We start from the raw sequence: 212,088 nt of genomic DNA, 5'->3' as shown, positions 1-212,088 counted from the left end.
CCTGAGGCAGGATTGCAAATTTGAGGCCAGCCTGGGCAATGTAGCAAGACCCTGTCTCTAAATAAATAAATAAATAAATAGGGCTGGAGATGCAGCTTAGTGGTCAAGTGTCCTTGGGTTTGATCCCTAGAAACAAGACTTCAGAAAGTTGATAGGGATAGAGTCGTGAGTTGTAGCTTTCTAGTTTGAGCAACTCAAGCTGGTGGTGATAATTCACTAAGAATGGAAAGGGAGAGAGGGAGACTTTTTGAGAAAGTTACGTGTCAGCCTCATCTATGTGAATATAACTTGCTAGATGAAGATACTGGATCCGCATGTTTCTTGGTAGTGATCACAGGATCATAAGCAGTGTTGGAAAGTATCTGAAAAATCATGTAATTCATACCCATCTCTTCCACTTTCATCCTCCTTACTCTTCCTATGAAGATTAATTAATTCCTATGAGATTAATTTCCACAATTCTAAAATGGAAACTTTTACCTACTTCAAAGGATTAAATGATATACTAGATATAAAACACTTATCACAGTGCCTAGCAACTTTTCAACAAAGAAGTCATTAATAATTATTAGCTTAAAAAGGAACAGTGAGCTGGTTGCGGTGGCACATGCCTGTAATCCCAGCAACTAGGTATCTGAGGCAGAAGGATCCCAAATTCAAAACCAGTCTCAGCAATTTAGCAAGGCCCTCAGCAACTTAGTAAGACCCTGTCTCAAAATAAAGTATAAAAAAAGCTGGGATGTGACTCAGCGATGTGTTTAGTGTTTAGCATGTGTGAGGCCTTAAGTTAAAAAGAGATTTTTTTCTTTTTGTACAGTTTGTAACCCAATAATAGACTTAAATATGTAATGATTGGCCAATTTAAATAAAGGAAATAGAATATGTATTCTGTGGAATGTGTATTATTTTATGAACGTTTGTTTACATGCAGATATGGGTATGTGTTTTATCTGTTTTAGATGGAACATAAGTTTATACAACATATGGATATATGCAAATGTGTGTTCTGGGTCACAATGTGAAATGTATTACTTGGGTTAGGTGGCAAAAAATTTTGAGAAACATTGGAAAACACTCAAACACACAATTATTTTCTTCTTCTTCTTCTTCTTTTTTTTTTTTTTGGTATCAAGGATGAAATCTAGGTGCTCAGCCCTTAACCACTGAGCCATATCCCCAGCCCATCTTCTTTTTAGTTTAGAGACAGGATCTCACTAAGTTGCCGAGGCTGGCCTTAATTTGCCATCCTCCTGTCTCAGTCTCCAGAGTCAATGCGTCACCATTAGTTCTTTTCTTGCTGTGCTGCTCTTGTAAATTGAAAGTCAAACCTTTAGAGATTATCCCTCTGTCAATTAGAAAGTACACTGTACTTTATCTTTGTAAAATACTTTGGTTTGGGCCAGGTGTGGTGGCACACATCTGTAATTCCAGCGACTCAGGAGTCTGAGGCAGGAGGATCTCATGTTTGAGGCTAGCTTCAGCAACTCAGCCCTAAGCCATTTAGCGAGATCCTGTCTCAAAACAGAAAACATGAAAATAAAAGGGGGCTGAGGATGTGGCCCAGTCGTTGAGCGCTCCTGGGTTTAATCGCTGGTACCAAACCAAACCAAACTTTTGTTTCCATCTCCTAGCAAAATACCTGGTAAATAGAAGGTGCCAAATATATGCTGACTAAACGAAGAACAAGAAATAGTTTGAAATAAATGCTGAAGATACATAGATTAGTGGATACCTTCTAGGTGATCAGACATCTTTTGAAAAGTTGTTCAAAGCTTTGGATCTTCTTTGCAGGCACTAACAATTTTGAACAGGAGTCCCAGAGAATTCCTGAAATTTTACCCACCTTCCCGGAAGGACCTAAGGAAACTAAATTTATCCAAAAGGCGTTTTTTTTTCCTTTGACTCCTGGGTGTGTGAGGTCGAAGAATGTAAGGCTTAGGGTTAGATTACTTTTCAAATTCTCCTACAAATCCTTGGATTTTGTAATTTTGGTGCTGGGTATGCACAGCCTCTGGTAGAGTTCGGTTGCGGTCCAAGAAGAGGAGGAATAACTTTAACATTTACACGGTGTGTCATCTAAATAACCTGGGCAGGGCAAGTAGGGTGGAGGAAGGGGCGGGCCCGCGCACGCGCACGCGCACCGCTGCGTCGACGCCGACGTCTCTGGGTTTCCTTTTGCTGCCACCCTTCCTCTCAGTTCTGTACGGTGGCCGGCGGGAGCCAGACGCTGGGGATGAATGAAGGTGCTGGGTGCAGGTTGAAAAAAGCTCCTCTGCTTTTCCCTCTCTCCAGGCTCGATTCTGCCTTTGTGCGGTGTCCCCAGCCTGTCCCCATCTTATCGACGACTCGGTTGGTCCCACCGTCTAAGTTCTTGGTGCCCGAATCGACTCGGGCACAGTTAGAGTTTTGGGGATCCGGATTATCGCTAGGCCCAACTTCGGACCGCGCTCTAGATTTCTGCCGAGTCCCGCCTCTAGGACGCGGAATTCGAGAGGGGTCCCTTGAGACTGGAGGGTAGATTTTAAGGTACGAAGCGTCCGCTTCTCAGATCTCAGCGCGTTCCCAGGTCTTTGTCGGCAGCCGGTCAGACTTATTTCAGCCTGAGGGACTTGTTGGTTCTCCTTGTCCCTGGAGTAAGACCTGTGAACGCTGGTTCTTGGAGCCTCTGCTCCATCAGCCCACCCCTCTACTAAAAGACCAGCTGCTCCTGCTTGAAAGCAAAGCAACGTTTCTTCCCACGGCTCTTTCCTCCCACGGTTCTGCTAGTTGGTCGGTCTTAAGAGAGGACGGCTTTGGCTATCTGCTAGGTCGGTGGCCCCCTTTCCCTTTTTTGGTGTCTTTGATTACTTCTGAAGATACACGACTGCCAGAGTGGCACTCGCCTTTCTCTCTTAGCTAATTGCACCCACAAACATCTGCTTTTTTTTTACCCATTTTTTACCCAGTAACGCAGGAGACATAGGATAGTGTTGTGGTCTATAGAGCCTTAACTCTGACATTATTTTTGGCCAGTGAGGTGGCTGGCCAGTGTTTCCATGTCCAGTAGTGTGGGAAATAGAAGCCCAACAATTCCTTACACCTGTTGGTTAGGCGGGTGATGCTGCAAAAGTATGGCTATGGCCATTCATTTACTTTCATTCACGTTTTGTGGATCTCATGTGACTGGTCTGTTGAAGAAAAGAAAGCCTTGAAATGGTATATAGTATATGAGGGTTCAACTTCGGGATTTCGCCGTTAACTACTAATACTACTTTGGACCTGTAACTTAATTCTCTGGACTTTATATACTTCTTCTGTATTAGAGCAGAAGACTCCTAAGGCTGGAAAAGACACTGGTATATTCTTGTTTTCTTTTTCATTTTCCAGATGGCAGTAGAAGGAAAGCTGGTCTTGGAACATTGCCAGGAACATTGCCAACATAGAGACCTATTAATAATCTATCACATTTTTCAGGTTTTTAAAAAGAGGAGTGTACATACATGTGGAAATTATAGCTCTACTTTTTATTAATTTATTTTTAATCATTAGGATCAACAGTGATAATGACTGAGTGCACAAGCCTTCAGTTTGTCAGCCCTTTTGCTTTTGAGGCAATGCAGAAGGTGGATGTTGTTCGCTTGGCATCTTTAAGTGATCCAGAATTAAGACTTCTGCTTCCCTGCTTGGTGCGGATGGCACTCTGTGCTCCTGCTGACCAGAGCCAAAGCTGGGCTCAGGATAAAAAACTTATCCTTCGCCTTCTCTCTGGAGTGGAAGCTGTCAACTCCATTGTTGCTTTGTTGTCTGTGGATTTTCATGCTTTAGAACAAGATGCCAGCAAAGAACAACAGCTTAGGTATGTTGTATAATATATGGATTTGGATTTATTTGAATGTTCCAAAGAGTAGAAAGTCAAAAATTTTCAGAGCAGAGAGAAAAACAAGAATGTAAATTTTGGAGAGTGTTTTATTTAGGTCTTTTCTATTTATAGTTAAAATTGTAGGAACTTGTGAGTTCTGTATTATAAAATCTTGCATAGGAAAATATGGCCGTGTACTATTGTGTTTAGGGTAAACTGATTAGTCAGTAATTCTTGGTGGGAAGTGGGTATGATAGCTTCCACTAGATTAGAATGGTTTATAGAAATCACTTGGGAGGTGTTTAACATCACACTGATATCTAAAGATTCTGGGCTGATATTATAACCTTCCCTACCCATTGTGAATCCGGAAATAAGCCAGTGTTATTAAGGGAAGTGAATGTTAACTATGAGTTATGTGAGGCAGTCTTTACACACCTTGTGAATTTCTGAAATATATGGGCAAACTAGTATTTCAGAAGTAATAGTGAATATTTAAAGTGTATAATTCCTAGGGTATTTTAGTAATGGATAATTTTATGCAATTATTTCCATGTCATTGTTCCTATAATAGTTGTTTTATATGTTTGTACTTATTAGGCATAAACTTGGAGGAGGCAGTGGAGAGAGCATCCTGGTATCACAACTTCAACACGGACTAACATTAGAATTTGAACACAGTGATTCACCTCGTCGATTGCGTCTTGTGCTTAGTGAACTGTTGGCCATTATGAACAAGGTGCTTAATTTTTAACCATAGCTCAAAGTATTTATGATTTAAAGTCTATATACCAGAAAGGTAGACAAAAATGGAGGCAAGAAAGCAGGCAGTATGGTATTTCTATTTGATATGTTTTCCTTTCAACGACTGAAAGGAGATTAAAAGCATGCCTTAAAGACTTTCTCTAGTTTTTTTTTTTTTTTTCCCCCACTTATGCCCATTCTGCATCCTCTATCATAGGGATTGCCAACCCCCCCCCCCCCCCCCCCCCCCATGGAATCCATACAAGGGCTTGACATTTAGAAAGGAACTGATCTCAAAATTTGTAAAAATACCAAGTTTGGTAGTACCTTTAGAGATGTAATTTGCCTCATTTAATGTAGTGAAATATAACTGAAAAAATTGTGTAATTCATTTAGGTGCTAGATAAGCATCAAATATGTCATATGATACTGAGTAAGGAGTACAAAACTAATTTGGATGTAGGGTGATTGATTGGCTAGCCTCACTAGATGATTTAATTGCTATACTAAAGAGTTAAAGTTCTTCTCTTAGAAAAATTATACATTACTTTGTCATGGATTTCTTGGTAATTATGGTTAAATGAAACTTTGAATTTAAATGTTCTAAATTTTCTGGAATCTGTGAAGAACTAAATTGGGTTTTCATATTAAAATGACATATGAGATTAGACCCAAGGTTTCAGAAGCAAAATTATTTACTATTGGAATTTCGGGGTCAGTTAATTTTTAGTAAATACAGTAGTTTTAAAATTATGGATAAAAATAATTTCAGTTCTGTTTTTAAAGAGGATACTGTTGTGTGTGCATGGGGTTGGGGTAGTTAGTTTTATTTTTTATTTTTTATAGTTGGGATTGAACCCAAGGGTGTTGATCTACATCCCCAGTCTTTTTGATTTTTATTTTGAGACAGGGTCTCACTTAATTTCTGAGGCTGGCCTACAACTTGGGATCATCTTGCCTCAGCCTTCCAAGTCACTGGGATTACAGGTGTGTGCCACCATGTCTAGCTTTTTTTTTTTTTTAAAGAGAGACAGAGAGAGAGAGAGAGAGACAGAGACAGAGAATTTTAATATTTATTTTTTAGTTATCGGCGGATACAACATCTTTGTTTGTATGTGGTGCTGAGGATCGAACCCGGGCCGCACGTATGCCAGGCGAGTGCGCTACCGCTTGAACCACATCCCCAGCCCCATGTCTAGCTTTTTAGCTAGTTTTAGATTAAAGTTTTTAAGGTTATATTACAAATCATTCAAAAATTTTTCCTATCACAAGTAATTCTTTAATTCTTTCCCACTATACTGATCTTCTTTAATTTCAACCCAAACTTTTCTGCATCTTTTTTTTTTTTCTTTTGGTGGTACTGGAGATTGAACTCAGTGACTCTACATCCCAGCCTTTTTATTTGTTTATTTTTTAGAATTGAACATGAATTTATATTGTTAAAATGCTGTTTTAAGTTTACAGATTTTTTGTTGTTATACTGGGGATTGAATCCAGGGGTGCTTTTCAACTTTCTACACTGCAAGCCCCTTTAAAATTTTTTTTTTTTTAAATTTTGAGACAGGATTTTATTAAATTGCACAGGCTTGCCTCCTCCTACCTCAGCTGCCAGAGTAGTTGGGATTACAGATGTGCACCACTATGCTTGGCTCAGTTTTTGACTCTGTTTTTTATTTTTTTAAGACATTGATTATGTTTTTACTTTATTCATTTATTTATATGTGGTGCTGAGAATCGAACCCAGTGCCTCACACATACTAGGCAAGTGCTCTACCACTGAGCCACAACCCCAGACCAGTTTTTGACTTTCTTAAGCTTCATTTTATATGAATAGCATGCCTAGATAATTTCTTTGCCTTAGTCTTTAATTTCGGATAACTCCAAATATATATATAGAAATCAGTGCTAGAGATTAATGTTACCATGTCTGAATAGTAATTGTGGCTCAAAATGGTTGAAATTAACCAATATTGTATATCCTGTTACAGTATATTAGTAACATATTAAGAGACATATTTTGTGAGCTCAACTAGTAATTATAAAAATAGGGATTTAATTTATTGTCTGATATTAATACAGTTATTATTGTTTCTTTTTTTTAAAGGTGTCTGAATCCAATGGAGAATTTTTTTTCAAGTCTTCTGAGCTTTTTGAGAGTCCAGTCTATTTGGAGGAAGCTGCAGATGTACTTTGTATTTTACAAGCAGGTATTATATTTAGTACAAAGATACATTTCAGATATAGTTTCTTGTTGAATGATACTATTTAACTTCTTGGGGTGGAATGTTGTTATTTTAGGGATCATCTACTAAAAATATGCCTGAAAAGTTTAAGATAAAAGTGACTAGTAGGCTGGGTGCAGTGGCCTATATATGTAATTACAATGACTTAGGAGGCTGAGAAAGGAGTATGGCAAGTTTAACTTAGTAAAAACTTGAGTTAAAAATAAAAAGGGCTGGGGATATAGCTCACCTCTAGGTTCATTTCCCTAGTACCGAAATAAATAAATAAATAAATAAGACTAGTGGTAGAACAATCATTAAGTGAGTTATTTTATTTCTATAGTATGGAATATTATGTACACATTAAGATGGTTTATTTGGTTTAATGATTTTACTGCTTAATGATTTTGGAAAATGTTTATAGTATGTTTAAATGAAAAAAGCAAAGGGCAGAGTAGTAAATAAAATATAGTCCCAGTGTTGTTAAAATTTAAGACAAAAACAATATCCATGGGAGGAATTTAAATAAAATAATGTTGAGTAATGGATTAGAGCTAATTTTAATTTTATTTACCTTTTTGTATTTTCCAGATTTTTTATACTATATGTATGATATAAAATAAAAATGCAAAGAATTTTGTGAAAATTTCTTTTTATACCAACATTATTCAATGAAACTTTCTGCAATATTCTGTGTTGTGCTATTCAGTTAGTAGCCATTGGCCATGTGTGACTGTGGATTATTTGAAATCTAGCAGTGTGACTGAGGAAATGAACTATTTTAAGTATCATTTAACTATTCATGTGTGGCTAATAGCTATCCTACTGAACAACTCAGCTCTAGACTATGAAAAATAAGTATTTTAGTTGCATTTTGGTGGCATTTTTGAAATATCAAAAGACATTTATATTTAACATAATGCAATATCTTATTTTAATAGTGCTATTGATTTTGTTTTCTTATAGAGCTCCCTTCCTTGCTTCCTATAGTTGATGTAGCTGAAGCCTTGCTACATGTTAGAAATGGTGCTTGGTTCTTGTGTCTCTTGGTGGCCAATGTTCCTGATAGTTTTAATGAAGGTAAATATAATTTAAAAATGGAATATTGGAAACATTTGGTTGGGCATATATAGGTGTTGCGATGGGCAAAAGGTGCAACTTACTCAGTCGAGGGGGAGAAATAAAGAATGTCCATGTGCTTTTGCCCTTTTCAATGCTTTATTCACTCAAATCACTCAATACAATTTTACTCTATAGGTTCTTTTTATTTTTTTTTTAATTGTTGGTAGACCTTTATTTTATTTACTTATTTATATGTGGTGCTGAGAATCAAACCCAATGCCTCACATATGCTAGGCAAGCGCTCTACTGATGAGCTGCAACTCCAGTCCCACTCTTCAGTTTTCGGTGGACACAACATCTTCATTTTATTTTATGTGGTGCTAAGGATCGAACCCAGTGCCCCACGCATGCCAGGCGAGCGTGTTACCGCTTGAACCATATCCCCAGCCTTCTGTAGGTTCTTAATCAAGAAAACAACAATCCTTAATACTAGGCACTACAATGGACAGAATCAATTCATATCAAACAATTCTAGATTAATTAATTCACAACCAAACATTTCTAGATTAATTAATTCTAAGCACTGCAAACATACTTAATCATGACAGGCTAATGACAGACATTCCCTTTGTATGCTAAGTTCAAGTGTCAGATCAAAAGTCGCAAGCCTTAGTCCAGCAGATAGGCACTCACTCAGACTGCCATGATCAGGTTAGGAACCAAGGGAGGCTTCTTCTGGGGTGGAGCTGACGGCAGGTTGAGGAGAGGATGGCTAGGAGAAGTTGCTGCTCTCACCAGGTTCAAGATATAGCTGTAGAATTTGAGAGCAGTGAGGACAACACAGAGGTTCAGGCAGAAGAATTGGAGTGTCAGTCTAAGACCTCATTAGGATCTCAGTGTGAGGGCATCATTGTTGGCTGGCTAAATGTCTGTTCACTTGCCGTATTATTTATACCAAATTGTGGGGCTTTCGACTCCCCTTTCAGTCCTTATCAGCTGCCACCGGATTTCTAAGTGACATCATTTATCCAGGGGTTAAAATATCTTATCCCCACCCTGATCTTTTCACCAGTTTATTAGGATGGGGGAAGTGACTTGTTTCTGCCTGAGGGCCACACTTGTGGGCTCCGTTAGGCAGGCCTGGTGAGACTATAGGTTTCAAGCTGGAGTTTTTAAAATGGATTTGCTTAGACTCAGGCCTAAGGCCATCCTCACAGTAGGATCTTTTTTTTTTTTTTTTTTTTGAGGTTGCGGGGGTCTCTCTTTGTTACCTCAGCAGGTCCCTAGTAGCTCTAGTATCTGGCTGGGACTATAGTCATACACCACTGTGCTCAGCTAGGACCTAATTTTCTTTCTTTTTTAAATTTTTTTTTAGTTCTAGGAAGAGATATTTTATGGAATTCTATTTCAGATTTTTTCATTTTGTTTTAAATATTTTTTTAAATTTGTAGATGGAAACAATACCTTTATTTTATTTGTTTATGTGGTGCTAGGGATCGAATCAAGTGCCTCACACATACTAGACAAGCGCTATACCACTGAGAGCCACAACCCCAGCCCCATCAGATTTTATCTTTTGAAAGTTTTTAGTGAGTATTCATTATAGGTATGCCAAGCTCAGGAATTTCAAAATTGTATTGACATTGCAAATTTAAGTATAGTGAGTATGTAGCCCTAATTTTTTTTCTTTTTGCCATTATACCCCAATGTTATACCAGTAAAATATGTCAGACAACTAGAAGATGTGATCTCTATGCTGAGGGAGCAAAGAGGAGACATCTGCAATACAGTCAAAGAGCAATATAAGATATATGTCATCAGAAATATCAACAGTCAGACCATTTTTTTTAAGCTTTATTACTGACAGTTTGCCAAAAGTACTGGGTATAAATTTAGAAAAATCAATGAAGAAATTTCACCTTTCTTTTAAAGTACTAATAACTGAAGATTGTTATTTGGGTCTGAGTGATATAAAAGTAAAAACAACTTTTGTTAAGCAAAGTGATCTGTGAATTGTAATTTTTCCAGGGAGGAAAAGTACTGGATCTGGGGTTATAATTCCTGACTTTGTCTGTTTGCTCCTTGTGTGATATCCACTTAGATACTTCTTTTCAGCTGGGCATTGTAATCCCAGTGATTTGGAAGGCAAGGCAGGAGGATGGCAAGTTTAAGGCTAGACTCAGCAATTTAGTGAGGCCCTGTCTCAAAAAGAATAGGCTGGGGATGTTATAGCTTAGTGGTTAATTGCTCCTGAGTCATCCCCTGTGTGTGTGTGTGTGTGTGTGTGTATAAAATTTAAAGCAACATTAAAAAAAATTCTTCTGTTCGCGTGGCATGGTGGTGTACATCTGTAATCCCAGTGATTTGAGAGGCTAACGCAGGAGGATTGCAAGTTTGAGGCAGCCTCAACAACTTAGCAAGGCCCTAAGCAATTTAGTGAGACGCTGTCTTAAAAAATTAAAAAGACTGGTGTGAAAAACATCTTAAAATAATAGAGATTCTTAAATATTTAGTTTGTAGAGGCCTGATAAAAAATGGAGAACGACAAGATGAAGAAAGTCTTGGAGGAAGGCGCAGAACGGATGCCTTACGATTCTTATGTAAAATGAATCCTTCTCAGGCCCTGAAGGTCCGAGGCATGGTGGTAAGAGACCCTATTGTTTAAAGAATTAAAGCACTTTATATTAGGACAAAGTACTTTTCTTAAGATAGTTTTAGAATCTTATAGAGGTTGCAGATTTTAATTACATACTGGATGTGTTATCTTCCTCTCTGGGTTTTTATGTTTTGTCTTATTTTTTTCTCTAAACTTAGATGCTTTAGATTTTGAAACATTTTGGCTCTTTTCCTTTTAATATTGTGTTTGTTTTCTTTGCTGTGTTAGGTGGAAGAATGTCACTTGCCAGGCCTTGGGGTGGCTTTAACATTGGATCACACTAAAAACGAAGCTTGTGAAGATGGAGTGAGTGACTTGGTTTGTTTTGTTAGTGGTTTGCTTCTTGGAACAAATGCAAAAGTCCGGACATGGTTTGGAACTTTTATCCGAAATGGACAGCAGGTGAGATTATATATCCCTGTAGGCTAAGGATCAGGATATTTTGGCAGTTACTAAAAGGGGAAGAAGAAACATGTTTAGGAAGATGTTATTAGAATAATGGTTCTTTTTAAAAAAATTTTTTTAATAGTTATAGATGGACAGAATGCCTTTATTTTATTTGTTTATTTTCTTGTGGTGCTGAGGTTTGAACCCAGTGCCTCACACGTGCAAGGCAAGCTCTCTGCCACTGAGCTACAGCCCCAGCCCAGAATAATGGTTCTTAAACTTAATTTCAGGGACTTTCTCAGCTTTTAAGGAATACTTGAGGAAATGAAAGAACTTTTGTTTATGTAATTTTTATCTTTTTATATTTCCCATGTTAGAAATTAACAGTAGCCTGGTGTGGTGGTGCATGCCTGTAATCATACTGCCTGTAATGACTTGAAAGGAGGCTGAGGTAGGAGAATTGCAAGTTTCAGGCAACCTTAAGACTTAGTGAGACCCTGTCTCCAAACAAACAAACAAAAAAAGTGTTTGGGACCTGTGGATGTAGTTCAGTAGTAGAATGCTCCTGGAGGACTGCGAGTTCAAAGTCAACCCAAGCAATGGTGAGGTGCTTAGCAACTCAATGAGACCCTGTCTCGCAATAAAATACAAAATAGGGCTGGGATGTGGCTCAGGGGTTAAGGGCCCCTGAGTTCAATCCCCAGTACCAAAAAACAAGAATGCTCCTGGGTCTAATTTCTTAGTACTGGAAGCGGGGGAAAATTAAAGCCAAAATTTTTTTGTATTATGTATTTAATTTATTAAAAATAGCAATAATAGAGCTGGGGCTGTAGCTCAGTGGCAGAGTGCTTGTCTTGTACATGTGAGGCACTGGGTTCGATCCTTAGCACCACATAAAAATAAATAAAATGAATGCATGCTGTCCATCTACAACTACAAAAAAAAAATTAGGAATAGTACCAGTATGAAATATGAACATAGTATCTTTTTAATGGAAAATATATTTTCCTAAACAAAAAATTTTATGAGTATTGATATTATTTAATATAGAGATTTTTTCAAATCTTTTCAACTTGTGGTTTAATAGAAACCTTTGGAAAAATTCATTGTATACTTATGAGAATAGTGTAAAAAAAAGGCATTGTCTTAGTGTTACTAAAAGAAATATTTTTTGCCTTTCTGGGACCTCCTGAAAGCATCTTGGAAATCACCAGGATTGTGGATCAGACTCATGACAACTGTTGTATAGGATCATCTAAAGAAATTATATTCTATAATTTTAATGTATTTTTTTGTATGTGTGTGTATGTATGTAGTGATAAAAGATACATAACATAAAGTTTACCACTTAATCTTTTATTTTTTTTGTGTGGTAGTCGAGATCCCCAGAACTCAAATGCTAGGCACACATTTTACAACTGAGCTAAAAGCCACATGCCAGCCCTTTTTTTTTAGTATTTATTTTTTTAGTTGGACAAATAATACCTTTATTTTATTTATTTATATGTGGTTCTGTGAATTTATATGTGGTACCGAGGATTGAACCCAGGGCCTCACATGTGCTAGGCGAGTACTTTACTGCTGAGCCACAACCCCAGCCCATGCCAGCCCTTTTTGGATTTTTATTTTGAGATAGGGTCTTTTAAAAAATTTCTTTTAGAGACAGAGTCTTGCCAAATTGCTTAGGGCCTTATTAAATTGTTGGGGCTGAATCTTCCTGCCTTAGTCGATTACCCTGACCCCAGTAGCTGGGATTACAGGCATGTATCACCACATCTGGCCCATATTAATAATTTTTAAGCATACAGGTCAGTGGCATTAAAATATTTACAGTGTTTGACAACCATCACCATGAGATTTTTCTTTTAATTATCCCAAACAGAAACTATACTCATTATATATACCCATTAAACTTCCCTTCCCTCCTCTCCCTTGGAAATCCCTTTATTCTACTTTCTGTCTGAATTAATTTACCTGTTCTGGATAATTTATGATTGGAATCAAATAATATCTTTCTTTTTTTTTTTTTTTTCCCTATGGTCCTGGGGATTAAACCCAGGGGTCCTTATCCACTGAGCTGCATTCCCAGCCCTTTTTTTCATATTTGATGCTAATATGAAAAATTGGAAATTTGACTCCAATATGAAAAAAGGAGCACTTGGCTCCTTTTTAGTTTAGAACTGCTTGCATATTTATTATCTTTGTTCAGTCATTTTCTTAATAGACATTGAGTGCTTCCTACATGTTAGACATAGTGTTAGGCCCTGCAGGATAAAAAATGACTTGAGACAACATTCTTGCCAGAAGAACTGTAGTAATTATAGACTTGTAGACTGTTAATTATAACAGCTCTGTAAGATTAATATTAATCAAGTATTCACTTTCTTGTTAGTAAGGGAATTGTAGTTCAGAGAGGTTAACTAATGTATCTAAAGTATATAATTATCTAATTATAGTACTAGGGTTTAAACCCAAGATCTTTTGTCTCCAAAGTCTGATTGTTTTATACTGTGGTACATTATGATTTTGAAACTATCATTTAAATAATATTCTACAACTTCTATCATTATTTAGTCTTTCCTCTGCAACCAATCCAAATTAGAGTGTGAGTAGTCTTCAGACAAACCAGTGGATTTTTAGTTTGCTTGGCTTGTTAAAATGAGATTCTGAAGTTATGACAACCTTCTCACATGCATCAATTTCGAGTGTTTAAATAGGGAGATCTGGGGCCTTCACACTTGCCTAGCATGTGTAAAGCCCTGGGTTTGATCCCTAGTACCACACACACACACACACAAAAAAAAAAAAAAAAAAGGAGGGGGAGGGGCAGATCTGTTTGAGACTCTTCTAATTTAGTAAATACTTCATGCCTTCTTTTTTTCTTGGTTCATATTTCTTACAGAGAAAAAGAGAGACCAGCAGTTCTGTCCTTTGGCAAATGAGGAGGCAGCTTCTTCTGGAGTTGATGGGCATTCTTCCCACAGTAAGAAGTACCCGAATTGTGGAAGAAGCTGATGTGGAAATGGAGCCTAATGTGTCGGTGTATTCAGGACTGAAAGAAGAGCATGTTGTGAAAGCCAGCGCACTCTTACGTCTGTACTGTGCTTTGATGGGGATCGCTGGACTCAAGTATTCAATACTTTGATATTTTCCCTTTTTTGTCATTTTACTTTCTTATTTCTAATCCCAAGAAAGTGAACCAAAGGCTTTTATTTTGAGGATTTAGATTTCATTCAGCTCCTGTAATAGCTGGCATATATCAAGATTAAAGTTCTTGTGCCAAGCATTTCTATACAGGGATGTATGTATCTATTTTGGTCAGATTGCAAGTAGAATTATGTAAATATGGGAAGGCTCAGAGCAGTTTGTCAATTTCGAATTACATTGTAAAGGAAAACTAATTTCACCACAGCTCAACGAGATCACTGAATGAGAGATCCTTTACCTGATCCATGCAGCTAAAGTGAATCTCTCATATATTTCCTTTTGCAACTGAGGTCATAAAGTCTTTAAAATTGATATGATGCACAAGGTTTTTTAGTCAGTTTTATGAAACCTTTAGAATTTCTCCCTGTATTAATATGTATGGTTCTTAATTTATGTGTCTGATATATGTGAATTTCAGTTACTACAATTTAGTTAAAAAATGCCATTTCCTCAATATGGTTCACATGTCACTTATCACAGTACATTATTAACTTAATAATTACATAAAGTATAAATTTTGCTGTGAGCTCTTCAGCTATGTAAATAATGAATGCATCATGATCAGCATTTCTTTTAAGTTTCTGTTGGTGAATGAGCCCAGCACATCTGTTATTCATTTCACACAGCCAAATAGGTATTACATTGTTTCCTCCTCTCCCAGTAATAATATAGAATGACATTTTACAAAAACAGATAAGCAAAAGAGGAAATTAGCCAATAAAGGTAAAATGTAGTAAAGAAAAAAATGTTACAGGGAAAAGTTTAGGAAAGTGACTTACTGTGAGAATGTTGACACTGGCACCATTTTCGAGATCCTAGATTTGCATCCAGAGGAACAGAGTGAAGGAGCACATTTAGACAAATGAGGAAAGTCATCGTTTCAAAGTGATGACAGTGTTCCAGAGTATGTGATGCTAGCAAACTTCTTTATACTTAAAGGAACTTTCATTTCAGACCCGAAGGTACAAAGGATGAAATGTTGGAAGATGATCCAAACCTAGAAGGCAGTGTGACACTTCACCAAGTCCTAGAAAAGATACTCATTTTGTATTACAAATTGTGCAATGAAAAGAAGATAGCAGGACTGGAGTTGTAGCTCAGTGGTAGACATGTGATCCTTTTGCCTCAGCCTCCTGAGTTGCTGGGCTTATAGGCATGTGTCACCAGGCCTTACCTAATTATTCTTTGTGTGTGTGTGTGTGTGTGTGTGTGGTGCTGGGGATTGTGCATGCAAGGCAGGCATTGTATCAACTGAGCTATATTCCCAGCCCCCAACCTAATTATTCTTGATAAGGATTTTACAAAAAGATAAAACACTTGAATGTTTCTAATGTTTTCAGTTACAGAGAGTCATATATATATATATATATATATATTAGTTTTACTTTTTCTCCCCATTTCTGTATTTACTGTAGCTGACAGTTAAGTTTTGACAAATCTTAAAACTCTTAATGTAATTATAATTTTCACTATTGCCTATTAAGATCGTGTTGCATGGTTTTATCTTACACATTCATTTTTATGTTCCCATACTACTGGGTAATATAAGGCATGCTTGCGTTTGTGTCTTAGGAAAAACACTAAGTATATTTTTTTAGATTTGATTTTTAATTTTTTCTTTTTAGTTATACATAACAGAATATATTTAGACATATCATACATACATGGAGTATAATTTCCCATTCTTGTGGTTGTACATGATGTGGAGTTATACTGGTTGTGTATTCATTTATGAACATAAGAAAGTTAATTCTGATTCATTTTACTACCTTGTCTTTCCCATTCCATCCCCTTCCCCATATTCCCCCCACTTCTCTCCCCAGCCTATTGGGAGTAAGCATTTATATATTAGAGAGAGAAACATATTCAGCCTTTGTTTTTTTGGGATTGGCTTATTTCACTTAGCATGATAGTTTCCAGTTCTAGTCATTTACTGGCAAATGCCATAATTTCATTGTTCTTTATGGCTGAGTAATATTCCATTGTGTATATATATGTACCACATTTTCTTTATCCATTCATCTGTTGAAGGGCACCTAGGTTGGTTCAATAGCTTAGCTATTGTGAATTGAGGTGCTTGAACATTGATGTGGCTGGTCACTCTAGTATGCTGAGTATATACCAAAGTATATCCTCTTTAAATCTTTTGAGTATATACCAAAGAGTGGGATAATTGTATCAAATGGTGGTTCCATTCTAAGTTTTCTGAGGAGTCTCCATACTGCTTTCCAATGTATTTTCTTCTTCTTTTTTAAAAATATATATGTATATAGATTTTTTTTAGTTGTTGATGGACCTTTAATTTTAATCATTTATTTCTGTGTGGTGCTGAGGATTGAACCCAGTGCCTCATGCATGCTAGGCAAGTGCTCTACCACTGAGCCACAACCCAGCCAATGTATTTTCTTAAAAGTTTTGCTTTTGAGGGCTGGGGATGTGACTCAATGGTAGAACACTTACTTCTTCAGTGTGTGTGTGGCCCTGTGTATTGTCACCAGCACTACAAAAACAAAAACAAACAAATAAATTTTGCTTTTGACAACTTAAGATGTTAAAGATTTTATAGTGAGGTATCATTATAAAGTTAAAAAGTTTTATCTGAATGGTTAAAATGTTGGCAAGTTCATTTTTTTTTTCCTGGTCTTCCCTCAACTAAGAAAAGTAAAGTCTAATCGTTTATTTCTTTTTAGACCAACTGAAGAAGAAGCTGAGCAATTACTGCAGTTGATGACCAGCCGACCTCCTGCTACACCGGCTGGGGTTCGATTTGTTTCCCTTTCCTTTTGTATGCTACTGGCCTTTTCAACACTTGTCAGGTACCTCACTGGTGGCTGTCTTTTCTCAACGTCTGCTTTTATTAACTTATTCAAAATACAAAGAGGTTGGCGATGTAGCTAAGTGGCAGAATTCTTGCCTAGCATTCGTGCACAGAGCCCTGGTTTTGATGCCTAGTTCCTCTGAAAATGGGAAAAAAAGGGAAAAACAAAATAAAAATGCCTGAATAGTATTAAATTAAAATTGACCTACACAGGGACAGTACAAAAGTTGACCTATACGGACAATTGTAGTATCTTTAAATACAAGGGTATTTTTAGCATCTACTATATGTCATTCATTTTATCAGTTCTTATGAATGTTGTTTAAAGGAATAAGAACAATTCTTCAGTGCTGAGCATGGTGTTACATTCCTGTAATCCCAGTGACTCAGGAGGCTGAGGCACAAGGATTGCAAGTTTGAGAACAGCTTTAGCAACTTAGGGAGCCCTAAGCAACTTAGCCAGACCCTGTCTCAAAATAAAAAATTAAAAGGGCTGTGACTGTGGCTCAGTATTTAAGCACCCCTAGGCTTCAGTTGCTGGTACCAAAAATAACAAACAATCAAACAAATAAATAAAATAAAAATTGGTCTACAAAATTTGCAAAGACTAGCCAGATACAATGGCACTTGCCTATAAACTCTGGTACTCTGTAGGCTAAGGAGGAGAATTGCAAATTTGAAGCTGGCCTTGGTAATTTAGCAAGACCCTGTCTCAAAAATAAAAGAAGGTTTGGAGATGTAGCTCAGTGGTAAAGCACCTCTGGGTTCAATCTTCAATATCCGGGTGGGGGCAGAATAAAAAGATTTGTTAAGAGTGTAGCAGTCCTGATTCCCCTCCTCACTGTTTTCCCTTCCCTGAAGGTAATGGCTTTCAGTTGTTTTAGCTTGTTTTGGGTTTTATTAGTACATTGTTAATAACAGTTTTGTGTTTGATGTATGTTTATTTTTTTGTTTTAGGTTTTTGTTGTTGTTGTTGTTGAGTTCATTCTATCAAGCATGAGAAATTAGTTCTATTTATTCTAGAATGAGTTTCCTAGCCACATGTAATGTGGTGGCATTACATGTGTGATCCCAGTGGCTTGGGAGGCTAAGGCAGGAAGATTGTAAGTTCAAAGCCAGCCTCAACAACTTAGCGAGACCCTGTCTCAAAATAAGAAATAAAAAGAGCTGGAATGTGGCTCAGTGGTTAAGTGCCCCTGGGTTCAATCCCTTCTACAAAAAAAAAAAAAAAAAAAAGAATTAGTTCCTTTTCTTCTCTGTCCTAAAATGTATTCACATACTCTTTTCCTCCCTTTCATTCTCCCCAGAGGTATAATGGTATATGGTTTTGATTAGGTCAATCTAGTGTTGTTTATATTATAATGATGATATAAACACTACTGAGAGCTCAGCAATGTAGTAGATGATTTCTTTTCCTCTAAAAGTTCTTTGTTTTGCATTAATAAATTTCCTTTTTATTTTTGTTTTCACTGTGCGTGGTGTTCTGTGTTCTGTTAACGCAACCTCAAACTTTCTGCAATCTAAATCTTTTCTCAAGTTGTTCTCACCTATGAGATAGTCTATTAGTTTAATCATTTTCAGAAATCTTACCTAGAGGGGCTAGGATTGTGGCTCAGTGGTAGAGCGTTCACCTAATACATGTGAGGCACTGGGTTTGAGCCTCAGCCCCACATAAAAAAATAAATAAGTAAAATAAAGTACAAAAAGAAAAAAAAAATCTCATCTAGAGCGTTTGGACCAATCTGAACTGGTTCCTTGCTTAATGGTGATACAGAATTGTACCCAACTGTCATCTAAGAATTGCCCTTTATCATTATTTTGAGGGTTTGCCTCTTCTTTTCTTTGTAACATCTCCTGTTTCCTGCATTTCATGTCATCATCTTTTCATTTGCTTCCTCATTGCTTTTTTAGAAAACAAGCACATGGGAGTTAAATTCTTTTGAGACTAGTGATTTCTGAAAATGCCTTTATTCTACTCTGATGTTTGATTGCTAATTTGTTGGTGTATAAACTTCTAAGTTGGAAATAATTTCCTTTGAGAATTTTGAAAGTGTTGCCCCATTATCTTCTAACTTCCAGTGTTGTTGAGAAGTCCGATTTCTGGTCCTTTGTGTGGTCTATTTTATTTAAATGTGGAAACTTGAGGATTAGCTTTCATCACTAAGGATTTGAAATTTCTAGAAGATATTTACAGGTCTGAATTTGTTTTTTATTCATGGTTCTTTCAGTAATTCCTTTTAACTTAGAAACTCATGTCTTTCAGTTCTAGAGAATTTTCATGAAGTAATTTTTTTTTGTTTTTTTTTTTTTTTTAAAAGAGAGAGAGAGAGAGAGAGAATTTTAATGTTTATTTTTTAGTTATCGGTGGACACAACATCTTTGTTTTGTATGTGGGGCTGAGGATTGAACCCGGGCTGCACGCATGCCAGGCGAGCGCGCTACCGCTTGAGCCACATCCCCAGCCCCAGTAATTTGTTGATTATATTTTTCCCTTGGGTTTTCTTTGTCTAAAACCTTTTTTATTTAAATTTGTCTTTGTAATGATAATCTTATTTTCCTTACCTTTATCTTTTTTTCTCTGCACCCCTCTCTCTCTCTTTTTGGTTTTTGGGGGGCTGAACCTAGGGGCACTTAACCACTGAGCCACATCCCTAGCCCTTTTAATATTTTTATTTTCAGACAGTTTCTTCTTCATTGGCTTAAAGGTATTTACCACCCATTGAAAGTGTACAGTTTGTGCCAGGCATGGTGGCACATGCCTGTAATCCTAGCCACCAGGGAGGCTGAGGCAGGAGAATTGTGAATTCAGAGCCAGCCTCAGCAACTTAGTGCAGCCCTAAGCAACTTATCGAGACCCTGTCTCTAAATAAAATATAAAAAAGGGCTGGGGATGTGGCTCAGTGGTTAAGTGCCCTGGGTTCAATCCCTGGTACCAAAAAAATAAAAAAAATTTACAATTTGCTGGGCACGGTGGCACATGCCTGTCATTCCAGTGACTCAGGAGGCTATGGCAGGAGGATAACATTCGAGTCAGACTAGGCAATCTAGCAAGCCTCTCAGAAACTTAGACCCTGTCTCAAAGTAAAAAAAGTGCTGGGAATGTAGCTTGATAGTAAAGCCCCTCTGGGTTCAATCCCCAGTACCAAAAAAAAAAAAAAAAAAAAAAAAGTATATAATTCAATATTTTTTGGTATATGGATAGTGTTATATAACCATCAACAAAATCTAATTTCAGGGCATTTTCATCATTCTGGGAATAAATTGTCCATTTTACCTATTAGGATTTTTCTCAACTTGATATTTATATCCTTCTGTATTCAGCTTTTGATTTCTTGTTTGTTTCTTTCTTTTTTTTGATACATAGGATTGAACTCAGAGGCTAAGGCGACTTTTTGTCTCTCTTTTCTTTTTTCTTTTTTTTTAAGTTTTAGTTGTAGATAGACACAATGCCTTTATTTTATTTTTATGTGGTGCTGAACCGAACCCAGGGCCTCACATGTGCTAGGCAAGTGCTCTACCACTGAGCCACAACCCCAGCCCTGTCTCTATTTTCTACTTGGAACTTTTCATTGGTATTTTTTATTGCTTGATTAGATTAGTAGGAAATTAAAAAGCAAATTAGAACCTCTAAGTACATCGATAGGCCTATGAGAAACTCTTCAGCTGATCAGAGTCTTAGAGAAGAATATTTTCTTGTCCAGAAAGTGAAGACCTGTCTAGAAACCTTTGAACAAAGATAAAAAGTAAGGATTAAGGACTGGTAGAGTCTAGTCATTCATTTAGTTCTGATTTTACAATGGTGTTCCATATATACCTGGTTGTTCAGACAAACTGTTTCACCATCTCAAGTAAATAAATCCAGTCTTTGTAAGGGAAGAATATTCATCTATTGTATAGAATGGTGAAGGTGATTTGGAAATCTGCTGATGACTTACATGGACTGCCTCCCTCTCTCTCTCTCTCTCTCTCTCTCTCTCTCTCTCTCTCTTTTTAATACCTTTATTTTATTTATTTATTTTTATGTGGTGCTGAGAATCAAACCCAATGCCCCACAGGTGCCAGGCAAGTGCCTTACCCTGAGTTAGAACCCCGGTGCTCCCTCTGTTTTAATCTTTCTTTACTCCCACTTCCAGAACTCCTATGGAATTGTCAATTCCTTAGCCCTTTGGGAATTTTGTGGTATAAAATGGACTGGTTTTCTCTTCTACTAGTTTAGTATTCTTCCTTAAGTTTGCTAAGTTGGTTACCTCTCATCTATATGTTCTAAAGCTTTCATCTTTTGTCTTATTCTCTTTTCTTAACATACATTGCTTTTATTTTTATTTATTTAATTATTTATTTTTAAACATACATTGCTTTTTTTAAAATTGTTGATTGAACTTTATTTATTTACTTATATGTGGTACTAAGGATCGAACCCATGCTAATCCCAATGCTAAGCAAGCATTCTACCAACTAAGCCACAACCCCAGCCCCATATATTGCTTTTAAGAAAATTTTTTTAATGTAGTTTTAGTTGGGTTTCAGTAGGGTATATAATTAGGTATGTGAAGTGAGGTGCTTCATTTTTTTCTACCTGAAGTATTTTTATTCTGTTAATGTATATTCTTTTTTTTTTTTTAATAGATGGACACAATATTTTTATTTTGTTTATTTTTATATGGTGCTGAGGATCGAACCCAGTGCCTCACATATACGAGGCAAGTGCTCTGCCACTGAGCCACAACCTCTGTTAATGTTTATTCTAAACATTACCTCTAATCTTCATTACTCTCTAATGTCCAGGTTTAATTGGTAGGAAACCTAAAGTTCAGAAAGTTTTTATTTATTTATTTTTTAGTTTTTTCAAGATTACATTACCAGTGATTAGCAAGGATGGGATTTCTCCTCTGATTGGCAGGCTCTAAAGACACCTTTCTATTTTGTATCATTGTCTTTAATTAGTGGAATGATTTAGGTTAGTTGAAAATGACCTTTTTAATTTACTTAGCTTGGTCTGTAAGAGAACGTGCTCTTTAGTTGAGGAATAAACCCAGGGCTGCTTAACCACTGAGCCACATGCCCTGCCCCCTTTTTTTATTTTGTTTTTAAATTTTGAGACAGGGTCTCATTAATTTGCTTAGGGCTTTCCTGAGTTGTTGAGGCTGCCCTTGAACTTGTGATCCTCTTGGCTCAGCCTCTAGAGTTGCTGGGATTACAGGCCTGTTCCATCATGCCTGGCATTAGTGACTTAGGGTTTTAACTATTTTCACTGCAGTGAGGTGGAAAGAAAATAATGAGAACTTTTTTCCACAAGTCAGAGTCAACTTGTACCTTTCAATTTAAAATATAGGAATTGCTTTAAAATTGCTATTGCCACTGTTACATTTTTCATAACTGATGAGTCCTATTCTTTGTCATGGCTAGTAATAATTTATTTCTTTATAATGTTGAATTCTACTCAAAAGATTTTTATAAATTGAATTCTTTTTTTTTTTTTTTGGTGGTGGTGTCTCATGCATGGTAATCAGGCATTCTACCATTGAGCTGTACCCCTAGCCCTTGAATTCCATTTTTGAGATAAAAGATGGACTGACTTCTTACTGTCTAGTACTTAGTTTCTTACATTTTTTTAAAAAATATTTTTTGTTGTAGATGGACACGATACCTTTATTTCGTTTGTTTATTTCTATGTGGTGCTGAGGATTGAACCCAGTGCCTCACACATGCTAGGCAAGTGCTCGTACCACTGAGCTACAGTCCTAGCCCCAGTTTCTTACTTTTTGATGCTAAGTATTTTTGGTTTGTTTTTACCGTACTGAGGATTGAACTCATTGGCACTCTACCACTGAGCTATATAGCTCTAGCTCTTTTTATTTTATTTTGAGACAGTGTCTTGCTGAGTTGCTGAGGCTGGCCTCAAACTTGTGATCCTCTTACCTCAGTCTCCCAAGCCACTGGGATTATAGTCATGTGCCTCCATGCCCAGCTTGATGCCAAGTTTTAATACTAGATTTTTCTGTGTGAAAAAGTTGATACAGTTTTTTTAACTTTTTAGTCCCAAAGGGCCTTTGCTTTTCCAGGAATGTGAGGAAGTTCATTTTCTCTAACTTGCAAGTATGGTAACTAAGATTTTGAAAGAATCTTAATATTTGATTTCATGATGAAAAGCAAAAAACCTTTTTCTTGAGTTCTAGAACTACCTCAAAACTCAATTATAATTGTCTAATTCTGCAAACTGTTCAAAATAGGGAAGGTAAAAAAAGTCCTATCAAAAATAATTTCACAATGCTTTCTGGTTTATATGTCAGTATATCTGATCGAAACCAGTGATATTCTGGTATGTTTTATATAGTACACCTGAACAGGAACAGCTAATGGTGGTGTGGCTAAGTTGGATGATAAAAGAAGAAGCTTACTTTGAGAGGTAAGGTGACTTAATTTGTTTTTTTCAGTTGAGAAAGCTTTTCTTATCTCCCCCTTTGGAAATTCAATTTTTTTTTTGTTTCAACAGTACTTCAGGCGTCTCTGCTTCTTTTGGGGAGATGTTATTGTTGGTGGCTATGTACTTTCACAGCAACCAGCTTAGTGCTATCATTGACTTAGTCTGTTCCACTTTGGGAATGAAGGTAATTTTCTTTATTTTCTTTCTAAAAGGGGTTAATTTTTGTAGTGTAAAATAAGTATAGTTGTTTTAAGTAATTTTGGTTGTTTAATAGATTGAAGTTTTATCAGTAGATCTTAGAAAACATGCATTTTAAGAATATATATTTATAAGAATAATAGATATTCAGTACAGAAAGCTTAAAAAATACAGAAAATGGGAAAAAAATCTTAAAATGATATACATATATTTTGTAATTAAAAAAAAAAATCCTAGTACCTACCCCTGCAAAAAACAAAGCCAAAAATATTGGAACTTACTAGTATGTCATGAATATTTCTTTATATCAATAAATATTTGATACAGTGTGATTATTTGATGGCTGCTTAGTAAGTCATCATTTGGATTGATTTTACTTTTTTTAACGGGCTTTTTATTTGCTGTGTAGTTTTTTTTTGTTTTTGTTTAATGCTTAGATAAAAGTATCCTCATTTGTATTAATATACACACGGGTTGGACACAGTGGCTCACACCTGTAACCCCAGCAGCTTAGGAGGCTAAAGCAGGAGGATCAGAAGTTCAAAGCCAGCCTCAGCAATTTAGAGAGGCCCTAAGCATCTTAGTGAGACCCTGTCTTGAAATAAGAAATAAAAAGGGCAGGGAGTGTGGCTCAGTGGTTAAGTGCCCTAAGTTCAATCCCTGCTACCAAAAATAAATAAATAGATAGATAGATAGATAAATATAAAACTCTGAATGGCAATTAAGTGAAAAGTATGATTATGTTAAAGTGTTTCATGAGTATTGCCAGATTATTTTTCAGAAAAATTATGCCAGTTTAAGTTTTTGATTAGTCAATGAGAACTCCAGTTTTCCTAAACTCTCACCATAATGTGGCAGTTCCATTCATTTTATGTTTGCAAATCTGTTTTGTTTTTTTCTTGCTGTAGTAGGGATTGGACTCAGGGCTAAGCAGGCTAGCCAAGTGGTCTGACACTGAGGTACACCCCTAGTCCTGTGTTTCCAAATTTGATTGATGAAAAATTATCTTATTTATTTTGTATTTCCTTGATAATTAGTGAAATTGTAATTTAAAAATCAATGTGTTTTGGCTGAGTATTTCTTTTTTTTTGAAAAATTTATTATTATCCCAATTTTTTTGTAGGGATTTTATTTTTACTTTTACAGATTCAAAAATAATATTTTTATATATTCATACATATTCACATATGCTTATGTATATATATTCAGATGAATAACATGTTTTAGTTCCTTTTATATCATATCTCATTGGTTTAAGACACACATATTACCCAATATTGAAATTGGGGTTCATTTTTCAGTTGACCTGTCATATTGTGAATATGATAGTGTTCTGTCCCCACTCTTTTTTTTTTTTGCAGTGCTGGTAATTGAACCCAGGGGCACTTTATGACTGAGCTGCATTCCTAACCCTTTTTAAATTTATTTTGAAATAAGGTCTCACTTAGTTACTAGGATTGTCCTCAAGCTTGTAATTATCCTACCTGAGCCTCATGAGTTGCTGGGATCGTAGGTGTGCACCACTTTGCCTGGGCTGTCCATAGTTTTTATCCCCTTAAAAGCAAGTATTAAATCAGTGATGTATCTTCATATCTTTAAAAATGAAGAAGTATAATGTTTTTGTGACTGACTTTTTCCAGTCCTTTTTGCCATTTAATTTTGCCATGTGGAAATTCTTGTCTTTAGTTTTATGTAGTATATTTTTTATTTTGGGGTTTGTATTTTATTGTGAAGCTTAGAAATGTTTTTCCTTCCTCAGGTTTATCTAAGTGGTCACCTTTGTTTTCTTCTAAATTTTTAATTTTTTTGTGGCTTCATATTTTGCATTTAAATCTTTAATACATTTGAAGTTTATTTTGGTGTATGGTCTCATGTGTACAAAAATAAAACTGTCCCTCCACAAAGATAACTATCTCTGTTTCGTTTATTGAAGAATCCACTGCCCCATTACTGTCTTAAAATGCCAATAATTAGTACTACTTACTAAGTACTTTTTCAAAACTAACTTACTTTATTTATTTTTGAGACAGGGTCTCGCTATGTTGCCCAGGCTGACCCCAAACATCTGGGCTCAAGCGATCCTCCTGCCTCAGCCTCCCGAGTAGCTGGGACTACAGGTGTGCACCACCATGCCCTGCTTTTACTAAGTGCTTTTTTTTTTTTTCTTCCATGCTGGGGATAAAACTCAGGGCCTCACACAGGCTAGGCAAGTGTGATACAGCTGAGTTACATTCCCAACCCTGCTTTTACTAAGCATTTTTTATATTAGTTCTATTTCTGAGGAAAAACACCCTTTAATGTTGGGTTTGAGAAGTTACTTATAAAACAGTAGAATACTTGAACGTTCAAATATTAATATTGTATATTGTAACCATTTTAGATAATAAATTCACCAGAGTAAATTGTGTTTCATATATTTTTACATGCTGTTGGAATTCTTTTGATTATTTTAGATTGTAATAAAGCCAAGCTCCTTGAGCAGAATGAAGACCATCTTCACACAGGAAATTTTTACTGAGCAGGTACTTCTTATTTTATTTATTTATTTTTTAAAGATACTTCTTATTCTTAGGAACGGATTTAACTTTATTTTACAACATTCTTTTAGAGAATAAAAGAATAATATATTTTCCCTCATTTGTTCTCAGTAGTATTTAATGATGATTTATTTCATCTTTGAAACTTCTGTAAAAAATAATCCATTTAAAATGCACTTTTTTTTTTTTTTTTAAGTTTTTTTTTATTTTTTAGTTGTAGTTGGACACAGTACCTTTACTTGATTGTATGTGGTGCTGAGCATCGAACCCAGGTCCTCACGCTTGCTAGGCGAGCGTGCTACCACTGAGCCACAATGCCAGCCCTAAAATGCACTTTTAAAAAATTAATTAATCAAGTATTTTTGGTTATAGATGGACACAGTACCTTTATTTTATTTATTTATTTTTATGTGGTGCTGAGGATTGAACCCAGTGCCTCACATATGCTAGGTGGGCACTCTGCCACTGAGCCACAACCACAGTCCCTGAAATAAACTTTTGAAGAAGCTCATTATATAATAAAGTTATGTTTCAAATGTGTATGTTTTTGGAGACTATGAATAGATACCTAAGATTCCTTAGATATTGGTAGAGTAGTCTTATGGGGTAATCATTTGGATTTCTTAGGAGACAAATAGAAACCTATTTAAATATTTAGGTTGTGAAATTCATTTCTAACTAGGTTTCAAGCCAGAGTCTAAATTCCTTTTTCTTGCATTTGGATGTTCTTATTTGGTCTTAGCACTTTTGTCTGGGGGTGGCTAAGAATATTTTTATTTTGAATGGAGTTAATTCTAAAATTTAAGGTTAATTCTTAGATTCATTAGTAAATTTAAATATAAAATGCCATATCTATATATGTACATATATACGTCTAGAAAATAGAATATTTGAGAGTACTAATGGATCCATAAATCTTCCTGTGTTTATGGTAATTAACATTCTAATCTCTGGGACATCAAACTCTCCTTCTCCCTTCCACATATATACACACACATTCTCCCACCTAACAGTCACACAAAGGACATAGGAGAACCATAATTTTTTGTGCTTAATTTTGAACCAATTGTAAGACAAATATGGGAAGGGTCTTTGAAACCCAATTAGAGGCCTGTATGTGATATATTGAGAATAGAAATTGGTTTATGTGGAACTTTATAATTCAGATAGTGCTTTTTCAAAAAACTTTTCTTTTCATCAAAACAACCCTTTTAGATAGGTAAGACTGAAGACATGAAAATAGATTTTTTTTTTTGTAGATGTGAAAATAGATTTAGAAGATTCAGTAACTTCTCCAAAGTCATTGAGCCCAGATAATATGATTCTAAATATTACTTACATATTTTTTTCCTTATTATACCACTGTGTACATATCTTGTGTTTACAAATAAATTAAAAAGTAAATAACTGTAAAAGTCACTAAATGTTTACTTCCTTATCATTTAAAATGTTTAAAACATGTAATAATTGATTTTCATGATTTGTTTCTAAGTACAGCATGTATTACTAATTTGCCCATTAATTCTCTTTTTTTCAAAATAATTTTATATTTCATTCTACCATGTGTATTATATTATTTTTCCCTTTAAGGTTGTCACAGCTCATGCAGTTCGGGTCCCTGTCACCAGCAACCTGAGTGCCAACATCACTGGGTTTTTGCCTATTCATTGTATTTACCAGCTTCTCAGGAGTCGTTCCTTTACCAAGCACAAAGTGTCAATAAAAGTATGACCTTACATTTACATTTCAAACTATATCTAAGTTGATTCTTTCCTCATAGCTAGTTTTGTTTTAGTATGTAGGTTTTTATTGAGGATTTTATGTATGAAAAGTGTAGTGTTAACCTAAATTAGTTGTAATTTATACAGTTAGATTTATTAGGATCCCAGTTTCAGTTGTTTCGAATAATCTCTTACTTATAAAATGTATATTATCCATTTAAATTCTCAATAATAACACTTGCCTATTTCATTAACAGTAAGAAATTGCTGTTTTCTAAATTTTCATGTTTTTTTATTTTGGGTTTTTTTTTTTGAGGACCTGGGAGTTGAACCCAGTGCCTTCCACATGCTAGGCATGTGCTCTATCACTTAGCTATATCCTCAGCTCCTAAAGTTTAGTTCTGTTCACCAAATTGAGAAAGTTGTTGGTCAGCTGTGACCACTATTTATAAATTTATTGCAAGGATACCTAACACCTAACATTTATATAAATTATTTTCTGTTTATTATACTTGGCTTTATTAAACAGGATGTCTTCAAAGACAAGACTGAAACCCAGAGGGTAGAGAAATCTTCTGAACTGTTTGTGCTTATCAGAGCTACTTTCATTATTGCTCTGTGTTTGCTCTGAAGAAAGATGCTTTTCCTAAATTCCTGTCTGCTATGAATTACTTCACTTACACACATGTGGTACTCTAAACTGAGATATAGTAGAGATTAAAATGTTTTTCTTACTATTAAAAAGCAGGCTTCTTATCATTTAGATTCATCTTTCATGGGCAGTATTCTCAATAAGGATATAAAGGTAGTTCATATTTTTAAATCAAAGACAGTTATAGAACTAAATAATATATTTGGAACTGCCAAAGTTAAGAGTAAATTTCACTGATTCATAAATCATGTATATGTGCTTTTATAATTTTACTTGCTTTTTCTTATTGTCATAATTTATTTGGTACCTATAACCTTCTTTTTTAGGACTGGATATACAGACAGCTGTGTGAAACCTCCACTCCACTCCATCCTCAATTACTTCCTCTGATTGATGTGTACATAAATTCTATACTTACTCCAGCATCTAAATCTAATCCAGAAGCCACAAATCAGCCAGTTACAGAGCAGGAGATACTCAATATTTTTCAAGAAGTCATTGGGGTAAAACAGTGGTTCCTTTACATCTACTAACTTCTTTTTCTTTTAGTTTGTTCTTTTGACTTAGTCCATATGTTTTTTTTCTTCCTCAGAAGAGTTTTAGGTGATTCTGAAATTAAAATAATATTAAACATCATTAGATAGCTCATAAATACAAAAATAATTAAACAAAATAATGTTATTCCAAATGGTTTGTCAGATAGGCACTTTTTTTTTTTTGTACTGGGGATTGAACCCAGGGGTTGCTTAACCACTGAGCCACATCTCCAGTCCTTTTTATTTCAAACAGGCACTTTTTGAGGAGTCTTTTAAAGTCTTTGTTTTAAAGTGTACAGGTAAAGTATAGAGATTGTGTATTTGTATTTGTCAACAGTGTGACATTTCAGCACATTCAGCAGAGTGTTAGCTTATCAGAAATCTTAAGATGTACCTAAATTGTGTATGAAAATTTGATTAAAGTATTTTTTCCTCATTTTGTTGGAAGGGGAAAAAAAAGAGTTGTTTTTTTTCTTTTTTTTTGGTACCAGGAATTGAACTTAGGGGCACTTGACCACTGAGCCACATCCCCAGCCCTATTTTGTGTTTTATTTAGAGACAGGGTCTGAGTTGCCTAGTGCCTCAGTTTTTGCTGAGATTGGTTTTGAACTCGTAATCCTCCTGTCTCAGCCTCCTGAGCTGCTGGGATTACAGGTGTGTGCCACTGTGCCTGGCAAGAGTAGCATTTTTTCACAAATACAGTTAAATGTCAGTATCTTTTCTAGGAATTGTTTTCTTCATGACAAATTTCACATAATACTTGAGATTGTGTAAGCCTTTCAGAAGCAACTTGCTGGGAATGCTACTGAGTGGTAGTAGCTGAAGTCTCTTTTTTTCCTATTAAAGTCTAGGTAACATGCTGTTCATCTGTCATGCCATCTCATATTTCACTTAAACTTCAAGTCATCTCTTTGAGTTAGTGCAAATTCAGCAACATTTCTCCCAGTTTATCCAACTGTGGGAGCAACAGTGCTGGATAGTCTATTTTGATGCTTTTGCTATTAGAAAAGAAAAAGCACTAATGCAACTTAACAGTATTTTGAAGTTTGTAATATTACCTCCAGGGTGACAATATCCGCCTTAATCAGCGTTTCAGTATCACAGCGCAGCTTTTGGTGCTTTACTACATACTGTCTTATGAAGAAGCTCTCCTAGCAAACACAAAGACTTTAGGTAAGTTTTGTGTGGGTGAGTGGTTCTAGTAGTTCATTATTATTTTCTGCATGCATTATTTTCTAAGGTGTTGTATGATAAAATAAAGCCAAATACTCTAACAAACTCTACTGTCACTTTATAATATTTGCAGTGAAGACAAAGTATTCTCAATGCATAAGTATGTGTGGGCGCATAATCACTTCTCTGGCTCAATCCTCTGTTTAGCAGGCTAAATTAATGGGTAACTGAATCACCTATATTTTGAGAATTTTTATTAATCATATTCATTAAGTATAAATTAAGAGGTAAAACTGAAGAAATTTTTTGCTTTTTTTTTTTTGGTACCAGGGATTGAACTTAACTACTGCTTAACTACTGAGCCACATCTCAAGCCCTTTTTATTTTTTAGTTTGAGATAGGGTCTCACTTATAGTCTTGCTAAATTGCTGAGGCTGGCTTTGTACATGTGATCCTCCTGCCTCAGCCTTCTGAGCCCCTGGGATTATAGGCGTGCGCCACCACACCCGGCGTTTTGCTTGAATTTACTCTTTGTCCTGTCACACATTAGTGTGAAGAGTAATAACCAAATCAAAAGCAGTAGAGGTCTGGGGATGTAGCTCAGTGGTAAAGCACCCCTTTAGGGTTAAATCCCTAATCCCCAGTACCAAAAAAAAAAAAAATTGTTGACACATAAGTGAATTTATTCTTTGTTTTTTCTTTTCGAGGTTTTCTTTGCGAGGTGCTAGGGATCAAACCATGTGCATGCTAGGCAAGCATTTTACCACTGAGCTATAGCCCTAGCCCTCCAGTTATTTATTTATTTATTATTTATTTTTTGGGTACCAGGGATTAAACTCAGGGGCACTCGGCCACTGAGCCACATCCCCAGTGCTTCTTTGTATTTTATTTAGAGACAAGGTCTCACTGAGTTGCTTAGTGCCTCACTTTTGCTGAGGCTGGCTTTGAATTCCTGATCCTCCTGTCTCGGCCTCCCGAGCTTCAGGGATTACAGGCATGCACCACTGCATCCGGATCCAGTTATTTTTTTGTGTATGTTAATAAAGTTTTTTTCTGGGGGATCATGTACTGGAGATTGAACACAGGGGCACTCTACCACTGATTTTTTATTTTTTATTTTGAGACAAGGTCTCTTTAAGTTGCTCAAGTTGGCCTCCAACTTGGAATCCTGCTTCATTCTCCCAAGTTGTTGGGAATTACAGGTGTGCACTGTTTTACCCTTTTTGGATATGCTGTAGACATTGTGATTGAGATTCTAATAGGTTCATGTGGTATACAGCAGATTATGTTAGAATGAAATTAATGTGGTAGGCACATAGAATGTGATAGAGATGAGACAGAGAAAGGTGGTGTTGATTGGCAAATATCTTTATACTGTGTGATCTATGAATCCATTGAAAGTTTAGAGTCTAGAGCTGGAGACAGATGATTTGGCCAACTCTGTATTAGAACATTGGGGTTTCAGGATAAAGAATGATTAATAAAGAGATGAGAAATTACAAGCCTGAAAGTTTGGTCATAGTATATATTTAAATGAAGGATGAGTAGACACTGGATTATAGGAAAAAGAATAGAAATCAAGATGGACTTGTTAAAAAATAAAGACATTGCTAGCTGAAGGTAGGAGTTAAAAGAGAAGGAAGTCAAATCCATATTGCTTAACTTTTTTAAAAAAGTCACTAGCCAGGCATGGTGGCACACGCCTGTAATCCCAGCGGCTCAGGAAGCTTAGGCAGGAGGATCACAAGTTCTAAGCCAGCCTCAACAAAGTAGTAAGGTGCTAAGACCCTGTTTCTAAAATAAAATACAAAAAAGGGGTTTGGGATGTGGCACAGTGGTTGTGTGGTCCCTGAGTTCAATCCCTGGTACAAAAAAAAAAAAAAAAGAATCACTACAATGTATATAATGTGATTAAATTAAGGCTTCTTTTTATGAGTTAAATTAGAATCATGAAGCTCTAAGCCATGTGTTCATGACTGCGTTTGATCATCCTGATTAGATTTAGGAATGTCTGGACTCACTTATGAGTTCTTTTAGTGTAGTGCTTTTCTGCATGTAGCTTCTCTCACTAATAGTGATTTTTCTCTCCCCAGGTTTCAATTTCAGGGCATGTTCCAGACTTTACCCTTAGATATGTCTTGCTTTTCCTATAATTCACAATTTTGTTATTGATTCTTCATCTTATATACTCTTTACAGATTGTGAATTAAAAGTAATTTAACATTGTTTTTGTTTCCATTTGGGTTGAAGGTTAAGATTTTTTTTTTTTATTCTGACGCTTTTTTCCCCATGTTTTTTATGTTTAACTAACAGCTGCCATGCAGAGAAAACCCAAATCGTATTCTTCCTCTTTAATGGATCAGATTCCTATCAAGTTCCTCATTCGGCAGGCCCAAGGGCTACAGCAAGAGTTGGGAGGTATTTTTTTTTATTTGCTTTTTACTGCCAAAGTTTACTGTTAAGAAAACTTACTGAGCTGAGCACGGTGGTGCACACCCATAATCCCAGCAGTTTGGAAGGCTGAGGTAGGAGGATTATGAGTTAAAAGCCAGCCTTAGCAAAAGTGAGAGTATCTTAATTGCTTTTTTAAAAAAATATTTTTAGATGTAGATGGACACAATCCCAATTAATTAATTATGTGGTGCCAAGGTTCAAACTCAGTGTCTCACACATGCTAGGCAAGGGCTCTGCCACTGAGTTAAAACTCCAGTCCTTAATTGCATTTTGCTAACTCTGGAAACTATATAAAAATTCACAGTGCCGTTTCTACTGAACATGTATCACTTTCATACTAAAGTTGAAAAGTTTTAGTCATTATAAATTGAGAGCCATCTGTATTTTTAACCTACTCAAACAGCAGTTTCTTGTGGTTGAACCTAATAGACACACACACGAATTAAAAAAAAAAATTACATTAACTTATGAATGATGGGGCTGGTGTTGTGGCTCAGTGCTAGGACACTTGCCTAGCATGTGTGAGGAACTGAGTTCGATCCTCAGTACAACATAAATATAAATAAATAAAATGAAGGTATTGTGTCCATCAACAACTAATAGTATTAAAAAAAAATCTATGAATGATTTTGGTGTAGTGGATCAAACCTGTAATCCTAGTGACTTGTGATGCTGAGGCAGGAGGATTGCAAGTTCAAAGCCAGCCTCGGCAACTTCATGAGGCCCTAAGCAACTTAGCGAGACTCTGTCTCAAAATAAAAAAATAAAAGGGCACTCTTATATTCAAAAAACCAACCAACCAACCAACCAAAAACCCAAGAATCTATGAATGATATTATACCCTTCTCATGAGAAATTTTTCCCCTTGGACACTTGAATATTTTTTCATATTAATACATGTAGATTTACCGTATCATTTGCAATTGTTTCATAATATTCTATAATACATTGATACAGATATAGTGTAGTTTAACTGTAAATAGAAATATAGTACTATTTTTAGGAATTAGTTTTCTTAGGCAGTTTTTATAATGTTTGTGTTTTTTGTTTTTTCAAAGTTGTAATTTTCTTGTTGTGATTGGTCTTAAGGAGAAATATGAATCTTCATTGATCATCTTTAACCAAATGTCTGCATTTATTAACTTATAACTTTGCATGGTCTGTTTCCAAAGAAATGATGTAGTATTTAGCAGCATTTAGTAATTAACATGTTTTATTGAAAATATCATAAAATGTAGATTAGTTTATACTATTGTAAGCAGTCCTTTTGTGACTGTTGGGAGTAGTTTTAATTGTAAATTAAAAAGAGCAAAGGAGCTGGGCACATGCCCATAATACCAGTGGCTTGGAATCTGAGGCAGGAGGATTGTTGAGTTCAAAGCCAGCCTCAGTGACTTAGCAAGGCCCTAAACAACTCATTGAGACCTTGTCTCTAAATAAAATATGAAAAAAGTCCTTGGAATGTGGCTCAGTGGTTAGGTGCCTCTGGGTTCAATCTCTGGTACCAAAAAAGAAAAAAATGCGCAATAGAATAATTTATATTTAAACTTTAAAATATCACTTTTTGTTATAATCTTTGCAAACATTTAGCATCAATTTTAAGCAGATTTCATGAGAAATGAAGCAGGTATTATTATTGGGATTAAATTGTGGGTATGGTTTAAGTTGCATAATGAGGGGACAATTTGATCTTAAATACTTTGATACTACTACTGTTATTTCTACACTCTTACTACTACTCTGATGATGATAGTAATAATATAGTATTATCAATATTTATTGGATACTTATGTGCCAAGCACTTAGCTTGTGGTACTTCATATAACTGAGTAAGTATTTTTATCGTATCATCATTTATTTTCTTTTTACTAATATTACACAACAGTTGTAAATAGTCGAACTATGCTATAGGCAAAATGTTAGAAAAAAGAGTTTGATTTAGTAGGTTTTAGGTAGGTTATACTAAAAGTTGTCACTTTTTTGTTGTTTTTGGTACCAGGGATTGAATCCAGGGGTACTTAACCACTGAGCCAAATCCCCAACCCTTTTTTTTTTTTTTCAATGACAGGGTCTCACTTAGTTGCTTAGGGTCTCACTTCAGATCCGCCTGCCTCAGCCTCCCAAGCTGCTGGGATTAGAGGCATGTGCCATTGCGCCCAGCAAAAGTTATCACTTTTACATACTCAAAAATGGGCAGTTTTAATTTTATCAATGTATAGCAATGATTCTTAGTGGGGTTGGAAGAAAGTGTATATTCTTTACAGAAGCTTATCTGCATTTCTCAGTGGGCCTTTTTTAAACCATGTATGATCTCTGCCAAGCAGACATTCTTTTACCCTCTTTTTTTCACTCCCTTCAACTCTTGAAACATTGCTATGTCAAATAACTTTTCCTGATGAAATGTTTATGTTGGGATGAGGTAGAAGAAAGCTTGAGAACTTTTTTTTTTTTTTTTTGGTACTGGGGATTTAACTCAGGGGCACTCAACCACTGAGCCACATCCCCAGTCCTATTTTATATTTTTATTTAGAGGTAGGGTCTCACTGAGTTGCTCAGCACCTTGCTTTTGCTGAAGCTGGCTTTATACTCGAGATCCATTTGCAATCTTCCCGCCTCAGCCTCCCGAGTTGCTGTGATTATAGGCATGTGCCATGGAGCCCGGCTCTTGAGAACTTTTGATATAATAGTTTCCAATTTACTGTTTATCACTTGGAGATTGATTTAACCGGATTCTCTTGCTTGAACTACTATATGGAAATTCTTAAACTGTGCTATGCATGCACAGAAGTGCAAATTCCTAAGGCTCTATTCCAGAGTTTCTGCTATAGTCATCTGGCATATAATCTCTTACTCTGCAAATGAAACAAGCTTCCCAAGCTTCTGATGCTAGAGATGCCCTAGCAGTGTTTGAGAAACACTGCTTTAAAGCATAATCTTTCTTCGTGGAAAGATTCCTTGATGGGGAAACTTATGTTTTTTGAGAGCGGAAAATCTAATCGACTTGCTGTTAATTTTTAAGGGTTGCATTCAGCTTTACTACGTCTCCTTGCAACTAACTACCCACATTTATGTATTGTGGATGACTGGATTTGTGAAGAAGAAATCACAGGGACAGATGCTCTGTTACGGCGAATGCTCCTGACTAATAATGCCAAAAACCACTCTCCTAAACAACTACAAGAAGGTACAGTAAATTGATCCTCTTCTTACTCTTTTAATAGTACGAGAATATCCTAGGCTAATTGAAACCTTATAATAATGCAGAATTTTCCTGGGAATATAGGTGTTTTGGTGAGTATATTTTAAGTAATTTTCTCTGAGTTGAAGGAGTTTTAGCCATTTCTTTTTGACGTGTGTGTGTGTGTGTGTGTGTGTGTGTGTGTGTGTATGGGAGATATATATTTATATCTCCCAGGGCTGGGGATCAAATTACTTATGTCTTTTCCTTCATATCCTATGTTATATCACTAAAAAGGTGTGGTTTTAGAAAGGTCCTAAACTGGTTAGAAATAAATGCTTTGGAATAAGGAAGGCAATGTGCTTGTCATTAATGGGTAATATTCTGGATTAATACTGTTAAATTGAAATGCAAACCACATGTATGAACTTTCTAGTTTCCTATTAAAAAAGTAAAAAGAAAACAGCAAAATTAATTTTTAAACTTTTTTATAGTTTATTTATTTTCTTGTGAACAATTTGTGCAATCACTGCAAAATAAAAGTATTGCAGAATCTTTGCTCCTGTTTGCTAGCACTAGCATTGACCTTTGCAGTCTTCCTTTCTTCTTCTCCTCTTAAATTCCTTTCGCTGTGGGGTTTTGGTTTTTTTTTTTTTTAAATTTCTTTTTAAAAATTTTCCTTTCACTGTTTTCTTCAGGTCAATTTCTTTTGACACAGTGTCTTGCAAGTCTTTTTGGGTTTATTTTTCATTTCATAATCCAAGGAATTGTAAAAGCCAGGTGTCTTGCCACCACTAACATGGGTTCTAAATCCAAATATGAAGACCATATCTGGCATGGTGTTATAAATTTTGGATAGTTTTTCCTGAATTTCTGTTATTATTATTTTCTTAGGGTTAAGGAAATTGATGACCATTGTTTCATAAACTTCCTAGGCTAGAGAGGTATTTGTTCATGGTGGTAGGTACTCCTTAGGCAGCTGAGAAGGAAAAAACAAAAATAATTTTAGTTATTTTATCAGACATTACCAATATATTGTTATTTTATCATGTAATCTTATAAAATTATTAATAAGATATTTCACTACTCTTTTGGAAAGCACACTTCTAGATGTTTGCTAGTAAAAGCAATCTGCTGGATCCTAAAAGGGGGCCACCTGGAAAAAAGTATCAAGAAGTTGGACCTTTCAAATTAATAACTATCAGAACTAATACTTTGGCTTCTTTTTCTATTTTAGTCCTGCTTTTAAAATCAGTGTAAATCACCCAAGTAAATGAGATTAGTTATTGAGTCATTAATATGATTTAAAAAATGAGATTTTACTGTTGTTGTCCTTTATAAAACAACTGCACTTGCACTTTTTTTTTTTTTTTTTTTTTTAGGATTAATCAAAACTATAGCTACATTGAAAATTTTACTTTTAGCAACCTTGTTTTCTTTGACCAGTAGTCTGAGAAGGAATATTTCTTGCTTGGTAAACTATAGAATTTAGGTTATGACTGCTGAATTTTCTTTTTAGCGTTTTCAGCTGTTCCTGTAAGTCACACACAAGTGATGCAGATTATAGAATACTTGACTCTGCTCTCTGCCAGCGAACTTATACCATATGCAGAAGTATTAACTTCCAATATGAACCAGCTGTTGAATTCAGGAGTTCCACGCAGAATTCTTCAAACGGTCAATAAATTATGGATGGTTCTTAATACTGTGATGCCTAGAAGGTAAATTCATTGTAATACAGAAAGTATAGCAGTGATAATATACTGTCATATTATTATATTGTTGAAAATAATTTTCATAAGATCACTTATTACAATATTTTTTTAGTATGTGACAATATAATTCTTTTGGAATGCTACAAAAGAGTTGTTTTATTTTTAAGGAAAAGAATAAGGGGTTGGGGCTGGGGCTGGGGCTGGGGCTCAGTGGTAGCCCACTTGCCTAGCATGTGTGAGGCATTGGGTTTGATTCTCAGCACCACATATAAATAAAAAAATAAAGGTCTATCAATAACTAATAAAAATGAATTTTAATAGATAGCCTATTTCCAGTTTGAAACATTTCTTTTAAAAGTGGATTTCTCATGTATAGTTACTTTTGGCTAATTTTGATTTAGATCATTATGTCTTACATCATTGCAGAGGTTCTGCCTGAGAATATTCTTAACTAATTTTCCAAAGCTTCTTTGTGCATGTATACATGTGTCTGTGTTTGAATCTTTTTTTTTTTTAAACCCAAGGATGCTTAACCACTGAGACAGGCTCTCACTAAGTTGCGTAGGGCTTTGCTAAGTATTATGCTGAGGCTGGCTTTGAACTTGTGATCTTTCTGCCTCAGCTTCCTGAGCCATTGGGATTACAGGTGTGTGCCATTGTGCCTAGCTTGAATATCCTTTTAAGAAAATTAACAAGCAGTGGCATAATATACACATTGGAAAATGTATTCAGTATATTTCCACATATTATTTTTGTGATTACCTTTCTTGTCTAGCCCAACTTTTTTTCCCCCCAAAATTAATAATTGTCTTTTTTTTTTGGTACTGGGGATTGAACTCAGGGACACTTGACCACTGCGCCACATCTGCAGCCCAAATTTGTATTTTATTTAGAGACAGGGTCTCACCGAGTTGTTTTGCACTTTGAAGTTGCTGAGGCTGGCTTTGAACTCGAGATCCTTCTGCCTCAGCCTCCAGAGCCGCTGGGATTACAGGTGTGGGCCACCACGCCTGGCTTGTCTTAGTGTTTGTTTGCCTACTTTCCTATGAATTTACTAATATTTGGATGCCATGCACCCTTCCTGATGTCTAAATATTCATCTGTATTCATCTAAATATTCATTTGTAAGGGTGCTTGGTGTTCAAATACAGAATGAAATCACCTGGAGAGATTTTAAAATTCCAGATCCCCAGGTTGTATCCCATGCCAATTAAGTCAGAATGTCTGTGGTGGAGTGAGGTATCAGTATCTATTTTTAGATTTCCCCAGGTGATTCCAATATGTAGCAATGAGAACACTGAATTTACTCTTTATTTTTAGTCAGAAGGACTGTGCTGGTCCATAGATTACATCACTAACACCTGATCAGCTCTAAAACACAGTTCTGGGTTTGAGTTACTTGAGATTCAATAGGTATGGAGTAGGATCTGGGAATATTTATATTTTTCTAAATTTAAGTTTTACTTAATGTTAAATTAACAAATGTGCTAAAATTTAAGAAGCTAATAATATATATGGTCTGCCTCACACCTTTTATTTTATACCCTATTCCCCATAAACAACTATTTTTTAGCTTTTACCTTTTTTGTGTGTGTAGTCTTAGGAATCAAACTCAGAGCCTCTTGCATACTAGGCAAGCACTTGACCACTGAGGTGCACCCCTAGCCCTCTTTTAATTTTTTTTTTAATATATATTTTTTAGTTGTATGTGGACACAGTGCCTTTATTTTGTTTATTTACTTTTATGTGGTGTTGAGGATCGAACCCAGTGCCTCACACATGCTTGGCAAGTGCTCTACCGTTGAGCTACAACCCCAGCCCCGTTTGTTTTTTTTTATTCTAGCATTTACATCCTTTTGATATAGCTCAATTTTATATATATAGGTTTTAGCTGTAGATGGACACAATACCTTTATTTTATTTTATTTTTTATTTATGTAGTGCTGAGGATTGAACCCAGTGCCCCATGTATGCAAGGCAGGCGCTCTACCACTGAGTCACAATCCTAGCCCCTCAATAATATTAAAATTTTTTTTTTTTTTTTGTAGTTGTAAGTGGAAAGCATGCCTTTGTTTTATTTGTTTATTTTTATGTGGTGCTAAGGATCGAACCCAGTGCCTCCCATGTGCAAGGCTAGTTCTCTGTTCCTGAGCTACAGCCCTAGCTCTCAATAATATTTTTATAATAACTATGATTTCTTAATTTTTCAATTTAGAAATTATCTGTGGATTTCCTATTATACAAGTTGAAGGTTTTAGCATTCTTATCTACTTTCTCCCCTGTGAATCCTCCTTTTCCCATTTCTCCTGACACAGGTCTATCAAAATTTTTGGTTAAGCAGGGTGCAGTTGCACATGTCTGTAATCTCAGTGGCTTGAGAGGCTGAGGCAGGAGGATTGTGAGTTCAAATCCAGCCTCAGCAAAAGTGAGGTGCTAAGCAACTCAGTGAGACCCTGTCTCTAAATAAAATACAAAATAGGGCTGGGGAAGTGGCTCAGTGGTCAAGTGCCCCTGAGTTCAATTTCTAGTACCCCCCCCCCAATCCCCTGAAAATTTTTTGGTTAAAGCAATATTCAGTGTGCACATTATTATGACTACATAAGTGATATTTATAGTTGAATGCGATAGCCTTGGTTATATTTTTTCTTTTGGTGCTAAGGTTCAAACCAGGCCCTTGAATCTGCAAGGCAAGTGCTCTACCACTGAGCTACATTCCAACCTCCTATAATTTTTTTTCTTACACAAGTGCTCTCTCACATACCTGACACATACTCTAATACTTTACTTTTTCCCATTTGTTCAATTTTTTTTGTTGTTGTTGCTCTCAGTAACCAATAACAAATTCTTTCCCACATTTCCTTAATTAGGAAAAGAAAAAAATCTAGTTCATTTTTGCTCCCAGAAATTTGAAGGTATTTTCTACTGACTTAGAGTTTCCATTATTGCTATTTGTAATTGACATCATATCATCCTTGTGTGTGACCATTGATTTTTCTCTCCTTGTTTTCTGGAATTTCATAATGAAATATTTTAAAAATTTTTTTTTCCAGTTGTCAATGCACCTTTATTTTATTTGTTTATATGTGGTGGTGAGAATAGGATCCAGTGCCTCCCACACACTAGGCAAGCGCTCTACCATTGAGCCACAACCCCAGCCCCATAATGATGTATTTTGATGGTTATTATTTCTCATTCATAGTGCTAGGCACTTTGTGGGCCTTTTTAGTATGAGGAGCAATGCTTTCATTTTTAGGACGTTTTCTTTGTTGAGTAACTTCCCCTGTTTCCTGAAATTCTTTTTTGTAATTTGCATTTTAAACCTTTAGACTTAATCACTGGTTTTCTGCCCCCCCCCCTTATTTATTTTTGCTTTTTGATTATATTTTCTCATTTCTTTGAACTTTTAAATTTCTTTTATATTCTTCACATCTAAGAGCTCTTATCTGCATTTTTTTTTCTACTAATAGGGATTGAACCCAGAACCTGTGCCTGCTAGGCAAGTGTGTTAATAACTGAGATACATCCCCAGCTCTTTCTAAAAGAATTTTACTTTGAGACACAGTCATGCTAAGTTGCCCAGGCTGATCTTAAGCTTGTGATCCCCTACCTTAGCCTCCTGAGTAGCTGGGATTATAGGTGACCTGTTCCTGGCCTTTGTCTGTACTTTTTAAAATGCCTTTTTCCTGTTTTATATATGATATTTAAAAAAAAATAATTACAAATTAAAAAAAAAATTTCTTTCCACATTTTGAAGTATTGTATTCTTTCAGGATATCAATAAAGCTTAATATTTTTTTTGTTTTGATTTCTACATTTTCTATTTCTTTTGAGATTTTTTTTCCTGTTTGTGTATTTTAATATTTTTCAAAGTAAACATTTTTGTATATGTGTGATAATCCTTGCCTATCCTCTCATTTTTAAAAATGGGACGTTTTGTGTGTGAGGTGGGAGTAGAGGACTCCTAGGCTTCACTATAAGAGATCAGATACCTTCATTTTGGCATATTCCTTAGTAATTCTTAGGTACAGTCTAGTAACCACTTATAAATCTATTAATGTCTAATCTCAAAATGGTATCTCACATTGAGGCTTCATGAAAATAAATTTGAAATGATGACATATTTATGGGGCCAGATACAGTTTCAAAGTGTTTTGGTAGGTATTATTTCATTTATGATGATTATTTTATTCTTTTTCACATGAGGAAACAGTTCAGAGAAGCTCAGTGACTTACAGAGTCATATATACCAAGAATGGTAGAATGGGGGGGTCTTAGTTTTACTTCAAGTTTTTATTCTGGATGTCTTGATTATTCCATTACAACAGTGAAGAGCTTTTCAGACTACTTTCTGTTTACTGTTTTATATCTTGATTTGTTTTAAAGATATAATAATAGGCTTATGTGTATAGTTTTTAATTTTTCAAAGCTTACATACCTAGTTTTTTCCCCCCTGAAAATAACTTTCTAAGAAGGAAGACTAGATGTCTATAAATTTTAGTTATAATATAGCTGTTTTGAACATGTGATTCTTTTCTTATCAGGCTATGGGTAATGACAGTTAATGCACTTCAGCCTTCCATAAAGTTTGTACGACAACAAAAGTATACTCAGAATGACCTGATGATAGATCCTCTCATTGTCCTAAGGTGTGATCAAAGGGTTCACAGGTATGTGTCATTTGAGTTTCAGTTTTGTTATAGAAATAGAAGAAATTTAGTTTAAATGATTATCTTAATATTCTTGCAGATAACTAAGCACTATGAACTGTGTGATTTCTTGTCTTTTTTTAATATTATTTATATTCATGAACCGTATGTTCAGTGTAATATTTAATATGAGGTTAATAAAACATAGCTTTAAAGAAATGTTGTTCTTGGTTTTGTTAACCATCAGTAGTGTCTTTTCTCTCTCTCATTATCAAGATCAGTGAAAAATAACAGTTTTAGCTAGCATGTTGGAGAAGGCTTTTAAAAACCTGGTTCATTATGAACCATTACTTGCCTTAAAACTGACCTTTTTGTCATCCTCAGTTGTGATGTTAGCTACATTGATTCCATATTTGCCTCTAATTCCTTGCCTACTACTTTGATGTGGCTTCACTTCAAAAGGTAGAATTTAATTAAATCACTAATATTTGAATTTGGAGTTGTTATAAGTAATATCCAAGGAATATAAGTTGAGTACATATAAGATATATAAGTCTTTTAAATGATTATGATCTTCATTGGGAAAGCACACAGCTACATGAAAAGTTGAATGATGTGATCATATGTGGATGAATGGTTTGGTAAGTGAATATTATGCAAAGCTCAGGAAGGATGTTGAAGAGATTGTACCTAGTAGTATTTTAAAGAGGACTGTGAGTTTAGATGAGCTAATAATGTAATGGTGGAGGCTAGGGAGTCAAGGGAGGTTGAGAAGAATAGTATGAGCAAAGATATAGAAGTAAGAATGAAAAATGCTTGGAGCAGAGGCTTAATTTTTGAGAAGAGCATACTTTACAGTTGGAAGTTAAGCAGCATCCCCAGCTCTGCTTTGTATTTTATTTAGAGACAGGGTTTCACTGAGTTGCTTAGCACCTCAGTTTTGCTGAGGCTGGCTTTGAACCCATGATCCTCCTGCCTCAGCCTCCTGAGCCACTGGGAGTACAGGCATGTGTCACTGTGCCTGGCTTTAATTTTTTTTCATCTTTTAAAATTTTATTTTATTTTTACCAAGTGGTCCTTCTTATGGTTTTAAAAGAAATTGCACATATAGCTGGATGTGGTGGTACACAACTATGATCCCAGGGACTTGGCAGGCTCAGGCAGAAGGGTTGCAAGTTTGAGGCCAGCCTTAGCAACTTAGCAAGGTCCTTTGCGACTTAATGAGACTCCATTTCAAAATAAAAAACAAAAAGTGTAGGAAGGTGACTAAGTGGTTAAGCACCCCTGGGTTCAATCCCCAGTACCAAAAAACACAAAATAAAAATGAAATTGCACATATAACATATACATATATAAAAATTACAACACTCAGGATTTGCTTTGAATTAATCCAATGTTAGTGGTTGGAAAGTGGATTGGGGTATTTCTGAAATAGGACTAACTATGTGTAGATAACAGTTCAGGCTGGGTGATGAGTTCTTAGGGGTTCGTTGTAGTATTCCATCTTCCTTGTGTAGTATAAAATTTTTCATAGTGTATATATTAATAGGTAAACACTTTGTAACATATAAGATGATTAACCAAAGAAAAGATGTATGGTAAGAAGTCTTGCTCTTATATTTGTTATTCCCACATTGGTAAAACCAAATTCCTCATTGGCCATTTGGACTAATCCTGGTTTTATTATAGTGGTGTGTATGTAGCATTATTTTTCTGTGTACTTATACATTTGTAAATATTATTATTTTTTGCTTTGGATGTGTTTTAGTCAGCTTTTTCACTGCTGTGACTAAAAGACCTGACAAGAAGAATTTTAGGGGAGGAAAGGTTTATTTAGAGGCTCACAGTTTCACAGGTCTCAGTCCATAGACAGCTGGCTCCATTCCTTGAGGCTTGAAGTAAGTCAGAACATCATGGTGGAAGAGTGTGGCAGAGGGAAGCAGCTCACATGATGATCAGATAGCAGAGAGAGAGACTCTACTCCTGGGAAACAAAATATATATCCCAAAGGCCCACCTCCACTAACCCACCTCCTCCAGCTACCCTACCTGCCTTCAGTCATACTTAGTTAATCCCACCAAAGAATTGATTCACTAATTGATTGGGTTAAGGCTCTCATAACTGAAACATTTCTCCTCTAAACTTTCTTGCATTGCCTCAAACATGAGAAACACTTATTCTTTTTTGCATTGAGAAATAAAATTTCTATTTTTTTCTAAGGAATTGGCATTTAAAATTCAAGAGATTATTTCTCTCTCTCTTTTTTAAATTTATTTTTCATTTTTATTTTTACCTCACTTAAGTTTAATCTGTAACAATCTTCAAGGAATGAATAATTGTGTACCTATTTTATAGATGAGGAGACTGAAGCTTAGGAAATATCTTCCCCAGGTTAGTGGATGAACCACTCTTGGAATAAAAAGTTGTCTTGCTGTCTTGTTTTGTCAAAGACAAGTAAAAAGAATAATCTAGTCTCCATCTTATCAATAACAGATATGCCTTTTTGAGGACAGCTGCTTTGCAGGCTTGTATCTAAAAAACCTATTGGTAGTGGCATTTTCGGCAAAACAGGAATATCTTCAGTAGCACTTGCGCTGCATTTTATTGTAGCTAATAAGTTGAAAGAGAATACTATTTATATTACCTTCAAATACGAAAGATATTATTAAACGAAAGATTCATTAAACTTTTTTTAAAAAAATTTTTCTTAAGTTGTTGACAGATCTTTATTTTATTTATTTATATGTGGTACTGAGAATCGAACCCAGTGCCTCACACATGCCAGGGAAGTGTGCTACTGCTGAGCCCCAGCCCTGATTCATTAAACTTTTGATAACAAATACTTCAGTGGGAAAAGTTACTACTCTGCTGTTCAAGTTTTTCTGATTATTTAAACTGAATTCATCATGTTCTTACTAATTTATATTCTTTCTGATACATTTTTCTTCTCCTTTTTCTGTGTTTAGATGCCCCCCACTAATGGATATTACTCTACACATGTTGAATGGATATCTTCTTGCATCTAAAGCTTACCTTAGTGCTCACCTGAAGGAAACAGCAGAGCAAGATAGGCCTTCCCAGAATAATACAATAGGTTTAGTTGGACAAACTGATGCCCCAGAAGTTACCAGAGAAGAGCTGAAAAATGCATTACTGGCTGCTCAGGTAAATTTTACTAACATAAAATTTTGGTCCAAAGGGCAAGGGCTTCCTTTCTAAATCAGTAAAATAGATAACATATTGTGTCCTCTGTATATATCAGTGACATATTGTGCCGTGCATTCCTTTTTATTTCTTTCTTTTAACCTTTGTATTTTATTTGTTTTAATTAGTTGCACATGACAGTACAATGATCTTGACATATCATACATTTGAATCAAATGGGGTATAATTTCTCAATATTCTGAGTTTACAGGTTGCAGAATCATATTGGTCATACAGTCATGTATATACATACAGCAATACTAGTGTCTATTTTATTCTGCTGTTTCTTTTGTTACAGAATCTATTATAATGATGTGACCTTTGTTTTTGTATATTGGATGGACTGAAACCAGGAATAGATAAGATTTATATTTTAACAAAATATAAGGCTTTAACAGTTCAGTGGTTTATAGTTATCTCTTGAACTCATTCAACAAATGTTTATTGGAAATTTGTGTGCCAGAGACTGGGGATACCTTGGTGAAGAAGACAAAATCTTTGGTTATTTATTTCTTAAGAGCAAATGTTAGAAAAAGAAATTAAATATTAGAGAGAGTAAACAGAAAAATGAGTACATATATAGTAAAATGTTAGGCAGTGATAAATATTATGACAGTATATGTAATTCATGTTTTTATTAGAAAAGTTTTATAACAATGTATAATTTCCCTGAAACTCTTAAGTAGTATTTTGTTTTTTGTTTTGGTACTAGGGATTGAACCCAGGGGTCCTTTATCATGGAGCCACATTCCTGGACCTTTTTATTTTTTATATTGAGACAGGGTCTCTATAAGTTGCTGAGACTGGCCTTGAACTTGCAGTCCTACTACTTCAGCCTCCTGAGTCATTGAGATTACAAGTGTGCACCACCACACCCAGCTTAAGTTGTCATTTTTGAATAATGCAATTTGAGGTCATCAAATTAGACATGCCTTTTAGTTTGAAATATATATTCTGAAACTTGCTCATTGGCAATAAGGGGAATTAGGAGTAATGATATGGGTGCACAATCCCTAGTGTGTGATATTGAAATAAAGTCTTTTTCTCACTTAATATATGACTATTGGTATGTTTTACTGTAGAAATATTAATATGTTTGCTTACAAGGTGATGCCCCACTTTATTTTTTGGATATCCACACAACAGTACATTAAAAAATTTCTAAAATAAATCTTTCCCTAAAAGTGAGGATAAGAGATTAAGGATTATAATAATTAATGTCTATATAAAACTTATTATTTTTTTATTTTTTAGTTGTAGTTGGACACAATACCTTCATTTTATTTATTTATTTTTATGTGGTGCTGAGGATCCAACCCAGGACCTCGCACGTGCTAGGCGAGCGCTCTACCACTGAACCACAACCCCAGCCCCTATATAAAACTTAGGTTGTGTTGGTCTAAGTTATTTACACATATTATCACTTAACTTTTACAACCAACCTATGAGGTATGAAGTATTATTTTCATTTTCGCAGATGAGGAAAATGAGGCTCAGGTTAAGTGCTTTACTCAAGATAATGCATTTGGTAAATGGCAGAGTTAGGGTTCGTGTGTAGGCACTCTGGCTCCACAGACTGGAAACAAAATCAAAACAAAACAGAATATCAGAAACTAAAAATCCCTCAGCCACAGCACAGACTGTAAAGTGAGACTAACCTTATTTTATAATCATCAGGTTTTTAAACACTTAGCTCAGGTTTTCTTCTATCTCAGGCAGTGGCTGATTTCAGAGATGCACGTCATATGTATTTTTCTCTGTTTTCTAAAATTCTTTCATCTAGATGAAGGTGATTATAGCTGTCCTTCATATGTAGTAGCCTCAAGTAGATCACCCCTCAAGCTGTTGTTCTATGAAATGACATTCAAGCTTGTAGGCTGAGGGCTGGGATTGTGGCTCAGTGGTAGAGTGCTCGCCTACCATGCATGAGCCCCTGGGTTCGAACCTCAGCACCACATAAATGTAAAATAAAGATATTGTATCCACCTAAAACTAAAAAATAAATATTTTTTTTTTTTTAAAAAAAAGCTTATAGGCTGAGCCACAGTGAGCTGTGTAGGTAGATGGGATTATGAGGTATAATCTCTTGCAAAACTAGGGCCACTAAAGACCCTGTCTTCAAGTTGAAATGGAAAAGAGATATGGGAAGTGACTTACGCATTAATTATTATTATTACTATTATTATTAATTTCAGAGAAATTAATTGATAGCCACACGAGAAAAAGAGGGCAATATAATTCAGATCCTGGGAAAAGTAGGAGATAAAGAAGAAGAAAGGGATATTTTGATAGAAGTTATTTTGGGCTAGGGCCAGTTTTGGATGTCAGTAAATCAGAGTACCCCTCTAGTCCAAGTTCTTAAACTGGAGTCTATGGATCTGCCTTAGAAATATATGACCCCTGAGATTATGCATTGTGTTTGTTTATGTATGTTATGGGAAGAAAGTATATAGTTTTATTTTGATTCTTAAGGGGTTCATGACCCTAAAGAAGTGCTCCATAAATCGCTCACTTCTGTTCTAAAATGTACAGTTTGTGTATATTTTAAGAAACTACTTGTTTTGTAATTTCTGTTCATGTGAAAAGAAAAAACAGATAGGGTTTTGAAACCACCATTTCAAAAACTTCTTACCTTCATTCTGTTTCATTTGCTTGTAGGATAGTGCAGCTGTCCAGATTCTCTTAGAGATTTGTTTACCTACTGAAGAGGAAAAAGCAAAAGGTGTCAATCCAGACGGTTTGCTAAGGAATGTTCAAAGTGTCATTACCACCAGCACGCCAAATAAGGAAATGGAGGAAGGAGAAGACAATTTGCTCTGTAACCTTCGAGAAGTTCAGTGCCTTATCTGTTGTCTGTTGCACCAAATGTACATTGCAGATCCCAACATTGCTAAACTTGTTCATTTTCAGGTGTGTTTTCAAAGAGTTCCTGTGTGGTTGAACTTTATATATATTGGGTGTTTTTAATACTAACTTAATAGAGGTCAGTTAGAAATTAGAGTAATATAAATGATCATAGTCCTTCACAATATAGAGAAAAATTCAAATTTTTATGATTTTTTTCAACCTAATAAAGTATTCAAATAATTTATCTCTATTCTTGTTCATCAGAAAATTTTAATGCCAGGATACATGTAGGGCACTGTAGCCTTCTGAACATCTTTTGCAGAAAAGAAGTAAACCCTTCATTTATGTTTTTATCTAATTTATTTGACATAGTTATTTTTAACTTTTTCCCCTTTCTTGTTGAGATAGGGTTATCCATGTGAACTTTTGCCTCTGACAGTCGCAGGTATTCCATCTATGCACATCTGTCTGGATTTTATACCTGAGCTTATTGCACAGCCAGAACTTGAAAAACAGGTAATAAACATTTTTGAGCTTTAAGAAAATTTTGATTTAACTCTGCAATGTTCCTAATTATATAAAAACATTTTATAATTTTTAATAAAATTTTTTCTTGAGAAATATGTAACATTTTCGTTGGTGTTGTTAGTACATGCCTGTAATCCCAGCATTTTGGGATGCAGGAAGATCACAAGTTCCAAGTCAGCCTCAGCAACTTTATGAGGTCCTAAGCAATTTAGTGAGACTCTAATCAAACTAAAAATGAAAAGGGCTAGGGATGTGGCTCAGTGGTTAAGTGCCCCTGGGTCCAAAAAAAAGAGAAATATGTAACACTTGGATTTTATATTACAGATATTTGCTATCCAGTTGCTTTCCCACTTGTGTATCCAGTATGCATTACCAAAATCACTTAGTGTGGCGCGCTTAGCTGTAAATGTCATGGGAACTTTGCTGACAGGTTTGTAGACAGTCAACATCAATAACAAAAATTTCTAACATACATTAGTACATGTATTTTCTGAATTTAGTGACTTGTTTTTTTGTGTGTTAATGTGAAACAGTATGATGGAATATATTTCATTATTGGTTTAATTACACCATCTTTGTTTTATTCTTCTTTTCAAAAATTTTCTATTTAGAAATGTGATTTATTATATAGAAGAGATGAATAGGTAGGCAAATTGTATCTTTTATTTTGTGAATGAGTAAGAATACAGACTTACAGTAGACTAAATTTTCCAAATCTTGTAAATGGAAGTCAAATTTAGTTTGTGAATATAATTATGTCAGTAGAAAACAAGCTGTGATTTATTACACATGCTCAGGAGTTCCAGAAAAATATAATCATATGTATAAAGAACATATAAATATATTATTTGCTTTCTTAAGTTTTAAAACATATCCTAACATTTTTACCACTTTCGGGTTTGTAGAGTAAAATAGTATGAAAATAAACTACTTTAAAATATGTGGACTGGGCTGTGCTTAGCATGTGTGAGGCACTGGGTTCAATCCTCAGTACCAAATAAAAATAAATAAATAAAAGTATGTGTTCGTCTACAACTAAAAAAAATTTTCAAAACATATATATGAACAATAATTCAATCCTTTAAAGTTAATTAATTAAATTTAGTTAATTTAGTATTCTTTCTCTGTGTTCCCCAGGCTACTCTGTTCATTTTTCTTTTCATTTTATTTGCCTCATAATTATTTGTAATGGTTCAGAGTTTATATTACCTGAATTTAATCCCAGTTTCACCACTAAATGGCTGTGTGACTTGGAACAAGTTTTTTTTTTTTTAACTAAGGTTTATTTAAATTTTCTCATGTAAAATGGATGTCATAATAGTACTTTCCTCATTCATAAAATTGTGAAAATTAAAAGCAGGCAGTGCACTTATCATAGTGCTTGGGCACAATAAATATTTATATCTTGGATGTTTGACTAGATTGTGAGCTCTAACAGTATCTCTAGTATAGAATAGGGGCCTTAGTTTGTTGTATAAGCTGTGTATGTAGAATTTATATTTGAAAAGTAAAAAAAATTCTATTTGATTTCTTTCCAACAGTTTTAACACAGGCTAAACGGTATGCTTTTTTCATGCCAACTCTTCCAAGTTTAGTGTCTTTTTGTCGAGCATTTCCTCCACTGTATGAGGATATTATGTCTTTGCTGATTCAAATAGGACAAGTTTGTGCCTCTGATGTTGCCACTCAGACAAGAGACATTGACCCAATCATTACACGTAAGTGATAACTCACGTTCAGAAGTCATCTAAGTATTTTAAATGAGAAGGCAGATTACTTTCCAGATTTCTTGGCTTAATGTGTTTTTCTTTCTTTATGCGTTTTAGGTCTTCAACAAATAAAGGAGAAACCAAGTGGATGGTCTCGAATCTGTAAAGATCCATCTTACAAAAATGGATCCAGGGACACCGGAAGCATGGATCCTGATGTACAGCTCTGTCATTGTATTGAGAGTACAATAATTGAAATAATAAACATGAGTGTTAGTGGAATTTAAAAAAAAATTTTGAAACAAAAAACGAAGCTTTTCACTGCATATATCCATCATGAATCTGCATCTTATAGCAGCTCTAAACTGAGTGGGAGCAGTAATGTCTTGGAATTGCTGAATTGATTCAGTTCAACATGAATACAATTTAGAACTCTCTGAGAATTATGCTTGCTTGTGTTTGATTGGCACGTCTTTGGATCTACTTTGCTGGTATGTTTATGTTGTAGCTGAGCTTTTTTACCATTGGGAACACATTTAAGAAACTCATTACTGGAATGGGAATTTGGCCTTGTACTTAGCTTTTGAAGCAAAGAAAGACTGCCATGCCTTTAATTTAATGTTTCTCATAAAAATGAGTGTGTGGGTAGCCCTAGTGTTTTACCCGTGGGCTTGTAACAGAGTATGACAAAGATCAAAGGATGGGAGGGTGAAAAAGGGATTAAGCAAAGGGAGAATTCAGGAAAAATTAGGAGTTAAATATCCAAATAGAAATCCCAAGACTTGTAATACAAGTAATAGGAATGCAGGTTGATATTCTAGTTCTCAAGAAACAGTATTAAGGCTTTAAACAAAAGGCAAGTAGCTTCTGTAAGTGATTTCCATAGAATTACATGTGATGATTTAAAGATTTCAAATATTTGCTTTAATTTTTACTAATGTATGAAGCCATATGTTTGAAGAGATACTTGAATAATTTGGAATTTGAAGATACTAGTTTAAAAGTGTTTATAGAAACATCTCTGTGCAGAGAGGAACCTGAAAGGAAGTCTCATTTATTTTATTTTTTACATTTATTTTTATAATGCTTTATTAACTTATCTAATTCTCAGAGATGGGAATATATATCAAATTAAAAGAAACTTAGAGCAATAAACCCCACTGGATTAAAGAGCTCTTGGTTTATCATCAGGATTATGATTCACATTTTCCTTTGAGAAGATCTTTGAGAAAATATTATACAGTGTTTAAACCTCAGGAAAAATTAAAATGTGGCAAATACTGTCTTGCTGAAGGATTTTGCAGCTCTCTGTTAGTAACTCCCATTGATTAGGTAGGTGCATTAAGAAAACCATAATCTACATTTTTCTTTAAAAAAAAAAATTAAGTGTCCATTGTAGAAGGTACTTCTCTTTGCTTTCTGGGATATACCTCAATTGTCCCCCACCCCAACCCACCCTGCCCCGGCTTGAAACAAGCCTTTTCGCTGGTAAAAGAAGTTAAGCAAGCTAATAAAGTGTTTTTTAAGGAAAGAAATTTAACTTCAAACCTTTTCACTAGCAAATAGTCACATCTCATTTTCTTTCTTTGTAAAATGGGGTTACTACTGGCCCTACCTCATAATGATATTCTATAAAAACTAGTTTGTAGCTGTTTCCAATCATGGAGTGTATAGTATCATGAGTGATAGAATATTTGTAACTTTTTATTAGATGCTTAATGTAATTAATTAATTTTGATGTGAAGAATAAAAGAGTATGATGAAAAAATACCACAAGAATTTTCAAATTTTTAAACAAGGCAGTTTTGTAGTCTCATAAAATTAAATACAGCTGCTCCTGTTTTATTTTTAAACTGAGGCCTTGGAATATTTTGTGTGAATAGGTACCTCTTAGGACTTCAGAAAAGGTTGAAGTATGTTTTCTAACTAAATGCAGTGCACATTTTCTGGATTGATTTTTCAAAAGATTGGTCAAAACCTGCTGTGTTAAAATAATAACATGCTGTTTTTCATCAGCTTTGTTGATGATGATGTAAATAAATGTGTAAATATATTAGTAAATGTTAATATTCATGTATTTTAAGTTAAGGTTATAAAATTTGTCACAATGATTTTTTTTATTCAAGTGAAAACAGATGTGTGCAGCTATTTTGGATATTGATTTATAAACATTCATATTCTTTATCAAATGAACTTAGTTTTTGGTGTTTCATTCCATAATAGTTGTAACCCTGAAAGGAACAGCTGAAGGTATTGAAGTCCAGGATTGCCTGGTTCCAGAAGTTAGGTATATCACTTTCTGTTATGCCCCACACATTAAATGGCAATAAGAGGTTAGAGTTAATTGAAAGCCTTTGGAATTTAAGTCAGGAATATGATAGTTAACCCTGGAGCAGTTACTTCAATTATTTGATCTTTTAAAAAATGGTAAGAGGAAAATAACAATCTGAAGTTTCTTTTAAGGATTTTTTTAAGATAAATTATTCTTCATCCCTTTGTAATAGTAAATTACTCCTTTGTGTTTATCCATATGTATTTTCACATTACTAAATTCTTAACATTCAACATGGAGTCTGATTTTTTCACTTTATAAGATATTTTTTCTTGCAAGTAGTTTAATTTTTAAAATAATTTTATTGGCTTCATAATTTATTTAATTGATATAACTATCTCCTAGAATGGGAAATCTAATTTTTTTTTGGCAGTATTACAAATAGGTAAGTAGTGTTACGAATTGAGGTATTACCACCTTTTTTTCTTTTACATTATGTCTTTGGGACACATTTCTGGGTCTGAGATTACTAGGTCAACGGGCATAATTTATTTATATGACAAGTTTTATTATTTTGAGGATATGCACAACTGAACTGTGAATGCCTTCTGCTCCCTACTCCCAGCAAACCTCCCTCCCCAAACTAGTCATATGAATTTAAGAAACCCTCTCAGATTTTGCCTTTTTTGGGGTAATAGTATTTGAGTCAAGTGTAGGTTACACAGATTTTTTTCCCCCAGTACTGGGAGTCGAACCCAGGGGTGCTCTACCACTGAGTTATTCCTCCAGACTTTTGAGACAGGAAACTTTGAGATCCTCCTACCTCAATCTTTTGAGTAGCTGGGGTTACAGGTAAGCACCCTGTTGGTCATACAGAATTTAAACAATAAATAAATTTGGCGAGATCAACCCTAACCCCCTACCTCGACGAAACTGAATTGTACATGGCAAAGAAGAATACACTGGTTTTAGGAAGCATAGAAAGCAAGTAAGCGTTAAAGTAAGTAGAAATGATCTATCTGTTGCTGGAGATTTTGGAGAGCATTATCTCTGGCAGATTCTATCATCCGGGAAAGCCTTGATTTTGAAACTGCCAATTGTCAGAATCTTTTCGCCTAGTTTGGTTCTGTAGTCTAGCAATTCCGTTTTTTTTTTTCTTTTTTTTTTTATACTATGGCTCCTGTAAAGTTGGGAGATTCAAATTGAGCGGCACCAGAGAATAGCTTGGCAAGGCTTAGAAAGATGTATCCTTTCTTTGGTTTACGAACCTTCAAAATGAGCGTTAGTTTCCAGGGAATTGGCTGCTCGGCTAACCCCTATCTATTTGAAAAGATGAGCCGAGAAGGCAATTTTTCTTTAAAGAAGCCCCTGGGGTTTACTCCAGTCCACTCTTCCCTCTACGGTGGCTGCTTTCTGGCGCCTCCAAGTACATTGGTCGGTTCTTATTTTGGAGGTTTCCATTGGGTGCTAGAGTTTTCGCCCCCTAACCTCTCGCTGGGATTGGCTATTTGCTTTCCGGTCTTGGCGGGTGATTGGTTGTGTGAGCTCTCTCGGCGATTGGGTGTTGGGAGTCAAGGGGGTGGGAAGCGGGAACTCATTCGGAGTTGTGCCGAGAGGAATGAGAGCTGGAGCCAGGAAAAGGTAAAGCGGCTGGAACTCGCGACACACCAGGGAGTAGTAGTCTGCGAGGAAAAGAGAGAATTAAGGCTTGCGCCATTTTTTCTCTGCTAGGAGGTCTGCATTATTTGCTCTCAAAGATGTTATCCTCCCCGCCATGAGTTGGAGCCCAGTCCGCGTTGCTTCTGTTTCCCCTCAGCACCGGCATGTCTGCGGGAGGTCTGGGGGAAGGGCGCCTAGCAGGGTTCCTCTGCCAAGGTCTTGGCAGCCTCTCCCGCTCTCCTGGGTGGACCAGATAACCTAGGCCGCGGGACCTCAGTTGGCCGCGGGAGGTAAGGGGAAGGGAACCCATCCTTACCTCCTTTGAGCACAGGCATGACATGAGCCCTGGGCCCTCTTTGCCTCTTGGCGGGAGGCTGAACGGTTTGTTTGTCCTTTATGCTGTAGGTAGAGGAAGCTGCTTCTTTATGAGACGAATGTTGCCACAGCCAGGCCAGGGATGAGGTTGAGTAGGCCTGCGTCTTGATTCAGATTGATGTTAGATTGCACTAAACCTCATTCTCAGAGCTTCACAGATGGAATCACAGAATCCTTTTTAGAACTGGAAAATGCAATGATTCTTAACTTCTTTTGAAACACAAACTGGTGAAGGCTGTTTTTGGCTTCATAATAGCTATTTTAACTATCTCTATCCCCAGGATGAATTTAACACTTTTTTCACGATTGCAAAAATTCCTTAGTTGATAAAAGTGTGTGTGTGTGTGTGTGTGTGTGTGTGTAAATGTATATAATTTCCCCCTTTTTTGGTTTCTGTAGGATATATGAATTGGAAGAGAGATCTGTGAACTTTCTCTTCAGAAAAATGCAATCATGCAGAGGAATTTCTGCATGCAATTTTAAGAGGTTACATTCTCAGAATAACATCTATGGATTCTCGGTTAAGAAAGTGGTTTAAAAGAGATGAGGATTAAAGTAAATCATATCTCTGTCAGATACTGGGTTATGCACATTCTGTCTTGGCTAATTTTCACAAACAAGGTTTGAGAAAGAGGTTAAGTGATTCACATACTGGAATTCAAACTTGGATTTACCTTACTCCAAGGCCCATCTTCTTTCCATTATAGTTACTGACCTTTAAATAAGAATTATTGAGTACCTACTATGTCTGAAGGCACTTTCTCCCTGGCAACAATTTTTAAATTAGGGATTATTACAGACATGGACCTTAGACCAGAGAAGTGAAAAGACATGTTAAAAATAATTTATCTGAGAACTTTCAGGACCTCATCTAGAATCTATGCTTCCTGAAACCTGGTCCACAGCTTTCCCCTTCTAATTGGAGAACTTCAGGAAGAGGAAACAGGAATAGAATAGGAGAAAAAGAGTGGTGCTATGGAATTGCCTTAGGAACCTATTGGTAGATTGATAATAACAATATAACCAAAATAAGAATAACAATTATTAAGTTATGTATTATGGGTTAGATATTGTTACTATCTTTATTTTATGGATGAGGATATCAAAGTCTAGAAAAGTAAACCCCACAGTCACACAATGAATACATGGTAGGGTAGAGATACAAATCCAGATTTGTCAGACTTTTTTCTTTTTTAGGTGATACTGGGGATTAAACCAAGGGGTGCTCTACCACTGAGCTGTATCCCCATCCCTTTTGTTTTATTTTGAGACAGAGTCTCACTAAGTTACTAAGGGTCTTGATAAGTTGCTGACCTTGAACTTCCAATCCTCCTGCCTCATCTTTCTGAATTACTTGGATTACAGGCATGTGCCACCATGTCAGACCTGTCACTCTTAAAACATGTTCTTGACCACTGATTTATTTATAAGTATAGGAAATTTATTTTGCTTCCCTTTGTTTTGTTTATACACTTACTAATCCACTAATCCCATTTTTTATTTCTAGACTTCTGTTTTACTGTTGGGTGTCTGGTTTTCTTAGAATGACACTGTTTCAGTATTGATTTTCATTTCTGTTGCAGTTAGGAATCTAAAGTAAACAAGAAAGCAGGATGTCCTCAATGTGGTCTGAATATACAATTTGCGGAGTGAAGATCAAATTTCCTTGTAAAGCTTACCCATCACAGCTTGCTATGATGAATTCTGTAAGTGTTTTTCAGCAGTTAAGTCTTTTAGATATAGATACTTATGGTTTGTAACATAATACATTGAGTATGTGACTATAGTTATATTCTCAGATAGTGTTTAGATAGATAATATTTGCTGGGTTCATTTGGAAAAACACCTAACCTTTGGGAAAATTAATATTGATCACTACTGAACTGTATATGACTATAGTTAGTATGCAGGGAAGAACTTTCTGAAGAATGTTCTCAGCTCATTTGGAATTTCTATTTAATAAATTAATGTTTTCTACAGAAAACATTGTCTTTTACAAATAGTATTTTTCTTTGCAGTATAGTATCTAAGTATCTGTGCAAGATTAGTTCTAAGACCTACTTCTTATACCAAAATCTGCAAATTATATATATATATTCATATATATTATTAATTATTATTATATATAAAACAGTACACTATTTGCATATATCGGTCATTTAATCTCTAGATCACCTATGCCTAATACAATGTAAATACTGTGTAAATAGTTGTTTTATGAATATTTTTGATTTGCTGTTTGTTCAATCCATAAATTCAGAACATATATACAGAGGCTGATTGTATTTTAATTATCTAGAAAATTAATACACACATTTGAGTAAATCAGCTTTCCAGCTTTTAAATCTTAATATTTGGTCATATTTACCCTATATCAGATTATTAATATTCTGAATTTGTTCTTTGTGTTTCCAGTGGTTTTAGAATTTTCTTCTGGTGGTACTGGGGATTGAACTAATTGGTGCTCTACCACTGAGATATATCTCCAGTGCTTTTTTTTTTAAAGAGAGAGAGAGAGAATTTTTTAATATTTATTCCTTAGTTTTTGGTGGACACAACATCCTTGTTTGTATGTGGTGCTGAGGATCAAACCTGGGCCGCACGCATGCCAGGCAAGCACGCTACCGCTTGAGCCACATCCCCAGCCCTTTTTTTTTTAATATTGATTTTTTTGTAGTTGAACACAATACCTTTATTTTATTTATTTATTTTATGTGGTGCTGAGGATCGAACCCAGGGCCTTGCATGTGTGAGGTGAGCGCTCTACCGATGAACCATAATCCCAACCCCGCCAGTGCTTTTTTTTTTTTTTTTTTTTAAGAGAGAGAATTTTTTAATATTTATTTTTTAGTTCTCGGCGGACCCAACATCTTTGTTTGTACGTGGTGCTGAGGATCGAACCCGGGCGGCACGCATGCCAGGCAAGCGTGCTACCGCTTGAGCCACATCCCCAGCCCCTCCAGTGCTTTTTTTAAAAAAAATATTTCTTAGTTGTAGTTGGCACAATGCCTGTATTTTTGTTTATTTATTTCTATGTGGTACTAAGGATCGAACCCAGAGCCCCGCATGTTCTAGGTGAGTACTCCACCACTGGGCCGTAACCCCAGCCTCTCTCCAGTGCTTTTTTATAAAATTTTTTAGTTGTTGATGGACCTTTATTTTATTTATTTATTTATTTTACTTATTTATATGCAGTGCTAAGAATTGAACCCAGTGCCCCACAAGGCAATTGCTCCACCACTGAGCTACGACTCTAGCCCTCCACCACTGAACTACAATTCCAGCCCTCCAGTGCTTTTTTTTTTTTTTTTTTTTTAAATTTTTTTTTAGTTGCAGATGAACACAATACCTTTACTTTCTTTATTTTTATGCAGTGCTGAGGATTGAACCCAGTGCCTCACACGTCAAGGCAAGCACTCTACTACTGAGCTAAAATCCCAGCCTCTTCCAGTGCTTTTTTATTATTATTTTTACTTTCTAGTGCTTTTTTAAAATTTGAAACAGGGTCTTGTTACATTGACCATGCTGTCCTCTAACGTGCAATCCTCCTAGCTCAGCTTTCTGAATTGCTGAGATTATAGGTATGTACTTGTGCCTAGCAGTTTTAAACTTTGATTTTTCTGTAGAACTTTTTATTTTTTGCAGTGCTGGGGATCAGTCCGAAGACTTCACACATATTGGAAAAGCACTCTACCATTAAGCTATATCCCTAGCCCAGAGTCTTTATAAGATGTAGCTCTATTGATTGTTAATCCATTTTAATTGTGGCATGGCATTTCATTGCATGGATATATTAGAATTTATCTCTCCATTTTCCTATGGGTGTTTAGGTTGTTTACATTCTTTTGCAATAAGCAAACAATGCTGCTATGAACTTTTATGTGTTCATATAGAAAAGGTTTGGGTTATATAATAGGACTGGATTTTGGCATCTTCAACTTTACTACAAAGTGTTAATTTTTTTTACAAAGTGGTTGTAACACTTTGTATAACAGTATCTTTCATTATTTTCATCAAAGATATTCATAGGTACTAATGTATTTCAATTTTATAGAAATGATTGGTGCTTGTATAATTGAAGGAAAAATTGCTTTTTTCATTTCTTCTGTTGTGCTTGGTATGCTTATAAATCAAAATAATTTTAGGGAGAGGTATAAAGGAATAAAGTCGAGTTTTAATTAAATATTGGTTCTTCCTTGTGCTATTCTTATGTTCCATGGGATTCTTCTTGCTGTTTATTTGTACTTGTGATAGAGAAACCTAATAAAGTAAAATGTTTATTGACTTTTTTCTTTTCTTTTTTTTTTTTTTTTTTGTGGTGCTGGGGATTGAACCCAAGGCCTTGTGCATGTGAGATAAGCACTCTACTAACTGAGCTATATCCCTAGCCCTGTTTATTGACTTTTTATTGGTTTCTTTATCTGTAGATTGTCAGAGGATTAAATGGTAGTCAACATTGTTTGTTGGAGAGCCCCACAGGAAGTGGAAAAAGCTTAGCCTTACTTTGTTCTGCTTTAGCATGGCAGCAATCTCTTAATGGTAAGTAATTGCTTGATATCTTCAGGTTGCTTATTGAGATCTGAAAAATATATGATAAAGTACTATATTCAGACTGAGTCAGCCATGTTCTAGGTAATTTGAACAATCTCTATTAAGGTGTTTCTTTCCATTTTTTTTTTTTTTGTGTGTGTGTGTATGTGTGTGTGTGTGGTGCTGGGGATTGAACCCAGGGCCTTGTGCATGCAAGGTAAGCACTCTACCAACTGAGCCACATCTCCAGCTCCTAAGGTGTTTTTTTATAATAAGTTCTATATCTTTCAAAAGAGTTTCAATATAGCAAAATATGTTTAATCCTAAAAGAATATAATTTGTCCTTTTATTTGATGATTAGAGTACATAAGGGCTAGGGATATAGCTCAGTTGGTAGAGTGCTTGCCATGCATGCACAAGGCCCTGGGTTTGATCCCCAGCACCACAAAAAGAAAAAGAAAAAGAGTACATGAGTATTTTGGATGCCTAGACTCATTATGAGAATAATTTGTTGATAATTGGCTTGTAAAAAATGCAAGGGATGAAGCTGTCATAATTCTAATATTGTTGGGTTTTTTGAGTAGATCCTCTACTATATTTGCTTATCTGACTTTCATAACATTAGAACATGGAATACATAAAAACAATTCTAGTTGATCTAACTACTTGTTTGGATATTAGGTGAGCAGAGGTTTATTGTATTATTTGTATGAATTCATAGTATTTCCTATTTTACTTTATTTGCTAACAAAATGCTTATTAATATTTACTTTTATGAAAATGTTATAATCTTCTTTTGAAGATTATATAATTTTCAAAGATTATATAATTCAAGATGCAGTAATGAATACATCTGGGATGAAAGAAAAGTTACCACAACACTCGGAGTGACCAAGAGATCTTGATGCAACAATGCGAAAAAGAAGAAAAGAGAGAGAAAAGAGAGTGCGCAAGAGAAGAAAGTGAGAGAAGAAAGAGAGAGAGAGTGAGCTTGAGAGAGAGAAAGAACGTGCGCCAGAGAGCAAGAGAGCCAGAGAGAGAGAGAGAGAGAGAGAGAGAGAGAGAGAGCGCGAGCAAGAGAGAAGGGCCCAGCAGGAGGGAGTTTTTATAGCCAAAATCTCATGGGGTCTTTGGGTCTGCAAGCTGCCTTGTTGGTGTATAGTGATTGGATCATACAGTAGTTGCTAAGGGTGCCATCGTCGGCCTTCAGGCAGACAAGGCAAGTGTCAGATGTGGTTTCTGTTGCACCAGACAGGTGGGGGTCCAGTGTTCAGCCTTGAGTGAGTTTGAGTGTTCAGACTTGAAGCAAACAGATGATAAAGGACCAGACAGAGGCGGGGTTGAGTCCCTGGGTTATCCTGCAGCTAACATTCGTTCAGCCTGCCCTGCAGACAACTTAGGTCAGCCTGCCTTGCACCTAACATGAGGTACCTAACTAGATGGTTTTGACCTAAAGTTTTAGGAGAATTTGAACTTAACCTCGGGTGTGTATGTATATAGATAAATCTTCAAAAGGAAATGTTTGTATTACTGACAAGACTGTTAAAAAGTAAATATATTATAAGCTTTGGATTATCCATTTTGATTTCTACTAATGTTAATCTTTGGGGAGAAAATGAGATTATTAGCCAGCTGTGGTGTTGCAAGCCTGTAATTCAACTGGCTCAGAAGGCTGAGGCAGGAGGATCACAAGTTCAGAGCTACCCTCAGCAGCTAAGTGAGGCTCTAAGCAGCTTTGCAAGACCCTATCTCAAAATGAAGGAAAAAAAAGTGCCATTACCCTTATGTGTTTACATTATTATTTAGGGTATTGAACTTTGAGATTCTTCATTTAACGAAATGGTAGTAATTAAGAATATGCTTCAGAGCCAGGCATGGTGGTGGTGCTTGGGAGACTGAGGTAGGAGAATTGCAAGTTTGAAGCTAACTTGGGTAACTTAGTGAGACCCTGTCTAGAATAAAAATTTGAAAAGATTGGGGATGTAGCTCAAATATAGAGACCCTGGGTTCAGTCCCCAGTACTGAGAGGAAAAATGAGAGAGAATATGCTTTAGGTCTTTGTTTTATTCCTTCCTGCTTGATTTTTAAAATAAATTTCAGTATTAATGAACATTTTAGTGGTTGTGCTTTTATTATATTATTAATCTTTGTTCTTAGATTTTTGTCAATTATAGAAATTGATGGTAACTTCTCTATAAATACTCTGACATAAGCATTTCTCTCCTGTCATAATTCAATGCTATAGATAGTATGACTAGCTTGTCCAGGTTTGCCAGGTCTAGTACTTTCCTAGTTTTTGCCCTAAAAATTTGTATCCTATGAAATCTTCCAATCCTGGGTGGACTGAAGTGGTTGCTCCCCCTAGCTGTAGAGAAAGAGTAATATTTATTTAATTACATATGTTACATATGAAGGTTCTTTGATTTTTAGGGAAGCCAATGGATGAAGGCTTAAGTAAAAAAACTGAAGTACCATTGTCATGTTGTTGTACATGCCATTCAAAGAATTTCACACACAGAGACCTGAACCAAGGAACTTCACCTCATTTCAATAGTCCAAGCACGCCACCTTCTGAAAGAAATGGCAGTTCATCGACTTGTCAAGGTAAATTGTATTTCTCTTGGATCTGCTGGTTATTTGTAATTGGAGCCTTAATTATTACTGATATGAGGCTTAGTTTAGTTAGCATAATTAATTATGTATCTCTACATAATTTTTATGGATTTATTTATTTATTTATGTTTGGTGCTAGGGATGAAACCTAGGGCCTCGTGCATACTAAGCATGTGCTTCACCACTAAGTTATATACCCAGCTGGAATTATTTTAAAATAACTTCAGCCTTTTTCAATTCTTGGTTTGACTTAATCCTTTGAGACATTTTGCTGGCTTACATTGTTTTTTGATGAATCTAAAGGAAAGTAAAAGATTAGAAATTGATATGGTCTTGTAAAAAGATTAGAAATTTATATCATTTGTAGTCAGTATTGTTAATTATATGCTAAACTTTTTTTTTTTTAAGAGAGAGAGAGAATTTTTTAATATTTATTTTTTTTGGGTTTTCGGCGGACACAACATCTTTGTTTGTATGTGGTGCTGAGGATTGAACCCAGGCTGCACACATGCCAGGCGAGTGCGCTACCGCTTGAGCCACATCCCCAGCCCTATATGCTAAACTTTTTTATAAAACATAGTGTTTGTATCCTAAAACACAATCTCATTATTCATTCTTGATAAATTTGCCTGCCTTCTGAAAATAGTGTTCTGTGTAAGAATCAGGTATGTTTTATGTATGGTCCTTAAATTGTTCTTTTATTTTTAAAATTTTTTTAGCTATAGATGGACACATACCTTTTTTTTTAAATTTATTTTTATGTGGCGTTGAGGATCGAACCCAGTGCTCACACATGCTAGGCAAGCACTCTACCACTGAGCTACAACTGCAGCCTCCCTTAAATAGTTCTTATTAGAGTAAGAGAAATATAGTAACACTACCATAAAATTTTTAAAAATATTACGTGTTTCTGCTTTTTACTACTGTTAGTCGGGATTATTGAGAATTGTCCAAATAGGGTAAATCTGGGTTGTGTTCTAATACCCTCTTTGTAAGTAAATTCTTTGACAGGATATAACCTAAATACAGAAAAGTGCAAATCCTTAGTATATAGCTTGAATTTTCACAAAATGAATATTTACTCATGTAACTACCACTTAGATTTAAAAAAAAAAAAAAAGACATTACCCACACCTCATAGGCTCCCCTGTTCTTTTTTGGGCACTATGCCTTCCTTCCATAGGTGACTTATTCTACCTTCTGTCAGAAATGATGAATTTTGCTTTTTTAGAAATGGAATTATATATGTTCTATAGTGTCTGCTTTTGCTTAACCTGTATTTGCGAGAGTCATCCATGCTCTTTCATATGGTCATAATTCTTGTTTTAGTATATTATTTTCTTGTGTGAACATTACCAGAATTTATTAATCTATTTTATGTTCATTAGACAATTGGATTGTTTCTGCCTTTGTTTAATGTAATTATGAAAAAATTTTTTTTTTTCCTTTTCATACTGGTGCAAATAAGTATTTTCTGTTAGATACATACCTAAGAATGGAATTGCTGGTCTGTTTTTATGTATATTCAACTATAGTAGATACTGCCAAAATTTTCCAAAGTGGTTGAACCAATTTATGTGTTCCTACCACTACACCTGTTCTCAGTACATTCATATCACACTTTATTATGCTTTGCAGATACTGTGGTATTTTTGTTTTTATTTTTTTAAAAAGTGAAATTCTGTGGCATTGAAAAAATGTTGATGGTATTTTTTTTCTGACAGCTCAGATAATTATTAGAATTCTTTAATAGTAAGGTTTTTTTTGGGGGAGGGCACCAGGCATTGTCAGGGACACTTAGCCACTGAGCCACATTGCCAGTGCTTTTTAAAATTTTATTTAGAGACAAGGTCTCACTGAGTTGCTTAGTCCCTCACTATTGCTGAGGCTGGCTTTGAACTCACAATCCTCCTGCCTCAATCTCCCGGGCTGCTGGGATTATAGGTGTATGCCACTGTGCCCAGCATAATAAGGTGTGTTTAAATTAAGGTATATATATATTTTTTCTGACAGCGCTATTGTAGCCTTAATAGACTATAGTATTGTATAAACATCGCTTTTTTCTTCCTTCCTTCCTTCCTTCCTTCCTTCCTTCCTTCCTTCCTTCCTTCCTTCCTTCCTTCCTTCCTTCCTTCCTTCCTGTCCTAGGGCACTTAACCACTGAACCACATCCCCAAGCCTTTCTATTTTAAAACAGAGTCTTTCTGAGTTGCTTAGGGCCTCAGCTAAATTGCTGAGGCTGGCCTTGAACTTATGCTCTTACCTCCATTAGCCCCCCAGTTGCTAGGTTCACAGGCATACACTACCATATCTGGCTAAACATAACTTCTGTATATACTAGGAAACCAAAAATTTCTTGTGACACTATATTGCAATATTTGCTTTATTCAGATGGTCTGAAACTGAACTCATCATATCTCCAAGGTATGCCTGTATATGAAAATCTTCATCATTCTTTTATTTATTTATTTTTAGTTGTTGATAGATCCTTATTTTATTTATTTATATGGGATGCTGAGAATTGAACCCAGTGCCTCACACATTCCTGGCAAGTGCTCTACCACTGGAGTTATAACTCCAGCCCTGAAAATCATCATTCTTGTTAGCACTTGATATTTCCAGTTTTTAAAAATTTTAGCCATTCTTGTGCATGTGTGGTGTTCTCATTGAGATTTTTTGTTTTGCTTCATTTTCTCTGGTGTTGAGGATCAAACCCAGGGCCAACCCTAATCCCAGTGCTGAGGTTCTTTAATTTTTTTCTGTACTAGTGGTTCAACATAGGGCCTCATATGTGTTAGGCAAGCACTCTACTACTGAACTATATCCCCAACCCTTTTAACTTCACTTTTGAGACAGGGTCTGACTATGTTGCCCAGGCTAGCTGGCCTCTAAGTTGCCTCAGTATCTAGAGTTATCTGTAATTGTAGGCATGCCCCAGTTGGCCCTGATTTTTAATTGGTGTTTGTCTAGTGACCAATGTACATTTTCTTCTATGTTTGTTCATCTTTTAATATCTTCTTTAGTGAATTGCCTGTTCAAGTTCAAGTTGTTTGCCAATTTATCTATTGTTTTTTTTTTTTTTTCTGATTTCTAGGAGTTTCTTTTTCTTTATAGTATATTTGGGAGATACTGGTATCTTGCTTTTTAAAGCATGCATCTCAAAGATTTAACCCTTTTGATAAGCTTCTTGTGAACTGTCCCACTATGAAGTCATTTTATGTGTAATGATAGTATGATTTTTGTTTTTATGAATCGGGGTTACCCTTACTTGTTTTTCATTGTTTTTTTTGTTTGTTTGTTTTTGTGCAGTACTGGGGATTTAACCCAGGGCCTCAACCACTGAGCTACATTTCTAGCTCTTTTTAAAATTTTTTAAAATTTTGAGACAGGGTCTTGCTAAGTTGCCTGTGCTGATCTCAAACTTAACAATTTTTGTGGCTTTGTTTCCTGAATATCTGATACTGTGGGTTCATACCACCACATCTGGCAGGGTTACTTTTATTTGCAGGATGGCAGATCAATTTTTGTAAAACTAAATTATTGATTGTTTTGGGGGGGAGGGGTGGGGAAGGGTACTGGGGATTGAACCCAGAGGCGCTTCAATCACTGAGCCACATTCTTAGCCCTTTTTATTTTTCTTTTGAGATAGGGTGTTGCTAAGTTGCTGAGGCTGACCTAGAATTTGTGATCCTCCTGCCTTAGTCTCTTGAATTGCTTGGATTTCAGGCATGTGCCACCATGCCAGGCTAAATTATTATTTTTAGTAAACAATTCTTAAATGTTTAATGAGCCTGTGCAAATTTGCTCCTTGATGGCACAGTGCATAATAGTGGTACTGTTAACTTTTAGAGTGTGATAATTCTTTTTTATGGCATCTGCCCATGCATTGTGAGATATTTAGCAATATCCCTGGCCTTCTACATGCTAGATGACAGTAGCACCCTTCCTAGCATTTCCCCACCCCGTTTGGTTTTGAGGATTGAACTCAAGGTTTCACACATGCACTCTATCATTGAACTATACCCTTACCTCCCTTCCCATTTTTGTGACAACCAAAAATGTGTACAGACATTATTTAGTATCCCAAAGTGTAGGGAGTGGTGATATTTAAATTGCTCCAGTTGATAATTACTAATATAGGCTTATTCTGTAGTTATTTTACTGGTTTATTTAAAAATTACAGAACTCAAATTAGCGTGTCTTGCTTTGCGCAGTGGCACATGCCTGTAATCCCAGCAGCACGGGAGGCTGAGGCAGGAAGATTGCGAATTCAAAGCCAGCCTCAGCAATGGCGAGGCGCCAAGCAACTCAGTGAGACTGTGTCTCCAGATAAAATTTAAAAAGGGCTGGGGATGTGCCCCAGTGGTTAAGCACCACTGGGTTCAATCCTCTGTACCAAAAAACCAAAACAACAAAGCAAAAAAATTGCATGTCTTATCTAAAATATATGGAAATGTTAAAGACTAGCCAACACAATTTGAAAGAAACAGGTCAAAGAGAGAACTTTATATATAAGATATTCAATTTATTACACATAAAACTTAGTAATTCAGACAGTTTGATATTAGCACAGTGATAAACCAGTGTAAAAGTATAGAGAATCCAAATTCAGTCCCACATGTATCCAGAAACTTGTTATTGGAAGTACTCCTACAGAGCATAGGGGAAAGGAGTGACTTTTCTATAAGTGATTCTGAAACTATTGGGTATTGATATGGAAAAAAATTGAAATTAGAGCCCTACTTTATACCATACATAAAAATCCATTGTAGGTAGATTGAAGATCTAGATATGAAAGAGAAAACCATAGTGATTTTCAAACAATGCTTCAAACACATAAGGTTAAGGGGACAGTGGATCAAGGAAGTTCTAGGTCTTTCATCACTACTTTAGAGATATTAAGCAATATTTATTTTAAAAAATAGTCCTAAGCCTCAGCAACTTAGTCCCTGTAATACCATGGACTAGGAAGCTAAAGCAGGATAATTGCAAGTTTGAGTCCAATGTGGACAATATAGTTAGACAGTATTTCAAAATTAAAAAAAAAATTAAGAAGGCTGAGGATGTAGCTCAATAGTAAAGTGTCCCAGGTTCAATCCCTGCGCCCCCCCCCCCAATTCTAATAATTAAAAAAGCTTAAAAGTAATGCCATGCAGCTTAGATTCACTTTTGTGTTTGTGTAGGACCAAACTTTTTTTTTTTTTTTTGTACTGGGGATTGAACTCAGGGGAACTTGGCCATTAAGCCACATCCCCAGCTCTGTTTTCTATTTTATTTAGACACATGGTCTCACTGAGTTGCTTAGCACCTCACTATTGCTGAAGCTGGCTTTGAACTCTTGATCCTCCTGCCTTAACCTCCCTGGCCGCTGGGATTATAGGTGTGTGCCACTGTGCTTGGCTCCAAACTTGTTTTTTTGAGAATGGTGCAGGAATTGTTTGTGTAGGTCTCTCCCATAAATAGTATGTAAATCCTTTATGATGAGGCAGTGGTTTTTGTTCATTGGTTTTCCATGATATCTGACCAGTTTATGGACTCAATATAATAAATGGTTGTCAAATGAATTCAAGCCGTGGAAGTGGAAAGAATCATCGAGAGTGGCCAAAGGAAGGATGGTACCTTTAAGAGCACTCACATTCAGGAAAAGGGAGAAACCAATATATAGGAATAGTTAAAAATAGTTTTAAAGATATTAAGGGAAAAGGAAATGTGTTTGCTGTTTTCTAAGAACACAGGGTGTTATGTTTGTCGTTATGCTTAGTGGTTATACTTATGGATATTGAAGTCAAATATTTGACAGATCTGTCACACACAAGTCTGCCACTTATAGTTATGTGATATTAGGCAAGTTACTTCACCTTAATACCAAGTGTATTTATAATTCCACATTTGTAAACTGGGATAATTGATGTTATTTGGTGATTAAAGAGGTTGTTCATGGCCTTGAAAAAGCTCTCATGATTGTGGGATTAAGACAGATTATATGAGCTTGATTCCATAATCAATATTTTTAGCGTAAAAAACATGGTGAAGTTCAGTAGGAAAGGAACATTGAGATTTTTATAAAAATGAAATGCATTTCTTAAGTCTTGACTCTTGACAGTTCTATTTCTTCAACCATGTTATTGGAAATAGTCTATAAAACCATAAATCTGTTTTAAAAATCAAACCTTGACTTTCCCTATTGCAAGCATGTTTCTCAAAACATTGTATCTTTGGTAAAAACTGAGTGGTAATAAAGTACTTTTATTTCTGGTGCTCTTTTAAAAAAATTGCTTAAGTGTGAGTTATTTATACTAATTTTTTATTTCTTATATAAGACTCTCCTGAAAAAAACACTCTGGCTGCAAAGTTATCTGCCAAGAAACAGGCATCCACATGTCGGGATGAAAATGATGATTTTCAAGTAGAGAAGAAAAGAATTCGACATGTAGAAACTACACAGCAGGTAAACATTGAGTTTATTAGCAATGAAATAATCCATTAGTTATAACTAAACATGATAGTCAAATTCAATCAAATTTTCAGTGGCATAAGCAGATTAGTTAGGTTGTGTCACAGCCATAAATTGAATTTATTATAACTTCATTTTATACAGTTACTTGTTGTAAAGGAATTTGATATTGTGACAGGTTATTCATAGTAACATGTCTTAAAAGTGAAACTGCCTGGTACTTTCTTACATATGAGGAATTTGACAGTAAAATGTGAGGCATCTTGGTAATGCAAGAAACTATTTTATTAAAAAAAAATTTTTTTTTTTTAGTTGTAAATGGACACAATACCTTTGTTTTATCTACTTATTTATTTTCATGAGGATTTAACCCAGTGCTTCACACCTGCTAGGCAAGCACTCCACCACAGAGCTAGAACCCCAGCCCAGAAATTCTACTTTTTAAAAGTTCATGGGGCTGGAGTCGCAGTAGCTTAGTGGTAGAGTGCTTACCTAGCATGTGTGAGGCACTGGGTTGTATCCTTAGTACCACATAAAAATAAACAAAGTAAAGGCATTGTATCCATACCCAACTTAAAAAAAAAAAAATCAATTTTTTTTTTTTTTTGCCTCAGTACTGGGGCTCGAACCCAGGGGTACTCTACCACTGAGCTACATCTCTAGCCCTTTCTAATTTTTTTTAAAATTTGAGACAGGTTTTTACTAAGTTGCCAAGACTTGTCACTTGCAATCCTCCTGCCTTGATCTCCTGAGTTGCTGAGATTATATCTGTGCTCCACTGTGTCCAGCAAACTCCTTCAACATTTTAATCTAATAATGGCATTTTCTTTTCACCAAAATACCTTTGATAGGAATATTCATGGTATTGACAGTTTAAGTATAATGGTAAGATTTACTCATATTTACTGACTTCTTAATATTGATACATGATAAAATATGTGTATTTAAAAATTATTAAAAGATGTGTCAGGTGTGGTAGGAATGGAATGATTTAATAGGGTATTGGCAAGTAAAAAAAAGCATGGATACAGTTTGGAAAGAAAATGTGCTATTTAGCTAGGAGCCAGTAACACATGCCTAGCTATTCAGGAGGCTGAGGCAAGAGGTGAGACCGTGTCTCAAAATAAAATATAAAAAAGACTGGGATGTATCTCCGTAGTTGAATCCCAATTACCAAAAAAAAAAGAAAGAAAGAAAATAAAACTTAATGCTATTTATAAAAGAAATATAATCAGGCAATTTTTTAATCAAATATCTAGTAAGTAATAATAGTGATTAAGTAATTTATCCTATCATGTAGGGAATCACGACTATTTACATTTAAAGAGTTTAGGTCTGGGGTTGTGGCACAGTGGTAGAGCACTTGCCTACCATGTATGAGGCACTGGGTTCGACTCTAAAATAAAGGTTCATCAACATCTAAAAAAATTTTTTTTAAATTTTATTCTGAATTCTTTTCAATGTAATATGTGGCTTAAGTATTGACTGGACTTTGCTATAATACTGTATTTGATATCTGTATGGAAAGACTTTTATGGGAAAGTCACTTGATGATTATATAATTTTGATATGTCAGTAACTAAAGTTATTTTGGTTACTATTTAAGAGTTGTTACTAAAAAGTGTTGTAATGAGGTGCCTCTTTGTGTTTTTAGGGTTTTGTGGGTTTTATTGCTTACTTGTTTGTTTATTTGTTTTGGTACTAGAGATTTAATCCAGAGGTGCTTTACCACTGAGCTACATCCCCAGCTCTTTTTGTTTTTTATTTTGAGACAGGGTCTCACTGAGTTGCTTAGGGTCTCACTAAGTTGCTGAGGCTGGCCTTGAACTTGTGATCCTCCTGTCTCAGCCTCCTGAGCCTCGGATTATAGGTGTGTGCCACCATGTCTGGTGTTCTCTTTGTGTTTTAAAAAATTATTTGATTATTGCCAGGTACAAATAGTCTTTTTAGTTAAAAAAAAAAAAAAAAAAAAAGAACAGAAAACTATAAACAGCTATTTTGGCCTTTAAGAACAATTAGCCTGTCAAACTTTGTGTTTTTATTAAACTTCATTTTGGTTCTGTGTTTACAGATTAGAAAACGTCAGTGTTTTGAAAAGGAAGCATACCATTTAGATACACCTGTTTCTTCAGCAAAGACTGTAAAACCCAACTCTCCATTAGGAAAGGTAAATGCTTTTTCTCCACAAAATATATGTGTTTATATCATTGTTTAGTTTAAAGAAGGAAAATTGTGGACTTTTCTAACTCCATTTTTGTAAAGAGTGAAATTCATTAAGGAATAATGAAAAACAGGTTAGAGGTCCTAAGTACTGTCACATGTGTGTTTACTAATGGTAAACTATCCTCTCTGTGCCTCAGTTCTTCATTTATAAAATGAAAAAAAATTGGACTCGAGAGATCTGGAAGTTCTTTTTCTTGTATATTCTAATGTTTGTGAACTCCAGTTCCCTAAAGTTCTTTTAGGGCAGCAGTTCTTAAGGAGTAGACCAAGCAACTCCAGAGATTCCTAAGGTTTTTTTTTTTTCCTTGTGATCTGTGAGATCAGGAGTATTTTCATAATAATATGAAGATGTTACTTGCCTTTTTAATTGTTTTGATATGCACTGGTGGGGCAAAAGCAGTGATAAAACGGTGGTGGTAAAATTGTTGGTGCCTTACTACAAATCAAGGTAGTGGCTCCAATCTGTATTAATAGTAATTTTCTTCATCTACATTTAAAAAAAAAAGTCAGCTTCATTTAAGAATGTCTTGGATGAAGCAGTGAAAAATGACTAAGTTTATTAAATTTCAGGTTTTGAATTTTTTTTTTTTTTTGTACTGGGGATTGAACTAATGGGTGCTTTACTACTCAGTTACATCTCCAGTCCTTTTTAGTTTTCATTTTGAGAAAGGGTCTCACTGAATTGCTCAGGGTCTCACTGAGTTGCCAAGGCTGGCCTTAAATTTGTGATCCTTCTGCCTCAGCCTCCTGATTTGCTTGGATTACAGGCATGGTGCCTGGCTTGGCCCTTAAAATTTTTAGCATTTTATGTGAAAAAATTACTGGTACCCATAAAACTCTCACATCCAGAGGCAGGGTGGATATCTTGAAGAAAAGCACTTGTAGAATAGTTTGGCTTGTGAGCTAAACTAGCCACTTTTTTTCATGGGACATCATTTTTACCTGGGGGGGCATGTAATTAAATAGTTATGGTAACTCTTGATAATAAAGTGAGGTTGATAAATTTTGAACTTCGAAGTAAAAATTAGAATTTTGAAAAATATGTATATACTATTGTGACCTTGGCAGCTCTCTGGTACTTTTAAACTTTTATGATGAAATTACAACTTCAGTTTTGTTTTTAAGTTTAGTTGTACTTTGTTGATGATCTTTTTTTTTTAATATTTATTTTTTAGTTTTTAGGTGGACACAATATCTTTATTTTATTTTTATGTGGTGCTAAGAATCGAACCCAGTGCCTCACGCATGCTAGGCGAGTATGCTACCACTTGAGCCACATCCCAGCCCCTGTTGATGATCTTCATGGAAACATTATGGTTAGAAAAATCAACTAGATGCTTCTAGAATTAAAATGTTGAAAATCATCATAATAATAAGCTATATGAATGACTTTTCCCAGGTTTTATTGCTTTCTTTCATGCTACCTTATTTTTTTCATACCCTTAGTATTATCTGAATTTATTTGTTTACATGTTTATTGTCTATCTGCCCTGTTGGAATGTAATGTCAGTCTTTCTAGGGGCTGGGATTGTGGCTTAGCGGTAGAGCGCTTGCCTCGCATGGGTGGGACCCAGATATGATCCTCAGCACCACATAAAAAAATAAAGGCATTGTATTATGTTCATCTACACCTAAAAAATAAATATTAAAAAAAAAAATCTTTCTTTTTTCTTTTTTTTTAACTGATTTTATTTTTTAAAATATACAACAGTGTAATGTATTACAACTCTTGTTATACATATAGAGTGTAATGTCAATCTTTCTCATACCTATCCTAGTACCTGAAGTAGCATATGGCACATATTAATTGACCAATAAATATCTAGAATCTTCTTGAATTCTTACAATGTCTTGAAACAGGTACTATTGCTATTATCATTTTGCAGATAAAAGGAATCTTAGCAATAACCTGCCTAGTGTCAGAAAACTGGTAAATAGTAGAACTAAATTATCCTGAGGTAGTGTGATATTCTAGTAAATTTTGTAATCACTTTGTTATACATTCTCACTAAAATGCCTCTTAGATGGGCTGGGGTTGTGGCTCAGTGGTAGAGTGCTCGCCTCACATATGTGAGAGGCACTGGGTTCGATCCTCAGCACCACATAAAAATAAATAAATAAAATGAAGGTATTGTGTCCAGCTGCAACTAAAAATATTTCAAAAATGCCTCTTAGAAGTTCTGGAGCCATTTAAACAGAGTTCTAACATCAAGGTAAGGAAAGAAATATATAGGAATTTAGGGATTTAAAAATCAAGCGTAGAATAAGCTGTGATTGTTTATGGTAGAGATACAATTTTTTTCTTAGGATTTTTAAAAATTTTATTTTGTTTTTGTTTTCTTAAAGGGATAGGATTCCCTATATTGCCCGGGCTGGACTTGAACTCCTGGGCTCAAGTGATTCTCCCACCTCAGCCTCCCCTGAAGTATCTGGGACTTCAGGCTCATTCCACCATGCCAGGCTAGACTTTTGTTGTTGTTGTTAAGTTGTATGAACTCTGGAATCAGACTGATTGGTTTATTTATTTTTAAATTAAAATTAAATATAGTAAGGGTCTGCAATATGTTTTGATATACGTGTATATATATATATATATATATATAGTGAAATTATTAATAAAGTCAAGCTAATTAATATCCATCTCATCACATGGTTTCCATATTTTTTGTATGTGATGAGTACACCTACTCTTAGCAGATTTCCAGTAGACAAAACAGTATTATTAACTATAATCATAATTCTATTGACTAAATCTCTAGACCTGATTGATCCTACATAACTGTAACTTTGTACCCTTTGACCAACATCTCTCCAAATCCCCCACCTCTTCACCTTTAGTAGGGTCTGTTCTCTGCTTCCATGAGTTTGACTTTTGTAGATTGCACATTCCAAAGTGAGATCTGGTAGTATTTTTCTGTGTCTGGCTTATTTCATGTATCACAATGTCCTTCAAGTTCATGCATATTGTTGAAAGCAACAGAATATCCTTTTTTTTTTTTTTAAAGTCTGAATAATATTGCACTATATGTTGTATATTCATTTTTTGATGGACATTTAAGTTGTTGCCATATGATGAGATTGCCTGAGGTGTTTGTTTGTTTGTTTCTTTCTTTTTTTCTTTTGGCGCATGCTAGATTAGCACTCTTCTGTTGAGTTATACCATCATCCCCCTTTTTAAAAAAAAAAAAAAATTATTTTGAAACAGAGTCTTGCTAAATTGCCCAGTCTGGCCTTTACTTTGCAATCCTCCTTGCTTTATCTTTCCGAATAGCTGGGATTACAGATATGTGCCATTACTCCTGGCTGAGACTGCTTTAATCATAGCTCTGCTTTTTATTATCTGGGTAACCTTGACTAGGTTTTTAAACTTTTGGCAAAGTGCTTTAGTTTTCCAATTTGTCAAAGGGGGATAATAATAGTGCCTATCTCACAGGCTTTTGTGAGGATTAAAGCTAATATATACAAATTTCCTAGCATATACCTGACTGTTTTAGAATTTGAGTGGCAAGTAATGGTAGAAGTAGTTGCAGCAGCAAATATAGGTTAAGTACTCATTATCCAAAATTTTTTGGATCTGTAGTGTTCTGGGGTTTGGATTGTTTTCAGATTTTGGAATATTTTTGTATGCATACGGGTTGAATGCTCTTCCCTGAAATGCTTGGAATCAGAAATGTTTCAGTTTTTGGAGTTTTTTGGATTTAGGGATGTTTGCAAACTTTATATTTTATAGACTATGCAGTGAGGTATCTTGGAGATGGGCCCAAAGTCTAAACATGAAATTTATTTGGGTTTCATATATACTACATATACATAGTCTGAAGGTGATTTTATTCAGTATGTTTAGTATGTTTGCCTTTTGACAGTGACCTATCACATGAAGTCAAGTTTGAAATATTCCATTTGTGACATCATGTTAATGCTCAAAAAGTTTCAGATTTTGGAGCATTTTGGGTTTCAGGTTTTTGGATCAGGGATGCTCTGCCTGCAGTTCATATTCAAAGTTCTTTACCTATTGCTAATAAAAGATATATAATACTGATTAATAATATTACATATTTATAATTTTTAAGTGCTGTTAAAAGGTATTATATTATTATTGATGGTATCAATAAATATAAATTTTGAGAAGTTAATTTTAAAGTAAAAAGAAATTAAATGTTTATGGCTGAAACCTGATTCTAGACCACTTGACCATAAGCAAAGTGCTGTGTTCTTGACTGATCCTTTTTTTTTTTTAATTGGTTGTTCAAAACATTACAAAGCTCTTGACATATCATATTTCATACATTAGATTCAAGTTGGTTTTGAACTCCCAATTTTACCCCAAATACAGATTGCAGAATCACATCGGTTACACATCCACATTTTTACATAATGCCCTATTAGTAACTGTTGTATTCTGCTACCTTTCCTATCCTCTACTATCCCCTCTCCCCTCCCCTCCCATCTTCTCTCTCTACCCCATCTACTGTAATTCATTTCTCTCCTTGTTTATTTTCCCATTCCCCTCACAACCTCTTATATGTAATTTTGTATAACAATGAGGGTCTCCCTCCATTACCATGCAATTTCCCTTTTCTCTCCCTTTCCCCTTCCACCTCATGTATCTGTTTAATGTTAATCTTTTCTTCCTGCTCTTCCTCCCTGCTCTGTTCTTAGTTGCTCTCATTATATCAAAGAAGACATTTGGTATTTGTTTTTTAGGGATTGGCTAGCTTCACTGAGCATAATCTGCTCTAGTGCCATCCATTTCCCTGCAAATTCCATGATTTTGTCATTTTTTAGTGCTGCGTAATGCTCCATGGTGTATAAATGCCACATTTTTTTTTATCCATTCATCTATTGAAGGGCATCTGGGTTGGTTCCACAGTCTAGCAATTGTGAATTGTGCTGCTATGAACATCGATGTAGCAGTATCCCTGTAGTACGCTCTTTTAAGGTCTTCAGGGAATATTCCTAGAAGGGCAATAGCTGGGTCAAATGGTGGTTCCATTCCCAGCTTTCCCAAGAATCTCCATACTGCTTTCCAAATTGGCCGCACCAGTTTGCAGTCCCACCAGCAATGTACAAGAGTACCCTTTTCCCCACATCCTCTCCAGCACTTGTTGTTGTTTGACTTCCTAATGGCTGCCAATCTTACTGGAGTGAGATGGTATCTTAGGGTGGTTTTGATTTGCATTTCTCTGACTGCTAGAGATGGTGAGCATTTTTTCATGTACTTGTTGATTGATTGTATGTCCTCCTCTGAGAAGTGTCTGTTCAGGTCTTTGGCCCATTTGTTGATTGGGTTATTTGTTTTCTTATTGTTTAATTTTTTGAGTTCTTTGTATACTCTGGATATTAGGGCTCTATCTGAAGTGTGAGGAGTAAAACTTTGTTCCCATGATGTAGGCTCCCTATTTACCTCTCTTATTGTTTCTCTTGCTGAGTGATCTTTTTTTTTTTTTAAAGAGAGAGAATTTTAATATTTATTTTTTAGTTCTCGGCGGACACAACATCTTTGTTTGTATGTGGTGCTGAGGATCGAACCCGGGCCGCAAGCATACTAGGCAAGCGCGCTACCACTTGAGCCACATCCCCAGCCCCAAATACCTTGATCTTAAGCCAAGTATTTTGATTGATTTCTCCTTTTGGTTATGTATCATGTTTACATGTTCATTATTAATATTATGGTCTTCTCACTAAGTATAAATATCTATAGTATAACTATATCTTTAGCTATGTATGTATATCTTTTTTTTAAAAAAATATTTTTTTAGTTGTAGATGGGCACAATATCTTTATTTATTTATTTTTATGTGGTGTTGAGGATCGAACCCAGTGCCTCACACATGTGAGGCAAGAGCTCTACCACTGAGCTATACCCCCAGCCCCTGTATGTATATCTTTATACAGTTTTATTTTTATATCAGAAATTACATGTATTCTTCCTTGGCTTTAGGTGATATGACTCTCAGTTTCTATAGAAATACAATGATTTTTTTATGAGTGGGTAATTTATTACTCATAAAGAGTCTTGGCTTCTAATAAATTTTTTATAAGTTTGAAGATTTATGAAACCTCCTGAATCTCCCACCCAGTATAGTAACTCAAATGATAATGTTTAATTTGTGTGACACAGAATGAGTTTATAATGAAAAGCACATACACATAAAGTAATTGTATATGCTTTCTGAATGGGTATATAAAAGAACCCCATAAATTCTTAAGTAAAATGGTTGGTATTATGATTTTATTTTTTTTCTTGAAACAGAAAATTAGAATAAGTAATTATAATTGAAATAATCATTACAAACTACATATGTATATATACACATATACATACAAATATATACATATATGCATATATATACATACACATATATATGTGTATATATAGTGTATATAGTCTTAGTGAGTATGAATGTTTTTCCCTTTTGTATTTTAATGAATTATCATTAAACACAGTGAATATCTTATGGTGCTCATCATTAATAATACATCTACTTTTTCAGATAATTAGGACTAATCATCTCTATGGACAGGAAAGATGATAGGGATATGAGTAAAGTTACTTTATTTAAAGAATGAGATCTGGGGCTGGGGATGTGGCTCAAGCGGTGGCGCGCTCTCCTGGCGTGCGTGCTGCCCGGGTTAGATCCTCAGCACCACATACAAACAAAGATGTTGTGTCTGCCGAAAACTAAAAAATAAATAAATAAATAAACATTAAAAAAAATTCTCTCTCTCGCTCTCTTAAAAAAATTAAAAAAAAAAAAGAATGAGATCTTTGAGTATCATAGAGGAGTAGTATCTTTCCTTTTATGAACTTATTTTGGTTTCTGGTATACCAGAGGCCCTAGTTTTAATCCCTAGCACAGGAAAAAAAAAAAAAGAAAAGAAAAAAGAAGTGGTATCAGTACAGTCTCTTATTGAATAGTCTTCCAGTTTCCATTTCTTTTTTTAAATTTTTGTTTTTTAGTTGTTGATCAACCTTATTTATTTACTTATATGTGTGCTGAGAATCAAACCCAGTGCCTCACACATGCCAGGCAAGCGCTCTACCACTGACCCACAACCCCAGCCCCAATTTCCACTTCTTGTTCCCTTTCGTGACATTTTAGATTCATTTTTTCATATTGATAATTCATGTCACAGATATAGTGAATCATCAGTTTCCATGTGGTCAAAATATTGTTAAAAATTATATTTTTAAGAATAATTAATGTTAACATTCTGATATTTTGTTTCACCTCATTATTTTCTCTAGGATTTATATTTTTAATACATTTTCATAATTGGCAAGTATTCTTACACATGCTTATGTCAACTTTTAATTTGTTCATAAATATTTATATTTGATTTTATTAAAATCAAATTAATAATTTATTAAATAATTTGTTAATTGGGTGGATATTTAGATTTGATTTTATGTAACAGCATATTTTAATTATTATTGCCTGGTGTGTAGGAGAAACTTGGGTCCAGTAGAGTGTGCTGTTGACCTTCTGATAAAATGATGGTGGGAAGACCTTGGACTTTTTCTTCCTTTCTCCTCCCTCCTCCCCTTTCTTTATTTCTTTCTTTTTCTATTTAAGATGTTCTCTAGATTTTAAAAGTCATTCTCTCATAGTTTTAATTTATCTTTATTTAAAATAACTCATTAATATAATTGCATATATATGGTAATGGTGATATGATGCTTACTGTCTGCCAGATACTCCTCTAAGCACTTTAGAAATATTTTTATTAGTACATTTTAGTTATACAGAATAATGGGTCTCACTGCAGCACATTTAGCACTTTAGCAATACTAGTTCACCTAGAAAATTCAGGTTCATATGAGAATGCTTATTTGTTAAGCTCTTTTAACTTTTCTTTGGGTTTCACAGTTTTCAAAATTAAAGAATTTAGTTCTTATGGTGTCAATTTTTCCCTAGTAATACATGAGAAAATTCAGGCACAGAGTATTTAAGTAATTTGTTCACATCACAAAGTTGATGAGTATAGGCTGGATTAAAACACAAGCAGTCCTGGGACTGGAGTTGTAGCTCAGTGGTAGAGCGCTTGCTTGGCAAGCATGAGGCCCTGGATTCAATCCTCAGTGCCGCATATAAATAAATAAATAAAAATAAAAAAAAGACCCATTGACAACTAAAAAATATTTAAAAAACCAAAAAAACAAACAAACAAACCAAAAAACCCACAAGCAGTCTGGCTCTAGGGTCCTTTCAATCACCCTAATATTCTACCTCTGAATAAATTCTTTCAGATGACCTTTCGGTGAAAGTTCATTTTTATATTGTTACAGGTCATATTTATGCAGTACTGTGTGGATAATTTTGATATTTCTTCTTTCAGTCTCCCAACACTCAACCCTTTTTCCTTACAATACTTAACAAAGTTTGCAATTATATTTATCTGTAGGTTTAACTATTTTTTTTTGTTTGCCTTATTGCCAGGCAGTCCTTAAGGATAAGTGTTATGTCTCTCTCACATTTTTATAATCAGCATCTAACACAAGGCCTGAACTTAGTAGGATACACATATTTGTTGAATAAATAAAGCATGGTTTAGCTGGGCATTGTGGCGCATGCCTATAATCCCAGCAGTTTGGGAGGCTGAAGCAAGAAGATCATGAATTCAAAGCCATCCTCAGCAATGGCAAGGCGCTAAGCAACTCAGTGAGACCCTGTCTCTAAATAAAATACAAAATAGGGCTGGGGATGTGACTCAGTGGTCTGGTGCCCCTGAGTTCAATCCCTGGTACCCCCCCCCCCAGAAAAAAAAAATTAAAAAATCAAGAATGGTCTAAGTTAGGGAAATGCACAGTTCACCCCTAGTTGTAGCTTATAATTTTTTCTCAGATCCATGTACTTGAGGTAATATGACAGTATGGTTAAATTTTTTTTCAACTTTCTTCTGCAGTACATTTTAAATGTATTTACATACAGAAATAAAGGACTGAACAATGATTTAGGGACTAAAAGGTAAGTTGATATTTAATATAAACAAAAGATTAGAAACAACTTTTATGTTTTGTAGCTACCATCTGAGCAAGTTGTTAAATAATAAAATAGTTGAAGTATTATAATTATTCAAGGGAGCAAAATTTTTGAAACATTATATTTCAGTCACTTTAAAATAGTAACCTATATTTCTTAAAAGTTAATAATAATAGTATGATGACAGATTTTTGATATCTATATTTGTGCCAAATAATTTATATGTTCTCTCATTTGTTGTTTATATCAGCACTGTGAGGAAAATAGAGTAAATATTAGTATCATCTTGTAGGTAAGAAAATTGAAGCCAAAAGAAATGAGATGCTTTGACCATGGTCATACTGCAGGTAAATGGTGAAAAAATGATTTGAATAAAGTTCTAAAATTGAATGAATATAAGTTCGTGGATAAATGAGGGAAAAGGGAGAAAAAGGTTGGGAATTTTTGTTGTTAGCTGATAATGAAAAAAGCAAAATAATAAGAAAATAAATTTTATTACTCAATACATATGCCATTAAAATATCTTAAGTAGTCAATCTATGATAGTAGAGAGATTGTTTCCATTTCCCCTTCTGCTTCCTAGAAGTAAACAATACAAACTCATGAGACTCTTTTAAAATTCTTTTTTATAAGTTTACAACATACATTTTATTTTTCATAATTATTTTATTGTTTTGCATTTAGCTTTGTTATTTATAGGATTTATTTTTGCTCTTTTTATATTCTAAGTTGTTATTTATGTTTGGATTGATTCCTAGACTTTTTTCTCTGTAAGTTATAATTTTTTTCCAAAATATATATGTTTGTAGTTCTACATGGCTTCAAACATAAAAGCAACAGAACCCTGCCCGACTTCTGTTCTTTACCACCTCCCATTATCTGAAGTTAGTGATTTTTCAATCATCATATTTTTTTTAGTCTGTTATTTATCTATTTTTTGAAAATAACATTCTTATTCTGCTTTTGTCTTGAATTTTTGGTTTTAGAGATGTTTTCTATTGTCTTCCTACTATCCACCTTTCTCTCCCTTAGACTCCCAATATTTGATGTTTACATTGTTTTGTAAGCATTATTCTGTAAACATATCATTCACATCTGGTTATAGTTCTTTCCCCAAACCAAGATTTATTTTTTTCTAGAGCTAATAGTTGTTCTATCCACTTGTAACTCTTCGTTCCTAAACTGTTAAATAGAACTTAAAATCTGTGCATCCATTGGACACTCAGTATTTAGTGGGAATAATGAAAAAAATTTTTTTTGATGTTGAACTTATTTTTATATTTTTTAATGACATTGATTTTTTTCTGAACACAAAAGTGTTATCATGTGTGTGTGTGTGTGTGTGTGTATGTGTTTGTGTGTGTGTATATTATGTGTATGTCCCTGTACTGAATATTGAATCTGGGGGCTCTCTACCACTGAGCTACATCTCTATCCTTTTTTCTTAATACTTATTTTTTAGTTTTAGGTGGACACAATATATTTATTTTATTTTTACATGGTGCTGAGAATCGAACCCAGTGCCTCATGCATGCTAGGCAAGTGCGCTACCACTTGAGCCACATCCCTAGCCCCCCCCCTTTTTTGATTTTTTTTTTTTGCCTTTATTTTATTTGTTTATTTTTATGTGGTGTCGGCGATCAAATCTAGTGCCCCACCCATGCTAGGCAAGCGCTCTACCACTGAGCCACCACCCCAGTCCCCCCTATACCTTTTTTTAAATTTTTTAATTTTGAAACAAGTTCTCCACAGTTTACCAGACTAGTCTCAAACTTACTATCCTCTTGGCTTGGCCTGTAGTCACTGGGATTACAGGCATGGTGTTTTTTTCTTAGAGAAAATTTGGATACCATCAAAATATATAGTTAAGTTTTTACCCTTAATCTTAATTCAATTACCCCCTTGTTATCAGCCTCTATTATTTTGCCTGCTCTCTATTTTTACATATTTGCGAGCACGCGCACACGCACACACACACACACAAATCGTTATCCATTGCTGTGTAACAAAACATCCAGTAATTTAGCTTACTAGTTGGGGGGTCAGCAATTTAGGCTTGCCTTACTTAGCTGGGTGTTTCTTATGGATGATCTCATCTGTTCTGCTTATGTGCTGCAGTTAGCTGCAGATCAGGAAGGCAGCCCTGCTTCAGGGAATTGACTGTTAGTTTGATTGAGACTTTGAGATACCAGTAGCATTCATCATCTAGCAAGCTAATACTAGCTTTTCTATGTGGTGGTTCCAAGAGTCGAAAGAAAACAAACCTTAAAGTGCAAATGTCTTTTGAATCTCCATCTCAAGTTTGCTAATGTTCAGTCACCAAAAGCAAATCCCATAGCTAAACCCAGATTCAGGGGGTGGAGTTCATGTCTTGGCAGGAAGAGGTTCAAAGTAGCCTTGCTAAGGGGCTTATGTAAAGGGGTTTATGTAATACTAAGTTGGCAAAACTTGCAGTCATTTTGCTATTTTTTCCCTCTTTTTTATTTCACATTTTTTTTATATATGACAGCGCAATGCATTACAATTCATATTATACTTATAGAGCACATTTTTTCATATCTCTGTTTGTATATAAAGTATATTCACTCCAATTTGTGTCTTCATTTTGCTACTTAACATACATTACAAATATACTTTGTTCTTACAAAATTTGGATAATAGTTATAACTCATTTTTCACCTAATATATCATTTTTATAGTAAAGGCTTTTAAAATTCAAGTTTTAACTTGTCTATTTTGATGCATACTTTTTGATATGATCTTTTTTTTCTATGCCAGTAGTTTTCAAACTACTACCCACAGGACCATTATAGCCTGCTGCCTGTTTTTATAAAGAAGTTGTTTTGGGGCGTGGACACACAGTTTACTTTCCTTTAGATATTATTTGTGGCAGTAGATTTGAGTAGTTGTGATAGAACCCATTTACTTTTTGCCCTTTAGAAGAAAAAGGTTGCCAATTTTTGTTCTATTCTGTTTTAATCTTAGTGAGGCCAGAAGTTAGTGGGGAACTCTGCCTTATCTGCGCATTTACCAAAGGGCAGGATGATAGATGAATGAGCAGTTGTTTGAATGAGTTTCTTCAGCTCCAGTAATTACAATTTTTGAGAACTTGTAGAAAACATAATAGTGTTTTCTGTAGTGGAAATAGAATAATTCTCAAAAATGTCTAATCTCATTATCATGCTTAGGGATCTTGGAGAATATTTTAGAGAAGGTTGACAATTGCTTCCTTCTTTTCCTTTCTCTTTCTTTTTCTTTCTCTAGTGATTGAATCCAGGCCCTTGCGCATAGGTAAGTGCTCTACTATTGAGTTAAATACCCATCCCTTTTAAAAAATTTTTCAGAGAAAGAATCTCACCAAGTTGTCCAGGCTTGTAATCCCCCTGCCTCAGCCCTCCCAAGTTGCTAGGATTACAGGTGTGTGCCATTGCACCTGACTGATAATTAGATTTTTAATATGTAGGTACACTTAATGAAATATATATAGCAATCCAGCTGACATGAGTGTATATATTTACTGATAGTAGAATCTATAGTTGTCACGTAGAAGCTTTTTATTTATGTGTACTGGGTGTGGAAAGATAACTTTACCTTAGAAACGTACTTTGTTCATTGACCAATTATCTGGTAAGTTCAAGATTTATAAATTTATTGTTCAATGTTTAAAAATTTTGACACTCACTGGACTCAGTGATGCATACCCATAATCCCAGCAATTTGGGAGGCTGAGGCACAAGGGTTGCAAGTTGAGGCTAGCCTTGGGCAACTTAGTGAACCCCTGTCTTAAAAAAACCACCATCCCCCAAAAATTGACACTCAAAATTACAGAATTATAGAAAAAAATGGAAAATACATATAAATATCTCATAAAACAGGTTGCAGTCAAAACGTGGATACACAACACATAATTTATTCAGTGTCTCCAGGGGAAAAAAAATTCCCTCCCAGCTTTCTTTATGTTATATGTTACGCATTCATGCCCAGATTCCCTCAAACTAGCCTTATAAAGGATAGTAAAATGGAATGTATGCATGTTGGACGCACCAATGGCAGATTCCTCTTGATGCCCCACGTGGGGCCAAGACCTATGTGATTTTTGTTTGTTTGTTTATTCTCTGCTCTCTGGTATAAGGATATTATTATTTTTTTTTAAAGGCCTGAGACTACCCGTTTGTGTAACAGTGATAAACTGTTACACAATAGGTGATAAACTTAAATGCTGCTGCTGCTTCTTTTTTTTTTTTTTAAATCACCAGAACGTCAAGTAGAGAAACTAGACAGTAGTGTGTGAAATGTCTTTCACAAGAGTATGGTGTTGGAATGACCATCACATATGACTTGAAGAAATGATTAAAGTTCCATGCTGAAAGTGGTAAATAGAAGTTAATGAAAAATAGAAAAAACATTGCATAAAGCTAAAATAAAGATCTTGATCATGTATTGAAAGAGTAGATCTGTCAGAATCACAGTGAACCTGCCACTCAAAGGCATGCTGATTGTGAAAGAAGCAAAGATCTATCATCACAAATTGGAACTTGAAGGGAACTGTGAATATTAAACAGGCTGGTTGTAAAACTTTAAGAAAAGACACATTAAAATTTTAAAGATTTGTGGTGATAAGACATCTGCTGACCACAAAGCAGTGTAGAAATTCATTAATGAGTTTGCCAAAGTCATTGCTGATTAAAATTTGACACCAGAACAAGTATATAATGCTGATTACATATCACTGTTTTGGTGTTATTGCCTCAGAAAGAGACTGATTAACAGCTAATGACACAGCTGTTACAGGATTAAGGCGGCCAAAGATAGAATAACACTGCTGGGCTCTGCTAATTTAGCAGGCACACTTTTTTGTGATAGGTTAAGTCTTACATCCTTGCTGTTTTAAGGGAGTGAATTTCTTTCTTTCTTTCTTTCTTTCTTTTTTTTTTTTCTGTTTCAGTGCCAAGGATTAATCCTAGGGCCTTTTGTGTGCTAGGCAAGTACTCTACTACTGAACTACATCTCCAGCCTATTAAAGGAGTGAATTTTTTTTTTATCAGTCCATTATTTTAACAAAGTGGCATGAGTCATCAGAGACATCTCTTCTGATTGGTTTCACAAATATTTTGAGCCAGTGATTTATGCTCACTTGCAGGAAAGCCAGACTAGATGACAACTGTGGCTATTTATTTCAATTAATTAAAATTAAAATTCACTTACTTAGGTGCACTAATCATATTTCAAGTGCTCAATGGCCCCATGTGGCTAATGGCAAGTATATTAAATAATGCAGATATTGAACATCCCATCACGGGAGAAAATTCCACTGGGTGACACTGGGTTAGGAGCTTGTATGTTCATGACAACATCTAATTTGCAATGCGTATGAAAAAAGCAAAACTATTTTGTATAAGTTTTGTTAATAGCATTTTGTCAATATGTGGAAAATAACTTGAATGAACAGTATTGTTTTCTCATTTAACAAGTTCATTGAGAACATTTGAAAAATATCAAAATACTATAAAGAAGAAAATAAAAATCACCTATAATCCCAAGGATTTTCAACAAGTCTTTTTGAAATATATACAAGTGCACATATGACAAGTATACAGTTGGATTAATTTTCACCAACTAAATAATACATATAGGTCTTTTTACCAGTTTCTCTTTTTCCAGTTTCTTTCTGATTCATGTTTGGTTTTTATTTATAGTAGTTCTGGGGATTGAACCCAGGATCTCTCATATATAAGGGAAGTGCTCTACCTCTGATCTACAACCCTAAACCTGGTTGCTTTGATTTAGTAACCAAGCTAGGAACATAAATGTTTTTTATATTACACCAAGAGGCATATGATACCAATTTGTCTCATTACTATTCATGCTAAATTTGGCTGCTAGGCTAAAGTGGTAACAACCAGGTCTTTTCTTTGTAAAGGTACATTTTCTTTTGATAATTAATGTGTAATCTCTGGGGTGACACTTTGAGAGCATGTGAATATTCTTTTCCCCAACAACTTTTCACACAGTGATTTTAGTATCTATTTTTTGTAGCTTGCCTGAATCAGTTTTTATATGAGAACTGAAATGGTAAATTATTTATTTATTTTTAAGAAATGTGTCATTCCATTTACAATCTTTAGCCAGGATTTCTCTGTAAAGAAGAGCATTTCTTGCCTTCCCCTCCTCCTTTTCTCCTTGGTGTCTTCATTTTTCCTTCTGTTTTTCTTTTATACTGTACCGGGCATTGGATCTAGGGGTACTTAACCTCTGAGCTATATCTTCAGCTCTGTAAAAAACTTTTTTTATTTTTTTAAATTTTTTTTGAGATAAGGTCTTACTAAGTCACCCAGGCTGGCCTCAAATTTGTGGTCCTCCTGCCTTATTCTCAGGAGTAGTTGGGATTACCAGTGCTCTGCCATCTTTTTTTTTCAACACCCAAGGTATTTATCATGAAGTTAGTGTGATTCATCACTACTTTTAAAGACTTCTTGCTATAATCGTGTCTGTAAAGTGCTGTTAGATCAGGAGAATTTTTGCTGTATTATTGCTTCGTCATCTTTATGATATACTTGTTAAACTGAGAATTCTTATTGCATAAAATTGTTCTAATATAAATTTAGATAAAAATTATCCCACTTTGGATCTTTCTTGATTAATTCTACTGAAACATGGGCTTTTCAGAAACTGCAGTAACTGTGTTAAGGAATTCCCATTTACACTAGGCAAGAAAGTAAACAGTAAGTGGAGAGTAGGGTAACAAACACTTATGGTATCAAAAAACAACCGTGAAAAGGATCTGTCTTAATGTGCTAGCCCATTGCAGTTTAACATATTGCTTACAACCTTCACAATAGAATATGAGTGACTTCAGTTACACATTCCAGGAGACTGGCAGTCTGTTACAATCAGAGTCTGAACTTTAGAGCAGGCTAATTTACAGCGATGGGATGAAGAAAGTTGTGGATTTGTATTACACACTCTCACCTGACACTGTATCTGATCCCTTACCTGCTGATTGACATCTTGAATGAGCTCTTTGAAGCAAGTTCCAGCTTAATTAAAACGTTTGCTTGGTTAGCAGTGATCTGTGAAAGCCTGTGATAAATATTGAATCAGGTTCACCTGCTGGTTGCTGTGAGTGGATAAACAGCTGCTTTGTGCAGTCTAATCATGAAACTGGCAATAGAGTACTACTGCCGTTTGAATTTTTTGAAAAAAGAATAGTTGAAAAGGTATAGTTATGTCACTTTTGCTATCTTGCTAGAGTGTGTGTGCTTATGTGAGATTTTGTACAACGGGCATTCAGTACCTGTTTTGATGGCTTGGACAACTGCAAAAGATTGATAAAGTTAACAGTAAACCTTTTTTTGCCTCAAAGATTGTATAATTCAGTGTTCTTTCGCCTTTTACCAGTAGCTCTTTCTGTGCATGACTTTCTTTTTTTTTTTTAAAGAGAGAGAGAGAGAAAATTTTAATATTTATTTTTTAGTTTTTTTTTTGGCGGACACAACATCTTGGTTTTGTATATGGTGCTGAGGATTGAACCCGGGCCGCACGCATGCCAGGCGAGCGTGCTACCGCTTGAGCCACATCCCCAGCCCCAGTGCATGACTTTCCAAAAGAAAAAAGGGTAATATTTTGTTTAGTTAAAAAGTAGATAAAAATGATCCTGTTAAAGCAAAGATTATAAATTTCAGCTTCAGTACAAATTATGTTTTGTAACAACTTGAAGAATTCTTTAGGTTCCTTTTTTGATCTGTGAAAAAAGTTAGAAATATGTATTAGTGAATAATCCAAGTATTTTAGCCTTATGTTAATATTGGGTAATTAACAAGCACAAAATAGAAATGTGTTTAAAAACAGTGTATGAATCTTTATGAAATTATCTTCTTTGACTATCACTTTGTTTATTCTTTCACAAGAAAGAATGTATCTTAGCCAACATAGTTGTAATGAAAATGTTGTTTCCATTTGATTCTCATTATAAAATCAGACATAAATTCTGGAATAAATACCCTTACCAGATCAGTCACAATCTGCTTTGAGCATCTGATAATAGTTATGAATTCACTTTCTAGAAATGCACACAAAATTGTGTCATGGTTTCTGGATGATCTCAAACCCTCTGTAACAATCCATGGACTCTGATTTAAGAACCTGTTTCCTAATGGATTGAACACTTTGGGTGAGGAGGGGTTAATATGAAAGCCGTCTCCTGGGCTTTTAAGCATCTGAGGAGAAACCAGAATGTGTTTGCCATATTATGTTCTTTTGCAGCATTTCTAGCATTTTTGAAGTACAGTTATTAGCTCCAAAGATTATCTACCATAGTGGTGATTCCTGTCTTTTTGAAGGTTTTATACTTTTATTCCTATCATCAATTTATTTGGAACTTTATGGGAGAATTAAATTCAAGTCATACTCACCCTGCCCAACATTGTAATTTTATGTTGATAAATATAATTCTTGCTCATGTTTTTTATATACATGTAGTTTTCCATTGATGAAACTCATACAATTTATTTATTTATTTATTTATTTTTAAAGGAAACTGAACTCGGGAAAGTCGTGACAATTTTTCTTTTTTAAGAGAGAGTGAGAATTTTTTAATATTTATTTTTTATTTTTCGGCGGACACAACATCTTTGTATGTGGTGCTGAGGATCCAACCTGGGCCGCACGCATGCCAGGCGAGCACGCTACCGCTTGAACCACATCCCCAGCCCCAAACTCATACAATTTATTTGTCCATTCTTCTGTAGATACATTTAGCATGTTTATCTCACTATTAAAACAATGGGATAATTAATATTCTTCTCTTAATCTGTTTTAATGTGCATGTGTCTCTAGCATGTGCACTTGATAGTGTTATGCTGGGTCAAAGGGTAAATGTATCATTGATTTCACTACATCATCAATTTTTTTCTTCAAACTGGATATGCCAGTTTATATAGCAGTATGTGAGAGTTGTTTCATGTCTTTCCAACATCAGATATGAAATGAAAATTATTGTTTCAATTATCATTTTCTTAATTGATGAGGTTTAACATTAGGTTACACATCTTTTTTTTTTAATTTTTATTGTTGGTTGTTCAAAACATTACCTAGTTCTTGATATATCATATTTCACACTTTGATTCAAGTGGGTTATGAACTCCCATTTTTACCCTGTATACAGATTGCAGAATCACATCAGTTACACATCCATTGATTTACATATTGCCATACTAGTGTCTGTTGTATTCTGCTGCCTTTCCTGTCCTCTACTATCCCCCTAGGTTACACATCTTTTCAGGTGTTTGTTGACCTTTCAACATTTGTCTTTTGTAATCTGCTTGTTCTTAGTTATCTGTTAGGTTTGTCTTTTAAAAACAGATTTATTGGAATTCTTTGTATGTTATAGATACTGATCCTCAGTTGTTTATGTGCATTACGAATATCTTCTCTCAGTCTGCCTTCTTTTCATCATTTTTTTTTTAAAGAACATGCCTTTTTCTTTCTCTCTTTTTTTTTGGTAAGGATATGTTTTTAAAGAGAAGCTTTATATGATATGTCAAGAGATTTGTAATGTTTTGAACAACCAATAAAAAAAAAAGAGAAGCTTTATGTTTTAATGAGGTTGTATTTTCAGTAGCTTATATAAGCTTTTGGCTTATTGGTTTATTGTCTTAAGAAATCCTTTCCTGGTGGGTGTGGTGGCACACACCTGTAATCCCAGCAGTTTGGGAGGCTGAGACAGGGGGATCATGAGTTCAAAGCAAGCCTCAGCAACTTAGTGAGCTCAAGCAACTCAGGGAGACCCTGTGTCTAAATAAAATACAAAAAAGGGCTGGGAATGTGGCTCAGTGGTTGAGTGCTGCTGAGTTTAATTCCTGGTTCAATTCACTCCATCCTATCCCCCTACCCCCCCCCCCCCTCCCCCCCCCCCCCAAAAAAAAAAAAAAAAGAAAAAGAAATCCTTTCCTACATTTGGACAATAAAATATATTACCTATATAAGAACAGTGAGCATGTAGCCCAAAAGCCAAAAATGTTTACTGTCTGTACCTTTACGAAAAAAGTTTGCTGATTCATGCTCTGAAGAGTCTCTGAGTTGAAAGTTTTTGTTTTCCCTTGTGGAACATAGTATGGATCTTGTTAGAAAATATTTGATTTAAACATCAAAAAATATTAAGTTAAATAGTTTTTATGAATCGAAGTTTATAGTTTGCTCTTAGGGATATTTATAATTGCATTCAGCAAGTAATGCACTTAGAACTAACTTCAAATAATTCCTTAACTCATGACTGACACCAGTATTAATAAACTCCCCAAACTACACTTTATAGAACAATTAACGAGAGAAACTCTTCATGTCAGTGAGATGAGGTGACCCTTATTATTGTCTTCTATTTGGCTTGATATATCAGGGATTCTAATGTTTCCTGAATGAATGGATTATTGAAATGACATAGTATACATAAAGTGCTTAGTACACCGACAGCCCCAATAATAGTAATTATCATTAATAATCAACATATCACCATATATGTTTGTCAGCTACAGTGGCTCAAATGTTGTCATAAATGGATTTTTCTTTTTGGCTTTGAAAAATAATAAATTGTTATTTCAAAAAGAAGCTTTTGATTTTGAAGTTGTTTTTTGACACTTATAGTACTTCGAATTAGAACACCATTTAAACATCTATCAGTTTCTTTTTTAAAATATGTTTTTGGTTGTAGATGGACACAATACCTTTATTTTATTTTTATGTGGTGTTGAGGATTGAAACCAGTGCCTTCCACATGTGAGGTGAGTGCTCTACCATTGAGCTACAACCCCAGCCCCACATCTATTAGTTTTTTAAAAAATGTGTATGAGTGTAGTAGTTGGTTTAGACATTTAGTAGTAGTTTACCAATTAAAAAAAATTAAGTTATAGTTATGTACAGAACACCATGCTCAATGAATGAGTTTAATAAAGAGATATAAGATATAAAGTTTCTGTCCTTAAGGACTTTGCAGTATGGCTGGAAGGACAAACATGTACATATAGAAGTTTATAGAAAAATGTTACTGTTTTATTGACTTAGTTTTCCCTTTGTTTTGTACAAATCAGTTTTAAAAAGTCTCTTCCTTTTTACTTCTTTCTTTCTAAAATATTTTTTAGTTATTGTTGGACACAATACCTTTATTTTATTTATTTTTATGTGGTGCTGAGATCGAACCCAGCATCTTGCATGTGCTATGTGAGCACTCTACCGCTGAGCCACAACCCCAGTCCCCCTTTATACTTCTTTATATACTTATTTTAAAAAATTGTTTTTCGTTGTTGATGGACCTTTATTTTGTTCATTTATTTATACACGGTGCTGAGAATTGATCCCAGTGCCTCAGACATGGTAGGCAAGTGCTCTACCACTGAGCCACAACCCCAGCTGTATATATTTTTTATATTAAAAAATTTTGTGCCTGCTTTTTGAACTCAATTCATAGTGGCCTTTTAGAAACTCCCCAATGTACAGATTAGCACAATAACTTCCTTGGCAATGAACTTAGTTTCTATTCCTTATCATTTTCCTTTTCTAAAAATATTAATCACTATACTTGTATACTTTAGTTTTCAAGTATTTAGGTATACTGCTTTTTGGGAGGACAGGGGAAAGTTTAGAAAACCATTAGGAAACTTTAGAAATTGACATTGTCATATCTTACTATTTTTCCAATTATAACTTTGTGAAAGGAATGGTGACAAGGATTCAGCAGTTGTCCATTCATTCAAGATCAAATCTTCTAATCATTCACCCTTTAAAAGAATATAGAATGTCTTTATGTAATAGGACAAGAGAAGAAATGGAAATTATTAAATACATGGAAAATTTTCTAAAAGTCTTTGGTTGCTGACCTTCTAAGAACATTTTTGGCTATTGTGAACTTAAAAAATATTTCAGAATGATTGACTTCTGAGTATGGAAACACTGCAGCTGTCATGGTCACACATGTAACTTGTATTTCTTTTTAAATGTTGACATTTTTATTGTTACTTATGTTAGGTTTTCTTGCCTTTTGTTGAAGTAAGAGGACTCTGGACAATTTTTAGCTGTGGAAAAGAAGCCATCTCTTGAAGAGTTTGATTCTGCCACTTATCATAATCACTTTTATGTCTTAGAATTCACAGGTGTGGGGGAGCCTATGTGTTTTACCTTTTGACCTTCAGATATTTTGGATGAGAGTGAATGCTTTTAAATTTATTATCCAGTTTCCTAATTTTAAAATTTAAGGAGTGAAAGGAAAAGGAGAAAACATCCTTCTGAAAGATCTGATTATTTGTTAGCAGGAGAGCTACTTAGTGAGAGGTGTAAAATTGTTTAATTTTAGTCGTCTCATTGTTTCAAGCCTCCTAGGTCAAAGGATTTCAGAGAAAGGGGCATAGTCTGATCTCTTGTTACCATCATCAAGCTCCTATCTCTTGTTTTCTTATAGCATTGAAAGTTTCTAATTTTGGTATAAGTAATTATCTTGTTATTATATAAATGTTGAAGCCTCTTTTTGACTGCCACATTCAGTTTTTCCATTTGCAAATAAGATTATACCAACTCTTTTATTTTTAATTAGCTAAATAAGTTGTTTGCAGTGCTGGGAATCAATCCCAGGGCCTTGCACGTGGTAAGCCAGTGCTCTGTTACTGCTAAGCTCCATCCTCAGCTTCTTCAAATCATGTAGATGGAAACTTTAATAGAAGATCATTTCTGAAGAAATAATTCCTCTTTAATATTGCAAACAGTAAGAATCAGCTTTCTTTTTAAATTTCCATCTTATACTCTACTTGCCTAACTACCATTTTTTAAGGACTCTACCAAATTCATAAATGGTACAATGACTTCAGATCACTTTACAACTTAAAAACCAAACAAATATCTATTCGGTATAAAATTAAGCATGGTTTAAATTTTTCTGAATTATGGTTTAAAAAATCAATTTGATGTACCTAAATAAAGCCCCACTAGTGGTAAAAGTTTTCTGAAACTTATTCACCATCTTTTATTTTTGTTGGTACAGCTATTAGCCTGACATTTTAAGATAAGCATAGTATTCATTAGAAAGTTATAAAACTATGTAGTTACATCCTTTTTTTTTTTTGTACCGGGGTTTGAACTCAGGGGCACTCTGCCACTGAGCCACGTCTCCATCCCTTTTTTTGTATTTTTTTTAGAGACAGATTTGCTGAGTTGCTTAGCACCTTACTTTTGCTGAGGCTGGTTTTGAACCTGTGATACTTCTGTCTCAGCCTCCCAAGGTGCTGGGATTATAGGTATGCGCCACTGCTCCTGGAAACATCCCTTTTTAATAGAAAAAAGTTATGCAAAAGAATGTTTATGAAGATTTATAAGTTATATCTAAACTATTAGTGATGGGGAGTTGGTTTAGTTTGTTTCTATATTGTCTGAATATTTGGTCAGAATTAAAAGGTGTAGGTGGTAAACTAAGTGGAGTTAATGTTGTAAAGTGTTACTAAACTAAGTGGAGTTAATGTTGTAAAGTGTTACATCAAAAGTAGGTTTTCTGAGCCCTGAGAAGCAACCGTTTTATTGGATTACTTAGATGCCTGAGGATAATGTATCCATATAGCACAAAATTATTGATGTATTAGGCCCTAGTATTCTAATATTGAAGTGAATTTAGCAGTATCACAAGGAAGAAAAATAGTAAAACTGAATAAAAAAAGAATGAAGGTATGAAAAAGTAAACTAATTCTCTACCTGGAGTTAACCTTAATTGTTTAATATATTAACTAATTAATGTGCTCATTGCAAAGACCACAAAAGAATTCACTGAAAATATGATATGATTTGCATTCCATTTTCTCTAAGTTGTTGGATATTGCAACATACGTAACATAAACCACACATCAGCTGTTTCCTGCTTCACTGTTGACAAGAGCCCCATTCATAACTCTTCTTTTTATCCTTTCAGTGAATAAGTAATTATTCAATATAGAAGGCAGGATATTTGGAACTGGCTATTTAATGTGGCAGCACTCTGTAATGAAATCTGCTTTACTAGCAACCTAAGAAGGCAATGTAACAATTCCAGCATGGCTGTAACTTTATCTGCTTTGACTGACTGTTTATTTGGCACATCAGTGAACCTTTTATCCCAGTGAGTGACAGCTCCAGAAGGGTCACATTTACATCCATTCTATCATGTATTGTAATATTTAATGGCGGACAAGGTTGAGTGAGACTGGGAGTAACTTGAACTTGCTTTTCCACTGAGTTGAGGCTAAAAGACAGCTTGATCCCAGTATTGTGGTGTAACATACTATGACTTAGTATTTGTTCATGAAGACTACTCTTACTGATTACAATTTAAAAAAAAAAAAGCAAAAAAACCCCCAAAAAACCTAAGAACTTCAGTAAGTAGAGTATTTGTTCTACTAAATGAAAACTTTCTAGTACAAACTTTTTTTTTTTTTAAGGTAGTGTGCTGTTTGCCTTTTTTCCCCCTATCAGTGGCCATTTTCACAGTATTTCTCTTAAATGAAGCTTCATTATCTCTCCTTTGGTGTGATAATTGAGGCTTTAAAGGGAGGAGTTATTAAGAACCCAATAATTCTAATATATAGCATTCAACTTTTTCGACAATTTGGAAATGAGATAAATATCAGGTAAACATTAGACTTTATTCCTTGTTATATGTGGTGTATTTTAGGAGACATTTACATAACTATTTCCCTGATGAAACTGAATTATAAGTGAAATTGTCCAGGAAGAGCTTTGCCCTATAATACTCTATAATAATTTTTACTGATGGATTTGCATTCCTTGACAGGTAATTGGATTTTCAGGTGTACTTTTTCAGATAAGCAAACTGCTTTTATTTTAAATATTAGTATTTTGCATTTATTTAATACCTTTGCTGGAGAAGAATTTTATTTACTCATTTTTTAGTGATACTTGAGATTTAACTTGATATTTCTGTTCTTTTGTAAACTATATTTAAAGTGCTTTTAAAAACATTGGTGTAATATAAAATATTTTAGTGAGCTATGCTATGAGCAAAAGTATGAATTCTAAATTATAACCACAAGTTCATATGAAACTTAAGCAAAAATTAAAATTATCTTCTTCATTGTCATATAATTTTTATAATTTATGAAAGAGAAGGGTTAAAATATACTTAAAACAGTTGGAATTACAGAGTTAGAGTGATATGTTAGAAACTTTTGAAAGAGGACTAATTTGAAATGAAATTTGTAATTTTTTAATTAATGGCAAGTTTTAGATATTGTAATATCTTGAAATTTCCTTTTTAACAATTGTGATTCATTATTGGTTCTGATTCCGTGAGAGGCTTGACAACATTTTATATGGTAGTCCAGACATTCGTTACCATTTCTTTCCTTCACTACAGCCTCCTGGCCAGTGTTCTAAGTGCTGTTGTTCTGCAAAACAAGGAAACAGTCAAGAGTCTTCAAATACCATTAAGAAGGATCAAGGGGGGAAATTCAAGAGACCCAAAATATATTTTGGGACACGTACACACAAGCAGATCGCTCAGATTACTAAAGAGCTCCGGAGGACAGCATATTCATGGGTGCCAATGACCATTCTTTCCAGCAGGGATCATACTTGTGTCCATCCTGAAGTCATTGGTAACTTCAACAGAAAAGAAAAGTGCATGGAATTTCTGGATGGAAAAAATGTGAGTAAAATTATTTTGTTTTAGAGAAAAAATAAGGCTGAACAGATTCAAATTACTTACAGTATTTTATATGTACTTTTCTAGTGATAATCAAATAACTTATGCAAATCAAATTAAATTGCTAGTATTTTTTGTTTTTTAGTTGTAGATGGCATATACCTTTATTTTGTTTATTTATTTTTTATGCAATACTGAAGATCAAACCTAGTGCCTCACATGTGTCAGGAAAGTGCCCCACCATTGAGCCACACCCCTAGCCCCAGTGTTAATATTTTTTGAAAAATAGTTTTACCATAAGAAAATTTTCTTTAAGTTTAGAATTATAGATTTTGGTTCTAAAGCTTGCATGTATTTAATTCCTTGAAATTAATTTCCATTGGAGTCAGATGTAATAATTTCTAAATTCCTCTACCAAAAATATATGTGGATGATGTCAGACGAAAAGATTAAAAAGTTTAAATGATTTATTGTATTTAGATCTAATTATTATGTTTTACATGTCAAAAAACCTAAAGAGAAGATGTTTATTTAGGCTATTTCTTAGAAAAAATTTAGAAAATAATTTTAATTGAATGCAAAATATGATTATTCCTGTTTCCTAATTCTAATTAGCACAAACTTCTCTTTTAAAAATTATATTAGACTATTGACTTAGAAGATTTCATAAATGCTTTTGAAATTTTCCAGGAAATTAGAATATTGGGTAACTAAAGGCATGATTTTAAAATATTCTTTGAGGTAATATTATTTTGGGAGTCTGTGTTCTAGTATAACTAATTTACTCTAAAGTTGAAGTTGTAAGTAATGAAATTATACTCAGAAATCATTATTGAACCAGTATATGAAATGATATTGTAACAATGATATTGTAACTTATTTTTAAAATTGTTTTGTCTCTCACTACTATTTTATTGGATTGATTTACACAAAAGACTATCAGCTACAGCCCTCACATTATATGATATGGTAGTTCACTGCCTACTATATAGTGTGAGTAAATTATTTTGTCTTATGCTTTTCTTTCTCCAATGCTTTTTTTTTTTTAAATCAAATGAGAATTTACTCAAGCTTTATTTAGAGCTATTCAAAATATACCTTAATAGATATTCAAAGATTGTGAGATTATAAAATATTAGTTGTAAGGAACTCCAGTGACATATTTGGAGCCAGAAAGAAAATATAGAATTATTGTATCAAAACCATTATTGAAATCCTATAGTTATGTTTATTTCCATGTACATTCTTTCTAACTAAGGAATTGTGACATCTTTTTACTATATATATTTAAAAAGTTCTCTTAGAAGAGAGATGAAAATATTAAAAAGGCAAATGTTAAACTGTAGTTGGACCCAATACCTAAATAAAGAAAACATTGTTCATGACCTTCATTGTTAAATAGACATCTTTCTATAATTGGCTACCTGATCCGTTGAATTTCTCAATGACCTGAGTACTTTTTTGGCTATGTATTCTATACAAGAAAATTCATTAGCATTGTTATTTAAAAAAAAATTTAAACTCATTACTGAGAAAATTCTTCTTTTATGAACAAATACATGTGTTATAAAATACCTTGGAAAAAGTCATTAAAAAGTTTAAGATTATAATTTCAAGATAAAGTCTTATATAACGTTCTAGAATACTGTAGCTGGTTTTGTTTTTGATGGATATTCACTCAAGTTTGAAACATGTAAAAATAAAAAGTTTAGAGTTTTTTGTTGACCTTTAGTTTGTCTTCAACAAGTATTTTGTTTTTGAATATTAGTGATATGAATAATTGAAAATACCTGCTTACAGTTTGCCTTGACCTAATTCTGCCTCAGAATGGTACCTCATAGGCATAATGAACATTCTTTTTCTTGTTCCCAAGCCCTCAGAGTAATTTGGTATTGTAATGGGGGCCAATTACAAAGTCACCATAGGTGTCTGTGTTTACTATGGCTGAATCACCAAAGAGAAATGATAAATAGATAACTGACAGTTTGAGTGAAAAGAGTTTAAAGTGTGATAACGCTTCAATTGACAGACTCCCCTTAGGGTTGTGTTACACTGCTAAAATGGATGAGCTTTTCTGGTTTTGCTATCAGCCTGCTCAGGGCTCTTTCTAAGTGCCCTCGAAGTATAAACTTTCTGATTTTTTTGGCTTGATCAGAAGGCGCATGTGTTTTTGTTCACTGTTTTATTAAAGTGCCCTCATACTGGAAAATTATGCACTTGTCTATTAAAGATTAATTTTTATTTCATTTAAGAAAAAATGATTTTAACTAGAACCAGAAATGAGAATAATAAAATAATATCTTAGATATAGAATATCTGTTTTTTGTTAAAATGTAGCCTTATCAGTTCATAATCATAGATTTCCAAGGTATTAGTGAACATTTTGTACAAAGATAAGCTTTGGAATTGTCTGAAAGACAAATGGAATTAGAAACGGTGAACATTCAATTTTTAAAATGGTATCATTCATACCAGACTTGGTATTATCATTCATACCAGACTTGGTATGAATGATAATTGGCACATCTCCATGTATCTCTGGATCCTCAAATCACAGAATTTTAGAGCTGAAAGGAACTCAAGAGATGGTATAGTCACTGAGTCAAAAGGAATGTTTAAAATCTGATTCTGTTACTCTTTTGATGCTTAGTCGAATGAAAAAAATGGGCCCTAAAGTATGCCCAGTCATACAAGTAATTACCAAGAAAGGAGGAACCAGAACTCAAGTTCTTTAACACCTACCCCACTGCTATTTTTTAATCAATCAATCAATCAATTAATTAAATTTTTAGTTGTAGTTGGACCCAATACCTTTATTTTATTTATTTATTTTTATGTGGTACTGCGGATCAAACCCAGGGCCTCATACCACTGAGCCACAACCCCAGCCCCCCCCACTGCTATTTTGTTTACACTAGAAACAAAACTGAAGGAGTTGTTAAAGTATGGGGAAGTTGACACAGTATAAAGGGGAAAAAAAAGAGTAGTAGATGTTAGACAAAGTAAATGAAAAATAAAGTAAAAATGAACTAAATAAATTAGTTAGGAGAGGTCTTTCCTCCTAATTATTTTTAATACTTTGGAGAAGCAGCAGGTACTTTCTCTGAGCATGGATGAATATAAAACTTTGGAAGTATTAGTCTTCTAGTACTTCTAGTACTAATCTTTGGGAGTGTCTTGTCTTCTTTGTAGGTTATGAACCTTTTATGGTTTACTCTGTTTCTAGCAATTGGGCATATGAATGTACATAATGTGTGTATGTTTTCAAAACATATTCTCCTTTTGGGTGATTCATAGATAATTTGTGTGTGTGTGTGTGTAAATATTTTCACTTGTTAAGGATACACTGGGAGAGATTTTTACTTCAAAATCATCTTTAATTTTTTTATTAGTACATGGAATTAGTAGAAATGAAAATGACCTGTTATTCTACCACTTACCATTGAATAATTGAAACAGAAAATTAATGCATGTAAATATGGTTAGAAAATCCAGAATTCTAGAAAAGGATAAAATAAAGAAAGGAATTCCCCTGGCCCCTTAACTGGTTACTTCAAGGAAACTACTGTGAAATTTTATGTGTATTCTGCCAAAACATTTAGAAAATGTATTTGCTATAATATATGCATACTTATTGTTTTTTCTTTTCTTTACTTTTTTTTTTCTTTTGTGGTACTGGGGATTGAACCCAGAGGCACTCTACCACTCAGCTATATCCCCAGGCCTGTGTATCTTTTTATTTTGAGACAGGGTCTCACTAAGTTGGTTAGGGCCTCATTAAATTTCTGAGGATGGGGACTGGGTTGTGGCTCAGCGGTAGAACGCTTGCCTAGCATGTGCGAGACCCTGTGTTCAATCCGTAGCACCACATAAAAAATAAATAAAAATAAAGGTTTAAAAAATTTTTTTTTCTGAGGATGGTCTCAAACTTGCAATTTTCCTGCCTCAGCCTTCTGAGTTTTTGGGATTAAAGGCATGTGCCACTGTATCTGGCTATGCTCATTTATTTAAAATAATAGCTTTATGAACTTAATAATTTTATGCACATTATTCAGTATCTATTTTTCTTCATCAACATGTCTTCAGGAAGCTGAACACATTATCACACAGACAAATCTAACTCGTTTTAGAGTTATAGCTTCTGTGTGAATTTACCATAATTTATTTAACATGTCTGCTGTAGGTGGTAGACATTAGGTTTGTTTTCAGTTTTTTTAATCTGTTAAACAGTACAATTTGTGTGTTTTGTGTACGTATGTATATATTTAGTGTGTGTGTATAGCATGTATGTATTTTATATATATATATATATATATATATATATATATTATGTATATGCTATATACATGCACATATATAATATATTAATGGAAAATTTAAAATTTGAAAATTTGACAAATTGCCTGTGTACTTTCTACTATTAGAAGTTTATACTTCTACTAAATGGTGTGTATTTATATTTGTACTAATTTTGTACATTTTTAAATAGTATATAACATACTCTTGCTAGGACTGGGTTTTATCAAACACCTTTTATTATTAATACATGTAATAAAATTTTTTACTTCCAATAATAGAATATAAAATGATCTCAGTATGTAACGAAAGAAATAGAAATTACCATTGAACTTTTTTGTTTTCTTTTTTTTGCAATACTAGGGGTTGAACCCAGAGTTACATCTCCAGTCCATTATTTTATTTCTTTTTTCATTTTGTTTTGAGACATAATCTCACTAAATCTCTGAAGCTGGTCTTGAACTTGTGATCTTCCTACTTCAGCTTCCTGAGTAGCTGGGGTTGAAGGTGTGTGCCACCATGTCCCACGTTGCTGAATTTGTGAATATTCAGGCAAAATAATATTAAATCTTGCTAGAAACTATTGAAAAATACAAATAAAAACAAGAAAATGTTATTCTTCATTTTTAAAATAGACAGATAATAAAAGATAATATCAGTGGTGTTAAGAATATGGAAATAGGCCAAGTAAAATGGAATATAGTTTCTGATAGGTAATTTGGTGATATGCTTTCAAGAAACCTAAAAATGCTTTATTATTTTTGATCCCATAATGCCATTTCTAAAAATATGTACTAAGAAATATTATTGTACTGTCATGTGTAACTAATTAAAACAAAAAATTTTAAAAAGTTATTGCACATTAAAAAAAAAAGAAATGGGCATGAGGTAATTTACTGCATTATTTTTAAAGCAGAAATTGATAATAGTCTAAATGTCTGGTAATAAGGAAACTGATTAATGAACTATGACACATTAATTTAACATATACAGATATGTTAAATTAATATCTATTATATATGAGTATATGTGTATCTATATACATATGTGTGTGCATATATACATACATATATATTTATATACATATATTTATATAGCAATAAAACAATACCTGGCATTATAAGAGCAGTTTTCTGACCATCTTTAATAAATAAGCAAAGGAAAATAATAAAAATATTTATTTATTTTGGTTAGACTGTTAATAATCCTCAGTTCCTGGGGAAAATTTTATTCTTATTGTAGCATTGAATTGCATTGTAGAGATATATCATTAAATAACATGTATAGAAGAAATACAAAATAAAATACATCAAAATGTTAATAGTACATTTTTTGTGTGATGGAATTATAATTTAGGAGTTTGGGGGATATCCTTTTGTATTTTCTTTTTTTTTTTTTAATTTATTTTTTTTATTGGTTGTTCAAAACATTATAAAGCTCTTGACATATCATATTTCATACATTAGATTCAAGTTGGTTATGAACTCCCAATTTTACCCCAAATACAGATTGCAGAATCACATCGGTTACACATCCACATTTTTACATAATGCCCTATTAGTAACTGTTGTATTCTTTTGTATTTTCTGATTTTTTTTTGTAATGATCTTAAGTTTATCTCCCAAAATGTTCCAGCCTATCTTTCTTCCTTCTCATTTATATTTGAATACTATTACACAACTCAAAATTGATCCCCAGCACCACACACACAAAAGGGTACAAAAGAGTCTATAGAGAAAAATCATTCCTATGCCAGTGCCCAAGTTCCTTCATTCTCTTCCTTAAAAGCAACAAGTGACATCATTTTTCTTTGCCTTCCAGAAATATTTTATTCCTAATATCACTTTAGTCAAAACAAAGCCACAACAAACATAATTAAAAAATATTTTTTTAAAGTGAATATGGGATATCAGGAATTTAGCTTATCAGGAGCTATGTCTCAACTACTATTGAGTCAACTACTATTGTTTCTTTAAAATGGTTGTGATTGTAGCCAGATGTGGTGGTAACAGCTAACAGGAGGGTGAGGCAAGAGAATTATTTGAGCCCTGGAGTATGGGCAACATAGAGGGACCTCATCTCTTAGCAACAAGCGAATATGAAGTTCCAGTTTTAAATATGGGGTTTCATAAAACATTGTGGTTTTAACTGTGTTCCTAGAATTCTGAAATGAACTAATTTTTTTCCTTCTATCCCAATATTGGTTCATATTTTGATTATGAATATTTGTTTTTAGGGAAAATCCTGCTATTTCTATCATGGTGTTCATAAAATTAGTGATCAACACACATTACAGACTCTTCATGGGATGTGCAAAGCCTGGGATATAGAAGAACTTGTAAGCCTGGGGAAAAAACTAAAGGCATGCCCATATTACACAGCTCGAGAACTGATAGGAGATGCTGACATCGTCTTTTGTCCCTATAACTATCTTCTAGATGCACAAATAAGGGAAAGTGTGAGTATATATGTAAAAAAAATAGAACTTTTTTTTTCTACTTAAGAGGATATAAATGTTGAATGCAAAACTTTTAGATATTTTAATGTCTTTGTTTTTTTTATATTCAGATTCTGTTAATATATTTACATAAAGAGTACTAAAAACATATTCTAAGGTGTATTAAAAACTGAATTTTAGATCTTTTAATTTTCAAAATAACATCAATTTTAAGGATTTAGGGATTGAAGTGGGATTATAGCAGGGTTTAGCAGTAGACATTTTGGGTTGAAAATTCTTTATTGTGGGGGGTTGTCTTGTTTATTGTAAAGTGTTTGGTAGCATCCCAGGTTTTACCTACTAGATGTTAGTACTATCCCTACAGTCGTGACCACCAAAAATGCCTCCAGACGTTGCCAGTTGTCCCCATTTAAGACCCATTTATATCCAACTTTCCATTCTAATGAATAGTCAGAATTATTTAAAATTTTGTTTCTGAAAAAATATGTTTTGATGAACTTGTATTAAGAGAATGCACATACTATGAAAATTAGGTATTTTGAGCTTTTGAGAAATGAACTTCAGATTCTATTTGCTTTGTTCTTAGAGAAATTCAGTTACAACAGATAAAACAAAAAGTAAATAACTTGATATACTGAAATGTTATTTCTTTCTTTAGGTTTGACTCTACTTACTAGCTTTCTATTTCTTTAAGTTTAAAATTAAGTGGTATTGTGTTTGCCACCCCTACTGGTACCCCTGTGATCCTACCTCTTATTGGTTGCCTTTTTTTTTTTTGGTACCAGTGATTGAACGCAGGGACGCTTAACTACTGAGCCCCATCCCCAGCTCTCTTTTGTATTTTATTTAGAGACAGGGTCTCACGAGTTGCTTAGTGCCTCGCTTTTCCTGAGGCTGGCTTTGATCTCATGATCCTCCTGCCTCAGCCTCCCCAGCTGCTGGGATTACAGGTGTGAGCCACTGCGCCAGACTATTGGTTGCCTTTTAACTCATTGTCTTCCTTCAGAGCCATTGTTGTATCAATGCTAGACCAGTCGTCGTCTTCTTTTTTTGTCATATCCTTTCCTAACTTAAAAATCTTAAAGGACAAATAAAAAATGATCCTTATCTCAGTGGAGTTCCCATTCTCATAATCAGGCAGACCAGTGGATAAAATTATTATCTGAAACAAATGCTTGAATAATGGCACATAGAAAATGCTATGGAGCATAATGGAAGAAGTAATTAATTTTTCAAAGAATGACAAGTTTTAAAAATTCCCTTTGGAATTCAAATGTGATGAATAAGAATACCTATAGAATTATGGGATTATGTGAGTAGAATTATTAAAGAAATTAATTTTTTTTAAAGATGAAATAATCTAAGTACATTTATAAGCTCTGAGAAGGTATACAGAGAATGACAGATCAGAGGGGAGAAAGTATGTAAATTGTAAGTGAAGCAATAAATTCCTTTAATCTAAATTGGAAAAAAAAAATCTCCCGTTGCTCTCTTTGCTCTGGGATGAAGTCCATATTTGTTAGATTGACATTCAAGATACTTTTTCAGACAGCTCTACTAAAATACTCAACTCGAACCCTTCAAAAATTGTCTTACAGAGGCTGGGGTTGTGGCTCGGTGACAGAGTGCTTGCCTACCATGTGCGAGGCACTGGGTTCAATTCTCAGCACCACATATAAATGAATAAAACAAAGGTCCATTGACAACTAAAAAAATTTTTTTAAAAATTATCGTAAGATAGTTCCCTGAAGATACCTTGTTCTTTCCTATGTGTCTCGTTTTGATGATACCTCTGTTGAATATAATGCTGTGCCCTTTCTTTCTTTGTCCTAATCCAAATGCTCATTTTTAAATGCTTTTATTATTACATTATAGTTATATACAATAGTTGTGTTTATTTTGACATAATCATATATGCATCATGCATGGAATTTAGTTTGCTCCATTTCAGTCCTCAGTGCAGCCTCTTTCCCTCCCCTCCTTACTCCCCCATCTTCCTTCCTTCTGCTATCCTCCTCCTTCTACTCTACTGGCATTTATTTATTAATAATTGGTGCTTTATAGATATACATAAAGATGGAATTCATTGTAGTATATTTATATATGTACATAGCATAACTTTGTCAGTTTCATTCTGCATTTCCTTCCCTTTCCTGTCCTTCCTCTCTCTCCCTGGATCTCCTCCTACTCTACTGATCTTCCCTCTGTCTTTATGATATCCAACTCTGCCTTCTCTTTTTCCCTCTTACTTTGCTCTAGATTCTGCATAAGAGAGAAAACATTCAACTCTTGATTTTCTGAGTCTGGCTTATTTTACTTAGTGTGATGTTCTTCAGTTTCATTCATTTACCAACAAATACTATAATTTCATTCTTATTTATGGCCAAGTAAAATTCCATTGTGTATTTATACCACATTTTCTTAATCCATCCATCTCTTGCCAGGCACTTGGGCTGGTTATTGTGAACTGTGCTGCTATAAACATTGATGTGCCTGTTTCACTAGAGTATGCTGGTTTTAGTTCTTGTGGAAAAATTTGAAGAGTAGGATAGCTAAGTAGTATTATGAATCTATTCCTGTTCTTTTGAGGAATTCCTATGCTGCTTTTCATAGTAGTTGTACTAATTTGTAGTCCTACCAGCAGTATTCCAGTGTACCTTTTCCCTCTCATTCTTGCCAGCATTAATTTTTTTGTAGTGATGATTGCCTTTCTATCTGGGGTGAGGTGGCAATGTAGTTTTGATTTGCATTTACCTGGTTGCTAGGGTGCACATTTTTTCACATATTTGTTGGTGATCTGTATTTTTTCTTTGAAAAAATATCTGTTTAGTTCTTTTGCCCATTTATTGATTGGGCTATTTGTGAGGGTTTTTTGTGTGTGTGTGTGTGTTAAGTTTTCTGGGTTCTTCATATATTCTCATTATTAATTCCCTATCAGAAGAGTAGCTGGCAAAGATTTTTTTCCATTCTGTATCCTCTTTCTTCATCCCCTTCATCATTTCCTTTGCTGTGCAGAAGCTTTTTAATTTGATGCTGTCTCACTTATGGGTTCTTGATTTTATTTCTTGAGCTTTAGGGGTCTTTTTAAGGAAATCATGCCTGCGCCAAGGTGTTGGAGCGTTGAGGTTTTTCTTCTAGTAGTTGCAAGTTTCTGTTATAATTCTTAAGTCTTTGGTCTGCTTTGATTTGATTTTTGTGCAGAGGGAGAGTTAGGGACCTAGTTTCATTCTTCTACATATGGATATCCAGTTTTCTTAGCACCATTTGTTTAAAAGGCTTTTCTCCAACATGTATTTTTAGCAGCTTTGTCAAGTATCAAATGACTGTAACTATGTGGGTGTGCTGTGTGTCTTCTATTCTCTTGGTCTTCGTGTCTGTTTTGATACTGGTACCATGCTGTTTTTTGTCACTACAGCTCTGTTGTATAATTTGAGATCAGGTATTGTGATGCCTCCAGCATCACTTTTCTTGCTCAGTATTGCTTTGTATATTTTGAGTCTTTTATTCTACTAAATGAATTTTAGGACTGTGTTTTCTAGTTCTGTGAAGAATATCTTTGGTATTTCGATGAGATTGCATTGAATCTGTATAATAGTTTTGGTAATAGGGCCACCAATTCCTCATAATTAAAACCCGCAGTCTATTTTGTATTCTTCCATGATTCTTTATCAGTCATTTCAGCTCTGTGTGTATTATTATTGTCTCAGAATATTATTATTATCTCATTGGCAATTGCTTTTTGGCATTTCCTTGTTGTATTATTAGTCAGGACTCATTTCAATTGCAGGTGACATGAACCCAACTTAAAAAGTTTACAAAAATATCTAACTCCTCTTTTTGTGATGACTTTATTGTCAGACAAGCTCTTTTCTTGTGGGAAGAAAGATAACCATAAGCAGCTAGCTTATCTAGAGAAAAGAACATGCCCTTTTATTTGTCTCTTCAAATTTTTATGGTTGGCCCTGGATTGAATTACATTCCTTGACCAAGTCACTGTGACAATAGAGGGATGGAATATGTTATTTAACCCCTAGGTTATGAGCCTTACCCCTGTTGTGAAAATGGTGATGTCCCTTATTACAAATTGTCCTACCAGCATCACATAGGAGTTGAGGAAGAACAGTACTCGAAATGAAGGGTTGTAGGAAAGACTAAAATGAAACAGATATAATACTTTATTTTATTATGTTGTATTTAGGGACTCATTTGAATCTTATGTTGTTATTTTACTTTGAAAGGTTCTGTACTCTGTTTTAAAATTACATTAGAAACATATTCATCATGGGATTTTATAAACCCTTCCATATAGTTAGTAGTACCTTGATCCATACTCCCTTAATATGTGTTTTTTTAATTGATAGGTTTACAAAGTGTTTTTTTTTTAAAGTTGTTGATGGACCTTTATTATTTTTATTTATATGTGGTGCTAAGAATTGAACTCAGTGCCTCACACATGCTAGGCAAGCACTCTACCACTGAGCCACAACCTCAGCCCCCTGCAAAATATTTTGAGGGTAAAAACAATGGGAAAATCTACCAAGTAAAACTGATATTCAGTTGACCTCAGTGCTCCAGAAGTTTTAAGGCCTAGAATAATTTGCTTATGTAGTGTGAATTTTTAAATGAAATCTCTTGCCTGCTGCTGTTAAATCAATTTTGCTGAATGTTTTATAGGAAAATTCTTTTATCTTATAGATGGATATAAATCTGAAAGAACAGGTTGTCATTTTAGACGAAGCTCATAACATTGAAGACTGTGCTCGGGAATCAGCAAGTTACAGTGTGACAGAAGTCCAGCTTCGGTTTGCTCGAGATGAACTAGATATTTTGGTTACCAATAATATAAGGAAGAAAGACCATGAACCCCTTCGAGCTGTGTGCTATAGCCTCATTAAGTAAGAGTATTTGTCAATTAATTTATTTGGGTTGGCTTTGTAGTAAAGATATGCTTGATTACAGCAGGGTATTTTAAAGTTAGCAAACTATGATTAATTGGGCTATTTGGGAAATGGGTTGTTCCTTACTAAGTAAGGTTAAAAAAATAAAAAAGCCTAGTCTAATCTTTTGTCTTTGTCAAAAGAATATAATGAACATAATTGATTTTTTAAGTTAATAATTGTGAATGGCATTCCTAATTTAGCAGGATAATTCAACAGCTCCAATTGCTGTGTGTAGGACATTGAATAGAAAACATGGTTTTGATTAATTTGTTTTATTTATTTTTTTTATGGTGCTGGGGATCAAACCCAGAGCCCCATGCATGCTAGGCATATTTAATATATTATAAAATTCTGGATCGTGACTTTATTTATTACTTTTCCTTCAGTTTCAGTAAGATTCTAGTTTGATGGGTTTTAATTAACCAAGACTTCAGTATACTTAAATAAAAGATTTAGTGCCAATTTTCTTAAAATTTACATTAGATAATTTTCCTTATATTAGACTTTAAGTTGTAGATCTAGAATCTAGTTATCTCAGGAGAAACCTCCTCTAACTCTACATTTCATTCCATGTATTGTGACATTTTGTTTACTGCATTGTGTATTTTTTAAGAATTTGAATGTTATAAAGTAACATGGTTTGAATAGAAAATCTTGCAAATTTACATAGTAAAAGCCTTCTTTCCATTCTATCTTCTATCTGCTTAGTATCTGTTCTTCTAAACAAGTTTATTTTCAGGGCACATTTATGTATATATGAGCCAATATAAATATATTCTCTTAGTCATCATTTTTTTTTGCATAAATGGTGGGTATGCTAGACGGACTTTTTTTCCTTAATTCAGCTTTTTTTCATTTAACAGTGTATTTTGGAGATCTTTCTGCATCAAGATATAGGAAGTGTTTGTAATTTTAAAAAATAGTTGCCTAGGAATGGTCGTGTAGCTCAGTGGTAGAGCACTTATCTAGCATGCACAAGGCCTTGAGTTTGATCCCTAGCACCACAAAAAAGAAAATAATTGCCTAGAATTGCACTGAATAGATAACAATAATTTTCTTAATTAGCCTCTGATTCATAGAAAGAATTGTATTGGGAAAAAAAGTGTTTCCTCTGCTGTCACACCAGTTAGCACAGAAGCCTCTATGGCTCTAGGAGGTATGAGGATTTTTCCCTGCAAGGAAGCAAGCAGTTCTGCAGCATTAGACTATTAATTGGGTGTCCTTTAATTAAACTCATTTCAAGTCTAGTATTATTTGCCTGGAGATGGCATGAGATTCCACAGGTTGAGGGCTCAATCCCAAGACTGCTCCCAACCCTTATCTTTCAATATCATTTGTGAGCTTCAGGTTATTTGATGTGTGCTTCTGACTGACTGCTATAAATTGTGATTCCCATAATCCTCTTCTTGGGATTGGTTAATTTGCTCAAGCAGCTCACAGAACTCAAGGAAACACATTTACTACTGGTCTATTATAAAGAATTTACAAAGGATACAGAGATGTATAGGTCAATGTATGGGAGAAAGTGTATGGGGCTTCTATGCTCTATCCCAGTGTGTTTCTCTTTGGGAACCTCCTTGTAGTTTAGCTGTTAGGAAGTTCTCCAGACCCTGTCCTTTTGAACACCTCATTATACATACATGATTGATTAAATCATAATTCAACAACCTACCTGTCCTGTCTTGATCTTTCTGGTGATAGTCTCTATCATTCAACAAAAGGATATTATCACTTTGAAGAGTCCAAGGATTTTAGGAGTTGTATGCCAGGAAACAGGGAATAAGACCTAATATATATTTCACAGTGTTATAGGAGTTGTTTCTAGTCTTTTGCTATTATAGTACATTGCTGTTGTTAATAACTTTGAACATATACCATTTCATGTGTATGAGAATTACATCTATAAAATTCCTTGAAGTTGAATTGTTGAGTCAAAGCATAGTTCTATTTGTAGTTTCAATAATTATTGCTAAAATTTATACAATCAGTGGATAAGTGGAGGGAACTAATGTATGCTTTTACTAGCTGTGTTTGTGAGTATGAAAGTTGTTTTTTTCCTCCTTGACTGATAGTTAAAAAGTGGAATCCCAATGTAGTTTTCATTTATTTCTCTTAATATGAACGAAATTAAGTGTCTTTAAAGGCTTGATTCATTGTTGCCCTTTGTCACAACCACATGGCTTTCTTTCAGGTTCTCAAGAAGTACATGTATTAACTACCTGAGAATGTGTATTAGGTATACCTCCCTCCTGTTTGGAATATGCCCCCCCACCTCCCATGACTGGATACTTTTGCATTCAATTTTTAAAATATGTTACTTTAGGAAGAATATTATAGACATTCAAATTAAAGTAGCAACTAGGTTATATTAACCTAATTTATTTTCATTATATTATATACCACTATCAGGTATTTTCTTGTTTATGTATTCATTTCTGCATTTATTTTTGTCTCCCTTTAGTAGAGTAAAATTTCTGTGAGAATAAGGACCTTGCTATTCTATGTAATATTATAATTTCTACTACTCAGAATAATTTCTGGTGTGAAATAGGTATTGAAATATGGTTATTGAATGTACAAATGTGTCTGTATGTCAATAAATACATTTATATATTTTCAGATAATTCTCTTGTGTTATATATGTAGTATATTGATTTATTAGATTGTTTTACATTTCTTCTTATGTGTATTTGGGATAACCACTTAAACATGGCTTTCAGTTGGAGAGAATTAGTCAGTAAAACAGTGTGAATCCATTAATACAGCTGGGAAATCACGTGTGTTACTTTCTTCTGAATAAAGCTTAATTTTTTTAAGGTTTATTTTATAGTATGAAACATGGATTTTTTTTTAGTTCTTTTATATATATGTATATACACACACATATATATATATAAATTTTTTTAGTTTTTTTATATATATACATATATATAGGTCATACACACATACATACATAAATCTTTTTAAGTTGTCAATGGACCTTTATTTTATTCATTTATTTATATGTGGTGCTGAGAATCGAACCCAGTGCTTCACATGTGCTAGGCGAGTGCTCTACCACTGAGCCACAACCCCAGCCCCCAAACATGCATTTTTTAAAGATGTGTTAATTAATCCACTCTTATGTCCTAGGAGCTTTAAGAAATACAAATTAGAGTGTGACAATAACAATTCTCTTGTGTTGTTAAATAATGCATTTAAGGATGATACTGGTTGACAGTTATTTTATTTTATTCTAGTTGGTTAGAAGCAAACTCTGAACATCTTGTAGAAAGGGATTATGAATCATCTTGTAAAATATGGAGTGGAAATGAAATGCTCTTAAACTTATATAAAATGGGCATCACTACTTCTACTTTTCCCATTTTGCAGGTAAGATTCTTTTTTTCTACCTGTGAAATTGATTTAATGAACTAGAATTGATTTAATAGTGAGTAAATCCAGTGAATTACCCAGAATTTATAAAAAAAAATTGTTTAAAAATTTTATTAGCTTAATCTGAAAATCTTTAAGTGATGGCATGAGTAGGTTATGGGTAAAAAAATAGCATTATTTGGTTTGAAGAAAATAAGGTTTTCAAGGGATTTGTTGTCTTGTTCAAAGCTAAAAAAGTCAATATGGAAATTTTATTTTGTCAATTATAAAAAGTTAACATTTTGGAAAATGAAAATGAAAAGAAACTCATACTTTGTTCACCTTAATTTGGAAATTATAATCCTGAGTGATATTCATGGCTAGAGATTATGTGTGATCTTTGGGAACTATGATCCTTATTAAGGATCATTTAAAAAAATATTTTTAGTTGTAGATGGACACAATACCTTTATTTAACTTATTTATTTTTCTGTGGTGCTGAGGATCGAACGAACCCAGTGCCTCACACCTGCTAGGTAATCGCTCTACCACTAAGCTGTAAGTCCAGCCCTAGCATATGTTTTGTTTATAGAATGTATTATTTCTATGAGTCAATTAAGTTTTGTTTATATAGAGTCATATTATTCTTAACATCAGATTTATTTCCTAGAAATAATTCAGATGTTTAGTGCAAATATCAATTTTTGAAGGCCATTAGAGGAACAATTTACTGCCTTTTTATTTAGTTTATTACTTCTGAAGGGCACTAAATAGTACCCTAATTATCTGAGGAAGTATTGAACTTCAAAATGCATAATTTATTATTAAAGTATCTTTGACTCTGAGGAGTATTTGGTTAATATGAGTATCCAAATTAGCACTGTGTATTAATAATGTTAAACCTAAAATTTTAAAACATGTTTCATTATACTTTATGGAAGTGTCTCTCTTCACCCTGTCCCATTCTTCATGAGAAATATGATAATTTCTTACAGGAGCATTTTTCTACTGTTCTTCAAAAAGAAGAAAAACTCCCATCAGTTCATGGTAAAGAGGTGGCAAGAGAAGTACCTATTCTTAGTGCTTCAACTCAAATAATGCTCAAAGGACTTTTTATGGTGCTTGACTATCTGTTTAGGCAAAACAGCAGGTAAGTGAAGATCTCTTCTGTATTTTTCGTCTTAAAAATATTGACCTAATTCCTTATTGGATACCAGTATGTGTTTAACATATTAGGTAAAATAGTGGTACAGTTATTATGATGTATTTGCTCTTATTTATTGGCACAGACTCAGATTAATTGATCAAAAAAGATCAACCCAGCTGGGTGTGCTGGCTCACATCTATATCCGAGGCAGGAGAATCATAAATTTGAGACCAGCTTTAGCAATATAGTGAGACCCTAAGCAATTTAGTGAGACCCTATTTCAAAAAATTGAAAGGGCTTGGAAATGTAACTCAGTGATAAAGTATTTCTTGGTTCAATCTCCAGAACCCCTCCCTAAAAAATATTTTTTTAAAATGAAAATGAATATTGAAATGATTAAATAAATATGTTAATTAATTCATCTTTCAGTTTATGGTCCTCCAGTGCTAAATTTCAACACATTTTCTTTTAAGTATAACTTGCATATGCATTTACCAGTGTCAGAGTCTCTTTCCTATGTTGTAGAAACCTTTCCCTTATGAATTGTGGAAAATAAAATACAGCTAATTCATCCTACCTTGTCAAGTTATAGTACTACTTGCTTCCAGCATTTTTTAAAGTGTTTTTTTTTAATTGTGGCAAAATAAACATAACATTTACCATCAAAATCATTTTTAAGTATACGATTGAATGCCCTAAGATTTTTCACAATTTACAGTCATCACCACCATCCATTTCCAGTAATTTTTCATCATTCCAAACAGGAATTCTGTACTCATGAAACAACAACACTCTAGATTCCTTTCCTGAATTTCCAGGTAATTGTACTTTCATCTTATGAATTTGCTCTTTGTAGGTTTCCCATATAAGAGCAGTACTACAATATTTGTCTCTGTATCTGGCTTATTTCATTTCACTTAGCGTAATGTTTTCAGGGTTTATCCTTGTAGAGGCATATATCAAAACTTCATTCCTTTTAATGACTGAATAATATTCCATTGTATGTATATTACCATATTTTGCTAATTCATTTTTATGTTATTGGACATTTGGGTTTTTTCTCTTTTGCTATTGTGAATAATGCTATTATGAATATTGGTGTACAGTATCTATTTGAGTCCTGCTTTCAGTTCTTCTCGGTGAATTATTTACCTTGCAGTAGAATTTGCAAAATAATATGATAATCCTACATTTAGGATGTAGGATTACATCCTACATTAAAGGAACTGCCATAGTGTTTTCTTTTTTTTTTTTTTTAACATTTTTATTCATTGTTGATGAATTTTTAAATTTTATTTATTTATTGGTATGTGGTGCTAAGAATCAAACCTGGTGCCTCACACATGCTAGGCAAGCGCTCTACCACTGAGCTACAACCCCAGCCCTGCCATAGTGTTTTCCATAGCATCATTTTACATTCCGATTAGTAATGCACAGTGGTTCTCATTTCTCTACATTCTTGCTAATGTTTACTGTTTTGCACTTTTTGTATAATAGTCATCCTAATGGGCCAGGCATGGTGGCACACACCTGTAATCCCAGTGTCTCCAGAGGCTGAAGCAGGAAGATTTCATCAGCCCTGGCAATTTAGCAAGACCCTGTGTCAAAAATAAGAAGGGCTGGGAGTGTGTCTTGGTAGTCAAGATCCTGTTGGCTCACTCTTTAATTACTACCATACACACACCATCTTAATGGATATTAAAAGATATATGGTTACTCAATGATATTTCCTTGTGGTTTTAATTTGTATTTCCTTAACGACTAGAGTGTTGAGAATCTTTTCACGTTCTTATTGGTCACTTGTGTATCTTCTATAGAGAATATCTATTTATATCTTTTGCCCATTTTTAATTGTTCACTGTTTATTATGGAGTTGTAATAGTTCTTTGTATACTCTGGATATTAGTCCTGAATCATATATATACTTTACAGTTATTTTCTCCTATCCTCTGTGTTGTTTTTTTCAATGTCTTGTTAGTGTTCTTTGAGCAGAAAAGATTTTTTTAAATCTTGACATCTACCTATCTATTTTTTCTTCTGTTGCCTTTCTCTTAGTGTCACATGTAGGAAGTTATAATCTGATATCACAAAGCTTTTCCCTTTGCTTTCTTCTAGAGATTTGTATTTAGGGCTCCTGGCATTTTTATAAAATTTTCTCCAGTTATTGCAACCCTGACTTAAACTTTGACATCAATCTTTCTAGGAGTGAATTAGCAATGAATTATTGAAATGAGGACATTTTGTTCTGTTTAAGCCTAGGGCATTTTATAGACTTATTGAAAGAGGTCATAAACTAGATGGAATCATATGTCTTTTGCTTCAGTACCTTCATTAAAAGAAGATGAAGACAACCCAGATTTTAAAGGGACTTAAAAACTATGTGCTTAATGTTTTTTAAACTTTGAATAAAAATTATTTTCTCATGTAATTTTAAAAAGTTTAACCTGCCTTTTAGTTTATTTATCTATAATACTGTTTTGGTTTGTAACAAATTATATAGTAGAGAGTATAAACTCTGACTTGAGGTAGGAGGCCTGAATTTTAATTCTAGTTCTGCCATGATTTATGTAATATTTAAGAATGGAATTGAGAAATGTGTGTTGAGGGAAAGAGAGATGATTTCTAATATTTCCCAAAAGCATTGGTAGATTCTGATCTGATGCCTTAATTTACATCAGAATTATTGAAGTTAGCTTAGTTCATGTGGAGAGAATGTTGTCTTTGAGGGGGAAGCCAGCTCTCTCATTTGAGTCTTTCTTTCTTTCTGGGTTTCTTTTTTTTGGGTGGTGGTACTAGGGATTGAATACAGTGCTTTTTAGTATGCTAGGCAAGCTCTCTTCCACAGAACTACATACATCCTGGGTCTTTTTTTTTTTTTGGATACCAGGGATTGAAGTCAGAGGCATTCAACCACAGTGCCACACCCCCAGCCCTATTTTGTATTTTACTTAGAGACAGTGTCTCACTGAGTTGCTGTTGCTGAGGCTGGCTTTGAACTCAGGATCCTCCTGTCTCAGCCTCCTGAGCCTCTGTGATAACAGGTATGCACCATTGCACCTGGCCCAGGTCCTTATTTTAAATTTTATTTTGAGATGGCCTCACTAAGTTGCCCAGGCTGGCCTTAAACTTGCTGACGTCCTCCTGTTTCCACATCTCAAACTTCTGGAATTACTAGGATGAGCCAACACACCCTGCACAATTCAGTTTTAATATAATCATCAGTTTTTGTAGTGCAATATAGCTGGGTCATTGTATGTTATAATGTTTTGTCATTTAATTAGCATTTGTTTGCATTCAGATTTGCAGATGATTATAAAATTGCTATTCAGCAGACTTACTCCTGGACAAATCAGATTGATATTTCAGATAAAAATGGATTCTTTGCTCCACCAAAAAATAAGAAACGTTCACGACAGAAAATTGCAGTTCGTGTGCTAAACTTTTGGTGCTTAAATCCAGCTGTGGTAAGCTTGTGTTGTAAATGAAATTTTTCTCTTCTTGGTAAATGCCAACAATTAAATGAATGTGTTCAACTCTTTTAAAGATGATTTTATATATCTAATGTCTTCTTTTAGGCCTTTTCAGATATTAATGGCAAAGTTCGGACAATTGTTTTGACATCTGGTACATTGTCACCAATGAAATCCTTTTCATCAGAGCTTGGTGTTACATTTGCTATCCAACTAGAGGCTAATCATGTCATTAATAACTCACAGGTTAGTTTTTTTTTTTTTTTTTTTTTTTTAAGGCTCACAGTATTTTCAACCTCGGTGTAATTCCAAATTAGAAGGCACCTGAATTGCCAACAAACAAGCCCTGACAGAAATTCACATTTAAGCTTTATAATAAAAGAAAACCTGTTAATAAAAGGAAATACTAATTACTAGTATTCCTTTAGTTCACTAACTTTTAATGTAAAGGCTGTATTACAAATTATTCATTTAAATAACTTTTTGTTTTTCTGTAAAATCTAAAAACAAGATTATTTGTACTTTGTTATTGTAGAAACTACAGTAAGTTACTTTTGTGTTTTCTTTTCCATTAGATTATGGCGTATCTTTACTCTTCTTTTTATGTCTCCCTTTTTCTTCTATACCTAGATTAATACCTGGCATTTAGCAAGTGTTAGGTATATGTTTGAATAACAGAAATGAACTAGAAATACTCATATAAGTCCTATGATTTAGTATTTTAATTTATTATAACAATATTTGTTTTAAAATTTTTTCTTAGAAATGTTTAAATTGTCATTTTTTTATTATTCCATATACTCCTTTTTATGAAGTGGTTAGTTATATGCTTAATACCATCTGTGTGCCTAATAGAATTCTAGTTTTTTATAAAACTGTGTACACTGATTTATATGTAGTAAAGTTTTGGTTCTTGCTATTACTTGGAAGCAACTATTGACATTTAGTAGTTGGGAGCCTAGAATGATAAGCTATCATTCCCTGAGAATTTGCTTTCTAAATCCCAAACGTTCCTGTTGAGAAACATTACAATAAACAGTAATGATGTTAAGAATACAGGTTCCACATTTCAGTATACCTTCCCTAGAGGCCCAAATAAATATAGGAAGTTATATTTTCTTATAACAGAGTTATTGTAGAATTTAATTAATTATGTTCTCAGCTGGTTGCACATCCCTATAATCCCAGCTACACAATAATTCCCCCAACACACGAAGTTCTCAATCTATTGCACAAAAGTCCATTTAACCTGTTATATCACTGAATTATAATAATAATAATTCTTAGTGTGCAGCTGTATTCTGTCATACTATAATACTATCTGCCAACTTAAAAATAGTTGTTTATGCCAGGCACAGTGATGCATGCTGATTAGTGAGGTCCTCAGCAACTCAGTGAGACCATCTCAAAACAAAAAGGGCTGGGGATTTCACTCAGTGGTTAAGCACCTCTGGGTTAAACTCTGGTACCAAAAATCCCCACAGTTTTTAATTCTAATTATGTTAAACTATACAACAAAAATTTATCATCTTTTACTCATTTATTTATTTATATTTTTTATCTTTTTGGTACCAGGGATCGGACCCACAGGCACTTAACCATTGAGCTACATCCAGCCCTTTTTATTTTTTATTTTGAGACAGAGTCTAACTAAGTTGCTTAGGGCCTCCCTAAGTTGCTCAGGTTGGCTTGAGATCTTCCTGAGTCAGTCTCCTAAACTGCTGAGAGTACAGGCCTGCACCACCTTATCCAGATGTTTTGTTTTGTTTATACTGAGGATTGAACCCAGAGTCTCACACATGCTAGGCAAGTGCTTTACCACTGAGCTACATAATCAGATGTTTTCTTAAATTTTATTTTGAGACAAGGTCTCACTAAGTTGCCCAGGCTGACCTTAAACTTGCAATCCTCCTGCCTCAGCCTCCTAAACAGCTGATATTGCAGGTGTGCATTGCCATGCCTGGCTATCTTAACCATTTTTCAGCGTCCAACTTAGTCTTGTTAAGTATATTCACATACATGTACAGCCAGTCTAAGAACTTTTCATCTTGCAAAACCAAATGCCTACTCTCATTAAACACTTTGTATTTCCTCTTCCCCACCAGACCCTGGTAATCATCATTCTGCTTTCTGTTTCTATGACTTTGGTTACTCTAGATACTTTATATCTGTGGAACATAAAGTGTTTGTCTTTTTGTGACTGACTTATTTTACTTGGCATAATATTGTAAAGGATGTCTATTGTTAGATATTGTCTTCAAAGTTCATCTATTTTAGAGCATGTTTCAGAATTTTCTTTTGAAGGCTGAATAGTAGTTTATTTTATGTACTTGCCATATCTTATATATCCTATCCATTCATTCATTGGTTCCCTCAACTTTTTATTTTGAAAAATTATAAATTTCACAAAAGTTGAAATATAGTATTGATATAGTAAATATCTTTGTATTATTCACCTAGATTCATCAAATTGTTAGCATTTTGTAATATTTGCTTCCCTGTCTTCCTCTTTCCCTCCGTGTATGCCTACACTTTGGTAGATAAGTAATGTGTAGATAAATATTGGAAGATATAAATATTGCACATTTTAGTTAAATTATTTTTTTATTAAAAAAATTTTTTTTTAGTTGTACACATTCCTTCATTTTATTTATTTATTTTTATGTGGTGCTGGGGATTGAATCCAGTGGGAGGCAAGCTCTCTGCCACTGAGCCACAACCCCAGCCCTTAGTTAAATTATTTTAAATGTAATTTGTAGACATCATGACACTTTGCCCTTAAAAGTTACATGTTTCAGGCTGGGGCTATAGCTCAGTTGGTAGAGTGAGTGCTTGCCTTGCATGCACAAGGTCCTGGGTTCAATCCCCAGTAACACACACACACACACATACACCCCCCAAAAAAAGTTGCATGTGTCTTTTAAGAGTAAACATGTTATCTCACATAGTCAAAATACTGTGATAATACACAAGTAAATTTAATATTGATACAATAAAGTCAGTATTCATATTCTCTAATTATTTCCAAATTTTTTCCAATATTATTAACAATTTTTTTACAATTGTTCATATTATTTTTAATCCAGGGTGCAATTAAGTATTCTGTTACATTTAGTTTTAATATCTCTTTAGTCTCTACAATAGTTCTCTTGCCTTTTTTTTTTTTTTTTTTAATGTTTTTCAAGACATTTCTAAAGATTTAAGTGTCCAGTTGTCTGAGGCATATCTTCTGATCTGGATTTGTCTTAATGTTTACTCATAAGATTATGATTGAGCAAGAATACTGTGTAGGTTAACATTGCTATTTCCCCTTGCTTTATATCAGGAGATAAATAATATCAGTTTGTCTTAATACTTGTTGATTTGGTTAAAGTGGTACCCATAAGATCTACCTTGTAAAATGTATCTCAATCTCATATAATTTCAAAATACAGGATATTTTATTTTTCAGCAATCTCTATTATTATGTTGTCTTTAGATTCTTAATACAGTTTGTTCTTTCTTCCAGTTAAAATAACCAGACTAAAGCTAGATCTATGAATGTAGATGATTTGCAAATAAATGTAAAATTTGGTGGGTCTGCTTTTCTACGTCTGGGTATCTTTGAATACCAGTGAATTTGTGAAAATGGTTCCTGTTAAGATTTAGACTTACCTATGGCAAATCATACCAGCTTTCGCTACCAATATTTTGGAATTATCTTACTCTGTTGATATATAGACCTAATTTATTAATTTTATGTGTTCACTTATTTAACCACAAGTACTTGTTATATGCTTAATTTTTAGAAAGGTATTGAAAAAGTAGAGATAAGTGAGACATTTTTTGCTTTCAAATAATTTCCTTTCTAAGAGAATTGAGTGATCTAAGCCTATATGTTTGACAGTTTTTTCTTATTTCCTTCATCATTGTTTTCTTTTGTTTTGACTTAATTTTTTGTACTCACACATTGTGATTTCCTTCTCTTCTTATCCTGTGTATATTTTTTAGATTTTCTTTGTGGTTATCTGTGGGGATTACAGATATTATCCTAAAGTTTTAATCTGATTTGAATTGACATCAACATAATCGTATGCAACTAAAGACAATAGAGAAAACTCCCAACAATTTTAAAATAAATTTCTGCTAAATTTGTTGCTTGATCTTCTTTTTATATATGTAAATAGTTCCACCCAAGTACTGATTTTCTTGCCTCAAGCATAACTCTAATATTTAAGTATTTGCATTCTAGGTTTGGGTTGGTACCATTGGTTCAGGCCCTAAGGGTCGGAATCTCTGTGCTACCTTCCAGCATACGGAAACATTTGAGTTCCAGGATGAAGTGGGAGCACTTTTGTTATCTGTATGCCAGACTGTGAGCCACGGAATTTTGTGTTTTTTACCATCATATAAGGTAAGAGAATATTATTGTTTCCTTTGCCTCTGAAAAGATCAAGTAGGATTACCATGATAAACTTCCTAGAGTGAGAAGTGACAAGGTAATAATTATAGTTTTCTGAAATCGTGTATTATTTTATATACTTATTAAGATACTTCTTGATTGTTCTATCATGATTTACTTAAAAGTCTAAGAGAATAAAAGTCTGCAAGTAATGTTAGTTATATAAGAGTACTACTTTTGTGTATATGATTTTTATTTTTAGAGGCAAGTTGGTATTTTCATTATTGGAAAGGAGTATTCTTTTTCATTTTCACAAATTGTACTTTTAAATGTTTCATTCACATTCAGATTTCTTTGTTGCCCATTATTTTGCTTCTTGTATCTGGCCAGAAGAGACTTTTTTCTTGTTTTTAGAGTCACTCTGATTTTTAATAATTTTGTTTTAGTTAAATTGAAATTATATGGTATATTTTGGTCCTCCCACTATGCAAAGCATTGAAGCCACATATAATTGCCAAAATAATATCATATTTTATTAAAATCTAAGTCAACTTTTATTGTAGAGATTTGTTCTTTTATTGTGGCATTTGTTCTTTTTCAAGATTGTTTTGACTATGTTGAGTTTTTTGAGATTCCGTGTGCATTTAAGGATAAATTTTGCTTTGTGTATTATTATCATCCTAAAAAAAGTAAGTCTTCTAATTCATGAGCATAGAATGTCTTTCCTTTGAATTATGTCTTAATTTCTTTTAGTAGTGTTTAGGTTTTTAGTGAACAGTCTTTGACTTCTCTGGTTAAGTTTATCCCCAAGTATTTTGTTCTTTATTATGCTGTTGTAAATGAAATTGTTTTCTTAATATCCTTTTCTGTTGTTTAGTACTAGTGTATAAAAAAGCAACTATTTTTCTGTGGTTATCTTGTATTCTATAAATTTGCTGAATATTAATGAATATTAAGAGGGATGTTTGGGTGTAATCTTTAGGGTTTTCTTATTATATAAGATCATGTTCTCTATGAACAGAGATAATTTTACTGTTTCCTTTCTAATTTGTATACCTTATATTTCTTTTTTATGTCTGGCTAGAACTTCCACTACTATCTTGAAGTGGCATAAACTAATATTGATGTTGAGTTCCTTATTGGTATGGGGAAAGATTTCTGCATTTCATCATTAAGTGTGATGTTACCATTTATATAGACTAACTCTTTCCTTCTTTCAGCCCTCCTTCCATCCCTTCTTTTCTTTTGGCAGTGCCACAGATTGAAACCTGGTTCTCATACAGCTAGGCAGGCACTCTACTACTGAGCTACATCCCCAGCCTTCCTTTTCTCTTTTAACCTTCAGGTCTTAGATCTAATATGAATCTCTTAGAGTCAATTTATTTGGATCATGGATTTTTAAATTTTTTAATTGTTAGTATCAACATTTTGATTGGAGAATTTAATACATTTATACATAAAACAATTACAGATAACAAAAGACTTCTGCCATTTTTCTTTTGATCTTATCTGTGCATTATAGGTTTTCCCCCACTACTTTCTCTATCAACACTTCTCTTTCATTTAATGTTTTTTTCTAGTGACACATTAGCGTTTCCTTCTCATTTTATTTTATATATATTCTATAGACAGTTCTTTGTGATTACCATGGGGATTATAGATATTAACCATATATGTATATATATATTAACCTAAAGTTATAATAATCTGATTTGAATTGATACCCACCTGATTTCAACTATATAGACTCCTAAACTGCTCCCCCTACCTTTATGTTATTGATGTTGCAGATTTCATCTGTGCCCAGTGACAAATTTATTATTTTTATGTATTTGTCTTTTAAATCCTATAGAAAAACAAAAAAATGGAGTTATAAGCCAAAATTATTATAATACTGAATTTATATTTGCCAGTACTTATATTTACTGCTGATCTTTGTTTATTTCTAATGATAGAAGTTACTGTCTAGAGTCCTTTGATTCATTTTGTTTTAATGGAATTCCAACATATGTGTTTCTTTTATTTTATCTTGTGGTGTTGGGGAGTGAACCCAGGGCCTTGTACATGCTACAGAAGTGCTTTACCACTTAGCCACACTCCCAACCCTTACAGTCCTTTGATTCTGAAATGAAGGATTCCTTTTAGTATTTCTTGTAGGGTAGGTTTAATAGAATGAATTCCCTCAGCTTTTATTTGTCTGGATATGTTGTCATAATTTCTCTTTCATGTTCAAAGGATAATTCAATCCCCAACACCACATGATTGAACCTTCCCTAGCTCTTTTGGCTGCCCACATTTCTGAGGAGAGCCTGACTGATGATGTTATTGAGGATCCTTTTGATGTGATGTTTCTTTGCTCTTGCGTCTTTCAAGAATCAGGCTTTATCTTTGGCTTTATACAGTTTAATCATGTCTCATGGTTTGGGATGCTTTCGGTTTACCCTCCTTTGAGTTTATTGAGCCTCTTTTCATGTAGACTTGTGCCTTTCATTAAATTGGGGGAATTTTCAGCCATTTTTTCCTGAAATATTTTGAATTGAGTAAAAATGGAAATACAAAGTATACTTTGTGCAATGCAACACAAGTTGTGGTTATGGACACTTGTAGTCTTTAATGCTTATTAGAAAAAAAGAAAAATCTTAAAAAATCATAACCTATACCTCTACCCTAGTAATCCAGAAAAAAGGAAATGGAAAATAAGTACTAAGTAGAGGGAAGGAAATAAAATAAAAGTGAAAATCAAGTAGAAAACTACAAAATAATAGAAGCAAATCAATGAAACCAACAGTTGTCCTCACTATGAAAATATATTAATAAAATTAATAAATCTAGCAAGCAAAACAAGATAAAAAGAAGACAAATTACTGATAACAGAAATTAAGAGGGAACATCGTTATAGAGTCCATTGACATTACAAAGATAATAAAGGGATACCCAACAACTTATGTCAAGCATTTAAACAATTTATATGTAATAAATTCCCTGGAAGAAACAGATTATAAAAAATCAGCTCAAGAACATATAATTTGAAGGCTGGGGATGTGGCTCAAGCGGTGGCACGCTCGCCTGGCATGCACGGCACGCTGGATTCAATCCTCAGCACCACATAAAAATAAAATAAAGATGTTGTATCCACCAAAGACTAGAAGAATAAATATTAAAAATTCAATAAAAAGAACGTATACATTGAACATGTACACTGAATAAGTTGAACTATTAATTAAAATCTTTCAGCAAAGGAAAGTGTAGGCTCAATTGCTCTGATTGGTGAATTCTACCATGAAAAAGTATCATTTCTACTCAAAACTCAGAAAATGGAGGAGGAGGAGGAGGAACTCCTACATCATCCCACAAGCATTATTACTCTGATACCAAAACCAAATAAGAACATTACAAAGAAACATTTGGAAAAAAACCAATGTGAGTTGGACGGGCACAGTAATGCATGCCTTTAATCCCGGAAACTCCAGAAGGTGAGACAGGAGGATCACAAGTTCAAGGTCAGCTTAGGTAACTAAATGATACCCTGTCTCAAAACAAAAATAGAATATAAAGAAAAATATGTCTGGGGGGCGAGGTGCTCTGGGGATGTTGCTCAGTTGTAAAGTGCCTGTGGCTTTAACACTCAGTACCATCCAAAAGAAACAGGAAGAAACCAATGTGAGTTCAAAAATTGCTACCCCCAAATTAGTAAATCTGATCTATTAATGTATAAGAGGTTAATACATCATGACCCAGGAGGATTTATTCCAGGAAATCAGTTTTGTTTTCAAAAGTCAATCAGTGTAACTCACCAAATCAACAGGATAAAGGAGAAAACCCACATATCATCTAAAAAACTTGATAAGGCATTTTATGTAATTTAACACCTGTTCATGATATAAACTCTTAGTAAACAAAGAGCAACCTGATTAAAGGCATTTATGAAAAACCACAGTTAACATCCTACTTAATGTTGTAAGTCTAAATGCTTTTTTCCTTACTCTTAGGTATAAGATACAGATGTCTGTGTTCTCTACTTTTGTACTATATTCAGTTCAATAAGATAGAAAAATAATTTAAATATATAAAGATTTGAAAAGAAGTAAAATTGTCTCTCCTCAGTCATCATGATTGTATACTTAGAAAATTCTAAGGAGTATATAAGAACTATTACAGTTAGAGTTCAGCAAGCTCTCAATTTATAAGGAGGTAAATCAGTATTCACAGATTATATGTATATAATAGTAATAAACAATTGGGAAGTGAAATAAAAATAACACTAGTTAGACTAGCCTGTAAAGCATGAAGTGATGAAATGTGTCCATGATTTGCATGATCTAAGTACAAAAATGTACAAAATACTGATGAAATATTTCAAAGTACACATGTAAGCCTAGGTGAATGTAGAGAAATGTGTTCATAGGTTAGAAGTCTCTATATTGTTAAGGTATCTACTCTCCTGAAATTGTTTTATCTGTTCATGATGATTTGGGCAAATATTCTATTAGGCTTTTTTTTTTTTTTAAGAAACTGACATTTTAATTCTGTAATTCACACAAAAATGCATAGATTATAAAAGACATTTAGGAAAATAAATGAGAATAGAATAGAAAGAGTTAAATACCTAGTTTCAACAGAAGGCACAATAAATCAAGATAGTTGGGTATCAGCCTAAGGATTGTCATATACAACAATGCAACAAAATATAGTCCAAAATTCTATCTATTATCAAGTGGATTTTGACAGACATGAAAAGGTAATTTAATGGCACATTGTGAGAAACACATTCACCTTTCCAAGCCCAAAGAATGGATTAAGAGACACAGGAACAACAAAAAGTAAGGCTTTATTTGAATGATGGTCTTGCAGGATCGGGTGCCTGGTGGTCAGATTGTGTATAACCAGTGTTTTATCTCCTAGAGTGCAAGATCCCCCCAGTTCCTCATTGGCTGAGTACTGTGGGGTGCATAGCACATCACTAGGTTTTTCTGTCCCTCTTGGGTTTTTTAAAGAAATATACCTTTAGTTGTCCCCATCTCCCTTTGTTGTCTTGAGGTGGGAAAGTTCCCTTGGATTGAGTGCCTTTTGTCACGGACACAGTTGGGCCTCTGCCTTCTTACCTTCTGTTTGTCAAGGGGCTGTGAATTTTTTTTTTTTTGAGAGAGAGAGAGAGAGAGAGAGAGAGAATTTTTTAATATTTATTTTTTTTTAGTTATTGGCAGACACAACATCTTTGTATGTGGTGCTGAGGATCGAACCTGGGCCGCATGCATGCCAGGTGAGCCGTTATCTCTTGAGCCACATCCCCAGCCCCAAGGGTCTGTGAATTTTTGTGCTCTTGTGTTCAACTGCTTGTAACTTTTTATTCTGCTCTCCTCTCCAGCTCTTTAATTTTACATTTAAAACTGAATACTGTGTTCTGAAAATGGACCACTGGACTTTCTGTTTCTAACAAGATGCAGTGGCACTCTGAGGTATTAGGAATTCAGGCTCTACCCTACAAATTTTGGGAGACAATTCAGCCCACAACACGGAACAAAGAACTTTTTCAGATATTGTAAATATCTTGTATTTTGATTATGGTGGGAGTTTTTAAAGTGTATTTGTCAAAATTCATTAGCTTAAAATGAGTGCATTTTTGTATGTAAAGTATACCTCACTAAAGTTACCTTTTTAAACAGTAAAATGTTAATCCAAATAAAAAATTGCATTGCAAATATGATTTAAAGTTCGCTAAAATACCTGCGACCGACCGGCAGAACAGGCCCTGCGGGCGTAGTAGACATGTCACACCAATTGGAGGAGGGGCAGAGCAGAGCCGCCGCCCGCGCCTGCAAGGTAGGCAGACCTGCGACCTACCGGCAGAACAGGCCCAGCGGCCCGTCAGCGTGGTAGACAGATCACCCCAATTGGAGGAGGAGCACAGCCGCCTCCCGCCCCTGCAAGGGAGACTTTTCAACTATACAAGAGCAATATAAATATATAGGGGGAAAATTTCAAAAACACAACAGTTTCACCAAGCAGAAAGAAACGCGAGCAGTATGAAAAGATAAGGAAAGAAAGGACCACAAGCAATATAGGTCAACTCAACTTTAGAAGAGGTAATAGCTGCAGCAGATGGAATGTCAGATAAAGAATTCAGGATATACATGCTTCAGATGATCTGGAGTCTCAAAGACATTAGACATCAAAATCAGACAATGAAAGATCACTTCGACAATGAATTACATAAACAAATCCAAGAAGCAAAAGATCAACTATGCAGGGAGATAGAGGTTATAAAAAACAAACAAACAGAAATCCTAGAAATGCAGGAAGCAATAAACCAACTTAAAAACTCAATTGAGAATGCTACCAGCAGAGTAGAACACTTAGAAGATAGAACATCAGACAATGAAGACAAAGTATTTCAACTTGAAAAGAACATAGACAGCTCAGCAAGACTGTTAAGAAACCATGAGCAGAACATCCAAGAAATATGGGATAACATAAAGAGACCAAACTTAAGAGTCATTGGGATACAGGAAGGTATAGAGGTCCAAACCAAAGGAATGAGCAATCTATTCAATCTATTCAATGAAATAATACGAGAAAACTTCCCAGACATGAAGAATGAGACAGAATCCCAAATCCTAGAAGCCTACAGGACGCCGAATGTGCAAAATCATAAGAGATCCACACCTAGACACCTAGACACAAGTTTCAAGCATCTCTCAAGAATGCTGTAGACACTTTAAAAACAATATTCAAAGTAGAAAAACTGACATAATATGAAGAAAAAAATTTTTAGAGCTGAAAGAAAACTTGAATTCAGTTCAATATTTGTACTTTTGGCTTGGTGTAAGATATCTATGCTAGGTTTTAGGAATATAAAGGGGAGTTTAAAAATATTTTCTAGAACAGACCCAGCGGCCCGGGGAGTGATAGGCACGTCACCCCAATAGGAGGAGGGACAGAGCAGAGCCGTCGCCCGCGCCTGCAAGGTAGGCAGACCTGCAGCCCAGCGGCAGAACAGGACCAGCAGCCCGTCGGCGTGGTAGACACATCACCCCAATTGGAGGAGGGGCAGAGCCGCCACCCACGCCTGCAAGGTAGGCAGACCTGCGACCCACCGGCAGAACAGGCCCAGCGGCCCGCCGGCATGGTAGACACATCACCCCAATTGGAGGAGGGGCAGAGCCGCCGCCCACGCCTGCAAGGTAGGCAGATCTGCAACCTACCGGGACAACAGGCCCAGCAGCCCGCAGGCATGGTAGACACATCACCCCAATTGGAGGAGGGGCAGAATCGCGGCCCGTGCCTGCAAGGTAAGCAGACCTGCGACCTACCGGGAGAACAGGCCCAGAAGCCCGCTGGCGTGGTAGACACATCACCCCAATTGGAGGAAGGGCCCAGCTGCCGCCCTCAAGGTAGGCAGACCGCGCGTCCCGGAGAAGGGGCCCAGCGGCCCGCCGGCCTAGTTGAAAGATCACACCAATTGGAGGAGGGGCACAGCCGCCGCCCGCGCCTGCAAGGTAGGCAGACCTGCAACCTGGAGAACAGGCCCAGCGGCCCGCCATCATGGTAGATAGATCACCCCTATTGGAGGAGGGCCCAGCTGTTGCCCGCAAGGTAGGCAGACCACGCGACCTCGAGAAGGGGCCCAGCGGTCCGCCGGCGTGATAGACAGATCACCCCAATTGGAGGAGGAGCACAGCCGCCGCCCGCCCCTGCAAGGGAGACTTTGCAGCTATACAAGAGCAATATAAATATATAGGGGGAAAATTCAATAACACAACAGTTTCACCAAGCAGAAAGAAATGCAAGCAGTATGAAAAGACAAGGAAAGAAAGGACCACAAGCAATGCAGCCCAACGCAACTTTAGAAGAGGTAATAACTGCAGCAGATGGAATGTCAGATAAAGAATTCAGGATTTACATGCTTCAATCAACAAGTACATGAAAAAACGCTCACCATCTCTAGCAGTTAGAGAAATGCAAATCAAAACCACCCTAAGATACCATCTCACTCCAGTAAGATTGGCAGCCATTATGAAGTCAAACAACAAGTGCTGGCGAGGATGTGGGGAAAAGGGTACTCTTGTACATTGCTGGTGGGACTGCAAACTGGTGCAGCCAATTTGGAAAGCAGTATAGAGATTTCTTGGAAAGCTGGGAATGGAGCCACCATTTGACCCAGCTATTCCCCTTCTCGGTGTATTCCCTAAAAACCTAAAAAGAGCATGCTACAGTGACACTGCTACATCAATGTTCATAGCAGCACAATTCACAATAGCAAGACTGTGGAACCAACCTAGATGCCCTTCAATAGACGAATGGATTAAAAAAAAATGTGGCATTTATACACAATGAAGTATTACTCTGCATTAAAAAATGACAAAATCATAGAATTTGCAGGGAAATGGATGGCATTAGAGCAGATTATGCTAAGTGAAGCTAGCCAATCCCTAAAAAACAAATGCCAAATGTCTTCTTTGATATAAGGAGAGTAACTAAGAACAGAGTAGGGACGAAGAGCAGGAGAAGAAGATTAACATTAAACAGGGATGAGAGGTGGGAGGGAAAGGGAGAGAGAAGGGAAATTGCATGGAAATGGAAGGAGACCCTCAGGGTTATACAAAATTACATACAAGAGGAAGTGAGCGGAAAGGGAAAAATAATACAAGGGGGAGAAATGAATTACAGTAGAGGGGGTAGAGAGAGAAGAGGGGAGGGGAGAGGAGGGGGGGATAGTAGAGGATAGGAAAGGCAGCAGAATACAACAGACACTGGTATGGCAATATGTAAATCAATGGATGTGTAACTGATTGATTCTGCAATCTGTATATGGGGTAAAAATGGGAGTTCATAACCCACTTGAATCAAAGTGTGAAATATGATATATCAAGAACTATGTAATGTTTTGAACAACCAACAATAAAAATTAAAATAAAAGTTCGCTAAAATATGTTTATCTGGAAAGGATATAAGATCTTCCCACACAGGAATATGATGTATCTCTATACTTTGTAATTTTTTATATCCTCAGTAAAATGAAATAGTTAAACCACAGTGCCTTTATCACTTTCCTTTTGACAGAAGTATATAAATATCCATTTATTCTGCCTTTCCTTAGATTATCTGGTGTTTCAATACAAAAAAAATTTTATTTTTGACATGAAAATCTGTATGTTTGAATATAGTACAAATCCAATTCTAAAATGAATATTTAGAATTGTTTGTAAATTGGTATGCTTTGAGTTTTCAGGTAAACCAATCTGTTTACATTCCCAACAATCTCCTGCTTATCCTTTATGAAGTCTAGAATGTTTCATAATGTAGACACAAGAAGCAGGCAGTTCAGCTGAAGCAAATTATTAGCTATTCTAAATATTAAACACCATTTCATAGTGGTGGCATAACTGCCACAATTAATAAAGTGTTGTTGTCTTGTGTACACATAATTTAGAGTTCTAAAACATATCTGATTATGATAACATTGTAAATAACTCCCAAAGAAAGGTCAATAACTCACTGATGAAGAATAACACTAAAATTTATGGGCATTAGCATTTTTCTTTTTATTGGATACTTTGTCTTTCATGAGACATATATTGAATGAATCATCTGAGTCACAGTTACCAAGCCTGTTATTGCAGACAAGTTGGCAACATGAACAGTAATGGTTTATATCAGTCATGTTTAAAAGCGTCTTCTATTTCTAAGCAATTTTTATTTCCGATACTCATAGTTTTTTTTTTTTTTTTGCTAACATTGTTATCAAATTGCCATAAGTATGTATATAGTGTGTTATTAATAACATTTGAAGTGAATTGTCACAGATATAGACATTACTCATTAATTAAAAGCAGAATTTCATTATTTTCCGTTTCATTTTAAAGTCTTTAAATATCTTTCGGTATAATTTCTTCCTGGCTAATAATTTACTTCAGCTGAAGTGCCTGTTTCTTGTTGTCTACATTATGAAACATTCTAGACTTTATAAAGGATAAGCAGGAGATTGTTGGGAATATAACATATTGATTTACCTGAAAACTAAAAAGCATGTAGGCATTTCTCAACATTCATTTTTGAATTGGATTCGTACTGCATTCAAATATACAGGTTTTAAATATATACGCTTCTGAATATATGTTCACCTTGTTTTCTAACAATTAAAATAAATCCTATAAATGACACATCATGAGTAAGGGACTGTATTGGTCAGGATTTTCTAGAGAAATGAACTGAGAGAGTCAGAAAGATAAAGACAGAAAGTTGTGATTATAGAGGCTGAGAAGTCCCATAGCTTGCCATCTGTAAGCTAGAGACCTAGGAAATCTCATGGTCTAATTCAAAGGCCTTAGAGCTAATGATTCTAGTGTGAATCTGAAGGTCTGAGAACTAGAAACACCGAGGGCAGGAGAGGTCAGTGTCCAAGCGTAAGCTACAGGGAAAGAAAATTCATCCATTCTCTTCCTTTTTGTTCTATTCAAGTTCTCAAGGGGATGATTCCCTTCTGTTTAGGAAGGCCTTCTACATTACTAAGTTCACCAATTCAAATGTTACTATCTCCAGAACCATCATAGACCTATCAAAACATGTTTAAACAGATACCTGGGTATCCCATGGCACAGGTAAGTTGATTCATAAATTATCATCACAAGTTTGCTTTCCAGATAGATAAACATTTAAGTCAATAAGATGTTGATTTATTAAATAAACACTGCAAATGTAAATTTTATGTTGAAATACCGTTTTCATATCATATAGTTATGCTGTAGTCTAAATTCATAATAGATGGGTTACTAGTTATTTCTTCTATGAAGAAGGCAAATGCCACACTAAAAGTTCATTCATCCTGAGGCATATAACATTAAGGACATGAAAAGTTTTGACTTTTGGGGTTTGGGGAGCGATACTGGACAGAGTTAACTAAGTAGCTGGAGCTGATCTGGAACTTATAATCCTTTTACTTCTACTTCCTGAGTCACTGGGATTATAGTTGTGCACCACCAAACTGGCTGGTGTGTCATATTGAGAACAATTACTATTTCACAGTTTTAAAAAATATATATATATATATTTTAATGATTTTTTAAATTTATTTATTTTGCATTACATTAAAAAATATATTTAAAGCAGGCATTATTCCTGAGGAATCAATATTATACTATAGAGTAGATAAGTTTTTTATTAATTAATAAATTTGAGTTATTCTCTATTATTTAATTACTCATTTTGGCTAGTTTTTTTTCAAAATCTTGAATTTTCTTTTTCAAAATCTGAAAATTTAAGATAGAAGCCTAAATTCCCTTTTATCAAAAATTTTTTCCTTTTTTCTCCGAATTTTTTTTATTGGTGCATTAAATTGTACATAATGGTGGAATTGGTTGTTACATATTCATACCTGCACACAATGTAACAATATAACTTGGCCAATATCATTCCCCATTATTACCTCTTTTAATTTTTTTAAAAATTTAAGTCACTCTCCTTTCTATATTTAAAAACAGACTGATCTCTTAATATATAATTCCCATGCCACATAAATCTTTCATGTAAAGTATAGAATTCAGTAGTTTTCTGTATATTCACAAAATTGTGAACTATCACCACTACCTAATCACAGAACATTTTTCTGACTTCAAAAAGAAAACCTTACCCAGAAACCCTTCTGCATTCATTTGCTACTTCCTCCTCCTGTCCGGGTGTCACCCCCACCCCCCATCCCCTTGTAACCACTAATCTACTTTCTGTTTCTATAGAATTGCCTTTTCTGGACATTTCATATAAGTGGAATAATATAGTATGTTGGGTTTTGTGTTTGAATTCTTCATTTCACATATTTGTTTTCAAGGTTCATCTGTATTGTAGAATGATTAATACTTTTCCTTTTTACAATTGAATAATAAACCTTTTACAGACTCTGTGTCTTTGAATATAAAATGTGTCTTTTGTAGACAACATAGTTGGATCATTTTTTTCAGTTCTACCAATCTCTGTCTTTTATATGGAGTATTTACTCCACTTATATTTAATCTAATTACTAATGTAGTAGTTTTAATTAATGTCATTTTGCTTTTTGCTTTCTCTGTGTTGGATGCTTCTTTTTCCTTTCTATTCTTTTATTACTGTCTCTGAGTTAAATGGATATCTTCAAGTGTGCCAATTTTTTTTTAATGTGCCATTTGATTCCCTTGACTCCCCCACCCCCCTGTGTATTTTGGAATTATTTTCTTAGTGGTTTTTCTGGGAATTACATCATATATCTTAATTGTTAACAGTGTAGTTTACATTACTACTAACTTAACTTTCAATAGTAGGCAAAAACTTTGATTCCAGATAGCTATATTTTGTCCTATTTCCTTTATAAACTTATTGTCATAAAAATTATATCTTTACACTTTTTTATTTTTTCAGCACTGGAGATTGAATCCAGAGGCACTCTACCACAGAGCTATATCCCCAGTGCCCCCACACTTTTCTAAGTTTTTTTTTTTTTAATTTTGAGACAGATTCTCACTAAGTTGCTGGTGCTGACCCTGAAATTGTGATCCTCCTGCCTCAGCCTCCTGAGTCACTGGGAACTGCGTGAAACACCAGTCTCAGCAAATCTTATATGTTGTATACCTATGAATATAATTTACAATTACTGTTTTATGTAGTTGACTTTTAAAATCAGATAGGAAACAAGAGTTATAAACAAAAAAATAGATTTTATACTACCTTTTGCATTTACCTAAGTAATTATCTTAACCAGTGTTCTTTAATTCTTAATGTGAACTTGAGTTACTAATGTCTCTAAAACCTCTTTTTTTTTTTGGCCTTGGGGACTGAACCCATGGGCACTTTACCATTGAGTTACATCCCCAGTCCGTTTTTATTTTGATACAGGGGCCCTAAATTGCTAAGGCTCGGCTGGAACTTGCAATCCTCCTGCCTCAGCGTCCTGAGTTGTTAGGTTTACAAATGTATGCACCACACCCACTCTCTTTTAATAGAGTCCAAACCTTGCATCTCTCAGCTGTAATCCACTGCTATTATTCTGGAGACCTATCCAGGTGGTCTTAAGGTATGGGCAGATGGGAAGTATCTTGTAGTAGTATGATTATGTCTCAGTCTTTTAGTGGAAATGTCTCTCTTGCCTGTGATCTTCGCAGGTATTTCTCAACTCATTTTTGAATTAATTACATGAGACAGGGAATCTATAGGGAGCTGGAATTTAGGTAATACTCCCTTCTTTCATGTTGAATAAGGCTCTGGAACCTTGGAGAAGTCTTCCTTACTGGTGGACTGGCCTTTGTTATGGGTAATGCTTTGACTGTATTTCAAAATGGTTTCTTTTTCCCTCCCACGCCAAGATCAGGAGGATTTCTCTTGGTTCTTTACTGTGAGAACTGTGGAGTTCCTAGAAATGTGAGGGCCCTCTAAAACTACAGCCCCCAAGAATTTCTCACTTTTAAACTAGTCTGTATTCTGTTTCCTGTAATTTGTCAAAATTTAATTGTGCCTATCAGTTTATGATTTTAGTGGCTTTTGCTCCCTTGTAAGCATACCTTAGTATGATTCTCTGTATTCACCCATCTCTTGTGATTTACATGTGGCATTTTGCTGTGTGACTTCAATTCTTTGAATCCCAGAAAAATTTGATTTAGCTTGTTTAGTTTTTACCTTATTGTAAGGTAGGCATGATGACTTTTAAGTTTTTTACATATTTGAAATTTCAAGTCCTAATTCTATTATCTTTTTTTAAAGTGTGTTTTTAGCTGATTTTCAGAATGTACATATAATTTATTGAAATGTCAGACCAGCACATTATAATGGTATTTTGTCAGTGTCTCTGCCAGTGGTCACATAGTACAGTTACTAGAATTAAATTTATGTGGACTTAAAATGTATTATACCTGTTTTTTATTTTAAAGGGTTTGACATCGAACATACAGGAGACAAGAAAGCCTATATTAGAATTTCTTTTCGAGGGATATTAGGGACCAGGATTAATATAAATAGAGGAGTTATATTCATCTTCTATTGTTGCATAACAAATTGCCACTAACTTAGTGCCTTAAAATAATTACACATTTATTATCTCTTTCTGTGGGTCAGGAGTCTAGGCACCACTTAGCTGGATTTTCTGCTCACTGTATCAAAAGACCATCAGGGGTCAGCTGGGGGTCAGCAGTCTCATTAGAGGATTGGGGAAGGTTTCATTTCCATGGTCCCATAGTTTATTGGCAAAATTTATCTCCTTGTAGTGGTAGGTTTATAGTACCAGTGTCTTACTGGCTGTTGTCTGGAGATCATTCTTAGGTCTTAGAAGCTACATCGGGTCCTAGCCATTTGGTCCTCTCAATAACATGACCATTTACTTCTTCAAAGACAACAGGTTGCCTCTTTTTAGTGGGAACCAATCTATCTTTTAAGGATTCTCACCTGAGTAAGTCAGTCCCACCCAGGACAAATCAGGTCCATTCACAGAAATGCTTTCACTTTTGCCACATAATATAACCTAATCACGGGAGTGAAATCTTGTTATATTTTATTGTTTCACTCCAGGGGAGGAATTTACACAGAATAGGTATGGGGGTGAGAAACTTAGGGGCTATTTTATGTTAGTCTTCTTTCACCAGGGTTAATTTGTTAGTTTAAGAAGAATCATTAGGGGGCTGGGGTTGTGGCTCAGTGGCAGAGCACTTGCCTGGCATGTTCAGGGCCTTGGGTTCGATCCCCAGCACCACATAAAAAAATAAATAAAATAAAGATATTATGTCCAACTACAGCTAGAAGGTAAATATTAAAAAAAAAGAAGCATTAGAATAAAGATTTGTTACTGTGGTATAAGAAGATTGATAAAAATCATATGATATTTACTAGATGTAGTTAGATGGCAAAAACATCCATGACTGGCACATAATAAGCTTTCCATAAATACTTGTTAAATGAGCACACACGTGGAGGTATACTAACTTCCCTTATTCCACATTTTAATGCCTTTGAAATCAGAGGTATTATTACAACTGCAAACTAAAATCTCTGTGATTGGCACCATAGAGCAGTACATCCTAATTCCATACACTAATATAATATTTTTAATTAGATTTCTTTAAAATATAAAAATTATTTACATTGAGAAACTTGCTTATATTTCATTCAAGATCTTTCTAAGAAATTTGATCTTAATTTCACATTTTTTAAATTTTTTAAATTTTTTAATATTTATTTTTTTTAGTTGTACTTGGACACAATTCCTTTATTTTACCCATCTATTTTTATGTGGTGCTGAGAATCGAACCCAGGGCCTTGCACGTGCTAGGCGAGCACTCCACCACTTAGCCACAACCCCAGCCCCATATTTATTTATTTATTTTATTTATTTATTTATTTTTTTTAAAGAGAGAGAGAGAAAGAGAGAGAGAATTTTAATATTTATTTTTTTTTTTAGTTTTTCAGCGGACATAACATCTTTGATTTTTGTATGTGGTGCTGAGGATTGAACCCGGGCCGCACGCATGCCAGGTGAGCGCGCTACTGCTTGAGCCACATCCCCAACCCCCCCATATTTATTTTTATTTATTTATTTTTTTGTTCTGGGGATTAAACCTAGGGCCTTGTGCATGCAAGACAAGCACTCCACCAACTGAGCTATATCTCCAGCCCCACTTCACGTTTATTTTTTATTAATCCATTGAGAAAGTAATTACTGGATATATACTTTGTATAAGGGACTTTGCTAAACCCTGTTAAAGATTTAAACATGAAACCAGTGTGGTGGCCCATGCTTGTAATCCCCATGGTTCAGGAGGCTGAGGTAGGAGGATCATGAGTTTAAAGCCAGCCTCAGCAAAAAGTGAGGCATTAAGCAACTCAACAAGACCCTGTCTCTGAATAAAAAAATACAAAATAGGGCTGGGGATGTGGGTCAGTGGTTGAGTGCCCCTGAGTTCAATCCCTGTTAACCTCCTCCCCAACAAAAGAAGATTCAAACACGAACAAGTTATTATCTCTTCAAGAAGATTTCAGTTTGGTTATGGTATTAAATAGATGTCCATACTTCTGTAGTACTTGGCAAAGTCTAAAGTCATGAGAGAGGGAAGAATGATATTGGAAGTAAGAGTGGAAAGAATATCACATTTGATTGAATGATCAGGGATGTTATTAAGGAAATGGGTATTACAGAAAGCTGGCTAGATTTCCACTGGTAGATGTGGGATTGAGAAGTATAGCTTTCTAGACCAAAGAGATAATAACATTAGCAAAGTAATAGAAAATATTTTTATAATCATAGCTTAGCTTGTGTGAAAAGTACATTGGAAAGACTGGACAGGAAGTTACCCATTTTCATAAAAGAAACGTAAAAAGTCTGAACATTTTCAAGCCACACATTTCAGTGTTATTTTTTTCCTACATGTCTAGATAATTAGAATGAGTGATTTATTCACAACTCTTTCACTAAGAGAAATGAGACTGATTTCATTTTATTATAAACTGCATTATTTGTGTAAGGCTTGGGATGAGAAACATTTTAGATTTCCCCCAAGCAGAATTTCTTTCACGGCCTTCTAAAGTTACTAGAAATTGCAAAAGTTTCATGAAGAATGCCACTCCTCCACTAAGATAAATTTGATTTTGACTCTATTGTCATTTAACTGGTAGCACCACTGTTTTACAACTCTGCAAGAGATCATTTTTATGGGTAGAAGAGTTTTTAAACTTTTATATGGATAGAAAGTTTCCATTAAATAATTTTTGAAAAGAGACTCTGGTGCCAAAGTAGCAACTTGGATCTTTTTATTTGTCCATTATAGACTTTGATTTTCTTTCATCTTTGTGAATAAGATGTATAAACCATTTTCTCTGAGGAAACATTTTGCATTCTCCACTGAATGTCAGATAAGGAACAAAATACAAATACAAATGCTTCTATTCGGTCTCCAGTTATAGTTTTTATAAGTATTCTTTACTGTTAAATTTGTATGTTGAGAAATTTGCATTGTTACTTTTTTTTTGTGGTACTGAGGTTCTAACCCAGGACCTTGAGCATGCTAGGCAAATGCTCTGCCACTGAGCTTTTTTTTTAAGAGAGAGAGAGAATTTATATATTTATTTATTTATGTTTGTTTGTTTTATTTTTCGGCGGACACAACATCTTTGTTTGTATGTGGTGCTGAGGATCGAACCCGGGCTGCACGCATGCCAGGCGAGCGCACTACCGCTTGAGCCACATCCCCAGCCCCGTCTGCCACTGAGCTTTACCCCAACCCTAAATTGCTACACTGAAAAGGGGCTGCTGTTATTGTTGTTATTATTTTACATATTTAGATGGTTGAAATTTCTGCATATGTTACATTTGCCTTATTTTCAGATGATCAACTAAGCCTTTTCAAGAAACACGTTTTCTAAAACTGTTAGGTAGAAGGGATTTTCATGATGTTGAAGCCTTTGGAATGTAGTAGGGAGGTTATACAACTTGTCAGAGGTTGTGTCTATGTAGTTCTTAGGAATCTCTTCTTGATACTAAACAACAAACATTTATTCCTTTGTTTATTCATTTGATACACATTTATTTGGCACATGCTACATTCTGTGTAGAAAATTCAAAAGACTTGGCCAAGGTAACATGATTAATTATTAAAAACATTTGCCTTAGAAATCTTGATTTTCTAGTCCAATTTTATCTTTATAATAGCGTTCTAAAGTTTAATGTATGAAGTATGGTTGATCTGATAAATATTAATTTGGCCTGTAATTTTTATTGAGGATAGTTTGCAAAGATATGTAGATACTTGTATATTGGTATCTATATTTATATTTGCTTTTACATTTATTTTTTGCTTATGAGTTAATCTGTTATCCTGAGAAGATAAAATATAAGAGCTACTCTGAACTAGTAGGCTGAAAAGCTGTTTTAATGAGTGAATGATTGAATATTCTGAAAAATAGTAAGGCAGCCCGAAAGTAGCAATTTAAATGACCAAGTTATTTTTCTTTTTGCTTTTTTTTATTTTGTGTATATTACATGTATGTAACTGTTCATACCACTTATTTGTTACTATCCTTCAGGTATTTGTATCACATCTGATTCTAAACAGGCTATAAAAAATATATTGATTATAATTTTTAAAGTAAAAACTTAGGCATAATAAGGGCAGAGAAATTAAGACTACTAGAGTTAAGGATGTCCAGGTAACCTAGTTTGAAGAGGCAGAGATCAAGTAGTAAATTTGAAGCTGAATTCATCCTAACTCCCTGTGCTTGTCCCCCCACCCCCGACCCCTCTTTGGTTCTAAAATATGTTTTTCAAGAATAAAAAAATAGACATAGAAAGTGCTTTATGGGACTGGAGTTGTAGCTCAGTGCTAGAGGGCTTGTCTAGCATGTATGAGGTGCTGAGTTTGATCCTCAGCACCATATAAAGATAAACAAAATAAAGGTATTGTGTCTATCTACAACTAAAAAAAACCAAAAAAACGTGCTTTATGAGGGGCTGGTGTTGTGGCTCAGTGGTAGAGCACTTGCCTTGCATGTGTGAAGCCCTGGGTTCAAGCCTCAGCACCACATAAAATAAATAAACAAACAAACAAATAAATAAATAAAAATAAAGATATTTTAAGAAGTGCTTTATGAAAATGCAAATTGGTTAAATATAACATGACTAATTAGCGTAGCATTTTTTATATTAAAGCAAATATTTTGAACTTGACATGGGCTAGGAAATCTTGGAGGCTCCAGGCATTATATATCTATGTTATGTTCTTTAATATCAATCTGTCATTAATCTTCATAATGGCAACCAGTTGATTTTTCTTTTAGGCTGACAGTTTCAGATTGGCAGTTTTTGAGTTTAGATGATTTGGTGTTGTCTGGAGGGAAGTTACCTTGATGCAGTAGTAAACTTCAAATAAGTCAGGAGGCTATGCCAGAAGTCATGGGATGAAAAAGATAACAGACCAAATGAAGACATGGATCATGTAGTTTATTTTTTTACTCAGTGAAACTGGATTTATAGAGTGATTTTGCTATATTAGTTCAAATATGGTGGTTCAAAAATGCTTCCATTTCATATGGATTTTGGGGGGAGCTAATACATAAAACATATCATGTGACCCTTAGAAAATATAAATAACAATATCATTGTTTTGTTATTATAACAAGTACTACAAAGTGGTAATATATAAATCATAGCTTGTCACTTAGAACCAATTCTGAATATGGCAGAAAACAATGATAGTTTGTTATAAGGTTATGTAGTTTAAGTAAACTTAAAACTCACATCTGGAAGCAAAGGGAAAAAGTTCGAGATAGGTAACACATTTAAGCTAGAATACAAGTGGACAGAGGATGACACTACCTAAATCCTGTGTTCATGTCTTCTCACATCAGCTTTCTTGCTAATGGTGTGTTTACAGAGATTGGAAATGAGGGTGGGCATGGTGGCATATACCTAGAAGAGGATTGCAATTCAAGGCCATCCTTGGTATCTTAGTGAGACCCTGTGACAAAAATTAAAAATATAAAGGAATGAGGATGTAGCTCAATGATAAATGTCCCTGGGTTCAATCCCTAGTACCAAAAGAATAGAAGTGAGACTTTTATCAAGGGGCCTATCTTGGCCTAACTTGTGTTGCTGTAATAGAATACCACCAACTGGGCAAATTATATAAAAATTTCTCAAATTTCTGGGGGCTGGGAAGTTCAGTATCAAGGTGCTGGTATCTGGCCTGGACCTTTTTGTTGCATCATCCCGTAGTAAAAGGTGAGAGTGAGAGAAGTTGAGAGAAAACAAAAAGAGATTGAACTCAAAGCCTTAAGCCTTGTTATAACTGGCATTGACCTTTTAATGAGGGATCCACCCTCATGACCTAAACACCTCTAATAAAGCTCCATTGGGATCCAGTTTCCAACAAATGCTTTTGGGGGGATGCACTCAAACCATAGCAGGACACAGTTCTCAAGGATAATGTCATATTAATAAAGAAAGGTAGAGGCAACTGTACCGGGCTACATCTGTCATCTATCAGTTCACCTGTTGGGGGCCACTATAGATATTATTTGCTTTTCTTGGGCAGAAGATACATGGAGCCAGAGTAGTTGTCAGCAATTGGGTGGTTGAATAAGATTTCATGAATACTGAATGTTTTATATACCTTAGGTATATTTGCTATATCTTGAATATTTGGTCTTCATATAGTATATCTTGAATATTTAGTGTCTTTTAATTCCTTTTCATCTATGTTCTGATACAAATACTGTATTTATCTGTTTAACATTTCTTAAAGGTTTCCAACCTCTATGATTTTAACATCTTAGGAATTTCACCCATCCATTTGGGTTTTTGTGTTTTACACTATGGCAAAGGCAAATCACTTATGTAAAATTTCCCAATATCTTGCCTTCAGTTTTAAGGTATTAGGTTAACTTAGGGGTCATTGGATTTTTAAAAACTGCTCTAAAACAAATGGTACTTTCCATTGGACATGGTAAATGAATGATTAGAGCTCATATCCACAGTTTGGTATTTGCCTTTGTACAAAGGACTGTGTGTAAGAAGTTTTTAGAATAAAATAGGCATCATTTGCCTGGTTGAGATAATGTTAGCTTGAAGATGATGTAACTACGAAGTCATGTTAGCATGAGAGATCATTTTAGGAAAAAAAATCATGAAGGAAAAGATTCTACAGGTAACTCAGTGTATAAAAGACTATAGGTGGGGCTGGGGTTGTGGCTCAGCGTGGAGCACTGCCTAGCACATGTGAGGCCCTGGGTTTGATCCTCAGCACCACATATAAATAAATAAATTAAATAAAGGTATCGTGTCCAACTACAACTAAAAAATAAATATTTTTTTAAAAAGGACTATAGGTTATGTGACCTTATTTTTAAATCAGTTTTAATTTTTAGATTAGTTTTAGGTTCATAACAAAATTGATTAGACATTATAGAAAGTTTTCATGTAACCAATGCCCCCACACGTGTACAACCTCCCTTACTATGAATATCGCACACTAGCCATACTGTGCCTGAACTTTGACCTACAGAAACTGAAGTAACAAATAGGTCAACTATGCAGATGAAATTGTAGAATAATATACTAAGTGAAATAAGTAAATCACAAAAAGGCAAATACCATACAATTCCACTTTTATGAAGTACCTTGAGTAGTCAAGTTCAAATATATTGTAGAATCATCTTGCCAGGGGATGGGAGAAAAGAAGAATGGAGAGTTGTTTAATGGGTATAGAGTTTCAGTTTTGCTAGCTGCAAAGAGTTCTGAAGATTGGTTATATGACAGTGTGAATGTATTTAAGACTACTGAACTATCTTCTTAAAAATGGTTAAGATGGTAAGTTTTATGTTATGTATTTTTATGGTAATTTGTTATATAGCAATGGAAAACAAATGCAATGCATTTGTTTATAGTGTTGTGTCTACTTGGACTTCACTCTCTGACTTTTTTATTATCCAGACATTTTGTTCTCTGTATTCAGCTCAGAGGTCTACTCTTTTAAACTATCTTTATCCCTCAGGCAAAGTTAGCCACTCTCTCTTCTACCTGGTCACATTTATATATAGCTTTAACACTACTTACCATGTTGTATTTTTTAAAAAATATTTTTTTTTATTCCAGCATTACCAAAAAATGTTTATTTTAAATTGTTGACTTATAATTGTATATATTTATGGGGTACAAAGTGATTTTATAACTTATGAATACATTGTGGATATTCTGGTTTGGATCTTCAGTGTCCTCTAAAGGCTCATAATTACACACTTGGTCCCAGTTAATGGTGCTATTGGGATCTGGTAGAACCTTTAAGAGGTGGAGCCTAGTGGAAGGTCATTGGGGGCATGTCCTCGAAGGGAATATTGGGAACCCCCAGTCCTTCTTCTCTCTCCCTTTTTGCTTCCCTGCTGTCATGGGGTGAGCAGATTTCTCTGTCAGGTACTCCCCACTGTGATGTTCTGTCTTGAAACAGGGCCAAGCAACCGTGAATGTAGACCATGAGTCAAAATAATCTGTCCTCTTTCCAAGTTTTTTATCTCAAGTATTTTGTCACAGTGACAGAAAGCTGATTAACAGTGGAATGATTAAATTAAGCTATTTGCATATCTATCACCTCAAGTACTTTGCATTTTTTTGGTGAGAACATTTGGAATTTATTCTTAGTGAGAACATTTGGAATTTACTGTCGGCAATTTTGAAAAGTGTCTTATTTAAAATACCACAGACTGGGTAATTTATAAAGAACAGAAATTTATTCCTTCACAGTTCTGGAGACTGGGTAATCCAAAGTTAAGGTGCAAGTATGTTTGGTTGACTGGTGAGGTCTGTTCAGTTTCCCAGATGACTCCTTGTTTTTACATCCTCTAGAGTGGAGGAACGCTGTGTCCTCACGTGGTGAAAGGGTGGAATGGTGGAAAAGTGAGTGAGTTGAATGCTACATAAAGCCTCTTTTGTAAGGAGCCTAATCCTGTTCCTACAGAAAGAGCCCTCATGGCCTCATCACTTACTTCTATCACATTGGATATTATATTTCAACACCAGAATTTTAGAGGGGACACATTCAAACCTTAGCAACACTACTGACTGTATGCACTCTATTGTATAGTAGATCTCAAACGAAAGAAAGAAAAGAAACCTTATCCCTCCTGTCAAACTGGGACTTTGGGAGCTGGTGTTGGGGCTCAGTGGTAGAACGCTTGCCTAGCATGTGCGAGGACCTGGGTTCGATCCTCAGCACCACATAAAAATAAATAAAATAAAGGTATTGTGTCCACCTGCAACTAAAAAAAATATTTAACCCCCCCCTCCAAACTGAGACTTTGTAGCTTTGATCACCATCTCCCCAACCCTTTACAACCTATAATAAATATCATTCTACGCTGCTTCTGTGAGTTAGATTGTTTTAGATTCCACATATAAGTGATACTGTGTGGTGGTGTCTTTTTGTGCCTGGCTTATTTCATTGAGCATAATGTTCTCTAATTACATTCATGTTGTTGCAAATGACAGAAGTTTTTTCCTTTTTAAATCTGAATAGTGTTACATTATGCGTATACACAACATTGTCTTCATCTGTTCATCTGTTAATCAATTTAGGTTGATTCTACAACTTTCTATTGTGAATAGTGGTATAGTGAACATGGGATTGCAGACATCTCTTCAGTATGTTGATTCAAATCTCTTGGGTAAATATCCATAAGGAGGATTGCTATATCATGTGGTAATTTTTTAGTCTTTTGAGGAATCTCCATACAGTTTTTCAGCTGTACTAATATATAATATACATTCTTACCAACAGTGTACATGAGTTTCCATTTCTCCACTGCCTTCCCAATACTTTCGTCTCTTTGATCATAACCATTCTAACAGATATGAGGTGATTATCTTATTGTGGTTTTAATTTGCATTTCCCTAAGTGATTAGTGATGTTGCACCTTTTTTTCTATGACTATTAGACATTTTTATGTCATCTTTTGGGAAGTATCTGTTTGGCTCCCTCTCCCATTTTCTAAGTGGAGATACTTGTTTTCTTTTTATTAAGTTGAGTTCCTTATATATTTTGGATGTTAACCCCTTATTGGATGTATGGCTTACAAATATTTTCTCCCAGAGTGACTATATAGAGTGACTATAGAGTGACTCTTCACTCTGTTAAATGTTTCTTATGCTTTTTAGAAGCTTTGTAGTTTGATGTAACCCCATTTATTTACTTTTGCTTTGGGGATCAAATCTAAAAAACATGTTGCCTCGACCAATGTCTTTTTTTTTTTTTTTTTTTTTGCCTTGATTTTCTTATAGTTTTTCAGTTACAGGTCTTAGGTTTAAGACTAATCCATTTTGAGTTACTTTTGTATGTTGGCTTAGATAGGGTTTCTGAAGTTCCATCCTTCTGCATGTGGCTATTCAGTTTTCCCAGGACCCTTTATTTGAAAGAGTGTCCTTTTGGATTGTATATTATTTTCAAAAATTAATTGATTGTATACCTGTGGGTTAATTTCTTAGTTCTTTAGTCTATTGTTGATGTATCTGGTTTTTTTTAAAAATATTTATTCTTAAAAAAAAAAATTTATTCTTAAAAGTTTTAGTTGGATACAATATCTTTATTTGACATTTATGTGGTGCTGAGGATCGAACCCAGTGCCTTGGGCATGCTAGGCGAGCACTCTACCACTGAGCCACAACCCCAGCCCCAATATATCTGTTTTTATTCCAGTTACAGAGAATTATAACAGCTATAATTTTTTTGGGGGGGGGGGGCCCAGGGAACAGTTATAATTTATAGTATAGTGTAAAATAAGGTTGTGTGATGCCTCTGTCTTTGTTCTTTTTGCTTCTGAACACCTTGGTTTGCTGCTCCTGTTGCTGCTGCTTTTTTGTTGTTGTTGCTTTTTTGTTGTTGTTGTTCAATTTGAGAATTTAAGGATTATTTTTTCTATTTCAATGAAAAATGACATTTGAATTTTGACAGGGCTTGCATTGAGTCTGTAGATTACTTTGGCTAGTATGGACATTTTGACAATATTCTAATCCATAAACATAAGATATCTTTTCTTTTTTTAATATTTATATTTTAGTTGTAGTTGGACACAATACCTTTATTTTATTTACTTATTTTTATGTGGTACTGAGGATCGAACCCAGAGCCTCATGAGTGCTAGGCAAGCACTGTACCGCTGAGCCACAACCCCAGCCCTAGGATATCTTTTCATTTATTTGTGTTGTTTTCAATTTCTTTCATTAATATTTTATAGTTTTCAATGTACAAGTATGTTACCTCCTTATTTAAATTTATCTGTAAGCATTTTATTATTTTTGTGATAGTGTTAAATGGAATTATTCTCGATTTCCTTTGCAAGTTAATATAAGAAACACCACAGATTTTTGTGTGTTGATTTTTGTATCCTGCAACTTTGCTCTATTTATTTACTTTAACAGGGTATTGGGTTTTCTATATATAAGATTATGTTGTCAGCAAACAGTGACAACTTCAGTTCCTTCTTATTTGGTTGTCTTTTATCTTTCTCCTGCCTAATTGCTCTAGCTAGGAGTTAAAGTACTAGGTGAATAGAAGTGACAAGAATAGACATCTTTGTCTTAACTTTAGATCTAGAGGAAAGCCTTTCAGTTTTTCATTGTTCAGTATAATGTTAGGTGTGGGCTTATCATATATAGACTTTGCCATGTTGAGGTACATTCCTTCTATTTCTAATTTGATGAGAATTTTATCAAGCAAACATGTTGAATTTTTATCAAATGCTTTTTCTACATGTAATGAGATGATAATATGGTTTTTGTCCTTCATGCTATTAATGTGATACAATCACATTTATTGATTTCTGTATGTTAAACCATCCTTACTTCCCATGGATAATCCCATTTGATCATGGTGATTAAACCTCTTAAGATGCTTTTGAATTTGGTTTGCTAATATTTTTTTTCCTTTAATTTTTATTGTTGGTTGTTCAAAACATTACATAGTTCTTGACATATCATATTTCACGCTTTGATTCAAGTGGGTTATGAACTCCCATTTTTACCCCGTATACAGATTGCAGCATCACATCGGTTACACATCCACTGTTTTACATATTGCTATACTAGTGTCTGTTGTATTCTGCTGCCTTTCCTATCCTCTACTATCCCCCCTCCCCTCCCCTCCCCTCTTCTCTCTCTACCCCATCTACTGTAATTCATTTCTCCCCCTTGTTTGTTTTTTTTTTTCCCCTTTCCCCTCACTTCCTCTTGTATGTAATTTTGTATAACCCTGAGGGTCTCCTTCCATTTCCATGCAATTTCCCTTCTCTTTCCTTTTCCCTCCCACCTCTCACCCCTGTTTAATGTTAATCTTCTTCTCATGCTGGTTTGCTAATATTTTATTGATGATTTTTGTTTCTATGCTCATTAGGGATATTCACCTGTAGTTTTCTTTTCTTGTAATATACTTGTCTGGCTTTAGGATCAGGGTAATGCTGATCTTGTAAAGAGTTTGGAAATATTCCTCTTTAATATTTTGGAAGAATTTGAAAAATATTGCTATTAGTTCTCTAATATTTGGTGAGATTCAGTAGTGAAGCCATCAGGTCCAGAGCTTTTCCTTGAGGAGGTATCTTGTTATAAGTTATATATCGATTCAGATTTTCTGTTTCCTCATGATTCAGTCTTGGTAGGTTGTATATGTCTAGGAATTTACCTGTTTCTTCTAGGCTATACAATTAATTGACATAAACTTGTTCATAATAATCACTTGTGATCCTTTGTATTTCTGTGGCATGAATTCTGTCTCCTTTTGTTTCTGATTTTGAGCCTTTCCCCCCACTCTCTCTTTCTTAGTCTAGCTGAAGGTTTATTGATCTTCATGTTTTTAAAGAACTAATTCTTGGATTTGTTGATTTTTTTTTTGTATTATTTCATTTATGTCTTCTTTGATCTTTGTTATTTCCTTCCTTCTGCTAATCTTGGGCTTGGTTTATTCTTTTTATAGTTTCTTGGGAAGTAACAATGTTTGATATATTCTTTTTTGATAAAAAATTTTCCTATAAACTGTTTTTGCTACATCTCATAAGTTTTGGTATGTTATGTTTCCATTTTTGTTTATGTCAAGGTATTTTTTTGACTTCACTTTTCATTTCTTCATGGACCCATTGTTTATTCAGAAGCATGTAGCTTAATTGTCATATATTTGTGAATTTTCCAGAACTCCTCCTTATTGACTTCTAGTTTCATACCATTGTGACTGGAAAAGATACTCAAAATGATTGCAATATTATTAAATCTTCCAAGACTTGTCTTGTGGCATACCATATAATCTATCCTGAAGAATATTCCATGTGAGCTAGAGATGAATTCCATTGCTATTGGATGACACATTTGTAATTTTCTGTTTGGATAATCTGTGTAATGTTAAAATTGTGATGAATATTCTACTGTAATTTTATTATAATCTGTCCTCCAGATCCTTAAATATTTGCTTTATATATTTATGTTCTGATGTTGGGTGCATATATTTATAATTGTTATCCTCTTGATGAGTTGACCCCCTTTATCATTAACTAACATCTTTCTCTTTTTAGTTTTTGACTTAAAGTCTATTTTGTCTAAGTATAGCTACCTCTTGTATGTCTTGGTTTCCATTTCTATAGAATCTTTTGATTCCTTCACTTTCAGTCCTGTCCCCCCACCCTTGCTTTACTAGGGATTGAACTAGAGATCTCAGACATTCTAGGCAAGCTACCACTGAACATCTACAACCCTTCCCCCTTTTTTAAATTTTATTTCAAGACATGGCCTCCCTAAATTGCTGAGTTGACCTCGAACTTGTGATCCTCCTATCTCTCAGCCTCTCTAGTCTCTAGAATTAAAGGTGTGTGCCACCATGCCCAGATTATTTTCAGCCTTGTCCTTAGATGTAACTTAAGTCTCTTCTAGACAGCATAGAGTTGGTTCTTGGTTTTGTAAAAATTCATTTAGTCTCTTCTGTGTCATTTTACTGGATAATTTAATTCATTTATATTCAAGATAATTATTGATAGGTAAAAACTTGCTGTTGCCATTTTGTTAATTTTTTTCCGGTAGTTTTTCTAGATTGTTTATTTCTCTCTATGCCTTCCTTTGTGGTTTAATGATTTTCTATAGTGGTATGCTTTGAATCCTTTTGATTTTTGTTTAATACTACTTTGTATTTCAAGTATTTTTCTTTTGGGTCTTCTCTACTAGTTTGTGAAGTGATGCTTTTCCCAAAACATTGCACCCTCAATTAAAAAAAAAATTATATAGTTGTAGAGGGACAGCATGCCTTTATTTTTTTAATTTTTCTTTTTAATGTGGTGCTGAGGATCGAACCTAGTGCCTCACACATGATTGGCAAGTTCTCTGCCACTGAACTACAGCCCCAGCCCTACACCTTCAATTTTTATGCCAATAGATTTATAGCAGATGTAGGCTGACAGTACTTCAAAGCAGTAGCTTTTAGGTAATATTGTAGTGGTTGCTTATTATTCATTTGCTTCTCTCAGCTTAGAGTCTATCTAGATTCCAATAGTGTAAATGTACTGACCTCATTGTAGTTGACATCAATTGTAGCCTTTTACAGAAGTATAGACATACTGTTATGGTTGATTGGTTGTTTTCTGGTTTGTCTCTACTTAATCTGCTCAGGCAGAGAATGAAGCATATAGTTGAATGTGTGTTAATAAATTTATTCATTCATGTATCAGCTAACATTTATTAAGCCAACATTTCTTGACTCTAAAATAGCAAAACTGTTCAAATGTGTAAAAATAACTAAATGGTTACTTTAGACATGGATGATCCAATTATGTTGATAAATCAACAAAAATTCAGAAATCACATTTCAAAGAGTTCAGAATTTCTTCCATATGTAAGTAGATATTGATTCTTGCTGTTTTCTGTTTAAGAGATTTCAAAAAGTAGATAGTCACAATGAAATGTGAGGGTTTTTTTAATAGAGATTCTATTTTAAAAAATTTGTATTATAAATATTGCATAGTTTTATTAAAATATAAGAGTAAGTGACTAAAAATAAATGTGTTATCAGGAGTGCAGATCTAATGTTTTCATAGTCCTCAATCATTTAACTAATTTTTGAGAGAATGCTCCTTTTCTTTCATTTCCACTTAGTTGTCAAGACCCATAAAGGATCTTGTTTTCACTTCAAGGCAGGATTCTTCCATATTATTCCACCATGTCTGTGACTGTGTGTATATTTATTGAGAGTTTGATCCTGAAATATAACCCAGCCTCTTGAGGTATAAATACTATGTCATATATAACCAAATAGGAAAGTGTTTCAATGGAAATAATATTTTTTGCCTTCTCATATTTGTTTTAATAGAGCAAGAATTAAGAATAGTTTGGCGCTTTGCCTATAATCCCAGTGACTTGGGATGCAGGAGGATCACAAATTTTAGGTCAACCTCAGCAACTTAGCAAGACCCTGTCTCAAAATAAAAAGTAAAAATGACTAGGGATATAGCTCAGTGGTAAAGCACCCCTGGGTACCCAGTAGCAAAAGAAAAAAAAAATTAAAAATATGCCTATTTTTTAAATAAGCAAAAATTTATTTTTAAAAATACTTATTTTTTCATTTTGATTACTATTTAAAATATTCTGTGTTTTATTTCCAACTTACGCCACCTACAGTATATGTCAACTAAATAAACATTTCTCAAATATTAATATCTCATGAAATCAATAGTTAAGAATCATCTTTAGGTGGAAAAATATGACAGATTTCACCTATGAAATAAATTATGTGAAAAGATTACAAAAGATGGTAGTCTGTTTTGGCAGAACTATTTAAAAGCATTAAGACTTGAGTACTAGCTATTAAAGTGAGTAAATGGCAATATTATAAAGTTAAACACATGCCAAAAAACATTTTCCAGAGGTCTGGAATTGTAACAATACCATTAATGAGGGCAAAGAGGTCTTAATGCAATTTGCACTTTCTAAAGTTTCAAAAAGAGGCTTTGAGTTAGTGTATTATTAATGTACCGAACATCTGGAACTGTGTAAAAGCTATGGACATTGAGCAAATGCAGGATTTCCCCACTAGTTTGCATTCTTACTTATTGCCTCCCTAGTGAGATACTGGTTTTGAAAGAAGTTTGAAAAAGTAAAATGACAATGTCCAGCTAAGACACAGACATTCCAAAGTATATCTTTTAATTTGTGAGATTTAACTTTAAAAAATTTCACCTCTGAGATTAACAAGTTCAAGTAATGTGAATACCAGTTGTTGAATTAAAATCATCTCCATCGTTATGTGTTGGCTAGTCTCTCTGTATGGATAGTATTTACCCTTTATGAGCTATTAAATAAAATAGTATGTAACAGATTTCATATTTTTCACATATGTAAGCCCTAAAGGCCTAAGAGACAGCTCTGTGTCAGTGTACTTTCTTTAACTTATTTTATTTTTAGGTACCTGGTTAGAATATTTAAGAGAATTTAATAATTGTTTGAGTTATTTGTATGCTTAGTTATTACTGTAATTTTTCTGATAAGAGAGAAATAATTCAGCTGTATAAATATGCAATGTGAATGTTACCTCCAATGATATTGGAAGAGCTGTTGAACTAAATATTCTGTTATCTGAAATTGAAAAATTGTTATAGACCGTTTTCAAGTAAATAATCAAAATGTTTTTGCTATAGAACTATACTCCCAATTCACATGTGAAGTTTTTAATGGAAGGTTTTTAAAGTACTTTTGAAAAACCTCCACTGAAGAGACTGAAATAAACACATTATACTCTGTGTAAATATTGTCTCATAACCATCAAATTTCCCCCTTTTCAAAGTATTCCTTATATTTCTTTACCTGAACTAAAATCTGGACATACCCAGAGAATATTCCACTTCCTTGTCAGTTCTTTTAAGTCATGGCTTTTTTTTTTTTTTTTTTTTTTTGGTACCAGGGATTGAACTCGGGGGCAATCAACCACTGAGCCACATCCCCACCTTTTTTTTTTTTTTGGTGGGGGGGACAGGGTCTCACTGAGTTGCTTAGGGCCTTCCTAAATTGCTGAGGCTGGCTTTGAACTTGTGATCCTCCTGAAGCAGCCTCCAGAGCCACTGGGAGTGTGCCACTCTGCTGTCATGACCATTTTTGCCTCTCACAACTTATAGTACCTCAGATTTAGTATCCTATCTACTCCATATTGTGCTTTGTGAACCTTTACATATGTATTTTCTTCTTGATTAAGAAGGGGAGGAGGGAGGGAAAGAGAGAGAGAGAAGAGAGAGTTAGGGAGGAAGAAAGAAGGAAGGAAGTGGAAAGCTTTGGGACTCATTAATTAAAAACTGTAGTCTCTTGAGCACATTCTTATAATCCTGTCACTCTTTCCTCTTTTTTCTTTCTTTTTTTGGTTATCTTACAAATCACCCAAATAGTCTTCTTTTTTAAGGATTTTGGTTCCTGATTTCATAGTTGTTCTTACCTTTCATTATTCTCCTTCCCAATTTTCCATTATTTTGGACCTTCCTTTTTTCTTCATTTATTAAATTCATCTAATACTTATTTATTGAGTATTTATTACCTGTCAGGTACTGTTATAGGTACCAGACAATCAGATGTGTGCAAAACAAACAAAAGTTATTGTCCTCTTAGAGAGAGAGAGAGAGAGAGAGAGAGAGAGAGAGAGAGAGAGAAACAGATACACAGAAAGGTACCAGTATGTTAGATGATGCTATGAATTGAATGTGTCTTACCAAATTTTTTCTTATATTGAATCCCTAACCCCTGTGTATTTATATTTGAAGATGGAACCTTTAAGAACATAATTAAAGTTAACTGAGGTTATGAGGGTGGCACTCTGATCTGATAGGATTAGTGTCCTTATAGGAAGTAGCACCAGAGAGCTCCCTTACTCAAGCACAGAGGAAAAAAACATGAGAAAAGGCCACTGTCTATAAGCCAGATGGAGAGCCCTCACCAGAAATCAAGTTTGTCAACATGCTGATTTTATATTTCTTATTCTCCAGAATGGTAAGAAATAAATACCCAGTCTGTGATATTTTGGTTATGGCAGCCCAAGAGCACTAATACAGATGGTAATAAGTGCTATGTAGAAAACAAAAACAAGGAAAGAAGAAAAGATAATATTGGGCACTTGAGGAGATGGTTTAGAATTTTAATTGGATGTTTTGGGAAGACCTGTCTGAGAAGGTAAGATTGAATAAAGGTCTAAAGGAGAGGAAGAGAGAATGTTCAGACAGAGGGAATGTTAGGTAGAAGAGGGCCTGATTATAATGTGCATTTGGGAGATTAGTGTGACTGTAGCAGTGTTGGGGTAAGAAAAGGAGAATAGGACATATAGTTGGGGTAAAATCATGGCGTGGTAAGGATTTAGATTTTATTCTGCATGCAATAGGAAGCCATTGAATGATTTAGACTTAGTTTTACAAGTGAAGATAATACGAACTGTTTGAAGTTTAGCTATAATTTGAAGGTAATGCTGGCAGGTTTGTTGATGAACTAGGTGTGCAATATGAGAGAAAGAGAAAAGATAAGGTCCTTCCTTCCTTCCTTTCTTTCTTTCGTGCTGGGGATTGAACCCAGGGCTTCATGCATATGATTCAAGCACTCTACTAACTGAGCTATATCCCCAGCCCTGGACCCATTTCTGTATCTGATTTCATTTATATGCATTCTTAGTTTCACCTTTTATCTTGTTTTCCCAATTTATAATTTATTTCTGACTTCTCCTAAGTACCACACCCATATTATTCAACCAACGTTTCAATTCAGGTATCTTAAAGGCAGCAAACTTGTAATCTTTCCTTCTAATGTTGGCCCTTTTTCAGTGTGGACTATATGAGTGAATGATACCATAATCTATATTTGGATTACTCAGATACCAATGGGGTATCTGTGAACCTTTTTCTCCCTTTCCTATTTTGTCCAGTCCAACTACCTTATTCATTTTAAATTTTAAATATATTTTTTTAAATATTTATTTTTTTTAGTTGTAGTAGGACACAATACCTTAATTTATTTATTATTATGTGATGCTAAGGATTGAACCCAGGGCCTCACACATGCTAGGTGAGTGCTCTACCACTGAGCCACAACCCTAGCCCCAAATTTTTATTTATTTATTTATTTATTTATTTATTTTTTATTGGTTGTTCAAAACATTACAAAGCTCATGACATATCATCTTTCATACATTTGACTCAAGTGGGTTATGAACTCCCATTTTTACCCCAAATACAAATTGCAGAATCACATCGGTTACACATTCACATTTTTACATAATGCCATATTAGTGACTGTTGTATTCTGCTACCTTTCCTATCCCCTACTATCCCCCCCTCCCCTCCCCTTCCATCTTCCCTCTCTACCTCATCTGCTGTTGTTCAATTCTCTCCCTTGTTTCCCCCCCCTTCCCCTCACAACCTCTTATATGTAATTTTGTGTAACATTGAGGGTCTCCTTCCATTTCCATACGATTTCCCTTCTCTCTCCCTTTCCCTCTCCCCACTCGTCTCTGTTTAATGTTAATCTTTTCCTCATGCTCTTCCTCCCTGTTCTGTTCTTAGTTGCTCTCCTTATATCAAATAAGACATTTGGCATTTGTTTTTTAAGGATTGACTAGCTTTGCTTAGCATAATCTGCTCTAATGCCATCCATTTCCCTGCAAATTCCATGATTTTGTCATTTTTTAGTGCTGCGTAATACTCCATTGTGTATAAATGGCACATTTTTTTTATCCATTCATCTATTGCAGGGCATCTAGGTTGGTTCCACAGTCTAGCTATTGTGAATTGTGCTGCTATGATCATTGATGTGGCAGTATCCCTATAGTACGCTCTTTTAAGATCCTCAGGGAATAGTCCAAGAAGGGCGATAGCTGGGTCAAATGGTGGTTCCATTCCCAGCTTTCTCAGGAATCTCCATACTGCCTAGCCCAAAATTTTAAATATTTTTATAATCTGTTTTCTTTATGGTATAATTCTATGGCCTTTTAAAAAAAGGTAAAATTATGACTCACATGAAAAGTAGAGACATCAGAGATTTTATTAAACTCACTGATTAATGAGGAAATGAACATGATGGTAAGGCCAATTCAGAAAACATTTTAAGAACAATATACTTTAGGCAATTTAATAAAAGAATAGAATATAAGTTTACTGGCCTTGAATATAAGACAGGTTAATGTGCTGTAGGCCAGTAAACTGTAACCTTTGGTGTTATCTTTTCTCTTGGAGAGGAATAATTTGATTTTCTACTGGACAAAAATATACAAGTTAAAATGTAATTCCACTATGTCTGGGTCTTAATAATAAATGGTAAATTCAACAAAATGCATTTCCTTAGATACATCTGTAGTGGAATCTTTTCCTCTGTTTGTAGAAATTTGTGCTATGTATTTTTTACCTTCCTATCAAGTTTTAGATTTTTTTTTCCTTAACTCTTTCTAATTCAAACCACCTTTATCTTTGGCTTACTTTATTAGTAGCCTAAATGTATCCACTCTTATCACTCCTCTTATTTATATTAAGAGCAGAGTAATGTAGTTTGATTTTTTTAAAAACTGTGAAATATAATGTGGGTATATAGTGCAATGTGGACATTTAAAGTAATAACAATAAGATGAACATCTGAGTATTCACTACTCTATTAGTTTTATATTTTTAGTTCTTAATACCAAGGTTTTTTATTAATTTTGAGTTAATTTGTGAATATTGTAAAGACAAGATCTAACTTTATTTGGCATGTCATTATCTTGTGTTCCCAGTTCTGTTTGTGAAAAGACTGAGTCATTCATTATCTTGGTAGACATAGACAAAGCATTTGAAAAAATTCAGCCCTCTTGCATGATGAAAAAAAACTTTCAATAAACTTGGTATGGAAGGAAATTACCTCAAATAAAGGCCATATGTGTAAAGCTCACAGCTAGCAATATAGTCACTGGTGAAAAAGATGAAAACTTTCCTTCAAGATCAGTAACAAGGCAAGGATATTGCCTCTCACCCTTAAATATGGTGTAATACTAGAAGTCCTAGACTGAGCAATTAAACAAGAAAAAGAAACTAAAGACATCAGAGTAGGAAAGAAAGAAGTAAAATTGTTGCTGTTTATAGCCAACATGATCTTAGATGTAGAAAATCTAGAGAATCCATTAAAAATCTATTAGAGGGGCTGGGGTTGTGGGTCAGTGAAAGAGTTCTTGCCTAGCATGTGTGAGGTACTGGGTTAGATTCTCAGCACCACATAAAAATAAATAAAGGTCCACCAACAACTAATAAAATATTTTTAAAAAACTATTAGAACTAATAAATTCAGAAAAGTTACAGAATACAAAGTGAATAAACAAAAATCAGATGCAGTTTAAAAAATATTTTTTAGTTGTAGATGGACACAATACCTTTATTTATTTATCTTTATGTGGTGCTGAGGATCGAACCCAGTGCCTCATGTGTGCTAGGTGAATGTTCTACCACTGAGCCACAACCCCAGACCCCAGTTGCATTTTTGTATACTAACAATAAACCATCTGAAAAGGTAATTAGGGAAACAGTCCCATTTGTAACACCACTAAAATGAATAAAATACTTTAGAATAAACTAAGTAAAAGACTTGTATACTAAAAACTGCAAAACACTGCTGAAAGAAATTTGATTTTTTTGGTAGTATAATATTTTGATTCCTTTCTTATTCCTTTTGTTTTCTACAATGGCAACCAAAACATATAAGGAATTCCTATAACTCAGTACCAAATCAATAACCCAATTAAAAAATGGGCAAAGGATTTGAATAAACATTTCTCCAAAGATGACACAGAAATGGTCTACAAGTATATGTAAAGACACTCAACATCATTAATCATTAGGAGATACAAATTAAAACCAATGAGATATCACCACATACTTCTTAGAAAGGCCATTATCAAAACACAAGAAATAACAAGTATTGGCAAGTTGAAAAATCAGAAGAATCCTTATGCATTGTTGATAGTAATGTTAAATGTATTTTTGCCTCTCGACTTATGCAAAAAAACCATTGGGATTTTAATAGATTACATGAAATCTATATTTGTTTTAGGTTTTCTTTAAGTGTTTGGTTGACTTTATCACTGAAGTTTTTCTTTGGTAGGACACTTTGTTGCTAATTTAATCTTACTAAGTAAAGATCTCTCAGACTTTCTTCAAGATCAGCTTTTTACCAAAAGCTGATCATGCGTTTTTAGGAATTCATCAATTTCTAGGTTATCCAGTTTGTTAGGACATTGTTTTTTAATTTCTTAAAAATTTTTTTATTTCTGTGGCATCATTTGTAATATTTCCCTTTTTCCTAATTTTAAGCTCTTTTTTCTTAGTCTAGTTAATCAATTTTATTGGTATTTTCAAAAATAACATTGATTTATTCATTTATATTTTTCTATTTTCTGTTCTCATCTTCTTATTTCCTTTCTTCTGCTAACTTTTTAATAATTCCTTGAGGTATACCTTTGATTTATTTACTTGAGATCTTCTTTCTTTTTTAACGTATGCATTTATACTTCTATATACTTTCATCTTAGTATTGCTTTTGTTGCATACTTAAACTTGGTATCTTGCGTTTCCTTTTTTGTTGGTCTGAAGATAATTTCATTATTTTCTTTTTTAAAATTTATTTTTAATGCTTTTATTAGTACATTATAGTTAAACATAATCTTGGGATTCATTTTGATATAACAACACGTGCATGGAATGTAACTTTCTCCACTTTAGTCCCCAGTACTTTCTCTTTCACTCTCCTCCTCCCTCCCTCTGTTCTCCTTCCTCTACTCTACTGGTCTTCCTTCTATTTATTTATAGAGTTTTTTAAATTGGTGCTTCACAATATACATAAAGGTGAAATTTACTGTGGTATGTTCATACATATACATAGCATAGTTTGGTCAATATCATTCTGCTGTTCTTCCCCTTTCCTGTTGTTCCCTCTCTTTCTCTTCCCTTCCTGTACTCCACTGATCACCCTTATGTTTTCATGGGATCCTTCCCCACTTTTTTTTCTTATTGTACTCTAGTTTTTGCATATGAGAGAAAGTATGCAACCCTTGACTTTCTGAGTCTGGTTTATTTCACATTTCACTGCAGTCAGAATGGCAATCATCAAGAATACAAATAATAATACATGCTAGTAAGAGTGTGGGGAAAAAGGTCCACTCATACTTCTTGGTGGGACTGTAAATTAGTGCAACTACTTTGGAAAGCAGCGTGGAGATTCCTCAAAAGATTAGGAATGGTATGACCACACTATCCCACTTCTTGGTTTTTTAAATTCCAAAAGAACTAAAATCAGCATGCTATAATGATACAGGCACATCGGTGTTTATAGCAGTGCAATTTCACAATAGCCAAGTTATGGAACCAGCTCAGGTGCCCAACAACAGATGAATGGATAAAGAAAATGTGGTATAAGTACACAATGGAGTTTCACTCAGCCATAAAGAAGAATGAAATTATGGCATTTGCTGGTAAATAGATGGAACTGGATAATATCATGCAAAGTGCTTTTTTTTTTTTTTGCAAGCCATGCACATACTATTCAAAACTGTTCTGCTTAATTTCCACATATTTGTGCATTGTCCAGTTTTCTTCCTTCTTTTAAATCCTACTTTTATTCCATTGTGGTTGAAAAAGATTCATGATACTGATTTTAGTCTTCTTAAAATTTTGTTTTGTGACATAATGTGATCTATACTAGAGAACATTCTGTATGCAGTTGAGAAGAATGTATATTCTACTGCAGCTGGGAGAAATGTTCTGCATAGGTCTGTTAGGTAGGTCCTTCTGGTCTCTGGATTTGTTTAGATTTTCTGTTTCCTTATTGATCTTCTGCCTGGATGTCTTATCTCTTATCAGAGGCCGACATTGAATTCTCCCCTTATTATGTAGCTTCCTGTTTCTCCTTTCAGTTCTGTCAATATTTGCTTGAAATATTTGGATTCTTTGATGTTGGGTACATATATAATTGTTAAATGTTCCTGATGAATTAACTTGTTTATCCTCGTGTAATTTTTTTGTCTCTCATGACAGTTTTTGACTTAAAATCTATTTAATTGATGACATCAGTATTGCTGCCCCTGCCTTATTTTAATTATTATTTATAAGGAATATCTTTTTTCCCAGCCTTTTACTTTCAGCCTATTTGTGACCTTGAATCTACAGTGAGTCACTTATCTATGGATCAGGTTTTGGTCTGTTCAGCAATTTTATGTTTTCTGATTGGGATATTTAATCCAGTTATATTTAACAATAAAGTTTTAAAGTTGTAATGCAAACCTCTAGGCCAATATTAGAAAAATATAGTCTGTGTTTCTGCTTTCTTCTTTTTGTTCTTGCCTAATCCCTGACATATAGTTTACTGACAATTTTGTTTAAAAATTAGCTAGAATCAACAAACTTTAGAGCTAGAAGTAACTCAGATATATCAATGAACTCAACAGTATTATCTTGCAGACACGTTTCTTAAAGACCCAATAATATGTAAACATTTTATATTTCTTTAAAAATTTAAAAATGGAATCAATATTGCATATTGTGCTTTGTTATTTTTGTGTTCAAGATTTATTTATGAATCTGACCATTTGCTTGTGCATAAATTTCTGAAGTTCTTTTAGAAATAAAAAGAAATCAACTCTTATAACAAATATGAAATAATTGGATTTATCATGCCTGCTTTTACATTTTTTAAATCATGTTTAGTTCCCTAACATTCTGAATTATTTTCTATATAATGGGAAAAATATCTACGCCGGATTTCTTTAGTGGAAAATTTGCACATTGAACTAATTCTTTGTTATTTCTCAAACTTTCTTTTAAAAATAGAATTCTCTAATCTAGTTGTGGTATATATCCTGGAGTTATTAACCTAATTATCTTACCCAAGTAGCATGAGAGGGTTTTCTCCAGATCTTGAATATTTGTGAACTACAGTGTTCAAAGTTGTTATTCCAGGATCAATGAATCAAAGATGAAATGTTGTCAGTGTTTTCAGATATAGGAAAAACAGTATATCATGGATAAAATTCCATTGTGTATTAATAGTTATGCAAATTCATGGTAGTTCATCTGATTTTATATATTCTCAAGATACTTTATGCTTTTCTCAACTATCCTTTTCTAATTTTAGTTGAAATTTAAATAATTTAATAAATTTCAATGAATGTTTTGATTCTTTCAGTCTTCCTTGAAAATCCAGTGTGACAGTTGCTCTAAATACTGTCAGGAGTTGGTTTTTTGTTTTGTTTGCCTATACTTTGTAAGCACTGAGAGACTTTGATTCAGAAACAGGACACAATCCAAAAGCAGATTCTAATAGCCAATTCATGAGGTACTCAAAATGGAAGACTTTTAGATTGATGATAACCCTACATTACAGTCTTACAAAAATGGGTTTATTTTCATTCTTTAGGGAATTTGCATTGTTTTTTTTTTTTTTTTTTTTTTTTTTTTTCCTACATTGTAAAAACTGATCCACATGGTATAGAACACATGCCATACAACAATGGGTAAAATAATTGAGCTTAAATTATACTCTGTACCATTGGCTTTTGTCTTTTGCATGTATCTATCTTTTGTCTTTGTTATTTCTACTTTGTATTTGTTTTATTTCACTTTCTAGCTCCTTGAAAAGAATGTAGTTCTTTTATTTTCAAAAATTTTAAATAAGTGTATTCTAAGCTGTAAGAGTATTTCTAAATGTTGCCTTTGCTGCATTCATATGTTTTGAATTGTGAAGTTTTTTATCATTCATATCTAAAGATGATTCTCTGCAATCCATGTATTTTTTTAAGAATGAGGTTTAGTGTTGGGCTTCCTTTTTTTTTCAACAACTTTGTATTATTTATTTTTACTCTAACATTCTATTATTAAAATATGTTCAATTTATATATCTATTCAATTTGGGTTTTTTAAACACCTTTTTAAAATATTTATTTTTTTAGTTGTAGTTGGGCACAATACCTTTATTTTATTTATTTTTATGTGGTGCTGAGGATCGAACCCAGGGCCTTGCATGTAATAGGCGAGCGCTCTACCGCTGAGCCACATAATGATTTGGGTTATTAATGATGATCCCATTTTCAAACAGTGAGCTTAATTGCCTATGTACTTCGTAAAATCATTTTAAGAATCTTCATTTAAGATGGGTTAAGAATATTAAGGAACTTTTCCTTAAGACTTAAATAATTTAAAATATATTTACTTTAGAGTTTGAGGGGGTAGCTAGTGGAAGAGCACATACTTAGCATGTGCAAAACCCTGAATTCAATCCCCAGCACCACAAGTGGGGAAAAAAAACAATTCTAACAGAAGTAATTTTTTTTTCGGCTTGTGAAATCACCACAATGCAATAATAGTAGTAGCAGCAGCAGCAGCAGCAATAGTGTTAATGGCAAAAGTATTGTTAACAGAAGCAGCTGATAATATTTATTAGGAATTTCACCAATCACAGCTTTAATGAGATATTGCTTACCTTATTTATAGATGAGAAAAGTCACTGAAAGGTTAATACATTTGCCATGGTTACATTATAGTCATATTAGCTTTAAACGAATAAAAAATGGTAAATTTGTTCAGCTGAATACACAAAAATTTAATCTTTTTATCTTTCCCTGTTTTAGCTATTAGAAAAATTAAGAGAACGTTGGCTCCATACTGGTTTGTGGCATAATCTGGAGTTGGTGAAGACAGTCATTGTAGAACCACAAGGAGGAGAAAAAACTGATTTTGATGAATTGTTGCAGGTGTACTATGACTCAATCAAGTATAAAGGAGAGAAAGGTAACTAGAAGTTTTTTCATGGTCAATGACAAAATATTTTTATTATTAAGTAAGAAGTTGGTATTAGAATTTCATTTCTTATATTTTTAAATGAATTGCAGTTAGGAGAAAATTTATATTTTATAATCTTAGGAAAAGAAAAAAAGAAATTCTTTTGTTTGGAATTATCCTCCTACGATATTTTCACTTGTGTGTGCCAATTCCACTTTAAGAAACAACGTGCAATCAGGCAGTATCCCATGGTTTTCCTTACACTAACTGAAATATTTTGTGCAAGAAGGCAGTCAGGATATGTATAAATATTTCCTTACTAGCCAGATGGAACATATATTTTTATGCAAATAATGTACTTTTTGCTTATATTCTATTAAATAAGATTCATTTTGAGTTTTCAAAACATAACTGAGGGGGCTGGGGTTGTGGCTCAGTGGTAGAGCACTCACTTAGTATGTGTGAGGCCCTGGGTTCCATCCTCAACACCACATATAAATAAATATAATAAAGGTGTTGTATTCACCTTCAACTAAAAAAATAAATAAATAAAAAATAACTGAGGACTCAGTTTCCAGGCTTGAGAATTTCCCTACAGTTTTATGTGAAGGACTAATAGCAATAATTTATGAACAATGCAGCAATGAAAATACTATAATTGTCAATATCTTTTAATGTTAACAGTACATATAGTGTTTTGAGCACTTTTATTCAGTCTCATAATTAGTACAAATAAGTTATTTAAATTGTTCTGAGACTTTTACTTTGTGGTGGTAAAAGGTAATGATTGAAACTTCAATTTTTAGTTCATACTTGCTCAGTTCATACACAATTGCTACTCTGGTATAGTTTTATTGCATAATTTATCTGGGAGACACAGCTGTAAATTAGTTTACTACCATATTGCATCTAATTTTGTTTTGTTTGTATGGATGTATTTATTTGCAGTGTTGGGGATTGAACCAAGGTTCAATCACTGAGCTATCACTGAGCTACATTCGCAGACTTTATATTTATTTGTTTGTGGTACTGGGGACTTAACCCAGGAGCATTCTAGCACTGAACTATACTTCTAGCCCTTTTTCATTTTGAAACAAACCCTCACTAAGTTTCTGAGGCTGACTACAAATTTGAGGTCCTCCCATCTCAGCCTCCTGAGTAGGTGGTATTACAGGCATGCACCACCACCCAGCTTATTTTCCTTATTTATTTAAGACAGTGAACTTTAACAGTATATCTCCTAAAATATGAAGAATAATTAGTCTTTACAAAATGTCAAGAATAAGCTATTTCTGAGAATTTTGAATATGCTATTTAAAAATGTTTATTTTCTGTTGATTAAGATGGAGCCCTGCTAATAGCAGTTTGTCGTGGTAAAGTGAGTGAGGGTCTGGATTTCTCAGATGACAATGCCCGTGCTGTCATAACAATAGGAATTCCTTTTCCAAATGTCAAAGATCTACAGGTAGGCCATCAAAGCTTTAAGAAGTATACATTTTTCTTGTATCTTCATTTTATCTTTATGAAGAATCTGAAAAAGGTTTAGTAGAAAAATGTTTATTTTATTTTTAACTCATACTATCTTTTGCTTGACAAATGTGATTTTCAAATTGTGGTCCTAGGTCAGGAGCACCAGTATTACCAGGGAACTTAGTAGAAATACAGTTTTTTAGGCTCTGTTTCAGAACTGCTGAATCAGAAATGCTTGATGTAGAGCCCCATAATTTTGGTTTTATAAGCTCTTCGCTCTAGACTCATAAATCCCCCAAGGAATTCTAGGGTCCTCTCTATAATGCACTGCCCTACTTATTCCACAATTTTAGCTGCCACCAAATTCTGATCTCTTCCACTTCACCCCAGTAGTACCACTGTACTCTGATTGTAGGTAAGTGTTGTATGCTGTGGCCAGGAAATTATACTCAAGCAGAGAGGTGAAAATAATGGCTAACAGAGGCTGGAAAGTTCCACAGTGGCTACTGAAAGGCTGTTTTCAAGACTCGGTCAAAGCTGGAAGCCTTAGAATTAGGAATATTGATGATCCAGTCTAAGGCCAAAGACTTCTGGTACAAGTCTCAGAATTCAAAGGTCAAAGTACCCTGCAGTCTGATATTTAAAGGCAGTAGTATCAGAAACCTGCCAGCTCTACAGGGAAGAACCATATAAAGTTTTCCCCCTGCAGCTTTTCCTCTTCCATCCTGGCTCTCAACTGGTTAGATAGTGCCTGTTTTGGTTTAAATATTAGGTGTCCCCCCAAAAGCTCATGTGTGAGACAATGCAAGGTTTAGAGGCAAAATGATTGAGTTATGAGAACGTTAACTCAATCAATTAATTAATCTCCTGAAAGAGATTAACTGAGTGGTAACTGAAGGTGGTGGGGTTTTGGCTAGAGGATGTGGGTCCCTGGGGGAGTGCCTTTGGGATATGTATTTTGTATCTGGCAAATGGGAGTTCCAGCCACTTTCCTCTGCCCCACCCTTCTGCCATGATGTTCTGCCTCATCTCAAGCCCTGAAGAATGGAGCCAGCTGTCTATGGACTGAGATCTCTAAAGCTGTGACCATTCAAATAAACTTTTCCTCCCCCAAAATTGTTCTTGTCGGGTCTTTTTAGTCACAGCAGTGAAAAAGCTGACTAAAACAATGCTCATTCATGTTCAGATCTGGTTCTGGGACTATTTGCCATGACTCCTCTGGTACCCTCTGGGCCTCTTTAGAACTTTTGAAAGTCCCACCTGAGAATTCATAATGTAATCCTTTCAGCCTCTACTGGCTTTGGTAGCTTCTACTACCTTTCTCCAACTACTTGTGCTACCACTGAGGGCACTGATGGCCACATGCTGGGCTATGACTTCTATTCTAAAATGGCTTATTCTGCCTTCATTGATACTGGTGAAACAGTTCTCATCTACTCTAGAAAACTGTTGCTTCAACAACATTCATTAGTGCTGGGTTCCCACACTAGTGCTACTGATAGTACTGCTATTGACACTGATACTGTTGTTTTCTGATGTCTTATCATTTTACTCTGTGACTGCATTATTGCATTATTGCTGCTTTGTTAAAGTGGGAGAATCCTTTTTCCTCTTTATACCACAAGTTATTCCAATATCTTTTTTTTTTTGCTTTTTAAAATTTTTTAATTGATTTAAAAAAAGTAAATGATGCATTACAGTTCTTACTACACATATATGGCACAATTTTTCATATCTCTGGTTGTATATAAAGTATGTTCACACCAATGTGATGTCCATCACATTCCACCATCCTTGCTAACCCCATGCCCTCTACCTTCCCCTCCCATCCCTCTGCCCTATCTAGAATTCGTCTGTTCCTCCCATGTTCCCCTTCCCTACCCCACTATGAATCAGCCTCCTTATATCAGAGAAAACATTCAGCATTTGTTTTTTTGGGATTGGCTAACTTCACTTAACATTATCTTCTCCAACACCATTCATTTAACTGCAAATGCCGTGATTTTATTCTTTTATTGCTGTTAATATTCCATTGTGTATACATGCCACATTTTTCTTTAATCCATTCCTCTACTGAAGAGCATCTAGGTTGGTTCCACAGTTTAGCTATTGTGAATTGTGCTCCAATAACTTAAATATACATTTTTTCCTCTGGAATTAGTTTTTGCAAATCCTTCTACTTCTCAAACCTATGTGAGTTCTTGAGAGCTGGAAAAGAGGATAAGCTTTATGACTGATAGTAGACTGTCAAATATTACTGACTAATATTACACTTACAAAATGGTGAAGCTGGGAAAGATTCACATCAAGCTTACAGTACTGATTACATCTGAGGAGACGAGATGGGGATGATACTGTAAATAGTTACCAAAGGGGACTTTAACTTTTTCCATAATTTGTAATTAAAAATAAAAGCGTTAAGAAAACATGATAAGAATATTTATTGTTATTCTTTTTTTTTATAAAAATTCTTAAAATTAAAAGGTGTATTTATGAATATGGCATTTTACCTTCCATTTTCTCTACTTTTACCTTATGATAAGGGAAATTGCCCAATTTTCCCATGGTAGAATAAATTGCCCACCTTATGGCAGCCAAAAAAAAAAAAAAAACTAACACTGGTGACCTGCTCTGACAGTTCTGTCATGATCCTACTTGTCATTGTTCTGCTTATCCAAATCCCAGTGGCTCAATTGCATAAAATCACAAAGCAGAAGTGTCACTGGATTCTGGATAGAGAAGAAGAGGGTGGTTCTAAAGGTTTTCCCCTAGTGCTTCCCAAAAGGTGCAAATATGGTGGACCCAAGAATAGTCTAAGCTGTAGCATCCAGGGACAGGAAGAGAGAAATGCAAGGGAAGTGTATTTCTTATTACCATGTGTCTAGACCAATCCTTCCTGTGTAACAGTTCTAAAATTCAGTGACTTAAAACAACAATCATTTGTTACAGATCACACATTTATGAAGTGGCTAGGCAGAACATGTTACTGATAATATTTATTTGTATGCACCTATGGGATAGAAGAGAAGTTTATAGTAGTTTACTTCTTCAAGACCAACAGGATACTTTCTAACACCAGTCAGTTAAGACAGAATCTTAAATAACTTCTAATCATGAGAGTTACTTCCCATTCCTTTGCCATATAACACAACCTAATTTAAGGGAATGACTGTCCCATACTCTTGCCATATTCTGTTGGCCAGAAGGAAGTCAAAATTCTACCCTCACTTAAGGGAAGAGCAAATAAAGTGTCACCTTAGGATGTATCTGCCATCTTGTAGTCTGTAAAAGGAGTTGACAGACTAAATTATTTCCATAAATGCTTTTTCCAAAACTATGCTTCAAATTACTGGACTTTAAGCTAGAACTTTTACATTTTCTTTTACATTAATACTCAGTTTAACATACAAAAATAATAGAATTTATTTAGAAGTGAACATTTAAATATTCCATCTTATAGAATTGAAACAACCTATTTTAGTATTATTTTTCCCACTTCATTTTATTTCACATTTTAAAGGTTCAGATCAGTGAAAAATGATTTGAGTGGGAAAAAGAAGACAGGGACATTAATTTGATGATATTCGCTTTTTTTCTTAAATTTAAGAAAGATTATGGAAGTAAAAATTAAACTACAGTTTAAAATACTAACTTAAGACTTTAGAGTCTCAATAGCAGAGTTTGGCTTTTAGAAAAGCAGGAAAATGTATGTTAGAGTCAAAAATACGACTTCTTTGGCTGTGACCAGGATTTCCTCTTCCCACCTTGGGGACTAGAAAATAGAGGTAGGAAAATTTCATTTTGGAGCCAAGTGTGACTTGTTTAGTTCAAGTCGTAATTTATTGCACATACCTCAGGGACCTGAAAATAAAGAAACCCACTATGAAATGTTGATAATGGGCCACTCTGAAGGGCAAGCATTAAGCTAACTTTCCCAGTGAGGATTTTTTTCTCTTCTACCTTTCCCAGATGCTTCTGATCATTCTATAAGAACATACTTAATCGTATAATAGTTAAAAAGAAAACTTTCTATGCATTAAAATGAAGTATTTGAGGGGCATGAGAGTGAACCAAGGCTTATTATATGATTAGATGTCAGTGGAAAAGTATAACTAAAAGAGAAGTTGTTTTCTTTTAATGCAATTAAGTCACAGTATAATAAGACTGCCTATTTAGTGTGTATTTAAAGCAAACCCTTTGGTCAATTATAATTACAAAAGCCTTCAACATTATGATTTAGTCACCCACATCTCAAATTGGTAACATGGACATAGTTTGTGAGACATGATAAAATAAAATATTAGATTTTAAAATGTAACTCTGTTTTGTATTCCTTAAGGTAGTCTAATGGGAAAAAAAAAGATGATCTAGTACTAGAATAGAAATATTCTCCCTTTGTGAGTTTTGTACCTTTACTCTGAGAAAAAAAATTAATAAACTAAGCACATGGTAAAAAATTTTACACTTAAAAAGGATGAAGTAGCATGTTAAACTTTTTATAATTGGCTTAATAAAATTTGATAGTAATATTCATTGTCAGAAGTGCTTTTATAATGATGGAAATAAGGTATTCAGGTAATAATTTTTTTTTGTTTTGTTTTGTTTTAGCAGTATGGTATGTTTAGTTTCCAAAATAAGTTTTTTTTTTTTTTTTCCAAGTGCTAGGGATCTGCAGGTTGGGCTAGTGCTTACTCTGTCATTAAGCTACATCCCCATACCCCAAAGTAGATTTTATTTGGAAACTACTTAAAATTAAGGTAGTGGGGCTGGGGATGTGCCTCAAGCGGTGATGCGCTCTCCTGGCATGCGCGGGGCGCTGGGTTTGATTCTCAGCAGAGTAAAGATGTGTCCACCGAAAACTGAAAAATAAATATTAAAAAATAAAATTAAATTAAATTAAAGTAGTGATCTAAATATCTATTTTAGTATTAGCCTATAATAGCTATTTGGATTTGTTTTGTTTCTTTTTAATTTTGGAAACAGCTTTGAATATATTATTTTAATCAATCTTTTAAAATTACATTCATAACAAATAAAAAAGAAAATTACATTCCTAATTGAAAAAACAAGCATCTACTTTAATTTTGTTACATCATATTGTCTCCAACAAACACACACTTGTCATACTAGATTTCCATGCATTGTAAACATTTTATAAGACACAGTCCTTGCCCTAAAGGATGACAGAGTTAATAAATATACAGCACACATTAAACTGTTTTCACTTATCAGAATATTAGATGGCCGGGCGTGGTGGCACACACCTGTAAGTCCAGTATTTTGGGAGGTTGAGGTAGGAGGAGTGTGAGTTCAAAGCCAGCCTCAGCAACTTAGCAAGGACCTAAGCAACTCACCAAGACCCTGTCTCTAAATAAAAAATATAAAAAAGGGCTGGGGTTGTGGCTCAGTGATTAAGCACCCCTGGATTCAATCCCTGGTACCCCCCCCCCATATATATATATAATGTCAGATGATGGCAGTACTAGAGTTCTTAAATCTGACAGATTTCTTTATAAGGAGAATGAGTTTGTCCCTTCATTATTTTGGTTGCTGTGACAGCAGTGTGAATATTCATGAGAAGATGAATAGGGGGAGGGATGCAAAGAACTGTAGTATATCAATCAGTTTTAAAAACATACTTTTTGAGCAGATTCATCTATCCTTTTCGAGTAGATTCATTGAGTTCTTTAGAATTACTTTTCTATCGTAATTATTTTAATGATCTTGAGTGTTTCATTATTCATTTATTAATCCATTTAACAAATATTTACTAAAAACCTAATTTGTACTAAATGCAGTAGATACAAAAGTGAGCAACATGCTATCTCGATTCTGGTGATGTCTATCATTTAGTAGAGGACATGCTGTCTCTATACTGGTGATATCTATTATTTAGTAAAGGACAAGAACATATAACATTGTTTTGGTGGAATACAAACTAGGTGCTCAGATGCTTAGGAAAAATGAAGTTGATCACCACCTTTCACCTTCTCTATAGACATCAATTTACTTCTATTGACTTGCCTAAAAGGAATGGAAGAGCCAAAAAGGTGAGATTTGAATGTTGTCAACACTGAAATTTAAACATACAAACATATGATAAAGTGGAATCGGCCCATTAGAGATCAGATTACAACAAAAACTTTTCAAATTCTAAGACTACTCAGAATAATGAAACAACCTTTTTTTTTTTTTCCTTTTTTTCTAATACCTGGCTTAAAGTACAAAGTACTATTGTAGACTCTGGGAACACGGTGATATACTACACAGATTATAGCCCCTTTTCTCATAGAGTTTACAGTCTAGCAAGGAATGTTCACATTAATGTAATAAACAATCACAGTTATGATGAAGGCTATAAGAAAAGTCACAGGAACCATGAAAATGTTATAACAGGTCTTTATGGGTCAAGAAAGGCTTCCTGAGGAAGTGATATTTAAGCTGACACAGGAAAGAAGGCTGGGAGTTATGTAGGTGAACAGAATGGATAAATAGTATTCTCAATAGAGAGAACAGCATATGCTAAGGTCCTAATGTGTGAAAGAGGATAGCAGTTTTCAGAAATTGAAAGAAGCTGAGTTAGAGAGAGAGAGTTGGGAGACTGGCATGTGAATACAGACTAGGAGAGGTATTTAGGAGCCAAATCACTTAGGGCTCTATATGCCATTTTCAGGATTTGGGAGTTTATTCTAAACTGTAGGAAACCAGATCCAGGAACAGAGCCTGAGGTCAGAGTGGAGTGGAGTTCTGGTTATAGTGTAGCATCTGATACAGAAACCCACCTGGATCTAGCTCCAATAATAATAACATGTGGTTACCCAAGGGAAATGCTATGTATATAAACTAAAAGAGCTGTAATCTTAAACTCTTTAACATTTAGGAGTCCAGCAACTTGCTGGTAGAATTATTGGAAACACTTAGCCAAAATCAGAGATAGAGGAGAAAAACCTTGTCACTTCTAAAAGTCTAGAATAAGTTTAGCTTTCATTACTTATGCTTTTTTCCCTCCCTAGATCATTTTTTACAGCTTAAAAAAAAAAAAAAAAAAACTTGGCCCAAAGTATTACTAAAAGCAGTCCATAAGTATATCTTGAAGTTCTAAAATTAAAAAATAGTTTGAATCTAAGCAAATTGACAACTTATATATCTACCTGGGCAGTGAACACTGAGAAAATAAAATGCTTTTTTCCCATCTCTTCTGAAAAAAAATGAACAAATAACAACAGAACAGCAAGCAATACCTCAAAGAAAGCTGTGGAATTATTGTTTGACTTTTGTGTCTCTAAAAAGAATTATTTTTCTTCAGAGGAGAAATTTGGTTTTAGGTTTTAATCAGTTTACTCGTCAGGTACCCTCAAAGCTGACAGGGTGCAGACATGTGGATGGGCTTTTGATGTGTTGTGTCACTTGTTTGTCCAACAATAAAGTTTTAAATTCTCAGATAAACTATACTGTAGTAGACATCTCTGTTCAATGTTTACAACTTCAGTCCCTCTTGTTTTTAACTGAGATTAAAAGTTTGAGACTTTGAGAATGAGTTCAGTTTGAGAGAGTTTATACTGTCATAGACAGTTCAAACTAAAACTTTGAGATAATTCAGTTTATACTGTCGTACAAAATGATTTCTAACTGTAGGACAGATAACACCAAAATGCCAGAGAGAATAGTAAACTGTACAATAGCTCATAGTGTCTTTTCCTGTTGTATCACTGTGGCTTAAAATTACTTTACATCAGGGTTTCTTAAGTTTGGCACTGTTGACATTTTGGACAGGATAATTCTTTGTTGTGAGGTCTGTCCTATGCATTGTAGGACATTTTGGGGGCATCTCTGGCCTTTACCTACTAGCTGCCAGTAGCAACGGGCCCCTCATCCATGCCTGCCATTTTTTTCTCTTAAATATTTTTTTAGTTGTAGATGGACACATATCTTTATTTATTTATTTTTATGTGGTGCTGAGGATTGAGTCCAGTGCCTTACATGTGTGAGGCAGGCACTCTCCCACTGAGCTACAGCCCCAGCCCCATGCCTGCCATTTGTAACAACCCAAAATATCTCTAGAGATTCAAATACCTTCTGGTAGGCAAAATTTCTCTCAGTTAAGCACCACTGCTTTATATAGTAAGACATACAAATGTATGTCATGAATTAAAATGAACTATCTGCATTTATTTTTAAATTATTTTTTATCAAGTTGAAAAAAGTCCAATAAAGCTTTTACTAAGAGTCTAATATATACTAAATATAGTAGATGACTTCTTATAATAACAATCCCTTGGCTTCTACCCCATTCCCAGCCCCTACTTCTGAGAGGTGTGGTTTTTCACTTCTTTTAACTGTATTTACCTCCATATTTTATTTTTATTTAATTGGTTTTAGACATATTATTAATTTCCTAATTGAAATAAGGATTTAGCTCACTCTACTTTTCCCATATATCACCTAAATATAGTTATGTCACAATTTTAAAATTAAGCCTATTATCAATATTCACATTACCATGATTATGAAAATACTATTAACTGTAGTCAAATGATTTCCTTCCTATTTTGAACTGTTAAGTTAATAATATACTCCTCAACCCACCGTTTTTCTTTTTTTAGGTCTTTCATCTTCATTTAACTCTGTCTTCTTCAAATAGATTTGTACAAGCCTCTCACTACAATTCTTTTTTAATTGGCCTATCAGATAATATGTCATTTTCTCCCTCTGGAGTGGAGTTATCACTTCTTAAGCCTCTGATCTGCTGCGTCAGTTAGGACTAAGTTGCTCTTTCAGCCCATCTAAGTGTTGGTGTCCTGAGAAATTTTTTTTTCCATTGCTATTATCCTAGGAATTTGATTTGCATATGTTTTCTCTGTTAGATCGCCAGTTTCCTGGGTCTTGGGTTTCCCCCATCTCATTTATTTTTTTCATTTTTTGTTTTTGTTTTGTTCCCCTTTTTGCAGTGCTAGGGAATGAACCTAGGTTATCAAGCATGCACTCTACCAATAATCTTGGTATAGCCTTCTTATTTTTCTTATAAGAGATAGTGTCCTCCTATGTTGCCCAGCCCAGCATCAAAGTTTCAATATTCCTGTCTCAGCCTCCCAAGTATTTGGGAACACCACTATACCCAGCCTGCTCTTTGATCTTTGTGGTACACATTTTCTAACAGTTTCCTGAGTTAGTTCCTTATACTTCCATTTCCTGAGACTTTCTGGACTTCTGCAGGCCAAACTGGCTTACTTCCCAGAATAGTTCTGTAGGTACATCAGTTTGAATTTTCTCCTTTCTGCACATTTACCATTTGTCCATCTACTTTTCATATATTGGGGATTGGAGTTAGATGTGACTTAGTTTAATTGAAGTTGAAGATTGTTTCTCTTTTAATGAAGGGCAGTTTTTGAGAAGGGAAGAGGCAATGTCTTTTTTGTTTTGTTTTGTTTTTTAGTTCTTGAAACCAGAAGTCTTCATTACTTTCTAAAATAAAGCATTAGTTTTCAAAATGCTATGATTCCGTATGCCTTACTTTCACACTCTCACATTCATATTTGAGAAGGTCTGAATTGTATATTTCTGGAAGTAATATTTTAAAGGTAGAAAGTACTAGTATCTTTTAATCAGATCTTATATTTAGAAGATAATTTGGGTGTAAATAGTAAAAAAATAGAAATCTCCAGTGGAGGTAATCAACTGAGTTTTAACATTTTAGGTGTGTTTTCAAATAGTCATCTAATCTTTTTTTTTTTACGTACATATTTTCTCTTGCTGATGTTGTTAAATGTTTGATCTTGCCTGAGCCCACTGTCATTGGAATTAACTTCTGCTTTCTACACCTGCCATTGCCAACAAATCTTTATGTTAAACTCCCCCAGGGCCATCATGCTTATTATTACATCATTTGGCTTCCACAAGCCTCTGCCATAAGAGATCTGACCCCATTCCAGAGCTATATGGATGTAGGTATAGATGTAGGTGTAGTTCTCCGACCCTCGCTGAATGCTGCACTACTCATTCCCTTAACAAAGCCTCTTCATATTGGCTCATTCTTTTAAACGTTACAGTGCTTTTTTTTTTCTTTCTTTCTTTTTCTTCTTCTTTTTTTAGTGCTTGGATATTAAACTCAGGAAATAAGATATTTGAATGAAACAATATTTAGCCTAATGCTCTAATTCTCATGCTGTCATTCTCATACATTATAAAACTCTGATTTGGGGTCCATAACATAACATAATGACCATATAGCCTAAATAGTTCTATGACTTTTTTTATATACCTAAAATAGTATATTACAACGAATGTAAAGTCCACAGAAACCTTCAGTGGGTTCCAGAAGTATGAGATAAGTAATGACTCTCTAGCCTGCTTTTCCCTAACATAGGATACTTTACTATTTCATGCTCATTGTCATTTATGCATCCAACTCTGAGATAAGGTTGGCAGGAATTATTTTCCTCTTTTTACAGAAGAAGAAACTCAGAAAGGAAGCTAAAGCTATATGGCCGTACTGTGGCCTACCCAAGGTCAAACAACTGCTGAGTATCGAAAGCCTTGACTTTAAGCCATGTGCTTTTGCCAGTCTACTTCCTTTCTTCAAAATAGACCATGGCATGCATGGTGGCATTTTCTAGAGATGATAATTTAAGCATTTGCAGGTTTATCTGAGCAGTATTTTAATATGGATGGCCTAACTAAATTGCCACAAAGTCTATTGCTTTTTTTTTTTTTTTTTTTTGTGGTCCTAGGAATTGAAGCCAGGCCTTGTGCATGTGAGGCAAGCACTCTACCAACTGAGTTATATCCCTAGCCCAAGCCTATTGCTCTTTTTAAAAAATTTAAACTTAGCCCTTTATTGAATAAGCATATTTAAAATTTCTTGCAGGTCTTAAATTATTTTTCTTTTTAGTAGGAAATATTAATATTTACTTTGTCCCATGCTTTTATATTGACAGTTGTTTTGTAATAATAAAAACTTAAAATCTAATGTTCCATCCCAACTGAAATGTTTTTGTATTATTATTGTTGAAGCATTTACTCAGGAGTGTTTAAATGTTACCCAATAAACTATTCTGGATAGTAGCCACACGATAACTTATTTTAACCAATTAAGTTGAATATGTGGAGGCCAGAAGATACCTGCCTTGAATATATTTTTTTTCTCTAGTCTCTTTCCCTCCCTCCCTTCCTTTCTTTCTGTGTGTGGTGGGCACTGAATCTAGGACCTTGTGTATGCTGGGCTAGCCCTCTTCTCCTGAGCCATACACCCAGCCCATTTTCTTAAATTTGAAATTTTCAGGTCCCTCCCCCACAACATTGACGATTTATAGCACAAAGTTTAATTTAACTAATCTTATTTGTTAAATAAGCATCTTATCCATGCGTGAAATAAGTTATTTTGTTGTTATGTCTTGAGTCTTCTTTCTTGGTAGATTATTTTGGTCAAGTCCTAATGTAACAGAAAGTAAGTACCAATTGAAAACTATTTCTAATATAATTTGTTTTCATTTTTAAAGTGATCCTGACTTCTTAACTCTGAGCAGAAACCTTTTTTCCCTTCATTTAGAAAAAATATGTACTATATTTGGTTAACCAGTGTCTTAAAAATCTTGAAAATATGCCAGATGAAATAAAACCAGCTATATTCCTTTAATCTATCTAAATTATTTCACATATGAGATCTGATGCTGAATTTAGAATTCTAACTGTCGGAATTTATATTGTGATACAATGATAAAAGTGTTTATACACTGTAATGATGTGGAGTAGTAAATGTCTCTAATGCACAGTCTCTGTCTTCCAGATTTAGTTTGCTATAAATGTTTAGGTTTTAGGCCCTGTACCTTGGCTAGAGTTAAAACTGTTCTTCCTGAGTGTTTGCTAGACAAATGTGTTTATTTTTCTGAAGAAAAGTTTTCTTAATATTTTTAATTAATGAGCTTAGCTGGTTATTTGTTCTTTATTTTATTTGGAGACTTGAACTTTTGTCTTCAAGCTTACATGAAAGAAAAAACTATATTCAGCTAAGTAGATTGCTTTCAGGAAAGTATTTATTACTGAAATCACAGCATATTTATCTGAAATGGGATAAAATCCATCATTTTTCATGTGAGGTAGAGGTAAAGTGAAGAGATTTATTTATAGTTTTAGCTCATATTTGTCACACCATTTATTTCTTCAGAAGCTAGTTATAAAACTTCTAAAAGGCTACTCTTGCACAGAGCTGTTTAAGGCCAACACGGTTAGGTTTGACTGAAAGTTGAAAAAATGATCCAGTATTCAAAATTGTGACCTAAATTTGTTGTTGACATATGGAATATAATATTTTTGATTACTTTATGTTGTCTATTACTGCTATAAGTAGTATACTACTTGTACCATTTCTAATAAAATTAAGACATGGAGAACTTAAGGAACTTGAAGTTTGATCTCAAGTATATCATAATGGTAAAAATCAGAATACAAAGTCATATAATTTCTACTCAAATACTGTCTACTGGAAATCTTTACAAAATTCTCTAAGTACCCCCTCAGACAAACTTGATTGTCAGTGTCTGCTATTTTGGATTTCCTACTTAAGTTAAATTTTGATTCAGATATGTTTTTAGTTGTGTAAAAACTACCAAATTAAGGTGCTTTTTATTTTGTATGAACTTTGAGATCCAGTTATCAAAAATTTTTGTGAATTCATGTAGTATCTGAACTGGTGGGTTGCAAACTCCAGTGGCTACATGAGTTAAATAGATTATTTAAATGAGTGAGGTAGTTGAAGACACTGGTAAAACAGACAGATTTTTAGATTTTGGCAAATAATGCTCATTATTCGAAGCTGTGGTAAGGTCCACACAAAATACAACTGTGAACATTTGAATATGCAGCCTTGGATAAAATAACTTGCCTTCACCCTTCTGTTCTCACACCCCTCCAAATTTACACATACACTAATTTATTACGGTTGGGGAGCAAATGATTGAAACTCCTTCCAGAGAGTACAATTAAATATAGCTTTCTATTTTGGGAAAGGCTTGTAAAATGTATTTGAGAAGTAATGTTAAATGGTCTAAAAGATCATCTTTCCAAACCACACTTGAGCTCAATTTATGGTGTTTACTTTTTGTCAAAACTCAGAAAAAACATTCACAGTTAACTTCCATAATATGAAATGTCTGTCTCATTAGGCATTAAAGAAGCATTGGTCAACAGGTATAATATTGTTAGACTATATATAGCTAATGTGAATGTGGGCAGTGACCTCCCAAATAGATCAAAGACTAATCTCTTTGACAGTTACAAGATGGCAGAGCTTGCCTTGGGCCTTATGCTGCTTCATATTGAAACTGTTTGTTTGGAAAGCATGCCTGAGGGATAAGAATGTGTTTATAAGGATGAGCAGGTAAAAGTAAAAGGTTGTCTTTTGACATTTCAACTAATCCCTTCCAGCCTTTGGTTTACTTAACATTTAGGCTCTTTGCTGGCAGGAGAAACTGGCTTTTTCACATATGCTGTATGTCATTTTAAATTGAGCATTGATTTTCATGCCTGATAATCACTAAATCTACAATGTAAAATAGATTCTGGTGTCATTAAAATAAGGTGTATTGTCTTTCTATCTTTTCTAAGGCATTAGTGTTATCTTTTTTCTAATTAAATATGACTACCCAAAGATACTTAATTTATTAATTAATGAATTGTTTACTAATGTAAAGAGTATGAATATAATAAAAATATTTCAAAGTTAACCTTTATATATGGTTCATTTCAAGTTTGTTTTGTTTTTGTTGGTTTTTTTTTTGTTTGTTTGTTTTTTACTTTTCATATAAAATAATTCCCCAAGGTAAAATATTGGCAGGCAGTATTTTAAAGGTCTTTTGGATTGCTAAAAAGTGTTTGAAAATTTGCAAGAAATGTAATAATATAGAGTAGTTATACAGAGAAATTAATTTATTTTAATGAAAGATAAAAGACCAAGACGAGCCAGGCATGGTGGCACACCCTGTAATCCCTCATTTTGAGAGGCCACAGTAGGAAGATTGCAAGTTCAAAGCCAGCCTCCACAACTTAGCAAGACTCTGTCTCTAAATAAAAATATATTTTTTAAAAAGGGCTGAGAATGTGGCTCAATGGTTAAGCACCCCTGGGTTCAATCCACAGCACCAAAAACAAAAGACCAAGAAGACATAATTTTGCTTATTTAATCTAATAGTTGCTACATTATCTCTAAATATTTCATTTATAAATACTTTCTAAAGTAACTATTGTCATAGGAACAATCACCATTACAAAGCATTAGTCTGTGGCAGAGGCAATTTTGAAAACTCCTCAACTGTTAGGTCTAACAAAGTATAGCAGTCAGTTTCTTTGAGGAAGAAAAAGAGGAAAAAGTGCTTTAGGTGCATTTCGAGAGATAGGAAATATTTTTTTTCTCGTTGGATAGAATTTTGAATTATATTATAATGAGCCTTATTGCAGAATTTTCAGAAATTTTTTCACATTATCTAGTATGTGAAATTATCTAATGGTGCTATATTTTTTACTTATTTATCTTACTATACAAACCAAATTTACTTTCTTAAATTCTAAATATGAAGCTTCAATTTAGAAATTTGACAGGTTCCTTTGAGAGGATATAAAATCATATGTCTTCCCTACCAACTTGAAAGCTCTTTGTCAGAGTGTATTGTTCTATTTTCTTTTCTAAAGCATGTCCTTTTGTTTGAAAAGTTATGAAATTACAGTTTCAATCTTTTATTTGAAATGCTTAGGATAAGTAGAATTTTGGGTTTTGGATTATTTTGGGGTTTTAAAAAATTTTGGAATATTTGTGCACATACGTCTATTTACATATATATGTAAATATAAAAATTAGGTATCTCTTGGATAAGGGTCAAGTCTAGATACAAAATTAATTTATTTCCATGTACACCGTATCCACATAGCTTGAAGTTTGTGCAATACCTTTAATGTGCTTGCATTATGACTATAATCCACTGCATGATGTCTGGTATCTGCGCCCAGGAGATTTCAGATTTGGGAGTATTTTCATTTTCAAATTTCCAGATTATGAATGTTCAACCTACACTGAAAAGACTGCTTTTTCTTGCATAGTTTTACATCTTCCTGAGAGTATAAACTCTGGTAATTTATTTTGAAAGTCCACAATTTTTCCGAGAATGTACGTTTAATTAGTCTAATACTACAAAAATATATACTTGCCTAAGAATACTAAATGGAAGATGTCCTTTAAGTTGAATAGCTGAAGGGAGCCCAAGCAGCTCCTGCTTTTTAATATTAGGTTAGCTAGTTGCTAAAAATCATAGTAAATTTCTGTGAGCTTTCAATCGCAGCAGTTTGTTGTAGGTAAATAAATTACTGTCCTTAAATTTTGGAACCATTTTTTTTTTTTACTTTATTTATTTATTTAGTAAGTAAGTACCAAGAATTGAACCTGGAGGCCCTTAACCACTGAGCCATATCCCCAGTCCTTTTTATTCATATATATATATATATATTTAAATTTTGAGACAGGGTCTTGCTAAGTTGCTTAAGGCCTCACTAAGTTGCTAAGGCTCAAACTTGCAATCCTCCCGTCTCAGTCTCCTGTTGAGTCACTGGGATTACAAGTGTGTGCCACCGCACCAGGCATTTTTACTTAATTTAGATTTCTTCACTCATTCAGTTTTTAAAGAGGCAAAATAAACTTAACTTACCTAAGGAAACTCAGAAAAGCTATACAATGTCTGACTCTAGTGTTTCCATTCTTAAGTCAGACAAATCCTTGCTAGATTCAAATCCTTGCTCTACCTTAATGTTTTTAATCTTAATTTTCTTATTTGTAAAATGAAATAATAACATCTATTTTGCATGAACCTGTATGAAAGCTCACTAAGTGTTCCTATCATTACTAAGATCTTTGGCTCCCAGTTTTTCCCATTTTTGACTGTTTTAACTCTTGTCAATTTTAGCTCAGAGTTTAGAAATTTCTTCTTTAACATTAAGCTAAATTTATCTTCTCCTTCAAACATATGTCTTTTTGTCTTCTCTGGGTGGATCATTGGACTCCTCTTAGTAGCTGGAAAATCAGAAAAATTTTTGGCTTTTTATCTCTTAAATAAGTTCCACATCTACATGGTCATGTAGGTCCTGTAGCTCCACAATGTATAACAACCCGGACCTCTTTTCCATTCCTTCAAACTTTGGAGTCAGGCTCTCGTTACCATTGAACCAAATTCATAACATATCTTCATTTCTCAACTCTCCTAACTTCTTCTGTACACTGTAATAAAAATTAATGTTTAATACATTTATTTGATAGTCATTTGTGCTTATATTCTTTTCCATTTACTGTAAGCTGTGGCTAGGCAGAAAATATTTTTTTTATTACTTTTATTTTTTATTTATTTTTTTAATTTTTATTGTTGGTTGTTCAAAACATTACATAGTTCTTGATATATCATATTTCACACTTTGATTCAAGTGGGTTATGAACTCCCATTTTTACCCTGTATACAGATTGCAGAATCACATCGATTACACATCCACTGATTTACATATTGCCATACTAGTGTCTGTTGTATTCTGCTGCCTTTCCTATCCTCTACTATCCCCCCTCCCCTCCCCTCCCCTCTTCTCTCTCTACCCCATCTACTGTAATTCATTTCTCCCCCTTGTTTTTTTTTCCCCTTTCCCCTCACTTCCTCTTGTATGTAATTTTGTATAACCCTGAGGGTCTCCTTCCATTTCCATGCAATTTCCCTTCTCTCTCCCTTTCCCTCCCACCTCTCATCCCTGTTTAATGTTATTCTTCTTCTCATGCTCTTCCTCCCTACTCTGATCTTAGTTACTCTCCTTATATCAAAGAAGACATTTGGCATATGTTTTTTAGGGATTGGCTAGCTTCACTTAGCATAATCTGCTCTAATGCAAATTCTATGATTTTGTCATTTTTTAATGCAGAGTAATACTCCATTGTGTATAAATGCCACATTTTTTTTTTTATCCATTTGTCTATTGAAGGGCATCTAGGTTGGTTCCACAGGCTCGCTATTGTGAATTGTGCTGCTATGAACATCGATGTAGCAGTGTCCCTGTAGTATGCTCTTTTTAGGTCTTTAGGGAATAGACCGAGAAGGGGAATAGCTGGGTCAAATGGTGGCTCCATTCCCAGCTTTCCAAGAAATCTCCATACCGCTTTCCAAACTGGCTGCACCAATTTGCAGCCCCACCAGAAATGTACAAGAGTACCCTTTTCCCCACATCCTCGCCAGCACTTGTTGTTGTTTGACTTCATAATGGCTGCCAATCTTACTGGAGTGAGATGGTATCTTAGGGTGGTTTTGATTTGCATTTCTCTGACTGCTAGAGATGGTGAGCATTTTTTCATGTACTTGTTGATTGATTGTATGTCCTCCTCTGAGAAGTGTCTGTTCAGGTCCTTGGCCCATTTGTTGATTGGGTTATTTGTTTTCTTATTGTTTAATTTTTTGAGTTCTTTGTATACTCTGGATATTAGGGCTCTATCTAAAGTGTGAGGAGTAAAGATTTGTTCCCAGGATGTAGGCTCCCTATTTACCTCTCTTATTGTTTCTTTTGCTGAGAAAAAACTTTTTAGTTTGAGTAAGTCCCATTTGTTGATTCTAGTTATTAACTCTAGTTATTAACTTGATTCTAGTTATTAACTCTAGTTATTAACTCTTCTAGTTATTAACTCTTGGTGTCCAATTGAGGAATTTGGAGCCCGACCCCACAGTATGTAGATCGTAGCCAACTTTTTCTTCTATCAGACGCCGTGTCTCTGATTTGATGTCAAGCTCCTTGATCCATTTTGAGTTAACTTTTGTGCATGGCGAGAGTAAGGGATTCAGTTTCATTTTGTTGCATATGGATTTCCAGTTTTCCCAGCACCATTTGTTGAAGATGCTATTCTTCCTCCATTGCATGCTTTTAGCCCCTTTATCAAATATAAGATAGTTGTAATTTTGTGGATTGGTTTCTGTGTCCTCTATTCTGTACCATTGGTCCACCCGCCTGTTTTGGTACCAGTACCATGCTGTTTTTGTTACTATTGCTCTGTAGTATAGTTTGAAGTCTGGTATCGCTATACCGCCTGATTCACACTTCCTGCTTAGCATTGTTTTTGCTATTCTGGGTCGTTTATTTTTCCATATGAATTTCATGATTGCTTTCTCTATTTCTACAAGAAATGCCGTTGGGATTTTGATTGGCATTGCATTAAACCTATAGAGAACTTTTGGAAATATCGCCATTTTGATGATGTTAGTTCTGCCTATCCATGAACAGGGTATATTTTTCCATCTTCTAAGATCTTCTTCTATTTCTCTCTTTAGGGTTCTGTAGTTTTCATTGTATAAGTCTTTCACCTCTTTTGTTAGGTTGATTCCCAAGTTTTTTTTTTTGTTTTTTTTTTTTGAGGATATTGTGAATGGAGTGGTTGTCCTCATTTCCATTTCAGAGGATTTGTCGCTGATATACAGGAATGCCTTTGATTTATGCGTGTTGATTTTATATCCTGCCATTTTGCTGAATTCATTTATTAGCTCTAATAGTTTCTTTGTAGACCCTTTTGGGTCTGCTAGGTATAGAATCATGTCACCTGCAAATAGTGATAATTTAAGTTCGTCTTTTCCTATTTTTATGCCTTTAATTTCTTTCGTCTAATTGCTCTGGCCAGTGTTTCGAGAACTATGTTGAACAGAAGTGGTGAGAGAGGGCATCCCTGTCTTATTGCAGATTTTAGAGGGAATGCCTTCAATTTTTCTCCGTTCAGAATGATGCTAGCCTGAGGCTTAGCATAGATAGCTTTTACAATATTGAGGTATGTTCCTGTTATCCCTAGTTTTTCTAGAGTTTTGAACATAAAGGGATGCTGTACTTTGTCGAATGCTTTTTCTGCATCTATCGAGATGATCATATGGTTCTTATCTTTAAGTCTGTTGATGTGGTGAATAACATTTATTGATTTCCGTATATTGAACCAGCCTTGCATCCCAGGGATGAATCCTACTTGATCATGGTGCACAATTTTTTTGATATGTTTTTGTATCCGATTCGCCAGAATTTTATTGAGGATTTTTGCATCTAGGTTCATTAGAGATATTGGTCTGTAGTTTTCTTTCTTTGAAGTGTCTTTGTCTGGTTTAGGTATCAGGGTGATGTTGGCCTCGTAGAATGAATTTGGAAGTTCTCCCTCCTTTTCTATTTCCTGAAGTAGCTTGAAAAGTATTGGTATTAGTTCCTCTTTAAAGGTTTTGTAAAACTCTGCTGTATACCCATCCGGTCCTGGGCTTTTCTTAGTTGGTAGTCTTTTGATGGTTTCTTCTATTTCCTCAATTGATATTGGTCTGTTTAGGTTGTCTATATCCTCCTGACTCAATCTGGGCAGATCATATGACTTCAGAAATTTATCGATGCCTTCACTATCTTCTAATTTATTGGAGTATAAGGATTCAAAATAATTTTTGATTATCTTCTGTATATCTGAAGTGTCTGTTGTGATATTGCCTTTTTCATCCCGTATGCTAGTAATTTGAGTTCTCTCTCTTCTTCTCTTCGTTAGCATCGCTAAGGGTCTGTCGATTTTATTTATTTTTTCAAAGAACCAACTTTTAGTTTTGTCAATTTTTTCAATTATTTCTTTTGTTTCAATTTCATTAATTTCAGCTCTGACTTTAATTATTTCTTGCCTTCTACTTCTTTTGCTGTTGTTTTGCTCTTCTTTTTTCTAGGATTTTGAGATGAAGTGTGAGATCATTTATTTGTTGGTTTTCCCTTTTTTTAAGGAATGAACTCCAAGCAATGAATTTTCCTCTTAGAACTGCTTTCCATGTGTCCCATAGATTCCGATATGTTGTGTCTGTGTTTTCATTTATCTCTAAGAATTTTTTAATTTCCTCCTTGATGTCTTCTATAACCCATTGATCATTCAGTAACCTATTGTTCATTCTCCAAGTGATGCATAATTTTTCCTTCCTTCTTTTATCGTTGATTTCCAGTTTCATTCCATTATAATCAGATAAGATGCATGGTATTATCTCTACTCCTTTATAATGTCTAAGAGTTGCCCTGTGGCATAATATATGATCTATTTTTGAGAAGGATCCATGTGCTGCTGAGAAAAAAGTGTAACTGCTTGATGTTGGGTGGTATATTCTATATATGTCAATTAAGTCTAGGTTATTAATTGTATTATTGAGTTCTATAGTTTCTTTATTCAACTTTTGTTTGCAAGATCTGTCCAGTGGTGAGAGAGGTGTGTTGAAGTCTCCCATGATTATTGTATGGTGGTCTATTAGACTCTTGAACTTGAGAAGAGTTTGTTTGATGAACATAGCTGCACCATTGTTTGGAGCATATATATTTATGATTGTTATGTCTTGTTCCCTTGAGCAGTATGTAGTGTCCCTCTTTATCCCTTTTGATTAACTTTGGCTTGAAATCTATTTTATTTGATATGAGTATGGACACTCCTGCTTGTTTCCGAAGTCCATATGAGTGATATGATTTTTCCCAACCTTTCACCTTCAGGCTATGTATGTCTTTTCCTATCAAATGCTTCTCCTGTAGGCAGCATATTGTTGGGTCTTGTTTTGTGATCCATTCTACTAGCCTGTGTCTCTTAATTGGTGAGTTTAAGCCATTAACATTTAGGGTTATTGTTGAGATATGGATATTATTGATATATGGATTGTTCTTCCAGCTATATTTGTTTATTTATGTTACTTAACATGGTTTGTTTTTCCTCTTTGATTATTTTTTCCCTTTACTGTACTATCTCCCACTGTTGGTTTTCATTGTTATTTTCCATTTCCTCTTCCTGTAATGTTTTGCCGAGGATGTTTTGAAGAGATGGTTTTCTAGCTGCAAATTCTTTTAGCTTTTGTTTATCGTGGAAGGTTTTAATTTCATCTTCCATCCTGAAGCTTAATTTCGCTGGATACACAATTCTTGGTTGGAACTCATTTTCTTTCAGCGTTTGAAATATGTTGTTCCAGGATCTTCTAGCTTTCAGAGTCTGTGTTGAAAGATCAGCTGTTATCCTGATTGGTTTACCCCTAAATGTAATCTGCTTCCTTTCTCTTGAAGCTTTTAAAATTCTCTCCTTATTCTGTATGTTGGGCATCTTCATTATAATGTGTCTAGGTGTGGATCTCTTATGATTTTGCACATTCGGCGTCCTGTAGGCTTCTAGGATTTGGGATTCTGTCTCATTCTTCAAGTCTGGGAAGTTTTCTCGTATTATTTCATTGAATAGATTGCTCATTCCTTTGGTTTGGACCTCTATACCTTCCTGTATCCCAATGACTCTTAAGTTTGGTCTCTTTATGTTATCCCATATTTCTTGGATGTTCTGCTCATGGTTTCTTAAGAGTCTCGCTGAGCTGTCTATGTTCTTTTCAAGTTGAAATACTTTGTCTTCATTGTCTGATGTTCTATCTTCTAAGTGTTCTACTCTGCTGGTAGTATTCTCAATTGAGTTTTTAAGTTGGTTTATTGCTTCCTGCATTTCTAGGATTTCTGTTTGTTTGTTTTTTATAACCTCTATCTCCCTGTATAGTTGATCTTTTGCTTCTTGGATTTGTTTATGTAATTCATTGTCGAAGTGATCTTTCATTGTCTGATTTTGATGTCTAATGTCTTCCTTGAGACTCCAGATCATCTGAAGCATGTAAATCCTGAATTCTTTATCTGACATTCCATCTGCTGCAGTTATTACCTCTTCTAAAGTTGCGTTGGGCTGCATTGCTTGTGGTCCTTTCTTTCCTTGTCTTTTCATACTGCTTGCATTTCTTTCTGCTTGGTGAAACTGTTGTGTTATTGAATTTTCCCCCTATATATTTATATTGCTCTTGTATAGCTGCAAAGTCTCCCTTGCAGGGGCGGGCGGCGGCTGTGCTCCTCCTCCAATTGGGGTGATCTGTCTATCACGCCGGCGGACCGCTGGGCCCCTTCTCGAGGTCGCGTGGTCTGCCTACCTTGCGGGCAACAGCTGGGCCCTCCTCCAATAGGGGTGATCTATCTACCACGATGGCGGGCCGCTGGGCCTGTTCTCCAGGTTGCAGGTCTGCCTACCTTGCAGGCGCGGGCAGCTGCTGTGCCCCTCCTCCAATTGGTGTGATCTTTCAACTAGGCTGGCGGGCCGCTGGGCCCCTTCTCTGGGACTCACGGTCTGCCTACCTTGCGGGCGGCAGCTGGGCCCTTCCTCCAATTGGGGTGATGTGTCTACCACGCCAGCGGGCTTCTGGGCCTGTTCTCCCGGTAGGTCGCAGGTCTGCCTACCTTGCAGGCGCGGGTGGCGATTCTGCCCCTCCTCCAATTGGGGTGATGTGTCTACCACCGGCGGGCCGCTGGGTCTGTTCTCTCTGTCGTTTCCAGGTGTGCCTACCTTGCAGGCGTGGGCGGCGGCTCTGCCCCTTCTCCAATTGGGGTGATATGTCTACCACGCCGGCGGGCTTCTGGTCCTGTTCTTCCGGTGGGTCTCAGGTCTGCCTACCTTGCAGGCGCGGGCGACAGCTCTGCTCTGCCCCGCCTCCAATTGGGGTGACGTGCCTACCATGCTGGCGGGCCTCTGGGCCTGTTCTAGAAAATATTTTTAAACTCCCCTTTATATTCCTAAAACCTAGCATAGATATCTTACACCAAGCCAAAAGTACAAATATTGAACTGAATTCAAGTTTCCTTTCAGCTCTAAAAATTTTTTTCTTCATATTATATCAGTTTTTCTACTTTGAATATTGTTTTTAAAGTGTCTACAGCATTCTTGAGAGATGCTTGAAACTTCCTTCATTCAGTGTGAAAAGTCTAAAATCATAATACATTCATCTTTCAGTATCTGTCGGGGATTGGTTTCAGAACCCACTGTGGTTATCAAAATACACAGATACTCAAGTCCCTTGTGTAAAAGGTGTAATATTTGCCTATATCCTATGTATATCCTCTCATATACTTCTGGTCATCTATATTATTTATAATACCTAATACAGTGAGTATGAATGCTACATAATAGTTGTTATACGGTATTTTTTAGGGAATAACAACAAGGGGGAAAAGTCTATACATGTTTAGTACAAGACACAATTTTTTTCTGAATATTTTCATTCTACAATTGGTTGAATCCACTGATATAGAGCCCAACAATATATTTCTCTTTTGCTCAGAACTTGCATTTTACTTTTTAAAGGATAAATTTTTTTACAAGGAAATTTCATTAATTTATCTGTGTGTGTGTGTGTGTGTACGAGTAGATTAGTCTGAATCATGTATGCCATATAAACATTTTAAAAATAATTCACTCTAGTGATGATAAAGTTTTAAAGATTTAAGAGTAGAGGGCTTTGAGGGCTGGGATTGTGGATCAGAGGTAGAGTACTCACCTAGCATGCATGAGGCACTGGATTCAATCCTCAGCAGCACATTAAAAAAATAATAATAAAATAAAGATTGTATCCACCTATAAATAAATATTTTAAAAAAGAGTAGAAACTTTTGAGACACTACATATTATATCAAATGCATTAGTGCTATTTCAGCTTTGAATTTTATTTGTTTAGATCAATAGTGAATGCATTTATATATTAATTCTTTTACACCAAAAATGTGTCTTCGTGTATGTGAAGTGTCTTTCTCTTATTTATGTGTTTTATTGCTTCTGTTAACTCTTAATTCAAATTCTTTTTCCTTCTTCAAAATTGTTATTAAATTTGTTGGATGAATTTTTATTTCAGTTACTGTATTTTTTGTTGTAGCATTCTTCTTTGAACTTTTTAAAAATAATTTTTACTCTACCAAGATTCCCTAAATTTCATTTATTAAACAGTATTTTTTATATGTATTTATAACAGCTACTTTTAAGTCTTTGCTGTTGTCTTCCTCTTGGCTGGTTTCTATTGACTGCTCTCTTTTATTTCTCCCCTATTTTGGGTTACTTTTCTTAATAATTTTTATTATATACTAGACATTGTGGATGGTACATTACAGAGATTCTGGATTGTGTTCCTCTGAAGAATATTAATTTTGTTTTTGTAGGAATTTCAATTAGAGTCTGATCATCTTGGACTTGTGTGGGCATGACTTAATGAAATAGTTAATCAGGGGAGACTTGGGGAAAACTCAAAGCATCCGATCTTAAACATCCTCTTCCCAGTGGATCTTGTCACAGTTTGGTTTAATTCTTTTTTTTTGAATATTTATTTTTTAGTTATAGGTGAACACAATATCTTTATTTTATTTTTGTGTGGTGCTGAGGATTGAACCTGGTGCCTCATGCATGGTAGGTGAGCGCTCTACCTCTGAGCCACAACCCCAGACCTGGTTTAATTCTTTACTGGGGTTGGTTAGAATAGGATTCACTCTGAATTGTGATCCTTATTTCTAACTTGACACTTGGCCTTTCATGTTTCAGATGGTTGGGGGTTAACAGGTGGTAACAACATATCTTTAGTCTGGCTGAGCCAGAATTCCAACATCTTCAGACATTCCTTAACTATTTTATTCTCTGTTCTACTCTCAACTTTAATTAGGTGCTTTCTGTTAAGTCTTGGGTGGTATTGTCATATAGACATGCTTCCAGACCTTCAATCAGGAACTTCAGAAGACCTGCATGTGGACTATGGGACTGTTCTCCATACTACTTTATTTGCTTTGCCCTACCAATACCAGAACCGTCGAATGCTCTAAACCAAAGCTTCCTAAATAAGCTCAACAGAATCACTGTGTTCTATAATGCAGCTCATTGCACTGTGATTGGGAAATTATACCCATAGGAAGGTTGAAATGCTTACCTCTTGAGTATTCCTTTTCTTATGAGGTGCTGTTGACCCTTTGTCCTTTGCTGCTGAAAGAGTTGCCTCATATGCTTTGTTCAATTTTGTGGTTGTATAAGGTAGGAAATTTAGTCCTAGCTACTTCATCATAACTGGCATGGAAATGAAATTATCCTTCTTTAAAATACTTGCCATTCTTATATATGAAAAGTAGCATTTTATTTTAGTATTCCTGGTTACTAGTAAGGCATCTTATTTATGTGTATATAAGCTATTTGCATTTTTGCTACTAATAACAATTTCATATGACTTCCACTTTTTTAAGAATTTTGTCTTAGACAGGTGTGGTGGTACATGCCTATAATCCCTCTGACTCGGGAGGCTGAGGCAGGAAGATCAAAAATTTGAGGCCAGCTTGGGCAACCTTAGTGAAACCCTGACTTAAAATTTAAAAAGTAAAAAGGGCTGGAAATGCACCTCAGTGGTAGAGCACTTGCCTAGCCTATGAAGGCCCTGGATTAAATCCCCAGTAGTGGCAGAGAGGTGGAGGAGCCTTTTAAAAAAATATATGTAGAAATTCTTTGTGTATAAAGATATTATTTATACTTTATGTTATGTAGTGTCACTTTTTTTTTTTTTAAAGAGAGAGGGAGAGGAGAGAGAGAGAATTTTTTAATATTTATTTTTTAGTTTTCGGTGGACACAACATCTTTGTATGTGGTGCTGAGGATCGAACCCGGGCCGCTTGCATGCCAGGCGAGTGCGCTACCGCTTGAGCCACATCCCCAGCCCAGTGTCACTTTTTTTAATCTTCATTTTTGTTTTTCTTTTACCTTAGAAATTTTTAGTTTTCAGGTAGAGAGTTTTATCAAAACTTCCTCTGTGGCTTTTGTTTTATAGTCTTGCTTGGATGCTCTTTCCTGCTTTAGGATTATAAAATTATTTTCTGTATTTTCTTTATAACTTCTATAGTTTTTCAACATATCCTGGATTTATTTTAACAATGACAAAAGATAGATATCCAACTTTACTGTTTTTTAGTGATAACTTTTTCAAAGGTTATTCCTAATGTTCAGTCATTTATCTTTTTCTCTCTGATTTAAAATTCTATCTGTAATATGTGCAAAATAAGGAATGGTCTGTTTCCAAACTCTTCTGTTTTCCAATATTCTCTTTTATTAGGTCCCATATTAGTATTGCACTATTTAAATAAGGATATGTTTTGACATCTACCTGAAAAATCATTTTTATTTTATACCATTTTTTAAAGTTAACTTTGGAGTTATTTTATTCAGTTCAGTACAATTTACAGTTCAATTTACAGAATGAGTTTATTGTTGAGGATGTCTTGAAACAGTGTTTAGATATAGGACAATATGCACAATAGAACAGAGATTCCTGAGAGGAAGAAAATATAGAAAATGAACATCCAGTTGTACCATATTATTTCCTGGAGATAGTTACCAGGTCACATTACATAGTGCAAGAGAATAAACTCAAACTGAGCTCCGCAGTCTCAGTGAGAGGTAGAGACAGAGTTTAAGGAGGGCATGGCAACAAGAATTTGCAGAGTGCCAGAGAGGATGGAGCTATATAGAAAGAAAGTTCCAAATGCCTGAAAACAGGTCCCCTTGACTCTTTGGTTGACTAGTAATTGGCACATACATAAGAGGCCAAGAAGAGGAGTCAGAACAATTTCTTGAACTTACAAAGGGATGGGAATAATTTGTATTCTCACTAGCCAGAGTGAGAGGGAGGGACCCTAATAATACATATTAATATTTTGGAATATAATCAACAGAAGAGTTTCACCCTTATGCTGGGGATAAATTAACCCTAAAGGCTGCTCAGGATCTGTCCTAAGAACATGTAAAATTAACCCTCAGAAAAAATCATCTGGTTCCAAGTAACCTAGCTACACTCCAGTAGAAATACGACACTATTAAAATAATACAACAAAATCCAGTAACTATTGATGCAATATTTACAAGGTCAAACAGTCTAAACATACCAATTAAAAAGCAAAGATTACAGGTGAACACCTGTAATCCCAGTGATTTGGGAGCTAAGGCAGGAGGATCACAGGTTTGAGGACATTTAGCAAGACCCTGTCTCAATATATAAAAAGGGGCAGGGTACATAGCCCGGTGATAAAGTGCCCTGGGTTCAATCCTAGTGCCAAAAAAAAAAAAAAAAAGATGATGATGATGATGAAATTATCAGATTGGATAAATATAAAAGAATGAACTACTTATATACTTTTTAACATGAATTAATTATAAAAATGCTAAGCAAAAAAAAGTTGCAAATGATTACATACTGTATAACATTTACGTGACATTCTTGAAAAGGCAAAACAAAGCAGATCACTTGTTACCAGGGCCAGTAGTAGAGGAAGGAAATCAACTGAAAAGAGATAAGAATGAACTTTTAATGGCAATAAAAAGTTTTATACCATGCAATCATGGTAGTTACAGAACTATATGTTTGTCAAAACTCATTTACTTGGGGGCTAGCTCAGTTGGTATATTGCCTGCCTTGCATGCACAAGGACCTGGGTTCAATCCCCAGCACCCCCCCCAAAAAAAAAAAAAGCTCACCTACTCACGTACTGCAAGTATGTGAATTTTACTGTATATATATTATCTCAAACCTGACCTCATCACACAATTAAATGCATGAGGGATTTAAGGGAATAAAAGGATGAATAAAACTATTTTAAATGAATGGGGGAAAAAAGTGAAAAAAAAAAATCTCTTCACCCTAAAAAAAAAATACTCTAAATGTTAGAAGTTAATATGATTTTTAAAACTAAGCTTTAATTGTCTACCACATTTCTAATATGTTTTTAAATTATTAGGTTGAACTAAAGCGACAATATAATGACCACCATTCAAAATTGAGAGGTCTTTTACCTGGCCGTCAGTGGTATGAAATTCAAGCATATAGGGCCTTAAACCAGGCCCTAGGTAGGTAAGTAGAGTAAAATTTATTATTATGTTATTTTAATACTATCTGTGATCCCAACTATATGTAGAACTAGCATTGCTACTTTACTCTTTAATAAGTGTGGTAAATTTTTATTTAATTAGAACCCTAAGAAGATATATTTTTAGTGTTAGAGGTCCCAAATCAAGCTTGAAAAAAGTAAATAGAATAAATTAGACCCCCCAAAATCCTCAAAATTTGCTAAAGTTTAAAGAAAGTTTATAATGGCTAAGCAATGAGTGGCATACAGAAGCTTAGTAAATGTTTATTAAAAGAAGCTCACCAACAAACCAAAAAATTTTCTTATGAACATCAAAACCCTGAGGTTTTGATGTTCATAAGACAAAATATAATTTCACCTATAAATAATTTTATAGGTGAAAATTGTTTATCTCACCCAAAATATGTCAGAGAACAAAAGTGACATGCCAGCTGTGAGAGGAAGTATTCTGTTTGCAAAGGATACTCAGTCACTAACGATGTATAGAATACTTTGTATTTTATAAAAGTTACTTAACAAATACGTCTATTACAGAGCGCAGTAAGCTCTTGCAGTTACATCATTTTTATTCTTTTTTATATAAAGAAGGCAACTAATAAAAAAAAGTATTTTCATTTTAATGTCATTTCTAAAGTTTAGATAACAATTGGCTGCAATCTACATTGTCAGTGTCTTCTCTGCATAGTAATAATATTGATGGATAACCTTGAAACTGAAGAATATTGAATAATTTTAAAAAGAAAAGATAAAATATTTACTTTTTAAATAGTGTAATTGGCAGTAAAGCTATGGTCCTAGTAGTGAAGAACACCAATGAAACATTTAATCACTCCACCCCTGGTACTGGGGATTGAATCCACGGACACTGTACTACTGAGCTATATATCTTCAGCCCTTTTTATTTTTTGAGACAGGGTCTCTATTTAGGCAGGCCTCAGACTTGCTATCTTCCTGCCTCTGCCTCTCCAGTTGCTGGGATTGCAGGTATGTGCCACTTTGCCCAGCTAACATTTACTCATAATACTTCTTTTTCCAGGGATTCTGGTCCTTCAAGATATGTGCTTTGTGGAACAAGTTTTTGAATCAACATTTTATGCCATAATTTCTTATTGTAGTCCAACTTCCAAATTTCAAACATCATACTCAGATTTTGTACAGACTAATTTAAAATGTTATATTCTCTATTTGTAAAATGTAATTAGCTTATTCATGTAATATTTTGTTTCCAAGGAAGCTGTAAGATTTAGAAATAATTTAAATAAAAGAAACAGGTTAAAGCTGGGCACATACCTGTACTCCCAGTGATATATGAGGCTAAGGTAGGAGGATCACAAAGTCAAGGCCAACCTCAGCAACTTAATGAGATGCTCATCAACTTAAAACCTGTTTTGAAATAAAAATTAAAAAGGGCTGGAGATATAGTGGTAAAGCACCCCTGGATGCAATCCTCAGCACCAAAACAAACAAATAAATAAATAAAATTAGGAAAAATTAGGCTAAGAATAAATTATGCAAACATATCACATGGCATTTGCAATTCAACCAAAAGACTCACAGTTAACACTAATGTGACATAACCAAATCCAGAATTTAGATTTTTTTCAACTTGTGTACTCTGCACATAAGCAAGTTGTTTTTGAGTTTGCATGTTACTAATTACATAGAAATTTTTTTTTCACCCACTGTTCTCCCCATCATTTCAAATTGGCATTTTGTATGTGTTTCTCTTCAAACTAAATGACTGAGTTCTATTTTTCAGCTACTGATATCCTGCTACCCTTTTCCGCCTAGAAATTCCATTTTACTTGGCATCAAATTGCACTGCAAATTGTTCTTGAAATATTTCATTTCCTTTCTGCCTGTTTTGTTTGAATTTTAGTATTCAGCTAATAGTTTGTAGGGGAGGTTTGAAAAAAATCAATATATATTGTATATATTGTACTGGGAACTGAACACAGGGGCACTTTACCTCTGAGCTATATTCCTAGTTCTTTTTTTACTTTTTATATTGAGATAGGGTATCTAAATTGTTGAGGCTGTCTTCAAACTTGCAGTCCTCCTGCATCAACCTCCCCAGTTACTTGAATTACAGGTGTGTACCACCATGTCTGGCTTTATATTTTAAAGTTCTTTACTTTCGGTTACTATAATCAGCTTCAGGAAAATAAATATTCTTAATTGAATTGATTTTTTTTTTCTTTTTAGTATAAACAGTACCTTGGATTTCAAGAAACCATGAGAAGCCAAAGTAACCTTCTTTGTGGGCTGGGGATGTGGCTCTGAGGTAGAGTGCTTGTTTAGCATGTGTGAGGACCTAAGTTCCACAAATAAACAATACCACACACACAAAATAAATAAATTAAATAAAAATCATGGACACACCCAGCTCTCATTTTACTGATTTTTCAGGTAAACAGCATTAAAAGTAGCAATTTGTTAGAAAGAAACATATCCTTTTAATAATCAATAAAAAATTTAACAATTATCTAGGTGTAGTGGCACATTCCTGTAATCCCAGCTTCTTGGTAGGCTAAGGCAGTAGGATCACAAGTTTGAAGTCAGCCTGGGCAATTTAGCAAGATTCTGTCTCAAAATAAAAAGGTCTGATGATGTGGCTCAGTGGTAGAGCTCTTATGTATGTATGAGCCTGAGCATGTGTGAACCCCTGAGTTCAATCACCAATATCACACGCAAAAAAAAAGTTTAAATAAAAAAGTAAAGATCAAATAAATATTTCACATTATTTGTTGAGACTCATAATGTATGTTAATTGATAGAAAAGGCACTTCTATTCTGAGGTGCTCTTTTTTAAGTGATACATCTTAAAAATCTAAAGTAATCAAAAATCAATTGATTATTTTAATACTGTCTTTTTTTAAAGCCCATGTGGATTATTAAAGTACTTGGAATAATATTACTCTATGAAATATAATAACAGTCTTCAAAAACATACCAGATAGTTTTGTAACCAGGTTTCAACTGCACTGAGTTTTTTCACTAGTCTGCTTTACTAAAAGTAAACTCTTTTCTCAAGTGAGCATAATTTATTTGAGCAAGGCAATATGAAAACAATGGGAAAAGGAAAGATAGAGCCTTTTTTTCTCTTAATTGTTTTATTAACATAAATATCTCAATAGGATACTTTAAACAGAAATCAAGGACTGGGGATATAGCTCAGTGGTAGAGTGCTTGCTCTGTCCTAGCACTGCAGGGGGAAAAAAAAAAAGAAGTGGACCCAAAATAGAATGGTATCCTGACTTTACATTGATTTTGGTATTCTATAATACCAAAATATTTATTTAAAAAGTTAATCTGGGGCTGGGGATGTGGCTCAAGCGGTAGTGCGCTCGCCTGGCATGCGTGCGGCCCGGGTTCGATCCTCAGCACCACATACAAAGATGTTGTGTCCGCCGATAATTAAAAAATAAATATTAAAAAATTCTCACTCTCTCTTTAAAAAAAAAAAAAAAAGTTAATCTGGATGGAAGAGGGAACTGTCTATCTGCTTCACATATGTATCTACAACTGATACTCCTGTTTTTAACTTCACTTTCATTGACATTTTAGAGTGCCTCAAGTTCTAAGTTTTTCCAGGAATTAATCTGATGGCCCTGGGTTCAATTCTCAACACCACCGCAATAATAATAATAAATAATAATAATAATTAAAATAATTATAATAATATCTAGAACGAACAATATCAAGGATGCAGGGAACAGGTTCCAATTCTGAAGAAGGGCAAAGAGAATGCTCAAAATAATTAGGAAAGGAAGCTCTGAGATGAAAGCTGTGCAGCAGGCCTGACTGTTATCATAAATTGGGTTCAGAGCATTGCCGCAGTCTGGCTGGGCACAATCAGGAGCCACTTGTCAAAAGAAACTAACTTTATTTTTAGAACCACACACGACAAACAAAATAGTCTCTCAGGAAAAACCCTCAGAGCCTCAACTGCCACCACCGGCTTTCCACAAGCCTCTCTCTCCCACACAAGCTTCTCCCCACCTCCCACAATCCTCCTGCTCTTGAGGCCGATTGGCTGGGTCACGTGGGCGGAGCCAAAAAAGTCCCCCAATGAGCAGCTCCGTGGTCTGAAAGGGCAGGGAAACAGTCCAATGAGCATCACCGCAGAGGAGCCAATCAGCTAGATGTTGCTGGGGCTGCTGTGAGCCAATCATCAGCCGGCAGCTGGAAGTTTGCTGGCAGCTGGAAGTTTGCTGGGGCCCCTCAGGCTGTGGCTCTCAACAGAGCATAAAGGGTTTGACCAAACTGAGAAAAGTTTTTATAGCTGTGGCAAAGTTTGAGAATCAAATAAGTCACCAAGAAGACATAACAATCCTAAATGTGTATTTATCTAAAAGCAGAGTTTTAAAATACATGAAACAAAAACTGACCGATCTAAAGAAAGAAGTAAATCCATAATCATAGTTGAGAGGTTTTAAAATTTCTCTTAGTAATTGAACTAGTCAACAAACTAATAATGATATAGACGACTTGAACATTATATATTTTTAAATACCTTTATTTCACTTATTTATGTGGTGCTGAGGATCAAACCCAGGTCTCGCAAGTGCAAGGCGATCCCTCTACCACTGAGCCGCAACCCCAGTCCTTGACCAGTCCTTGAACATTATTAATCAACTGGATAAATTGACATTATAGAGCACTCCACCCAATAATAGGAAAATAAACATTGATTTCAAATGCATATGGAATATAGATCACCAAAAAATCATACTAAGTATATTGTCTAACCATAATAAGCAATTGATTATTTTTTTAGTTAACAGTTAAACTAGAGGGCTGGGGTTGTGGCTTAGCCATAGAGCGCTCGCCTAGCATGTGCGAGGCCCTGGGTTCCATCCTCAGCACCACATAAAAATAAATATAAAATAAAATAAAGATATTGTATCCAACTAAAAAATAAATATTAAAAAAACAGTTAAACTAGAAATCACTAACAGATAAATGTTCACATCCTTGGAAATTAAACAGAATGCATCTAAATAATCTGTAGTAAAACAGGAAGTCTCAAGGAAAATTAGAAAATGTTTCAGACTGACCAAAAATGAAAATACAGCATATCAAAATGTATAGTTTGCAGCTAATGCAGTGCTCAGAGGGAAATTTAAACCATTAAATGATTATTTTAGAAAAGAAGAAAGAGCTGGAATCAATTTTAACATTCTAGAAAAAGAAAAACAATAATAAATGGGAAAAAAGGAAATAATAAAAATAAAAGCAGCCTCTTTTGAAAAGAACAATAAAATTAATACCTTTAACAAAAATTGACTTCAGAGAGAGAAGCCACAATTACTAATATCAGGAATAAAAGATGTAATGTTACTACAGACCCCACAGGTATGAAAAGACTATGGGAATATTGTGGACCATGCAGTATGTACATATTTGACAACTTAGATTAAATGGACTAATTCTTCAAAATTTCAAAAGTTACCCAAGGTGAAATAGGTAACTTCAATAGTAATCTATTAAAGAAATTGAATTCATAGTTAAAAGCCTTGTGAAAAAAAATCTCCATCCAGATGGGTTCACCAGCAAATATTACCAAACATTTAAAGAAGAAATAACACCAATTCTATATGATTTCTTCTAGGAAATAGAAGAAGATGGAACCCTTTCTAATTCATTTTTTGAGGCCATCACTAACCAGCTACTAAAACCAGATGAGGACTGTATAAAAAAAAGTGTGGGGGGGGTGTTGTTGGGTGAAGTGGCTCACAGCCTATAATCCCACTGATTCGAGAGACTGAAGTAGGAGGATTGCAAGTTTGAAACCATCCTCAGCAACTTAGTAAGACCTTGTCTCAAATAATAAAAAGGACTAGAGATATAACTCAGTGTACATTACCCTGTATTCAATCCCTAGTACTAAAAAGGAGCGGGGGTGGGAAACAGAAGTAAGAGGGAAAAAAAACTACAGACCTTTATCTCTTCTGAACTTAGGTGAAGATATCTTTAGCAAAGTATTAACAGATTGGTTGAAAACATCAAAAGTGGTAGAACAGAAAACTGAAAATTCTAAAAGCAGTGAGAAAATAGACAAAAATAGTTAAAAATCTTTTTCAAAATTCTGGATATTAACCAAAGGTTACAGCATTCCAGGAAGCACTTATTCATGATGTTATAGTTAAAGCTTGGTCCCAGGGTTTCATAAACTGACTTCCAGACCACTCACGTATAATCGAATCAAGCCTTTATTGAAGCACACCGGTGGCGGCTGACCAGAACATAAAGCTGTTCCCCTGATCAGTCCCGAACAATTGCAAGGGCACTCCTTATAAGCCTGAAAACCGCAAAAGGGATGTTCAAGGGGTCTAGCCAATGCAAGCAAGCCAGGTTACAGAAGTGGGACAGTGCAGTCAAGCGGAGGGAAGCCTAACCAATCAAAGTTAGCCCAGTCACCCCAGTTACAGAAACAGAGCCCCGTTACCCTAGTTGCAGAAACAATACCCCATTAGGTAGTTCCGTGTTCTTAAAGGTTTCTATAGCAAAAGGAAAAGAACATCTTGCTCCAGTCATGACTCTTCTACTTGGCATGGTTGTTTTACAGGATGAAGTCATAAAACAAAATGGAGTCACATTTGCTCCTACTATCACAATAATAAGTGACTGAAATCTCCTTCAAGAACAGTGATCTCTGTGGCATTTTAGCTCACCTCATTTCTATTCCCCTCTGTCCAAATTCACAGTACCCTTAAAAACCAGCAGCCAATAGTCTTGGTGAAAACCAGCAATGTGCCAACCATTGGATGGGATATAATTAGGCTAGAGTGTATACACAGAGTATTTTTTTTTCTCTTCTAACTTGATCAATCTAATTTCCTTCATATTTATATGGATACAAATTTAGCAAATCAGATTTGCCAAAATCCAAGTAGCACTTCAAGAGAACTTCTACTAGAAATTCAAAGATAACAGGTAACTATGAGCAAAGAACACAGTGTAGATTGGAAATTAATAAAGAAAAGTTTATTCACAGAGTAGTCTTATGAAGTGTTATGTGACCTATTTGGTGGTTCCCTAGAAGAACCCACTCCCAAGGCCGTCTTTATTTGACTTAACTCTGAGCTCACCCAAGCAGTTATTTAACTTCATAGTAGCATAAGGCAATGAGTAAAATTTGGTCAAATAAGGATAACTAAAACTTTTAGAGAGAAAAGCTGAGGAAATGTCAATAGAAGATTAAAAGTTCTTACATATTCCTGGGATTTCACTGGGCTACACATACGTGTAGGACTTTGCACTGACATGGAGATCTGTACATGCTCAGGAGACCTGAGAAGACCCTAAGCTATCATCTTGATCTGTTGAAACAGGAAGTACATACTGAGGCAGAGTTGTTACCGCCTAAACATGTCTGTACATATGCAGAGCTTTTTAGTAAAGAATGGGAGACATGCTGGGCATAGTGGTGTACTCCTATAATCCTAGTGGCTCAGGAGGCTGAGGCAGGAGGATTGCAAGTTCAGAGCTAGCCTCAGCAAAAGTGAGGTGCTAAACAAATCAGTGAGACTGTGTCTCTAAATAAAATATAAAATAGGGCTGGGCTCAGTGGTCGAGTGCCCCTGAGTTCAGTCCCTGGTACCAAAAAAAAAAAAAAGAATGAGAGACATATTGGGCTTCAGACATTTAAAGAAATCTCTATATGCTCATTAGCTGATGAGTAATCTAACCAAGTAGTCTTCAATGGCCACACATAACAGAACACAGTCTTTCCAGTATTATCTCAGAAAAATCACAACAACAAAACAGCAATAAAAAACCGTGAGGAAGGAGAGGAATCTGATTTCTAGAGTTGCCACATTATATTATGTAAAATGTACTGTTGTTAACAAAAAATATGACATGGGCAAAGAAAGAATAAGGTACTTCAACACTCTGGGGAAAAAGGTAATCAATAGACTTTTCCTGAGGAAGCCCAGGCATTTTACTTAGTAGACAAAGTCAGTTAAACATTCAAGAACTATGAATAAAGAATTGTAAGAAACTATGTGAATGATGGATCACTTCAGCAAATAGAGACTATCAATAAAGGTCTAATTTTTTTTTTTAACAAAACTAATATAAATTCTAGAGTTAAAAAGGACAATAAATGAAATGAAAAATTCATTAGCAGATTTTGATAGTCAAAAGAAAGAATCTGGCTATTTAAAGTTAACATCAATTGAGATTATCCATTTTCAGGAACAGAAAGAAAAAGAATGAAGAATAACAATCCCAGAGATATGTAGAATCCTATCAAGCATATTATACACACAATAGTAGTCCCAAAAGGAGGAAAGAGAGAAAAAGAAAGAGAAAGTATATTTGTAGAAATTATAGCTGAGCCAGGCACAGTGGTACACTCCTGTAATCCCAGCAGCTTGTTGTTTCCGATTCTGGGGGTTAAACCCAGAGCCTTATATATACTAAGTAATCTACCACAGAGCTACATCCCAAGTCCCAGAGGATTTATTATTATTATTATTATTTTTACCTACTTGGATACATTATATTGGGTAGCTTTTTCTGTAACTGTTCTCATAATAACAGATTTGATTATAGGTGTGTATAATTGATACACCATTGATTTTCTTAATTTTCTGTCAATTCCTCTAGAAACCTAGCTTTAATCTTTCATGTTATATGTATTTTATTTTCCTTCTATTTTTTGTAGGTGTATTCGACACAGAAATGATTGGGGAGCTCTTATTCTAGTGGATGACCGTTTCAGGAATAACCCAAATCGCTATATATCTGGTAAGATTCTAAGCTAGGTTTAAAGTAAAAACTAGTGAGAATTTTTTTTTTCACTGTAGTAAAAAACATTAAAATCTGCCCAAATAGTGCAACATTAAGATAAGCACAATACTTATAGCAGATCTCTAGATCTCATATAATTAAAAAGTACAAAGCAGTACCCTATTTCCCTCTACCTCATAACCTGGCAACCACCACTTTCTGCTTCTTTGAGTTTGATTATTTTAGATATCTCATATAAATTGAATTGTGCTATATTTATCCTTCTGTGACTGGCTCATTTCACTTAGCACAATGTCAAGTTTCATCCATGTCAAGTATCTGACCAGATTTTTTCCTTTCTATGACTGAATAATTGTATGTACATACTTATTCTTTTTATTTATTTGGCAGTAGACTTTTAGGTTGTTTCTACCTATTAGATATTGGGAACAATACTGCAGTGACCATGAGAACACAGATATCTCTTCAACATATTTCTATTCTTTTGAATAAACACCAAGAGTGAAATTCCTGGATCATATGATAATTATAGAACAATAGGTATTTACCAAGACAATATTATGAAGTTCTTCCCCTGTTTTCCTTTTTTTTTTTTTGAAGGTCTGATCTTATTTATTTGTTACTGATAAAAATTCTTATTTTTGACTGGACTCAGAAGTAGAAGCTCTCAGAGAAGACAGCCTATGTCTCTTGGCAATTTGTTCCTGGCGTTTTTCTTTGGCTTCTTTCATTCTCTTGGCCAAAAGTTTGGCAGATTCTGCAGCCTCTTCTTTATTCTTAGTACGCTGTTTCTTCAGAGCAATACGCCAGCACTTGTGTTGCAGGACACGTGGAGTAACAAGACACTGAATCTTTGGGGCTTTGGTCCTGGGTTTTTTACCTTCCTTGTTTAAGGAATGACAACATATTGGCAGACATCGTCTTCCTTAGAGTGATTGAAAAGTTTGCGGATTCTACTAGCTCTTTTGGGTCCCAGTCTTTGAGGTACAGTAGTATCAGTAAGTCCAGGAATATCCTTCTCTCTCTTTTTTTTACAATAACCAAGTTGAGAACGCTCAGATTGGCATCCACAATGCAACCTTGAACAGGTTTGCACTTTCTCTCTCCAGTTCACCTGGGCCTATAACGAGTGCCCCTTACTCAGTAGTAAGCGAGCACAGCCATGGGTCAAGACACCCTGCTTCATGGGGAAACCTTGTTTGTCGTTTCCACCACTGATTTGGGCAACATAACCCTTCCATTCTTCACCCAGAGCATCCGCAGCAACTTCTATGACCATAGGCTTCTCATAAAAAGTACGAAGTTTGCGTTCATCGTCCACTTCAATGAGTTTCTAACAGCCCGTGGCTGGGAAGGAGATGTTCAGCTTTATCTTGGAGCAGCTCTTCCCCTGTTTTCTTCTATGAGTTTTACAGTATTGATTTATTCAATTGGTTCATATTGACTTTCTGTCTGGGGGTGTTAAAATCTTTCATTATTGTCATTTCTCCCTTTAGTTGTCAGTATTTTCTTTAGAAATATTTGGTTGCTAGAATATTAAGGGCATATATATTTGTAATTTTTATATCTTCCTAGTGGATTGACACATTTATTATTATATAACATCTTTTGTGATCTCTTGTGACAGAATTTTTTTTCCTCAATACTGAAGATTGAACCCAGGGCCTCATACATGCTAGGCTAGTATTTGACCACTGAGCTACATCTATAGCCCCTCTTGTGACCGTTTCTGATTTAAAGTCTATTTTTTCTGGTAAAAGTATAGCCACCCAAAATCTTTCCCATCCTTTCACTTTCAGTTTGTCTTTTTCTTGAAATCTTCTTAAATGAATCTTTTATATAGCATATGTTGGATCCATTCAGCCCCTCCATGGCTTTTGATTAGATAGTGCTTTAGTATGGTCCACCCAACATTCAGTGTTGAAATCCTTAACCGAAAGGCGATGCCATTAGGACATGGAGTCTTTGAGAGGTGATTGGTTCATGGAGGCAATACCTTCCCGAATGGGATTATTGTCCACACTACTGTCTCTTGGGAGGACAATAATTCCATTCAGAGGAGTATTCCTTTCTCTGTGTGAGATTAAGCATGGTGACAGGGATCTGTGAACAAGGAAATAAGTGCTTATCAAAATACCAGATCTGCTGGTATCTTAATCTCGGAATTCCCAGTCTCCAGAACTGAAAAGGATAAATTTTTATTTTAAAATCACTCACTCTAGAGTACTTTGTTATAGCAACCTGAGTAGAGTAAGACAGGGAGCAAATACACTTATATTAAGGTAATTATTGATAGAGAAGGATTTACTGTTGCTATTTGTGCATTGTTTTGTCTGATTTATAGCTCTTTTGTCCCTCTTTTCCTGACTTTGTGTCTTCCTTTGTATTTCATTGATTCTTTTGAAGTGACATGCTTTGATTCCTTTCTCATTTTCTTTTACGTGGCTTTTCTAGGTATTTTCTTTGTGGTTACCATGGGTCTTACATGAAACATTTTATAGTTATAACAGTCTATTTTTAGCTGATAAATTCAATTGCATACAAAATATTTACATTTTTATTTTCCCTCAACACAGTCTATAATCAAAGTCACAAATTACCCCCTTTTTGTACTGTGTATCTGTTAACATATTTTTATAATTAGTTTTTATACTTTCATCTTTTAAATTCTGTATCAGCATTTAAAGTGATTTATGGGACTGGGAATATAGATAGATCAATGGTAGAGCACTTGCCCAGGATGCGTATTTCCCTGGATTTGATCTCTAGTACTCCTAAAAGAGATGGAGAGGTTTATGTATCATTGTTGTAGACAACATTATCAACAAATTACACATTCATATGCTTTCTGTGGTTGTTTAGTAAACCTCCTTTAGCATTTCTTATAAGGCAGGTCTTAGTGGTTATGAACTTCCTCAGCTGTATGTGTGTGTGTATGTGTGTTACCAGAGATTGAACCTAGGGGAACTTAACCACTGAGTCACATCCCCAACTCTTTTTTTGTATTTTATTTAGAGACAGGGTCTTGATAGTTACTTAGGACCTTCCTAGATTACTGAGGCTGGCTTTGAATTCCTGATCCTCCTACATTGGCCTCCTAAGCCGCTGAGATTACAGGCATACACCACCACACCACACCCCACCCCACCTTCCTCAGCTTTTATTTATCTGAGAAAGTCTTTATCTCTTCTTCATTTAGATGGACAGTTTTGCCTAGTATTCTTTCTATCTTTTTCTTTTTTTTTTTTTTTTGGTAGTATTTATTATAGATGATCTTCATCATATTCTGTATTTTGGGGGATCCCTCTTCCCCAAATAGAAATCAATTCAGGAAGAGATCTCAGTAACATCAAAAAAGATGTTACAAAAATGTTTATGTTAAAATATCCTAATTGATTACTGAAAAATTATCATCTAGTTCTCAGGACCATTTATAAATATTTTTAGATTGCCTAGTATTTACTTTTGGTTAGCAGTTATTTACTTTTGTTCTTGTTTTCTTTCATGCCACTCTGTTCTAACCTGTGAGTTTCTTCTAAAAAATCCATTTACAGTCTTATGGAAGTTCACTTATGTGTGATCAATTGCTTTTTTCTTCCTGCTTTTAAAAATTGTTTTTTCTTTGCCTTTGGGCAGTTTTGTTATAATGTATCTTAGATTATTTGGATTTTTGGGGTTTCTTGAACCTGGATGTCAGTCTTTCCCTTAGTTTGGGGATAATTTTTATTTTTATTTCTGTAAATAAGCTGTCTGCTCTTTTTTCCTCTTTCTAATTAATTTTTTTTAATTTGTATGTGATAGCAGCATGCATTACAATTCTTATTACACATATAGAGCATAATTTTTCATATCTCTGGTTGTATACAAAGTATATTCACACCAATTTGTGTCTTCATACATGTACTTTGGATAATAATGTCCATCACATTGTATTCTCTATCTCTTTGTTAAAATATATTCATTTATTTTCTCCCTCCTCTCTCTCTCTCTCTCTCTCCATCTTCTGAGTTCATGAGTGAGCACCCTTTGACATTTATTTTAAGTCCTTTGTCAAGTGATTCACATACATTTATTCCTTTAGAGTTAGTTTCTAAGGATTTGTCTTGTTTTTTGGGTAGGTCTGTTTTACCTGTTTCTGTTCTTCAGCTTTGTCATGGCATTCACACATTTAAAAGAACAGCCACCTCTCACAGCTTCACACAGGAAATGACCTTTACTCTTCAGGTCTACTAGGCATTCTGGGAGCCTCTCAAACCTTTTCTGTGGATCTGTCTTCTCTGGACTTAGGTGCCTAGATTCCTAATTAGAGGAATTTGCTAGTTTCTTTTTCCCTTTCTTTCTGTTTTTGGATGGACTAGTAATCTCTTGTGTTGTGGAATCTCGTAAACAGCAGCCTGCTGCCCAGCTCTTTTCTCAGTGGGTTCCAGGCATAATAGAGTATGCCAGGTTCTGCCAGTGCTCCATGGCAGAGTGAGCAGAAACCAGTCCCTGGGTAGCTCATGGAAAAGCCAAAACCTTGGACACACACTCATCTTCTCTTACCCCCAACCCCCGAAGTGGCAACTGAGCTACATCAACCTCCATCTCCTGTATCGTGGTTCCTGCAGAGCAGCATTGTGCTGCCCAGTTCTTCTTCTGTTCCCAGTAGTCCCCGGTCATGTGGACTATGCTTGTCATGTCAGCACTTCCAGACAGCAAGACAGGCAAGTGCCTCATGCAGCCAATCTGAAAAGTCAGAACTTTGGACATACAGTCCAGTCTTCTTTCTCTCCCGGGAGAAGCAGGAGCTGGGACTTTACTCCCAATCATATGGTACTGTTCCAAGGGAGGGACTGTGGTGAGAAGGTGCCACAAATTTTCCTACCTGCTTTGATGCATCTGGTTTTGCACTAACCTAGGTTCGGGAGCCTCTTAATTGGTTTCTGGATATCTCGTAAAGGAATTTGAGGTGTGTATGGTTGAATCCATGTCTCCATAGATGGAAGGTGGGTCTGAGGCTTCCTGTTCTACCATCTTAAAGGCTTTGTATTTAATGGCTTCTATTTTAAAAGACAAAGAGTTGAACAGAAAATATGAATTATTAGATCAAACATGGACAATTCCCATGGACTGGAAATCTAATCTTTTAATTCTCATATGTTTATAAAAATTCTATGTAAATGAGAATTTTGGTTATCAACAAAGATTAGATCAACTAGGATTCTTTAGTTTCATAGAATATGAGATATAATTCAATAATATGCATTTTTATAATATGCTTTGTTTGCCATTTTCAGAGTAAAAGCTCTTCCACAGAAATGAATTTTCTAAGAAATACTGTTTTTAAATTTAAATAAGCAAGTGTGTCTCTTTTGGCCACTTAGGTTTCTCTTTTGTCTTAGGTTACATTGAAGTTTGTTGGTTTTTATTTGCTACTTTAGAGATGTTTTAGTTGTTTTGAGTTTTTGTTAGTCAAAATTTCTGAAAGGAAATAAAGCACCACTACATGGGACAAGATCAAGTAGAGGGTCATTTTTTCCCCCGCTCAAATCAATAAATATGTGCCTCTAGTATTTATCCAGCGTTGACATTCTGGTTCAGAAGCTAATATGAAGAATTCACTCATTTTCAAAGAGCTGTGGGATATACTTGCATCTTTTTAAAAAATTTTTTAAAAGTTTTTGATAGACCTTTCTTTCTTTCTTCTTTCTGCCTTCCTTCCATCCTTCCTTCCTTCTTTCCTTTTTTTTTCTTTCTTTACTTATTTATTTATATGTGGTGCTGAGAATCGAACTCAGTGCTTCACACATGCCAGGCAAGTGTGCTACCGCTGAGCCACAGCCCCAGTCCTACTTGCATCTTTATTACTTTATTTTTTAAGCTAAAATTTTCAATATGCCATAATAAAGACATGCTAAACTGATTTTTTTTTTCACTAACTATGTGTGGACATGATCTCTAACTTTCCATTTTAGAGTCTAATTACTATATTTTGACATTAAAAAGTAATTGAAGATTAAAGTAAGAATAGTTTTTTTTTTCTTGATTTTCTTTCAATATAAAACAAGCAGTAGTTTCGATTAAGTAGTAACCAAAAGTAAAAAGTACTAAGTCCTAGTATTTAGTCACCAGGTGGAGCTCAGATCCTTTCAAGTTTTCAGTAGCAAATAATGACATCTTACACTGAAAAGGTTTTCTTTGATTGCAAAAAGGTCAAAATGAAAAGGCAACTATATAATGCTAAAATTTTTCAGTTTGGGGGAATTTCATTTTTATTTGGTCTAATCATTTTTCCTAGGAAACAAAAAAGGTTAGAGGAAATCTGTTTAATTTTTCTTTAATTTTAAAATCTAGAATCTAAACTTTTACTTCCTAGTTCAGAATTATTTAGAGATTTTTAGAATTAAATATTTCCTGTTATTTCTAGAGGGTTTTTATTTTCTTTTTCTGACATAAATTGTAAAATGTTTTCCTGGTAATATTGGGACAACACCAAACAAAAATTTTTTTTTTGGTGGGGTACCCGGGATTGAACTCAGGGGCACTTTATCACTGAGCCACATCCCCAGCCCTATTTTGTATTTTTTATTTAGAGACAGGGTCTCACTGAATTGCTTAGTGCCTCACTGTTGCTGAGGCTGGTTTTAAACTCGTGATCCTCCTCCCTCAGCCTCCTGAGCTGCTGGGATTATAGGTATGTGCCACTGTGCATGGCATACAAATTCATTTTGATGACCACTTTTTATTTAAATTCAATTTGCATAAATAGATAATTGACAGAAAAGCTCCCATTAAAAAAATTAAAGGGGACTGGGGTTGTGGCTCAGTGGTAGAACACTTGCCTGGCGTGTGTGAGGCCCTGGGTTTCATCCTCAGCACCACATATAAATAAACAAATAAAGTGAAAAACCCATTGGCAACTAAAAAATATATTTAAAAAATTAAAGGAATGTATTTGAAATGGAAATATAATGATTTGGGTTTCTTGAAACCCTGTTTTATCTTTCTCTGAACTTATAATACCATAGTGACTTTTAAAACTAATTGGTCAAAAAAAAAAAAAAAAAAAACTACTAGTTTTAGTAACATTATGCAGGGAATACTTATTTTATAAAAATCAAGATTTTTTTTATTGTGAAGTGAACCATAATACTTTATACTCTAAATATGGTAATTTTTATGTAGTTTTCATATATCACAGGTCAAATCATATCCTATACATTGATTTTTTATATATTTTAAAATTATTTAATAAAAATTAAAATCAGATATGATTTGTCCACAAAAGAGTGTTATTTCTTTCACCTCCACAATAGTTTAAGATGTATTTGGAATTGATCAAGAAAACCTTTGAGACTGGAATTGCAAGTTTATTTTTTGAAATAGAGCCAAATTTGGAAGGATGGAATGGAGGATTATATTGTTTACAACTTCTAGATTCCCTATGAAAAAAGTAGGCATTTTTTGTGAGGAATTATGATATAATTTATTTGCTTTATTCCCTAGATATTCTCAAACGAGGTGAATAAAGACATATCCTGACTTAACCATAGTACCACTTAAAATTCTTCAACTTTACAATTATGAAAGAGATGCACATTCAGCAGAAACCATACTTTACTTTTGATCTTTTTCAATTTTGATATTTTTCTAACAAGTGATACATGGTATAATTCTCATTTGTGAAACTGGGCAGCAACAGTGAGCTGCATGTCCTACGCAGCCAAAGTGATCATGCCAATAAACAACTGGTACTCTATAGTATATACTGTGTTGCTCAGCTATCATGTAGGATAGGTTAGATGCATTAAGTGCTTTTTCAATTTACAATAGTTTCAGCTTAATGATGGGTTTCCCAAGATATAACCCCATTATAAATCATGTGCATATAAAATAAAATTGAAGGAAAAAATATTGAAAATCATTCTGAATATTCAAATGCAAATTAGATTACTTCATTAGAAAAATGAAGTTTTTTCTTAATACATACTATCTTACACATACCTCTGGGTTTACTTTTTCTTTAGGACTTTCTAAATGGATAAGGCAGCAGATTCAGCACCATTCAACTTTTGAAAGTGCACTGGAATCCTTGGCTGAATTTTCCAAAAAGCACCAAAAAATCATTGATATATCCAAAAAGGACCAAAAGTGTATACAAGACAGTAAATCTACTCTTGAAGAGTCCTATTTGGAGAATGATAGCCCTACTTATTTACTTGATACATTAAGTTATCTACCACCAGAACATCCTACGAAATGTAAAACAAAAATGTGTGTCCAAGAACTACAGTGTCCTAAAGTGATTACTAAAAACTCATTTCTACCAAGTGATATCATCTCTAGAAAAGAGAAAGGTATGAAAAGTTCTGCCCATTTATATTTGATAAAGAAGTCTTTCATGATAGAGAAATGATATTTATTTTGGGATAGATTTATTTCCTTAAATATGTTGAAACTTATAATAGAAATTGTTATCAAAAATAGTGAAATAATACAGTGGACTGGAATGGGGGACAGACCTTTGTCAGGGCATGCTTTTCGGTTTTCTGTTAACTGCCGTGCCTTTTACTAGCTTTGTGATTCTTAGCAAGCCACTTAACCTTTTTGAGTCATAATAGAAAAAATGTATACCTGCCTAGCTATCCCTCCAGCTTGGGTTATAAAGGTCAAATAAGACATATTGTAGAGATGATTGTTATTTTAAAGTTTGTGTAAAAATTGGTTTAATTTGGAGATGCTTCTCATATGAACTTCTTTGTTTTATGCCATATGATAAAATAAATATTTTAGAATATATTAGAAATAATAGTCTGTATCAGATTAGCAAACAAACCTGCTGTGGTTTTGTAAATCAGTTTAACAGAACTCAGCCACACCATTCATTTACATAATTACAAACAACAACAAAGTTGACTAGGTGTGTGTATTTCACTAGAGTAGTACAATTAAGTAATTGGAACAGAGTGTGACCTGCAAAGCCTAAAATATTTGCTATCTGGCCTGTAATAGAAAAAGTTTGCCAAACTCTGGTTATTGTATATAAATTTAATTTTTTAATTCATATAGCATTGTATCTTAACATCGATTTTTAAACATTTATTTTGTGGTATATGCTTCTGAGTAAGTGTCATAGTGAATCCAAGATTATTGTACTGGTAATCAGGAAACCTAGATTCTAGTACTGGTCTTAACTACTAACCAGTTTTATAACTTTGAACAAATAATAATGGTTCTGTGCTTGTTAGTTTCCTTATTTGCTATATAAGGAATTAGTCTAGGGCAGCTTTTCTCAATCATTGATTGGTGAATTTTCAAGGCATATTTTTATGACTTGTTCCCTCCTTTACTGAGCCCTTTTCCTTTTTACCCCTCTTTTTCTCATTCAATATTGAGGTCCCTGATGTGTAATTTGAAGTTTAGAAGACAGCATTATAACTTGGGCTAGGAAACAATGAGATTGATATTCCTTTCAGAATTAAAATTCTGTTCTTTAAGTTCTAAGATGAAAGTCTAACATTACTGATCTTGGGCTCTAAATTATGTATTCTACATAGTTGTTTAAGCATTCCTAATTTAAGAAATACTTATAACAATTATTATGTTAGCTAGGAGCAGAAAGTTAAAGTTTTTAAATTTTTGTATTTCTAGATGATCCAGTATTATTGGAAGAGTCTGTCCAAGCAAAGAAAGCTGAAAAATTTGTGATTTCCAGATCCTCAAGCCCAACTTTCAGTAAAGAAACAAAGAAAGTTAGCTGGTCTAACTTTAATTCTTTAGGACAGTATTTTACTGGCAAGATGCAGGCTGTTACACCCCAGCTCAGTACATCAGAGAATTGTGCCTCTAGTTCTTCCACTTTCAAAGAAGAAAATAAGGAAAATAAAACTACTTTGCCACTTACTGATAAATATGATTCCTCAAATATAAAAGTAAACATGCCGTTTGGGCTATGCCCTCAATCAGAAAACATTATTTCATCAATAAAGATTGACACTACTCTTTCCAAAAAAGATCATTCAAAAGAACTGTTCTGCTCTAAAGAAGCCCAGGATCCAGATTTGGAACTGTCTCAGAAATGTGAAGAAGCTAAACATTCCAGTTTAAATACAACTTTTGAAACAGAAGTAGAAGATGAATCTATCTATTTTACACCTGAACTTTATGATTCTGTAGAAACAGATGAAGAAAAAAATAAGCTAGTTGAAACCGATGGATTCAGTAATAATTCAAATTGCATTTTAGCTGGAGACTTTTTTGAAATTAGAACTATGAAAGGAGTGAATTCAGTCAGAGATGTGAAAGCTGAGGATTACACAGAAACAAAGTTGAATAGAATCACTCATATTGAAGAGAATAAAATTAATGACATGTAAAGAATAATTTACGCATTCGATAAAATGGTCTTACTTTAAATTTTCACTTTAATTCATTGTTATCAGATTTTTTAATCTAATTGTATGTTCAGAAATGTAAATTTTACTATTCTCAAATTTTGATAAAGTGATTCATACAAAGTTTATTCCTCTAATAAGTCTTACTTAGCTAAATGTAATTTAAAATTAATCAATCTGAAAGATATCTACAGTTTACTAGGGCACTTCCAATTTCACATTAACTGTTCATATTTTGTAGTCCGCTTTATCCATTTATTTTCACGCTGATATATAAATATTAGTAGCAGTTGCATCTAGTCATATCTCAGCTACATTTCACTATATGTTTTACTTTCAATTGGTCTGACTTTTTTCTTAGATATCAAAATTTGTCTTGAAGAATTTATTCCCTAACCAAACTGCCAAGTCAGAAAAATTAAGGAAGGAAATAACATGCTTTCTCCACCCCTAACCCTTTTTAACTTTACTTTGAGGCACAGTTTTGCTAAGTTTCCTAGGCTGACCTCCAACTTGTGATCCTCCTGCCTCAGCCTCCCAAGTAGCTGAGATTACAGATGTGCACCACTGTACCTAGCAACAGCATGCATTCTTAACTGAAGTTGTTTTACCTTTCGTTTGATAAAGCTAAAATTAAACATCATGAACAAAATTATGTAAAGTTAAAAAAAAAAGCCAAATGAAATATTCCACATATTCAGTTCTTAATTATTTAACTTCATCATCATTACAGGGAAAGGTGATAATTGATCCCCAGCTCTAGAGGGGAAGAAAGTGGTATTTTATAATATAACTTAAATTATACAACTTTTATAAAGATAGAAAACTTGATGTATAAATTTAATAAGCAAACCCATATATGTACTACAGCTGAAATATGTTTCCTTAAAGGACATGAATCCTTTCTGTAAATTTTGAGTGTGTTTATGCTTTAGTGAATGAAATTATACATTTGATCAAAAATGGTTATAAAAGATGTTCTTCTTAACAGGCGTGATGGTGCATGCCCGTAATCCAAGTTATTTAGGAGGTGAAGGCAAGCGAATCGCAAGTTCGAGGCCAGCCTTCGCAACTTAGTGACGCATGTCTCAAAAAAGTGGCTGGGGTCCGGGTGTGGGACTCAGGATGAATCTTAGTGGTAGAGTGCCCCTGGGTTCAATCCTCAGTACCACAAAAGGCAGGGGGGCTGGGTGGTGTGGCCATTTCTGACTTCATTCCAAAAATACATACACTAATCTTTTTCTAAGAAACATCTGTTATTCAGTGGGCAATTTGGACTTCTTGTGAGTGACTTGAATTGTTTTGTTTGCTCCTAGTGATAGAACCCAGGGCCTTGCATATGGTACTCAAGGCTTCTACATTCCCAGACAAAACTGAAATTTTATGAGCTGTGCAAGTAGTTCATATAGCATGTTATCAAGTCAGAATTACTAGTAGTCAGATATTTTTAACATTCATTTAGAGAAATTATTACATATACATATATTTTGCTTTCATTTTTATAGCATTTTTATTTAATACAGCTTATCTCCTTCTATAGCATTGGTTATTGCAACCCTAAAAATAGTTAAGAGACATTTAAATTGACAGTTTATCAGTTAAAGAATTTATCTCTAAATATTGGGATATATTAGACCCCAATACTAGATTCCTGATATTATGTATTTTTCTTAGTTGTTCAGTAAGTAATAAATACCAAACATTAGATTAGAATATAATTGCTACATTGTTTTGAAAGAGTGAAACCATTATTCCCCTCTAAAATTGATTAAACTACAGATAAGGGTAACATGGTAGGGGAAAGAGTACCAAGTAGAAGATAGGAGACTTGGACTCTATTCCTTGCTCAGGCTCTAATTTGCTAAGTCATATTGGCAATACCACGTCTTACACAGAATTAATTTTATCTATGAAATGTAAAATTCAGTACTATAAAGTCATACAAACCCCTTTCTACTTTAAATATATAAGATTTAAAGGAATGTCTGTTGACATTTTACTCTGAGTCAGTTTTGACTTGCTTTTATTCCAAAATGCTTAAAATAAAACATACATTTAGGGAGCATAGGATAGGTACATAATGACTTGGAAAGCTTAAGACATTTTGGGGACTTTCAAATTTGACTTTAGAAGAATTGCTAAAGTACATGAAGAAATCAAGCATATTATTTTGTAGTTAGATTCTACTGTTATTACCCAATTTTATCATCCCCTTTCCCAAAGTAAGATTTTTTTTTATTCTTTCAAGAATCTAATCCTTTTAGGCTAAGATTTTTTCCATTACTGAGAATGTGCATAGACATGTGCCACAAGCCTTTAGTAAAACTAAAAGGTGTTTCAAAAATTTTGCACAATGATATCACTGTTGAAATAGGTCTATAGTCACTCCTCAAATCACAATTTTGACCAAGATGATAGTCCAGAAGTAAACTACTGGCTTTTGTAGAATAGAAGGTATTCATTACTGATAACATGTTTTTTCTTAAGATGTTTATATCATTGTTAAAACATATGAAAGCATTTGAAAGAGTACTTGGCATTTGGCGGGCTACCAATTAATTATCAGTTAGCAGTTAATTATTAGTAACCAATCATGTATCTGATGTACACTCTTGCTTTATATAAAGCTTTCCCTAACTGTAGATTGATGGATATAGATCATCTGACAATGAACCATCCTATAGGAAAAGGAAAAGTTATTTGACTGGTTTATTTTTTAAACTTTTTGAGATATATGTTAGAAATTGTTTTATCAGATAATTTGTCTTATATATTCAATGCATATAAAATAATATGGAAGAGCTAAAAATATATATAGATACAGGCCATGAATCATGAAAACTACCATTGCAGTAAGGGATTTATTCATGGAAGAAAGGTACAATGTAAAGAATAGATGATATTTGAATTTTAGATGAATCATTTAAAACTTTATAAATTGTAGCCAGGCACAGCACACACCTGTAATCCCAGAGGCTAAGGAGGCCGAGACAGGAGAATCGCAAGTACAAAGCTAGCCTTAGCAACAGTGAGGTGCTAAGCAAATCAGTGAAACCCTGTCTCTAAATAAAATACAAAATAGGGCTGGGGATGTGTGGGCTGAGTGGCCGAGTGCCTGCCCCCAAGTTCAACCCCCAGTACCTCACGCCCCCCAAAAAACTTTATAAAATAGTGTTGGAAATTAATGAGAATTCTTACTATGCTCCTACTATGCATTTTATTTTTACATGGTTTTAAGTTTGGCACTGCTTTTACATTCACATAAGGCTTTGTTTTTATTCTTATGATCTTTCTATTCAAAACATTAATTTTAAAAAAGAGTATTCTCATACTATTTTTCTGCAATAGGACTTTGTCATGTTATTATTTTCCTATAATAAAACACACTCAAAATATTTAATTCTTTAGAACTGCTTATAAAACTTCTTCATGAAATCAAAGTGCCTGTTGTAAAATCACTTGAAAGACTGGTTATTGTAGTCATCTGTAAATGATGGCATTCTTTGTATATTTGATTACCACACAGTTATTCTTACTTACACTCTTTTTAATCTCAAATTTCTCAGCCTACCATACAAGAGTTTATTTCAACTTTTATGAATTCTTGTTATATTTCTTGTCTATTTCCATAGCAAAATGATGTCAATCATTTGTAAAGATAGTATTAATAATGAAATTTTTCATAATCAAAAAAGTTTAAGACCACATCAGGCAATGAATGTCTAAGAAAGCTAAAACCTTAATGTGAAATATCTGTGCAGCTATGAAACATACAATAAAGAACATCATTTCAGGAAATGGAAATTTAGAAAAATGACCAAGGCTTATGATTATGATCCCTTAGCCCTAAACGATTTTCATGTCTCAAAAAAAAAAAAAAAAAGAATTTTGTTTCGAAGGGTTTCATTTGATGGAACCATTAGCTGCCTGGCTTCCTGTACTCCACAATGGAGCCTTGTTATAATATCCATGGGATCTGAGCCAGTGGATCACCTTATTGGTAAGACCACCTTATAATGAGGTGCTTTCAGTAACTAAACCCTCTTGGACTAGGGCCAAAATAACCCATCTTATACCAAATTTCACTCTGTAATAAACAAGTTTCAATGTATTGAAAAGAAAACAAAAGCCATAAGAAACTTACTGTTCCCAGAAATTACCTTTGAAAAGCTAATGGTAAGTACTGATTAAAAGACTCATTGGTTAAC

The 212,088-nt window shown here is 34.5% G+C and overlaps 2 protein-coding genes and 1 pseudogene across 8 annotated transcripts; 2 read left to right on the top strand and 1 right to left on the bottom strand.

Moving 5' to 3' along the window:
- The first annotated feature begins 2,189 nt into the window (after nt 1-2,189).
- Nucleotides 2,190-53,021, top strand: Ints2 (integrator complex subunit 2). 4 transcript variants are annotated; one of them, XM_046423243.2, is made up of 25 exons: nt 2,190-2,256; nt 3,529-3,835; nt 4,439-4,577; nt 6,687-6,789; nt 7,771-7,884; nt 10,380-10,510; nt 10,751-10,924; nt 13,812-14,038; nt 16,807-16,932; nt 23,269-23,340; nt 23,428-23,542; nt 26,010-26,078; nt 27,684-27,818; nt 28,793-28,969; nt 30,067-30,175; nt 32,489-32,593; nt 35,649-35,813; nt 37,327-37,528; nt 42,064-42,189; nt 45,135-45,333; nt 48,031-48,282; nt 48,628-48,735; nt 49,072-49,177; nt 50,289-50,465; nt 50,574-53,021. In XM_046423243.2, the coding sequence occupies exons 1-25, from the start codon at nt 2,238-2,240 to the stop codon at nt 50,741-50,743; spliced, it is 3,627 nt and encodes a 1,208-aa protein (XP_046279199.1). In that variant the 5' UTR covers nt 2,190-2,237; the 3' UTR covers nt 50,744-53,021. The 4 variants fall into 4 exon arrangements, with proteins under 4 accessions (XP_046279199.1, XP_058428311.1, XP_046279201.1 ...); XM_046423245.2 differs by having other exon boundaries at nt 2,191-2,526; XM_046423246.2 differs by having other exon boundaries at nt 2,195-2,349.
- A 1,292-nt stretch (nt 53,022-54,313) lies between these two features.
- Brip1 (BRCA1 interacting helicase 1) lies at nt 54,314-211,694 on the top strand. Of its 4 annotated transcripts, none has more exons than XM_046423251.2 (20): nt 54,314-54,369; nt 56,346-56,468; nt 59,190-59,301; nt 61,723-61,896; nt 68,226-68,353; nt 70,431-70,526; nt 94,943-95,233; nt 101,763-101,984; nt 106,680-106,879; nt 110,164-110,296; nt 111,274-111,428; nt 114,724-114,889; nt 115,001-115,141; nt 119,127-119,288; nt 159,380-159,539; nt 160,874-160,995; nt 188,616-188,728; nt 197,422-197,504; nt 205,514-205,843; nt 207,138-211,694. In XM_046423251.2, exons 2-20 carry the CDS (start codon nt 56,376-56,378, stop codon nt 207,860-207,862), a joined length of 3,606 nt encoding a protein of 1,201 aa, XP_046279207.1. In that variant the 5' UTR covers nt 54,314-54,369; nt 56,346-56,375; the 3' UTR covers nt 207,863-211,694. The 4 variants fall into 4 exon arrangements, with proteins under 4 accessions (XP_046279207.1, XP_046279208.1, XP_058428310.1 ...); XM_058572327.1 differs by having other exon boundaries at nt 54,346-54,462; XM_046423252.2 differs by lacking the exon at nt 205,514-205,843.
- On the bottom strand, nt 198,143-202,166 carry LOC124078433 (small ribosomal subunit protein eS6-like; annotated as a pseudogene).
- Nucleotides 211,695-212,088: the final 394 nt, after the last annotated feature.

The sequence above is a fragment of the Marmota monax genome, unplaced genomic scaffold (assembly GCF_021218885.2).
Source record: "Marmota monax isolate L192 unplaced genomic scaffold, Marmota_monax_Labrador192_F-V1.1 WCK01_AAM20220418_F8-fsc00171, whole genome shotgun sequence".
Taxonomy (NCBI): Eukaryota; Metazoa; Chordata; class Mammalia; order Rodentia; family Sciuridae; genus Marmota; species Marmota monax.
Note: the sequence above shows the minus strand (reverse complement) of the source record. Positions and strands in the feature narration are given on the sequence as shown.

Bases quoted from the DNA above. Each gene is read 5' to 3' on its own strand.
- Ints2 (XM_046423243.2), top strand. The intron at 14,039-16,806 runs GTATTCAATACT...ATTTCTTTTTAG, and splicing joins ATGGGGATCGCTGGACTCAA to ACCAACTGAAGAAGAAGCTG. The intron at 48,283-48,627 runs GTGTGTTTTCAA...TTGTTGAGATAG, and splicing joins CTAAACTTGTTCATTTTCAG to GGTTATCCATGTGAACTTTT.
- Brip1 (XM_046423251.2), top strand. From the start codon at position 56,376: ATGTCCTCAATGTGGTCTGAATATACAATTTGCGGAGTGAAGATCAAA. The intron at 56,469-59,189 runs GTAAGTGTTTTT...CTTTATCTGTAG, and splicing joins AGCTTGCTATGATGAATTCT to ATTGTCAGAGGATTAAATGG. The intron at 95,234-101,762 runs GTGAGTAAAATT...ATTTGTTTTTAG, and splicing joins AATTTCTGGATGGAAAAAAT to GGAAAATCCTGCTATTTCTA.